Source organism: Eubalaena glacialis, chromosome 1 (assembly GCF_028564815.1).
Source record: "Eubalaena glacialis isolate mEubGla1 chromosome 1, mEubGla1.1.hap2.+ XY, whole genome shotgun sequence".
NCBI classification, from domain to species: domain Eukaryota; kingdom Metazoa; phylum Chordata; class Mammalia; order Artiodactyla; family Balaenidae; genus Eubalaena; species Eubalaena glacialis.
The window spans coordinates 23594050-23882407 of NC_083716.1; the positions used below are offsets into that span (position 1 = coordinate 23594050).

Below are 288358 nucleotides of genomic sequence, written 5' to 3' on the forward strand. Positions count from 1 at the left end.
CAGCTGCATAGCACAGGGAGATCAGCTCTGTGCTTTGTGACCACCTAGAGGGGTGGGATAGGGAGCGTGGGAGGGAGACGCAAGAGGGAGGGGATATGGGGATATATGTAATGTATAGCTGATTCACTTTATTATACAGCAGAAACTAACACACCATTGTAAAGCAATTATACTCCAATGAAGATGTTAAAAAAATAAATAAAAAATAAAATGCGGAAATCCTTCCATTAGCAACAAGATGTGTGATTCTTGGAGGCATGATGCTAAGTGAAACAAGCCAGACACAGAAAAAGGAATATTGTATGGGCTCACTTATGTGTGGAATCTGAAATAGTCAAACTTGTTGAAGCAGAAAGGGGAATGTTGGTTAACATGACTGATGGGAGGGGGAAATAGGGAGAAAATGGTTAAAAGGTACAAAGTTTCAGGTACTTAAGATAGACAAATTCTGGAGATTTACTATGTAACATAGTACCTGTAGCTAACAATACCTTATTGTATACTTAAAATTTGCTAAGAGGGTAAATCTTATGTTAAGTGTTGTTATCATACACACACAAATAATAATAAAGGAGATGGAAGAAAACTTTGGGAGGTGGTGGATATGTTTACGGCCTTGACAGTGGTGATGGTTTTATGAATACATTCTTATTTCCAAACTCATCAATTTATTTACATTACATATGTACTGCTTTTTCTATGTCAATGATAACTCAACAATTTTTAAATAGTAAGTTAGAAAAAGAATTATAATTTATAGTCTAAGAAAGGAGAGAAAATGCAATCATATAAAATGCTCCATTAAAACTATAGAAAAAGAGTGGGAGACCAAAAAGTAAAAAGAAAAAAGACATAAAAAAGGCAACTAATAGAAAACAGTTACCAATAGGTAGATATTAAACCAACTATATCAATAATCACTGTAAATATCAGTGTCCAAATACACAGAGTGGATTTAAAAGAAAACAAGATCCAATTACATGTTGTCTATAAGAAACCTACTTTAAATATAAATACACAAATTAAAAGGTAAGGGATGGAAAGAAATACACCATGCTAACACAAATCAAAAGAAAGCTGAATTAACCATATTAAGTTCAGACAAAGCAGGCTTCAGAGAAAGGAAAATTTTCAGGGTGAAAGAAGAGAATTCACATAATGATAAAGGAATCAATTCTCCAGGAAAACAAACCGATTCTAAATGTGTATGCATTTAACAACAGAGCACCAAAATACATGACGCAAAAGCTGGTAGAACTTCAAGGAGAAATAGACAAATCCACTATTATAGTTGCGGATGGAGACAACACCCATTGATTAGTAATTATCATATCCAGCAGGCAGAAAATCTGCAAGGATGTAGTTGAACTGAACAACATGATCAATCAACTGAATATAATTAATATAAATAGAATATTCCATCCTAAAACAGCAGAATACACACTATTTTCAAATTTACATGGAATTCACCAAGATATACTAGTATCTGAGACATAAAACATGTTTTATCAAATTTAAAAGAAGCTAAATCATATAAGGTATGTTCTCAGACCAGAGTGTTACTAAACCAGAAATCAATAACAGAAAGATAGCTAGAAAAATCTCCCAAAGTTTGGAGATTAAACAACACACTTCTAAATAACACCTGGATCAAAGAAGTCTCAAGAGAAATTTTAAAAATATTTCAAACTAAATGAAAATACACTTTATGAAAATTTATGACACAGTGAAAGCAGTACTTAGAGTGAAAGTAAAGCCATCAAATGCACATAACTAAAAAGAAGATCTAAATGTATAATCTAAGCTTCCACTTTAGAAAACTAGAAAATAAAGAGAAAACTCAATTCAATGTAAGATGAAGACAAGGAATAATTTAAAAAATAAAGCAGAAATCAATAAAACTGAAAAAGAAAATCAACAGAGAAAAAAATCAATGAAATAAAAGCTGGTTCCTTAAAAAGATTAATAAACTTGAAAAACTTCTAGCCAAGTTAAACCAACCCCCCCCAAAAAAAAGCAGACAAAAAATACAAATTGTTAATAACATAAATGAAAGAGGTGTTATCACCACGGATCCCATGAAAATTGAAAGGATAATAAAAGAACATAAAAACAAGTTTATGTTCCAAAATTTGATACCCTAGATGAAATGGACCAATTCTTTGAAAGATATAATCTACCAAAACTGACACAAAGAGAAATAGATAATCTGAACAGACTTATAGCTATTAAAGAAATTGAATCAATAATTAATAATCTTCCAAAAAGAAAGTAAGAAGCCCAGATGGGTTTACTAGTGAATCCTTCAAAATATTTAAAGAAGTGATACCAATTCTCTACAAACTGCTCCAGAAAATACAAAAAAGGGGAACTATTCTGAATTCAATCTATGGGGCAAGCACTACCTTAATACCAAAACCAGAGAAAGACATTAAAATAAAGGAAAACTACAGGCCAGTATGTCTTATGAACACAGATGCAAATATTCTCAACAAAATATTAGCAAAAGAACTTATACCATGATCAAGTATGATTTATCCACATTATGCAAAGCTGTTTCAGCACTGCAAAATAAATTGATGTAATCTATCACATCTACAAGCTAAAGAAACAAAATGTATGATCATATAAAAATACAGAAAAAGCATTTGAAAAAATACAACACCCATTTATGATAAAAACTACCAGCAAACTGTGAATAGAGGGAAACACCTTTAACTTGACTTTTAAAATCTACCAGAAAATTACACTTAATGTTGAGGAACTAGTTATGTTCCCACTAAGATCAGGAACTAGGCAAGGATGCCCACTCTCACTACTCCTATTCAATATCATATTGGAAGTTCTAGCTAAAGCAAAAAAAAAAAAAAAACCAAAACAAAACCAAGAAAAATAAATAAAAGGTGTACAGGTATACAGCCTGGGAAGAAAGAAAGAAAGAATTTTTTAAGTCCAACTGGTCTATTGTGTCATTTAAGACCACTGTTGCCATGTTGATTTTCTGGCTGGATGATCTGTCCATTGATGTAAGTGGGGTGTTAAAATCTCCTACTATTATTGTATTGTTGTCAATTTATCCCTTTAGGTCTCTCAATATTTGGATTATATATTTAGGTGCTCCTGTATTGGGTGCATATGTTAACAAGTGTAATATCCTCTTCTTGTATTGATCTCTTTATCATTATATAATGTCCTTTTTTGTCTTTTATTATAGATTCTTGTTTTAAAGTCTATTTTGTCTGATATGAGTATTGCTACCCTTGCTTTTCTTGTTTCCATTTGTATGAAATAGCTTTTTCCATCCCTGCACGTTCAATCTGATTTTCTATATTTTTATTTGTTTTCTGTTTCATTGATTTTTTAGCTCTTACCTTTATTATCTCTTTCCTCCTGTTTGCTTTGGATTTAATTTGTTCTTCTTTTTCTCATTTCTTCTATTTTTTTCTGCTTCAGTCTTTCTACTTCTTTGCTTGGAATTCTAATTACACATATGGTAAATTGTTAGATATTGCTTTTTAGCTCTTAAATGCTGTGTTCTGTGCTCTCTATTGCGCACACTTCCTTTCTCTCTCTCTCTCTCTCTCTGTTTTTTCTGATATATCTTCTACTTATCTTTATAAGATTTTTTATATGACTCTTTTAGTTTCCATTTTTTTGATGAAATTCCCCAAGTCCCCATGCATGTGCACCTTTTCCACTAGATCTTTAAACATTAATCATAGTTATTTTAAAGTGTCTGTCTGATGACTCCAGTTACTAGGTCATCTCTAAATATGGTCCTTCCTTATTTGTTGCCTTATTTTCTTGACAATGCAGTTTTTATTTTTTCTTGTTTTCTATTTTGTCTTTTAATTTTTGATTGAATGCCATACGTTGTATCATAATATGAAGTATATTCGAGACTAAGATATGTAGTATTACATACATAATATCTATATATTATTATTTATATGGAAATATACCCATCTTTTCTCAATCAATAAGTGTGGAGGATTGACTCAATCTCATCAGGAATTTAGCTGAGTAGATTTCATTGTTGCTCTGCTTACCTTCCATGCACCAAGAACTTCAAATTTCCTTAATTATGACTTGTATTTATAAAGGAGGCTCTGATAGTTAAAGAGTTCTTCTCAATATTTTTGCCACACCCTTGTCTCTCAGCCATCTCTGTACATCTCTGCTTATAGGGTGTATCTTTGTATGCTCTTTAGCCTTCTAGGAGTAGTAAACTCCTCTTGCTTGCTGTTCAATACTTGCCAAATTGAGAATGGAAGACAGGTTCAGTTTTGTCCTGGTCCAGCCTCAGTGTTAGGTATGCCCTGTGTTCCTGGGCCTTGGAGATGGGTCCTGTCAGCATTCTTTCCACCTGTACCATAGCAGGAAGTTAACCTCTGCCTTGCATCTGTAGTGTGTCTTGTGCAGGAGAGTTTATTACCCTCTCCGCAATGGTGTGAGACCTCAAACGGTAATAGTGTGGGATCTTGGGCTCTATACATTTTCCTGTGATTATAATAAAGAAGTAAGAATTTACTAATGGCAATGGACTCCATTTTACATTATACATTTTTGATAACTATTCAGTTCTTTCTACTTTTAAGTCCTTTGGAATGCATATTGAGTGAAACTTCAGACATATAGAGATCTAAACCGTTCGAACAAATCACACATTTCCCTTTTTATATTATGGTTGACAATCAGCATTTTCTTTCTATTTTGTCCCATTTCTCTTTTATTATTTCTTCGAAACAACTTTTTTGGAGTCTGGACATCATTCTTAAATTTTAGTTGGAGGACTGCTTTGCTTAATTGAATCCCACGTTGCCTGAGAGTGGTTAATTATCAGAACAGCCACTGTGTTTTCCAGATCACATGTGTGAATGACTTTTTCTTTGTGTGGAAAAAGAAGTCAATCAGGGGGCTTCCCTGGTGGCGCAGTGGTTGAGAATCTGCCTGCCAATGCAGGGGACACAGGTTCGAGCCCTGGTCTGGGAAGATCCCACCTGCTGTGGAGTGACTGGGCCCGTGAGCCACAATTGCTGAGCCTGAGCGTCTGGAGCCTGTGCTCTGCAACAAGAGAGGCCGCGATAGTGAGAGGCCCGCACACCGCGATGAAGAGTGGCCCCCGCTTGCCACAACTAGAGAAAGCCCTCGCACAGAAACGAAGACCCAACACAGCCATAAATAAATAAATAAATAAATAAATAAATAAAATTAAAAAAAAATAAAAATAAAGAAAATCATTTAAAAAAAAGTTAATCAGGCAGAACAATATATGTGGATAATTTAGAAATTTTATATGAGAAAAGGGGATCTATACACAACTACCATTCAAGGTCTTCCTGTCAAGGGTACTAGTCTAATCAATTATCACTTCTAAATTCACATGGCCTATTTATCTCTTGTGCTGAAGTGTTGAAAGCCAAGATTACTGATGGCAACAGGGAGTGTAGCTTTTGCAAAAGATGGTGAAGAGATATCTTTGGAGAATCTTCTCTGTGTTATCCAATGTTTTCTAATAGACTAGTATGAAAGCAGAGGTATTTTGGTTACGTAACTTTCTAATTTGGGTATAAATGTTAAAAATTACATAAATTATCCAAACAGATTGTATCTAGTGTTATTTTCCCATTAGTTGAATGGTTCATTGCTTTATATCTAATCTGGTTTTTTTCCTGACTCTATTGAATAGACTATAACAAATCCAATTGACTTTTCCTGGATATTTTTATAATCTTTCATTGCAATTTGCTCCATTTTGTTTGGAATTAACAAATTAGCTGACATTAAACGCTAAGATAGTAATAAATGATGATCATGTTAATATCCTTGTGTTACCACAATTTTGGTTAGTCTTATTTGTTTGAAGAATGGTGATAATAAGATTAATTCATCAATATTATTCCCATGTGGGCAATACAAAGAGAAAAATAACAAAAACAAAACTTTTGTTTCCTCTCCTGTACATGCCTTTGCATAGTCAGCTATAATATATATTCATAATAAAAATAAAGTGTTATAGACAGTATTTAAAAAACTATTTTCTGGTACATCACTATCTATGGATAAAGGTTCAGCTTCTTAGCATGCATGACGTAGAAAAAGCCCATGTAAATCTTACCTTGCACTATTTCTCTACCTTCACCTGATGTTTTTGCCTGAAAATGCAGTGCTATAAAAACCCTTAACTTATGACTAATCTCAAACATTTGGTGCCCTCTAAGAACTTTCTACCTAGGTATATGCCACTTCTTTTTGCCACTTCCTTTCTTTGGAATATCCATCCTATCCCTGCTCACCACTCAGTCTTAATATCCAGTTCAAATGTTACCTTGTGTTCCTGCCTTTTATTTTTCACTTTTTTTCACGATAGTAAACATATTCTTCTATTATAGAACCTATCATATTATATTGTAGTTTTCTGTTTATATTTACATTTTATAAGAATTTTATTCTATATTTCTTCCCTCCTAGGTTGACTATTGAAAGAGCAGTATTGTATCATTATTTTTACCGTCTCAGTGTCCTACGATATTACTTCTCATCCAATATGTATTCTTTGAGTTATAAAGGACTAAGTTGCATATTTGATGACGTATTGACTGAAATAATAAATAAAAGAGTGAATTTGGATCAGCACAGTTACATTTTTATGAGGAAGAAAAGCTTAAAATATTGATATATTATCTTTTGGCAATGACCACATTGCTCATCTGCAGAGAACTCTTTGAAACATTTAAGAAAACAGAAAAAGTAGATACCAAAGACTGTCTTCCTTCACTTCTCTCACCCCAAGCACAGAGTACTTCTATTGGTAAGGTTCAAGCATTTTATCACAATTTTGTTGTTGTTACTTTATTAAATAGCATATATTTAGCGCTTATGTATTATGCTATGTGTTTTGAAACACTTAATTTTTATAACAACCTATGATCAGAGTTCTATTAATCTGACAAATATTCAATAGTTAATAAATGTCAAGCCCAGGTGCCTTATGCCAATTGATCTCAAACCCAGCTGTCTCCACTGATAGGCTCATTAGAGTCTCACAGTTGCTTGGATTCAAAGATGCTGGCTCATGCTAACAAAACACAAACTAAATCAGTATGTAAAACCATAACGACAACTTGCTAATTACCCATGGGACATGTAAAATTCTGGATCAATTGACAATACTTTCAGTCTAACCAGGATTGTCTCACTGTAGACTCGTAACACAGAAGCCAAAGTATCAGAAGTATGCTTGGTGATCAGTAGCTGATAAATGGAAAATGGAAGTTACAATGTAGGCTGTATAATTAATAGCATTGAATTCTGATGGGCCTGCCAGGCAGCCCAGGTATTAACTTCAATCTGTTAGGGGATCCTCCCTTGCTGACCAGTTTGAATATTCATTGCCAATGTTTTACCCTGTCACTCACTTTTTCTGTATCTATTCCTTCACTGATAATCTTTCTCCTTATGATTGTCACAGCCTTTCTCTTGGTATGTTCATATTGTCAGTCAGTTACTCTCTCATTTTGGTGCCCAGGAGTCTCCTTAAGACAGTTAATTTTGAACATCTCTATTGTAAACCATCACAGCAACAGTGAGTTGATATTTAAATTTGTCATGAACCAGGTACTGTACCAAATATTTTCTTGTTTTAATTTAATTTTCGTAACAACCTTTGAAATAGATACTTTTTGTTTATCCCTGCCTTACAGATAAGGAAACTGATCTTAAGGAATTTAAAAATCCCTCCTCAAGAACACAAAATGTTATGCAGAGAAGTCAGAGTAAAAATCAAGCTCTATGTGTCTTTAGAGCCTGAGTACTTAATATTGAGATGATTATGAGTTGATTTCATTACTTAGCTCTCAGAGGGAAAGATTATTTCCAGTTCCAGTTTTTTGAAGACATGCCGTTGTTGCCACCATGTGCTTCCTATAGAGCTATTAGTCCCTTTTCACAAATGAAGAAAGTGATGCTTAGATAGGGGAACTGCCCCAAATCACACAGCTATCAAGCAGCATAACAAACTAGAATCGAAGCTCTCCTGATATCAACATTCTTGATCTTTCCACTCCATGATGTTGGTGAAAAATTTGTCAGTCTACTCAAATTAACCAGGGAAATGGAAACATTTTAAGTACTCAGCTGGAGAGGGGTTGTCTTCCAGTGGATGAGTTGCATGGAGTTACACTATCTTAGACTCTTAGAAGCAGGTATTTTTACACAATGTGACCTGTGTTTTTCATTCACCTTAGATGTTGACATTTAAGAGCTTAAAATCCTTCAGGGTAAAGTGATGAGCTGGTATTTCATGTAGTAAACAGAGCAGACTGAGAAAAATTCATTTGGAAAATAGCATTATATACTGCTTTCTAGAATTTTTGAAAGAGAAAGAAATAAGTTTTATCCCTTTTCACAAGAGTCCACATTCCTCCATGTAGGTAACAGATTTCTCTAGGATTTAATATACATAACATATAGATGACTTTGATTAATTTTCCTACACCCTAAATTATCTACAAGCAGTATTATCAAATATTTAAGGTTCACAGATGAATTAATTGGTTAAAAAAATATATACAAGCTTGCCTGCTTGCATCATTTTCCACTGAGCTTTCAAATGATAAAATGGTTGGAAAAACAGTCTTGCTTCTTTGGACCCAACAGTGATGTGGCAGGGGAAAAAAACCCACATCACTTAGAAACTTAAGTGTTAATTTTCATTCTAGTGACAACAGCATATATAACCAACAAAAACTAACACCATCATAACAATCAGTTATGAGTTATTAAGTTCCAATTATATATCAGAGAATTATCTCTCTTCACAGTAGTACCATAAACAACTAATATTAGTTCCATTTTTAAAGTGAGGAAGGAAAAAAAAGATTGAATCAGAACATCCATTAGTAACTTGCTCAAAATCATGAAGTTAGTGTATCAGGTATGGTTCCACTAGGAAAACAGAAATGGAGATCATTTATAACACAAGAAATGGATCGCACAGGTAGCAAAAGGTCAGTTAGAGGGCAGTGAGGCAGCCTAGAGGTTGGCAGTAACAGGAAGCCACTCTCACTCCTAGGCCAAAGGGACAAAATGAAGGAGACAGGCAGTGTTGTACCTAAGTTACTGAGTGGAAGATGGAACTACAAAAGGACTGGCTGTCAGAAGCTGAAGCTAGTTATGATGCTGCTGGTCAAGATATTGTCCAAGGCAGAGAGAATAGGGACAATTTACTTTTGTTCTGAGGGCAAACAGACCTAACAAAACATGGGTTGATAGACACTTGCGATTAGTTTTAAGACCTGTGCTCTTTCCAGGTCACCATGTTAATTCTATGTATTTCCAAAATACTATACAATTTTGGGGGAAGAGTTTAATTCCCTGGGCCTTTTGTTCCTTGTTTTGAAGAACTTCTGTAAAGCTAATTGATGATAGTACAACCATAAAACTCAGACCTCCTGAAATTGTCAGTGTAGGATTTCCCTCCACATCAATCTACCTATAAGGCCTTAAAAGGACTGATGTTTTATATTTTAATTGAAACCATTTTCTTTCCATTGCATCAGTTTCTTGTTTGAATAGTACATTGTAATATGAACAGTAGATCTGTACAAAGCTAAAAAAAAACTCAAGTACCTTTAGAGGCTTAAGGACTTAAAATAGCTTATTAATCTTAAAAGACAGGTAGATCAATTCAGTAAGAGCTATATCTCCAATAAAAATTCCTATATCATTGGAATTATATTCACCTGGGACTGCACCTTAAGAACAGGCTGGTGACGTTCTATCTCATGACACTGTTAAACACCACACAAACATTGGTAGCTGGACAAGCAATCAAAACGTAGAATTGTATTACAGAATACGGAAGAATTGGACAATTTGTTACAAATTATTTCCAAGAATTCTATTAGACTATAACTAGCCAGTAAATCTATATGGGCAGGCAAAATCCAGGAAGGAGGAACAAACCATAGATGGCTTTCTGCCAGCACTAGCTCAAGTGAAACCCTTAAACTCTAAGTCAATTTGAATACCAAGTTATACAAAGATTCAGACAGTGGAGATCCATTATGATCTCAATTTTTATTCTGAGCCTAGGTTTCTTTACTCAGGGGAGATGACCAGCAACAGTTTCTTGACATCAGGCTTGCTAAGAAAGTAAGCATGACAAGCAGAGTTGTGCAAATTAGAAGACAGGCAATTAATATTCAAGGAGGAGAAATTACAGCTGCTTGGCTATCCATTCCAATCTGAACCCACAGATCCCTTCCTACTGCAAACATGCTAGGAAAACTCAAATGTCCCCAAGAGAAGACCAGACTAAGCCTCAAGATATTCTTCTCCTCTTGGTGGGATAGGGCAGTTAGTGAGATTTGGAATTTGGAGTACTCAGAGGAAGAAAAGAAAATCATATGATGTAATCATCTTGGTATGTTTTGAATGCCTCAGTACATAGAGAAGACAGGCCATTGATGAGATATGATAATATCAAAAGAGATAAGAATGAAAGATGTGTTGAATCCATTTGAGAACCTATCAGCAATGCATATTTGTCATTGATAAATATCTAATAAAGAATGTGTGAAAGTCATCTTGATAATTCACTTCCAATAAAGTTTGGTGGTGATAACATAGTGCCTTATCATGTGATTCTTACTCTTCTCTGAATGTGCAGTTAGGAAGAGCTGACCTAAGACAGTTTGGAGATTTTGACTGTGCAATAGGTAGGTGAGTGGGAAATGGCTATTTATTCTAGCAACTTTGCATGGATAGAATCAGGGATTCTGTTCTTACTTTGGTGTTTCATTTTCTTTATAGGGTCTGAAATAGGCCCTATACATTTTCTATCTGCACTGAAAAGGAAATCAGACTAAAAGATAACCAGATCTTGAGTATAACTTTAATATCAATGTACTTTATAGGGCTAGATACATAAACTATGAACATTCTATTTGAAACTTAGAGCAAAGGCAGTTGAAGGAACTATTTTGAAAGACTATTATGATATATAAAAAGAGCTGCTGACTTATTTAGGGAGGAGATTTTTGTTAATGCCATGTTCAAATAATTTAATTTCATTCACCGTTTTTGTTTTAAAATATTTGTTAGAAAAGTTGCTTACTTGGGAGTGTATGGATTTTTGAAATCTATGGTCTTTTAAGTTTTAGAATTTTTAATGTATTGTGCAATTCTGTTTCCAGAATGTTAGAACCCTAAAAGACCTTGGGAATCTGGTCCAATTACATCATTTTCCAATACGTGGTAAGGAGGTTCCTTACCTCAAGTTATTAAGCAATTAGCGATCAAGAGGATTTCCTCAAGTCCATGAATTTTAAAATGTTACTCTAGCAGATACTTTGTCAGGAATAATGCCTACAATCTCCAGAAATATTAATATAAGAGAAAATAAACTAGTAATCCTGCTAGAACGAGAAACATTAGACAAGTCCTGAGTATCAGGGATCAGTGGTGATTTCAAGTGTTTAACATACTGAGAGAATAACTGGTCAGTCAGAATGTACAAGGTACTACCAAGTCTTGCTTCCTATCAGCCTCTATCTAGTATCTGGGATACTGCCTGTTTGGCCTCATCTTCTCTCAGCTATGACCCTAAACTCTTCCCTTGGATCACCATGTTTTTGACTACTTGTCTCTAATTGTCCATGTCTTGGTGTCACTTTCTAAAAAAAAAAAAAAAAACCGGACTCTTCCCAGAGTCCAGTTTGTATAATACTGAATCCAGATCCCTTCAGCTGATAGTCTGATCAAGATCAAAAATTTGAAACAAAGCTATTCAACTCATCCCTAGAATTAACAGGAAGTTAAAGTCTACCAGCCAATTGTCTTCCCAGGCTTACCACACCCTTCCCACTTATATACTGACTGTGAAGAATTCTGTGACATACTTAGCTCCTCTCTGAAACTTGCCTTGAGAGAAGTATTTCTGTTTGGAGACAACAGACAGAGCTAGCGTTTGGAAATCCTGAATGTCCAGAATAATGCTCAAGGCTTGGTCCCTTCTAATTCTAATTAGGCATCCAGTCAGATGAACTGTATAACTCCTTTCATTATCGAGCCCTTTGAGTCTCAGAAATCCCACAATGATCACTGGCCAACAATAAAGCTTCTCTCTTCTCATCTAATAACTACCAAATATTATGTTTATACTTCCAAATGTAAATGATACTTCAGCTATCCATAAGCTGAAAGCCAAACGTGAAGTTCACCCGAAAGTAAAACAGGCAGTTAGCTAGGCAATTGCTTCATTTTCAAAAGTTCTACATTAAATTCAAATGTTATTCAAGGTTACTGCCATTCAGATTAAATTGACATTTAGAAAGAAAATATGAATTCTTTCCTAACCTTTAGAAATAACATAGGATTTAGACATTTCAATATTGTTTCCATCTCCCTTACCTGTGTTTCTTATCAGTTTATTCAGTGCCCAAACAATTATTTCTTAACCTTTGACAGGATGTGATGAGCTGGTCTAAGAACAGCAACTAGTAGACACACTTCAGTACTGCAATAGAGCTCCTAAGAGCTTTTTTTTTTTTTTAATTTTAATTAATTAATTAATTTATTTATTTTTGGCTGTGTTGGGTCTTCGTTTCTGTGCGAGGGCTTTCTCTAGTTGCGGCAAGCGGGGGCCACTCTTCATCGCGGTGCGCGGGCCTCTCACTATCGCGGCCTCTCTTGTTGCGGAGCACAGGCTCCAGACGCGCAGGCTCAGTAGTTGTGGCTCACGGGCCTAGTTGCTCCGCGGCATGTGGGATCTTCCCAGACCAGAGCTCGAACCCGTGTCCCCTGCATTGGCAGGCAGATTCTCAACCACTGCACCACCAGGGAAGCCCTCCTAAGAGCATTTTATCTCATTTTCTCTGTGATTTTATTTATACCAATTTTTGAAAATCAATTAAAATGAAAAAAATAATCAAGTACTTTTTGTTATTTGTTTTGGAGTGTGAAATCCAACATTCTCTAGGACCAAATGGAAATATTTTCTGTCTGAGTAAAAAAAAAGAAATAAAGCACAAGTTTTTACCATGTCTGTTATCAAATTACTCTCCCCAGTCTTTAACCAAGGATATAGTCAGAGACAACTACTTCTACTCAAAATGTTAAAATTGGTCAGAATATTTCCTATGCAAAAAGATAAAACCATAAAATTAATAGTGGAGAATATTAGCCAAACATTTCTTCCAGAATAAGCATGGAATGCAGAGGGTCAGGAGTCAGATCTTATGTGAAGTTCATTCATGGATTATTCATGCATAAGAATGGGAACACTGTAATTTGATGGCAAAGGAAATTTAAAGGAGAAAGGAGTGTTTGCTCTTTAAGAGTTAGTGATAAGATAATTGTGCAATGATAGAGCTGAGAAAGACATGACTTTTGGTCATTACATATAATTTAAAAGGACAAACGCATATGATTTAAGGGATAATTTAAAAGTGGTGGAGTAGATTGATGTGAAAGTTCTCCAGAGGGTATAAATCCATTTATCCATTTACCTATAGACCAATTTCTCTGACCACATGTATAAACAGAAGGTGGTCATACTGTCACAATATTAGAGAGTGCAGGTTCAGGGGGCCAGTGTTATAATCCGTAGTCTGTCAGAGAGTAAGAAAGTGATCAAAAAACAAAGTAATGGGGATAAGTCACAGGGACAGAGGAGCCACCAGAAAGAGCTCCCATTTGCTGAAGATGGAACACCTTGAACATCAAAATAGAAAAAGCAGTAATGTATTATAACCACCACAGTATAAAGTAAATATCCATATGTCCATGTTGATGGAAATAAATAATTGAATACATTTTAAAATGGGAGATGAGACAAATCTACCATATAGAAGTATTATCAATAATTCACATAGATATTCTCCCCTCAAGAAGAACAACTCATCTTTTCAGTGTGGACTATGCTTAGTGATTTGCTTCCGAAGAGTACAGTGTGAAAGGGAAAGAATGGGAAATAACGTTACAGTGAAGAAACCAGGCAAACACTACCTGAGCCAGATGATCATGAGGAATGAATCATATCAACAGCATATATCCATGATATGTGATTAGAATAGCACTTTACTTTTGTGGATTTTCTCCAATAACTAAAAACTCCAGTCTACACATGAGAAAAAAAAAACAGACAACCCCAAATAGAGGGGCACTCTATAAAATATCTGACCATTGCTCTCAAAACTAGCAAGGTTATCAAAACAATGGAAATTCTGAGAACCTATCACAGCCCAAAGGAACCTGAGGAAATAATTAAATATAACACGGTATCCTGGATGGGTTCATGGAACAGAAAATGGACAATGGTGGAACACTAATGAAATGTGAATAAAGCATAGAGTTTAGTTAAAAATAATATATAAATATTGGTTTCTTAGTTGTCATGAATGTGCCATAGTGATGTATGATGTTAGTAGAGGAATCTGGGTACTGGGTGTTCAGGAACACTTTGTACTACTTTGCAACTCGTCTGTATTTTATACTAAAATAAAAAAATGTATTTACATATTTAAAAATGGCAACATTGGATGTCTTTTAATAAATATATAACATAATTAGAAAAGTTTTAAATGATTCAAACCCACAATTCTAAAATTATATTTCATTTTCATTTTGTATGTCAATGTATTTTCATTCTAGTAATATTATGACATGTCCTCATACTTCAAGAATCTTCCACAGGGGGGAGACCTTTAAGATGGTGGAAGAGTGAGACATGGAGATCACCTTCCTACCCACAAATACATCAAAAATACATCTACATGTGGAACAACTCTGACAGAACACCTATTGAATGCTGGCAGAAGACCTCAGACTACCCAAAAGGCAAGAAAACCCCCCATGTACCTGGGAAGGGCAAAAGAAGAAAGAAGAAACAGAGACAAAAGAACACGGACAGGACCAGCACCTCTGGGGGGGAGCTGTGAAGGAGGAAAAGTTTCTACACACTAGGGAGCCCCTTCACTCATGGGGACAGGAGGTGGGTAGGAGGGGAAGCTTTGGAGCCACGGAGGAGATCGCAGCAACAGAGGTGCAGAGGGCAAAGCAGAGAGATTCCCACACAGAGGATTGGTGCCGACCAGCACTCACCAGCCTGAGAGGTTTGTCTGCTCACCAGCCAGGGCAGGTGGGGGCTGGGAGCTGAGGCTCGGGCTTTGGAGGTCAGACCACAGGGAGCAGACTGGGGTTGGCTGCGTGAACACAGCCTGAAGGGGTCTAGTGCACCACAACTAGTCAGGAGGGTGTCAGAGAAAAATCTGGACCTACCAAAGAGGCAAGAGACTGTTGTTTTGGGGTGTGTGAGGAGAGGGGATTCCTGCTCTGTGTGACCACAGAAGGCAGAGCACTGCCTAAGTGAGCTCCAGAGATGGGCGTGAGCCATGGCTATCAGCTTGGACCCCAGAGACAGGCAGGAAACACTAACGCTGCCACCGCTGCCACCAAGAATCGTGTGTGCAAGCGCACGTCACTACCCACACCCCCCCAAGGAGCCTGCGCAGCCCACCACTGCCAGGGTCCCGTGATCCAGGGACAACTTCCCCAGGAGAATACATGGCATGCCTCAGGCTGTTGCAATGTCGTGCAGGCCTCTGCCGCCACAGGCTCGCCCTGCATTCCAATTATGACTACTGTATCCCCTCCTTCTCCCTGGCCTGAGTGAACAAGAGAGCCCTAACCAACCACTGCTTTAACACCCTCCTGTCTGGGGGGGAACAGATGCCTGGGGGCGGCCTACACGCAGAGGCGGGGCCAAAAGCAAAGCTGAACTACAGGAGCTGTGAGAAAAAAGAAAAGAACGGGAAAATTTCTCTGTGCAGCCTCAGGAGCAGTGGATTAAATCCCCACAATCAACTTGATGAACACTGCATCAGTGGAATACTTGAAGAGACAACGAATGTTCTCGAAATTGAGGTGGTGGACTCTGTAGACTTGGGGTTTGCTTCCTGCATCTGATTTGTTTCTAGTTTTTATGTTTATCTTATTCAGTTTTTAGTGCTTGTTATCACTGGTGGATTTGTTTATTGGTTTGGCTGCTCTCTTTTTTTATTTTTTTTGTTTTTTATTATATATATATATATATAGTTTCCTTTTTTCTCTTTTTGTGTGTATGTGTATGTTTCGTTGTGTGATTTTGCCTGTCTAGGTTTGCTTTTACCATTCGTCCTAGGGTTCTGACTGTTCGTTCTTGTTTGTTTTTTTTTTTATGCGTGTGTGTGTGTATGTTTCTTTGTGTGATTTTGTCTGTTTAGTTTTGCTTTAACCATTTGGTTTGGGGTTCTATCTGTTCATTTTTTCCCCCCTTTCTTTCTTCCTTTTCTTCTGAGCCGTGTGGCTGGCAGGGTCTTGGTGCTCTGGCTGGGTGTCTGGCCTGAGCCTCTGAGGTGGGAGAGCTGAGTCCAGGACACTGGACCACCAGAGACCTCCCAGCCCCATGTAATATCTATCAGCGAGACCTCTCCCAGAGATCTCCATCTCAACGCTAAGACCCAGCTCCACTTAACGGTCAGCAAGCTCCAGTGCTGGATGCCCCATGCCAAACAACTAGCAAGACAGGAACACAACCCCACCCATTAGCAGAGAGACTGCCTAAAATCATACTAAGTTCACAGATACCCCAAAAGACACCAACAGATGTGGCCCTGCCCACCAGAAAGAAAAGATCCAGCCCCACCCACCAGAACACAGGTACAAGTCCCCTCCACCAGGAAGCCTATACAAGCTACTGAACCAACCTCACCCACCGGGGGCAGACACCAAAACAATGGGAACTACAAACCTGCAGCCTGTGAAAAGGAGACCCCAAACATAGTAAGTTAAACAAAATGAGAAGACAGAGGAATATGCAGCAGATGAAGGAGCAAGGTGAAAACTCACCAAACCAAGCAAATGAAGAGGAAACAGGCAGTCTACCTGAAAAAGAATTCAGAGTAATGATAGTAAAGATGATCCAAAATCTTGGAAATAAAATGGAGAAAATACAAGAAACATTTAACAAGGACCTAGAAGAACTAAAGAGCAAACAAACAAAGATGAACAACACAATAAATGAAATTTAAAATTCTCTAGAAGGAATCAACAGCAGAATAACTGACACAGAAGAATGGATAAGTGACCTGGAAGATAAAATACTGGAAATAACTGCTGCAGAGCAGAATAAGTTAAAAAGAATGAAGAGACTCGAGGACAATTTCAGAGACCTCTGGGACAAAATTAAATGTACCAACATTCAAATACTAAGGGTCCCAGAAGAAGAAAAGAAAAAGAGAAAGGGACTGAGAAAATATTTGAAGAGATTATAGTTGAAATCTTCCCTAATATGGGAAAGGAAATAGTCAATCAAGTCCAGGAAACACAGAGTCCCATACAGAATAATTCCAAGAAGAAACATGCCAAGACACATATTAATCAAACTATCAAAAATTAAATACAAAGAAAAAATATTAAAAGCAGCAAGGGAGAAGCAACAAATAACATACAAGGGAATCCCCATGAGGTTAACAGCCGATCTTTCAGCGGAAACTATGCAAGCCAGAAGGGAGTGGCAGGACATATTTAAAGTGATGAAAGGGAAAAACCTATAACCAAGATTACTCTACCCAGCAAGGATCTCATTCAGATTTGACAGAGGAATTAAAACCTTTACAGATAAACAAAAGTTAAGAGAATTCAGCAACACCAAACCAGCTTTACAGTAAATGCTAAAGGAACTTCTCTAGGCAGGAAACACAAGAGAAGGAAAGGCCTAAAGACCTGTATGCATAATATTATAAGACACTGATGAAAGAAATTAAAGATGATACAAACAGATGGAGAGATATACCATGTTCTTGGATTGGAAGAATCAACATTGTGAAGATGACTATACTATCCAAAGCAATCTACAGATTCAATGCAATCCCTATCAAATGACCAATGGCATTTTTCACAGAACTAGAACAAAAAATTTCACAATTTGTATGGAAACACAAAAGACCCCAAATAGCCAAAGCAATCTTGAGAAAGAAAAGCGGAGCTGGAGGAATCAGGCTCCTGGACTTCAGACTATACCACAAAGCTACAGTAATCAAGACAGTATGGTACTCACACAAAAACAGAAATATAGATCAATGGAACAGGATAGAAAGCCCAGAGAGAAACCCATGCACATATAGTCACCTTATCTTTGATAAAGGAGGCAAGAATATATAGTGGAGAAAAGACAGCCTCTTCAATAAGTGGTGCTGGGAAAACTGGACAGCTATATGTAAAAGAATGAAATTAGAACACTCCCTAACACCATACACAAAAATAAACTCAAAATGGGTTAAAGACCTAAATGTAAGGCCAGACACTATAAAACTCTTTGAGGAAAACATAGGCAGAACACTCTATGACATAAATCACAGCAAGATCCTTTTTGACCCACCTCCTAGAGAAATGGAAATAAAAACAAAAATAAACAAATGGGACCTAATGAAACTTAAAAGCTTTTGCACAGCAAAGGAAACCATAAACAAGACCAAAAGACAACCCTCAGAATGGGAGAAAATATTTGCAGATGAATCAACTGACAAAGGATTAATCTCCAAAATATACAAGCAGGTCATGCAGCTCAATATCAGAAAAACAAACAACCTAATCCAAAAATGGACAGAAGACCTAAATAGACATTTCTCCAAAGAAGATATACAGATTACCAACAAACACATGAAAGGATGCTCAACATCACTAATCATTAGAGAAATGCAAATCAAATGAGGTAACACCTCACACTGGTCAGAATGGCCATCAGCAAAAAATCTACAAACAATAAGTGCTGGAGAGGGTGTGGAGAAAAGGGAACCCTCTTGCACTGTTGGTGGGAATATAAATTGATACTGCCACTATGGAGAACAGTATGGAGATTCCTTAGAAAACTAAAAATAGAGCTACCATATGACCCAGCAATCCCACTACTGGGCATATCCCCTGAGAAAACTGTAATTCAAAAAGAGACATGTACCACAATGTTTATTGAAGCACTATTTACAATAGCCAGGACATGGAATCAACCTAAGTGTCCATCGACAGGTGAATGGATAAAGAAGATGTGGCACATATATACAATGGAATATTACTCAGCCATAAAAAGAAATGAAATTGAGTTATTGGTAACGAGGTGGGTGGACCTAGAGTCTTTCATACAGAGTGAAGTAAGTCAGAAAGAGAAAAATAAATACCATAGGCTAAGACATATATATGGAATCTAAAAAAAAATGGTTCTGATGAACCTAGGGCCAAGACAGGAATAAAGACGCAGACGTAGAGAATGGACTTGAGGACACAGAGAGGGGGAAAGGTAAGCTGGGACAAAGTGAGAGAGTAGCATTGACATATATACACTACCAAATGTAAAATAGATAGCTAGTGGGAAGCAGCCGCACAGCACAGGGAGATCAGCTCAGTGCTTTGTGACCATGTAGAAGGGTGGGAAAGGGAGGGTGGGCGGGAGGCACAAGAGGGAGGAGATATGGGGATATATGTATACATATAGATGATTTACTTTGTTATACAGCAGAAACTAACACAACACCATAAAGCAATTATACTCCAATAAAGATGTTAAAAAAAAATTAAAGTTCTAAAAAAAAAAGAATCTTCCATAGTATAATTTTAATGTTTATGAACCTCAGTATATTGAAATGTAGATTACAAAGTTTTCTTTTATAGGTACTACCTCAAAAATAGTTTTGATCTTTAAATTATTACCCTAGAAGGGAAAATGCTGGATCAATGTGTATGAGCATTTTAATAGCTTTTGCTATGCCTCGATACAATTTTGTCTAAACAATCTGTATTAATTTTCAAGATCATCAGTACTGAAAATATGTAGAAATTTCACCAAAAAATTGCCAGTATGGAGTTTTATTTTGTAAGAGAAATATTAATGAGTGAGAATTCAAGATGGTGGTATGGAAAAACCCTAAACTTACCTCCTTTCATGGACAGAACGAATCCACAACTACATATGGAATAATTATCTCTGAAAGGGACTGGAAAACTAGATGAACAGAGCCTCCACAACTATGGGTAAAAGGATAGCACTGAGATGGGTAGGAGAAGCCAAAATACGGTTTTGCCAAGGGAAAAAAAATTTTTAAATTAACAAAATAGACACACCCAGCCACAGCAATCCACAATTGAGAGAGATGAAAAGGTACAGATATTTTTTCCATGAGGAGAGAGGTATTAAAGCTCCACATCAGGTACCCCAAGCATGAGATCCTATATAGGACAGAAGAGCCCACAAAACACCTGAATTTGAAAAACAACAAGGAACATGTCCAGGAAAACTATGGAACTCTAGGGATTGTATGATGAGGAAAGAAACAGAGAGGGACTACAAAAACAGCCAGAAAGCAATGAACAAAAATGGCAATATGTGCATACCTATTAATAATTACCTTAAATGTAAGTGGATTAAATTTGTTATCCAAAAGGCAGAGTGGCTGAATGGATCAAAAACACAAGACACATTTATATACTGTCTACAGGAGACTCAAGTCAGGAGAAAGGACACAGACTGAAAGTGAAGGGGTGGAAAAAGATATTCCACATGAATGGAAATAAAAAGAAAGCAGAAGTAGCTATAATTATATCCGACAAAATAGACTTTAAAATAAAGACTGTAATAAAATATGAAGAAGGACATTAAATAATGGTAAAGGGATATAACAGCAAGAAGATATAACATTTATAAATGTATATACACTCAACATAGGAGAACTAAGATATATAGAGCAAATATTAATTGAATTAAAGGGAGCAATTGAAAGTAATGCAAATAGTAGGGGATTTTAACACTCCACTTACATCAACAGATAAATTATCCAGACAGAAAATCAGTAAGGAAACCTGGGACTTAACATTTTAGACCAAATTAACTTGATATATACAGAATATAACTTGATATATTCCCTCCAAAGCCACAGAATACACATTCTTCTCAACTGCACACAGAACATTCCTAAGGATAGATTACATGTTAGGTCACAAAAGAATCCTCAATAAATTCAAGAACATTGAAATCATACAAAGGATCTTCTCTGACCATAATCATATGAAACTAGAAATCAATTAGAAAAAATATGAAAGCATACAAAAAGCATGTAGATTAAACAAAATGGTACTGAACAACAATGGGTTATCAAAAAAATCAAAGGATAAATTAAAAAGAAACCCAGAGACAAATTAAAACAGAAATAAAATTTACTAAAATCTAACAGATGTTGCAAAAGTGGTTCTAAGAAGGAAATTCACAGCAATACAGGCCTACTTCAAGAAACAAGAAAAATCCCAAAGAAACAATCTAAAGGAACTAAAAGGAAAGAAAAAACAGAACACAGCCCAAATTAGTAAAAGAGGGAAATAAAAAGATCACAGAGGAAATAAATGAAATAGAGAGAAAAAAATAGAAAAGATCAATGAAACTAAGAGCTGGTTCTTTGAAAAGAAAGAATATTGACAAACCTTTAGGTACACTAACCAAGAAGAAAGGAGAGAGGCTGCAAATAAATAAAATCAGAAATGAAAAAGAAGTTACAACTGATACTACAGAAATAAAGGATCATCAGAGACAACTATGAACAATTATACACCAAAAACTGAACAACCTAGAAGAAATGGATAAATTTCTAGAAACGTATCTTCCAAAACTGAATCATGAAGAAATACAAAATCTGAATAGATTGACTACTAGTAAGGAGACTGAAACAGAAATAAAAATCACCCAACAATCAAAATCTAGGACCAGACAGCCTCACTGGTAAATTTAGCAAAAGATTAAAAAAAAATTTAACACCTATTCTTCTCAAATTCTTCAAAAAATAATGAAGAGGGTGGGAAACCTTCCAAACACATTTTATGAAGCCAGCATTACCCTGATACCAAAATCAGACAAGGACACCACACACACATACACACACACATACACACACACAAATTACAGGTCAATATCCTTGATAAACATGGATGCAAAATCCTCAACAAAATGCTAGCAAACCAAATTCAACAATACATAAATAAGATCATACACCAAGATCAATAAGATTTATTCCAGGGATGCAAGGATATTTCAGCATTCACAATTAACAAAATGAAGACTAAAAATCACATGATCATCTCAATAGATGCTGAAAAAGTATGTTACAAAATTCAACATCGATTATGATAAAAAATTTTCAACAAAGTGGGTATAGAGGGAACATACTTCATCATACTAAAGGCCATAATTGACAAGCTCACAGTTAACATCATACTCAAAGATGTAAATCTGAAAGCTTTTCCTCTAAGATTAGGAACAAGACAAGGATGCCCACTTTCACCACTTCTATTCAACATAGTATTGGAAGTCCTAGCCACAGCAATTAGGCAAGAAAAGAAAGACAAGTCATCCAAATTAAAAAATGTCACTATTTGCAGATACTATATGAGTGAAATACTATATGTAGAAAATACTATATGTAGAAAATCCTAAAAACTCCATCAAAAAACTGTTACAGTGAATTCAGTTAAGTTACAGGATACAAAATCAATACACAGAAATCTGGGTTGTTTCTTTACACTAATAATGAACTATAATAAAGAGAAAATAAGAAAGCAATCCTATTTACAACTGCATAAAAAAGAATAAAATACCTAGGAATAAATTTAACCAATGAGGTGAAAAACTTGTAACTTGAAAACTATAAAAAACATTGATGAAAGAAACTGAAGAAGAAACAAATAAATGGAAAGATATGTCATGTTCATGGATTGACAGAATCAATATTGTTAAAATATCTATACTATCCAAAGCAATCTATAGAGTCAATGCAATCCCTATCAAAATTCCAATGCCACGTTTCACAGGATTATAACAAATAATTCTAAAGTTTATATGGAACCACAAAAGATTCTAAATAGCAAAAACAATCTTGAGAAAAAAGAACAAAACTGGAGATATCACAATCCCTGATTTCAAACTATACTACAAAGATATAGTAATCAAAATGTTATGGTACTGGCACAAAAATAAACACACAGGTCAATGAACAGAATTTAGAACCCAGAAATAAACCCACATATGTATGGAAAATTAATTTATAACAAAGAAGCAAAGAACATATCATGGAGAAAGGACAGTATCTTCAATACACCATACACACAAATGAACTCAAAATGAATTAAAGACTTGAATAAGAGACCTGAAACTATAAAATTCCTGGAAGAATACATAGGTGATAACCTCATGAACATTGGTCTCAGTGATGTTTTTTGTGGATCTGACTCTAAAGGCAAGGAAACAAAAGCAGAAATAAACAAACAGGACAAAGCTTCAAATCTACAAAGCTTCTACACATGAGGGAAACTATCATCAAGATGAAGGGGAAACCTACTGAATGGGAGAAGATATTTGCAAATTGTATATCCAATAAGGGGATAATATATATATATACACATATATATGTAATATAATATCCAAAATATATAAAGAACTCATACAACTCAACAAGAAAAATAACCTGGTTAAAAATAGGCACAAGATATGAATAGATATTTTTCCAAAGAAGATATATAGATGGCCAAAAGGAACATGAAAGATGTTCAACATTACTAATTATTAGGAAAATACAAATCAAACCACAAGATATTGCCTCACACGTATTAAAATTACTGCTATCAAAAAGATAAGAAATAACAAATGTTGGAGGGGATGTGGAGAAAAGGGAACCCTCATACACTGTTGGTAGAACTATAAATTTGAACAGATACTCTGGAAAACAGTATGGAGATTCCTCAAAAAATTAAGAATAAAACTATCACATGACCCAGCTCTACCTCTGGGTATTTATCTGAAGAACATAAAAACACTAATTTGGAAAGATATATGCACCCCCATTCATAATTGGGGTGCATTTGTGACAGAAATACTGTCATTTGTGATGATGTGTACAGATCATGAAGGTATTATGCTAAGTGAAATAAGTCAGACAGAGTAAGACAAATACCATATGATTTCACTCATATGTGGACTCTAAAAATATAAAACAAACAAAAAACAAAACCAAAAACAAACTCATAGATATAGAGAACAGATTAGTAGTTACCAGAGGGGAAGGGGGTTGGGAGAAGGTGAAATGGAGGAAGGGGTCAGCTGTATGATGATGCATGATGACTAGACTTCTGGGGGTCACTTTGTAATGTGTACTAATGTTGAATTATAATGCTGTACACCTGAAATTTATATAATAAAAAGAGGAATTATGAACTAAACTTTTGGTTAAATTCAGTTCTCATATTTGAATAACAAGTAACATATTCCTAGATGCTTTGAAGATTTATATTTAAAATGCATGGAAATTTTAAGATTCTCAGAACTCCTGATTTACCAAGTATCATAAATCCCAAGATTAGAAGAACTAAAATCAATCATTAAATATTTCTATTATTCTGAAGTTGTGAATTATAATGGTTGTGTCTTTTAACATTTATTTTATTGTTCTTTAGTCACAGGATGATTTTGAATACTGTAAAATACACTTTAAAACTCAGAAACTATGATTCTTTACCATGATCAAAGGTGTATAAAAATAAAATCATACAGTATGCATAATTTACTATTATTTACGTTCTATCATAGTTGGCTTAAAATAGAGTTCCTTGTAACAAAATACATTAACTACAAACTACCTAATCAATGTCTCAAATGATTTCAGATTAGTTAATATAGATATATTATTATCAAAGATATACTTATCAGGTATTAAAATTTATAAGTAATGTAAAAATCTGAAATAGCATGAATTACTCTTGATAATTCTATTTTCTTGTATAAATTAAAATGAAATAAATTTTAATTTAAAAAAGAAACAATAAATATAATTTAATGTATATATAAATTAATAATTATATTAATAAATATAATTAAATCATTACTTGAATATTCACTGTGTGTTGTGGCCTTGGGCAAATAACTTCTCTGCCCCTTGGTTCTCTCATATATAATCTGAAGATAGTTTTAATAATTCTCTAACAGGGTTATTATGAGAATCAAATGAGATAGTATGGACAAGTATTTAGAATGAGGCCTAGTACGTAGTAAATAATAAATAATGGCTATTGTGACTATAATGATATTAGTTAATTTAAATTTTAAATCTCCTCTGTTCTTTTTTTCAATTTAATTCTCATCTTTGTTCCCAGATGCAACCACTATCATAACTTTGGTAAAAAATTTGTAGACCATGTTTTAATAACTATACTACATATTTATAACATTGTGAATGTGATAGAGTATAACAATCACGGCATTATTCTATGTGTGCATTTACTGTCTATATTTCCCCTATAATTTGACTATAATTACTACCCATTAATTTATTTCTATCTTGATTTCTTCCTATCAGGCTTTATTGATGTGTAAAGCCTACATCTTTGTAGGCTGTATACAATCACTATTTTCCATGTTTAATGAAAATATTTTTTCTAAACTCATCTTCCTTGCTTTGCTTTGGCTTGTTGGTTTTTATGTAAAGAGGTTTTTTAATGTTATATATTAGAATCTGTCAATCTTTCTCTTTGAGACTTTTTTGTGTTAAATATTTTTATTTCTTTGTAACTTTGATAAATATCCCATCTTATATTTTATTAATTTTTAAAAATTAATTTTAATCCTCCTGTATATTATATGGGTTTTGGCATAAAACCAAGAGCCAAATGTCATAATTTAATTACCATATTTCTATCTGTTATTAATTTTTTATACTTATAGTCAACTCAAATTTCAATGGCCTTTCCTGATGTTCATCCACATATTATAAATTTAATAAATGGACAATTTCCTGATGGTTATAATTCTGGAGTAAAATGTGATTTACATATGTGTTTTATGATTTGTTTATGTTTCACTAGGTCTTAGGAACGAAGATTGAACTTGTAACTTTCAGTCATTTTTTTCTCTATAGCAAAAAAATTCATGGTCTTAGCTTTTTCACAAGTATGAATATGCCAGAGTGCATGATCCTCATTGGTAGTCTAACTGTTTTCTCATCAAAAGTTGGTTTAGAAAGATAAATATGGGATAAGTAACTTGCAGAATTCTCTTCACCTTTGAAAGGGTAATAAAAACAAAAAATTACCCCAAATAGCTTTGCTCTCTTGGGACCCAATCATTACCGTCACAGAAGGATTTATTTAGTAGCTGTATTATCCAGGATTTTATCCAATTAAGAAACTCTATATAAATGTAAAATTAACCCACACTCTCTTGTTTTCCCCTTCCAGTCTTTAAATGAAGAGAATTATCAAAACCTAGAAATTAGGGAATAGATATTTTTAAAGAAAATATTAAACTACCTACCAATTCTCTGCAGCCTCCTTATTATAAATTTGGTGCTGCTTACAAAAATTCATTTATATATATTATGGAGTGTAAGGCAAATTTCACACAAAAAGAACAACCCCACACAATATATTTGACACAGTCTCCAGAGAGAAATGATTAAATAAGTTATAAAAACCTCCATAAAGCGGCTGGGTTGATGATTTAACAGGCATTGGAGTCTGTCCTCATTTTCTTTATAGCTCAAATCATGCCTACTGCTCACATCAGAAATAGCTTAATTATCAGGGCTAATCTTGGGCTTGAATTCTTTAAAAACAAGGAGGGCTAAGAATAAGGTTTGGGTCATTTATTGACACCATTTCAGTCACTTTATTGACATCTCCGGGTTCTGAGCCATGCTCAGAATATATATCATTGTGGGTAACACAATTTCTGCCACAAGCCAGGGGATCCACTTTATGCTGCACTGGTTTTTGGATGGTTGAAGCAAACTTTGTATTATAGACAATGTGGTAGTGTAGAGAAACACTAGATACAATTATTAACTTCCACATTCTGGGGAAAATGCCACCTGCTATGGTCACATAGATGAATGAAATATGCCTTGTCATTGAGGAAAGTTGAGTGTAGAAGGAGAGATAGAGGAATAAACAAATAGCTGAGAGTATAATTTGTGGTTTAATATACAGATGCACAAATTGATACAAGCCTATAGGAAGACATTTCAACTCTTCATGGGAAAATTCAAGATTTCGTGAATAGCCAATATTGAAAGAGGAGTGGAAACTTCACTGAGGGAGAAAAACAACAATAGGGCTAGTAAGAAGTCAGTGGGGAAAAAAGCCTGGAGGCTTGAACGTTTATAAAGTTTGGGGTTCTCAGTTGTAATTCAGTGTGATCATTGAAACCAGGAAGGAAAATAGATGAAGCCAGATGTTAGCTTGGGAATGGATTATGAAGAGCTATGCATATATGTAATGATTAGGAGTATGGTAGCAAGTTATTGAAGGCTTTTGTCTTGAAAGAAATTTTTTAAATTGGTTTCAGAGACATAATATTAGTGTGAAGAGTGGATTATAGAAGGAAAAAAATGAAACAGGGTAATAAATGAAGGTTGTTTTAGTCATCTAGGCTGGAAAAGATGGTGGCCTGAATCCTAGCAGTGAGAATAGAGGACCATATTTTTAAGAAAGTATTCAGGAAATTAATCTGCTGGGTTTATAATGATTTATTGTGAGAAAGATGGAGAGAGCTGTTTGGGGCTAGGAATAACGGCATAGGGGAAACCAGAGGAGAAATGCAAGAAAGACAGTTCAGTTGCAGAAGGACTGCATTTGAAATTCTATAGGAATATCTACAGAAAAAAAAATATTCTAGGCAGTTAGAAATCTGGATGTGGAACTCCAGAGATGGCTGATTTTAGTGTTATTGATTTTTAGGTACCCAGTGAAGGGAATGGGGTTCCCCAGGGACAGCAGAAAGAGAAAGAACATTATCAGTATGACTTTCTTGTAAAGCTCAGGTTTGAATGCCAGGTTCTGCCATTAATTAGCTCTGTGATCTTGGCCTTATATTTTTCATAGACAGAGTCAACAACAGTCATATTCCTGATAACTCAGTTACTTAAAACATCCAGTGAAATGTGAATGTGCTTTGGTAACCCTTAAAACATTTTCTATACTTTTGATCATAACATATTTCCAACAGCACCTATAGATTAAGATGTTCACTGCAGCATTTTAAGGAAAAATTGGAAATGGCCTAAATAACTGTAGATAGTGATCACTTATATTCAAAAAGAAAAAAACCTCATCAATTTACATGCAATTATTATTATGCCGCCAGTAATCTGGGTTGCTACAGAGATTGTAAAATCACAGTAATTGTTTACACTGTTCCATCAAGTGAAAAAGGTACAACACTGTATATATAGCATATTCATTATTATCTAAACATCTATACAGAGAAGATAAAAGCTGGAAAGAAGATTTCTAAAGTCTTAGCAATTGTTGTTTTGAAAGGATGATACCATGGCTGATGTCTTTCCATTTTACTGCTATAACTATTTGGGGGGGAGAACTTAAATGTTTTGTGAGTAGTTAATTCACTTGTGAAGCAAATAAGCAAGTCTACTTTTGTCATGTAAAATCTTTTTTTTACATTTGGTAGCATGTAGAATCTGAACCCTTAAAAGAAATTTAAAATTATCACACATCAATTACAGATAGATAATTTGAAGCCCCAATAAAGGACATTATACCTTTCACAGATTTCATGGCAGAGCTGAGCTATAACCTCAGGAGTCCTGGACTCTTATTGCAGAACTAAAGCAGGTTAGGTTAAAAACTCCCAAATAAGGGTCCCTGTACTGCAGCCAGTTGTTGAGTAGACAGGACAAAAGCAATTGCAGGCTGTGCCACAAGGTATGGATAGGGATTTGATTTCCACATAACAGTTGTGGAGGTGGGCAATAGCTCAGAGGGAAGAAAGAAGACACACATATAGAGAGTTTTTTCAAGGTGGTTTCTTCTCTCTGAGTCACCTTGCCAAAAGATACACTGTCTTGTGCAGTTCTGGTTCTGAAGGGTCAAATCCAATTAGGAGTTTTCTAGAAAGGACTTGAACAGCTCAAGAAGATAATACTGTGTTGTCAGAAGGCCTAGCTCTTTTACTTAATCTTCTGTGTGGACTTGGACAAATTATTAAAACCATTAATCATTTCATCTTTAAAGTATAGCAATAATACCTACTTTGTTGAGATTTCAAAGATCATTTCTGTAAAGTGCTGAACAGCAGGGATTATTGTGGTTGTGGTGATGGTGATGATGGTGAAGAGGAGGAGGGAGTAATAGTAACAAAAATAGTAAAGATGACGAAGTTGACAACAATAACAAGGGTGATGGGGAAGATGAAGAGGATAACTGCATGACGATGAGAATGCCTGATGACAATGAGGAAAAGGATAAACAGCCTGTTCTCTTAAATTTGTAAAGACGTTCTCAGAGATAACTCTGTGTTTTACTTATGCGTGTTGATGGCTCTCCTGTCTGCCTGATGGTAAACTTCAAGAGTACAAGGTCTTTTCTTCTTAGATATTCATTCTGTGCTTACTGACAAATGAATGGACTGCAGTAACTCACAACTGCTTGTAGGTATTACAGCAGATTAGAAAGCAAGCTGCTTTCTGCAAGAGGCCATTTCACTTTCTCCTGCAGGGGACAGATGGGGAAAACACTGCATTTAATTTAGCTGGCTGCTTCTGATTTCTTTTTCATAGAGTTTTTTTTTTTTTTCTTGAGGGAAAAAAATGGTTTTCTTTTATACTTCTTTGACAGATTCATTCTGGTGTTCTCTTTAAGGTTTTGAAACTTGGGTCTTGGTACAGCAGAATTGCCCTCCAGACTTCTTAAGAAGGCTGACTGATAACGTTTGGGAAGAGCTATCATTCTGCATCTTGACCAAAAAAAGGAATGATTTTTAGTAAATGTGATGGGCCGTGGTCAAAGGATTAAGTTAAAAGAATGTATTTAAGGTACACTTGGCAACATGCATGATCTATGTTATTACAGCTTTGGTGCCAGGAGTGTGCCTGTAGAACTTAAACTAAAGACTAAAGATGCCTGTCCTCATGTTCACAGATCTGTAACAAAATAAAAGCCATAAAAATTGCATCTATAAGTGGCATGTAATTTATTTTTATGGCTGTAGCTTCAGAGATACTGATATTCAATAAAGTAAAATTTACTGGACGAATTATAATTCTGTTCTTCTGCCTTTATAACATGGATGTGTGAAGAGCAAAAAGGCACATGTTTTGCAGAGTTTCTGCATTAGTACCCAGGAGGGACATGGGTTTCCTGCAGTGTAACAAGTCCATGCCTCAGTACGATGCTTCAGAGCAGTACTTTTACTATAGTAGCTCTTGGTTTATGACTTAAATCACACGTTGAAACAGAAAATTAAATAACAGAACACCAGTTCTCAAATCTTTAAAGATTTATACATGACAACTTTAGAGTAGGTACCCTTCAATATCACGTAGTTATCAAAGAAACAGCATTTTTCTCTAACATGTCTTCAATAGAATGAAAGAGCAACTGCCATTTTACAGGTGAAAAAAAAGCTAGGTAATGACTGCAGTCTGTTTTCATAATTTATGGGGAATCATAATTAGAAGATCAATTCTCAGTTCCCCTGATCCAGAGTAATTTAAAAACTGGATCCATTATTTTAGAATTCTATGGATTTATTGCCTCTTATTTTAGTCATTCATTCTTTCAAGCAAGTAATTATTGAGATCGTGCTATGTGCAAATTACTTAGCCTTCTAGGGAGTTGGATATTTATGTTCTTACCGATGATCTAATTTACAAAGCTTATTATTGTTTAATATTTAAATGTTATGGTTAAAATAATGTTTGTTGTAAAAAATTCGAGTGGTACATCATTATAAAGTTAAAAATAACAGCCCTTCCCCATCTCTATTCCCATAAGTAATTTTTATTAAAATGTTTATATAACTGTATTTATCCTAATGGTATCATATTATACATACTATTTTGCCTACTGTTTTTCTTCTCTTAATAGTAAGTGATGGATGTAGATGGAATTCTCTTGCTATTTTTAATAGCTGACTAGTGTTTATTTTTATAATAACTACATGAATTTTACAAGTCCCTTATTGATGGATTTTTTTCTTTTTCACATTTTAATGTCTCTAGATTTAATCTCCTATGTTTAGTTCCTAGTTCAGGCCAGCATTATTTCAAGATCAGATTACCTCAAATGTGTATGGACTACAATTTTTCCTGCTGATCTACTGCCCTCTGAAATCTTACCACCATCCTGCCTGCACATAGCTACCAAGGTCATCATATAGAGTCCCAGGCTAATCAATTTCTCCTCACTCACCACTAAGTGAATCTTACACCCCTAGTGTAAGATTCAGTGCCTTCTAAACTCACACAACTAAATAGAAAAGCAAACAAGCAAACAAATAATACAATGAAAAAATGCGCAGAGGATCTGAATAGGTATTTTTTCAGACATACAAATGACTAACAGGTGCAATTAATCTACGACAAAGGAGGCAAGACTAGAAAATAGAGGAAAGACAGTCTCTTCAATAAACTGTGCTGGGAAAACTGGACAGGTACATGTAAAAAAAAATGAAATTAGAACATTCTTTAACACCATACACAAAAATAAACTCAAAATGGATTAAAGACCTAAAAGACCAGATACTATAAAACTCTTAGAGGAAAACATAGACAGAACACTCTTTGACATAAATCATAACAAGATCTTTTTCGATCCGTCTCCCAGAGTAATGGAAATAAAAACAGAAATAAACAAATGGGACCTAATTAAACGGAAAAGTTTTTGCACAGCAAAGGAAACCAGAAACAAAATGAAAAGACAACCCACAGAATGGGAGAAAATATTTGCAAACAAGGCAACCGACAAGGGATTAGTCTCCAAAATTTACAAACAGCTCATGCGGCTCAATATCAAAAAAAAAAAAAAAAAAAAAATCAAAAAATGGGCAGAAAACCTAAAGAGACATTTCTCCAAAGAAGACATACAAATGGCCAAGAGGCACATGAAAAGATGTTCAGCATCGCTAATTATTAGAGAAATTCAAGTCAAAACTACAATGAGATATCACCTCACACCAGTCAGAAGGGCCATCATCAAAAAAATCTACAAACAATAAATGCTGGAGGGGTGTGGAGAAAAGGGAACCCTCTTGCACTGTTGGTGGGAATGTAAAATTGGTACAGCCACTATGGAGAACATTATGGAGGTTCCTTAAAAAACTAAAAATAGAGCTACCGTATGATCCAGCAATCCCACTCTTGGGCATATATCCTGAGAAAAACATGATCCGAAAGGATACATGTCCCTTAATGTTCAATGCAGCACTGTTTACAATAGTCAAGACATGGAAGCAACCTAAATGTTCATTGACAGATGAATGGACAAAGAAGATGTGGTACATATATACAATAGAATATTACTCAGCCATTAAAAAGAATGAAATAATGCCATTTGCAGCAACATGGATGGACCCGGAGATTATCATACTAAGTGAAGTAAGTCAGACAAAGACAAATACCATATGATATCGCTTATATGTGGAATCTAAAAAAAAAAAAAGATACAAATAAACTTATTTACAAAACAGAAACAGACTCACAGACTTAAGAGAACGAACTTATGGTTACCAGTGGGGAAGGGTCGGGAGAGGGATAGACTGGGAGTTTGGGATTGACATGTATACACTGCTATATTTAAAATAAAATGCCTTTCAATGGGAAAAAAAAAAAAAACGGTGCTCAACATCACTAATTATTAGGGAAATGCAAATAAAAACACAATGAGATATTACCGCATACCTGTTAGAACGGCTGTTTTCAAAATGACAAAAAATAATAAATGTTGCCAAGGATGTGGAGAAAAGGGAATATCGCTGCACTGTTGGTGGGAATGTAAAATGGTACAGACACTATGGAAAACAGTATGGAGGTTCCCGAAAAAATTAAATAATAGAGGTACCATATGGTCCAGTAGTTCCACTTGTGGGTATTTATGTAAAGGAAATAAAATCACTATCTCAAGAAGATATCTGCACCCCCATGTTTATGGCAGCATTATTTACTATAGCCAAGGCAGAAACGAACTAAGTGTCCATCAACAGATGAATGGATAAAGACAATGTGAATATATATAAATATCACTCAGCCAAAAAAAAGAAGGAAATACCGCTATTTGCAACAACATGGATAGGCCTTGAGGACATTATGCTAAGTGAAATAAGTCAGAGAGAGAAAGACAAATACCATAAGATCTCATATGTAGAATCTAAACACATAAACAAACTTATAGATACAGAGAACAGACTGGCAGTTGCCAGAAACAGGGGGCAGGGAATGGGCAAAATGTGAAAAAGTGCTCAAAAGGTACAAACTTCTAGTTATAAGATAAATGAGTCCTTTAAAAAAAGAGTTTGCCTTCTGAAAACTATCAATTTGATGTCTCATCACTCACCCTCAAAAGAACTTTCTACATTTTAGTCAAACTAAATTCTATCTCCACCTTTAAAAACATTTTAATTTTTCTCCCAAAATTCTTCTCTTGAACACTCTCTTCTGTCTCTGAAATCTTTACTGTCTTTCAAACTACAGTTCAAATTATAGACTCTTTGGAATTCTTTCTTCCTCTACCTCATGTTTTGTACCAATATAGCAAGGACTCAGTCTTTATCTTTCCGGCCTATCTGGAAAACTGTTTGGTACCACATAGTCTCTGTCTACTGCCTAGGAACATGAAATTTAGCAGAGGAGGACAGCAATATTGCATATAACTGTAATTCAACACTCAGAATGTCATACGTGTTTCAAGTATCTCCCATCAACTTTTTAGTGCCACCCCCTGCCATATGCTTGAGCACGTATTAAACATTATAGTGATAATAATTAAAATTTACTGAATGCTTATTACATGTACTAGACATCACATCCAATATGTTAAGTAACCATCTTATTTAATCCTCCCAACAAGCACACAGGATAGGTACTATCAGTATTCTTAACTTACAAATGAGAAAACAGCCTGAGAAGGTTCAGCTACAAAGTCATTGAGCTACTTAGTAAAACCAGAATTTGAAGCCAGGTTGTCAGAATTTCTAAACTTTATTATATTTCTTTCCTTAAAATCTGTAAATTGAATCAATAAAATAGTCTTTGGCAGAGTTAAATTGGTAGTTTATGACCTTAGGTTCATGACACAAAATGTATGGAAACTCCTTTAAAGGCAAGCAATTGGAAAATATTATCCTTTACAGACTGATGATTAACCAATAATGACATGCCTTTGCTTAATAGCTAATTAAAAGAATTATATCTTTAAAAGATCAGGTAAATTGCCAACTAATTTGATTAAAAAGCATTTTCTTCTAGGCCTCAAAGATCTAGATAGCTTGTCATTTTTTTCCTGCTGCCCCATTCATTCTAGATCTAAAAGAGCATTCTTCTTCATTGAAGGATATTGACCACAAATGGGTAATTCATCTTTGCTCGAAGCAAATTATGTTTCATGTCCTTCTGGAAAATGAAATCATTAGGGCAAATTCTGCCTGTATTTACTCTTTCTAAGGAAACCTTACATTTGTCAAAATGAATGACAATTTTCAATGAAATATTTACTTTGATATGGATTATAGTAACTTCCTCATTTGTCTCTCTGCCAGCAGTTTCATCATCTGTATTAGTTGTCTGTGGCTGCTGTAACAAATTACCACCAATTAAAAAAACCCAAATTTATTTCCTTACAGTTCTTTAGGTTAAAGTCCGACATTGGTCTCACTGGGCTAAATTCAAGGTTTCAGGAGGGCTGCTTCCTTTCTGGAGGCTCTAGCAAAGAATCTCTTTCCTTGCCTTTTCAACTGTCTAGAGGGCATGTGCATTCCTTGTCTCACGGCTCTCTGGTTCCTTCTTAAACTCCAGAAACAATAAGTTGAATTCTTTTCACATCACATTACTCTTATATCCTCTTTTTCCCACCTGGATAGTCCAGAATAATTTCCCCATTTCAAGGTCCTTAACGTAACAACATCTGCAAAGTTGCTTTTGCCACGTAAGGTTACAACATAGTCACAGGTTCAGGGGACTAGGATGTGGACATCTTTGGCCATTATTCTGCCTACCATACTACCCCTTATTCCCATTCATTCTCCAAACCATTATCAGAGTAAACTTTCTCAAATGCATATATGAATATTCATATCCATGTGGAAAATTCTTTAATAGCTCACCTTTGTACACATGACAAACAAGGTACTTCAAAATTTGGTTTTTGTTTACTCGGTCATTCTCACACTTACCTATTTTGCTTCCACTTTTATTCTCTTCTACCACTGAACTTCTTATAAGCTGCTTCCTTTACGAAGCATTCCCTCCTCTTGTGACCACCCCAAAAGTCCCTATTCTTTCTTCAATTCTTAGTCCAAGGCTTACCTTTTCCATAAATCTTTCTCCGACTCTTCCCAGGGAGTTTTTAGGAGCACCAATAAGAGGTTTCTGCTGCTGTTCAGGTGTTAGGGAATGCTGATGGCTGAGTCACAGCTGGTTTGGGCAGGATATATTCAAAGACCTACCGGGAAGACATAATTTCATTCAGTGCCTGATGATTAGCTGTTAAGATAAGAGGGATCTTTACAGACAAATACAGCCACTGATCAGAGGTAGGAAGGTCATCTGGAGTTATCTACTCCTGTTCCTGTCTTGACACTACTGGTTCAGGACCTATTCAAAGAAGTCCATCTTTCATTCACAAGACAACTTACTGCAGCACTGGGGATAGAATTCAGAATTGAGGACTGGTTATGTGTATGTGGTATCAGAACTCTCATCTCCTGTCCTTTGTTCCACTTTTCCTATGGGCCTGGGATCTTTTCTCTTTGGACCCTTGAATACTAAGGGCAGTTGCCTTATTGCCTTCAGTCTGGATGTTTCCCTTTCTTAAACTTCAAAGTGAAGGGGATGGTTAGACTCCATTTTCTGGAAGGTAGAGTCATTTGCCTACATTCCTATGGTCAGTTATTCTCACTGCTTTCCAACAGCCTCATGACATCAAGGAGGTTATTTTGTGTTTTTCAAATAATCAAGGAAAATTTTTGGAAAAAGTCTGGCTACAGCAAAAAAACAAAGCAACAACAAAACAGCACAAATCGCAATCTTTTTAGGGCCTCTCACTATGATACCATAAATTGGTTCATCAACAACTAGCAGACTGTGAGTTCCTTTAGGTAATATAACTTGTTTTCTTTGTTAGAAATCTTTAGACTCTAGCAACGTATCTAAAACAAAGAATGAGATCAGGAAAAAAATGAGGTACAAATATAAATGAATTATTTTGAAACAAGTAATTAAGTAATGGACAGAGACCACAATTCTCTCCCTAGATGATCTTTAATATTTCTATTTTTAAGGGTCTATCCTATGACAGCCTTTAACTTGTAATACGTAGCCACATTGAATGAGAACTATCCTGATTTGTTTAATTCCACTACTTGCAGCAGATTTGTATTATAGTTGACTAAAAATTAAAGTAGTATCTCAGTCCAAGTAGACTGGTAGGGAAATATGGATGTATTATATAAAAAGGTTTACTTAGAAAGAAAAAGGCAAAAAAGAGCCAACATAATCCTAATGAAGAAAAATAAGGTAAAATGATTTGTTCTATTGGATAACAAGACTATTATAAATTTATCAGTATCAAGATAGCCTGTTACCACAGGTATAGCCAGATAGAGCATACGTACATAGAAACTTGACATATTTTAGGATATCACTAAGGATAAGTGAGAAAGGGATTATCTATTCACAAATGATGTTGTAACACTTGGCTATCCTAATGAGAAAAAACACTGGGCCCCTACCTCACAGCATACATAAAATTTATTACCGGGTGAGTCAAATGCTTAAAGATAAAAGGTAAACAATAAAACTTGTAATGTAAAAGATGAGATGTCTCTATGAACCTGGAGTACAGAAGGAATTCTTATCCAAGGCATACACACACACACAATGACTAACCAAAAAAGGAAAGATCAATGAATTATAACACATTAAGGGTTTGAGAGAATGCAGGCAACCACAGAGCCCATCCTACAGCCTTACTTAGGGAGAGAACAAAGCCAGCATTCTTCTTAGGGCAACATGGAATATTTCCTATGATAGACCATATATTAGGTCACAAAACATTTCTTAGCAAATTCAAGAGGATTGAAATCATACAAAGTGTCTTCACTGACTACAGTGATATGAAGCTAGAAATCAATATCAGGATGAACACTGGAAAATTTATGAATACTTGGAAATTTAACTCTCCTCATCAACCAATGGATCAGAGAAGAAATTAAAAGGGAAATGAAGTATCTTGAGACAAACAAAAAAGGAAAAGCAACATAGCAAAACTTATGGGATGTAGCAAAAGTGTAACTAAGAGAGAAGTTCATAGCAATAAACACCTACATCAAGAAACAAGACAGATTTCAAACAACCTAACTCTGACTTAAGGAACTAAAACAAAAACAAACAAAAAAAAAACTGAGCCCAAAGTAAGGAGAAGGAAGAAAATAATAAAAATTAGAGCACAAAAAAGTGAAATAGAGAACAGGAAAACAATAAAAAAAGATGAACAAAACTAAGAGTATGGTCTTCAAAAAGATAAACATAGCTGACAAATGTTTAGCTAGACTAAACAAGGAAAAAAGAGAGAGGACCCAAATCAACAACACTATAATGAAAAAGGAGACATTTTAACTGATACCATAGACATACAAAGGCTAATAAGAGGCTACTATAAACGATACACCAACAAACTGGACAACCTAGAAGAAACGTAAAAATTCTCAGAAATGTTCAACATTTCAAAACTGAATCAGGAAGAGATACAAAATCTGAACAGGCCAGTTACTAGCAAGGAGATTGAATCAGTAATCAAAAATCTCCCACCAAAGAAAAGCCCAGGACCAAGTGTCTTCACTTTTTATTTTACAAAATATTTAAAGAATTAATGTCAATCCTTCTCAAACTCTTCCAAAAAATCCGAAGAGAATACTCCCAAACTCATTTTACAAGGTCAGCATCACCCTGATACCAAAGCCAGAAAAGGACACTACCAGAAAAGAAAACTACAGGCCAGTATCCCTGATGAAGATAGATGTAAAAATTATCAATAAAATACTATCAAACCAAATTCAACAGCACATTAAAAAAAATAAACAAGTGGAACTACATCAAACTGAAAAGGTTCTGTACAGTGAAAGAAATAATCAACAAAATGAAAAGACAAACTACAGAATGGGAAAAAGTATTTGCAAATCGTATCTCATAAGAAGTTAATATCTAAAATATATAAAGAACTCACACAAATCAATAACAAAAAACACAAATAATCCAACTGAAAAATGGGCAAAGGATCTGAATAGACATTTTTCCAGAGAAGATATATGAATAGCCAATAGGTATATGGAAAGTTGCTCAACATTACTAGTCATAGGGGAAATGCAAATCAAAATCACAATGAGATATCACCTCATACATGTTGAAATGGCTAGCATCAAAAAGACAATGGCTGGCAGACAAGACAAGTGTTGGCAAGGATGTGGAGAAAAAGGAACCCCAGTGCACTGTTGGTGGGATTGTCTGCCAGCACAGCCACTATGGACAACAATATAGAGGTTTCTCAAAAAATTAAAAATAGAACAACCATAGGATCCAGCAATTCCACCTCTGGGAATATATCCAAACTAAATGAAAACACTATGTCAAAGGGATATCTGCACCCTCATGTTCATAATAATATTATTTACAACAGCCAAGACATGGATACAACCTAAGTGTTCATCAACAGATGAACAGATAAAGAAGTTACATACATACATATATATATACACACACACCCCCACCCCCACATACACGTATGCACAGTGGAATATTAATCAGCCATTAAGAAGGAGGAAATCTTGCCATTTGTGACAGCACGGATGGACTTTGAGGGCACTGTGCTAAGTGAAATAAGTCAGACAGAAAATGACAAATACCGCATCATCTTACTTGTATGTGGAACCTAAAACAAATGAATTAACTCATAAAAAAGAGATCATACCTGTGGTTACCAGAGGCCAGGGGTGGGGGAAGGGGAAATTGAATGAACTTGGTCAAAAGTAAAAACTTTCAATTATAAGATAAATAAGGACTAGGGACATAATGTACAATATGATGACTATAGTTAACATTGCTATATGGTATGTATGAAAGTTATTAAGATCATAAATCCTAAGAGTTCTCATTAAAAAGAAAAATTATTTTTTCTTTTTTTGTATTTATATGAGATAAAGGATATTAACTAAACTTATTGTGTTACCATTTCATGGTATATGTAAGTCAAATCATTATGCTGTACACCTTAAACTTATACAGTGATACTTGTCAATTATATCTCAATAAAACTGGACAAAACATTTCTGTACATCAAAAAAAAAGTGAAAAGAAGCAACAAACTGGGAGTGCAAAGATTTGGAACTCAGAATAAATAAAGAACTCCCATAAATTCATAAGAAAAGGACATCCAATCCAATAGAAAAAGATGGCAAATATCTATCAGTCACTGCTTCAATAATACTGAATAACAAACAGGTGTCAGATCGCAATGACATACAAGAGTAACTTTATTTCTCACTTACAACTCTGGGTCAGCTGGGCCAACTCTGCACTATGTGTTTCATTCTAGGGCTCAAGCTGGTAAATGATAAACAATGGCTACTTGCAGTTTTTATCTCATGGCATGGCTGAATACTCAAGTGGGTCAGCTCAAACACAAAAGCATATTTCAAGTTGTTAGTCACATTACTTTCATTCATAGCCTATTGGTCAAAACAAAAGACTGACCAAGCCCACAGTCAAGAGAGAGAATAAAACACAGCCCATCCACCAAGAGGCTATATACATCTAACAAGGACATCTATAATGTTATTACAGGGGAGTGAAAAACTGAAGCAAAAACCAATCAACTACACACAAGAACCGGAATTTCACAAAATAACAAATCAAATAATGAGGAAATACATGAAAAGTTGCTCAAAACAATTAGCAACATGAAAAAGTGGATTCAAAATCAAAATAAGATAGCAACTTACATCTATCAACTGGGTAAAAAATGAAAAGTTAAACAGCAAGTGCTGGCAGGGATGAAGAACAATGGAAGTTTTTGTACCTTGCTGCTCAGAGTGTAAAGTTTCTCAATCTTGGGAAAATAATTTGGCATTATCTACCAAAAGTTGAGGCTGCACATATTCTACATTCTAACAGTTATACTTCTGGGTGTATATGCTGGAAAAAATGTATCTCTGGAAACATATACTATAAGAAATGTTACAGTACTTGTGTTTATATTATACATACACACAAACACAGCAAAACAAAAATACTGGGAACACACTAGGTGTTCATCATGGAAAAACAGATGAACAGATAAACATACTATGGCAAATTAATATAAAATTCTATTCAGGAAGTGAAAATGGAGAATTGCTTCTTCACATATCAGCCTGGGTGTAACTCAATATAATGCTGAGTAATAAAGTGATAAAATAACATCTAAAGTTAAAACCATAGAAAAGTAAAGAATCTATCATTTAGGAATATATAAAGTGAAATATTACACATATACATATTTTATACAGAGAGTAAAATGTAATAAGATGTTTATATCATATTGAACACACATAACTATTCTTAGACTACAGAATAAGAAACACAAAAATCAAGTGGGAGCTGAGACAAAATCAGGGAGAAGGACATGGTGGATGTGTTGCTGATCTTTATTCTCATTAAGTGGGGAGATATATGCTTATCATTATTATTATTAATACAATTAATTGTGTCTTACATATGTTAGAGATCTTCATTTGTATCTTATAATTTAAAGTATGTAAATATATGAGGTGTTCATTGAGGACGTGTAATTCATTTATCCCTTTAAAGGATATCTAAAAGTTATTTTCTAAAGAGTTCTTTTGAATTTATTTATATTTGTCCAAATTATTCCATGTAATATCAAATAAAAGCTGATTGAAATATAAATATACATCTAGTATATTAATAATCAGGGAGTTAAAAATCCCACTCTTATCAAAAATAATCAAATGCAAATATCAGCTCAGTTCATTATGTGTTTCCACTTGAAATGTACAGCACTTCTTAATTTGAGGACTCCTGGTTACTCCCCTGCACCTTATTGTCATGGTCTCCAATTACCCCTTCCCTTTCTTTTATGGTCTTTGAAACTTTATGTCAAATGTGTCTTTCTATCCTTTCCCAGTGGATCTTTCAGTCCCACAGGTAAGTTGTTCCCACTCTACGAACTACATTTTCAGAGGCCTCAATGCTCCTTAATGGGCTTGCAGGACCAGCCATTTCATAAGAGGGCACCAAACCCATTAGGGAAGAGGAATTGTTCCTACTGTGGTTCTGATGGTCAAAATTTACAGAGTCTACTTTGCAGGTCACAGATCCATCACCTCATGTACACACTATCCTCTCTCCCAGAGTTTTATTATCCCCCAGGGCATTTTGCTGATAGCTTCAGTCTTCCAAAGAGTACTTGTCACATCAAGCCTGGATGCTAGAGTGCAAGTTCCAAACCATATATAATGTGAGATTTATCTGGAGTCCCCTTTTTATTCTTATTGTATAATCATCATAAACTTTCATGTGGAAAAGAAAACAATTAATGGTATAGTTTTCAATGCTAAGAAAGAAAAAAAATCAAACAACATACACAGACATGCTTATAGATAAATACCAGACAAACCAGAGACCAAAAGGAACATCCTTTCAGAAAATTTCTTCCAGCACAGCTTTCTTTATATTGAAAAGTGTTAGCAACACAAAAATGCATTTGCTTTGCTATGCTCAAACTTACTTTGAAGATATACCATTATACAAATGAGCTAGAAGTTCTTGAATATGTAAGACTTCATGAAAACACATTAATGAACATACATGCAAATTTTTTAAATGAGATTCACATTATGAATTTCTACGTTGATGCTCTAGGTCGACATTATCATTGAACTAGCAACAGGATCATAAAAATTTGTCTGAAAGACCAGCAGAGGAATGAAGCTAATTATTTACCCTAAATTTAAAAAAAAGGTGCTTACCTATTACAAATGTCCTTTCTGAGGGATCAATAAGCACATAAGCCTGTTTAATCATGTTTATATTGTTAGTGGTGGACAGATCAATTAGAGCCAAAGCACCTATGCCTTTTCTTCTAATCAGTGAAAGTGACTATCTTTTCCTAAGCACGTTCTAGGAAACTCGGAGTTTTTCTCTTTGGATTCAATCAAGGAGTAAAAAGCTCCATGCCCTTCCAGTACAGTCCTATGTGTGTTGGTTTGCTACACTGTGTTTTCTGGTTCTATAAACCAGACTGAAATCAAAGTGAGGCAGAAACACTAAACTCTAGAAAGCACATCATTTGTCAGGGGTCTGGGTTCAAACCCTGTCTCACATTTCAGCCATGAGACCTCAGGCAATTTACCAAACCTGTACAGGCTTCTGTTTTCTCATCTTTAAAAGAAGCTGTGCAGATTAAATGATCTCTATGTTCCCTCCAGAACTAAATGCTTAAGATCATCATCTCTGTGTTCCTAAGTAGAGTCCTGGTTCTAACCAATGGAAAACTTCCTGATGTTTACACATCCCATCATACCTATCCATTATATAATTATTTAAAAATTCATTATCTGTGAAATGTGACTTTATTTTTAGAAGGGGCTGAAGCCCCTGCCCTGAACGAACATGGTCATCACACATCTACCTTTAAAACAAGTGTGTGATATAACTTTGGAGATTTCTCTACCATCCTTCTGTCTTTTCCTTCCTGGGTATCTGGTAGTTCTAGGAATGCTGTTCTATTTGCACAGAATACATGCATGAGCAAGTAGCCAGGTTATCCACAAGACACAGAGTGATACACTCACAAGAGCAAACAAGACACAAGAAGACCTTTGTAACTGCTTGTTCTTTTGAGAAAAACTATTGCATTTGATCATCTCCAAAAGGCCCCCTGCATAATAGATAACTATCCCTACCCAAATAAAAATGGGAAGGAATTCCTACTATTTGACTTATCCCTCTTCTACAACAACTTTGGTTATAACTTTTGGATTTATAGATCTGTTTTCCATTAGTTAATATTCTCCTTTTCCTATTGTAGAATATGTCCTTTTGATGATGAATTTAAGCTGCTCTTATGTAATCTTAAAGAAGGCAATGCTTTTGTGGAATTCAGTGTATTTGTACTGCAAGGATATCCTTTAAATCCCTCTTATCAAGGAATGTTGGATTTTCCTTCCCAGTCTAAAAATGTAAATGAATGCCTGTTCAAGGCCAGGAAGGGTAGTGGAAGCCTGTTTCTGTTTCTGGCTCTGAGTGTGAGCAAGTCTGGAAACACTTTAATCACATAGTAATACAGCATGTTTGGGGGAGACTTAACTCCCCAGACTCTTGTAAAGTTACTGTTCCAACTCAGCCTCTGGTGTGTAGAGAAAATCCCTCTGGAAAACAAGAATATTGCTTTTAATTAGACCTTACAAATTGGGAAAGCCAGAAAATCTGTACTAGCAGACAGGTTTACTATGGGTGATTGTGGACTACATCTGTGCTACGCACTAAATAGTAACTTCCAAAATTAAAAAAAAAAAAAAGAAAAGAAAAGAAAACCAAGAAAATCTCACACATTTAAAGACATTTTAGAATCCTGGCCTGATTGGCCCACTGTAGGAACAGAGTTTTTTGAGCCACCCATGACTGTATGACTAGCAGGATCTTTCCTTGTAATAGAACATTTTCTTGTTATAGGTATGAAAACGGAGACTCCCCTCCCCTTGTTTTTGTCTCTATAAAGGACTTTCAGGAGTCCTCTGAGACCAAGAAGATGGCTGAAGGCCAGGAATAGAATCCCTAGTTGCTCACCCAGGACAGGAGCCTTTATTATCCCCAAGATTACAAACATGTATTCAAACAGCCACTTGCTACTTCTGAGTTTTCCACTCTACAACTGTCCTTCTGACTCTCACTGGGGTGGGAGAGAAGGAAGGGTCGTGAAGAAGGGACTTCCTATGGTCATCGCATGACACATGAAACAGTGTTCATTTCTTGATCTCTGGGCTGTAACACACTGATGGGGCACACTGGGTCTTTGGATTGATCTCCTGCAGGAGTCAGACTGAGGCCAAAATGAACTCCATGAAGAAGAGGGAAAACAACTGTCAGTGTCAGGGGAGGTTCATTCCAGAGTGTCGGACTGAATTCACAAGGGTTTGCTCTGTCCCACTTCAGAGCTTTTGAACCATGCAGTTGTCTAAAACTTATTGCTGACAAATAAACTTTTTTAAAGTACTTACTTTGGCCAGCTGTTGCCTTTTTTCCCATGTGGTTTAACTGAGAATGGCATGAGGAACTTAATCATTTCTTTAGATAAGATTTTTGAGCGTTTACTAGATGAAAATGTGGAGAGTAAGTGAAACTCTAGGAAGCACATTAAAGCTGATATATGAGCAGGAGGTGAACATCCCGCATGGTTTGAGCCACCTCTTCTTTCTTTTTCTTGTTCCCACTTTCATCTTAAAGAGACATTTTTGGTCTCTGTGTGTTCCTGTGTTTCAATGTGTTGCTATATAAAGTTCCAAGGCTGAACAGTGTGTCTCATGTGCCAGAGTGTACAACGCAGATGGGAAGCTGTTACACTGTCCAGACTGGTTTGGCTCATCTCTAAACGCCATGAAATTGAACCTCAGTTCCTAAAACAGAGGGAGAGCTGACATCCCCACTCCTGAAAGGTAAGAATTTTTAGCAAAACAATACTCTCCCTAGGCTTCTTGGCAACACAGTGGCCTCCCCAGTCAAGAGAGATGAGTGATTCGCATAAGTAAATCTGTAGACACCCAGGCAATCACCCTGTTAGGCAACTGATATTTCCCTGTGCCTACCTGCAACTCTCTCTCAGCCATCTACTTTATGTCAAATTGTCTAATTTAATTGCCCAGGTAGGTTTGTTTGTGAGCTGCGTTCACTGTGATGGAGGCTGAATGCTGTGGGGAGTCATAGAAAACAACACGGAGAAAGAACGTAGCAGGTCCAGCTTGAGCCACAGCTGGATTCTACTTCTGATGGGCTTGGTAGTGAGTCTAAGGTGGTACCTACCCTCCTTCATCATTTAATCCTTATAAATTATGAATTACATTATCAATTCATTTCTTCCTAACACAAATTTATATAAAATACTACTCTTTATAAAATACTGCATTAGGCCCTTCTGGGAATTTAAGGATTTATTTGTTATAGGAAAGGTACATAGATAACTCTTAATATAAAACAGAACTAGTGCGGGCTAGAGCGGCATAATAGGCTTAATGCCTAGAGAAAGCCTCCTGGAAAAGATAATGTTGATCAGGGTCTTAAGAGATGAGTAAACATTTTGAATATAGAGGGGTGTAAGGCATGACACTTCAGGCAGTGCTAGTATGAACACAGACCTAAAGATAGAAAAGCACATGCTTTGTTGCTACTATAACAGAGAAAAATACAACTACTCGCTTTAAAAGACCTCCAAGAAAACAAAGTTCAAGATCCCCACTGTGCTAGATATAGAAGTTTCCCAAAATCAGAATTCCAGTCTGCAGAAGGCCCCAGTGAATGAATTCACATTGATGAAACTGAATATTATTCTGACATGCTCCTTGTTTTTTATTTTTAACCCCAAATTGAAGTGCTCTTCTTGACTAGCCAATCAATAATTAGCCCTTCTGGTGTGACTTGATTTGGGAAGCATGTTAAGAGAAAGCTTGTTCTGTTCCACAAAGGAGTCAGAGATTGACTACGGATTAGGAGTCAGCAAAACTATTGTTCTAGTCTTAATACTTGTCATTGTATGAAAACTCCACAGTACTTTAGGATGACAATCACAGAATGTAAGAACAGGAAGAAGCTCTTGTTTTTTAAACTTTCATATATGCAGTTATCATTATATAACCTTTGGATTTAGATTGACCAGAATTCAGATCCGCCATTTATCTCACATAACCTTGGGAATATGGCATAGCTTTCTGAACCCCAATCTTGTTATCTGTCAAATGGACATAGTAATATATCACTGAAAAGCTTAGTAGCAGAAAAGTTTGGTAAAGTGTTTTGTATAAAGTAGGCACGTAATTCATAATAGGCTTGTCCCTTTTCTCTCCATCATTGCATATATAAAGGGTCAGAGACATGATGAGCGAGGTTGAGAAACTCACACCAGCTAACAAAACTAATTAGCAGCAAAAATAGAATGAGAATCAGGTAGTTTTGTCCTGATATGGCATTCTCTCCTTTCCAACATGATGCTTCTTGGACCATATTTTCAGCAAAATTTTCATTTTCAGCATGTCAGAGCCCAAGTGGAATTCATTAAACATGTGTCTATAGAACATTAGGAAAAAGGCACCCTTACCTATGATATTCAAGTGAAGGACACATTCTTTTGAAGCTTTTTATATTTAAAATAAGAGTAAAACCAGGGTGGCCTAATTTTCCTTATCCTACACCTTAACTTTATTCAGCGTTCCTCAGTTAATAATATGGATACGATAAGAACACATCTGTATGTGTGAACTTAGTTTGTTCTGCATCAGATACTTTCCCCCTCATTTGCAAATTCAGACTAGGAAAGCACAGTGGGTGTCTGATATCTGATTTTTTTCATAGATACTGCTTCTGCAGTCCTAACCTCAGGCAGAAAGGAAGGCAACACAGATCCACATGGAACAAGGATAACGAGGGTTAACTGCAGCTCAGACCATCAATCACTTTTATTGCCCCCAAGGCAGTGTTTTCATTATTTATGCTGCTGGGTGATCTGCTATATTTATGATACAGCAAGTTGTCATGCCTTTAAAAATATGATGGATTCCTAAATTAATCCCGTATTCCTTGTCTTGAACTTGAAGCATGGGCAGTCATAAAGAGCACAGAGGTTTCTGTAATCACAAAGTTGAATGCCCACGGGTCATGATGGAGGACTGACCATTATGTCCAGAATGGGTTTGTGTCAATAATGCTAAAAACTTACAGATTGAGTGCTGAAATTCATTCTATCAATATTTGTCAATGCACTGATATTTCCATGTTCTGTGGGGAATAAAAACATGAATAAGACACGGATTTAACTCCCAGTGGGTTTTGAGTCCACTTACAATTAATATTTGAGAACACAGTTTCTGTCTTAGGAGAAGTAAAAGTAAAGTGCTGGAGATTTTGAAAAGTGAGATGCCACTTGTTGCTGAGATTAGGGGTGATGATAAAGATGGCTATGGCATTTAGGGAGATATGAAGAATGGAAAGGCGTTGAGAAGATGTTTACAAAGTGCCATGAGCAAAGAGATAGAAATTGGAGAGAACAATTGAATAGTGCACAGGAAACTTTTTTTGAAGAGAAGGTAGGAGCCAGATCCTGCGAGGTCAAGAGAGAAGTTCTGACTTAATTCTAGAAGCAATGACAAGCGTATATGATATTTTTACAAGGAAAAACTTCCTGTACTGTAGGAAAACAAATTTGCCCATAGAGTTTAGTGTGAATTGGAATGAGCAAAGACATAAATCAGGTTTATTCTTATTGAAAGAGCACAGATAGTAAGAAAAGACACAGTAGAAACAGGGCTGGAAGATATTGTCGTGTTAAAAGGAATGATAAAAGGAAGTACAGAGAGAATGAAAACTAAGATTGATGTTGAAATTTGACCCTGTGTCAAGTAGCCAAAGCCCTTACTTTGGCCTACAATGACCTACATGATATGAGCCTCTTTTGCATTGATAAACCCATGTCCTATGATTTTTCCCACATGCTGACTCCACACTAGACCCACAGGCTTCCTTGAAGACCCTGGAATGAGGCAAGCATACTCTAGCATTAGGGATTGGCACCAGAGAAGAGAAAGCTCTTCCCTCAAATAGCTGTGTGGCTCATTCCCTCACTTTTTGTGAGTCTTTTTCAAATACCCTTTTCTCGATGAGGATTACTCTGACACCTTTACTTAAAATTGCAACCCACCTCACTCCCATCCCATAACTAGTGCTCGCCATCTTCCTACTCTCCTTTTATCTATATCACTTATTTCCTCACATACAAAAATATAATTTACCTACTTATCTGGTATACCATTTCCTATCTTCCTGTATCTGCTTGCATATAAACTCCACAAAGGTAGGAATATGTCATTTTATTTACTGATGTATGCCAGGTACCTAGAAGAGTACCTGACATATAACATGCAGCTAGTAAATATTTGTTGAATGAATCACCAGTGCAACTTGTTGACTGCTTATGCCTGTGATTCTTGGATCCCATCATGTTCTGCCAGTCTATGTGTGTATTATGCATAACACACGGGTCTCCACCAGTTTTTTGGATCACTCACAGCAGTTCCATGTTTGATTTTGTTGTATTTACCACTAGGATAAGAATGGCTTGTTCCAATGGATGGAGACTCTAAGAACATTTTAAACAAGAACCTACTTTTCTGTATACTTGGGAATATCCCTTCTTCCTTGATGCTTTGTAGGCTGTTCTAAAGAAATCCTCTGTGTTGCCTCATCATTCGAGTCTTACATTATATTTAGGATACTTTGAAATTTTAATTAGGAAATCACTTTAAATTTAGTTGTTGGTAATTAATCGCTGTGATTAGAAACTGTTTTCCATTTTCATCATATGTCCTTTAAATCAAGATGAACATAATGGCAGAAATTTGGCAGAAACAAAGAAAATGATATTTAGTATGATTTTCAGCTACCCCAAGTAATTTTCATCTTTTCTCTAGCATCTTCTCCAGGATGGAAACACCATTTAATTTGTCATCCCAGAACCTGTTCAGTGCCAGCCCACCAATACTCTAGACCAGTCAGAAATATGGTCATTTCTATGTGCGCAGACAGGTGCGTTAAGAGATGAGAAGTTATGAGTAATACCCACTATATTTTTCTATGTGGGCTTCCATTGATATCTTGCCTTGTATTTTCTCTTGGCATGTACTAAGCCATAGGACTATGCTCTTACTTGGGATGTAAACTTCAATATTTATGTAAACCTGTATAACAATATCAGACACCTTTGGTGATTTTAAGCTATTTGATTTGATGTGTTAAACTTCTTTTCATACAGTCTATATGCAAATTCAGTAAAGCCAGAAAATTGATGATCAATCAACAGGTAGATCCTGAGTATACACCATGTCACTAACAAAGGGCTAAGAAATGTGGAGTTATAAAAATGTCTCTCCAGTGAGTACTGCTAGACAAATAAGCAAAATGTGGCAAATAACAAGGGAACAAGGCATAACAAATCATGGCAAATAGCCAAGTTGTGGGTATTTTCCATGAGGTTTAGAAGAAAAAAGATACAAGATATTCTGGGATTTTAAAAGTTCATAATGATTACTTTATTATAAGAGTAATACATGTGAAAAATAAAACATTTAGGAAAACATAGATTTTTAAATGAAGAAAATAAGGTTGCCATTATAACACCTCCCAGAAATCTTCAGTTTCAACGTTTCGGTGAATATCATTTCAGTATATTGTATCTCATTCTCCTTTTGTCTTTCCACACTTATTGAATGCCCTCAGAAGTAAATAACAACAGCAGCAATAATGTCTAAGATAGTCTTTAAAAATCTCTGAAGGATGACAAAGGTTTGGCACACTTATTGTGCTGACACTCTTCCAAGATCAATTCATGATCACAAGATGTTTTCTTGGAAGTAGATTTTAGAGATAAAAAATGTTTAATGACTACAGAGTTGATGTCAAGTACCTTATTGTCATCAGCAATGAGAATTTTATGAGGAGATTGCCACACTCATGGGAAATATATACAGTTGAGTATATAGGGTATATGTCTGGAAATGTGATCAATAACAGATTGTAGCACTTGGCGAGAGCCAAATGTGCGGTGTAGAACTCTTGGTTCACAGATTGGCAGCATCAAGCATATGGCTGGGAGCTTGTTAGAAATACATGAACTCCGTCCCTGTTTCAAATTCAATGAGTAAAACTCTGTTTTCTTTCCCAAAATTCATAAGTGATTCTTTTGCACATCAATTTTGAAATCACTTGCAAATATATGTTGAGATTGTTCATTGGAGAAAGTACTCAATGAAGCCAGGGAGGTTAGAGACTTAGAGGAGCCTCCAGGTATACCAAAGAATTTCAATATGAGTTATAAAGAAAACAACCAATGACATCAAACTACAACAAAATCAAAACAGGATCCTGAGATGTACATGCATACTTTGGAGACAATCAAATAGATGAGCGCCACAAAGGGACCAGTGGTTTAAATACAAATTATGGATGACAGACTTGAAATTGAGGACAGTCTATCCATTAATGCATTTTTACCTGCCATTTTGGGGAAAGGTAGCCCAAAAACTATTTTAAAGATGTACCTGGAAATACCAACCAAAAATCACGGTTTGAGAAATATTAGCTAATGTCAGAGCTGAAAGAGAACATTCTTGTTTCACTTTTAGGAAATTATTTATTCTTTAATTATGTGCCAGCTAAGTACTTTCCACCTAAGAGAGAGTCAGTCAAAATATGCAAACCAGGCTAAACAAACAAGACTATTAGGACAGTTGAGAATATAACACTTATGATTTGTTGGTATGCAGGAAGAAAATATTGAATCTCTAGTTTTTTTAATTTATCCTATTTTAAAATTACAATTGTGTTCCTACTGTTTAATATACATGACATTAGTAAAATTTAACGCCTATATAGTCTTTAATAAACAATGCATTGAGTTTCATATTGAAAAATGTTTTACTGATCAGGATACACTTACCACTAAATTATATATTAACTGATTTTACTATATATATCAGTTTTCCCCAAAAGTTTGCCAGTACTTCACAAATTGATTAAGTTCAGTAAACAAAATGTAATGATTTTTTTTGCATTTATATTTAGGAGAAGGCTATGTCTCCAAGTATGAGCAATTATTTTAAGAGATTTTTAAAATAATCATCATTGATAAATTATGCCAATAAGCTTTGTTCTTACATTATTCAATCTCATATGTAAGATTCAAAAGTTACCATTTTACTAGCTAGAGCAGAGCAGCAACAGAAAAAGTACAAGTGAGTACTTCATAATGGCTTTATGAACATATTGTTATGAACTAGTTGTCTCTAAATAAATGTTGATTAGTTGATGGGTTGATTACTTAAGTAATCACATACCTCCCAGGCACAATGAATAGCAGTACAGTTTATATCAGTGTTTCTCAAAGATACGTTCCCTATTTTGTCTGTGTCAGATTCACCTAGTGTTTTCTGAAACACTAGATGGGCAAAAGACCATACCTATTCATCATAATATGGGTGGACTCTAGGAATCTGTATTTAACTAAAATGCCCCCAAGTTATTCTAATGTATATTAAAGTTTGAAAACCAATGAGATTCTAGATCTTTACCTTGATATAAAGGATGATTTCCTTTTAGGACCAAAAGCATACCACAAAATTATTGGAAGCTTTATTCCCAGAATTTCCATACCTTTCAAATGAAACTATTCTGGAAGGCTATAGCACATCACCCTGATTATTGATATCTTGTTTTAGTAGTTATCCAGTTATCAAGATTTATTGTAGCATGGGGTAAATATTGACCTCATCATTGGCCTATCATTTATACATTAACTGTGTTCATCTTCCCTGCCTCAGCAGGAAACATCTGATGCATCTTTGACTGTGGACACACTGATTTGACCATTTACCTGAAATATGCTGGAGGAATTGAAAGGCAACACTATTGATGAGGAGAGGAGTAGGAAAATTGATTCATGTAGCAAGATAAACGGGCAGCATTTTAAAAATCAAATGCACTTGCATTGTGGGAAACAAGCTTAAATCATAACACTCAGATGCCAAAAACACACGTGCAAGAAATATCTGAATGTAGAAAGTCCATCTTTATGATGGCAATATACTGAGCTTTACAATTAAGGGCAATGGATCTTTATGGAATAAGTGAAACAATTTTCAAAGGACGTAGGGTCACCTCAACATAGGAGCACCTCAATACATAAGGCAAATACTAACAGCCATAAAAGGGGAAAACGACAGTAACACAATCATAGTAGGGGAGTTTAACACCCCACTTTCACCAATGGACAGATCATCCAAAATGAAAATAAATAAGGAAACACAAGCTTTAAATGATACATTAAACAAGATGGACTTAATTGATATTTATAGGACATTCCATCCAAAAACAACAGAACACATATTCTTCTCAAGTGCTCATGGAACATTCTCCAGGATAGATCATATCATGGGTCACAAATCAAGCCTTGGTAAATTTAAGAAAACTGAAATTGTATCAAGTATATTTTCCAACCACAACGCTATGAGACTAGATATCAATTACAGGAAAAAATCTGTAAGAAATACAAACACATGGAGGCTAAACAACACACTACTTAATAACCAAGAGATCACTGAAGAAATCAAAGAGGAAATCAAAAAATACCTAGAAACAAATGACAATGAAAACACGATGACCCAAAACCTATGGGATGCAGCAAAAACAGTTCTAAGAGGGAAGTTTATAGCAATACAATCCTACCTTAAGAAACAAGAAACATCTCAAATAAACAACCTAACCTTACACCTAAAGCAATTAGAGAAAGAAGAACAAAAAAACCTCAAAGTTAGCAGAAGGAAAGAAATCATAAAGATCAGATGAGAAATAAATGAAAAAGAAATGAAGGAAATGATAGCAAAGATCAATAAAACTAAAAGCTGGTTCTTTGAAAAGATAAACAAAATTGATAAACCATTATCCAGACTTATCAAGAAGAAAAGGGAGAAGACTCAAATCAATACAATTAGAAATGAAAAAAGAGAAGTAACAACTGACACCGCAGAAATACAAAGGATCATGAGAGATTACTATAAGCAACTATATGCCAATAAAATGGACGACCTGGAAGAAATGGACAAATTCTTAGAAATGCACAACCTTCTGAGACTGAACCAGGAAGAAATAGAAAATATGAACAGACCAATCACAAGCACTGAAATTCAAACAGTGATTAAAAATCTTCCAACAAACAAAAGCCCAGGGCCAGACGGTTTCACAGGGGAATTCTATCAAACATTTAGAGAAGAGCTAACACCTATCCTTCTCAAACTCTTCCAAAATATAGCAGAGGGAGGAAAACTCCCAAACTCATTCTACGAGGCCACCATCACTCTGATACCAAAACTAGACAAAGACATCACAAAGAAAGAAAACTACAGGCCAATATCACTGATGAACATAGATGCAAAAATCCTCAACAAAATACTAGCAAACAGAATCCAATAGCACATTAAAAGGATCATACACCATGATCAAGTGGGGTTTATCCCAGGAATGCAAGGATTCTTCAATATATGCAAATCAATCAATGTGATACACCATATTAACAAACTGAAGGAGAAAAACCATATGATCATCTCAATAGATGCAGAGAAAGATTTTGACAAAATTCAACACCCATTTATGATAAAAACCCTCCAGAAAGTAGGCATAGAGGGAACTTTCCTCAACATAATAAAGGCCATATATGACAAACCGACAGCCAGCATCATCCTCAATGGTGAAAAAGTGAAACCATTTCCACTAAGATCAGGAAAAGACAAGGTTGCCCACTCTCACCACTATTATTCAACATAGTTTTGGAAGTTTTAGCCACAGCTATCAGAGAAGAAAAAGAAATAAAAGGAATCCAAATCGGAAAACAAGAAGTAAAGCTGTCACTGTTTGCAGATGACATGATACTATACGTACAGAATCCTAAAAATGCTACCAGAAAACTACTAGAGCTAATCAATGAATTCGGTAAAGTAGCAGGATACAAAATTAATGCACAGAAATCACTTGCATTCCTATACACTAATGATGAAAAATCTGAAAGTGAAATTAAGAAAACACTCCCATTTACCATGGCAACAAAAAGAATAAAATACCTAGGAATAAACCTACCTAAGGAGACAAAAGACCTGTATGCAGAAAATTATGACACTGATAAAAGAAATTAAAGATGATATAAATAGATGGAGAGATATACCATGTTCTTGGATTGGAAGAATCAACCTTGTGAAAATGACTATACTACCCAAAGCAATCTACAGATTCAATGCTATCCTTATCAAACTACCAATGGCATTTTTCACAGAACTAGAACAAAATATTTCACAATTTGTATGGAAACACAAAAGACCCCGAATAGCCAAAGCAATCTTGAGAAAGAAAAACGGAGCTTGGAGAATCAGGCTCCCTGACATCAGACTATCTACAAAGCTACAGTAATCAAGACAGTATGGTACTGTCACAGAAACAGAAATATAGATCAATGGAACAGGATAGAAAGCCCAGAGATAAACCCACGCACCTATGGTCACCTTATCTTTGATAAAGGAGGCAAGAATATACAGTGGAAAAAAGACAGCCTCTTCAATAAGTGGTGCTGGGAAAACTGCACAGCTACATGTAAAAGAATGAAATTAGAACACTCCCTAACACCATACACAAAAATAAACTCAAAATGGATTAAAGACCTAAGTGTAAGGCCAGATACTATAAAACTCTTAGAGGAAAACATAGGCAGAACACTCTATGACACAAATCACAGCAAGATCCTTTTTGAACCATCTCTTAGAGAAATGGAAATAAAAACAAAAATAAACAAATGGGACTTAATGAAACTTCAAAGCTTTTGCACAGCAAAGGAAACCATAAACAAGATGAAAAGACAACCCTCAGAATGGGAGAAAATATTTGCAAATGAAGCCACTGACAAAGGATTAATCTCCAAAATTTACAAGCAGCTCATGCAGCTCAATATCAAAAAAGAAACAACCCAGTCCAAAAATGGGCAGAAAACCTAAATAGACATTTCTCCAAAGAAGATATACAGATTGCCTACAAACACATGAAGGAATGCTCAACATCATTAATCATTAGAGAAATGCAAATCAAAACTACAATGAGGTATCATCTCACACCGGTCAGAATGACCATCATCAAAAAATCTGCAAACAATAAATGCTGGAGAGGGTGTGGAGAAAAGGGAACCCTCTTGCACTGTTGGTGGGAATGTAAATTGATACAGTCACTATGGAGAACAGTATGGAGGTTCCTTAAAAAACTAAAAATAGAACTACCATACGACCCAGCAATCCCACTACTGGGCATATACCCTGAGAAAACCATAATTCAAAAAGAGTCATGTACCAAAATGTTCATTGCAGCTCTATTTACAATAGCCAGGACATGGAAGCAACCTAAGTGTCCATCAACAGATGAATGGATAAAGAAAATATGGCACATATATACAATGGAATATTAGTCAGCCATAAAAAGGAATGAAACTGAGTTATTTGTAGTGAGGTGGATGGATCTAGAGACTGTCATTCAGAGTGAAATAAGTCAGAAAGAGAAAAACAAATACCATATGCTAACACATATATATGGAATCTTAAAAAAAAAAAATGGCCATGAAGAACCTAGGGGCAAGACGGGAATAAAGACACAGACCTACTAGAGCATGGACTTGAGGATATGGGGAGGCGGAAGGGTAAGCTGGGACAAAGTGAGAGAGTGGCATGGACATATATACACTACCAAACGTAAAATAGATAGCTAGTGGGAAGCAGCCGCATAGCACAGGGAGATCAGCTCGGTGCTTTGTGACCACCTAGAGGGGTGGGATAGGGAGGGTGGGAGGGAGGGAGATGCAAGAGGGAAGAGATATGGGGACATATGTATATGTATAACTGATTCACTTTGTTATAAAGCAGAAACTAACACACCATTGTAAAGCAATTATACTCCAATAAAGATGTTAAAAAAAAAAAGGACATAGTGTCAGTTCATATAAGCAATTACAAGTTTACTGGGAGGCCGTCTTACAGGGAGAAACTGAAAAATAAAGGAAAACAATGCAGATGGTGGCCACTATGGGCTTCTGTCAGAGTCTCCTGGGGAAACAAAGAAAAGGGCTCTTCATTTCAAGTAAATCTGAGCAGAGTAGGAGGAGGCTCAGTGTGAGGATTAATGTGTCACAACACCTTGGGAAGTGAAAAGAGGTGGAGACTGGAATTCAGCAATGCAAAGTCCCCAGCTCATGCTTGTATATCCTCAGGTAAGCCACTTTCTTCAAACAAAACATAACCTTCCGTTCTGAAGATACAGAAACACTTTGCAGGGATTTTTTGACTGTGGGTTTGGGTTTGGGGGTATTATTTCGGGGGTACTTTGTTTTGCATTTTCTCCAATAACAATCCACATTAGCCTCTTGTACATTAAACATTAGCAAAGGAGCCTAGGTAGTTTATAAACTTCCTTTTGCAAGAGAGTGCATCTGAAACCTACGGCATCATTCTCAAAAGCATATTGAATACCCTTCAAGGACAGAGTTTCGCGCTTTGCTTTCTGCAGTAATGTCCCAACTTCCCTTTGTGACAGCATGATTTGTCCTAATGGTTCTTGAGAGACATTTGGGAAATCTGACTTTCTCTCTGGGTGAAGCTGCCACACAAGGAAGTCACCTGCATGTGACATGGCAGAGGGGCCCTGTGCTTGAGAAAAGGCTACAGCTGCCATGTCCCTTGGAAGTTTCCCCAGTGGTATTTGACTAACTTTTTGTGAGTTGCTCCCAAGAGTCAGTGTTTAAGAAGTATGTTCCTGGCTGTCAAGCCCCAATGTTGCCTAAATTACTCTGATAAGGAGGTCTAATAAGACACTTTAGAAAGTCACTTATGCCATAAGGTATTCACATTATCTCAAGACATTTCTATTTGGGTAATAGGAAATGAAAGTGTGGATTAATGCCTTTTGCATGCCATTAAAAAGCTGAGAGGCAGAAGCCTCCTTTCAGCCACCAGGGGCCTCTTCCTCATGTCTGTTCACTGCTGTCTCAGCTAATCACCTTTGGTGCTTTCAAAAGCAAAGGATAAGTTTTGATCTCATAGAAAATGAGTTTAAACCAGAAAGTCCATGTGGCCTCCAAACTTTGGATTACTGCCATGGCACGCTGCACTTCACCTTTGATTTAAAGATAGGGAACATGTGGCTTCCTAAAAATGAAAAACTCTTCTGCATAATTCCCAAAAGGCTAATGCAAGCAACTGGTAAAGGAGAAATAAAAAGACAGACACCAGAAGTCCAAAGAAGAAAAGCTTAGTGAAACTGGGTCACCAATCACCTCCCTGTAACCCTGAGGACTCAGGGTGGCAAATATGTCCACTTCTCTCTTTATCTGACCCATGATCAGATATAAAATTGTTGAGTGTTGCCATAAGTATAAATCCTATAGAATGTGAGCTTGGTGAAATTAAGAGCAACAGGAACAATAATAATATCATAAACTAACATCTAGTGATTAAGAGCCAGGCACTGTGCTAAGTGTCTTATATGTATTCTTTCATTAAATCCTACTAAACTTATGAGGTAGGAACTAGTATTATTATTCTATTAGACTTGCTAACTTAAGTCTCCATTACTGGCAAGTGATAGAGGTGGCCTTAGGGAAAAAATAGTCTGATTCTTTAGACCACATCTTTAACTGCACTTGAAAAAATAAAGGGGATCAGCAATTAATTTTCTTCAGTTAATTCTTGCATTGGACAAATGCTTCAACACCTCTAAATAAAGGATTTCTCAAATAACATCAAGAGACCTGAATGTTTTGATAATGAAACTGTTACAGCCCCAACAAGCTCTTTCAGGAAAGCAGATGGTGCTGACTCAGAGGGACAGCCCACCTCTCAGCAGAGGTCAGCCACCTCCAGACGAAGGTGGAAAGTCCATTCAATGACATGAAATGCTCCTCCAAGGTTATACATCATGTGGGCATGAAATGTAAGGAGGATGCCATTTAGATTAGGACAGGGGGTGGAGCTACACTGCTTTCAAATAGGAGGGTCTTCTTTTCCTTTCAGGGAACATGCAAGTCATAACCTGCCTTTTTTCCTTCTATGAAATAGTGTTTTAGTTGATGGATTCCAGAGGCCAGCCTCACCAAGTGAAAACTCACCTTGCTCCTTCTAGAACCTAAATTAATGCCTACTCTTTCCCCAGAGCTCTCGTTTATGGACTCCAAAGGACTGGAGATTTGAAGACCATCTGCCACAAGGGGAATTTAGCTTCCCCAAGATCCATTTTCTTCCTTTTCCCACCCTGGAGCTCCCCACCTCGTTCCAGCAGCCAGCCATACCAGCAAAGCAGAATTGTCACTGACAGTGAAAGAGAAAGGCCTCAGAGTTAGGCTGTGAGCAGAAGCATGCCATAAAGTTACCAGCTTAATTAAGTCATTACAGTTTTTAGGGGTTTTTTAATACAGGCAATTTGAATGTATAATTGAGCCTGAGTACAGTCTCATTCTATGTTTTCCTTGGTCTGCTCAGAACCAGATTGCGAATGGGAAATAGCTGGGGTAACATCCTGTAGCAACAAGGTCAGTTGCTCATTTTTACTGTGATCTGCACAATGAAGTTGTGAAGTGTTTATTTCTATCGGCTTGGCCCAGGAGTGAAAGGCTTGGACCCTTGAAGTGCCAAGCAGACAGGCCAACCACAAAGAGAGTGCTTTGACTGTCAGCTTGTCCCCAGTGTTCTCAGAGACAATATCCCACACATCCTTGTACAGAGAAGCTACAGAATATGGTTAGAGGAAACATTCTCTTTGGAAAAATGATTCTGAACTTCAGCCCTGAATTTAGATAGGGGAAACTAAGAAAGATTACAAACCCATGTTCTTCAACTTTGACCAGTAGAGGAGAAGGCCAATTTGAGTCTCCCCTTGGGGGGAAGTGTATATTTAGGGAAAGCACACGAAGCCCACTGCTTATGCTGTGAATATAGCTCAGCACTTCACAGATTAGGCGATTTTACTAGTTGACAGCTGTTTATTCCAACAGCATATATTTTATGTAGCAGTACATTCAATACATTAAGTTGTATTTCAGATTTACTCTAATCCTCACTGCCCCCTTACCATATATATACAAGTGCACACACACTGAGATGCTAAAAGAAATTTTTCTTTGTTCGCTTCAGCAGCATATATACTAAAACTGGAATGATACAGAGAAGATTAGCACGGCCCTGAGCAAGATGCACACAGATTCATGAAGTGATCAAATATAAGACCTGAAACCATAAAACTCCTAGAAGAAAACATAAGCATAAACAACTTGACATCAGTCTTGATGATGATTTTTTGGATTTGATACCAAAAGCTAAGGCAACAAAAGCCAAAATAAACATGTGGGATTATATCAAACTAAAAAGCTTCTGTACAACAAAGGAAACCATCAACAAAACAAAAAGCAACCTATAGAATGGGAGAAAATATTTGCAAACATATTTCTGATAAGGAGTTAATATTTGAAATATATAAAGAACTCAAACAACTTAATAGTAAGAACAAACAATCTAATTCAAAAATGAGCAGAATATCTGAATGGACTTTTTTTTAAAGGACACATACAGATAGCTAACAGGTATATGAAAAGGTACTCAACATCACTAATCATCAGAGAAATGCAAATCAAAACCACAATGAGATATCACCTCCCACCTGTCAGAATGACTATCATCAAAAAGACAAGAAATAACAAGAGTTGACAAGGACAGAAAGGGAACTCTGGTGCACTGTTGATGGGAATGTAAATTGGTGCAGCAACTATGGAAAACAATATGGCGATTTCTCAAAAAGTTAAAGTAGATCCATATAATACAGAAATTCCACTTCTGAGTATTTATCCAAAGGGCATGAAAATGCCATGTTGAAGAGATATCTGCACCCCATGTTCATTGCAACATTATTTAGAATAGCCAAGATATGAAAACAAACTGCATCCACCAATGAATGAATGGATAGGCAAATGTGACACACACAAACACACATACACACAGGAATATTATTCAGCCATAAAAGAAGAAAATCTTGCTATTTACAACAGCATGGATGGACCTTTAGGGCATTATGCTAAGTGAAATAAGTCAGACAGAGAAAGACAAATACCGTATGATGTCACTTATATTTAGGATCCAGAAATAAAACTAAAACAAAAACAACCCGCAAAAAACAAACAAAAAAAATGAACTTATAGACACAGAGAACAGATCAGTGTTGTTGCCAGAGGTTGGGGGAACAAATGTGTAAAGAGGGTCAAAAGGTACAAACTTCCAGTTCTAACATAAATAAGTCATGGGGATGTAATGTACAACATGATGACTGTAGTTAATAATACTGTATGGCATATTTAAAAGTCACTAAGAAAATAAATCTTAAAAGTTCTCATCAGAAGAAAAATAATATGTAAGTATGTATGGTGACTGACATTAACTAGCGTTGTTGTAGTGATCATTTCTCAATATATATACGTATATATATACGTATATATATATATACACACATAAGTATTGAATCATTATGTTGTATACCTGAGACATTATATATAATGTCATATGTCAATCATACCTCAAAAATTTTTTTAAATAAAAAATATTTTTTGTTGGGTATGTGCTCATGGTAAAAGAGTCCCAAATCCCATACCCACCCTTTCAGCCTCTGGAAATTGTGTCTCCTCTCCTTAAAACTAGTTCAACCTGATAGAGAGGTAGGGGTGGAACTGAGCAAGCAGAGGGGTGGGATGATATGGGTTGGGGGAGGTGGGCTGTAATGGGTCACAAAGGAAAATATGAAGTATCAGTGATCTAAGGATACTTGCGGGTTTCCTCCAGTTCTAGTAATTCTTTACATCGACAGAATACTTGCACAGTGATCAAGCAGTTTGTGTTGTTAGATCGTACTAATAAGACACTGAACTTGGCATGAGATCATATGTCTAATTTATCAGTGAAGAAAATAAATCTCAGAGAAGAAAGTATGCATTTTAGGTCAAATTATACAAATAAATTCTCTCCCTCTCTCTCCCTCTTTCTCTCTCTCTCTATAGAGAGATTCTCAAAGGATTAGAACCCAAATCCTCTACTTCTAATATAATGCTAAGCTAACTTGGACTTTAATTTCACTTGTGTTTGCGTACAGGATTGAGGTCTGCCTTCCCAAACTGTAGACTCCCAGAAAAAGTTTCTATAAACCCCCCATCATGTGTCCATCTGCTGTGCTTCTTTCCTGTTAAATGTTAACTCAGTTGAACCCTACTTTATGTAAACGTGGTTGTATGAAAACTTAGATTTGTTAAAACATACACCGTTAAGGGCATTTCAAACAGATTCTCTGGAGCTTTTCTTTAGAGAATGAGTTCCTCTAATGAGCTTAAACGCTTGGATTAAAAGAAACCTAAAATGGCTGCCCCGTTTTCTGAGTAAATATTCTACATTTTAGGAAGATAACTTTGCCAGCGTTGTGCAGCTTCTGCAGCAGAGAAAGGGTGCCAAGTAAAGATGTTCATTCTTGTTCAGGAGGTTGAATTGAAAAGAAACTTTCCCTGAGATATATTTGCATACAGCAGGTAACTTCTTGTTTGTCTTCAAGTTAGGCCCAGTGTTTCCCCCGCTTTTTTTGTGAGATATTTTCTTTTGTTGTATACCTTACAGTAAGACCTCATAAATCTTTGTTTTGAATCACCCCTGATGAGAGAAACGCTAGAAAGCAAAATCTATGTGATAAAATGAAAGGAAGAAAATAATAGCTGAGTATGGATAGTCAAATCTAAAAAGATAAAGTAACTTCAGTCCCTCCTTTGACAGCCCCAGGTTTTACCAACTCACATTTAGAATTCTCTGATTTTCTTCGTCTTTCTTGGGCCACACGGAAAGAGAATACTGTGTATTTCCAAATGCACACAGCCAGCTATCCAAGTACCTGCAAAGTTGAATGTGGTTCCTTTGAAATGAGCTCACCAACTCCCACAATTCCTGAGACCAAGGGTAACAACTGCTCCTTAGTTTTATAAATTACCCCATGGCTTACAGCCAAATGCTATTGGTTGGATTTCCCAGAGCAGTTCTCAAACTTTAGCAAGCATCAGGATCACCTGGAGGGCTTGTTAAGCCACAGAGTGGTGGATTCCATCCCTAGAGTTTTCTGATTCAGGAGGTCTGGACTAGAGCCCAGTAATTTCATTTCTAACAAATTTCCAGGTGATGCTGTTGCTGCTGCTGCTAGTATAGGTATGGTGAGTACTCTTTGAGGACCTCTGACCTGGAAGGCCCAAGTACCCGTGAGATGAACAGTAGCTGACGTGTGTCAGCAAAGTCCTCCGTACTTCTGGCTTCAGTGAGATTTGAAGGGGGCGTAATGGGAGGCATGGGCTATGAGCAGGAGGTGAGAAGGTCAAATGCATTAGATTTTTATTCCATCCATTCTCTATGGCTGAGAACTACAGGTATTCTTGGTGCCCAGTGGGTTTTCAGGTTATTAAGCTTTTAAAGGATGAAGTCTGCCAGCTTACAGTTTGAAAGCAAGCAGCCAAAAACTTGTGAGAGGAAAAAATATATGGCCTTAAGGTGCTTGCCCAGAAGCTTTGAATTTTTCTGGTATAACCACGTCATAATTTGAGGGGGAATAAATTCTCCTTCTTAAAATAATCAGTTACATTCCCTAACACTTGGGGAGAAGACCCCAGGGAAAGGTAGTTCTCTTTAAACTCTATAGAATTGTGGATTGCTTCCCCTCACAGGTGTAACCCTTTGATACTGTGTAATTAAGAAGAACGGAATAGTTTAGGAACATCTGCATAAGGAATTAGGATGATTGGAATGGATCACACATCTTTCATGGAGGAACTGATGTTAGCACATGCAATCATAGCTTGATTATCAAGCTATCATAAATAGAAATGGAGCACATATTAAAGAGAGATTTCTGAGCTGAGGGTTGAAGGACAAATAGAATGCAGGTGTTCCATTTATCTGTGGTACTCAAGTAATTTGGAAAGAGATACTTTTCATTGTGCAGTCTTTGTTGTAGTATGGTTTTATTTCCCTGTCCTTGCCCTCCTTTCCTCTTTCAGTTTTACAGATACAACCTGAGTCCCTACTATGTGCAAAGCAGTGTCCCAGATCCTTTGTTTGATGCAAAATTAAGTAGAACATGTAAGCCTCTACTCTTAAGTAAGAGGCTATGATGCCTATTAGATTACAAAGTGTAGGAGAATGCCATCAGCACATACAGAGGTACAGAAGGTATTATCTGAGGAATGTTGAGAAAGTCATATTATGCTTCCCTCTTACAATAATCCTCCACTAAGAGAATCACTCTGACTCGCCAAGAGGTTCAATGAGACTAGAACCATGTGTGATGGTGTCAATGAAATTAATGATGGACATTCCTGTTGACTTCACAATTAGTGGGAGAGCCAGTTAGGCCCAAGATTCAGAAACAGAAGGTTGTATACCCTCCTCCTTAAAGTTAATCCCCATGACCCTGGACTTTGATTCACACAGGCATCCTAATCCTGTAGCCAACCTCTTCAGACTACAGCCTGCTACACTCTAATCTAGTTCCTTAACCCAGGTACCTGGGCTATATTTATGCACATAACGTGTTTCTTCATGTTAGTCTTCCTTCCTGTGGATGCAGAATCTCTTTATTTCTTTTATCCTCCTTTCCAGGATAGCTTCTCTATTTCTTTCTTTGAAAGGCAAGCCACAAGACTTTCTTTTCTCAGAAACAAAACTTCAATTCAATTGCTTGTTCATGAGATCTAAAATGAGTAATCCTAAATACAGATATTAGAGGATGAGTCCCCTTGACAATTTGGAATGATCTGGAGTCCTGAAGAGACAGTGATAGAAGATTCAAGTAATCACTCCAACACACTTTGTAACTGTGTGCTCAAGAGAGCTGGGATTTGAAAAAAAACTTCCAATGGTTAATGGCATTTGAAATAATTTTAAAATACACTGGGGTGGGGATGTCTGCATAGGCAAATAGACTTATTCATAAAGCAGGGTGGTGGTTTCTAGAAGCTGAGAGTATTGTAATATTTACCTGATCCACCCTTCTGGAATGGACTACTCAAATGTCCTCAGCTCAGTGTACGCCCAAAACTTCTGTCTCTGCTGCTTGAGGCATTCATTTATATGAGCTATTTGATCAGTTTATTCTATTTCCAGTCCTCAATTAAAAAAAAAAAAAAGATCAGTCTCACTTTCTAACATTCTACATAGGGTTTTAATTTTCTTGCGCTATTTTAGGAATTGGACTAAACTTAAGTCAATGGCAAATCTTTTTTGGAATAATTAAAAAGGTTTCTGCAGGAAAAAGGTTGTGTGGAACCAATCTATTTCTCAATTACATCGTTATTTTTGAGAAAAGAGGGCAAATGAGTTTCATTAGCTGACTCAGTGACCAGCACTGTCAGCTGGCTAGACAATGTCCAGTAATTAAAGTTGTTTCCCAAGTATTTCCTGATAATCAACCACAAAAACATCATCAGTGATTCTCATGCATTCATTTTGTTAAGGAGCAACTGGGGATAGTCCAAAACTTTAGAACTAAACACTGGAAATTATTTCTCTTCACCACCTAATTTATTACAAAATAGTCTTGTGTGAAAAGAGGTGTCAGCTGATGTGAATAGTTTTTGCAAGGCATATGCCTGAGGCATAGCCCTCAGAAATAGAGTTGTGTAGTTGAGCCAGATTTAGAGACATAACCTATCAGTGAGGTCCTCCTCCCTGTTCCAGCTGCATTCTGATCACTTCATTTTGAGTTCCATTGAGTACTTCATCAATAGGATCCAAGAGACAACCTCAAATACTCAGAATAAAATTGGCTTGACCACCCCTAGACAACAAGCTTCCATATATGCCAGTGAGGAGCTGAGCTTCATATCTAGAGCCCTCCTTAAAGCTCCAAAATTATAGCCTCACCATGACTATATGCCTTGAAAGCATCAAGATAGTTTTATTATTCCCTTTGGCTCTGTTCATGTCAGTTACCAGAAGAAACCCTAGGCTTCCAGGTCATACCCTAGCATAAACCATTATCATTTCACCTGGATGATAGGAATAGCCTCCTAACTCTTCTACCTGGTTTCACTTTATTCATACCAGTGGCTACACACAGCATCCAGAACGATCCTTTTAAAACAAAGTTACCTATGCCTCTGTTCAAAACTATGGTTTTCTCCATAAGACAGAGCTTTATTTTTTTTCTTTGTTACATTCACTGTTGTCTCTACAATGCCTAAAACAGCATATAGTGAGCACTCAGAAAATATTTATCAGATAGATAGAGAGAGAGATAAATAGGGAATATTTCCTCTTTTCAATGCTCTCTTCTACTGCCTTTGCTCAAGTCCTTCTTATTTCATTTGGCTTATTTTTTATTTATCATAATACAGTAGTATATGCATATAGTTCTATAAAAACAGGAAACATAAAGAAAAATAAAGAGGAAAATAAAAGTTATATAATCCACCATCCAAAGTTAACATTTTGGTTTATATTCTTCTAGATATTTTCTATAGTAGTAGTTTCTTCCATTATATTCCAGCCCAGATCCTACTCCTATACCAAACACAGTCTTAGTGTTGTCACCAGTTGCATTCGTTTCCTGTGGCTGCCATAACAAATTATCACAAGCTGGTGGCTTAAAACAAGATAAATTTATTCTCTCACAGTTCTGGAGGCCAGAAGTCAGAAGCCCAGGTGCTGTCAGTGTTACGCTCCCTCTGGGACTCTAGGGGAGAAGCCTTTCTTTACCTCCTCTAGTTTCTTGTGGTTTCTGGCCTCTTGGCTTATAGCAACACCCTTCTGGGAAGTCTTCATGTTGACTTCTCTTGTATTTGTGTGTTATCCACTTTCTGCCTATTATAAAGACACCTGTCGTTGGATTTATTCCCCCACCCAGATAATCCAAGATAAACGCATCTCAAGACCCTTAACTTAATTATATCTGCAAATACTCTTTTTTCCAAATAAGATCACATTCACAGATTCTAGGGATTTGGTGTGGACATGTCTTTGATGGGGGTTCACCATTCAACCTACTACACCAGTGTTAAGTTCCTCAGACAAAATAAATTTTTTTGTGTCACTGCTGTGTGTTAAAAATCCTTCAGTGGTTCCCCATTATCTAAGTATGCCAGACTCCTTTGGATGGCATGAAAAGCATTTATGATCCTTGCCTAATCTTCCAAGAAAACAGACTTCATAATGGCAGACAATCCATCATGGCCACTCCATCCCAATGATGTGTAGAGAGAAAAACAGAGGAGGAGGTCTCCTCAGGAAAACTGGACTGTGTCCTAATTAAACAGCTAGAGGTACACAACACTGAGATGTGGTATTTAGTGTAAATGTGACAGTTTGAATTCAGCAGTGGGTCAGAGCATGGTTCATAGAGATTAGTTTACACTTGTATTTTTTCATCACCTGGAAAATGTGACATTAATAAATTATTAATTTGTTTTGATAAAAGGAGTGAATAGATGCAAGTATTAAATTCATGGTTCAAGGACTCAAATTCTCTTTTCCCTCATCCAGTGTTTGCCTCTTTGTTGCCCCTCCTACCTGAAGTTTTTTTCTATGCATTTGCTTTTGAATCTCTCTTTTAGAAGAGTATACTTATTTATGTCACATTGAATTAATTTCTCCAAAAAAGGAGCCCATCATTCCTGTCTCTCTCTATTGTTCAGATGTTGTATCAGTGCAGGATGATAGGAGCAAGGCAGAAGCTATGCTAAGTGACAAAGTGTGAAGTGTGAAATTCACATGTATTACTTAGTCATTTTCCTTCTTCTGTCTCTTTATCTTAATGTATTAAAGGTAATAGTCTGAATCAAGCCTCTGCAGTTGTTTACTTTTTTCTGACAGAATTATCTGGGGCAGTTCAGTCTCTTTGATTTATTGTTGAGTCTCATCCACTTTCCATCACTTTCAGGTGTAATTTTCCTTTCATTTTCTTTAAAAAAAAATTAAAATTGCCCACAATCCTCCTTCATGGTTACTTGATTTGACAAACTTATCAGAAAATGTAGAGAATGGCTTAGAGTAGATCATATCAGACCTGGTGTATTTGTGATACAAGATCATTAAGTTTACAGGGAATTGTTCTGAGATGGTGGGAGATGAAGCCCCAGAAAGAAGCAGAGCAGTGGCTGGGTACCAAGGGCAAGTAGTGGGAGTGGTCCATCCTACTGCAGGCAAAATTGGGAGTGGAGGATGTTGTTTTTGAAGAATTTTAAAACAGTAAGAAAACCAAATAATGTCAGTTCTAAATTTTTTAAATTAAAACTTAATTTTTTTAGAGCAGTTTTAGGTTTACAGCTGAATTAAAGGGAAGTAATAGAGATTTCTCATTATACTTCCTGACCCCCACACTCACAGCTTCCCCCATTATCAGCATCCTCCGCCAGAGAGGTATAACTCTTATAACTGATGAACCTACATTGATATGATACATCATAATCATCCAAAGTCCAGAGTTTATATTTCAGTTCACTTTTGGTGTTGTACATTCTATGGGTTTGGACAAATATATAATGACATGAATCCATCATTATGGTATCATACAGAATATTTCCACTGCCCTAAAAATTGTATGCACTCTGCTTATTCAGTCCTTCACCTGCCCCTTAATACTTGTCAAGCACTGACCTTTTTACTGTCTCCATAGTTTTTAATTTTCTAGCATGTCATATAATTAGAATCATACAGTATGTATCGTTTTCAGGTTGGCTTCTTTCACTTAATAATAGAAATTTAAGTTTCCACCATGTCTTTTCATGACTTGATAGCTCATTTCATTTGAGCACTGAATAATATTCCATTGTCTGTATATCTCACAATTTGTTTATCGATTTACCCACTGAAGAACATCTTGGTTGCTTCTAAGTTTGGGCAATTATGAATAAAGCTGCTGTTAATCTATGTGCAAGTTTTTGTGTGGACATACGTTTTCAACTCCTTTGAGTAAACACTAAGGAGTATGATTTCTGGATCATAATGATTGTAAGAATATATTCAGTTTTGTAAGAAACTGCCAAATTGTCTTCCAAAAGTGTATTGTTTTGCTTTCCCACAGCAATGAAAAAGTTCCTGTTGCTCACATCCTCACACATCCTTACCAACATTTTTTGGTGTCAGTGTCTGGATTTTGGTCATTCTAATAGGTGAGTAGTGGGATCTCTCAGTCTACTTTTTATTATGACTCTGAACCAATAATTCTAAAAAATGTCAGTGATAAAATACTCCCAGAGGAGAAAGGAAAACCAGATTGGAGGGACTCGACGATTCTTCTCCAAGGTATCTCTAAATGGGTTTAGGAGATTAGCAAGCTTCATTTACAGAATGTTTCTGCAGTGATTCAGCCATGTGGCTGATAGGGTCTTGGTGCTCCGGCCAGGTGTCAGGCCTGAGCCTTTGAGGTGGGAGAGCTGAGTTCAGGACATTGGGTCACCAGAGACCTCCCGGCCCCACATAATATCAATCGGCAAGAGCTTTCCCAGATATCTCCATCTCAACGCAATGACCCAGCTATACTCAATGACCAGCAAGCTCCAGTGCTGGACGCCCGATGCCAAAAAACTAGCAAGACAGTATCACAACCCCACCCGATAGCAGAGAGGCTGCCTAAAATCATAATAAGTCCACAGATACCCCAAAACACACCACTGGACACAGTCCTGCCCACCAGAAAGACAAGATCCAGCCTCATCCACCAGAACACAGGCACCAGTCCCCTCCACCAAGAAACCTACACAACCCACTGAACCAACCCTAGCCACTGGGGGCAGAAACCAAAAACAACAGGAACGATGAATATGCAGCCTGTGAAAAGGAGACTCCAAACACAGTAAGTTAAACAAAGTGAGAAGACAGACAAATATGCAGCAGATGAAGGAGCAAGGTGAAAACCCACCAGACCAAACAAATGAAGAGGAAATAGGCAGTCTACCTGAAAAAGAATTCAGAGTAATGACAGTAAAGATGATCCAAAATCTTGGAAAAAGAATAGAGAAAATAAAAGAAACGTTTAACAAGGACCTAGAAAAAATAAAGAGCAAAAAAACAATGATGAACAACACAATAAATGAAATTAAAAATTGTCTAGAAGGAATCAATAGCAGAATAACTGAGTCAGAAGAACGGATAAGTGACCTGGAAGATAAAATACTGGAAATAATTACTGCAGAGCAGAATAAAGAAAAAAGAATGAAAGAATTGAGGACAGTCTCAGAGACTTCTGAGACAACATTAAATGCACCAGCATTTGAATTATAGTGATCCCAGAAGAAGAAGAGAAAAAGAAAGGGACTGAGAAAGTATTTGAAGAGATTATACTTGAAAACTTCCCTACTATGGGAAAGGAAATAGTCAATAAAGTTCAGGAAGCACAGAGAGTCCCAACCAGGATAAATACAAAGAGAAACACTCCAAGACACATATTAAACAAACTATAAAGAATTAAATACAAAGAAAAAATATTAAAAGCAGCAAGGGAAAAGCAACAAATAACATACAAGGGAATCCCCATAAGGTTAACAGCTGATCTTTCAGCAGAAACTCTGCAAGCCAGAAGGTGGTGGCAGGACATATTTAAAGTGATAAAAGGGAAAAACCTACAACCAAGATTACTCTACCCAGCAAGGATCTCATTCAGATTCAATGGAGAAATTAAAACCCTTACAGACTAGCAAAAGGTAAGAGAATTCAGCACCATCAACAGCTTTACAACAAATGCTAAAGGAACTACTCTGGGCAGGAAACACAAGAGAAGGAAAAGACCTACAATAACAAACCCAAAACAATTAAAAAATGGTAATAGGAACATACATATCAATAATTACTTTAAATGTAAATGGATTAAAAGCTCCAACCAAAAGACATAGACTGGCTGAATGGATACAAAAACAAGACCTGTATACAAGAGACCCACTTCAGACCTAGGGACACATACAGACTGAAAGTGAGGGGATGGAAAAACATATTCCATGCAAATGGAAATCAAAAGAAAGCTGGAGTAGCAATTCTCATAGCAGATAAAATAGATTTTAAAATAAAGACTATTACAAAAGACAAACAAGTACACTACATAATGATCAAGGGATCAATCCAAGAAGAAGATATAACAATTGTAAATATTTATGCACCCAAGATGGGAGCACCTCAATACATAAGGCAAATACTAACAGCCATAAAAGGCGAAATCGACAGTAACACAATCATAGTAGGGGACTTTAACACCCCACTTTCACCAATGGACAGATCATCCAAAATGAAAATAAATAAGGAAACACAAGCTTTAAATGATACATTAAACAAGATGGACTTAATTGATATTTGTAGGACATTCCACCCAAAAACAACAGAATACACTTTCTTCTCAAGTGCTCATGGAACATTCTCTAGGACAGACCATATCTTATTGTGTCACAAAACAAGCCTTGGTAAAGTTAAGAAAATTGAAGTCGTATCAAGTATCTTTTCTGACCACAACGCTATGAGACTAGATATCAATTACAGGAAAAGATCTGTAAAAACTACAAACACATGGAGGCTCAAAAATACACTACTAAATAACCAAGAGATCACTGAGGAAATCAAAGAGTAAATGAAAAATTGCCTAGAAACAAATGACAATGAAAACACGATGACCCAAAACCTATGGGATGCAGCAAAAGCAGTTCTAAGAGAGAAGTTTATAGCAATACAATCCTACCTCAAGAAACAAGAAACATTTCAAATAAACAACCTAACCTTACACCTAAAGCAATTAGAGAAAGAAGAACAAAAAAAAAAAGTTAGCAGAGGGAAAGAAATCATAAAGATCAGATCAGAAATCAATGAGAAAGAAATGAAGGAAACGATAGCAAAGATCAATAAAACTAAAAGCTGGTTCTTTGAGAAGATAAACAAAATTGATAAACCATTAGGCAGACTCATCAAGAAAAAAAGGGAGAAGAATCAAATCAATACAATTAGAAATGAAAAAAGAGAAGTAACAACTGACACTGCAGAAATACAAAGGATCATGAGAGATTACTACAAGAAACTATAGGCCAATAAAATGGACCACCTGGAAGAAATGGACAAATTCTTAGAAAAGCACAATCTTCCAAGACTGAACCAGGAAGAAATAGAAAATATAAACAGACCAATCATAAGCACTGAAATTAAAACAGTGCTTAAAAATCTTGCAACAAACAAAAGTCCATGACCAGATGGCTTCACAGGCGGATTCTATCAAACATTTAAAGATGAGCTAACACCTATCCTTCTCAAACTCTTCCAAAATATAGCAGAGGGAGGAACACTCCCAAACTCATTCTACGAGGCCACCATCACTCTGATACCAAAACCAGACAAAGATGTCACAAATAAGGAAAACTACAGATCAATATCACTGATGAACACAGATGCAAAAATCCTCAACAAAATACTAGCAAACAGAATCCAGCAGCACATTAAAAGGATCATACACCATGATCAAGTGGGGTTTTTCCCAGCAATGCAAGGATTCTTCAATATACATAAATCAATCAATGTGATACACCATATTAACAAACTGAAGGAGAAAAACCATATGATCATCTCAATAGATGCAGAAAAAACTTTCAACAAAATTCAACATCTGTTTATGATAAAAACTCTCCAGAAAGTAGGCATAGAGGGAACCTACTTCAACATAATAAAGGCCATATATGACAAATCCACAGTCAACATCGTTCTCAATGGTGAAAAACTGAAACCATTTCCACTAACATCAGGAACACGACAAGGTTGCCCACTCTCACCACTATTGTTCAACATAGTTTTGGAAGTTTTAGCCACAGCAATCAGAGGCAAAAAAGAAATAAAGGGAATCCAAATCAGAAAAGAAGAAGTAAAACTGTCACTCTTTGCAGATGACATGATACTATACATAGAGAATCCTAAAGATGCTACCAGAAAACTACTAGAGCTAATCAATGAATTTGGTAGAGTAGCAGGATACAAAATTAATGCACAGAAATCTCTTGCATTTCTATACACTAATGACGAAAAATCTGAAAGAGAAATTAAGGAAACACTCCCATTTACCACTGCAACAAAAAGAATAAAATACCTAGGAATAAACCTACCTAAGGAGAAAAAAGACCTGTATGCAGAAAATTATAAGACTGATGAAAGAAATTAAAGATGACAGAAACAGATGGAGAGAGGTACCATGTTCTTGGATTGGAAGAATCAACCTTGTGAAAATGACTATACTACCCAAAGCAATCTACAGATTCAATGCAATCCCTATCAAACTGCCACTGGCATTTTTCACAAAACTACAACAAAAAATTTCACAATTTGTATGGAAACACAAAAGACCCCAAATAGTCAAAGCAATCTTGAGAAAGAGAAACGGAGCTGGAGGAATCAGGCTCCCTGACTTCAGACTATATTACAAAGCTACAGTAATCCAGACAATATGGTACTGGCACCAAAACAGAAATATAGATCAATGGAACAGGATAGAAAGCCCCGAGATAAACCCACGCACCTATGGTCACCTTATCTTTGATAAAGGAGGCAAGAATATACAATGGAGGAAAGACAACCTCTTCAATAAGTGGTGCTGGGAAAACTACACAGCTACATGTAAAAGAATGAAATTAGAACACTTCCTAACAGCATACACAAAAATAAACTCAAGATGGATTAAAGACCTAAATGTAAGGCCAGATACTATAAAACTCTTAGAGGAAAACATAGGCAGAACACTCTATGACATAAATCACAGCAAGATTCTTTTTGACCCACCTCTTAGAGAAATGGAAATAAAAACAAAAATAAACAAATGGGACCTAATGAAACTAAAAACTTTTGCACAGCAAAGGAAACCATAAACAAGATGAAAAGACAACCCCAGAATGTGAGAAAATATTTGCAAATGAAGCAACTGACAAAGGATTAATCTCTAAATATGCAAGCAGTTCATGCAGCTCAATATCAAAAAAACAAACAACCCTATCCAAAAATGGGCAGAAGACCTAAATAGACATTTCTCCAAAGAAGATATACAGATTGCCAACAAACACATGAAAGGATGCTCAACATCACTAATCATTAGAGAAATGCAAATCAAAACCACACTGAGGTGTCATCTCACACTAGTCAGAATGGCCATCATCAAAAAATCTACAAACAATAAATGCTGGAGGAGATGTGGAGAAAAGGGAACCTTCTTGCACTGTTGGTGGGAATGTAAATTGATACAGCCATTATGGAGAACAGTATGGAGGTTCCTTATAAAACTAAAAATATAACTACCATACGACCCAGCAATCCCTCTACTGGGCATATACCAAGAGAAAACCATAATTCAAAAAGAGTCATGTACCACAATGTTCATTGCAGCACTATTTACAATAGCCAGGACATGGAAGCAACCTAAGTGTCCACTGACAGATGAATGGATAAAGAAGTTATGGCACATATATACAATGGAATATTACTCAGCCATGAAAAGAAATGAAATTGAGTTACTTGTAGTGAGGTGGATGGACCTAGAGCCTGTCACACAGAGTGAAGTAAGTCAGAAAGGGAATAACAAATACCGTATGCTAACACATGTATATGGAATCTAAAAAAAAAAAGGTTCTGAAGAACCTAGGGGCAGGACAGGAATAAAGACGCAGACATAGAGAACAGACTTGAGGACATAGGGAGGGGGAAGGGTAAGCTGGGATGAAGTGAGAGAGTGGCATTGACATATATACACTACCAAATGTAAAATAGATAGTTAGTGGGAAGCAGCTGCATAGCCCAGGGAGATCAGCTCGGTGCTTTTTGACCAAAGAGGGGTGGGATACAGAGGGTGGGAGGGAGATGCAAGAGGGAAGGGATATGGGGTTATATGCATATGTACAGCTGATTCACTTTGTTATGCAGCAGAAACTAACACAACAATGTAAAGCAATTATACTCCAATAAAGTTAATAGAAGAATAAAATAAAATACTCCCAGAAAAATATTATGTTGATCTAAGTTCTAAACAATTCCTCCAATTTTTGCTGTATTTTTAAATATATGTAGAAGATCCAAATTATTATATGTTTATTATATATTCGTTAATAAACATTGTGTTCTGCATGGAAGGTAGTCATACTCACCCCCACATATTACTTCTGCCTTTTTAATGTTCACAGTTGTTTAAGCTTGTTTCAGGCATAGTTCATCTGTAGGTTCTATGGCACCATATACTCCTGCATTTAAAAAGTAGATTCAACGTAATAACCCAGGGATTACAAAGACCAAGATACAGAACATGAGTTACTTTAATTACGTTATTCTATTTGACCGCTTGGAATTTTTCATTTGTGTTTAAAATTTTTCTGCTGAAGAAACATTTGAAAGCTCACAGAATCAATTTGAAAAAAATGACATGAAATTATGGTGATTTCTGGAATTTATTATGTAAAGAAATTTGTATGACTTTGACAAACTTATCCTGGAGTTTAAAACTTTTCTTAATTATTTGTATGTATATTGCTTCATGTGAAAGAAGCTTTGGAAATTAAAATTAATACAATGTGTTCTTCAACTAGTCTACTGAGCAAGAATATGTCAAATGGATCAATTTTGATGAGATCATTTACTAATTTGCAGAAGGTAGGTATAAAAACAGAAACTGTAACATTATTATTTATTACTATATCCAATATGTAGGTATACATTTTACTCCTTTTTCTAAAAACATAAAGTAGTGTACTTAAAATTAATTATCACTATTTTCCTTTTTTAATATTATACTTTTAATTATTTTTGTTTGTTAACTACCATGATTATATATATGAATTTCCATAAAAGAAATATCCAGTTTGCATTTTCCTCTCTACTCCCAGCTATTATTATTTCTGGCTAATCTTTTCATTTCATGATTATTAGTAAAATTATATCTATTATTGTATGGAAGAGGGAAGTGTTAAAAAAATTATCTGTCTGGCTTTCAAGTATATTAGATATACCATTTAATCAATGAAGTTAACTTGGTTGGTAAAATGTTGAGCTGAGAAGGTATAGGTTTCAAAGAATGTCAGTGCACAAAGAAGAAGTTATGAGAACATCCCAACCTAAGTTCAGTAAGAAAGAGCCAAAAGTGAGCTATGGCAGGAGATTTCATTTCTTATCTGAAGCCCTACCTTTAAACAAATGATTATCTCCAGGACTCTGTCTCCCTGATGGTATCATCCTATTTCCTTCTGCAATACAAAGCTTTCCGGAATACTGTTTTGATAAGCAACTGACTTTAGATTGCTTATCTACAGATAGGTCTCTATTTTTTGAGACAATGGGAATCACTTGGTAAATATAAAATATTAATTATGTGAACAGCTGTCTAAAATTAATGATGGGTCTTGCTTTCAATCAAGACTAAAGGAATTTTTTTAAAAAGTAAGAAGACACTGGAAGATTTTTAAAACACACATTTTTGATGTGTCTATAAGTAGTTAACAATAAGTAGTTTCTATGTAATGGAGAATTACTCTCTATATGCCAGCAAGCTGGGGCTGTTTCATCTAACACCTCCTTTGAGGACCTGGAGATGCTCTATAAAGGGTCTACGTGATATGGGTGAGGTGATAAAGACATCATCCCCTACCTCAGAGATTACCTGAGCTACTTTAAAATTAATCTTAATACTTGGCTGGTTTTTAGAAGAACTAATGAATATAAACCAACCAGCTTGTCAGCATCTGGGTGGAAGCGGCTGAAAGAATTTGCTGAACCCATAAAACAAGTAAATCTTTGCTTAAGCCTTGCACATGCCATTAATTAAACATTTTTATTGTGTGGCTCATTTAAAGAAAGGAAAAGAAAAAGAAACATCTTTCATTATGTGAACAGGTCTATAAATAATGAATGGATTATCCAATTTCAGCTCAATGTCAACAAATCTTAGCGGGGTCCGGCAGAAACACAGTGCCCTTTTCACTGCCTGTCATGAAAAGAAAAGGGTTTTAACACTTTCCTAAAGGAGGAGACAAACAAGAGAGGGAGTATAGGTGCTAGAAAGAATTGGTTAAAAAGCAAACCACTGAAACAAATTTCTACATCTGAAAAATGTACCAGTTCCCTTTTTCCTAGGTTCCAAGTACAGAGCTTGACTGTGAACTTTTATCAAGATGAGTTGAGAGTCTGTTTTAAGCACTATAAAATATCTGAGATAAGTTCCCTGAGGACAAATATTAGGTTAGGTAGTCCTCGATTATATGCTCTATTACTTATTACCATTATCACTACCACTGCTTGCCCAAGTTGATTGCCTTGCCCTTGATAAATGCTTCCTAATAATTCTAATAACCAATAAATATTTATATTCACCTTGTACCATGCATTGTGCTGAGCACTTTAAACACTGTGTCTTATTTAGTTCTCGCAACAAGGCTATGAGTTAGGCAGGATTATTATGTTCCTTTAACAATTCATGAGAAGCAGTTGCTTTATAAGCTTGTGCCCGTTAGGATAACTCCTACGTCTAAGATCTGACTCGGGATTCACAAACAAGCCTACCTGACAACAGAACTATCTTTATTATGCTTCCATTCGTTATACAATCATCAATAAGTATTTTCCCACTGCTCCTCTCAATGTCCACTGGGGTTGCCCAGAACTCCCCACCCTAATCTCTTGTTTGAGTCAGCTCATCTATTTTCCCTCAACCTTCTTACTCCTCCTAGAACCCAGACAGCCATCCTTATTTATAACCTATGGCTTGGGAATTGTCCATAAGATGGTGGTGCTAGACTGTCATATACGTCTATACACTTCTGTAAATGCCTCCCAACTAATATAGCAAGACGGTAGAAAGAAGTTTCTTAAAGGAAACTTCTGGAGTTGATCCTCACTAATGTCACTTCTATTCATTTAGGGATTCTCTTAGGTAACAAGTTGAATTATGTAAGACAACTTAATGAGGATTACTTAATGCAACAGGGAATGCCCAGTCTCTCTTTAAGCCTACACCTTTATAACTCAGGTACCTCATGGTTAGTATTATTATTAAAACACTAGCATATTTTGTTGGAACCTAACATTTTCTTGAATGCTTACTATACACTAGTGGGCACTTTACATCAATAAAACTACCTAATCTTTTTAAAAACCTGGTGAGGTTGGTCCTGCTTTCTTAAATTTATAGCTAAGGAAATAAGACACAAAGACAAGGCCAGTCTGTAGTGAATACCTTCAGGAATAAGATAGTCTTTCCCCCAGCTTTTGAGAGCATTTGTGACTGACTGCTCACAGCTGAGTTTCTCTCTGGGTATTATCCTCAGCAGAGAAACCACCAAGCCGAAAGTCATGTCCTCTCCTTGGGGGCAGTCTACTACCAATGCCTTGTTGGTGACAGCCTATGAAAGTCTGGTCCCCTTACCCTAAGAGATGCATTTGTGTAGATCTGTCCCAGCTCCAGAGCTCCCAGTGGGATTGACTGAGGCCTCTGGTACAAATGCATACAGTCCAAATCTTCCTCCTCCTCAGTCCTAGAGCCTTCACACCCTATGGGCACTCCCTAATAAACTTCTTGCACCCAAGTCTTTGTCTCAAAGTCTATTTCTGAGATATTGATCTAAGACAACTGGTAAATCCTGCAGGTCCAATGGCATTAGAAATATCTATGGTGGGAATATATGTCATATGAAATTTTTTGAAGGCTCCAATTTTTTGAAGGCTCCTATAAGGAGAATCACAATATAAGGTTGTGGAGCACCGGTAGTATTCTGGAGCAAGGGCATGTCATGTACAGTAGAAAATCACACATTTGAAAAATATCTCCTGCTGTGTAACTAGGACTTAATAGCTACAGAGATCCTGCCAAGTAGGGCTTCAAGTAAACATGTGTCCATAATTATCCATCATGAGCTGAGTTCTATCAAAACCACCAAGTCATAACATAGAAGTAATACATCTGGGAGAGGGCACAAGTAAGCTGAGTATGCAGGCCATTGAGACACCATATCACCCACCACTGTTAAATGGATTTCTCTCCTTTAGCTCACCCCTATGGCTTCAGGGAGGAAGTCACTTATACCTCCTAACAGAGGAGCAACAAAGCCAAGTTGCAGCCACACCCAGCAGTGATGTTAAAAGGTAACAGTGAAGTGAAATACTCCCAGTGGGCAAAGCTTTGTCCAGTGTGCCCTTTCCTCTTTGTATGGAGAGAGGAGTGGCCTGGCAGAGGAATAAATACAGACTCATGGACAGTGACAAATAGCTTGGCTAGTTGCTTAGGACTTTGAAGAAGAAGGACTGAAAGGTTGGTGACAATGAATTCAAGTAAGAGGACTGTGGATGGACCTATGAGAGCAGACATGAAGTGTAAATTCCTGCTATCACATGTTAATGCCAACACTCACCAGAGAACATCTATTGCAAAAGAGACAACAAACAACCAAGTAGACAGAATAACTTGACCAGTTAATAGTAATGTATCTGTAATTGGGCACTCCTGTGCTAGCACAATGGACTTACAAACAAGGTAGACATAGTAGTAGAAATGGAGAATAGGTATGGGTCCAATAGCATAAGCTGACTCAGCTACTACGAATGCCAAAAGTCTACACCTCCAACAACAGAGAGCAAGATCAACCAGCCACTTGATGACAAGTTGATTACTATTAGACATTTTTCACCCTAGAAAGCAAGCACAAGGATTCATCCTGACTAGAATAAACATATAAGCTGGTTATGGATTTGCCTTTCCTGCTCTTAGGGGCTCAACCAGCATCATGATCTCTGGGATACAAAGCATTTTCTTTGCTGGTACAGGACCCCACATAAGATCACGTCAGGGCAACAATCCCACTTTATAGCAAAGAAGATGTGGCAGTTGCACATGATAGTGGGATCCCTTGGCCCTACTACATACCATACTACCCACAAGCATCTGCAATGCTCCTTAAAGGTGTCCACTTGGAGATAAAGCACCACTATCAAAGACGCAGAATACACACAAAATCAACAACCATTTTATAGTTCTTTTCCCCAGTAGGTAAACATCTCAGTCTAGGAGCCAAGAAGTGACACTGCAGTGGTGCTGCTCACCATCATTCTAGGTGACACTTCTGGGGAATATATGCTTCTCAGCCTCACAACTCTGGGCTTTGCAGGTTTGGAGATCCTAGTTCCCAGAAGGAAATGCTTTCACCATGGGACAAAGAAAAAGGTTTTAATAAACTTCAAGTCATGGTTGTTACATGTTATTTTGGTCTCCTCACTCCAAGAGATCCACAGGAAAGGGGATGGGGAGGAGTACCTGATTCTGGTCATTGACATGAGGTAGCATAGCTATTACACACAATGGTCAGGGAAGAATATGTCTGCCACCATATCATCCACTAGAGTGTCACTTGCTAATTTTGATAATAAATATATACAAGAGCAGTGGCCATGGCTTAAGGAAAGCAGGGTGACTAAGGGCTCAGACCCCTCCGATCTGATGAAGGTATTAATTATGTCACCAAATGAGTTCCTGATACCAACAGAAGTGCTCACTGAGGGTGCAAAGAATTCAGAATAGATAGTAGGGGAGAGACATGATGAATTTCCGTTGTGGCTTCAAGTTCAGCTGCAGAAGCAGGTACTATACTTTATCCCACTATACTTTCTACGTTTCCCTAGTAAAATAACAGAATCCTAAAGGTGCTATTCCCACAATTTATATGGAACAATAGGATCTGTGTGGCACAAGTCGTGGACGATAGAGGACACTGTGTCCATCACCAAGATTTCCCCTTCGGGATTAGGTACTCTTTCCACAGCTGTAGGAAGTGTTGACAACTGACAGCTGTCAGCTGAGACCTTCTTGGGAATTTTCCTCAGCAGGGAAAGAAGAGAACACCTACCCCAAGGTATGCTCCTCTCCAGGAACTGCTGTGTCAAATGACTGATCAGTACAGGGACGTAAAGTCTTGCACCCCTGCTTCATGGAGTGATTTCAACAGACCATTCTGACTCCAGAGCAACCTGTGGGATCATTTGCTGTGCCAGCATCGTATCTATTCAACTCCTTCTGCCTTACCCCACTCCTTCACTCTCCTACAGATTTTGTTTCAACAGCGCAATCATCTCCCTGTATCAGAGTCTGATCCCCAGGCAATTTATCTAAAGCAGTGGCAGAGGCACAGTTGTAGCCCAGGCAATCTAAATCCAGACCTGTGCTGATTGCCTCCTGAGAAGCTGGCTAAATCTCTGATCTCTTCCCATTTCCCATTCAAGTTTGAGCCCCTAGGCCTTTCTGTGACATTCCTTTGATGTAGTGGTACACTAGATGCAGTTATTCCCTGGTATTGCCCACAGTTTACACTGATTTCTAAAACCTACACTGAAAAACATTTAACTAGGGACAAGGAGGGATGTTTTAACTCCCAGCTGAGGCCCTGAACTCCCAGCTGAGGAGCCCTTCTGTGTATCATGACTCCTCCCTCTAGCTGGCTGATCCACAGCCAGGATCTGTGACCACTCTAGAGATTGAGCAAACAATTACAGACAACTTTATGTAGCTATGTTATCACCATTAGACAATGTCTCAAGTAGTACTTCTACATGCCCATGATCAGTAATGTGACATTTGCACATGAAGGGTGCATGCTTAAAAAGGACACTAGGTATGTCAACACACTTGAGAGTTAACGTTCTTCTTCATACATAGGCAGATTAGGGGCTCAGGATCACATCACTTATTTCTCTGTGGTTTGAAAATGGCATAATGGAAAAACCAAAACAGAGTTTGAAGTCAAAAGGACTGAGTCCAGCTCTACCCTCTTGCTGTGTGGCCTTGAGCAAGTGGCTTAATCTCACTGTGCTTCCCTTTCACTTCTACGATAATGATGGGGAACAAGGAGCACTTTCTGGATTTTCAGGTCACTTGCACCTACTCCAGGTCACATGCTTTCTTCCCCACCTCTTTGAAGAAAACCATGAAGGCCCCTCCCAGACAGGGTGAGGCATTTTCTCATATCTGCTCTAAAGGAAGTAAAAATGAATGTTCCCATCTAGGATGGGTACAGATTTCTCCAGAGCCAAAGGCTTTCCTAGGTATGTATGTCCTGCTTTATCACATCGAGTCAGTGGGTGATCTAGGAATAGAGAATAGCAGGAGCCTTGTACTAGGCACTTAGATGCGTGGAGGATAAACTGGAAGAGACAGCCTTGAAATATCAGCACAAGGTTTCACTTACTATGTTAAAAAAGGTAGCTGGTATGTGGTGTGTGTATGTGTGTGTGTGTGTGTGTGTGTGTGTGTTTGTGTGTGTGTGGTGGAAGAGGTCAGAGGACAATGCTAGAATTATCCATTGCCATTCTTCTGAACATACACTAATACTTAACTCCAAAACACCTATTTAATGTTCCTATACGGATTTCTCCCTGATACACATTTATATATCCTCAGGCTCTATTTCTCTAGGCTTTTTCAAAGTGCTTAAGAAAACAAAACTGATTGAATCAGTTATCAAAAACCTCCCAACAGTGAAAAGCCCAGGACCAGATGGCTTCACTGGTGAATTCTACCAAACATTTAAAAAAGAATTAGTCAGTCTTTCTCAAACTCTTCCAAATAATTGAAGAGGATGGAACACATCAAAACTCAGTTTTTGAGGCCAGCATTACCTTGATATGAAAGCCAGACAAAGGCATCACAAGAAAACAAAACTGCAGACCAATGTCCCTGATGAATATAGATGCAAAAATCCTCAACAAAATACTAGCAAACCAAATCCAACAGCACATGAAAAGGATCATATACTATGATCAAGGGGGATTTATCCATGGGATGCAAAGATGATTCAACATATGAAAATCAGTTATTGGGATACACCATATTAACAGAGCAAAGAATTAAAAATCACATTACTGTCTCAATAGATGCAGAAAAATTTTGACAATATTCATTGTCATGATAACACCTGTCAATAAACTAGGAATACAAGTATATTACCTTAATATAATAAAGGCTGAATATGAAAAGCCCACAGTTGACATCATTTATAACTAATATCAACTTTGAAAATATAAAAGTGCTTCCTTTAAGATTAGGAACAAGGCAAGGATGTCCATTCTTGCCACTTTTATTCAATATAGCACTGGAAGTCTTAGAGAAATTAGCAAGAAAAATAAATAAAAGACATCCAAATTAGAAAGTAAGTAGCAAAATGTTCCCTGTTTATAGACCATAAAATCATATATAGAGAAAACACTAAAGATTCCAACAAAAAGCAGTTAGAACTAATCAACAAGTTTAGTAAAGTTTCAGAATACAAAATCAACATACAAACTTCTGGTGTGTTTCTATACACTAACAAAAAGCAATCTGAAAAAAAATTAGAAAAGCAATCCCTTTTACAATAGCATCAAAACTACTTAGGAATAGGTCTTCCCTGGTGGTGCAGTGGTTAAGAATCCACCTGCCATTGCAGGGGACATGATTCGAGTCCTGGTCTGGGAAGATCCCATATGCCGCGGAGCAATTAAGCCTGTGTGCCACAACTACTGAGCCTGTGCTCTAGAGCCCGTGAGCCACAACTACTGAGCCTGCATGCCACAACTACTGAAGTCCATGCACCTAGAGCCCGTGCTCCTCAACAAGAGAAGCCACCGCAACGAGAAGTCCACACACCACAACAAAGAGTAGCCCCTTCTTGCCACAACTAGAGAAAGCCCGTGCACAGCAACGAAGACCCAATGCAGCCAAAAAAATAATAAAATGACTTAGGAATAAACTTAACCAAAGAAGTGAAAGATCTGTACACTGAAAGCTATAAAACGTGGGTGAAAAAAATTAAATAAGATGCAAATAAATGAAAACACATCTTGAATTTATGAACTGGAATACTTAATATTGTTAGAATATCCATACTACCCAAAGTGATCTACAGATTCAATGCAATGCCTATCAAAATCCCAGTGGCATTTTTCTTGGAAATAGAAAAAAAAAAATTTTACATCACATGGAATCACAAAAGATCAGAAATACCCAAATCAATCCTGAAAAGGAAGAAAAAAGCTCCTGGAGGCATCACACTTCCTGATTTCAAATTGTATTACAAAGCTACAGTAATCAAAAGAGTATGGTACTGGCCTGAAAACAGATATATAGACCAATGGAACAAAATAGAGAGTGCAGAAATAAATCCATGCATATATAGGCAACTTATCTTCAACAAGGGTGCCAAGAATACACAATGGGGAAAGAATAGTCTCTTTAACAAATGGTGTTGAGAAAACTGAATATCTACAGGCAAAACAATGAAATTGGACCCTTATATACAAAAATCAATTCAAAATAGATTAAAGACTTAAATGTAAAACCTGAAATCATAAAGCTCCTAGAAGAAAACAAAGGGGAAAGAAAGCTTCACGATATTGATCATAACAATGACTCCATGAATACTGCAACAAAAGCAAAGACAAAAAATATTTAAAAATAAACAAGTGGGACTACTTAAACCTGAAAAGCTTTTGCACAGCAAAGGAAACAATCAAAAGAGTGAAAAGGCAACCTATAGAGCCAGAAAACCATATATCTGATAAGGAGTTAGTCTTCAAAATATATAGGGAACTCCTACAACTTAATAGTAAAATCATCATCGTCATCACCGTCATCATCATCTAATTAAAAAATGGGCTAGTCATCAGGGAATTGAAAATCAAAATCACAGTGAGATAACATCTCAGACAAAAGACAGCAAATGTCAGCCAGGATGTAGAAAAATTGGAACCCTTGCACACTATTGTTAGGAATGCAGATGGGGCAGATGCAATCTAAAACAGTATAGAATTTCCTCAAAAAAAAAAAATATAGAACTATCGTATGATCCAGCAATCTCAGTTCTGGATATTTATCCAGAAAAATGAAAATCAGGATCTTGAATACATATTAGACTTCCTGTGTTCACTGCTGCACTATGCACAATATCTAAGTTCTGGAAACAAACTAAATTTCCAGAGACACGAGTGAATAAGGAAAATGTGGTATATACATAAAATGGAATATTATTCAGCCTTAAAATTGAAGGAAATCCTGTAATACGCAACAACATGGATGCACCTTGAGGACAATATACTGAAATAAGCCAGTCACAGAAAGACAAATACTGCATGATTCCACTTATACGACATATCTAAAATAGTTAAATCCATAGATTCAAAGAGTAAAATGTTAGTTGCCAGAGGCTGAGGAAAGGGGAAAAGTGAAATTACTAATAAATAAGCATAAAGTTTCAGTAAAACAATGATGAATAAGTTCTAGTGTTCTGCCATACAACATTGTTATTAACTATAGTCAACAAGAATGTGTTTTACAGTTAAAATTTGTTTAAAAGGTAAATCTCAAGTCAGTGTTCTTACCTCAATAAAATAAAAGTTAAAAACAAAAACAAAGAGCAAACAAAAACTCTGGTCTTCTTTAGGATTCAGGCTGTATTATGGTTATTTTAATATATCTTGGACCATTAGAGTTCTCTTTCTCTATCTCTTTCTCCCTCTCTCTCTCTCTGTCTCTCAGCCATAAATTTATATCTAGTGTTAATATTTTAGAACATAAAATGTTTGCTTTCTTCCTCTTCTCTTTCTTTTGTCCACCATTCCCCTATTCCTACTCACCTCTATTCCCTGAAAAAAAAATCACTGTTGAGAGATGCTCTAGAACATGGGGTGCCTATTCTTGATTATTCTAACCTCTTCACTCATGGGTACTTGAAATTCTGGGACCACAGTTTCTTGACACAGTTTACCACTAAAGCAACGATCTGTTCAGTTATTAAATACCAGAATACAGGGATTTAAAGGGGCAAGTTATCTCATCAAAAAATAAAGCTGTCTGGTTAACACATGATTAAGAGGAGTATTTGTTCATTATAGATTCAATCTCATGTTCCTTCCTACCTGCTCCTACCACCTGCTCACAAACAGCCCTCCTTCTTTCTCCTGTTTTTCCCTTGTTCTCCTAATACTAGTTTTAATATGTGCTCAAATTAACAAGGACTCAAATGTTAATAATTCCATAAATCAAAAATATATTTAACTTACTTATTCTGCTTAAAGGCATAATACAATTACCAATTTACTAGAACTAATGGGTGATTCTTCCCACAAGGAAGAGACTAGTAATGAAAATGCCTTGATAGAAGAGTTTCTTTGCAAGATACAAACGAACAAGTGTCTTTTTACAGCCACATGTGCAGAATTTTATTCCTCCAAACACACTGAATAATACCATGTAAACTTCGCATGGTGACAAAGTCTAAATGCCAGTTAGTAAGGGGCAGGCCTGGAGTTTAGAGCCAGCCCTTTTTGACCCCAAAGCCCATGGTCTCTTTCAGAGTATGAATCTGCCCAATATCTTCTAAGCTCAACTAAACTTGGTTCATAGATGCTTTTGCTCACTGTTAAGTTCCATCACCTAACTCAGTGCCTGGCACTTAGGAGACTTTCAATATCAATAAAAAGCTATGCAAGGAATGAATGCTTCTGTTCACCTGCATCTCCCCCTGAGGGGGGCACAGTGCCTTTCCATCATGACTGACCCTCCATAATCGGCAGTAGATTGTGTTTTTGTATTTGGTAAACACACGACCAGAGAAACACTGCTTTAGACCTGGATTCAACTTTCAATGTTATCTAATCTTATCTCTTATATTTCAGTTTAGGAAACTAGACCACACAGAGAGAAAGTGACTTATCTCAAGGCTCATAACTAATTAATAACCAGAACAAAGTTTGATTCCTGGTTGTTTGACTTCGTTTAGAAAAGGTTTCTTGTGGCTTTGAAGATGACAAAATGATGGGCAATATTTCAACCAAACCATAGTAGCTGAGGTGACCACTCAAAATATTTAACCAATAACAAATTATTGTAGTTATACTTACTTTGAATACATTTGTTATTTTAACTTGTAAACTAGAGTTGTAAATGAATTATGTAAAATTATTACAATATTAGAGAATCTGACTTTGACTATATATTTAATATTACCAGTGAGTTTTACAAATACATTCATATGTTTTTATGATGTTAATTAGCATCCTTTGCTTTCCACTTAAAGAATGTTCACGTGAAGCATTTCTTGTAAGGCAGGTCTAGTGGTGATGGAACAATCTAAGTGTCCATTGGCAGACAGATGGATAAAGAAAATGTGGTATGTATATAACAATAGAATATTATTCAGCCATAAAAAAGGAAACTCTGCCACTTGCAACAACATGAATTAACCTTGAGGGCATTATGCTAAGTGAAATAAGTCAGACAGAGAAAGACAAATACTGTAAGATCTCATTTACATGTGGAATCTAAAAAAAAAAACCCAACTCATAGGAAGAACAGATTGGTGGTTACCAGAGCAGAGGTGGGGAATGAGGGAAGGTAGGGCAATAGGTAAAGGTGGTCAAAAGGTATAAACATCTAGAATAAATTCTGGGAATTTAATGTACAGCATGGTGACTGTAGTTAATAATACCGTATTACATATTTGAAAGTTGCTAAAAGAGTAGATCTTAAAATTCTCATCACAAGAAAAAACATCACTATTGAGGTGACGGATGTTAACTAAACTTATTGTGATAATTGTTTCACAATATATACATATAACAAATCATTATGTTATACACCTTAAACATATACAACATTATATATGTAAATTATATCTCAATAAAACTGGAAAAAATAAATAAAAGGAGTTGAAAATTAGAAAAGTAGAAAAACAAATTCTCCAATCCTATGGCCAAGGCACCAACAGGTCAGAATAAATGCTGGCCTGTGTGTGATTCTGTGATGCTCCTCAGAACAGGAAGGAACACCAGCCTCACATCATGTGTGTCTATAATCTGTTCACTTCACATCCTCCTAGACATTTTTTGCTCAGGCTGGTTAGTTCATCTGTAAGTTTTCCAGGATTGATCATCCTCAACTCACTCCTCTTCTCTCTTCTCATTTAATCCAGAGAAAATGCTCTAACTATATGTATGGGAAGAAGAAAGGCAGTTTCACGCGGCTAATGAGATGCTGGGCCTGAGGTTGAATCTTGGGGGACCTGCTGCATAAAGAGATGCCAGTGTTTGCCTGAACCAGGCTGAGAGTGATAGTTAAGCTCCTGGAGGACCATGGAAAGTCTAGCAGGCAACCTGAGGTCCACTGGTAGACTCCATCTGTTGCTAAGTACCTCAGCACTTAAGCATCCTAGGAAATGAGCACGTATTGGCTCAAAATGTGGAGATGCAGAAAATGGATTTAAATACCTTCCCTTCCAGGAATGCACCTTCTACTAGGCCAGCAGGCTGTCTGTCCTCACTGGAGACCGTAAGGATTTTTAATATTATGTGACATTAATGTATATTGTTCTCCAAACATACCATATGCAAAATAGCAATAATTCTCCATGAGAAATAAAAGAGCAAAGCTAGAGAGTTAAACAGATTGCTAATGAAATCAAGTTAAACTGATCCGTTTCCGTCTCATTCATTCTGGCTCACGTCTCACAGTTAGAGTCACAGGTGAGTCGAAGAAACGGAAGCCATTCTCCTGACCCCGACCAAGGGTGGGCTTCAAGAATGAGTCTGGCCGTGGGCATGAACAGACCTCGCTGCAGGAGCAGTGCACAGATGGTTACACACCTAAAACATTAAACGTTTCAAACACTCTACAGGGAAATTGCTCCAAGGCCTTTACATCATTAAAGCAGGAAATCTCATCAATCAGGAAAATTAAATAAAACAGCAAATGTTGATTCTTTACCTTGTGGAATAATTCTTTTTTTCAATCCAGACAAAGCTGATTATAGGTTGTAAACTAGGTGGTCTGTAATACACTATGGCAAAAGAGAGCAAAAGAAAGTTGAGGATTAAAGTGTCGTGAGGAAAAAGAAGTGTTCTGCCTAACCGGCTATAGAGAAATGTTCAAAATATTTTGAACACCTGATTGAAGATTATTTTAACACAAATGTGTTAACTTCTGATATGGTTGTCAGGACTGTTTAGGGCCCAGTATGGGGACTTCTCTCACCAAAGTTAGGAGCCAGTTTTCAAAGAAAACCCCTTGAAGTCTTCACTGAATAAATGCCTCACTCCTGATGGGTTCTTTTTGTTTTTATTTTTACTTAAACACTTATTATATGGGAATACATTCCCAGTCCCAAAGGACTATGACCTCTTTGAGAACCAAGTCCATGTTTTGTTTTCGATAAAAACTGTTTGAGTAGAATGAAAATAAATTGTCTCTCAGAAGAAATGCAACCCTAAACCAAGATGCTGATTAGCTGGAATATCAGAAACACAGAGTTTTAGCTTCGGAAGGACTATGAGAAATCATTTGGCCACCTCTTCTTCACAGTAGGGCTTCTCCTTACAGAGACTTCCTGGACACCTGTACTCTTCCCTCTCTTTGGTGGTTTCTGTGCCCAGAATGCAAATGACCCCCTACTGACACCATTTTTTAAATTGGGGTAATATACACATAACAAAAAATTTATCATTTTAACAATTTTAGACTGTACAATTCAGTGCTATTAAGTACATTCACAATGTTGTGCAACCATTACCACTGCCTGGTTCCAGAACTTTTTCATTATCTCATTTGTTTTTAAAGCGAGATTCTTTGTGACTTACTCTCTCTCCCTCTGTTTAACTGACAGTCACCAAGTATCAGACAATCACTGAAACAGAGAGAGGCAGAGCATGCAACAAGCAAGTGTTTACTAAACACCTATTCTGGATAGTTCTACCATGATATCAAATGGTGTTGGGAATCAGGATCCTGAATTCCAGTTCCAGTTTATTTCATAACTACCTGTCCTTAACCTCCCTTTACTTGATGGATACAGTGACTCATGTGTAGATAAAGTTAACAATAATGACTCTTTGGGCCTCTTAGGTCCACTGCAAATCTGATTATCTGTGTCAACTCTCTTTGAGAAGCATAAGATATTAGGTAAATTCAAGAGGAAAAGGGTGAAAACTTTTTTGAAAAGTCGAAAATCTCATTTTGTGGTCCTCTAGAGGGAGCCATATCCAGGAGGCGATTAACAGACATGTATAATATTGACGAGCTAATGAATTATCACTAATGACAAGTCGTATCATTAAATGGCTTGTTAGCACCATACTGGAACTGGCTTTAGATTGGTGTCCAAAAGATATATCCAAACCTCTCTAATTTCTGTTCTTTTGTTATTTGATTTAATCTTCCTTTTACCCCTGCACACATGGCTCACATTTTCAACTACAAAGTTAGGGTCTCATAAGTCTTAACTAAACATCTATCTGTGTGAATCAGTGAATGAATGAGTGAGTGAGTAAATGAATAGCTTATTTGCAAGCTGAATGAGTTTGCTACTGAAGCAATGAATTATTCAGGGTGAACCAAATTTTTCAATAATTTCTATGGAGAGGAGGCATTGGTCCATAAAACTGGAAGACAAGAGGAAACATCATTTCTCTTTTCATTCCACGGTTGGAAATGGAAAACACTAGTTCTTCGTGAAGCTACTCTGTGTGATGCTGAACCACCCCAAGGATTACTTTATCTCCAATCTGCCCGTTAGAGGCAGAAAGGAAAGTTACTTTTATAGAGAACTTCTTGCGCCCTCTGCTGGCCCTATGGAGTACAACACACACCCTGGAAACCTCCGTGTTACTATTAATGGTATTAACATGGAAATCAAGTGGGGCCTTTGGGATACAGAATTTGTTTGCTTGAGATTAAGTGAAGAGTCTCTTACCAGCTACAACAAAATAATAGTAGAAAACAACACTTAACATGAAAGTAATAATAGCTAATATTGGTAAAAACTGTGTTCCAAGCACGATTTTAAAGCACTTTACATGCATTTTCCCATTGAGGAGATTTCTCTGTGGCTGGTAATAGACTATAATCTGGTGTAGGAGCTGGGGTAGGAAAGAAGCCATTGTTCAGTTTCACAACAATAAAAAAAATATAGAATGTTTTGTTTGGCATCAGTTTTAGACCATCACCTTCAAAAGAGAGATGTTATTTTATTCTTGAAGTGAAGATTCAGAAATAAATACTTCCTAAAAACCAAGTAGGACACATTCGGCTTAAAAGCCGTGGTACAAGTTTAAGTAGTGAACTTATTCGGTTGGGGTTTTTATTTGTTTTACACAGTCAAGGGCAATCCTCTAGATCACCCTTTCAGTTTTAAAAGCCCAAGCTGATGTTAAAATTGGTGCTTCAGTCAAAATTCAGGAAGTTCTCAAAGCTCACATTGGAAAAGCTCCTAGATGGACCTAAGTAAAGGGAAACATTCTGCTGTTTGTGCTTTGTTTTTCATCAACTTTGGGTTTTTTTGCTCCAAAATACAAAATGCTTTGGCAGGAGCTAGCGGAATCATGTTAATACATTTATGATGCAGAAAAGTTTTATTTCATAAATATTTTGAGAGAAGAATCTGCAGTTAAGAAGACTGTATGTTGTATGAAAAGATAACAGATTTGGGAACCAAGCAGATGTGGTTTTGAAATTTGAAACAGGAGGATAATTATAACATATAGTGCTGTTGAAAGAAATGAAGATAAGTTGCCAACCTGGCATATAGTAGGTGTATCAGTAAGGGTCCAATCGTATGGATAAATAGATGATAGATAGATAGATAGATAGATAGATAGATAGATAGATAGATGCTTGGGATTTGCCATTAGGCAATGGTGGGGGCTGGTTAAACAGCTCTCTGCAAGGCTGCTGTCCCCATGGCTGGTGCTGGAGCTTGAAGCCCATACGGCAGGCAGGCAGGCAGGCAGGAAGAGTAGATAGATGTAAAGCTTTGGAGAATAAGAATAAGCTACTACCCACAAGCAAAAGCTGGAACTAGGAGGACGAGCTAAACCCTGTGTTAGTTCCTGTTGGCTCTGGCCTTGGTGGCATGCATGTCCTGCAGGAGCTAGGGCCTCTCGTCATGGAGCTGAACATGCACATCTGGCCCAGGAGTTCAATGAGGAGGAAGGCTGAGGAAATGTGAGACTTCAGCCTGTCTCTGCCTCAGGCCAATGAGATAAGCAAGCAGATAAACACCAACGTGAATGACCATCAGATAGTTGCTACTGCATGTCTTCCCTCCAAATCTCACAAGAGAATCTCTCTTTTGGTCCACCCAAACCAGAAATATGCAAAAAAGGGAATTCTGCAGATGTACTTTAGTCTAGCTAAGTTGACACATTACAAAACCACCACAGTAGAAACCCATTAATGGAAAGCTATCGGCATCTGCGTTATTCACGATGCACCCTCCTTTTTTAAAAAATTAATTATAGGTAACTATTTAGTTATGGAGATTCTTTAGTTGTCTAGTAATGGGAGAGATAAGACACATTCATGACAAACAATGAAATACATCTTAGCCTAAGATAAGTTGCAAATGCAGGTGGAAATTAGTCTTGAATTCTAATGCTCATTAACTGACAGTACTAGACAGTAGTTCTGGGTTGAGAAAGATTCCGAACCATATTCATTTGCCAAACTGTTACTGAGTGCCTCCTATACGTGAGGCACTATTCTGAATGCTATGGACGTAACCGTGAACAAAAAAGTCAAAAAGCCCTGCCTTCATTCTAGTGAGAGAGTCATTAAGCCAATGAATAAGCACAACACATAATGTAACAAATATATTTGAGTTTAGCAGTAAGAATGTAGCAATGTCTGGAGTTGGGTGGTATCTCCTGGGTATATTGTTCTCTCTGGTGTAGAAGGTCAAGGTCAAGGTATTGATGCTACCTGAAATGTTCAGGAAAGGCTTGAGATGGGCAAAGTTTGACCATCAAAATCCAATCCATCTTTCAAGTCTCACTTCAAAGTTCTAAGTTTCTTTTCTACTTCAAGTCTCTGCTCTGAGAAATAAATATGGTATTCTTGTGTTGCAGTATGCTGATCACAATGGTTGAAGCAGAGGGTCCATGTAGGACAGGCATAGGAGATGTGACTGAAAAGGAAGATCACGGTCAGGTTGAAGAGGACATGAAGGTAAGGCCTGTTATGTAATATTTACTTTTCTAAGGTGTGGTGTGCAGTATAGAAATTTTCCAGAGGCTCAGGAAGCCAGCAGTGATAGGAACCATGCTGGAGTCTAATCCCCCTTCCCTATATGCAGCTGATTGTGAAGATGAAAATCAATAGGCAATAAAGGCGGTCCTTGTTAAAGCTAAACTGGAGTGATTGATTTTCCCCTGGATCATTTAGATTCCCGAAATCTGTGAGCCTCATTATGGAAAGAAAAATGTTTACTCTACACTTAAAATTTTACAATGGTTAAAAATCCAAATATTACTGGGGAGAAATGCAAGAAAACCAGGTCTTTATGTGGCAATTGAAGGTAATAATGTGGCCCATAAAGAGGGGTTAACGTGCCTTGGTTGCTCTGAGAACAAATTTCATCATTAAAATCAACACTCAAATGCTGGTAAACCTGGAAGGGGAGGGGTTCTGACTTAAGATGAATTAATTCAATGTTCTTAAAAGAAAGTCCAGTGGGTTCCTCTTCACCACCAGAAAGCTCTACTCTGAGAAATAAAAGTGGTTTTTTTTGGCACAGGTCAGTAAGTACATTAGACTATCTGATGGAGAGGGTTTATATGGGTCAGAGGTAGGAGGTTGGATAGGTTCTTGAAGTCACCATAGAAGGTGTGGATAATATCTGGGCAGTGTAATATATGATGCAAAGAGCACCAACAAATACAATGCCACTAATAGCAAAAAAGAAAAAGTAAGGCTTAGAATCAATGATCTGCAGGAAAGGTGCTCATTGGTTGGAGTGGGGTAACTTTAGAGAAGGGGAAACAGCTAAGTTAGACTAGCCCAGGAGGGAAGGGAAAACTAAACATCTCAAGTACTATAGAAATTTAAAGTCCCAAAGTCCTTTAAGATTGAAATTCCAATTTTTGAAAATCAAAGGACCAATGCAAATGTTTTATCAGACAATTTTTACATATTAGATCATATATTTTCAGTTATTATATAATAATCTAATTAATGATTCTACTTAATATTCTCTTGTCAATCTTTCCCTTTCTGGTCTAGACCTGCTACCTGGCTGCAGGGCATTCAGTTTTCAGCTCTTAGAGCTGTGAATGGTGTCAACAAGAACTTGGTCTCCTCTCATCCAAACAAACCCACATCTTTGGAGCCTCTGGTTCCTGCAGCGTAGGATCATTCATGTCATAGCTACCTGATTCAATTTATACTGATGCATTCTAGAATGTATCTGTAATAACATTTATTAAGACTTTCAGAGAAGATAAATCACAATCTCTGACACAGATGTGTATGTAACTTCAGTCCTGGACAGGATATCTCAATACATTTTCTCATCAATTTGTGGAAGGGAAATAGAATTAAATAAAACACATGGTACCCAGTGGGAGTCTCCTGACTGCTTATTGAGACTACCTGGTGCTTTTGGTTCCTCAGCATCTATTTCCTGTTCTGATATCAGCACCTCAGTTTTCCTTTAGAGAACTCACTATGCACATGAAGCCATTCCTTGGCTTCAGGAATGGACAAAGGTATAGGTTTTGCCAATTGAAGTATCACATCCCCCTGGCCACAGTGATTGTTTTAAGACAGGCATGTGGCTCAAAGCCACTCCTGTGATGTTTTCCCAGAGTTCCAAACTGAGGGGCTCTCTTTCCACTGGATGGCTTAAAAGGTTAGATATAACCTTGGAGCTATTTTGGCCACCTTGCTTGTCTGAAAATAAAGCCAGCACACAGAAAAAAAAGAAAAAAATAGTGAAGAAATAGAAAAAAGTCCACTCTGTGATGATATTGAGTTAGAATTCAAATGAAATTTGTGAACCAACAAATTTCATTTTTATTTAAGATAGCCTGGATTATTTTAGCTATAAATATCAGATACCTAATTCAACTAATACACATGTAAAGAAAATCTAAGTATAAAGAAAAAAATGCTTTGCAACTGGATTAGAATCTTATGAAAAAACAAAGCTCACCTGACGTTATCCAATCTCACTTATAAATGAAGATTTGAGCCAAAACACAGTTTGCTTAATTGATTTATTGAAAGCCTCTTAAAATCTAATATCATGGCCAAAAAATTAAACTCACTTATCTGGCAGACAGCTCTTCAAAATCTGCAAATAATAGTAATAATAATATTATTATTATTTCTTATTATTATGACTATATTATTATAATATTATTATGTATTATAATATATATAATGTTATATATTACACAATTATTCTATATTCTATATTAATACATAATATAAAATAATTATATAAATATAATCATGCATAATGTATAATAATATATAAATAAATTACTATTATTATTATTATTTTTTTTTTGGGTGGATTCCAGCATAGATTCAACCCAAATTATTGGTCATTAACATTGGTTGTAACTGTAAAGCTCAGTAAGATTATGTACTATTTCTAAACATGTGAAAAGTTTCTCAACATAAAAATGTGCTTTTCATATTTCCTTCAGAGCTTCCTTAAAAATGGAAGGAATTTTATAGCTCTTTTCACAGAAGAATAATACAATCTATGTGCAGTAATTCAAATAATAATGATTAAATTAAGTTACTCCTCATATCAACATCCCACTTATAACCAATGAGCTGCCCAAGACTGTCTTGAAATGCCTTTAATTCCAAAGTACAGTATGAGTGAATTATCACACTTCATAGCCAAAGATAATTACATTCATTTAAAAAATGAAAGATACTGTCAAATTGAAGGTTCAAAAAATCTAAAGTGTCAAATCTATTCCTTTATGATATATGGGGTATTCAAAATCTAGATAGTAATACGCAATTAAAAATGTTGAAAGGGGATGATCAATTTAATCTTTCTATACAATTTAGGAATCAAATGTAATAATAAGTATTATTGAAATTCATTGACATTATTGATATAATAACTATGTACACTATGAATTTAGTATATACCGTCCCACCCTGAAGTTGTGAATGCTTTTCACTGCTTTTATCTTTTCTTCAGGTGTTTTAAAACCACAGACAATTGGGGTACAGTATATGTCTAAAACTGTTTCTCCCATCTTACAGATTAAGAACACAAATTCCACAAATAAAATTTAAATGCAAACAGAAAACAGGTAAATAGCTGGAAAAAAGGTCAAATATCATTGACAGACAAATAATGATAATTTTATGATGCATTAATAAGAAAACCCCAAAGATTCCCATTTTTAAAAGGGACAGAGGAATAAATAGGAAATACAAATTAATAGCAAAAAAATCTGCAAAGTAAAATAACAATGATACATCACATTTTTTCTATTATGTGAGTCAAGAGAGTAAAAGAGAAAAAAGCATTAGTGTAGTAGGAATTCAAGTAAGATTACTGGTGGGATAAGTTTACCAATTTGCCTCTGTCTTACAAAGTTTCTCACAATTTCTGCTCTGCTGATGGCATTCTGAGCCCCTCCCACCCATGGTATTATGGCTGAATTATTTTTAGATACCTGTTTTTTTTTTATCTGCTATTTTAAGTGGCTTGTGTTGGGTAAATGAAACCATATATACTAAATCTGCCAACTTCCACCTTAATGAATATATTTATATTGATAAATAATGTGAAGTAGTGAAATAATATGGTATAATATGCAATTTATTTTATGCCATATTACACATTTTATTTTAAATACATAAATGTGTATTTTAAATATATGCTAAATTTATGCTATATTATACTATTATAAATAAAATAATGATTATATGTTCTATACATGAAATACCATTATAATTAGCAGTGAAAATTTTTTTTTCCAAATGCAATTTTGTACAGATCAGTGAGGCATAAAATAGGTGTTCTGTTTACAGTGGGAAATGGAGCCCAGAGCCTTACCATCTTGGCTTCCTTCTCACCTCCTCTCACAGTGTGCACATCTCTCTTGGTGGCTGCTTTCCACAATTAAGAGAATAAATAAAATGTGTAGGTATAAAGGGCATTAAGCGATGATAGTCATGGCATGGAAAGCTGAATTTATGTCATTCCCAACGTTGCCAGTGCACATGAAATCAATGCTAAATAATGCATACTTGACTGATGGACACTCACAAGAGTCTTCATAAAAATATTAGTAGAAGCATCAGTGTTTAGCTTCCTCTTGACTCTGTTAAAGATGGTGGTTCCAGATGCTCTTTATAGGAGGGGCCAAGTTCAGTAATCTGATCCCAAGTTAGCCCTGGGGGTACTTGTTGTAAGATCCGTTTCTGTAGCAATCACACTGTTTCTTAAGTCCTCTTCCTCATGCCCATTTTCTGTGCCCCAGCAGTGATTCTAACTTGGATGATATGGAATTCCATTCAAGAATGTTTTTAATCCATGGGCATATCGACTAAAGTGACCTAAAGTTCTCCAAACCCCAGCTATTCTTAAAACATGTATCTTGGATTGTCTGCCAACTTGGAAATCTCCATGCCCTTTGCTAGTATTTTATTAATTTATGATTAGAAGACCCTATCCAATATGTCCAAATGACCCAATTCTTTTAAAATGCAACTATTCAGAAGAGAAAAATGTTGAAGTTAGGACACCTTAAAATAATGGCCCAATAATAATTAATTTTCTTGGTATTTAAGAAAACAAATCCTGATGAACTCTGTAGTATTAATATGAATGCCACTCACTAGCACTTGTACAGAAATTTGACTTGAATTCAACCATAATTAACTAGGCCATTAATTTAAAGTGCAAGAGCAGAAAATAATAAAACAGCAGTTCATGTATAAAAGGCATCTCAGTTCTTCATGAAGACAAAAGACTGTCTCATACAATTGCTATTTAATTTGTCTCAGTCACAAACGAAGACAAAATCAGCCTAGATGAATTTGGAATATAACTTTCAGACCACGTGGCTCTGCCTTTAGCAAGGTACCATGGACACAGGCATTTTACTTGCTGCATTCAAGAAACAGGAGATACCATGAAATTCACTAATTACATTTCTTTTTGTAAGTTGATCTAAAATAGCTGTGGCTCCCCAGGGGCTCAGTAGGTAAAAAGAGAAGGTATAGAAGAAAGACATTTACTTATTTAGCAATAAGGCAAATGATAGCACATCTCAGGCCCTGTGGCTGCCCTATTTGCCACCTGTGGTGGTGTTCATACTTTCTCAAGGTTTTAACAAACCAGCTACAAGTTCAAAGAACTGGGAAATTTGCTAAGGTGTCTGCAATTTGCTAGTCTGTCCCTCTGCCTTTCAGCAGGCCTGAACATACTAGTTTCCTAATAAAATAAACTTTAAAATTTTAAAAATATATATTAAATGGGATTTAAAGACTTAGAATTACCAATATCAGAACATCGTTTTCTTCCTCTTTTCCTGAAAATGTCTCCGCTATGTCAATAGTGAAGCTGGAGATGCGGTGACCCCTGTTCCCCATCACTCTCCACGCTCTACACACCCATTGCCAATATTAGATTAGCCATCTGGCTTCTTTTCTGCAAATTCAGCTCATTTTACTAATCTCCTCTGAATCCTTTCCTAACCTTTTGTGCTCCTCCATATTTCTGGGACACCGATATGGAATTAATTATGAAGTGCTGGAATATTTTGCAAGCCTAAAATAAAAATTGCTTTAGAGTTGTATAGAGCTATGTAATTGTGCTTTATAAGGTTTTTGCTAGCTTTTCCTCTTACACAGGATTTTATTTTTCTGCTCTGCCTTAAAGAATTATCTAGTCTATGGTTAAATCAATACTTCCTGATATGCATATAGCATTTTCAGGTATGTGTGTGTGTGTGTGTGTGTGTGTGTGTATACACACATGGAAATGCATGGAAATATGGAAATATGGAAATATGGAAAAATGCAGTTAGCGTCAATTTTTTTAAAGCCTAGGGCACCAACTCTAGAGGTCACACATCTGCAGTGACAAAGATGTTTTCATTTCAGAACAGAGAGGTCAAAATAGGCGACAACAGAAAGACAGGCATAGAAGCCAAACAAATAGGAGAGAAAGAAATGAGAGAGAGAGACAGAGAGTGATTCAAAAAGGCAAATGAAACAAAGCCTCTGTCACCCAGGAATCACATTTAGGACCTCCGATTTATCTTATGTAATTTTTTACCGATGAGGTTTCTCAAATAATATAAGTCTCTAGACAAGCTAGTCTGAGATGACTTTAATATTATGGAGGACAAATCTATCAGTTTAAATACAGTGTAGGGAGAAGAGCAGCATTTAATAACTGTTATTTGATGGTAATTTTATGTAGTAGAGAAGAAATACTCCTGCCTTTTCTAAGTGTGAATAAACATGGTTTTAGAAGCTTCTTGAAATTATGTGACATACATATATTTGTAGCTCCTTAACAGGATTTTATAGTTCAAGGCAAAGGGGACATTATGACTTTTTGAAAAGCTCTTCTTTTAAAAATGGAGTACCAGGACAATAAGAATCCCACAGAACAGGATAGAGAGTTTAGAACCTGCAAACATGGGGGATCCATCTTTAGTGTATTCAAAGAACCAAAAGCCTTTAGATTTCTAGATTAGTTGTGAGGCTGCAGAGGCAGTCCCCAGATTTTCAGTGATCCTGAATTCCAACCTATGGCCTTGTCAGCAGACTTTCCCAACAAAGGACTACATCATAGACTGCAATATAGAACTGGCTGATCTTCAAAGGCTGCATATGTCCTGATACATCTCTGAAGAATTGGATATATCCATAAACCTCTTTCCTCCAGGAGATGACAGTATTTGAACTCCTACTATGCACTGTGTTTTACATAAGGAACCCCTGTAATCCTCATGTCAACACTACATCATTGTAAAGCACAAGAAATGGAGCCTTGGAGACTTTAAATAGCCTGCCCAGGTCACACACCAACCCAGGTGTTTAACAACCACCATCTGCTCAGGTAGACATTTGATGAAGGATATCCTACCCAAAGCATAATTTCATTACTCCCAGGATGTAGGGGATTCCAGAAGCAGATGTTTAGAGGTTGCAGTTTCTAGCTTTGGCATCATTCATTCACTCATATAGTTACCAAATGTTACTGAGTGCTGTCTACACATCAAGCACTGTGCTAATATTGATTAAAGTCTTGGGGAAGGAGACAACAGAAAGACAGGCATAGAGGCCAAAAAAACAGGAGAGAAAGAAATGAGAGAGAGAGAGAGAGATTTAAAAAGGTAAATGAAAGAAAGCCTACTGTCACCCAGGAAGGACATTTAGGAGCTTCTAGATATGTCTTTCTAGCAGGTCAGTGCAGAGGTAGGCCGTTCCTAGGTAGTAGTAGTTGAGGGCCCAGAAGAATTTCAGGGCAATGTGATACGAACAGTTCATTCATAGGTAGGATGTTTATAAGACAAGTATGTCCACTGCAGACCCAGGAGAGTGAGTCCCTCATTTTGAGGACTACAAAATTTTTATATGTGTATATGTATATATATACATACACACATACCTACAGAAAAAGATGTTACCACTACAAAAGAGTATAAAGAAAAGAAGTGCAAATAGCTCATTTCTTGAGCTTCTCCAAGCAGCAGCTATGGCAAGGACTTGAGCGTAACTGACTTATGTGGAAGGTGATTGCTGGAAGCCCTCTTAGGGGAGTGGGGAATTGAGACAAGGAAACGCATCCAGTAAGAGAGTCTTAATGAGAATGCTACTGCTGAGAGCAACTAGACCTTGATTTGCTGGAGATCTCTGAGAGTGAGGACCGTGCCTCAGAGTTGTAACCACTCTACCCCAAGGGGAGCAAGCTGGAGTGTTTATTCTCTAAATACGACTTATCGCTGGTGGAGCGCTACCCTCCAAGCTTTCACTTTACCTTAATTCCAGATTGCTCCACATGCGCGGTTAGAGAAAAATAGAAGGCAGAGTTTCAGGCATTTTCAGCCAGAACACTGTGAAGCTTGTACAGGAAAACAAAAGCTAAGAAGTATTGGAAGAGCATTGACAGCATCTGCTAAGAACCTCATATCACCATCCATGGGAGACCACCCTCAACATTCCGGTAAACTGTCATTCCAGTCATCTATCAATAAATGCATTTAGCCATGCTTTCCTGTGATATGCTCGTATTAGTTCACTCAAAAATATGTTTTAGACATGCAAATATCAGACATTTTATATTGCATATTTGTGAGATTATACCTATTTTTCATATATTCACTGATTATTATATTTTTAAAATTTCCTTTTAGGTGTTTTGTCATGGAGTCTATTAATGTGTTCATGGTTTTATTTCTAATTGACAAATAAGACCTCTTTGTGTTTTAGTGATATTAACCTTTTGTCTGCCACAAGCACTGTGGGTGTTTTTTCTAATAAATTATCCATCTTCCAATTTTGCTTCTGTACATGAGATAAAAAATAATTATTTTATGTGCTATCTTAAGAAAGACTATATCCATGTCAAAATTATGAACATTCTTAGCCATATTTTCTCCTGGTATATTTTCCCTGTTTTCCAAGGCAATTATTCCAGAAATATTAATAAATATGTCAAGAAAACACACTTAAGGATCAAATAATTTAAAAACCATCAGAGTCAATAATGAGCAAGTTTTCTTACTTTAGAGCTACTCAGAGTTTTAATATGTTTACAGGAATTGCAACTCCAAGGGAAATAAAGTATTCCATATTTCCAAAATGTATCTGACCTTGAATCATTTAAATTTTTTTTCAAGGTGTATTTATTAAAATCATCCAAAAGAGTGTTTTGGAGAATACTAGTTCAGAAGACTTTTACAAAAAAGGCAAAATCATAAAAGAAGTAGAAATGATGTACTAGAAAAGATGTACATATTTATCTTTCTGGTATTTGGCCCAATAACTTTAGTAGTTATATGGTCATACTCATTAGTATAAATCATTTCCACCTCACCATAACTCTAGTACAAACACCTGGTTACCTTATTTAAAATTTAGGCACAAATGATATATTTAAGAATCCTTATAATTCTGAGTATGTCTAATTTTCATTTTTTTTTTTTAAATTTTGCATTTTTGGTCTCTCTCAGTAGTATTTCTAACCTATGCACACCCTTGGGTTTATCTCAAGTTATTACCCTTGAGTGTTTTGGAATGGTCTACAATCTAAGAATCCAACAGAGTCATTTATAAATCTTTTTTTTTTTTTTTTTAAATGGAGAAGTGCCCTAGATTTTATTATTGATAAGTGCCAGACTTAAACTTCTGATTGTAATCTTATGATCCTTGCACTGTTCACCAGTTCGCTTCTTTTTTTTTTTTAATTTATTTATTATTTATTTTTTGGCTGTGTTGGGTCTTCGTTTCTGTGCGAGGGCTTTCTCTAGTTGCGGCAAGCGGGGGCCACTCTTCATCACAGTGCGCGGGCCTCTCACTATCGCGGCCTCTCTTGTTGTGGAGCACAGGCTCCAGACGCGCAGGCTCAGTAGTTGTGGCTCACGGGCCTAGTTGCTCCGTTGCATGTGGGATCTTCCCAGACCAGGGCTCGAACCCGTGTCCCCTGCACTGGCAGGCAGATTCTCAACCACTGCGCCACCAGGGAAGCCCTATAAATCTTTTAATAGTACCCTCTTTGCCAAGTATTATTACTTACATTTAGGCTTATTTCATGGAGGAAAAAAATAAATATGATTGATGTGAATGTTGCACTATGGACAAATAAACAAAAACATGAAATAATATCCAGGAAGCCTCAGGAGAATACCTTTTGAGCTGTTGGATTTTAAGAGCTGGAAGCAAACTTGAAAGTTGACTAGCCATCACCTTCTTCTTGGGTAGGACACACTGGGAAGTGGGTTGACATGCCTGGTTGGGCCAGATAGAAAGTTCCAAGAAGTCCTCATAAAGAGAGGTTTCTCTCTTAGTTCTTTGGAAGGAAGCTTTGGCAAGAAGCATCTTGCTAAAATGTTGTAGAATTGAGACTAAAATAGTATGTAAACATTTTAAGACAATTATTACAAAGTAAAATAATTTGCAAGTGATATCTAAAATTCTACCCACAGGTTAGATTCCAAAAAATACCAAACTTTTCATGGCACAGGATTAGAGGCAGAAAAATCATGAACTCACTGCTCATTTCTTTTATTCAAATCAGCCTGCTAGAGAAATTTTGATATCTTCCATCTCATATGTAAATCAAAATGTGTCTTTGTGCTTCTCTTTTAGCAGATTAAATTAACCTAACTACAGAGTTTTATATAACTTTTCCAGGAAGATCCTTGGATGAAAGGAGCAGAGAACTAACTTTGGGTTCTTAGATTCTCTCTCTCTCTCTGTCATATATATTATGCATAAAATATATTAAGAAGACATCTTAATAGAAACTATGCAAATAAATAAGAAAAGTTCTATGGGAACCACAAGTAAATCATATTTAAGAGTGAAAATGTCTTCTACGGACCTTCCTGTCTTTTGAGAATGACAAGTGATTCTAGGAAGATGAAAGTTTATGAAAAATCTTGGTCGGCTATACTCAACGCAAATGTCATGCATCATAAATAGATTCAACTTCTCTGAAGCCCTTTCATTACTAGGAATAAAGTTTCTTTTCTGAGACTATGCCTTAAGGGGAAAATATTTATATATGTGTGTATTTGTGTATGCATATGTGTATTTCCCAGGTGTAAAATTAGTAAAGAAAAACAAATGCTCTTTTAAAGGAAGGGGTGAATGTGGTTTAACATAATCACTTGATTAGAGTGTTTGGTATGTGTGTTTCAGACATGCTTTTGTGTCTTCCTGTGATGGGATAATTCTCACTTAGCACAGATACAGTCATCTTCCAAGGGCATTCGTGCATTGTTTGCTATTTCTAGAGCATTCTGACTTCTCTCCAGGCATGCTGGGGTAGTGGCATCTTTCAGAACCTGGGCTGATTTGTCCCATATCCGCTGATGTGAGATTTTCTGTTTAATAGGGTGCTGTCAACAGGAAGGCAGAAGGAGTTAGTGTGGTTTGCCTTGAGAATCAGATCTAATAATTGAGAATATGACAATTCCCCTCCTTACGACTGTGTAGATTTATTTTTATAAAAAGCAAAAGACGCTAATAATAATCCTCTTTCTGATTCAGGTTAGAAACTTAGGGGAAAAGAAATAATAGCTAACATTGTTGAATTCTCCTCCCATTTACCAGACATTGTGTTGATATCTCATTTGCCAGATGTTTTCTTCAGATATTCTCCTTTAACTGCCATCTCAATTGTATAAGGTCAAAGTCCTACTAAGTTACCCGTATGTTACAGTGGGAAAACTGAGGTCCAAAGAAATAATTTGCTCAAGTTCACCCAGCTAGTAAGTGGTGCAACTAAAATTGAAACCCAGATTTATCTCTGATTCTATGCCCAAATTCTTAACTGTGATTCTATATTGCCTTTTAAATATAGTGGAAATCCGAGAGAAGAAACAAGAACATTCTAATTTTTATAGCTGTTTATTAATAGCTCTTTAATTGTTTAACCTCATATTAAGTCATTTATTCAATAAGCTTCCAACCAGTTCTTACTTTATATCTAAGAAGAATTTGACTAGAATATAAGCTCCATGAAGGTAGGAGGGTCAAAGAAAAAATTCACTGTTGAATTCCCAGAACAGAAGAGTGTCTGGCATGTAGTAGGTCCTCAGTAAACATTTGTTGAAGGAATGAATCAAAAATCCAGGCAAGGGATAATGGACTTTTCACATTATGGAATACTGGTGGAATTAAGCAATTGATAGTAATTCCCTAAGATTTCTTTACATGGAATGTAAATCTTGGAGGAGTGGAAGATGATATGGAACAGGAGGTCAGAAAAAGATTCTGAAATGGCTCTTTCTTGAGCTCAGTGATTCCTTACTAGGCATGTAGAGAAAGTAACATTTTTCAGAGTTTGAGTTAATTTGCTCTTGTCTTCCGCTTTCACTTATGGCTCTTGAAAAACAGGACCCTTTCAGTCTTCCCTGCTGCCCTCAGACATGAAGTAAAATAATTCTCCCTGATTTTTCAGAACTGCTTCCAGGAATGTTTGGATGTGCTACTACTATGTGCAGTGTTACTTCCCTTGGGCATTTCAGAGAAGACAGAATGTTAAGTCCCACGGTGAATTGTAAGACTTTATTTTATTTAATTTTTGTATTGAAGTATAGTTGATTTACAATGTTGTATTAGTTTCAGATGTACAGCAAAGTGATTCAGTTACACAGATATATACATATATATGTGTGTGTGTATATATATATTTTTTCTTTTTCAGATTCTTTTCCTTTTTAGGTTATTACAAAATATTGAGTATAGTTCTCTGTGCTATACAGTAGATCCTTGTTGGTTATCTATTTTATATATAGTAGTGTGCACAACTAATTATAAGATTTTAGATGTCAGAAATCTCATAGGAAAGGTATTCAGAGTGGGGAAAATAAGACTGGAATTTTGGGATCAGATGCTGTCTCTGATGCCTGAATTGATTCCATCTAGGGAGGTATTAATTGTTCTACTAAGTCAGCCTACAACAATATGGCATAGCTCCATCTACGTTTCCCCAATTTTTCTGACATTAGGGTTTATTCATTCGTCTATGCATTTGTTCAATCATCATATATGCCAGGCACTGATACACAAAACAAATAATACAATCCTGCAAAAGAACAAAACAACCATTTTCTTACACTATATACAAAAATAAACTCAAAATGTGTTATAGACTTAAATGTAAGACCTGAAACCATAAAGCTCTTCAAAAAAACCAGGCAGAACACACTCTGACACTGCTCTTAGCAATATAGTTTGGATCTGTCTCCTCAGAAATGAACAATAAAAGCAAAAAACAAAACAAAACAAAATCAAACAAGCAAACAAAAACAAATGAAACTACATCAAACTAAAAAGCTTTTGCACAGTGAAGGAAACCACCAACAAAACAGAAGGGCAACCTACCGAATAGGAGAAGCTATTTGCAAATGATATATCTGATAAGGAGTTAACATCCAAATTATGTAAATAAATCATACAACTCAACATCATAAAAACAATCGGATTAAAAAACTAGCAGATGACCTGAATAGGCTTTTCTCCAAAGAGTACATACAGACGGCCAACAGACACATGAAAAGATGCTCAACATCGCTGATCGTCAGGGACATGCAAATCAAAACCACAGTGAGACACCACCTCACACCTGAGGTATCATCAAAAAAACAACCAGTAACAAGTGTTGGTGGGGATGCTGAGAAAAGGAAACTCTCATGCACTGTTGGTAGAACTATAAATTGGAACAGAGACTATGGAAAACAGTGTGGAGGTTTCTCAAAAAATTAAAAACAGAACTACCATACAATCCAGCAATTCCACTTCTGAGTATTTTCCCACAGAAAACAAAAGCACTAATTTGAAAAGATGTACATACCCCTATATTCGCTGCAGCATTTTTTTTTACAATAACCAAGATATGGAAACAACATAAGTGTCCACTGATAAATGAATGGATAAAGAAAATGTGGTATATACATACAATGGAATGTTAGCCATAAAAAAGAATGAAATATTGCCATGTGTGACAATACAGATGGACCTAGAGGGTAATATGCTAAGTGAAATATATCAGACAGAGAAAGTCAAATACCATATGATTTCACTTATTTGTGGAATCTAAAAAAACAAAACAAATGAACAAGCAAAGCAAAACAGAAGCAGGCTCTTAGATACAGAGAACAAGCTGGTGGTTGCCGGAGGGGAGGGGAGGGGAGGGGAGTGGGGAGTTTGGTGAAATAGGTGAAGGGGATTAAGAGACACAAAATTTCAGTTATAAAATAAGTGTCATGGGGATGTAATATACAGCATAAGGAATATAGTCAATAATATTGCAATAATTTTGTATGGTGACAGATGGTTACTAGACTTACCTTGGTGATCATTTCATAATATTTAATGTTGGGTCATTATGTTGAACACCTGAAACTAACGTAATATTGTACATTAATTACACTTCAATTACACACACAGACACACACAAACAATATAATCCTTGAGCAACACAGATACAATCCTTACCTCAAGCCAACCTACAGTCAGTGGAGGAGGCAAACAAACAAAAAAGAACAAGGCTAAAGTGTGATAGGGATGAAAATAGGTGCACAGTGGGCTGGGGGAGGGGCACGTCTGAGACAAACCCAGTGGGATCTCAGGGTATCAGGACAACTCTCCTGTAAATTGTGATTTTTAAAATGAGATCTGAAGGATGAGTGGGTAATCACCAGGCCAAGCATACAAGGAAGGTTGTGTCAGGCATTGAATCCTTCACGAGCTGGACCTTTTTTTCTTCCTCAGACAAAGCTCAGTTTGGCTGGGGTGTTAGGAATAAGGTGGCAAGTGATAAAAGGGGAAACCAGTTAAAAAAGATTCGGAAGCCCCTGATATAAAGTGATGAAACATTTGGACCTTAACCTCAGCCCTTGTGAATCCTCCTTCTGATGGGTTTTTAACCCTAGATTGACATGATCAGCTGAGTATCCTGGAAATATTATTCTGCCTGCAGTAGGCAGACAGGATTGGAGAGGGGCAATGCTGGATTAAAGGGGCCCAGTGAGGGAGCTGTTGTTCTGAGTAATTCCTAAGAGATGACTGTGGTCTGTGAGGGATGGCCCAGGCTCCCAGAATAATTGACCTAGAGTACAAACTTTTTAACAGGACAAAGGTATCTTAAAGATTCAACCAACCCTAATTCTATGCTTATTCTGCAATTGGTACCATTAAACAGCTTGTCATAAATTCAGTTTGACCCTACTTACCTTAAACTCTTTTTAGCCACTTTTCATGGATGTAGGTGATGTTCTTTACCAGTTGATGCTCCTTTTTCATGGGAGAAGTGTCTCCTTTTAAGGGTCAGCTCTGTAGAAAACCTGGGGAATGTAACATCCAATAGGTATATTAATGAAGTCCCTTTCCGCATCTAGCAGCTTTAGCAAGAGCAGAGAGTTCCCTTCTGGAGCTCAGGACTCTCTTCCCCAGGGTGAGAATGGAATAGCAAATTATAAAAAATCATTCTGTTATCATAACAATAAGGAAGGCTGTAGAGCTATAATGCCGTGCATCCTCTTCTCTGATATGTACAGCGTGAGGAAAGCAGGGTTCTTAGCATTTCTTGAGTGAAAGACATAATTTATCCTTCTGGGCCCTGGTCGTTATTTTTCTTTCCAGGAGGAGGTCATTTGGTAAATGGAACCCAGCTGCACTAAAAGGGGTAAAGGCCTTCAAAAAAGAAAGCAATTCACTCTCTTCTTAATCCCTTATTATTGCTGCTTTTAACTGCTTCCTCCTGCACTACTGCTATTATATGGTTTGGTGTTCAGTTCATGTGGCTGTGTATTGCTTTATAATATTAAGAGCACCTTGTGTGTCTGTGTGGTAGGGAGGTTGGGGGAGGTACAAGTGACATGGGCATGTGAGTAAATGGATGAATAAAGGTGAAAGGCACTTCTTGAAGCCGGTTAAACAACACAACCAAGGAAGAAGTGTCTTGGTTTAACTACCGAGATGTTTCTCTGGATTTCTTCCCTTATGAGCTCTCAAAATCAATAGAGGCTCTGGCTATGAGCTAACCTACAAAAGGAGATCTGGTCTCGTGCGAATAGAAAAGTACAAAGCTGCTTCCAAGAAATGAAAAATACCCATGAAAGAAATGTTTAATGTAGAGCCGGCTGCAGTGCTTAGGGGTGGGCCGCATCAAAGAGATTTTGAAAGCCCAGAGAGTAACTTAACGACAGCTCCAATGCCTCACAAATTGACTAGCTATCTTAAATTAACCTAGAGAAAGAGAAATGCTGGCAAGGCTGAAAATGTTGATTAAAAAATTGTTTCTAAAGGATAAAAATGGCAGAGTGGATTCCAGACCTGCCTGGTTATTTTGTGACACACACTTCAGGGACCAATTTGAATAAGTCAGTCACATTGATATGGTTATATTTGCATGTGGCGGCGGTTGCTGCTTAAATAGCTGCGTGTTTATTGGCGTGAGGATGCACTTTAAGGTACGTGCCGTGAAACTTGCCACCTGCGGTCTGCTCCTGGGACTCCCAGCAGCTCTCTGATTGATGGGCATACTCTGCGCTATGCTTGAAAGATAGCAAAATGGTGTTGGAGAGAGTGAAGGAGAGGAAGCAGCTTGAACCACTTCCAAGTTTGCGCTGAAATTGGCCCTTGTGATATTTTTAATTCACATCTGGAGGAAAATAAATGTGGCCACAATTATTAATACATTCTGGAAGAAATAAGTCAAGAGCTACTTAGACTGCACAGGTGTCTGTTATCAAAATCTCAGCAGAGCAGTGTTAATATGGTGTATGTTATTTTAGACTCTCCAGGTGGGCTGTGGCTAAGAACAGGAGAGAAGAGCATTAAGGGGATGCTTAAATACAAAATGTTAATTTTGCAGGAAAGGAAATTGGTGAACGAGATTAGAGGAATCCACTGGTATGTGAGCTGAGAGATCTCGAAGGATAGAACAGGAAAACCAAAAGCAAATCACTCTTACTGAAAAGAAACCCACTAAAGAGATTTTCTGTGGCAGAGGAAAATGTCTTCCTGGTTATTGTTTCTGGAGAATCTGCAGTTGTCATCCCTTCCCAACAGACCTTTATTCTTGACTAAATCCTTAATGAAATGATTTCCCTTTTAGTCGTAAGCTATTCACTGAGAATCTGGCAGCATGAATAGATTTTTTCCTATTTGATATTATTTAGGTAACTCTCTCTGAGGCTACCTATCTAGAATGCAAAAGTTTGTCAATCAGTTTTATGGGGCTTTGATTTGGATATGATACTGGTGTTATAAAATTGGGAGCGTCTCTGGAGACTCAGCCATAACCAACGTAAGAGAACCATCAATTACTGGGTGGAAGATCCCTCACCTGGGAGAATAATGTAGTCTGTGAGGCTAAAGACAGTAAGTGACTTGCCAAAAAGCATACTGCTAAGCAGTGGCATGTTTAAAGGCAGCTTCTGTATTTTTTCATCACACTCACATGTAAACCTTGACATTTTATGTATTATGTTTTACGTCCTGGAACCTGCATTTGGGAGGCAACAAGGATTCTGGTTTGCCCAAGCAGGTAAAATGACAATCCAGACACATCAAAAGAAGTTGTAGTCTATGGTGAAGTATGACCTGTACTGTGTTTTGAGTGTGTATATGGTTGGCAAGTATTTCAGAAGTATAGGTGGTGGAGGGTTTGCTTAGTATTGGGAAAATGTTATTAAATGTAGCTAGACGGTTTACCTTATTGTTTAGCTTTCTCTATGGCAACCAAGATCTCATTTGAAATTAGGACTTTGTTTTTAGTTATTGTAGCTGTTGTTTATGGAAGTGATTAATGGATCTGAGTTAATCTGCTCGTTCTAGAAAGGAAGTGTTTCAGTCTCTTGGAGAACTACATGATGATACCTTTTTCTAGCTAAGTAAGAAAGGGAATAAAATTATAGCAAAATAGATGCCGTTCAACCAGAGCAATGACCTTGCAGGAAATAAATATCCAGTCTCTACCGATTTCTCATATGAGTCAGGTCTTATTCAAAAAGAAGTCCAGATCATTGTAGGATTCTGCAGACAAATTTGGTACTTAATTTCTTTCTTGTCAGACAAGAACAAGCACACCAGGCAAGGGAGATTTACAGACCTCAGAAACAGGAAAGGGCAAGGGTCTGGACCTTGTGGTAGAGTCACCACTGTCACCCAGAATCTAACATGCTGGATATCACCCAGGGAGAGCACACCCCAGTTGAAAATAAAGTACCGTATTTAAGATTGTTAACGAGTTCTGTCCTCAGACAGGCCCTGGCTTACCACTGTTGCCTGGTAAATAAGAATCTTCTTTTTCCTTCGGGGATCTAAAAAACGCAATTCTATTGCTGCAATTTCTGTGGCTGCCTAACAAAGCAACATAACAGTAGACACTACGTGCAAAATATGTAAAGGTTTCCCCAAAGGGTAGAATGGGTGCGATAGTGGCTTATAATGAGGAAATCCAGGGAGAATTTTCCAACAAGCAATATCATAAAGAAGAAGAAGTTTTCCCAGCCATGAGACCTAATTAATGGAGTCAGGTTTATAGAGAAGGAGACACAGCTTAACAGGTTTTCAGTAACCCCAATAAATTAATAAATTAAATTACATTATTTAATTGCATTTAAATTAAAGGGCAGGGTTAGGAGAATATTACACTTCATGATTATTTTAATAATAGCTTTACTGAGATATAACACACATGCCATAAAATGTATCCCTTTAAAGTATACAATTCAGTGCTTTTTAGTATATTCAGTGTGCAGCCATTAACACTATTTGATCCTGGCTACTAGTTTTTAACTTTTTAAAAGTGCAGACAATTTTTCTAACACAAAAATTTCAGGTATCTTTTGGGTATGTTCATACAATTTCTGATGGGGACTCCGAAAGTTTGGCCAATGACATTCTTATATCAAGTTTAGAGGAAATCCCCTGAACAAAAATGTGCATCACTGGATAGTTGCACTGACATTTTCCCAGATATCTTAGGCACTTGAAACTGTATTAGGAAAGGTAATGCATCATGCCATGAGTATGGAAAGAACTCCTTTTCAGGGCTCTAGAGACCTGAGTTCTACACAAGCATACCACTTAAAGGCTTGCCCAAGCCATTTAATCTCTCTGGACTACATTTTTTCTTATATATGCAAAAGAAAAATCAAATATTTGCTGAGAATCCACTGTGAAAACAGGGTGCTGTGACAGCAATGGGGAAGAGTGGGTTACTTTAGCTTATCTGAACAAAGAGAGAGTGACATTTGAGCTGAAACCTGCATGTCACAAAAGAGGCAGGCAAGTAAAAAGCTGGGAGTAGAGCCTTGCATGCAGAGGATAAAGCAACTCTTAGGACCCTAAGACCAACTGGACTTACTGAAGGACAGAAAGAAGCCCAGAGAGGCTAGAGCACAGTGAGCAGTGAGGTTATGAGTGGAGACTTGAGAAGTCTAGTCAGGGCTAGATCATGTAGGGCCTTCTAAGACAGCTGCAATAGGCTTCAAGTCTATCCTAAGTTCAATGGATAGGCATTAACCAGTTCTAAGCAAGAAATTTTCATGTTTATGTTTTTAGTAGGTTATTGCTATGTGAAGAGGGATTTTAGGGAGGCCATAAAGGAAGCAGTAATATAGAAATATAGGAAGCTACTGTGTGGTCCAGGCAAACTGTGATGCTGGCTTGGACTAGCCAGGTAGCAGTGAAGATGAGGAAAAAACAATACCTATTACATCTGACACTATGTGCTTCCTATAGTTTTAATGAGATTCAAAGGAGCAAAAGGAAACGTATATTAAGTGTTAATATATAGCAGGCTCTCTGAGCAAGATTTTTAAAATACGTTTTATTAAATCTTCCCAACAAACCTATGAAATTGGTAGCCAATGAATGTGATTAAAGTTTGAAAGTTAAAAAGTATTATACAAACATAAAGGGATGGTATTATTATTATTATTGTTATTGCTATCATTTATATGTTTGGGTCCAGTCATGACTGCTATGGTAATCCTGAGAATGACTTATACACCACATACCCTCTTCAAAGAGTAAATGGGCTGTCCTCTTATATTTACCATGAATCTTCTTTAAGCTGTCTTTGAAGAGGGCTTTGTAGTTAATCAGCTGTCAAGTTTAAAATGCTAACTCTTGTATGTGCAGCATGTCATGTCTTTAAGAATCAAAGAGCACCATCCTTTTCTTTGTACAAATGCAAAAACTACAACAAAATGGAAACAAAGACCTATTGAATAAATTTGGATCCCACTGCATTTAGAAAGCATCCATGTGTTCAGTAGAATGACAAATTGCCTTCAGTGTGCCAAGCAAGGCATTCTGCTCTCAAGGAGTTCAGATTCTAGTGGGGTGAGAGGCCAGTTAGGTGAATAATTAAAATAATAATAGTAAGAATAATGATAATTAACATCTACTGGGAACTTACCACATCCCAGGCATTATTCCAGGTATTTTACATTTAATATACTATGCAATCCTCACAAAACTCTACGAGGTTGGTGTTATGGATAGCCCCATTTCACAGGTAACAATTTTCAGATGACACAGGTGATAAGTAAGTGATTTGAGAGAAATAGAGTGGTAGGGCGCTTGGATCATTTTTCTTGATATAGATGTGTCCCTCCACAAGAAGCAGTGAGGTGAGGAAAGGGGGAAATAGAGAAAGGAGCAGACAGGCACAAGAGAGCCAGGGCGTATACCACCCTGAAGGTGACAGTCAGGATTTGGGCTTTTCACTGAGTGAGAAGGGTAGCACATAGAGGGTGCTCATTTGTACCATATCATGATGTCCTGAGAAGTATCATGCCTATATCAGACACAGACTCACTTTTACCAACAAAACAGCTTTAGCCCAGTTAAAGAAAATAATAATGTACATGGCCTTTCACTTTATGAAGCTGATAGTTCTATGAATGACAAGGAATATTAAATGGAAAAGAAAAGAAGCATGTAGAATTGATTTTGGATCCACTTTAAGACTTCAATAGAAGGGGTGATGTGCTTTCTTTGTTAATTCCATTTTAAGGGAGGCATAGAGCTACATTTCTAAATGTGGTAAAATAAATAACATTAAGGATATATTTTGAATGATTGAAAAATCAAAGCAAGTTGGCATTAAGTCTTAAATTCTCATGGCTTTTTATTAAAAAAAAAATACTGGAAGAAGTGAGTTCACATTATGTTCCAGCAAAATGAAATAGGGCATTTTAATGAGAAATGTCATTTTCTTGGGTTATAAAAAGACAACAAAAATGATAAAGCCAGTCAACATCACTAGGGTTCTCTCTTTTTTTTTTTTCCCCCTCTCTCCCATATATCCAGTATTTTATTTTGATATACTTGTCAAGCCCTTTGGTTTCCTTTGGGAAGAAAGAGCTATATGGCTAGGAAATATTACTCAGCATTTATTTATGGCTGTCATTGTTTTTAATAACGAACAGACACAGAATGATTTTTTTTTCTGTTCTTCATCAAAGTCTGGAACAATAAACTTGACTTTTATTTTTTCTTTTTGGATACTAGATGCCCTTTACAAATATTAGCTGGTCAAACCTTACTGTCTTCTAGAGTGAGTAGTTTATAAATTGGCACATAAATTGAGAAACTAAGACATGGTAACCAGTCACCCAGGCAGGAGAAAGGAGCAGAAATAGGCAGCTCATGTGTTTTTCCTAAGTTTTGCTTCAGTGTGGAACATACTTTATAAGTGGTGTGATCATTTCAGAGAGGGTAGATGCAGTTAATAGACAATAATTGATGTGGGGAAACATGGGGGAGTTTACTTGCTTCCGGGAAGACCAGAGATGAGATCACTATTGCCTGCTAGATAGTTCTAGAAGAGCTCTAAAAGGAGGCAGATAGATTAATAAGGAAGCAAAACATCCTTCTTATAACAGATCAAACGGAATCTTATATTACTGACTTCCTTTTGAGTCATCTGGCCCATTAGAGTCCTATGGTAATTTATACAGTCTAATCCACCACCTGGGAAATTTTATCTTCACCTGTGCAGCCAGTGAGGTAGATAGGGATATAATATAGTCTCACAGGGGTTTACTTTTGTCTAAGACTTATGGAGCTCACAAGAAATTTCTTCTCCCTGCCCAGCATCTCTCCATTTCTTCTGATTTCAGCCCCTTACCAAAAATAACACCAATAACACCTACCTCATATAAAGGTTATAGGTGGCTGATGAGGAATGGTGAATGAAATATTATCAGGACCGTATATTTTATATATGATACCAAAATCCACTTTTAATTCTGGGAAATCCACATAAATTTTTGAGCTCTTAGGTTCTTCACGTTCTACCCATAAAAAATTGAAGATCTGAGTTGAGAAATCAAATATTCAGAATGTCATAGATAATATACATCTAGCAGAAGAACGATGAACTATTCTAAGACAACAGAAGGGGAGCCTGTCACCCTGGGCTATGTCTGATAGATAATGAGACACGGGCTGGAGAACTCTGAAATTACTTCCTGTAAATGACAGAGAGCTGATATATGGTTTGGAACAACTATAATTCCAGACTTTCATTGCTTAAGAGGGAACCTCTAATTACATTATTAGAATTCTTACAGATTGTTTCAATTATCCGTACACAGTTTGCCCATCTCTACCTGCAAATAAATGCCTGGTCCTTGTGCCAATATTTACTCTTTTGAGAGTCTAACATTTCACTGATAGAATAATCATTGACTCTAACTCTCCCCGTTTAGAGAAGAGATCTAGAGTAGTCACATCTCATAAGTCTTTAAGAAATGACCTAATCAGGTGAAATAAATGTCCATGATATAGTGCAAAATTATTCATTCATACATACATACATATTTTAGTCTACATACATTTTTTTCTTGGCAAACACCTACCATATGCCAAATATTGTAAGCCTTTTGCCTATAATCCATCTGGTTTATTACCATCCTACTCATTTTATAGAACTCAGTTCAAGCATTCCCCCCTCCAATCATCCTTCCTGACTTCTAGTCTGACTTAGCAATCTCTTTGCTATACTCTCATAGAATGAATGGATATCTTTATCAGCATACTCATCACACTGGGATGCAACAGTTGATCTACTTGTTTATTTTTCCTCCAGCTGGCCTCTACTCTCCATGAAGGAATGAACCATGTTTTTATTTACTATAAATTCCTCTTATATGATACATAATTGAATGTAAACTTAGTCCCAAAAGCATTGGCAAGACAAAGAACACTTTTATGCACGGAAGTGACATGAACAGATTTCTGTTTTCTAGTGTGCACAAATGCTGTGGTGAGAACTATGGCTTTTAAATGGTGATGACTGGAAGTAAAGACAGTTGGGAGTGATTTAGGAAACGGGATGGAGTTTGAACTAAGGCAAGGCTATTGTTATTGAGGAGGTGAGGAGAGGACAAAAAAGGATTTTAAGGTTAAATAAAACATTTAGAGATTTGTAGGCTGAATCTACTTTCCCCCTCACTTTTCATATTTAATTAAAGATATTTCTTTGGGTTTCTGGTATGCACTTTTTAAAAGATGATGGTAACTTTCTCTGAAACAGGAAAGAGAACAGGAATATGCAAAGTAAGGTACATTCAGTTCTGAATATGTTAAACATGAACTCTATTTGTATGCCCCTCAAGAATCTCAAAATGAAAAGGAACATGTTATCCAGGAAGACTACATCACATGGGAAATAGGGATGCTTAAAATGGGACACTAGGGACAAGAATTCTAAGAGATGAACAAGGGGGAAAAATATATAAAGAACTATTCAATTGGAGGTAACACAAAGAGTAGAGCAAGAGGCGTTGTTGGCTAAGGTTAGATTATAACTTTATGTCTTTCTTTACCTGCATTGATCTCCTCCCGGGGTCTCACCCATCAGGAAATTATCTCTTTCATTCTTAATCTATAACACAGATCTTCTCGGTAACATGTGAAGAAAGAACTGTCATTCTCCAAGGCGCCTACAGCAAAAACCAAAGACTGGGCGAGACTATTTTCCTTCCTGTTCTCAGCATGGTGTTCTCAAAATAAAATAATTCTTGCTTTCATTTTCCATCTAAAAAACTCAATTCATTGTAAATTGAAACAAATAAAACTCTACATAATACAAATCGCATTCCAAGTGTTCAATGATTTGTCGGCTAATGATATGGGAAAATTGTTTGATCAGCTTTGACAGAAATGTTCATCACCATTTTAGCAGCTTTGTCACTCACATTTGGAAGCATCCCTTATGTTTAAGTGAGGAGAAAAGGCAAGGATGAGCTTTTAAAAAAAAGGTATGGAGATAGAATCATTCTGGGCTTTGCTTAAATTCTCAAATAGACAAAACAACTGAATAATTCCGACCTAAAAATGGCAAGGCCAAGTTGTTATTTCATGCCCTGTAAACATGTGGATGGTGATTTTATTTTCCCTAAGGGAATAAATGGAAAATAGTCAAGTCACACTGGTAATAAAGTTTGGTCCAGGTGAAGTTGCTACTTCAGAATTCTTGCCTCCGTCTTGGCAACTGAGAAGTTGGCCTGAAGTCTGTGACATGTGTCCTCAGTGTGAAACTTCAGCAACAAAGTGACTTGTACACTCATCTTAGGCAAGTCACTTGTGTGCTGGAAGGGCAGTGAGATTTTGCCTGAAAAATCCATAGAAGCTTCTGAAGACTCACACAGAACTATGGAAATGCTTAGAAGTGATTGCTAGATTCTCTGACCAATGGTGGTATGCTATATCAATATGAGACAGGGCTTTCTCTCCTTACAAAATTGCAGGAGTTTAGGCAAAGACGATGGCAGCTGCAGGTGGTCCTTAGGAGACAGAATGCCTACTGAGCATTGTAGGAAAAGTCTCCATGAAGTCTGTGCATCCAGGACAAATCAGGTCCTCACACTGAGTATACAGTACAGTCACTTTGTTCTCATCAGTCACACCTGGTGCTATTTACCCAGCATGGTTAAAGAGCACAGTTTGCCAACTAGAGTTCTGCAGAGGGTGTACTGGGAGTCCAAAGAAATTATTGTTTTGTTGCCTTCATATAATAGGAAGCCAGAGACACTGAGTTTAGGCAGAAATACTGTATTACACCACTTTGTTGCAATAGAGAAGGCACTGATGTCCATACCTCATGCTCTTCTGGTAACTACCCAAGCTCTTTTCAATTACCGAGAGCTAAGGATAAAGAAAGTAATTCAGGCTCTGTCTCCTTGATGGCAAACATCTGCTTAGTTTAGCTCCAAAGCTTAGTGAATGAAGGGTGAAAAGTCAAACAAATCCATGTTCTGGATTATGTATGTTTAGAGCAGTCAAGGAAGCATTAGAAATAAATTTTTGCTTAAAATGAAGAAAATAAGTCTCTGGAGAAGGGAAATGGTATATTTAGAGTCACTGTGTGAGGAAAATAATATATGTTACTTTCTGTCAGAAGCTTTAAGAATCATGTGTAAGTTGAACTAAAACAAATAATTCTAAAATTGATATGGAACCATAAGAGACCCAGAATTGCCAAAGCAAACCTGAGGGAAAAGAACAAAGCGGGAGTCATAACCCTCCCAGACTTCAGGCAATACTACAAAGCTACAGTAATCAAAACGGAGTGGTATTGGCACAAAAACAGACATATGGATCAACAGAACAGAATAGAGAGCCCAGAAATAAACCCACACACCTACAGTCAAAAAATCTTCCCCAAAGAAGCAAAAATATACAATGAGAAAAAGACAGTCTCTTCAGCAAGGGGTGTTGGGAAAGTTGGACAGTCTCATGTAAATCAATGAAGTTAGAACACACCCTCACACCATACACAAAAATAAACCCAAAATGGCTTAAAGACTTAAACATAAGACATGACACTTAAAACTCCTAGAAGAGAATATAGGCAAAACATTCTCTGACATAAACCATACCAATGTTTTCTTAGGTCAGTCTCCCAAAGTAATAGAAATTAAAGCAAAAAATAAACAGATGGGACCTAATCGAATGTACAGGCTTTGGTACAACAAAGGAAACCATAAACAAAATGAAAAGATCAACCTACGGAATGGGAGAAAATATTTGCAAATGATGCAACTGACAAGTGATTAATCTCCAAAATATACAAACAGCTCATACAACTCAACAACAAAAAAACAAGCAACCCAATTGAAAAATGGGAAGAAGAACTAAATAGGCATTTCTCCAAGGAAGACATACAGATGGCCAAAAAGCACACAAAAAGATGCCCAATATCACTAATTATTAGAGAAATGCAAATCAAAAGTACAATAAGATACCACCTCACACCTGTCAGAATGGCCATCATTAAAAAGTCAACTAATAACAAATGCTGGAAAGGGTGTGGAAAAAAGGGAACCCTCCTACACTGTTGGCGGGAATGTAAGTTGGTGCAGTCACTATGGAAAAACAGTATGGAAGTTCCTCAAAAAACTAAAAATACAGTTGCCATATGATCCAGCAATCCAACTCCTGGGCATATATCTGAACAAAACTATAATTTAAAAAGATACATTCACCCTTATGTTCATAGCAGCACTTTTCACAATAGCCAAGACATGGAAACAACCTAAGTGTCCATCAACAGATGAATGGATAAAGAAGATGTGGTACATATATACAATGGAATACTACTCAGCCATAAAAAAAAGAATGAAATAATGCCATTTGCAGCAACATGGATGGAACTAGAGACTATCACACTAAGTGAAGTAAATCAGAAACAGAAAGACAAATACTATATGATATTACTTATATGTGGAAACTAAAATGTGACACAAATGAACTTATCTACAAAATGGAGACAGACTCACAGACACAGAGAAGAGACCTGCGGTTGCCAAGTGGGGGGGGTGGGGGAGGGATGGAGTTGGAGGTTGGGGTTAGCAGATGTAAGCTATTATATATGGAATGGATAAACAACAAGGTCCTACTATATAGCACAGGGAACCATACTCAATCCTGTGATAAACCATAATGGAAGAGAATATAAAAAAAGAATGTATATATATGTATAACTGAATCACTTTGCTGTACAGCAGAAATTAACAAATCATTGTAAATCAACTATACTTCAATTAAAAAAAGAATCATGTGTAAGTTACCTTATCCATTTTCCTATCAGGGAAAATATGGAAGCAGGGAGATGGAGCTCCCTCCAGCCTAGGTCCCTGAGTCAGGACAACATAGAACAAAGCTTCCTAGATACCCCAGGATGGACAGGTGGTGTGAACATATAGTAAGCCTTTCACTCATTTAAGCCAGTTAGACTCAGGGATTATTTATTTTAATTTCAGTGTTGTTTTTATTGCAGCACAGTCAAGCCTACATTGATTGATATATCCATCTAGTAAGTGGAGTTTCTAGAGGCAGAATCCACGTTTACTTATGTGTAGCCTCGTTCTTGGCCTATAATATTAACACAAAGCTACATGCAAAAGTGCATACCAATATGGGTACCCAACCACATGTGGTTAAGGAAATATGGCAGTAATTACATGCGATAGATGAGTGATACTTATGGCTGCTTAGTCAGTTGACCTTTAGAAATGCATGACCTTGCTAACCTTGGTAGTCACATCTACAGTTTAGATGTCATGGAGAAGTGTAACCTGGTCCAAAACTATAATCACAGATGAGATTATTCTGTTGCTCCTTAGCCTTGCATTTATCTCTCTAAAATGCAACCCTGATCTCCCTCCCAATGTAAATCCATGTATCTGCTGAGATCATCTATGTGTATCTGTTAGGATTGAGTTCAATTGTAAATAACAACCACCACCAAACTAACAGTGGCTGCAACAAATAAAAGTTGTGGGGTTTTTTCCCATGTATCAAATATTTAGAGGTAGGTAGCCACTCAAGGATGTTTTTGACACCTAGATCCTTTCTTGTCTTTGGTCCTTATCATGGTCTCCTTCATTCTTATGCTGGATGCACTGTGGCTGCAAAATGAATGCTATAGCTCTAGTCATCACAGCCACACTTAGAGTAAAAAAAAGGGAGGGGGAAAGGACAGCAGTGCTTGCAGATTTCACTTCAGTCTCACTGGCCAGGACTGTGACTTATGCCCCCTCTTCAGGGCAAGAGACGCTGAGAAACTGCAAACAAGAATTTTCATGATTGGCTTAGACTAATCCATCACTTGAAAGTGAGCATATTCTCTCCCAGAACAAAATCAGAGCTCCTGCTACCAAGGAAGAAAAGAATGAGTATATACTTATTACATTTATTCCAGGTCATGAGATGGAAGATGATGTCACCTCAGTACACCTGATAAATGGTCTATTGCCCAACTCACCCCGATTGTCGTTATAAGAGCACGGAAATAGAAGGCTCTTTAGGACAATGAAAATTGTTTATTGGGCCCTCTCCTAGAGGTTCATTCATTCTAGCTACTTTTTTAAAAGAATTAAGACTCTTGAGTCATGTCAGAACAAAGATTGAGAGTGCTTGACTGCCTAGCCTTGTTAGAAAACTATAGGAATATGCTCAGTGAGAGATGTGGCTTGTTAATTCCAGTTCTTGCTAACTCCACAGGGATTGTAGCAAGCACCAGGCTTTGGATTCAATGAGACATGGTTTGACTCAAGCACCCACTATTTGGCAGCTGTTTGATCACGTGTATGGATCGTTTTACCTCTGTGATTCTCACCTTTTTTTTTTTAACTTTTATTTTATATTGGAGTATAGCCGATTAACAATGTTGTGATAGTTTCAGGTGTACAGCAAAGCAACTCAGCCATACATAAACATGTATCCATTCTCCCCCCAACTCCCCTCCCATCCAGGCTGCCACATAACATAGAGCAGAGTTCCCTGTGCTATACAGTAGGTCCTTTTTGATTATCCGTTTTGAATATAGCAGTGTGTATGTGATTCTCACCTTCATGTGTGATAATAAACTTTAGGATTTTCAAGAAAATTAAGTTGTAATAGGTAATTTACATGCGTTAATATTACTCATAGGTTCTTCACAAAATAAAAGCACTGGGGGCAACTTAGAAAGAGGTTTAGTAGAAGTGAAGCAATGAGAAGGTTGCATTTGGAGTAGTCAAACATCGACCCCCATGCTCTACCGGGAATTCAATTTTTCCTCACTACTTCAACGGCTCTTCATAATAAAAACCCTTCTTCGGATTAAACAAAAATCTGAAAATCTTTTTCTTTCAGTTTCTCTGAGACTTAGCTATTGGTTTCTGATTCTTTGAATTATTCCCTATGCCATAGTGTTGTATAATTTATACAGAACACTCTCTCCTGTCTTGTATTATTTAATTCTCCAAAGTGTTTGGAGAAAGGACTTTGTATGAACTCAGTGACACAAAATAAAGCGGCATTGTACCAGTATCTTGTATCTTTAATAAAGTTGCTCTCAAACAGCATTTCAATAAATGAAATGTACCCGGGAATGAAAAGTTTTCATATATCAAAGGTACACTATGACCTGCTCTGGGACATAAAGCCTAATGCCATAGTACAGCCCAGAGGTTTGTGTCTGATTTGATTTGGCTTTCTTTCTTTTCTTCTAAAGGAATAATACCTACTTTCCAAAATAATAATCATAAAAGAAAAAAACCCATCTCATCCAATGACAGAAAAAAAAGCACCATTAAGATTGAAGGCATTCAGTGAATGTTAGATCCTAAGCTTTGAGGGAAAACTACACACACACACACACACACACACACACACACACACACACACACACACACACAACAAAGAAGGGAAAGGGGGCTTTGTCAATTTTAATAATTTATAACACATCTCCAGGAATGTTCCAAGCCTCCTTCCGTAAGAAGCTGTCAAACATGAAACAAAGAACAAGGAGAGAATCCCTGAAGCACTTAGTTTAGCATGAGTGAGATTTATGATTAGGGATACCTGTGTGTAGACAGAGTGGCTTCAAGTGCCCCAGAGCGAAGGCAAATGGAAGCGCCCTTATTGGTGATGGGAAATGGGAAAAAAAATGAAAAACACCTGACAAATGTGACATCACCTTCCTGATCATGTGACACCATTGCTACAAATAAGACTGCCTCCTCATCATTCCAAGGTGAGCTGTTTATTATAATGGGAAAGAATTGTCATTCAAAGCCACACAGAATGCAGTATTTGCCTTAAAGAGAAGAAAATTCCTTTTTCCCCAAGTAAGCATCTCCATGGCAAAAACTGAAGAGTACTGAGCAGAGAGCTTTGCTCCCATACAGTGCCCGAATGGGATCCAAAGTGTACAGTGCGATGCGGACCCATTTCAGGCCCTTTCTTCTGGAGTATGGAGACATATTAATCTCCAAGTCCAAGAGTCTTCTGCTGAAAGATAAGTATATCATGGAAGAATAACACCTAAAAGATTATCAACTAGCTCACAGGACAAAGGTCCTATGATGGCCAGAGACAGATGATGCAAGAGGTAATAGAAATCAGAAAGGTACACAAGAAATTTTATCCATTTAATATATTTGATGAGGACTAGTCTTATTTAAAAGTGGGAAGACAGAGACTACTTTTCCATTACCTTTTTGTTTTCTGTTCTTTCCTTTCCTCTAGCTTCTGCCTTTGTAAATACAATGACTTTAGTCTTGCCAAGTAAACCTGGAAGTTTGAGAAAAAAGGTGACTGCTTCCCTACCATTTAAAACTGAGAGAGAACTGTCACATTTAAAAAAGAAAGCACAAATAATCCTTGCAATGCCTGTTATGTGTTGGACATTCTCTTAGGCACCATAACATATGCTATTCCTTATAATTCTAAGGGTATCTTATAAAATATTATTATTATAATTTTAAAAAATAGTAAAGAAGACTTTGTGAAAGAAAGTAATTTGCTCATGATGTCATAACTAAGAGCTAGCCAGCAGGATTTGAAACCAAATATCCCTATAAACACTGTATAAATACTATTTTTAAGACTGGAGAAAAGCATTGATAAAATCACTAGGGTACTGATAAATATCCTTTCTTATGTCAAAATGAATAGAATTTTTACAAGCCTATTTCCTTCTCCCCATCCTTCTTTTCTTCAACAAATGTTTTATGAGTATTCACAAAGGCTGTGATTAGAGCAGTGAACAAAACAAGCACCATTCCTGGGGTGCTCATATTCTAGTGGGTGGGGCAAAAAACAAACAAAGAAATGAACATATTTTGGGTAGCGATGAGCACAACAGAGAAATGTAAGACCACAGATGGGGATAGAGAATGAAGAGCTAAGGCCATGTTCGTGGTAGTTTTGGAGGTATGCTTTAGGAGGTTGTTCTCATAGCATAATATTTAAGCAGAGATTTGAATGAATGAGTGGGCAGAGGAAACAAGTGCAAGGATCCTGCAGGCCATCGTAGCCCTTCAGCGCTTATTCTGAATAAGAGGCAAAGGCATTGGAGGATTTTTAAGTGGAGTAGTGACATGATCTAACGCAAGAGGTGAAAGGAGCTGGCTAGAAGTACTCAAAGTCTGGATGTATTTTATTTATAGACCACAGGATACAACAAAGAATTAGATGTGAGGTATGTGCGAAAGACGTATCAAGAAAAAATGATGGATTTGGGCATGAGTCACTGTAAGCAAATTACACACCAAGAGTTTGAGTGAAGATAGGAATATCCAGAGATCTTAAACCTGGCTAGAGTTTCAGTCTACAACATCATCTTACCCAGCTTGCGGACTTTGTAATCCTCTTTCTTTTGGTTTAGACCTCTTGTATTGGGATACTGGAGGCACCTTTTGTCATCCAATTTGACACTGCATCATCCATGTGTTATTTATACAAACTTGTTTCAGGGCAAGTTTGATTTTGTTTCTTTCCTCCTCGTTTGCTTGAAATCTTAACAAATTGTTTAAGTCTGAGTCTCTGTAATAAACCCTTTAGAAATGGAAATGACAAGTTTCATGGCACAAGGCATACCAGAGATTTGAGTTTCTTTCACTACCAGGGAAATGATCATCATGAGGAGGAAATCTGGCAGTGATACTGCCATTGTTCAATTCTAGCCAAAAATTCTAATATACACACAAAACAACAAAGCCAAGAAATGTGTGTTTTGTTCTCAACTTATGCTATTAATGAAGAAAATCTCTTGCTGCTGAGTCGAACTTTTCCAGGAATTGTCAGACAAGGAAGAACAGATTTCAAAACTTCAGAATTCTTGTGACTCCGAAATTTTCAGTTGAAAATTTCCTATGAAAGGGGAGGCAATGACTTCTTTGCCCCTATAAGCTAGATACTCTTCTCCAATTATTGTCATGTTGTCTTGAAGTAGCGTATGCTAGGGCAGAGTTGAATGACCAGTTACCAACCTGGGAGTACAGACTCCCAGATATAGATCATAGAATTTTCCCACTTATTTCCAGATACTGGTGGAGTAGTCAGTGGTCTATGATGTGTGCCTTCAGAGATCTACACAAAACTGGTTGTGATAAAAGATATCCTTTTACCTCAAAACTTTATCATTTGGGGTTTAATCTCCTGGAGCTTTCCCACAATTCACATGCATCCTCCTTATCTTTTTTCTTTAATTTTTTTCTACATGCTTAAAGTTAAACTGTCTGGATCAAATCTTAAGCCCAAATTTCATTAGCTGTCTGACTGCAGGCAAGTTACTTAATCTCAGTGAACTTCAATCCTCACCTAAAATGGAAAACTCAGGTGGGGGAGCAGGGCATACAGACAGCACACATGAACATTTCTACACCAGTTGAGAAGTTCTGGACAGATATAAAGTGAAGTAGTAAGAACCAGAGAAATTAGAAGACATGGAAACACTTCCCAGCTCAAGTACTTTTGGGAGTAGGGAGATGCATAGAGGAAATTTCTATAAGACCTGGGCATTGAGGCAGGGCACTGGAGAGAATATTTGCCAGATTTGATCTCAAGAACTTATCAGACTTTTATTCTAGAACTAGCATGACACGTAAGTGTTATCTCATTTGCAAATTCCAAATGGTTGTTAATGGCTGCCCAGAGCAATATGTTGAAAAATATTCTAATGTGTAGCCTGGACTAATCAGGACCAAGATCTATTATGAATGTCTTGGATCATATTGATGCCATGGGAGCAGAATGGGAAAACGGAGGCACTGAAGCACATTATTTGCTAGTTTTCCCTTGCATTAGGAAACTGTCTTAAGGATTTTATTATGCATTGACTACACGTAGGCCTTGGTGGCTTTATGCCAAATGTGTTTTACTAGGACTCCACTGAAGTTCTTTTCTTTGTAAGAGTCCTTGAGTTTTTTGTGTTCAAAATATTGGTCCTAATGCCTGCATGGTTGTTCTCCAGACTGTAAAATTAAGAAGCATGCATTGTTGATGTTGACATAAATGGCCCTACCTCCATAGCAAGGAATACCGTTAATGCTTTAAGGTAAAATCCTTGACTTCTTAAAATTAGATTTCAATTGAAAAACTAATCTTTGTTCAGTTTTGGCTATTTAAAAATTATGGAGAAGTAACAAGAATAAAGTTAAAATCCTGTGCTATCCTGCATAAACTCAGTTTTGTCCATTATTAATATTTTGGCGAATATAATTTTTATCTTCTTTCCCATTGTGTATGTGTGTAGTATATACATATATATATATATATATATATGTATTTGTAGGTACATATGTATATTTGGGGTGTATAGATTTTTAGGCAAATACAGAATTATGTTGTTGTACATACTCTTTTATGACGGCTTTTTAAAAACTTAATATAACTATATCAGTTTCTTGTTTCTGATGTACACAAATTACCATAGACTTGGCAGCTTAAAACAACTAACTTTATTATCTTACAGTTATGGAAGTCTGAAGTTGGAAATGGGTCTTACAGTGTTAAAATCAAGCCGAGCTACATTTCTTCTGGAGACTAAGGGAGGATCTTTTTTTCTTGCTTTTTCTAGCTTCTAGAGGCTACCTGTATTGCTTGGCTGCGTTTCCTTACTCCAACTGCAAAGCCAGAAGCAACACTGCTCTCTCTCTCTCTCTTATACACACATACACACATATCTCTGTTCCCATCAGCACGTTTCCTCTGACTCTGACACTCCTGCCTCCCCCTTATAAGAACACTTATAATTTCATTCATTTCACCTGCAAAATTCAGGCTTATTTTCCCATATTAAGACCTTTAACTAAATCATATCTGAAAAATTCCTTCTTTCTATGTAATACAACATATTCACAGGTCTAGGGATTAGGACATTGACATCTTTGGAGGGGTAGGCGTTATCCTGTCTACCACACATTGCACCTCTGGGTATTATATGGCAGCTTGAACACACACATTTATCTCTACTACTATGTTAATGGGATAGTAGAAAGGAACAAATCAATTTTAATAAATGCTGTCTATTAAATCCTAAATAGATAATGGAATGAGAGAGTAGACAATAGCAACTGAGCAATTTAAACAGTTTGGGGTAGATGGGAAGCAGATGGAAGAGTGCAAAATGATTTAACAGAAAGTAGAAAGTTGAAATATGAGTCAGCAGAGGAATAATGCTAACAAACATGAAGTGTAATCACATACAGTATTCTGGAAAGGTCTTAGATATGGTAGCATTTTGAAATTAGTAAGGCATGTCTGAGAAGTGTGCTAAAAAAAAAGAATTTCTGAAAGATTGTAAAATCACCAGAGAGCTATCAAATTACCAGAGATATCCTGCTTCACTTCAGTCAGGCAAATAGACCTCCTCTCTACATACCAGAGAGGAAAGGTTTATTCCCTGGAGGGTAATAGGTAGAGCATCCTTGGAGTCAGATGAAGGTCATTCATTGGAGGAAAGGATGCTGTGGTTCACTGACATTCAGGAATTGACTAACAATCCATATAATGACAAGTGCAACTTCCATCTCCCTGCTTTTGTTCAACTCACAGAACACTGGCTTTGAGGTATATATCTCTAGGCAGAAGATTGCACAGTTCTTCTCTGGAGAAATTGATTAGTCCAAAAGAAAACATCCCACACACTGACATTCAGGATTCTCCAATGAAATGACCACCTGGTCACCCAACAGTCAGAACCACCATCAACAAACACAGAGCTTCCAATCAGCTTTTTAGAAAGCTACTATAAACTATGAATTTATAGCCAGGTCATATCCAATGTCTGTGTAAAGCTTTTGACAAGAAAGAGAGAAACCAACCAATAAAATAGAAATAAGTTGGTGAAAATAGTGTCAGTGAAAAGAATGGAAGATAACCTCAAAAATAAGTTAATTAGTACAAGCAAAAAGAACCAAATGTTATTTAGAAAGGACAAATAGGGAATAATAATACCATAAATATTAAAAATAAAAGAGCAGAAATTTAAAAGCAAACAGAAGAGTTGGAAGATGACATTGAGTAACTATTATTAAGCATGGAACAATGGGCAGTATATTAGTTTTCTAGGACTGTTAAGACAAATTACCACAAAGTTTGTGGCTTAAAATAACAAAAATTTTCACAATATTGATTCTTCCAATCCAAGAACATGGTATATCTCTCCATCGGTTTGTGTCGTCTTTGATTTCTTTCAGCAGTATCTTATAGTTTTCTGTGTACCAGTCTTTTGCCTCCTTAGATAGGTTTATTCCTAGGTATTTCATTCTTTTTGTTACAATGGTAAATGGGATTGTTTCCTTAATTTCTCTTTCTGATCTTTTGTTGTTAGTGTATAGGAATGCAAGAGATTTCTGTGTATGAATTTCGTATCCTGCAACTTTACTAAATTCACTGATTAGCTCTAGTAGTTTTCTGTTGGCCTCTTAAAAAAATTTATTCTCTTAGAGTTCTGGAGGCTAGAAATCCGAAATCAATGTGTCAGCAGAGTCACATTCTCACTGAAGGCTCTGAGGACAAATCCTTCAATGCCTTTTCCAGCTTCTGGTGGCTACAGGCATTCCTTGACTTGTGACTACACTCTAATTTCTGCTTCCATTTTCACATGGCCTCCTCTTCTCCCAGCATATCTCCTTTGTGTGTCTCTTGTAAGGACACTTGTCATTTAATTTAAGGTCTACCTGGATAATCCAGGATGATCATGATTTGAAATATTTAAATTAATTACTTCTGTAAAGAACCTTTTTTCAAATGAGTTCGTATTCATAGGTTCTGGAAGTTACCATATGGACATAACTTTTGGGAGGCCACCATTCAACCCATCACAGGGAGAAGAAGAACACAGGAGAAAAAATACAGGAAAATTAGAAAATTAATTTAAGAGGCTTAGTGTCTAACAGAAATTCCAGGAAAAAAGAAATAGAAGGTTAAAACTTGTCAAATATATGAAAATTCTCAGAACTGATGGGTATGAGTTTTCAAAATGAAAAGTGTTACTTTCCATTTTAGCTCCAACATATACAGTCTGGAATTCATCATTCCTATCTTTATATCAAGGAAAAAGCTGAACAAACTGAAAATCAATGACTTTCTTAGACCCATCAGAAAACTGAGTTTACAGGATTAACTGCTACCCTCATATCTGTAGAGACAGACAAATTAGAAAGTCACAGAGGAGGTCTGTTTACCTAGAGAAGCTATTGGAGGCATAAACTGGTAAGCACACTTGTATAGCAATTTTAGTAAATTGCTGGAGTCTGAGTGTAGACTAGCCTGAGAAACAGAAACTTTGGGGTCTCAATCGTACATGGAACCCCCATATTTTCCTGGTCTTTATCTCTAAGAACCTCACCAGTTCTTGTGACTGGTGAAGATCTGTTAAGCCTACAGTCTTGGTAGAGAGAGGGGAAGAATAATCCTCATGAAATATGTCCATGGTTTTCTCTATAACAAAAGCCAACTTTCCTAGGAGAGAGGGGGTACCAGAGCTTATCCCAGAGCTGTGGAAGAAGAGGATTCCTCTCATTCCATCTCTCTCTACCTTCCTGTTTTAACTAAAGGGAAGTAGGGAAGCAATCTAAAAAGAAAGACTCAAGAAGGTCACAGGCCATTCAAAGACTGATATTTAAGTATAAGACTGTACAACACTTCCCTTCTCCTGTACCTTACCACTATGCCAACAGGACTCTGATAATATATAATGGATTACAGCTGAAAGAGCTACAAAACATAGACTCTCTCTTAGAAGGAATAATTAGAGATGTCCAACTTCACATGGAACATTCATCTAGATGAACTGTATTCCAGGCCATAAAACACATCTTAACAAATTTAAAAGAAAAGGAATAATATGAAGTACCTTTTCAGACTAAGATGGAAATAAACTAGAAATCATAACAGAGAGATAGCTGGAAAACACTCAAGTATTTAGATATACAACTATACACTTCTAAATAATGTATGAGTTGAAGTGTCAAGAGAAAGTTAAAAATATTTTAAAATAAATTAATATAAAAACACAACTCATCAAAGTTTGAGGGACACAGAGAAGGCAATACTTAGAGGGAAATGCATAACAGTAAATTCATAATTTAAAAAGAAGAAATATCTAAAATCACCTAAGCTTCCACTTTAGGAAGCTAGAGAAAGAAGAGAAGTTTAGGCTTACAGAAAGCAGAAGAAAAAACTAATAAAAATTGGAGCAGAAATCAATGACACTGAAAACAGTAAAACAGTTGAGAAAATCAACTGAACCAAAAGCTAGTTCTCTTATTGATGTTAATAAAATTAGTAAACCTCCAGCTAGACTGAACAAAACTAAAAGAAAAAAGACACAAATTATCAGCTTCAGAAAGGAAATAAGAGTCATCACTACTAATTCTATGGATATTAAAATGATAATAAAGAAATACGGCAAACAACACTATACCAAAATTTTTTTATTATTTAGACAATATGAACCAATTCTTTGAAAGACACAAATTACCAAAATTCACAAAAGGAGAAATAGAGAGACTGAGTAACTCTTTTTGTACTAAAGAAATCAAATCAATAATGAATAACCTTCCAAAAAAGAAAACACAGGTCAAATATTTAAGGGATGTTTGGTTAATTCTACAAAAATTTAAGGATGATCCATAATCTCTGCCTGAAAATAGAAGGCAGAGATTCATTCTATGAGGTTAACCTTACTCTAAGACCAAAACCAGACAAAAACATTGTAAAAAGGGAAACAACAGATCAACATATTTGATGAACATAGATAAAGATATTCTTAACAATATATTAGCAAAGTGAATTCAACAGTGAAAGCAAAATAATCATATACCACAACCAAGTGAAATTTATTCCAGGTACACAAGGATTGTTCAATATTAGAAAATTAATCAATGCAATTCTCCACATCAAAAGACTAAAGAACACAAATTACATGATCATATCAATCGATGTAGAAAAAGCATTGGAAAAAATCCAAAAAGTACTCATTCATAATTACATTATCAGGGTTTCCCTGGTGGCACAGTGGTTAAGAATCCGCCTGCCAATGCAGAGGACATGGGTTCGAGCCCTGGTCCGGGAAGATCCCACATGCCGTGGAGCAGCTAAGCCCATGTGCCGCAACTACTGAGCCTGCAAGCCACAACTACTGAGCCCACGTGCCACAATTACTGAAGCGTGTGTGCCTATAGCCCGTGCTCCGCAACAAGAGAAGCCACCGCAATGAGAAGCCCGGCACTGCAACAAAGACTAGCCCCCGCTCACCACAACTAGAGAAAGCCCGCTCACAGCAATGAAGACCCAGTGCAGCCAAAATAATAATGATAATAATAATTACATTATCAGCAAACTAGGGAGAGGGACTCCTACTTAAATAAGAACATCTACATAAAAGGTACATTATACTTAATGGTAAGACTCTGGGCACCATCTCTCTAAGACTGGGATCAAGGAGAGTGTATCCTTTCTCATCCCGTCTATTCAATATCATATGAGAAATCCTAGATAGTGAAATAAGACAAGGAAATAAAATAAAAGATAACCATATTGGAAAGCAAGAAATAAAAATGTTTCTCTTGTCAGATGGAAAAAAACCCAAAGAATTGACAAAAATCTCCAGCAACTAATAAGTACAACAAGATCACAGAATATAAGGCTAATATACAAAAGTAAATTGCTTTACAAAAATACTAGTAACGTAAAATTGGAATTTTAAATTTAAAAAGCAATACCATGTATGATAGCACCAAAATCCGTGAAATATTTAGGTATATTAAATGTGTATAATACAGGTTGTACCTATATATAAATTTGTAATCTAACAAAGCCTATATGCAGAAAACTACAAAACTCTAATGAACAAAATTAAGGATCTAAATAAATCAAGAGCTAGTCTATGTTAATGGAATATACAGTAAGACTCAATATTTTAAGATTTCACTTTTTCCTAACTTGATCTACGGATTAAACACAATCCTAATCAAAATCCCAGCAGGCTATTTCATAGATATCGATAAACTGATTCTAAAGTTCATGTGGCGAGGCAAAAGATCTAGAATAGCAACACAATACTGAAGAAGAATAAAGCTGGAGGACTCACATATGTGATTTCAATATTTATTACAATATAGAAATCAAAACAGTGTGGTGTTGGCAAAGAATAGATACATATATCAACGTAACAATGTAAAAAGTCCAGAAATAGACCAATACAAATACAGTCAACAGTTCTTTTGAGAAAGAAGTCAATTCAATGGACAAAATAGTCTTTTCAACAAATGGTGCTTTGGAACTATATATATATAAGCCTAGACCTTATGCAAAAGTTAACTTAAAATGTAACATAAACTTAAATATAAATATAAAACGGGAGAAAATCACCATCACCTGGGCTAGGTGACGAGATTTTAAATATAATATCGAGAGCACAATCCATGAAAAAAAATTTGATGAACTAGACTTGAGTAAATTAAAAAAACTTCTGCTCTGTAAAAGACTCAGTTAAGAGAATGAAAAGGCAAGCCACAGAGTGGTAGAAATATTTGCAAAATACTTATCTAAGGATTTATATCAAAAATATACAAAAAATATTTAAAACTGAACAATAATAAAATACATAAGCCCTTTGAAAAATGAGCATAAGATCTGAACAGACACCTCACCAAAGATTTACATATGCCAAATAATCATACGAGAAAATGCTCAACATCACTTGTCAGTAGGGAACTGCAAACTAAGATAACAATAAGATACTACTAAACATATATTTAGAATGTCTAAAACACAAAACATTAACAGTCAAATGCTGGTGAGATGTGCAACAACAGGAACTCTTACGCCTTTCTGGTAAAAATGCAGATGATATAGATACTTAAGAAGACAGTTTGTCAGTTTCTTACAAAATTAAACATTGCCTTAACATATGATCCACAGTCATGTGTCTAGGTTGACCTAGACTTGAAAACTTATGTCCAAATAAAAACCTTCTCGTGAATGTTTACTGAAGCTTTATTCATAATGGCCCAAAACAGGAAGCAACCAAGATATCCTTAAGAGGTAAATGGATACACAAAATGTGGCATATACTTATAAAAGAATACTGTTCAGTAATTTTTTAAAAATGAGCTATCAGCCATGAAGAGACATGGAAGAGTCTTAAATGCATATTGCTAAGTTAAGGAATTTAGTTGGCAAAGGCTACACATTGTATGATTCCAATTATATGACATTCTGAAAAAGGCAAAACTAGAAACAGGGGGTGGGGGGGTTGAATAATTGAAGCACAGGGAATTTTTAAGGTAATGGAACTAAACGTATGAAACTATAATTCTGGATCCATGGCATTATGCCTTTTGCAAACCCCATTTAAATGTACAACACAAAGAGTAAACCTTAATGTATAATTTTTTTTAAATGTCCGTATGGGAATCCCAGGATTAAAGACAGAATCTGATAAAAGAATCAATTATGTACAACAAATATATTGAACCACTTCACTGAAGTGGTTAAAGGTATAAGAAATTGACCTAAGTAACTTTAGAAATGATTGGATTCCAAAAGGCTAAAGGTAAAAGGAACTACATATAATAACTGTATATTAGATGATAAAGTTCTTTCCCCACAGAGATACAGGTTAACACTTCTAAAATCACTATACATGGATACTGGAATTGAACACTTAAGTAAATAAACGGTGGATGTTAGGAGCCAGGATTCTCACTGTTGAAGTTGGAGGTTATAGTTAAACAAGACGAGGAGGCTAAATTATCATGGTGGTAATGCCTTAGAGTTGGAGACATCATTATGAACTCATGCTTAGCTTAAGATAAATATAGATCGTGATATGTGTGTGTGCTTGCACATATGCACACACATGTTGGTATCCACGCATATATCTCCTGGCTCTGTCAGCTGAGAGCACCTAAAAGCAATTTCATCCTAGTTGGCAAAAGCACACCTAGTACCCAGATCTGGGTTTCTAATACCATTCTCTGGATGACTGTAGGACTTGGGGCAGAAATATATAAGATGAGCCTGGAGCTTCATGTAGTGCCAGAAGGTAAGGAAGTGCTCAAACACACACACATACAATGATGGGTGTATGCCAAAGGGATACAGGAGCCAACTGAAGGAGCTCCCAATAGCCAAACATTTTAAGGGATAATAACCTAAAGTATAAAATGAATATCCATAAATTCATATGTATGTATATAGGATTAAATAAATAAATGTGGGACAATAGACAAATCTTTCATGCAGGAGAATTCCAAATAATTTATATAGATACTCACTCTTCAAGAGGTGGAGCAAAACTCTCCAGTCCTCAAGCGTGTGGGCTGAGCATTGCAGCTTTATTACAAAGAGTACAGTACGGAAAGGAAGAAAATAAAGAGTAAACCTACAGTGGAGGAACATGTCCAACACTGCACCTAGCTAGGTGATCAAAGTTAATGTCAACAATGATGAGTCATGCTCACAGTATGAACCCTTGATATGATACGATGAAATAGCACTTTACCACTGTAGTTGTCTTCTAAAAAACATAATACCTCATTTTAACCATAAGAAAAACATCAGGCAAACCCCAAATGAAGGCCATTCTGCAAAATGTCTCAAGGTCACAAACTGAAAACTCTCAAGGTCATAAACAACAAGGAAAGTCTAAGAAACTGACAGAGTTGAGATAATTCTAAGGAGTTCTGATGACTCAATGACATGTGGTATTCTGGATGGGATCCTAGAACAGAAAAGAACTCTACTGAAAAACTCAGGTAATCTGAATAAAGTATGGACGTTAGTTAATGTATCAATATTGATTCATTAATTGTGACTAAAGTACCATACTAATATATGATGTAAATAATAGGGAATACTGGCTGTAGAAGATAGAAGAACTTTCTGTACTATGTTCACAATAATTTTTTAAAATCTAAAACCTGGTATAAAATAAAGATTTTGTTTAAAAAAAAAAGGTACTACAAAGTAAATGCTTGACACAGTGAATGAAAAAATACCCAGAGTAAAGCATATCATCACAGAGTTTATAATACTGGGGAACATCACTGGACTTTTCAAAAACAATACTGAAAGTTTGATGAAAATGGAACAATATCTCTCAACTTCCATTATGATCTTCTCTATTGAGATACTGTAAAAAAAAAAAAAATAGTAGGCTGAATTCAGGAGAATATCCTGATTCATGTAGATCTCATAAATTACAAGAGAACAGATAATCTAATCCATCTTTGACACCTGAACAAGCATTTCCAAAAGCAGGATTTGCAAAGCACATGATATCATGTCAGTAAATATTTTACAAAGAGAGAGTCCATGGTCACATTAATTTGGAAAATAGTGAGTGAAACCAAGGTAAGCTTTTACTATGCCTCCCTGCTTTGTGAAGGTCCAAAGGGAACACCAGTCCCAGATATATATGTTGAGGAAGCCAGGTTTTTACAGAGCATCTCCAGGCCATATCCCAGCACTTTAGGAAATACTGCCCTAACATTCAAAGTAGTGGACACCAGTTAGCAGAAATATATACTATATATATATTTTAACATTATTTCTAGAGTAACTGAAATTCTCAATAACTCAAGAAAGGCCAGTATTTCTAAGTATTATTTAGGCGTTAAATAGGACCAAAACATTCCAATATTAGAAGTGAGGATTAAGTTCATAAAGAGAAGGGAAATATAGGGGAAAGACTGGAGGGAGGGAAAAGGGAACCATTAATGGGGACACATCAGAACAAACTCTTTTCCCTGACCCTTCTATCTACCTCATGAAGGTGTTTTACTCTTTTCTAGAGCACTTATTATGTGCCATGAACTGCAGTTGAATAGATGAAATGTGATCTGAGTTCCAGTGGACTTTCGCTGAGCATTTTTATTTCCTTTCATATCTTAGTAATCTTTGTAAAGAAGTCATTATTTTGCTGTCAAAATGTTGCCATTTAATTTTGATCAACCATTTCTGCACAACAAGGAAACAGAGATGAAGCAAAACCTTGATTAGGTTTAGGACCTCCTTGGTCTCTGTTTTCAAATGTGAAATGACATGCTGCGTATTTTACTCCTGGTTAGTCAGATTGATACAGTTGAAAATTCTGGACCTAATTCGAGTTTCATTTACATTTTCTTTTTGGCTTTAAATGCCTGGAAGGAAAATAGCATTGATGCAATCATTATATGCTTTGCCCTTTGTGAGAAGTTTTCATCTACATCATTCATTTAATCTGCACCAAAAACCCAGAAGGCCATCGTAAAGGAACTTTAATTTGGTCACTCAGGAATGGTCTTTATTTGCTTATTGCCCTTTTCTACTTCCTGCAGGTAAAAGACTGGATAGCCTCTCTACATAAATTTGCTTTGCGATTTCATCCTTTTGGTTTGAGTGTGTTCTAAAAATCCTCTGCCCTCTCTTTTCATATCCAACAACCTGTATTCCTGAGAAATTCTTATTTTATCCAATCCAGGGATTCTCAACCAGAGGTCTCTGTTGGAATCATCTGTGAGGTTTTTTTTTTTTAATTGACAAGAGATTTTGATGCAGAGAATCCAGGATGAGGACCTTACATTTATGCTTCTAAGATATTCCATCTGTGCTTCTGGGGATCACTACTCAGTAGAAGGCACTAATTAAACCAGTCTCACTAGTCACAGAACCTAGGTCCACATTTTAGCAGAATTCTACCACATGGCACAGGAAAAGTCTGGCTGACAAGCAGGATAATATGAATAACATTACCGTTTGTGGCAAAGGGAACAGAGAGACAGAAGAAGCCCGTGAAACCCTGGAAGCAGTCTTTCTGAGTTTCAAGCAATGACATGTTGTTAAACATTCAATATACCTAAAACTGAGTAGGTTTCCCAATGTGAACTGATGCTGGCTTCTGGGAGCATTTTGCCCAAGCCCATCTTACACTGCTACTTGAAACCTGCAGTGAAATTGGATGGAAGGCTTTGTTTCACTCTGTTCCAATATTCCCTCACATGCACATGAATCCCCATGTAGGATAAATTAGCCGGAGAGAATAGGAGCTGAGTAGGCAGGACTGGCAGGCAGTCTTTTTGAATCATGTACCAGATCCATATTTACACTTCCCATTTGCCCCTTCTCTCGTAGAAATGGACTCATGTGTGAAATGGGAGAAATGTGGGCCTATCACTAAACTGTACCTTAGAAAGGATGACAAGAGAAGCGACTGATGGATGGGTAGCACAGAAACCTACACAGGCTCCATTACCAAACCAATGAGAATCATTTTATGCAACGAGTCTCTCTAATAATTTGTGTTGATGATGATCTGGTGGCAAATTAGAATCAATTAGTGAAAATTTCCTTTCTTATTGTGCTGATGAGGCTTCCGACTCTGTGCTCTGATTTATTCTTAGAAGTTACCTTTTTGCTACCCAGATTCGGAACATGGGGTCTTCCTTTCTCGCCTGATATCTCTATAGTACTTTGCCATTCAATATGTGATCCCTGGATCAGCAACATTGATATCATGAGGAAGGTTGTCATAAATGTAGAGTCTCAGACTCCACTCTAGACCTGTGGAATCAGGATCTGTACTTTACCAAGATCAGTGTGCTCATTTTTACAGCTTGTGAAACACTGTAGGCCTAAGTGAGAGTGTTAGCTAAATAGAGCAGGAATTTCAGATTGTAACACTAAGTTGAATTACCCTGGGACCATATTTTTTCTTGTTTTGAAAATATGGTACTTCAGTGGTCAGTTTTTCCAGGAATGGTTAGCACCTAGATTGTGCTTTTCAGACTCCAGCTCTGAATTTTCCCAGCTTCAGATGCCTATCTAACTGTTCTCTCGCCTTGACTCATGCTATTTCTTCAATGTCCCTATATTATCTTCTTGCCCAGATGCGGTAAATGTCTCTTTTTGTGCTCCTCCAGAATCCCTGGAATGGTTTTAGATAAAACTATTCATAGCACTTACCTCATTGCAATGAAGTTACCTGTTTATCAACATCTCCTAGCAGACCATAAATTCCTCCATGATATGATTTCTACCTATATCATCTTTGTGTAGGACACTAACAGTGACATAGTATGCTAGACACTGGATACAAAGTGTACTCTTAATAAATGCTGGTTTAAGTGAACCCATAACTTCACCAACAGAAAAGGGTGGAGGAGAAATAGACTAGATGAGTGGGTGACACAATGAGCTAGGGGGCTGCCAAAGGAAAATGCTATATTGGTCAGCCATATGAAGAACTAATATCTAGGGAAAGGAAAATGCTTGTGTAGGCCTACACTCCTCTCATCTTGTTTATTTTGTCCAAGTTGGGTTCTAATCTCTAAGAGCATTTGTACATTACTATCATGGCCTCAAATTTGGGTCCAATCCCAGACCACACAATCAAAAAATCTTGGAGATGGGGGGGCCAAAGCCTTGGTATTGTTTTTAAAACTCCTCAGGAAATATTTGTTATCCATGTTCTAAGAGGATTGTCTAAAACCAGTATGTAAGCAGAAAAGAAACCAAGATGCTGAAAGTTTTGAGAATCAAGAAATTGGATTCTCAGCTGGATTATTCTGCCCGTGTTCATCCTGGAAAAGAAGTGATTTAGCAAAAGCATCAGGGTTGGCTTTCAATTTCTGTAGAGCTGCCATGTGGAAAAGGATAGTTTTAATGATTCCAGAAGGTACAATAAAGATCAATAAAAAGAAATTGGAGAGGTCAGTTTCAATTCAATATACATCAGGTATAACATTTTTCAAGACATATACTCAGATGTGCAAAAGAAAAAAAAGTAACTATCATTACCTTCTTATTTTTCTGAAATTCAACTTAACCTCTCTATTGAACCCCCATTTTAGTTTATTTCATAATCTGTACTTGTAGTCATTTCTGGGTAAACCCAGGTGCTTCAGTATTTTCTCTGTTCTTTCGGGTTTAAAGTTCAGTGAAGTCAGAATTCTTCCCATCTCCCTTCTCTGCCTTAGGTTCAAGCTAGATTTTGCATGGGGGTTTATGTAAAATCCCTTCAGGAAATACATCCCTTCTGTGTCCTTTCCACTGTTTGAAGCAGGTATCTACTGAGATTTAACTTGTCTACACTGGGCTTTGGTCAATGAATGGGTGTGTCCGACAAAGTGTCCACATCTTTATCTGGTACTCAGTGTTATGATCCAGACAGCTTCTTAGCTATGTTATACCCACTTTTGATATATCAGCTTTCTCTCAGCTAAGCTATGAACCCTTCTTAGAGGCACAGGAAAATCTGGCTGTCTCTGGAATGATTACATTGCTGCGGGAGTTTCAGGGTTGACTTTTCTGCCTCTGGCATCACATTCAATTAATTCTACTGATTCCTTCCAGAGTTTCAGATAGATGGAAACTCATAGAACTTTTATTTCTCAAATGCATTTGAGGATTCATCTTTCCCAAAACACATCCAAGTGTAAAAATCATTAGGTAATAACTTCAAAAGTATCATTCAGTCATGTAAAGGAAGACTTTTTGTCAAGTGTTATCTATCCAAAGATAAAATGTACCAGATCGACCACTTTTAAGGAAATGATCAAGGTTATGGTATAAGGTTGGACTGCATCACTGGTTACTAAATGTAATCATGCAGTAGAACCTCCTAAAGAGTTTTTAAAGCTCAAATTGCAAGAACTGCTCCATTTTTGCTTACTGTGAAATTCGAGGGAGGAAACATTTATTTTTCTGTATAGCCTCACTCACTAAAATTACTGTTATAGCTTTGTGCAGACAGCCTTCATCCAGAGAATATTCTCTCCCTGGTGAATAGTCTGTGGCAGACTCTGTTCTAAGGAAAAAACAAAGAGGACAAAGTGATCATTACAGAGTCTCCATGACTGGCTCCCGGTATCACCCTCCTGGGTTTCCAGGGTGTATACTGCTCTCCTTGGCCACGTAGAAGGAGGTTCATGAGCAAGATCATGGTTACAGCCCATAAAGAAGGAGCAATTGCACCATCAGTGGGTTTCACTGAAGTACTCTTGCTGAGCTCTGCTTCTAGAGCATAACCATCCAGAAAACAGCTTTGCTTCCCTTTAGTTGGAAGGCAACTCTCCTCAAGGGAGAAAAAGAAAAGGATGTGCCAAGGTCAAAGTTGCTTCACTTCTCTCAGCGAGATTGGATGTTCATATAAGGTTGTACTTGAGGTGTCTGCCCATGGTTGACATACTTAGATCAACCTGGTGTGTATGTGCCCTTTGTTTATATACATTCCCTGCCTCCCTCAAACCAGAGAAGGATTTTTTCATTCAGTTGTTTTTATAGCTGTCCAGGTTATTTTAGAAAGATTAAAATAGATGTATTTTTATAGCTTAAGTGGAGCGGTAAGCTAGATCATTCATACGTAATCAGCTTTCTTTTTTCTTTTACTTCTGAACAATAGACGTTATTAAATACTTCACTCAAGCCGGGCTTGGTGCACTGTCCTGTATGTCTTACCCAGGCCCATCCTACACCTTTGCACTTACTTTTGCCACCAATTTACCATGTTGTATTGTTTTAGGGTAGGAGACTCTGGAGTCTATTTTTAAGCCTGGGGAAGGGAATAAGTTGCAGGGGAAAGATTAAAGATGTGAAATGGGTAGAAGATGATGTGGAGGAGGATGGCTAAAGACAGGCTCTAGGGTATCTTAGATAGCAGTACATCACATTCCGAAAGATGCTGCTGGTCTGGGCAGAGAGCACAACATACAAACGAGCGAATTAGTGGATTGGCCAAAAAGTTCATTCGGGTTTTTCGTACCATCTTATGGAAAAACCTGAACAAACTTTTTGGCCAACCCAATAAAATGTTGATCACACGTGGCTCTCTTCCCACAGTCTGGTTTTAATTCCTGAATTACAGAAACCTAGAGTTCTCCATGATGGTTTCACTTCCCTGCAACCATTCCCTCCACTGGGGACACTGGTGTTCTTTCATACCCTTTGAGCTGTACTGAGCCCCACTCAGCCCAGATCAATGGCAGAACATGGTTCATGCTTATAGGGATGTACATCTTTGTAAGTAGGAAGCTGGGGATAGTACAGAGTCTGTTCAGAAAATAAAAACTATCCTTCTTTAACTTCTGACATCCCTGTGGAGGTAAGTAAGATGGAGAAAAGTTCTGCCATTATTTCTGCTAAATTACCACCTTTCCAGTAAAAATGATCTGAAACAAAAGAAGAAGCATGGATAAGAAGAGGCAGATAGGGACTTCCCTGGTGGCGCAGAGGTTAAGAATCCGCCTGCCAATGTAGGGGACACAGGTTCAAGCCCTGCTCTGGGAAGATCCCACATGCCGTGGAGCAACTAAGCCCGTGTGCCACAACTACTGAGCCTGCGCTCTAGAGCCCGCGAGCCACAACGAGAAGCCACCGCAATAAGAAGCCCACGCACTGCAATGAAGAGTAGCCCCTGCTCGCCGCGACTAGAGAAAGCCCGCATGCAGCAATGAAGACCCAACACGGCCAAAAATAAATAAATAAAATATTTAAAAAAAAAAAAAAAGAAGAGGCAGATAATAGAAAAATCAATATGAATCATCTTCCACTTAGAAGCACCTAACTTCACTTTAGCCACTGCAGGCCCAGAGCAAGAATTAACTCACTGTTCCTGACAAATAAGGAATTCTTAAAAAATAAATAACAGAAAAGGGAAAAGGAAATAAAAGCAGATGAATCTTTAAACTTTATGAACAATAAAGAAGAAACTAAACATAAGTTTCTAAATAGTTTTATGTTTCCTTATTTTCTTTGACCTTCTCATGTCCAAGCCATGACACAATGCTGGATTATGGAAGCCATTCTTTATATGTCCAGAGAATAAAATGATTTGTAATAGGACAAAAATTTTTAGTAACTTGGACCAGGTCACACAAATAAGTGATTAGGTGGGTATGTCAAGATTCAACTCACATCTCATCTGTAATCCCTCATGTGTAAAATAGGGTAGAGGTACTCTCTTCACAGGATCATTGTAAGAATTAAATGTTATTATATAAGGAAATCATGTACAATAGAACTTACTACATAATAAGCCTTCAAAAGCTAATACCATTATCATTGTTATTATTGTTATTAACTGGCAGTTCAAGAGACGTGTTACCTCACCAAATAGGTATCAACTCTCTTTTTTTTGGCAAGAACTCAGAAACAAAGGTGAGGTGCCTATCAAGAACAAAGATAGTAAGAATAACAACACTAATAGTAACAATAATAACAACAACAACAACAATGATATCAGACAGGGTAAACTAGTTTAGGTTGCAGTAACAAAGCTCAAATCTCAGTGGGTTAAAATGACAAAGGTCTATGTCTTGAGAGTCAGCTGGAAGCACTGCTCCACGTCCTTCTCTTGCCTAATTCTAGGTTAATGGAAAATCTCCATCTTTCAATGATGCGCTGGTCATTGTGGCAGAGGAAGGAAGAGAACAGAATTCAGCACACCCTGACCCTTAAAGCTTCCACCTAGAAATGAAAGGACACTTCTGTTTACATTTCACTTACCAAAACAAGTCATCTGGGTGGAACATTGTAATGACATGTGTGCCCGGATTGAGAGAGAACCAGGGTATTTGTGACAGCCCTAAAGCAAGTCATCATACTGACCACATAGCAGGGCCATCATAAAGTCCCACATGGAACTGTGACATGTGATTTTATACATTACGTTATCATTGTGACAATTCTTAATGAGGCCTGTTTCCATCCCCAGTCTAGAGATGAGGGCACTGAAGTGCAGGGCAGTTAGAAGACTAACCCAAGTACACAGAGCTAGTAGGTGACAGAGACAAGATTAGAATTCAGATCTCGTGCTACACAGCCTTCCTCATCTTCTCATGGACTTGTAGACATTTGATCCTGATGCCTTCCTTCTTTGGGTGGTACCATGAAGGAGCAAAGACATTGTGAACATAGTGCCATAGCTTTAGAGCCAAAACATAACAAAAATGTTCTGCAGTAACATAGACAATTGCCCTGAATTATGACTTTTCATCACCCTCATCAACATCATAACCATCATTCTTATATTAAGAAAAGTGTCAGGTTCTGTCACAGGACAGAATGCCCAATTTGGAAATAATAGGCATTCAACTAATGGGAGCTACCAGGGTAAGCTAGAAAAGGTACTAACATTGTAATGACTTTGCTCCGTCTTCCCAGCAACCCTGTGAGAAGGGGTTATTATCTCCACTTTCAGATAAGAAAACTGACGCTACGAGAGATTATATACTTTTCCCAGTGGATGACAGCGAGGATACAGAAGTAGGCTCAGTGCTGGCTCTGCCACTTCTTGATCCTATAGCCTATGCTTTTTACCACCACAAGTTACTGCTTCCTTGGAGACTGAATACAGTGGAACTGTGGTTTTGAGACTTTTACCTTGGACACTCAGCCTTAGTCTCTCTGTGTACATTTCTTGTCTCCATTACATGCTATCCTATATCCTTGCCTCTTTGGGCTGCCAAAGTAGGCCTTATGAAAGTTCTCCAGTTTTAGACACTCACAACTCACCAAGCATTTAAAAGTAGCGTCATCACCTGTTTTAGGAGTGCATAGAGCACTTCAACAATACACGTGTCTGACATCAGTGCCTGCCATACAATAAGGGTTCAATGTATCTTTAACAGATGACACTGTAGGAAGCATACATGAACACTAAGCATGTTTGATTCTTTAAAAAAATATGCTGACCACCTACTAGGAGCCTTTGCACTGATAATATACAAACAAATAAATTTAGGTCCTAACCCAGGAAGAGTTCTCAATCTAGGGAAGGAAATTAGAAGATAATTCTATGCTTATGGTGTCACACCATATATTTTATCTCCAAAAATCTCTAGAAATGACTAGAACCATAATTTATGTAAGAAAAGTGTCTGGCTTGACTGTGTTTTGGCATATGTGAACCTGTTATTCTCATAGCAGCTTTGATGGAAATGCATGGAAAAATTAGTTTCTATCTATGCCTCTGACCCGCCTTGAGGGCCTTCTCTTTATCTACATGTTTTAAGAAGCAAAACTAGATAGCATTGGGAGTTGCCTCTACATGGGCCGACTTTCAGTATTAAAGGGTGCTTCTCATTTGATAATTGCTTCCAATAAAATAGAAATTGAAGTATTCTCCTATAGCATTTGGGAATGGTGATTTTGTTCTAGTGATTTTATTGATTTGACTGTGTCTTTTTCAAGAATGCTATTGCCTTTAAATGCTTTAACTAAGTAATATAAGTTAAAACGACAGTGATGATTAGCTGTTTGATGGGATTGGGAAAAAAAGCTCAGGCAGGTCAGGGCATTAATAATGAATGGGCATTTTCAGAGTGTTCAAAGAGCAGGGATGTTCTACAGAGTAACATCACGTTTTCTCTATTATCTATTTGGGATTCATATGTGAAGTTGACAGAGACTGATTACATATCCGTTATGCCCTTACCTGTATTAATCTGCTTCACTTTAGAGTAGCCTAAAAACCACTTATACACAGCACCTGGCAGAGAACAGCCCTCTTAGAGAGTGCTCAATATATTTAAACATTTGATGCTAGCTGTCTGGTAAAGCGAGTTGAAACACAGCCTAAAGTTTGGGGTGGATGAGGAGTATAGAGGAGTGGTTAAGATGACTGGTTCTAGCAACGCAATTCCTGTTTTTAAGTATGACTGCTATTTACTAACTCTGACCTGTTTCCCTATCTGTGCAATGAAAATACAAGTATAGTTGACTCTCATATTTTCATACAAATACCACTCGAGTCCACTTAGACATGGATTTTTTCAATAAACACATATATCTACTGTAAATGTATTTTCTCTTCCTTATGATTTTCCTATAACATTTTATTTTCTCTAGCTTACTTGTAGGAATACAGTATATGCCTATAGCATACAAAATACATGCTAGTTGACTATTTATGTTACTGTTAAAGCTTCTGGTCAACAGTAAACTGTTGACCAGCTTTGGGGGAGTCAAAAGTTCTATGTGGATTTTCAACTGCATGGGGCATCAGCTCCCGTAACCCACACATTGTTCAAGAGTCAATTGTAATACTAACCTTATGGAGTTGTAATGAGACTTAAATAACATAGTACAAGCAAAATGCTTATAAGAAACAGTGCCTGCATATATGGAATCTAAAAAATCGGTACTGATGAACCTAGCGGCAGGGCAGGAATAAAGACACAGACGTAGAGAACAGACTTGAGGACATGGGGGTCGGGGAAGGGAAGCTGGGACGAAGTGAGAGAGTAGCATTGACATATATACACTACCAAATGTAAAATGGATGGATAGTGGCAAGCTGCTGCATAGCACAGGGAGATCAGCTTGGTGCTTCGTGACCACCGAGAGGGGTGGGATAGGGAGGGTGGTAGGGAGATGCAAGAGGGAGGGGACATGGGGATGTAGGTATACATATAGCTGATTCACTTTGTTATACAGCAGAAACTAACACAACATTATAAAGCAATTATACGCCAATAAAGATAAAAAAAAAAGAAACAGCGCCTGGAAAAGAGAAAGTACTCGATCGATGTTATTTATTACTATAGTTGAGAGACCTCATGGATATTTTTCTTGGTGTCTAAGTGACAGCCTGTTTTTTCTGATTTTTTAACAGGCAGTCATGAGAGGACAGATTCTTTCTACATAGGATATTTGAAAAACAGAAAAATCACAAGGACCACTAACAAGAGGTGGTACTAGGGCTCAGATAGATCACAAGACCAAGTCTAATGCCCAGCTCCCTCCCCTTCTGTTGTTTGCCTCTAATAAGGATATAAAGCCCTCTCCTCTTCTCCTGTGAGCACATTGGTTTTCTGCAACTATATGTGGATGAGATTAGGTAGCAAGTGAACTGTGAGGAAACTAAAGATGTAAGCAAAGGAATCTTACTTGCATTGCTTTACTTTCTGCTGCCATTGGCCTCAAACTGCAACATAAGGGACACATTCGGTGTATCTCCAATTGAAGCGTGTGGGGTATGTAACTTGTGTAATGGTCCCCGCTTGGTTTTGTCATAGTCACCGCTTGGGTTTGTAATAGTTTCTATGAGCTTGAGTCTTGACTGCACCACTTGTTAATTTTGTCAATTTGGACAATTTGTTGGTCTCTGTAAACATCAGTGGTAGAATCTGCTGGTCTGAAACAGGGACGTTGATGATACCAGTTTATTGGGTTGGTGTAAGGATTAAATGGGGTGATGCATGCAGTGTGCTCGCAGAGTATGTGCTTATGCATAAATGCTCAATAAACTTTGGCTATTAACTTTCAGTCTGTGAATAGCAAACTAAATAGCATTTGTTTTTTAGATATTTTTTAATGAATTTTTAGTGGAGTATGGTTGCTTTACAATGTTGTGTTAGCCTCTACCACACAACAACATGAATCAGCCACGCACATACACATATCCCCTCCCTTTTGGACTTCCCTCCCATTTAGGTCACCACAGTGCATTAGGTAGCGTTCCCTGTGCTATACAGTATGTTCCCATCAGTTGTCTATTTTATACTTAGTATCAATAATATATACTTGTCAATCCCAGTCTTCCAATTCCTCCCATCCCACCTCTTCCCCCTTGGTATCCATACATTTGTTCTCTACATCTGTGTCTCTATTTCTGCTTTGCAAATAAGATCATCTATACCAACTAAATAGCATTTGTAAAGCAGCATTGACAATTAAAAATAAAACACACACATATAAATCCCTATAAGATGTTTTACTGGTAGTTAAGATTGGACAATAGAGCTATAGAAGAAGATTTAAGTATCTACTAATTTCTCTCAAAATTAAATTCTTAGAACAGTTTTTTAGACTGAGAATTCAAATTAATTTTCTTCCACTAAACTGTTTCCTGATCAATACATTTTAGTAACTATATAAAGCTAGGGCAAATTCTCTAGTCATCGTTAATTTGAACAGTGCTTCCCAAATTTGGACTATCATGCAAATTAAATAGGGGCTTTTAGATACAGATTTCTGTAATCTATTTTAAGAAATTATAAAATCTGAATCAGTAAGTTCCAGAAACCTGTTCTGAAAAACTTCTATAATTGATTCCAATGATTTGTCAGATGTTGAACCCCTAAATTAGATCATGTATTTCAGGCCTGAAGTCTATGTATTTTCTTCATTTTATGTTCATTTCATCAAATATAGTTAATTATTTGCGGAAAATATCTGTTGCCTATAATATTTCCTTTCTCTTTAGCTTGCATTCTAGTCTAAATCATAATTCATGGCACTTAAGTTGTCACTGTTGGAGCTTCACAGCTGTCACTCTACCTCTGGTATATTTGTATCCAAAGGTATCATTCCTTAAGGGCTCAGCAATCTCAACACCATTTCCTTTGCAATTAGCTAAACAGTATCTTGTAGCCAAGATGATCAGGCAAGAAGAGAGCATGGGCTAACTATTGGAAATGTGACAGTGAAATGATGTTTATATCTAGTAAATGCTCTAAAACAAGTAAGATAATACAATATGACAGCCAGTTACAAATAAACAAACAAATACCAGTGGCTTTCCTATAAACCATAAATAATCCCATAAAATATATAAGAGAACAATATATTATTCACTGAAACTATTAATCCTCAGTGCTAGAGTAGAGCTGGGTTCTAAATGGAGGTTGGAAGAATGGCACTCAGCTCCACTATCCAGAGGCAGATCAGCTGATATGCAGAGCTAACAAAGCCTCTCTTGAATGCATCCAAATAGCTCCTGTCCTTCACTTATGAACTCAGTCTAAGAGACCATGTGGAAAAGAGGATTCACACTCTACCATTCTTCTTAACCTCTCTGTTAGTAAAGACACATTTTGGTAAGAGTAACCTAGCATGCAGATACCATGTGGCTTCAATTTGCATCATAAATTAACTTTTTTGATATGGACATGTGGATCCAAGGAGATAAAAAGAATTTTTAACCCAAAATCTAGCATTTTATCTCCGTTAGAAAAAAATATTCATTTACATATTTTTGTTTTATTTATATTGTTTTCAAATAGAAAGATACAATCTTTCTTAAAAGACCAATATCTCCATTTCTTGAGAACTAGAAATATGTGTAATGTATACAACATGTATAATGTTGTATACATTATACAACATCTATGTATAAATGTTATACATAGAAATATGTATAACATTTAACTGCAAAGTGTATATGTACATGTTTTCTATCACTGAGGTTTCAAAAATCCAAAGACGAGTTGTTCAGCTCAGGCATCTAGATAGAATACATCTACGTGGGGCTATTTGCAGCTGCTAAATTTGGTGTCATGCCCAAGTTGCCTTTCCTTTATTTCACTACTGGATAAAAGAGGGAATTAGTGATCCTCTGCCTCACTGGATAATACAATAATTCATTTTGGGGGTTGTTTTGTTACTGCTTTGAAAATTGTAAAATGGTGTGTAGTGAAATTAAGGGGGATGAATGTCGCTGTAAGTATTAAAGAAATTTAAGGTGAAGAATGGGAATACAATAGTCTGAGGATTCAAGGAAGCTTACATGGAGAAGTGGGAGCTTGAACTGGACCTTGATAGTTGGAGATCCTTTGAATTCATAAGGATTTCCATTTAGGAAGATCAGTGTTGTATGGCATTGGATATAAGCACTGAACATGGTTCAAGTTAAATGGTTCATATATTTTAAAAAATGGTTCTGTATTTGATTGTTAGTTGCTTACTTTTTCTGTTTACATTTTAATTGAGGTATATCATAACATGCACAAATCTTGAGTGTAGAGCTTGGTGATATATATATATATATATATATATATACACACACACACACACACACACAAATACCTGTGTAATTGTCAAATAGATGGAAGATATAGAAACCTCCAGCACTCTATTTTGCTCCCTTGTACATCTTTCCAGGCAATATCCAGCCACCAACCAAATATTGTGAATTCTGTTACACAGAATAATTTTACCTGTTCTTCATCTTTGTAGACAAGAGATCATGTAATGCATACTCTTTTGTGTCTAGTTTCTTTCATCCATTACAATGCCTATGAGATATATCCTTGTCATTGCACATAGCTCTAGATTGTTCAATTTAATTACTTTATAGTATTCCATTGTATGAATAAAACAAAATTTATTTATTCATTTTCTGGATGACAGACATTTAGACCACTTTTTTTTTCAGTTTGCTTTATTGGGAAAATTCTTGTAATTGTCCTTCAATGGACTTATGCTTTTATTTCTTTGGGGAATTATAGGTGGATTTTCTGGGTCATAAGGTAAGCATATGTTTCACTGTTATTGAAATTGCCAGTTTTCCAAAAGAGTTATAAAAATTAATTTTTGCAACAGCAATGTATGAGATAAGATCTCCGGTGCCCCTTAACCTTCATCAACAGTATTGTCAGTCTTTTGAATTTTAACAAATTTAGAACTATCATCTCTTCCTGGTGGATTTACCCTTCTGTTCTTATGAAATGGCCATCCATAATTCTAGAAGTACGTAGTATGTTAATGTTTATAGATTAATGAATTGGATTATAAATTAATGATTAATTAATGAGTTGACTAATATGTCTCCTATTAGTATAACTGCCCAAGTTTTCTTTTGGTTAATGTTTACATAGTCATATCTTTTTCAATCCTCTGTTCTGTGTCCTTTATTTAAAATGTTTCTCCTTCTCTTCAGTTAGTGGTGCTGGGAAAACTGGACAGCTACATATAAAAGAATGAAATTAGAACACTCCCTAACACCATACACAAAAACAAACTCAAAATGGATTAAAGACCTAAATGTAAGGCTGGATACTATAAAACTCTTAGAGAAAAACATAGGCAGAACACTCTCTGACATAAATTGCAGCAATATCTTTTTTTGACCCACCTACTAGAATAGTGAAAATAAAAACAAAAATAAACAAATGGGACCTCATTAACCTTGAAAGCTTTTGCACAGCAAGGGAAACCATAAACAAAATGAAAAGACAACCCACAGAATGGGAGAAAATATTTGCAAATGATGGGACCTACAAGGGATTAATCTCCAATATATACCAACAGCACATGCAGCTCTATGTCAAAAAAGCAAACAATGCAATAAAAAAAATAGGCAGAAGATCTAAATAGACATTTCTCCAAAGAAGACATACAGATGGCCAACAGGCACCTGAAAAGGTGCCCAACATCACTAATTATTTGAGAAATGCAAATCAAAACTACAATAAGCTGTCAGCAGTCACAATGGCCATCATCAAAAAAAATCTACAAACAGTAAATGCTGGAGAGGGTATGGAGAAAAGGGAACCCTCTTGCACTGTTGGTGGGAATGTAAATTCATACAACCATTATGGAGAACAGTATGGAGGTTCCTTAAAAAACTAAAAATAGAACTACCATATGATCCAGCAATCCCACTCCTGGGCATATATCTGGAGAAAACCATAATTTGAAAAGATGCGTGCACCCCAGTGTTCATTGCAGCACTATTTACAATAACCAAGACATGGAAGCAGTATAAATGTCCATTGACAGATGAATGGATAAAGAAGATGTGGTACATATGTACAATGGAATATTACTCAGCCATAAAAAGAACAAAATAATGACATGTGCAGCAAATGGATGGACCTAGAGATTATCATACTAAGTGAAGTAAGTCAGACAGAGAAAGACAAATATCATATGATATCTCTTATATGTGGAATATAAAAAAATATTACAAATGAACTTATTTACAAAACAGAAATAGAGTCACAGATGTAGAAAATAAACTTATGGTTACCAAAGGCAAAAGCGCGGGGTGGGGGATAAATTAGGAGACTGGGATTAACATATACACACTACTATATATAAAATAGATAACTAATAAGGACCTACTGTATAGCGCAGGGAATTCTACTCAATATTCTGTAATAACCTATATGGGAAAAGAATCTAAAAAAGAATGGACATATGTATATGTATAACTGATTCACTCTGCTGTACACCTGAAACTAACAAAACATCATAAATCAACTGTACTCCAATAAAAAATGTAAAAAAAAAGGTTTCTCTTGTAAGCATCATTATTTTTATCTTGCATGAAAGTCTATGTTCTTTAACTGAATTAATTAGTTTTTCTGTATTTAATGTAACTGCTAGTTTGTTTGAGTTTAAATTTACCATAATATTATTTATGTCTAATTTTCCCATTTGATCTTTGTTCTCTATTTTACTTTGCTTTGTCTTTTTTCTTGCCTTCACTTGCATTAATTGAGTATGATTATAATTATCACGATCATCGTCATGATCATTATTATTATCACATTCCCCTCTATATAACTTGAGTGATATACTTTTCTATCAATAATTTAGGTTTATCATAAACATTACAATATGTGTCATACAAAAATTAACATTTTGATTCTAATATAAATTTTGAATCCCCTGGACAATGAAAGAAACTCATAAAATTTAATTCCATTTACCCCCTTCATACTTATGTGCTAATATTGTCCTGTATTTTAAGTTTAAATTTAATTCACACAGGACATTTTCTTTATTGTGTATACAACTAATATCATTTAAATTTACCCCATGTATGTTTCTATTGCTTTTCATTACCTCCTGCATTTTCATGCTTCCAACTAGTACCATTTCTGCATGAAGAATTTGGGTTAGTATTTAAATGAGGGTAGGACTGTTGGCATAAAATTTCTCCATTTTTATTTGACTCAGAACATTTATTTTCCTTAATTTTTAAAGGATGTTTCTGCTGGGTGAGAAATTTTAGGCTGGTAACTATTTTCTTCCAGATCATTCAAGATGACATTTTATTCCTTCTTATAGGCATTGCCTCATTTACAAGTCAGTTGTCTTTTTGTTACTCTTTTTAAAGTAATAGTTTCCCTTAGACTTATATGAATATATTGTTTTTGCATTTGGTTTATAACAGTTTTTTTCATTTATTTATTTTTATCATGTGCCTATGTATATATTTCTTTGATTACTCAGCTTGGGCCCATAGTCTATCATCAATTATGAAAATTTCTTGGACAACATATTTTCAAATATTGCTTCTTCCCCATTCTTTCTGTCCTCTCCATCAAGACTCCAAAATGCATTTGTTCAATCTTTCCACCATGGCCCATGGGTCTTTACTCTCTTTTTTATATTTTCAACCCATTTTGTATCTCCATGCTTCAATTTGGATATTCTGTTCTGGCTTCTTTTCCAATTCATTAATCTTCTCTTCTGCTATATCTAATATGCTCTAATTAAATTCATTAACTAATTTTTAACTTACGGTATTTTTTTTTTTAGTTTAAGAATTTCCATTTGATTGTTTTCAGAGATCCTAGTTCTTTAGTAAAAGTTTTTATCTTATTATCTCTCTTCTTAAAAAATTTAATTCTCAATTATTTTAAAATCTATATCTGAAAACTCAAAATCCAGGTCTGTTTCCATTATAGGGATGGTTTGGGTTTTTTATTTTGTTTTGTTTTCCTCTCTCTTTACTGGATTTTGATCTTGGTCCTGTCCCCAGGCATATTTGATGTTCTAGTTTTAAACTGAATTCTGTCCATATGGACAAGAACTTTCAAAGGCTCTGGGGTATCCAGAGAGGATTATGTGTTGTTCTGGAGGAGACTTAATGTAAGAGAAGATTGCCTTAATCCATTTGGCTTTTGAAATTATTCAAGCTTGGGTTTCATTCTTGGTGAAGGCTGGTCTATACGGAATTCTATTACTGTTTGGGGTTAGCATTTTCACTCTCTCAACTGAAAACCTGGGTTTTACCAGGGGTCCAACTCCTTGTTGTTCTCTGCTCCAATTTTTGTCCGCTCTGCACTATGATACTATAAAAACGCAGCTTAGTTTTTTAGTTTCTTAACTTCCACATTCTGCTGGCTTCTACCCCTTTTGTCTCATAAAGATTAGGAATCAGAAAATGCCCTGAGGAGAAAAGTGATGCCAAAGATCAAGCTTCCTTATCCAAGTTTCCTTTTCTCCAATATTTTGGCTCCAGTAACACCAATTTCTAACTTTTATATCCTCACTCTGTGAGACTACTGAAAGCTCAGATCATCCAGTTTTGATTATCCTCTCAGCCCAGTGATGCTTAAGAATGGTAAATGCCTTTAGAAGAAAAGTGATGAAGCATGTCTGGCTTACCTCATTGTGCTGCCAATCTCTTGGGGCTCATGACCCATCAAATCCTGACCCTCTCAGTTGCTTTCTGATGCCTTCAAACAGCCATATTTTATTTCATTCAGCTTTAGTAGTTGCTCCCTGTAGAAAAATTTGATAAAAGCTACACTGCCTTAGCTGAAAGCAAAAGTCACTTGTAGGCTTTTTAATTTTGTCAAGCAATCAGGTGTCAAGGTGGTCAACTAGGACAATGGGCCAAAGTGAATGTAACAATCAAACTTTTATTCACTTACTATAACAGTGAAAGCAAGAGGCAAAATTAAGCTCTGGCTCCCCAATGTTCCATTTGTCCTCACAGAACAGTACCAGCAAAGGGTCAGGTGGATGCAGCACACACAGAGGAGACTGTCTGCAGAGGAGCGTGCAACAAAGGATCATTTATGGACTCATAGTCAGAAGAGAGGGAGGTGGGGAAGGGCTAGAAATGGAAAGTTCTAAGCCCAAGTGGAGAAAAATATCTCAGCTGAGGCTCCTAATAAAGTGATCTTGGTGGAGGTCCCTGAGAAGTACCTCACCTGAGGCCCCCAGTAAGAGGCCTCTGAATGGAGGGCTGAGTTCTTAAAAGCAACTCCCTCCAGAAAACTTCCATGCACTGGCTGTACACCAAGTTTGGTGTGGGGAGGGCAACTTCTCCCATGAATCTTGCCAGGCAACTCCTTGTAATTGCCTATGATCCAGTCTGAAAGATCACACATAGGCCTAGGGCTGAATTCCTCCATAAGGATAGTGTTCCTTCTGTACACACTCCTCAATTTCCTCCATGTTCACTTCCCATTATTTTTGTTGTTATTGTTGTTAAGTAGCTCAGTATAGCCTACTTGACTAAGTACATACCGTTTCCTCATGAGCCATTAGTCCTCTCTCCCTATGCAGACAATTCCATGCATTGATAATCCAGGCTCTATTTGTAGAATCTGTTAGCTTCATCCAACATCAATTTTTTACGGACATTAAAATTCAGTTTTTATATATGTTTTAAATAGTATATATATACACACACATATATATATATAACAACAAGTTTATATATTAACAAGTTTGATAGATTATTCTCTGAGAGAAATTCTATAGAGAGATAACTTTAGTCTATTTAGTGGAATGTTAGGGAAATAAAGTTTATAAACTTCTAAGTCTATAGGAGTTTATCATCATCTTGATCTTTTTCTTTACTGCTTCCTTTTAAAGGAGAAAGTCCTGGAATCAGTTGACCCTGAAGGACACTGTTTGAGGTTTCTCTGTTCAAACTATGAGTATTTCCTCTTAACTTCTGTTCACCTCTTAGGGGATTTAGTCAGCCCAGGAATCCGACATAGTGCATGTCCTCTATAGTGTGATGCAACTTCCAGTGGTGGTGTGACATGGCTCATTTTCTGGTCATTAAACAAGAGAAAAATAATTTAAATTTTATAGAAGAAATACTATGCAGCAGAAATACAGTATGTCATTGTATGCAGTGAAGGCAATCACATCGGCTACTCTGTGCACGAGAAGGTTTCCCCCAAATCTGCTTTCATTTCTGTTAGTGCAGCATCATCATCATTGCTTCTGTATCAGTTTTCTAATATGTATACAATTTGAGGAAATAATGAGATTTGGAGATTTATTGATCATGCAACCTACAGCTAAAGCTCCATGACCTAGTAACTCTCAATTTCTTCCTATATTTTAACATTTCAACAAAATAAAAATGGCACTCACTTGACCCCCAACTTCTACCACAGCACACAGACCCATTGTCTGGTTTAATCGTGAGCTGGAGTTGTTCTACAACATTAATCAAAAAGGAGCAGGTATTGATACTATGAATAAAATAGATAACTAATGAGAACCTACTGTACAGCTCAGGGTACTCTACTCAATGCTCTGTGGTGACCTAAATGGGAAGGAAATCCAAGAAAGAGGGGATATATGTATACGTATGGTTGATTCACTTGGCTGTACAGTAGAAATTAACACAACATTGTAAAGCAACCATACTCCAATAAAAATTAATTTTAAAAAAAGGAGCAGGAAGGATATAGTCAGCTATGGTGAGATCTTCAGGATGCAGGTCAGTGTTGGCTGCTGTCATTGCAGCCTTGATGGTAGCTACAAACATACTTGGACAATATCATGAATGTGGAAGACAAGGTTAAATGTTCAGATCTGTACCTTTATCTTAGTCCCAACCCTTCCCCTGTATTTGATCACTGGTGCTGAGAACCAAGGTCTTGTTCAATGATCTTAGAGCCCCCAGAAACTAAGGAAGAGGGCAGAGTAAATATACTAAGATAAACACTCTACATAAAATTCAAGGTGTGTGCCCATGTAGAGTGTCAGGAAAATGTTAGCAAAAGTATCTTGAACTTCTCCTATAAGCCTAAAATGAGGCTGACTTCTGTGTGACGTATTTCTTATCAAGCTTCAAACCTAAAGTTCAACTTAGTAGAAGGCAAGATGCTTCTTGGTCTTTCAAAACTAGTGAGAGGCCAGTTTTTCACTAGCCTGAGGTCAGAGGTATTTCTACCATATCAGTTTTGAGGCTCCTGAGGTCAGAGGTATTTCTGCCATATCAGTTGTGTTTTTGCTCTTATATGCCACAGTTCCTTTCCAGGAATGATCACATAAAAGGAATTTAATATTTCTTTTTGAGGGGAGGATTCGCAATTATGCCTCAACCTTAAGTCCTACTTATAGGAATACAGATGTCATGGAATCGGAAGTTCTGAGGCCACCTTTCCTGCAGATCCAATCCCAAGGACCCCTGAATTATTCTTCCATTTTTCTTGGACACTGAATGACTTTAAGATGTCTTGTCATTTCATCACCATGCAATAGTTGGTTAGACCCATATTTTCCATCGTTTTTGTGAGTGTGTACAGCTCAGCTGTAAATCTCAGACCATTCTGTATGCAGCCTGTTCAGCGGGCTAGTTAATTGCAGCACAAGAGGGTAAGCATTTGCAAATAAAGTATTTGTCCTCTCAAAATCAATGCACAGAGCTTACAAACCTTAGAGTATGTAAACACAAGCAGTGCTATGTAAAGCAAACATGGGCTCTAACGACAGCAGAGAGTTATTTTTGTGGAACTTGTTAGCAAGAATTACTGAAATAAAAATAGTTCAGTGTGTTTTGGGGGGGAAGGTTGTTTGTTTGGTTTTTTTTGCTAAGCATGCATTCCTTTGAAATAAAATCCATATTACCACAAAAAAGTAGACAAGTTTACAGCCAGATAAATTTTCAAAAAGGAAACAAATTCCTCCAACACATACACAGACCAAGAAACAAAAATTATCAGCCCTCTAGAAGATCCCCCTCATTTCCCCTTCTATTTATTTATTACTACTCCCTCTGGATAATCAGAATCCTTAACTTCTAACACCATAGATTAGCTTTGCCTATTTTTGAACTTCTATACAAATGGAATCATGTAGCATGCCCTGTTTTGCTTCAGACTTACTTTGTTCAACATTGTGAAATTCAGGTATCAATACATTTTTGCTTTACTATTAGTTTATTTATGCTCAATTCAGTCTAGTTTTTATTATATGAACATACCACAATTTATCCATTCTATTTTTTGACATTTGTATTGTCTTCAGTTTGGGGGCTGTACAGGTCAATTAATCTTCGACAAAGGAGGCAAGAATATATTGATACAGTGGGAAAATGACAGTCTTTTCAGCAAGTGGTACTGGGAAAGTTGGACAGCCGCATGTAAATGAACTTAGAACACACCCTCTCACCATACACAAAAATAAACTCAAAATGGCTTAAAGACTTAAACATAAGACATGACACCATAAAACTCCTAAAAGAGATCATAGGAAGACATTCTCTGACATAAATTGTACCAACGTTTTCTTAGATCAGTCTCCCAAGGCAACAGAAATAAAAACAAAAATAAACAAATGGGACATAAACTCACAAGCTTTTGCACAGCAAAAGAAAAGACAACCTACATAATGGGAAAAAATATTTGCAAACGATGTGACCGACAAGGGATTAGTCTCCAAAATATACAAACAGCTCATACAACTAAATATCAAAAAAACAAATAACCCAATCAAAAAATGGGCAGAAGACCTAAATAGACACTTCTCCAAAGACATACAGATGGTCAATAGGCACAGGAAAAGATGCTCAACATCTCTAATTATCAGAGAAATGCAAATAAAAACTACAATGAGGTCTCATCTCACACCAGTCAGAATGGCCATCATTAAAAACTCTGCAAATAACAAATGCTGGAGAGAGTGTGGAGAAAAGGGAAAGCTCCTATATTGTTGGTGGGACTGTAAGTTGATAAAGCCACTATGGAAAACAGTATGGAGGTTCCTTGGAAAATTAAAAATAGAATTGCCATATGCTCCAACAATCACATTCCTGGGCATATATCCAGACAAAACTCTAATCCCAAAAGATACATGTACCCCTATGTTCATAGCCACAGTTTTCACAACAGCCAAGACATGGAAACAACCTAAATGTCTATCCACAGATGAATGGACAAAGAAGATGTGGTACATATATGCAATGGAATACTACCCAGCTATAAAAAAGAAAGAAAGAATGTCATTTGCAGCAACAGGGATGTAACTAGAGATTATCATACTAAGTCAAGTAAGTCAGAAAAAGAAAGTCAAATACCATATTATATCACTTATATGTGGAACGTAAAATATGACACAGATGAACCTATTTATGAAGCAGAAACAGACTCACAGACATAGAGAACAGACTTGTGGTTGCCAAGTGGGAAGGTGTGGGAGAGGGATGGAGTTGGAGGTTGGGGTTAGCAGATGTAAGCTATTATATATGGAATGCATAAACGACAAGGTCCTACTGTATAGCACAGGGAACTATATTCAGTATCCTATGATAAACCATAATAGAAAAGGATATAAAAAAAGAATGTATGTATATATATTTATGTATATATACACACACACACACACATATATATGAATCACTTTGCTGTACAGCAGAAATTAACACAACATTGTAAATCAACTATTCTTCAACCAAAAAGTAAATTAAAAAAAAATGATGTTGGTATGAACAGTCTTGTTTTTGTTTTTTGTTTTTTTTGGTAAATATGTGTATTCTTATTTGTTGGGTGTATATTTAGGAATGGAATTTTTGGGTGAAAGTTTATGCCTGTGATCAACTTTTCTAGATCTTGACAAGTAATTTTCAAAAGTCATCGTACAGATTTATTCTCCCTCAAAAGAGTATGATACTCCCAGTTGCTTTGTGTCTTCACTAATGCTTGGTATTGCCTGCTTGCATTTTATTGGTTCAGACAGGTATGCAGTTCTAGTGCAATGTGGTTCTAATATGCATTTACCTGATCATTGGTGAATTTGAGAAAATTTTCAGTGTATTTTGGTCATTTGAATATCTTTTTTTTGTGAAACGTCTGTCTATTTGAGCTGTTGGCTCATTTTTATTGATCTCTTTCCCCCTATCTTATTGATTTGTGCAGTGCTTTTTATATTTTGGCAAATCTTTTGCTGCATCAATCCCATTCTATGACTTACCATGGTATATTTTGATTAACGTAATTTCTTATTTAAACTAATGCCATTTTTCATTCTATTACCTCGTGGTTAATGCATGAAATCTCTGCTTATCTGCAATGGCATGAAAATATTTTGGTCTTTTGTAAAGCTTTTATTGATTTACCTTTGATATGTAGATCTACAATCTACCTAGAATCAATTTTTTATAAAGGGTTGGAGGGAGTCAGGATTCATTTTTTACCCTATATAGATATTTGATTGAGCCAGCACTGTTTATTGAAAAGACCATCCCTTTCCCCACAACCCAGCAGTATCACTTTGTCATAAACTAGGTGGGTCTGTTTGAGAATTGTCTATTCTGTTACACTGGTTTATTTCTTCATCCTCAGACCAATAACTCACTGTCTTAATTATTATAGCTTTATAATAAGCCTGGATATTTGGTGGTATAACACTAAGGCTTTACTTTTTTCTTGAAGATTGTCTTGGCTATTCTTGGGCCTTGTGCTTCCATATAAATATTAGAATCAGTTTGTCAATTTCCAACAAAAATAACAACAAAAAAACACTTAAGATATTTATTTGATTGGAATTCTTTTAAATCTATAGATCAATTTAGTAAGAACTGATATTTATATAATATTAAGTTTTTAATCCATAACATGATATATCCTTCCCTTTATTTAGGTCTCGCTAATTTCTAAGAGTAATATTATTTTGGTGCAGAGGTCTTGCACATCTTTAATTAGATTTATCTCTGGTATTTGATGGTTTTAAAACTACCGTGATGGGTTCAGTTTTAATCAAATAAATAATGAACTAGAACCCATATCTTATGAAGAGAACATTGTCAAACAAAATCAAACAGAAATCTACCTATTCACTAACATTCTGAATATCCAATATGGAAAGTTGAATATGGTGCCTCAAAAAACTAAAAATAGAGTTACAATGTGATCTAGCAATCCACTCCTGGACATATATCAGGAAAAGACAAAAATTCTAATTCAAAAATATACATACATCCCAATGTTCATAGCAGCAATATTTATAATTGCTATGATGTGGAAGGAAACTAAATGCCTATCAACAGAGGAATGGATAAAGAAGGTGTGGTGTGTATGTATATTATATATATACACACACAAACACACACACACACACACACACATATGCATGCACTGGAATATTACTCAGCCATAAAAAAGAATGAAATAATGCAATTTGTAGCAACATGGATGGGCCTAGAGATTATCATACTAAGATGACAGAGAAAGACAAATATCAAATGATATCATTTATATGTGGAAACTTAAAAAAATGATACAAATAAACTTATTTACAAAACAGAAACAGACTCACAGAAATAGAAAACAAACATGGTTACCAAAGGGGAAAGGGGGGGAGGGATAAATTAGGAGTTTGGGATTAACAGCTACACACCGCTATATATATAAAATAGATAAACAACAAGGACCTACTGTATAGCACATAGAACTATATTTAATATCTTGTAATAACCTATAATGGAAAAGAATCTGAAGTTATATACATATATACATATATATGTATATATATAAAACTGAATCACTTTGCTATACGCCTGAAACTAACATAACATTGTAAATCAACTATATTTCAATTGAAAAAAAAAAGTTGAACATGGAAGTAGTACTGAGATCCTGCAATTAGGCTGCCAGAATTTAAATCTTAACTCTACCATTAATAAATGTGTAACACTGGCTATTTTATTAATATGTTTACACATCTGTTTTCTCATCTGTGAAATGGGGGTTATAATAATATATACCTCATTCTGCCTTGAGAAGCTTATAAATAGTGCATTTAAAACACCTAACACAGATCCTGGAATATAAGTGCTGAATAGATGCTGCTGCTGCTGATGGTAGCAGTGGTGATGATAATGATTGTGATGTTAATCATGATCGTGATCATATACTTGTGAGTCTTGAGAGGATTTTTTCCCCTCCAAAGGTCAGTAGTCTTGTTCAGAACTCATCACACATGTTCAAAGCCACTGGTGTTATCTGCACTTGCTATATTCATACCTGAAGTATGAATACGTAGGACGTGAAGATGAAAACAAGTCCCCCTAAAACCAAGTTCTTCTGTTGAGTTTATGATTAACCTCTCTATCCAAAACTTTACTGCCTTTCTTTTCCTGAATTTGTTCCCCTCAAGATTGAGGAATATCAATGAAAGGCGGGGTGGGGGGTGATTGAAACCGTACACCAGCCCCTCTGCCTTGTCCTTTGAAGTAAAAGCCTTTTTCTTTAGTCTCCCAAGCCTCCCTTGAGTCTCAAAAGGCTGGCTCAAGAGTTAATGACTAGGAAATGTGAAGATATAGAAACAAAGAATAGCTGTTGGGCTGGGAAACTGGTAACAATTTAGACTATAGATCCACTACGTAGCAGAATCACCGAACTCCCAGTTCCCTGAAAGACACAGATAAAGGCCTGACACATATTCCTAAGTGGATGTTACAAGATGCAGACCCCCACCAGATGAAAACACTGACCACAAGCACATAGACCATAGACCAGTTGAAACCAGAGGTTGATGATGCTTGAAACTTCACTTTGATGTGAACCAATCCAAGAACTGTGCAGGAGCTGATCACACACCATGTAGCTCCTCCCTCACACTGCCTTTAAAACCCCTTCCCTGAAAGACCACAGGGAATTCAGGTTTTGAGAATGAGCTACCCATTCTCCTTGCTTGGTGCCCTGCAATAAATTCTGTACTTTCCTTCACCACAACCCAGTATCAGTAGACTGGCTTTACTGCACGCGGGCAAGCAGACCCAAGTTTGGTTCAGTAACAAAGATATGCATGTGAATTTTCTCTGGCACATCTCACTTGGGAGACTGGCAATTCACCAAACCCCTCCTTGACAGCCGTGTTAATTATATCACTGTATTGATGCATTTCAACCAAATGACATAATTTACAAAGAATATCTTTATATAGTTACTCCAAAAAGTGCCAGGACTGATTCAGATTAGAAATCCTGTTCCTTTACCTCTTAGGTGTCTTAACTTAAATCTCTTCACTTTCCATTCCCTTGAAGTGAATTGAAATCATCTTGGAAAGTTGGAATGTTTTGGAATTATCTTGGAAGGGGTAAGTAAATAGGTATTTCCACGTTATTTTCTTTTTTTTTGTTTGTGTTCTTTTTTTTTTTTTTTCCTTTTTGCACAAAGGTATTTCCCTGGATGGATAATCTCTTGTAGATTACCAATTTTTTAAAAAAGAAGTTTGACGGGGATTGAAAGTCTGACTATACTTGCATTCCTGGAATATCCTCTTAAGTATTTCTTCGGTTTCAACCCAGCTTTCATGTGCAATTCAATACATAATAAACACAGAATAAAGCAGAAGCCCTTGTACCTCTGAGCTTTTGGTCCTTCTGCTCCCCTCCTCACAAACTTGACTGTCCCCACCCCCATGCACTCCGTCTGGCAAAGAACTACATGGGAACCACAGCCCTGCCTCGTCTTTAAAGTTCTTCCCGAACAGATGTGATTTTTTCTCTCCTAAAATTTTCTGCTATATGATTATGCTTATATAAGCTTTTGCTATGTTGTTATAAAATAATAATATTAATAATAGCAATAATATTAAGTAAAAAAATGTTGGTTCTTTACCACATGGCAAACACTATCTTAAGTACTTTACGGGTAATATCTCATTCAGTCCTTTCCAAAAGATCACAAGACAGACACCCCTATCCTCCTTTTACCTATGATTAAATAGAGGCACAAAAGTATGGGTAGTGTTTAATGGAAGCAAGTATCATTTTCAGGATGTAGCTTAAAGAAAGTGTGCTGCTCTCAAATTCTGTCTTTCCACTTCTTCGTTGGTGTGTCAAGGGGAGTAGGGGGAAACAAGAGGGAAAGTCCCTTCAAAAATAAAGTTATTCTTGAACAGATTGGTAAGTGTGTGTCTCTGGGAGCATGTCTGCCTGACATGCACAGGCTCAGCCTATACAGCTTCTTTATTGCATTTGTTCCTTTCCCTCTTAGGTGTCTTAACTTAAATCTCTTCACTTTCCATTCCCACAGACTCTACATGCAGAAGAGTCAGTCTGTGTATCTTTTCAATGACTGTACTATTCGCAAAATGTGGTACATGTCTTTTGGGATTTCTGTCTGGCCAAAGCTCCCGAATTTGAGAAGTTCCTTTCCAAATAAGTACCCTCTTTGCCATGATTGCACTCTCTGCATGGCCTTTGTCCTGGCCACGGACAAACAAATCAGGAACAGGAACTGACCCAATACAGGCCAATGTGATTTATCCAAAGTATTTAGAAGCAGGATTCAGAGGTTCTGGTCAATTTGGGCAGTCTCTACAATTGGAAGCATTATGAAATCAGAATGAGAGTGACCATATTTGGAGTATTCATGCCAAGCAGAGAAAGCCAGTCTAGAGAAAGGGAATATGAAGTTATCACACTGAAACAAATCAGAGATGAGAGGCTACGTCGCTTTAAAAGAAAATGAAAAAAGTTAACACTTGCTCTTAACATTTAATTTGTTGACTCAGTTCCTCATGACTTAATGTTTACTGATTCACCCCTGGATTATTTGAGCTATTCCCCAGATCCTTTCAATATATTCCCTCCCCTACCTTTTTTTTTTTTTGTAACATCTTTATTGGAGCATAATTACTTTACAGTGGTGTGTTAGTTTCTGCTTTATAACAAAGTGAATCAGCTATACATATACATATATCCCCATATCTCTTCCCCCTTGCGTCTCCCTCCCACCCTCCCTATCCCACCCTTCTAGGTGGTCACAAAGCACCGAGCTGATCTCCCTGTGCTATGTGGCTGCTTCCCACTAGTTATCTATTTTACATTTGGTAGTATGTATATGTCCATGCCACTCTCTCACTTCGTCCCAGCTCACCCTTCCCCCTCCCCGTGTCCTCAAGTCCATTCTCTACGTCCATATCTTTATTCCTGTCCTGCCCCTAGGTTCTTCAGAACTTTTTTTTTTTTTTTAGATTCCATATATATGTGTTAGCATATGGTATTTGTTTTTTTCTTTCTGACTTACTTCACTCTGTATGACAGACTCTAGGTCCATCCATCTCATTACAAATAACTCAATTTTGTTTCTTTTTATGGCTGAGTAATATTCCATTGTATATATGTGCCATGTCTTCTTTATCCATTCATCTGTTGATGGACACTTAGGTTGCTTCCATGTCCTGGCTACTGTAAATAGAGCTGCAATGAACATTGTGGTACATGACTCTTTTTGAATTATGGTTTTCTCAGGGTATATGCCCAGTAGTGGGATTGCTGGGTCGTATGATAGCTCTATTTTTAGTTTTTTAAGGAACCTCCATACTGTTCTCCATAGTGGCTGTATCAATTTACATTCCCACCAACAGTGCAAGAGGGTTCCCTTTTCTCCACACCCTCTCCAGCATTTACTGTTTGTAGATTTTTTTTTTTTTGGTAGATATTTTGATGATGGTCATTCTGACTGGTGTGAGGCGATATCTCACTGTAGTTTTGATTTGCATTTATCTAATGACTAGTGATGTTGAGCAACCTTTCATGTGTTTGTTGGCAATCTGTATATCTTCTTTGGACAAATGTCTATCTAGGTCTTCTGCCCATTTTGGGATTGGGTTGTTTGCTTTTTTGATATTGAGCTGCATGAGCTGCTTGTAAATTTTGGAGATTAATCCTTTGTCAGTTGCTTCATTTGAAAATATTTTCTCCCATTCTGAGGGTTGTCTTTTCATCTTGTTTATGGTTTCCCTTGCTGTGCAAAAGGTTTTAAGTTTCATTAGGTCTCATTTGTTTATTTTTGTTTTCATTTCCATTTCTCTAGGAGGTGGGTCAAAAAGGATCTTGCTGTGATTTATGTCATAGAGTGTTCTGCCTATGTTTTCCTCTAAGAGTTTTACAGTGTTTGGCTTTACATGTAGGTCTTTAATCCATTTTGAGTTTATTTTTGTGTATGGTGTTAGGAAGTGTTCTAATTTCATTCTTTTACATGTACCTGTCCAGTTTTCCCAGCACCACTTATTGAAGAGGCTGTCTTTTCTCCATTGTATATTCTTGCCTCCTTTATTAAAAATAAGGTGACCATATGTGCGTGGGTTTATCTCTGGGCTTTCTATCCTGTTCCATTGATCTATATTTCTGTTTTTGTGCCCATCTTTTTTTGGTATTGTCAAATCTATGCTTTGCTGTTACTCGCAGCCAAAGAGTCTTAAGAAACACATCACAAGGCTGTCGCTGAGAGATCAGACTATTGCCCCTCCCTCACCTCAGAGACCTCCCCAGACTCTTCTTTGGCAAAGCCATGGACGAGAGGAGACGGGATTCCACTTGGAATTGTGGCATTTTACTCTTTCTCCTTTCTCACTTCTGTCACTTTCAGTTCGTTCCTCTGAAATGTACTCAATGTGCTCAGGCTTCAAATTTAAACGTTAATACTCTTGGGAAATGTACATTTGAAAACAGCCATCTTTAGAAGATGCTGATTAATGTAAAGAAATAAATCACTACTAATATAATCAATATAAGAATGCTTTCTCATATTTATATACAATGTTTATAAGCATATCCATCATCTTAAGTGATTCACAGAGCAATCCTGACATGGCTATATTTCTTACCTTTTTTTTTTTTTTGCCTCCAGTGTTGGCTGTATGGTCCAGAACACAGAGTTGTCTATGCTCTTCCCCACCTCCCAAGGAGACCAGAGTGTGGACAACCCCAGGTATTATCCCTATTTAACATAAGACCATCAATGCACAGAGAAATTGACTTGTCCCCAGCTATATACCTAGAAAACTGGCTCAGACAGAATCACTAACTCAGGCACTTGCCACGTGGTTTTTTCTCTAATACAAGGGAAAGGATCTTAGCACACTTGGTACATTGTCTACTGTGCATCCTGTATGTTTACAAACTTTAGACCTTGAACAAGTATTTGCTAGCATGTGATACACACTGCAACCAGACCTGGGCATGTTGTCTTTGACAGGTTTCATGCAAATACACAAACTTTTTGGCCACAGGTGCCACTGGAGGGGATCTAGATGTCCCAAACCTCCAAAATATCTCTTCAGCTGCCTTCCTGACACTTATGCTCCCTAACACTAATGGACTTTGGAATTTGTCACACTCTTAAACTGCTTCCTTTGCGATGCAGGTATTTTGTTTATGGGGGGGTGGGGACATAGAACAGGAATCAGTACAAAGAGTAGTGGGCTGCAATCTTGTGCATTATTACCACTTCTGCTATTTCGTAGCTGTGTGGTTTGGGACAAGTTGCTTTTGAGGAGAAGTTTCAGACTCCATCACCCACAGGTGTGGTGGATCCTGATGGGCCACTATACCTGGCCCAGGGATCCAGTTCTATCCATTCTTCAAGGTCAGTGCTTCCATGACACTCTTGCTTTCTCCGGCTACTGTAGTGATCTCTCCCTATTCCGAATTTCTGAAATTTCTGAAAAAGTAATTGTTCAGGACTCAATTCCAGATCAACTTCCCCCAAATGGGTACTTGTGGAATAGTATTTAGGAGAATGTTGGTTGGTATTGAAAAACAGTGTGTGTGTGTGTGTGTGTGTGTGTGTGTGTGTGTGTGTGTTGTAAATGTATATTTTCCTCTCATGCAAGTAAGACAGAGTTGAACAAATTGCATTTACTTACTGCAGGACTTCTCAAAGGCTTTGCTATATTAATACACAGTGTGGATTTCCAAAAGGAGGCTATAATATCAGGGGTTTACTAAACACTGGAACTGGGAGAAGGCAGGAAGAGCATCTCTGTTATGACTTCTTAGAACCTTATTCCTTAAAACATTGGGAAATGCTGTTTAAGCCACTCTTTTTTCTTCAAATTACCTTTTTATTCTGTATTTAGTCATATCATCTGAAAAATATAGGAAAATAATTGATGTTACCCAAACACTTAGTAGTCTTTGATGTGTGAGATTTCTAGAAAAGATCTCAAAGAATCACAGAATTGAAGGACTTAACAGGGATCTTAGAGAATCATTTCCTTAATGTTTGCATATGATGGATTGTAGAATGACATAGCAAGTCTAGAAATGGTAAGCAACTTAGCCAAAATTCTTCAGGTAGCTCATCACTGAACCAGGGTGAGAAGCCAGCTCACCGCCGGCAACTCATCCATCCTTCTGGAGCCTCTCAGAACAGGTCACACCGCACTGTCTGGAAAGGAAGTGACTTCTGGGGCCAGGAGCCTTTAAAAACCTCCAGAGCATATGCCACATGGTCAGAGGTACTGAGCCAGAAATGAATCGGGTCATCCTCTTTCCTCCCTCTCCCAGGAATAAGAGAAAGTCTTACTGCTTTTACCCGTGGATGTCAACAAGTTAAAATTATGACTGACAAATGAAATTTGATTTGTACTTCCGGACTGTAAAGTGCAGGGACAAAACAGTTACTGCTATGTAGGTATCAGCATCATTCAAACGAAATACAGAAAGGAAGATCTCTGAACTGATAAATATCTCGAAAGTCAATAATGAACTGCAATAAAATAAATTTCAATGTGTGTAAAAAAGTTTAAAAAAAGTGGGGGGGAGGGAGGAAGACTACTCAGATTCACCATTCTCAAAATAAAAATAAACAACTGGGTCCACAGAGAATTTCAGGAAGAGAGGCTGAAATAAATTAAGACTTTGTGGAGTAAAAAGAGAGTAACCATGAAGTTTCTCAATGCAAACAAGAAAACAGATGGTGTATATTTACACAGATATATAGTGCATTGATTGATGACTAAATGGCAGTATTGTGTGAAATAAACATGCTTCAATACACTACCTTATTCTCACAATATCACTGTGCTGTAGATCACAGTGTGATCCCCAGATGACACAATCAGCATCTCGAGACAGAATGTTAGAAATGCACATTTTTGGCTGCCTACCCTGGTATTTCTGAATCAGAAACCCAGCAATTGCCTGGTGCACTGACCCAAGCTCTCCAGGGGATTCCCACGCATGCTGAAGTGTGAGTGTCACTGCCTTGCATCCATCCTAAAGACAGGAAATCTAAAGTAGAGGAAAGTTATATAACATGCCCCAAAGTTGCCCACTTTGCATGTGGTGCCTAGAACATTTTGACTCAGGTCTTGCTTCCACTAAAACCCATGCTCTGAATCAATGTAATCTGTAAATTATACAACCATTACACACTCTTATCCTTCTCTGATACAGTGCAGTGTTCTTTCATACTTCTGGCTTTCGTGGATATTTGGTTCAAACAGAGTCTTAGGATGGAAACTGAATTATCCCAGCAGGAAGGGAAGGGAAGGGAACAAGGGAAAGAAGGTAATAAAGACTTCCTATGGGCCACAGAAAGAGACAGCTCCAGAATCCATTCACCTCCATGTAAACACCTCCTCAAGAGGGAGGCGATTGGCAAGGCAGTTGGAGTGAAAACACTGAAAAATGCCCAGTCTTTCCCTGCCAGGTTTATGAACCGCTTTGGCAGGCTAACAGCAGTACATTATATGTAACTGCCAGTTTACTCTACCTTCTCTGCCTTTTATTTTCACAAGGAATCCTTGTTAGTTAGTGAAATTAGCAAAGGAATCCATTACAGGCTGGCTACAAAGACTGCACAGTATTTACTCCTGTAATAAAAAGACTAATTTTGTAATAACATGGCAATCTTTGGGAAGCGCTGGCTGATAGAATCCAAGTCTGGTAAAATTAGCCTCTTTTGGTGCTGCTTATTATTATGGTGCTTGTGAGAAGGGAGCGGAGGGGGAGCTTGCGTGCCAAGTAAGCACTTTTACAAAACAAAAAAATTCTCTTTCACAGAAGCCTAAAAATGGGAAAAGTGGGGCAACAGCCATGAGGCTAAGCTCACAGAAACAGCAAGAGGGTGGGCTTGTAAGTAACATGGGCTGAGACCACTGCATTCACAGGCAGCGATGTGTCCTTAGCAAAGGCACCGAGCAGTTTGCCACCTGGCCCTATACCTCTCTTCCTGAGCCTTAGGCAGGTGCCTGGTGCCATTAACAGGCCTGTCATCTCTCAACATCCTTTGTGATTGGGGCAACAACCAACACTCACTTAGCGATTCACAGAGTATCAGAGCTTAAAGGGACCTCAGGATTTATCTCCTACAATCCTCTCATTTTACAGATAACTGACAGGTTATCAAAGACACAGCACCATCATTTTAAATCATGCCCCTTGGGTGTCTTTTCCCTTCCTTTCCCCATAGTTGCATCAATGAATGCTGTTTTACACATCACCATTTCTTCACAGCATGGTATTAACAACAGCTACCTAGACCACATTAAAGTTGTACCTTAGACTCAGAATTCCTCATTTCATCAGCCTAAATCCCACTGGTATTGATTGATTAGGATAACAGTTGCTTCTTTCTTGATCTGAAAAATGTTTTAAAATTCAAATTCCTAGTCTGACAAAAAAACAGCTGTATATCTTTTTCCTAAATTCTCCAGCTCTAGACTGAGGACAACTTATTTTTCTCCTCCTACCCACTCCTCCAGAGGCATTTACTACAAACTTGCTTGCCTTTGTTTCTTAAAAATGGCTTTGGTGCTGGAAGAATTTAATACGTGTGCTGCAAAGCCTTCATTCTGATTACGAGAACAGGAGACTGATCTATTGTGACTGCATCAAAAACTAGCACTCCAATTAACCCTGAGATTCCAGAAGCTCTGAGAGGCAGCTTCATTTGATAAATTCCCACTAAAACACAAACTCCTCTTGTTAACAATGGGCGTGGGCATTCTAAATATTAACCAGAAATGACTAACTGCTGCCCCAACTAGAAAGAGCAAACATTATAAAACACCTAAAATATTAATTAAAGCATAAATAGCAATAAAAAATCAGGTTATCTCTTCTATCCTTTCTCACACATTCTTAAGGTAGCATCCAGTCTTAAAAAGTAATAGTTGAGGGAGGGGCAAGATGGCGGAGGAGTGGGACGCGGAGATCACCTTCCTTCCCGCGGATACAGTAGAAATACATCTACACGTGGAACTGCTCCTGCGGAGCACCCGCTGAACGCTGGCAGAGGACGTCAGACCTCCCAGGGGGCGGGAAAGTCCCCACGTACTTGGGTAGGGCAAGGGAGAGAGGAAATAGCAGAGAAAAAAGAATAGGATCGGGACCTGCACCAGTGGGAGGGAGCTGTGAAGGAGGAAAGGTTTCCACGCACTAGGAAGCCCCTTCGTGGGCAGAGACTGCGGGTGGCAGAGGGGGGAAGCTTCAGAGCCACGGAGGAGAGCGCAGCCACAGGGGTGCGGAGGGCAAAGCGGAGAGATTCCCGCACAGAGGATCGGCACCAAGCAGCACTCACCAGCCCGAGAGGCTTGTCTGCTCAGCCGCCGGGGCGGGCGGGGGCTGGGAGCTGAGGCTCGGGCTTAGGTGCTAGCCAGGAGGGAGTCCGGGAAAAAGACTGCAGCTGCCGAAGAGACAAGAGACTTTTTCTTGCCTCTTTGTTTCGCGGCGCGCAAGGAGAGGGGATTCAGAGCGCCGCCTAAACGAGCTCCAGAGACGGGCGCGAGCCACGGATATCAGCGTGGACCCCGCTAAGACTGCTGCTGCTGCCACCACAAAGCCTGTGTGCGAGCACAGGTCACTCTCTACACCGCGGCCCCCCCCCCCACCCGGGAGCCAGTGCAGCCCGCCATGGCCAGGCTCCCGTGATCCTGGGACAACTTCCCCGGGAGAGCGCACGGCGCGCCTCAGGCTGCTGCAACGTCACGCAGGCTTCTGTCGCCGCAGGCTCGCCCCGCCTCCTCCGTACCGTTCCCTCCCCCCCCGGCCTGACTGAGCCAGAGCCCCCGAATCAGCTGCTCCTTTAACCCCGTTCTGTCTGGGCGGGGAACAGACGCCCTCAGGGGACCTACATGCAGAGGCGGGTCCAAATCCAAAGCTGAACCCCGGGAGCTGTACGAACAAAGAAGAGAAAGGGAAATCTCTCCCAGCAGCCTCAGAAGCAGCGGATTAAAGCTCCACAAACAACTTGATGTGCCTGCATCTGTTGAATACCTGAATAGACAACGAATCATCCCAAATTTAGGAGGTGGACTTTGGGAGCAGGATATATTAATTTTTCCCCTTTTCCTTTTTTTGTGAGTGTATATGTGTATGCTTCTGGGTGAGATTTTGTCTGTATAGCTTTGCTCTCACCATTAATCCTAGGGTTAGGTCCGTCCGTTTTTTTTTTTTTTTTTTTTTTTTTTTTTTACTTAAAAAAATTTTTTTTCCCAGACAAATGTTTTCTTAATAATTTTTCCTTATTTTCTATTTTTAAAAAATTAAAAAAAATTTTTTAATAAGTTTTTTCATATTTTTTATTTTAAAAAATTAAAAAAAATTTTTTTCTAAATTAATTTTTTTCTTAATAATTTTTTTCTTACTTTTTATTATAAAAAATTAATAAATCTATTTTTAAAAATTAAAAAAAAATTTTTCTTAATATATTCTTAATAATTTTTTTCTTATTTTTTATTATAATCGATTTATTTTATTTTATTTTATCCTCTTTCTTTCTTTCTTTCTATTTTTTTCTCCCTTTTATTCTGAGCCGTGTGGATGAAAGGCTCTTGGTGCTCCAGCCAGGCATCAGGGCTGTGCCTCTGAGGTGGGAGAGCCAACTTCAGGACACTGGTCCACAAGAGACCTCCCAGCTCCACGTAATACCAAATGGCGAAAATCTCTCAGAGATCTCCATCTCAACATCAAGACCCAGCTTCACTCAATGACCAACAAGCTACATTGCTGGACACCCTATGCCAAACAACTAGCAAGTCAGGAACACAGCCCCATCCATTAACAGAGAGGCTGCCTAAAATCATAATAAGGCCACAGACACCCCAAAACACACCACCAGACGTGGACGAGCCCACCAGAAAGACAAGATCCAGCCTCATCCACCAGAACACAGGCACTAGTTCCCTCCACCAGGAAACCTACACAACCCACTGAACCAACCTTAGCCACTGGGGACAGATACCAAAAACAATGGGAACTACGAACCTGCAGCCTGTGAAAAGGAGACCCCAAACACAGTAAGATAAGCAAAATGAGAAGACAGAAAAACACACAGCAGATGAAGGAGCAGGGTCAAAACACACCAGACCTAACAAATGAAGAGGAAATAGGTAGTCTACCTGAAAAAGAATTCAGAATAATGATAGTAAGGATGATCCAAAATCTTGGAAATAGAATAGACAAAATGCAAGAAACATTTAACAAGGACGTAGAAGAACTAAAGAGGAACCAAGCAATGATGAAAAGCACAATAAATGAAATTAAAAATACTCTAGATGGGATCAATAGCAGAATAACTGAGGCAGAAGAACGGATAAGTGACCTGGAAGATAAAATGGTGGAAATAACTACTGCAGAGCAGAATAAAGAAAAAAGAACATTTAAGAAAATGGGAATAGGAACATACATATCGATAATTACCTTAAATGTAAATGGATTAAATGCTCCCACCAAAAGACACAGACTGGCTGAATGGATACAAAAACAAGACCCATGTATATGGTGTCTACAAGAGACCCACTTCAGACCTAGAGACACATACAGACTGAAAGTGAGGGGATGGAAAAAGATATTCCATGCAAATGGAAATCAAAAGAAAGCTGGAGTAGCAATTCTCATATCAGACAAAATAGACTTTAAAATAAACACTATTACAAGAGACAAAGAAGGACACTATATAATGATCAAGGGATCGATCCAAGAGGAAGGTATAACAATTGTAAATATTTATGCACCCAACATTAGAGCACCTCAATACATAAGGCAAATACTAACAGCCATAAAAGGCGAAATCGACAGTAACACAATCATAGTAGGGGACTTTAACACCCCACTTTCACCAATGGACAGATCATCCAAAATGAAAATAAATAAGGAAACACAAGCTTTAAATGATACATTAAACAAGATGGACTTAATTGATATTTATAGGACATTCCACCCAAAAGCAACAGAATACACATTTTTCTCAAGTGCTCATGGAACATTCTACAAGATAGATCATATCTTGGGTCACAAATCAAGCCTTGGTAAATTTAAAAAAATTGAAATCGTATCAAGTATCTTTTCCGACCACAACGCTATGAGACTAGATATCAATTACAGGAAAAGATCTGTAAAAAATACAAACACATGGAGGCTACACAATACACTACTTAATAACGAAGTGATCACTGAAGAAATCAAAGGGGAAATCAAAAAATACCTAGAAACAAATGACAATGGAGACACGACGACCCAAAACCTATGGGATGCAGCAAAAGCAGTTCTAAGAGGGAAGTTTATAGCAATACAAGCCTACTTCAAGAAACAGGAAACATCTCGAATAAACAACCTAACCTTGCACCTAAAGCAATTAGAGAAAGAAGAACAAAAAAACCCCAAAGCTAGCAGAAGGAAAGAAATCATAAAGATCAGATCAGAAATAAATGAAAAAGAAATGAAGGAAACAATAGCAAAAATCAATGAAACTAAAAGCTGGTTCTTTGAGAAGATAAACAAAATTGATAAACCATTAGCCAGACTCATCAAGAGAAAAAGGGAGAAGACTCAAATTAATAGACTTAGAAATGAAAAAGGAGAAGTAACCACTGACACTGCAGAAATACAAAGGATCATGAGAGATTACTACAAGCAACTCTATGCCAATAAAATGGACAACCTGGAAGAAATGGACAGATTCTTAGAAATGCACAACCTGCCGAGACTGAACCAGGAAGAAATAGAAAATATGAACAGACCAATCACAAGCATTGAAATTGAAACTGTGATTAAAAATCTGCCAACACACAAAAGCCCAGGACCAGATGGCTTCATAGGCGAATTCTATCAAACATTTAGAGAAGAGCTAACACCTATCCTTCTCAAACTCTTCCAAAATATTGCAGAGGGAGGAACACTCCCCAACTCATTCTATGAGGCCACCATCACCCTGATACCAAAACCAGACAAAGACATCACAAAGAAAGAAAACTACAGGCCAATATCACTGATGAACATAGATGCAAAAATCCTCAACAAAATACTAGCAAACAGAATCCAACAGCACATTAAAAAGATTATACACCATGATCAAGTGGGGTTTATTCCAGGAATGCAAGGATTCTTCAATATACACAAATCAATCAACGTGATACATCATATTAACAAATTGAAGGAGAAAAACCATATGATCATCTCAATAGATGCAGAGAAAGCTTTTGACAAAATTCAACACCCATTTATGATAAAAGCCCTGCAGAAAGTAGGCATAGAGGGAACTTTCCTCAACATAATAAAGGCCATATATGACAAACTCACAGCCAACATTGTCCTCAATGGTGAAAAACTGAAACCATTTCCACTAAGATCAGGAACAAGACAAGGTTGCCCACTCTCACCACTATTATTCAACATAGTTTTGGAAGTGTTAGCCACAGCAATCAGAGAAGAAAAAGAAATAAAAGGAATCCAAATTGGAAAAGAAGAAGTAAAGCTGTCACTGTTTGCAGATGACATGATACTATACACAGAGAATCCTAAAGATGCTACCAGAAAACTACTAGAGCTAATCAATGAATTTGGTAAAGTAGCAGGATACAAAATTAATGCACAGAAATCTCTTGCATTCCTATATACTAATGATGAAAAATCTGAAAGTGAAATTAAGAAAACACTCCCGTTTACCATTGCAACAAAAAGAATAAAATATCTAGGAATAAACCTTCCTAAGGTGACAAAAGACCTGTATGCAGAAAATTATAGGACACTGATGAAAGAAATTAAAGATGATACAAATAGATGGAGAGATATACCATGTTCTTGGATTGGAAAAATCAACATTGTGAAAATGACTCTGCTACCCAAAGCAATCTACAGATTCAATGCAATCCCTATCAAACTACCACTGGCATTTTTCACAGAACTAGAACAAAAAATTTCACAATTTGTATGGAAACACAAAAGACCCCGAATAGCCAAAGCAATCTTGAGAACGAAAAATGGAGCTGGAGGAATCAGGCTCCCTGACTTCAGACTATATTACAAAGCTACAGTAATCAAGACAGTTTGGTACTGGCACAAAAACAGAAATATAGATCAATGGAACAGGATAGAAAGCCCAGAGATAAACCCACACACATATGGGCACCTTATCCTTGATAAAGGAGGCAAGCATATACAGTGGAGAAAAGACAGCCTCTTCAATAAGTGGTGCTGGGAAAATTGGACAGGTACATGTAAAAGTATGAAATTAGAACACTCCCTGACACCATACACAAAAATAAACTCAAAATGGATTAAAGACCTAAGTGTAAGGCCAGACACTATCAAACTCTTAGAGGAAAACATAGGCAGAACACTCTATGACATAAATCACAGCAAGATCCTTTTTGACCCAGGTCCCAGAGAAATGGAAATAAAAACACAAATAAACAAATGGGACCTAATGAAACTGAAAAGCTTTTGCACAGCAAAGGAAACCATAAACAAGACCAAAAGACAACCCTCAGAATGGGAGAAAATATTTGCAAATGAAGCAACTGACAAAGGATTAATCTCCAAGATTTACAAGCAGCTCATGCAGCTCAATAACAAAAAAACAAACAACCCAATCCAAAAATGGGCAGAAGACCTAAATAGACATTTCTCCAAAGAAGATATACAGATTGCCAACAGACACATGAAAGAATGCTCAACATCATTAATCATTAGAGAAATGCAAATCAAAACTACAATGAGGTATCATCTCACACCGGTCAGAATGGCCATCATCAAAAAATCTGCAAACAATAAATGCTGGAGAGGGTGTGGAGAAAAGGGAACACTCTTGCACTGTTGGTGGGAATGTAAATTGATACAGCCACTATGGAGAACAGTATGGAGGTTCCTTAAAAAACTAAAAATAGAACTACCATACGACCCAGCAATCCCACTACTGGGCATATACCCTGAGAAAACCATAATCCAGAAAGAGCCACATACCACAATGTTTATTGCAGCTGTTTACAATAGCCAGGACATGAAAGCAACCAAAGTGTCCATTGACAGATGAATGGATAAAGAAGATGTGGCACATATATACAATGGAATATTACTCAGCCATAAAAAGAAATGAAATGGAGGTATTTGTAATGAGGTGGATGGAGTTAGAGTCTGTCATACAGAGTGAAGTAAGTCAGAAAGAGAAAAAGAAATACAGTATGCTAACACATATATATGGAATCTAAGGGGAAAAAAAAGGTCATGAAGAACCTAGTGGCAAGATGGGAATAAAGACACAGACCTACTAGAGAATGGACTTGAGGATATGGGGAGGGGGAGGGGTGAGATGTGACAGGGTGAGAGAGTGTCATGGACATATATACACTACCAAATGTAAAACAGATAGCTAGTGGGAAGCAGCCGCATAGCACAGGGAGATCAGCTCGGTGCTTTGTGACCACCTAGAGGAGTGGGATAGGGAGGGTAGGAGGGAGGGAGATGCAAGAGGGAAGAGATAAGGGAACATATGTATATGTATAACTGATTCACTTTGTTATAAAGCAGAAAGTAACACACCATTGTAAAGCAATTATACTTCAATAAAGATGTTTTAAAAAAAAAAAGTAATAGTTATTAACATTTCATAGACCCTTATTTGGTCAAAATATACAGTAGATCCTTATGATTTTAGCATGACTAAATATTAGTCCACCATGTAAAATTTATATTGAAATTAGTAAGCCCAAATTATCTTAGATTTTAGCCATCAACATCAAGATAAAAGACTGACTCTTAATTTATGTTTATAATGAGGAATAAATGATGTGCTTTTTTCCCTGCTCACTGAGAGAGGTAGTATCTGAGTTTTGCTTGTGAAAGCTTCTGTCCAGGTTATAGCAATTAGTAGCCATTACTTGTCATTAGTAGTCATTGTGTTTGGTTTCATAAGTAATTATTCATAGTATCTAAGTTGAGTCAATAGTTTAATTCATTAACACCTCTGATAAAGCACGGCTCAGCTTAAAAAACAGTTTAGTTAACCTGATTTGTGGATTTGCTTGTACTCATTCTCATGCTGTTGTTTTCATCCTCTGCAGCCTATGCTCTTAATTCTTTCCATCACTTTGACCTTCCCTACTGCCTTCTGTGGAACACCATGGCCTTCAATAAGAGTTTGGAGATAAAAGGGATATACTGATTTCCTAAATTCTATTCAGATCCCTTGCATATTGTCAGGTCTGTGGACTCTGTGTAAGTGCATATAATAGCACAGTCATATGAAGAAAGGAACCTAAGCGATGTATTTCAGAACAAGCTCTCAGCCATCTCTCGGAAGCAACAGTTCAACATCTAAAGCCATTTAATGGAAAAGACATATAAAGGAACATGATGTATTAGTTTCTTGATGACTAGTGTCCTTTTAACCCCTCCAACCCTACCTCACTGCATGCACACATTACTACGCATACGTACTCCCACACACAGAGTAAAATAACTTAGAAAGATAAAAATGGTAACTTTTGTTATTCACACTGTTGAAATTATAGTTATTTATATTTCATATAGATTCCAGACATTCTATAAGAGATCATGACCCAAGAAGGATCTAAAACCTCTATTTAGAGAGATGCTGTAAACACTACAGAACAGCTTCTTTATTTCTCTAATTTGGAAGGATTAAAGCAACTGTTGGTCAGAAAGATGAATGTAAGCCTTGATGCAAACAACTGATTCTGAAAAGAAGGAATCCTTCTACTACATGAACTTTCCTGGACAAGATTAAGAAATCTGCGATTTCTTTAAGGCTGGAAGAAATGCAATTGTGAATAAATAAGCATGCTGGTAATCCTTTTTGAGACTCTGCTCTAATATAACCACAACAGAAAGCTATTTAAGAGAGCATAAAGTTTTTAAGTCATCGTGCTGTTCTATTTCCCACATTCTTGTTCTGCAACAGCAGTGCTCTTTAACTGTTCATCCTGCCACCCACACAGCAACTTATTCATGTGTAAAGGTTAAAGCTGCATAATTATGGTGGAAACACATAAAAGCTACACAGCCTGGTGTGTTCAGCACATAATATTGGAGGGAGAAAGGGACAATTTATATATATGGAGCAAGAGAGATAGAGATAGTGACAGAGACAAACAGAGACTCTGCATTGGATAGAATTGATTCCTGTAAAAAATAGAAGTTTATGGCTATGCATTTGATAATGGCCATGAAACAACTAGGCAAATCTGTACCTAGTACAGGAAGGAAGCTTTGCTTCCCAGCCATCCAAATACCATGCCTTTAAGGTCAACTTGTGATAACATCTACGATACTTTTAACTCACACACATGTGTATGTTAATTGTAGGAAATAAAGGCTGATGCCAGTGATCTCGCTTAGAATTTCCTTCTAGGAAAGGCACTCATTTAAGCACACAATAGGCACAAAGTAAATGATGGTTGAATAAAATAAATTTTATCTGGGGAATAATTATGTTCAAGATGTATAGTTGCATTGGTTTAAACTAAAAATATACATTTGGGGAGAGTTCCTTAGAACTTACTAAATCTTGTAAAAGAGGCACTGCCAATGAATTACAAATTGGTCCTGAAAGATGTAACTTCCCAGAAAGGGAACATAGATTGGTCGGTGATTGAAAACCATTTGTAGAGTAGAAATTTCAATGGCTAGGATCACATTCTTACAAATAAATAGGAAATCAGTGCCTTGAGTATAACCTATGCCTTATAGCTGAAAGAAGACCTTGATGAGATGCTAGGCATTTATATTATGCATCCTTACATAAGATTCTGTTTGCTTTTTAAAGTCTTTAATGGCACAACCTCAGATAATTTCTACAACCATGATTCCAGCAGCACCAATGTATTTCATGGAATAACTGACAGTTCTCTTTAGAGAAACTGGATGGTAACTCTCAACGCTTTGGCATAACGTTTATTGATTTCTTATAACTGGTCCAAGTCGAGAGAGAAAGGAAGAGTACGAACCTATAACCTGAAGATATGTGTCAGGATTATAAGAGACCTTACAAATTATTTAATATAAAATGCCTATATTATGTCTGACACCAAATAAACCCTCAATTAATGCCTAATTTTGTAAGTGAGCAAATCAATGCTCATAAAAGAATCAAGTCCAGGCCTAACCCCACTTCTTCTGGCTCATCATTCAAAACATATTTGCCACGTTAATTTCTGAACTGGAAAATTACAGTCAGAGTCAGTAATGCCCACAAGGTCTGGAGGCAAAATTCTCATGATTCTTGGTCACTGGGCATGTTTGTCCGCATCTCTGCTTATTCTTGCCTAACTTCTATTCCCTTTTCTACCTAACTTAAGCCAATGAAATTTACATCTGTGGGAGTTATCTCCTTGTAGAAGTTTTGTGCCACCTCTAAAACTAGAATTATAGGGCTACCTATAGACAGAGACACCCTGGGCTTAGGAATACTTTTAGAATATTTGCTTATTTATAAAGCATTCACAAAGGCTTGGATGTATGGACTTAAATGAGGAAAGGATAATGTTGATGAAGACACTGATAATGGCTGTAAGAGCTCACATATGTTCCAGCCACTGTGCCAAGCACATAATCATCACACCAGCTCTATTATCACTTGCCATTTACAATGGAAAACAAGATGTAGAAGGGTTAAGTAAGTGCATGTTAGAATCCAGATCTAAATCCACATATGACTGATTTAAATGCCCCACACCATTATAAAATATTACTACCCCAATGGAGAAATCAGAGACAGTCCTTAGCCTCAAGTCCAGCTGGCTCAATGGAAATTCCTCAGAAATCCTCTTCCTGATGATCTTTCTCCCAAAGAATCAGAGACGTTCTTATTTATCAATCAGTTTTCTTGAAAGCCAGACAGTGGTGGTATGATATTGGTCTTATTTATTAGGTGAGGAAATAGGAAGAGAAAAGCATGATTAGGGTCACTGATGAGGTATATATTGAATTAGCCAAATCTCCATTCAGTTTTCTAATTATTCTCACAAATAATTCTATATACCACATTTAATATATGTAATATGCATATGTAAACACTCTTTACTGCTTAATATTTATTTGAGCTCTAAATTCTTCTAGTCTCAAAATTATCACTATATTACTGTGCACTTGTCTTTCTTAAGCATGCTTACAAGTAACATGTGACTGCAGAGAAAATAAAAGTTAAGCAAAATGTTAGTATGAAACCATGAGAATGGAAATGAAATGCTCAACTTTTTTATGAGAGTTGAGGTATGACAAGACTCTGGATTTTGCAACCTGATCCAGTTATATTGAAAATCCAATAAATTCCTGAAGACGTAGAATTCTTCATCTCGTTTCAGATGAATCTTCCCAGATTTTACTTTGTCAAATTATTTCTTTTGCACTATTGTTTAAATGTAAGGCCATTCATTATGTACCTTGTAGCTCTGCTAAAGGACTGGAGTTAGGTGGAAGGAAGGAACACTGGGTCACCATCCTTGATCAGTAACGTATGTATGGACTTTCAGCAGAGCAAAATCCTCTCATCAAAAACTTCTGACGTTCAGTGGAACTAAAAAATGGCATTTTTTAAAAATATTAACTTTTTCAAATATGAACTTTGAATGAAGACGTTTGCTTTTTATTTCATTATTTTAATATTGTACTTAGCATTGTCACAGAAATAATGCATAGTAATACATTCAAACAATGCAGGAGACTGGGAATAACTAAAATTAAAAATAAAAAAATACCAACATCATACCTATTTGATACTTATTTTGTGTAATTTACTCTTCTAAGCACTTTACATGAATTACCTCATTTAATCTCCACAACTACCCATGGAGACAGTATTTTTAGAATCCTCATTTTAGAGATTATCAAACCAAGAGTTAGCAAGACTTAAGTGATTCATCCAGGATCATGCAACTATTAAATTGAAATTAAGCTGTAACTTCATGTTTGTATACTTCCAAAATGAATGCTATTAACTACTATTTTATTTTGTGTAACTATTTCATGGAAGAGTGTAAAACTTTAGCACAAAGAGATTCATCAGATTTCCATGGAAGAAAGAAATGCAGACCAATCTAGTCTCCAAAGAAATTAATCCCAGTGGAACAACTCAAACATAAGAAATTCCAATCTCAATATAGTATTTAGAAGAAATTTATATGCAGAAATAGAGGCCCTGTATGTAATAGCCAATTTGGTCTTAAATACTCTCTCACCACTGTCTTAGACTCATAGTTAACATATACTAAATACACCAGATATTCTCAAAAACATGTAATGGGTGGATTGGAGAAGCTATGATTTCTTCTCCCCTTGAAGTATATGATCCTTTGGACAGAGCTACCATTAATTTTATTCCTGCTCTTCTTTTGCTGAATTTCAAGATTGTGTTTGATTTTGTAACTTGCTTCCAGAGTAACTGGAAATGGAAATTGAGATAAAAATTATGTTTTCAACTTGCTTTTTTCCTTTCCTTTCCTTCCTTCTCAGACAAAATCTTACCTCCAATTCTTTCTAGATCTCCAGGAATTTCATATCTAAAAGCAGTAAATGAGAAAAGAGTGGAATTGAGAGAAACAGAGATGAAGTAAATGCAGAGATAAAGCATAGTACCTTTGCTTTCATCATAGCCACGGCCTCTTTAAGGCAAAAATAATAAACTTAACAGATCTTACTCACTCCACTACTTCTACAATAGGTTGCTTAGCAACCACAGGACATTGGTGAGAGGGAGATGTTAGAGCAGGTTGCGGAAAGAAGGAGCTATCATTAACTCTGCAGATGTTAAATATGGATTGATTCATCCCGTCTTCCTTTCCTTTGTGTTACCCATCAGTCATTTCAGACTCAGGACTCAGGGTTCACTAGTCCATCCTTTACCCTTCAAGTCAATGATCTGACCCAACTAAGAAGAAGGGATCTCTCACAGAGCTGAGGGATTGTTATGGTTTAAAATAACAATGACCTGTTTGGATATAATGCCTCTGATACTTCTTATATTTTTCAGTGGAGAAAAAACTAACTGAAAAAAAAATATTTTCAACAATTTCATTGGCTAATTTTCACATTGCATTCAGATTTTGGACCTATTCTCTTGCTCATAAGATTGGCTTGACCTCATTAGACACTGATTCTATGAGTTTTTGAGTCCATGAGATAATAACATTGGGCTCTTTCTATGAGATTCTGTTTCCCTTGAGAATCTGCTGCCACGGAGTGGTTATTATTGTTTTATATATTTAATTCTATATGTACATGAATGATTCTCATTAACCTTTATTTGACTGCTATCTCTTGATTATTTTTAAAAGTTCTACTTTCTCATCCTGGAAATAGATATTCAGCTTTTTAAAACAATTCAAAGGTTATAAAGTCTGGGGAATCAAATTTACTTCATAAAATAAATAGTAACCAAGAGTGTACAGATTTTATTGTGTGTTTACTACGTGCCAGGCCCAAAGCTAATGGTGTTCGTACAGTATTCCATTTAAGTTTCATAGCAACCCTATAAAGTAAGTACTATTATTATTAGCCATTTAAGGAAGAGGAAACAAAGGTTTATGATCTTCTTCAAGATCATAACATTTTTAATAATCAAAGCAAGGATTGAGCCTAAACTTTTTCACCCCAAGAAGCCAAGCAGGGAACCCCAGTGCCATTGCATCTTTCTAAATGTTGAATGTTCCAAAAATACTTCAAAGATAATAAAAAAAAAAGAAGGAAGGAGAAAAGGAAGGAAAAAAGGAAGGAAGGAAGGAAGGAAGGAAGGGAGGGAGGGATGGAGGGAGGGAGGGAGGAAGGAAGGAAGAAAGGAAAAATATTATTATTTGGTATTAGGGGCATAAAAATTAAGAAAACAGTAAAAACATGCCCTCACCTTCCAATAAGTACCACAGAAAAGTATCAGCTCACTCCCATGTGATGAAATCCGAGACCCATAAATATTAAAACAAAGCATAAGATATCTGTAGTATGATGAAAGCACTCATGTTTATTAGTCAGATCTGAATTCAAATCCAGTCTCTACCTATCTCTAGCTCTGCAGCTGGGCTAAGTATTTTAACCTCTCTATACTACATTTCAGTCATAATCTGCACAACAAAGATTACAATACTAGGCTTGTATGAGAAATTGAGATTATAAAGTAAAATCGTGTTACTTACTTTCTATACATTCAAGGGGTTCAACTAATATTAGTTAGTATTATTTTTAGAAAATGAAATAATTGTGAATGATTAAGGATCTATGAAAATACAAATAGTAAATAAACTCTGTGAATAATATGAGAAATCCCCAAAAGCTATCCATGACTGATTTCCATGGGTCCCTAATCATTTACAGTTATTTCATTTTCTAAAAATGATATAACTTATTTTTCAAATCCAAAAGAAATCTATGTATAAACACAGTTGCTAACCTTTCTTAATGACACACTTTCTGTATGCGACACATTGTGTTAGACTCTATTTTCAATTCAGGTGTAAATAAAACACAGTCCCTTTAATCGAGGATTATAAAAGGATAGAGAAGGTACATGCACAGGTAAATATGACAAGGCAAATAAACAGAACTGCTTAACAGAGCTTGGAGAGGAAGGGTTCACTTCTGGCTGGTATGTCAGGAAAAAGTTCCTGAAGGAAATAAAATATGAACAAGGCCTCCTCAGTGGGGTTTGCAGGTTATTATTTTTTGGTAGTGGTGGTGTTTTTTGTTTGTTTGTTTGTTTTTTAATTCTTCCATAAATCAACCACTTATCCCTCCTCTTCTAATAGAATCTTATGATCTTATTTTCCTTTGGGGACTTCCTCTCTCCCAGTGTCAGGCCCTGTAGTCTGGTGGTTCTGATTCCATCTGATGATGTGTGAGGGCCTAGAAAGATGTGGCCAATCAACAGAGTCCATGCTCCTGGCCACGGTGCTAGGGTTAGAGATAGACACATAATCTACATCAATCAGGCCAATGAGGTCAGTTCTGGTTTTGACCCAGCAGGATAGCTGCCTCCCTCTTCTTTAAGACTAGTATCTTCCTATGGCTTGGCTGTGTTTCTACATTGAAGCTCTATTGTCACGATCATTAATGACATCACTTAGGTGCTGAGCCTAGCCATGCTTGAAGCTAAGCCTATACCCTGGACTTACCTGTGTACTTTAATTATGTAAGTCTATATGTATTTTTCCTCACCAGTTTTTGCTGACTTTTTCTTCTTGTGGGAAGTGACAGAGAATCCCGCTTATATTCATCACTGATATAACTTTGAAGAACAAGTAAAATTTCAGCACATGGAAAGAGCTGGAGAGACAGACATAGCAAGAGTGGGAAAACCACAGGCAAGAGCATAGGCTGGGGAAAGCGTTCAGGAAGCAGCAAGCTCAGTGTCACCATCCTGCTGTTCTCCTATTAGCGGCTGAAATGTTGACCTTCCTTCAGAACAAAAGCTTTGTGTTGGTTTCCTCACCCACCAATGATTCCTACTGCCTGAGCTACTCCTAGCTATTGAGCTATGTCCCCTTCCACTGGTGAGGGAGATTGTGTTCAAGGGTGTCACTGAGCTAAATGTCTTCCCCTGTCTTGTAGTTTAGTGTCAGGGATTTTTCCTACCATCTCTGGAACTCTGGCACCAGGCTTTTCATGTGGTTTCTAGCCTTTCTTCTGTAGCCACCTATACTCCAAAGAAGAACAAAATACATTTAGTGTCGTTTCATAAAGAGGTAGCTGTAGTCCTCTCAGATGACCTGGTAATGTTCAACTGGATGTGTTGAACCATTTGTAGGATCTACCATCTACCTACTAAAGCCAAAAAGAATGCTGGAGAAGCTTGCTTTGGTTCATCTCTGACCAAACAACTCTAAACGTAAAATAGATAGCTAGTGAGAAGCAGCCGCATAGCACAGGGAGATCAGCTCGGTGCTTTGTGACCACCTAAGGGGTGGGATAGGGAGGGTGGGAGGGAGGGAGACACAAGAGGGAAGAGATATGGGAACATATGTATATGTATAACTGATTCACTTTGTTATAAAGCAGAAACTAACACACCATTGTAAAGCAATTATACTCCAATAAAGATGTTTAAAAAAAAAAAAAAGAAAAGAGGGGAATGACAAGTACAACTCTATGAGGAAGATACTAGATTTGCCTCCATGATAAATATATGAAAACTGAAGCACATATATTTTAAGGGATTTGCCCATGGTCATGCAGCTAGTACATGGCAGAACCAAGTGTGAACCCAAGTAAGCTGGTCCCAGATTCTGTAATTTTCACTGGAAGGCTATATTCTCTCTCATACTACTAAGTTCTTTGGAATGGATAATGGTATAAAACAGTAATCCCATCAATAGCACTTAATCAGGTATCATCTTTATTGTTCTCTGTGCCATCTTTTACCAGCCCAACTAAGATAATATGCTTTGAACAATATCTAGGTCTTCTGTAACCCCATAGTGCTACACACATAAGATATATACAGTATTTGTTGATGGACTGTTTAAAATTCAGCTACTCTGGAGGAACTAAATCTCAACAGCTACTTAGAATACATCTTTATTGACTCCTGGTTGAGGACAGAATCCTTAAAAATCAAAACTCAGAATAAGCACGTACTTTTGACAGAGGAAGAAGGACTATATGAATACAGAAAGGAAGAGAGTACCTATGTTAAACTTGATCTCCTTAACAGTTTTGGTCTTGGAGTTTCTGTATCTTTTTTTGCTTTTTTTGTTGGTTTGTTTGTTTGCTGTTCTGAGTAAACACAAAATGGGAAATTTCCCATTTTTGCATTAGCGGCTTCTCACATTTCTGGAAGCTGGAGTCTGCCTCCATCCCTGGATTTTCTTCACTAACTGCATTTACCTGTGACAAGGCCAGACATTAATGGTATATATATTTTTCAACATCTACTTTGACAAAGAGTGATTTTTCATAGAAAATGTTTTCAATAACAAATATCCAATAATCATTATGGTTCTTCCTTGCTGAAATAATCTAAAATGGGGACAGAAATTGAATTAGTTTTTTATAATAATGACATTCATATTGTGTTCTTTGGCTTTTCCTATGCAGCACAAGGTTATTTTGTTTAAAAGCATTCACAGTGGTATTTATTGGACAATTTGGAGGTCTATTAGAGCTAAATTTAGCCTTTTCTCCTTTTTAAGTAGAATGGATAAAAATGTTTCTTCTTGGGGGCTACTTAAAGCATTCCACTAGATTAACTCGCCGTCCTTCTTCTGAGAGTAAATTTGTATTCTGTTTAGGAGGTCATGAGTCAGAGACCTGGAGATCTAAACTAATCCTGATGTGAAAATTTCAGCTATGACCCCAGAAATACTCCTCAAAATGTCTTGCCTTGATAGTTGAAAAAGATAGCCAGGATAAGAACTGAATTCATCAGCAAGGACTTCTGCAGTTGCTCTTAGCTTCCTTATGATTTGCAGAAGCAATGTTTTGTTTTGTTTTATTCCTTCTCAGCTTTCTTTTCTCTATTTTTTAAAATTTATTCGCAACCCTAGTCCCTGGCACTTTTCTTCCTTTCTTTCTATCATCTTTCCCCTCACTTTCCACCATCTTAATTAAATAGAATGAGCTTTATAAATAGTAGCTTGTTTTAGTATCCCCTGACTTAAATAAAGCTAGGAAATAACAGAATACACAAGATTGCTGTCCTGAGAATGCTAAGTATCAGAAAAAAATTTAGCTTAAAATAATCAGCGAGACTGGTAAATGCTAAATAGTATAGGAAGACTGTATGTGTGGGTGTATGTTATATATACATGCATATGTATGCATATATACATGCATATACATACACACATATATATCCATATATTATATATATATATAACTTATATATATGTTACATATATGTATATAATTTTGCCTTGCCTTTGTGGACGAATAAAGCCTAGTCATGCAGTACAATTTCCATCCGCAAGTTGTTTTTATTAAACACCTGGAGCCTCCTCTAAGTGATGCCGCCACAAATGCTCACCTGAGACAGTTTAGTGAGAAAATCAGTCAAAGCAGCTACTTGGCACCATGGGCTGATTAACTTAAGCGCTTCCGTTGTACTTGTGGTTGTTTGAGTATCATATAGACTTGGTCCCGTAACAACAACCTAAGAGTATAGCCTTTCTGATATTTACAAGTAGCTACATTAGTGTTAACCCCGTGAAAATTCTGTATATTATCACAATAGTTTAAAGCTGTTTTTCCAGTGAAACCTTTATTGCATATCATTTAAAGACTTAACTCAAGATGAAATGCACAAATATTAAGTTATATCTTAAAAATATTCAATACATGACTCTCTCGGTGTATACCTATGAGGATTTTTGTGTTCCTGTTCTCAGCTCTATCAGGTATGAGCTCCATTTACCTGACAACATATTGAAATTGTAATCTACATGCCCTGACTCATATTTTTCCACCTCTAATTTATTCCCTAGCCAACTGAAATCTAGTTTCTTCTTTCATTATTCCTCCAAGACTGCTCTCTCAAAGGTTAGAAATAACCTTTGAATTGTCAGATGCAATGACTTTTTTGCAGCCTTTATCTGGTCTCAAGTCTACATAACTTGACTATTTTGAGCACCTTCTGTTTGAAACTTTGTACTTTGGCATTTATGGAGTCACACTTTTAGTTCTTTGGCCACTCTTTCTCAGTATGGTCCAGTAGTTCCTTTACCTTAACCTGTTCCTTAAGAGTAGGTATCAAAAGAAAGTCCTGTTCTATTACCCTTTTCTCTCCTCATACAACACAATTTTTGTTCATGGTTAATGTTAGCCATTTCTAGATGTGGAATCTCTGACTATGTGGGTAGCCTGAGAAATATAAACCTCAAGCCTAGACCTCTCCCTGAACTACAGCTGAAGTTTTGAATTGCCTACTAGGCATTGCCACCTGGATATCCTATGGATACTCAAAAAGCTCCCACAATAAGTTATTTATTGTTTTCTCAAGATAAGATGTCCCATTTGTAAAGGATAGATATCAATATACTTATATTAGTTATACTCTTAAGAGTTAACCCATACTAAGTGTTCTCAGAACTTTATGTATAATGACATTTAATCCTTGCAGCTACACTTCAAGGTAAGCACTACCATTATAATTATTTAAAATGAGACACAGAAAAGTTAAATAATTTTCTTAAGTCATCCAGCTAGATATTAGCAGAACTTGACTTTGAACTCAATCTGGTTGAATGTGTGTTCTTAAAATCTATACTATTCTGCAGAAAGATAGGGAGGGCAGAAAGAAGGAGAAAGAAAGAGCCCTCCTTCAGCAAAAAAGTTGACAGAAGTATACTATTTATTGTACTCTTTGCCTTTACGCAGCCAAATTCAAGCTTTCTTAAAACCTATGTTGATATATGCACCGAGTGATTTACTATTGAGTGATAAGTGTCAAAAACTTGGTTTTTTTGTACTATTGCCCTGATAGGGAGGCCAACTTACATGTGTGTATTAGCTTTCCTCATTATTTTTAAGGTTGTTCATACATAGTCATAGAACTTCAGCGCTAAAAGAGATCTTAGGAATCATCTAGAAAAATCCCTTTATTTTATAAAGAGACATAGAGGATTCAAGTAACTGTCCACAGCCACAGACCAAGTTAGTGGTTGAACCAAGAGTAGAACCCAGATCTTAGAATATCTAGTCCCTTGTTTATAGAGTTACCTCATATATGTATGTTTTTATAACAAATGCAGTAATTGAGAATAATAGTGTTTTTAACGTTTAAAAGTAGTAATTCACAATTTGAACCTCATGCTACTTTGCAGAGTGTCATCCTTTCTTAACACTTCCTGGCATCTCCTAGGTGCATAGACTCGTTCTTTCATATCCCCGCATAGCTCTTAGCAGGCTACTTGTTTGTGAAGAGCCTGTAGAGAATTTGGGGAGCTCAGCATGGATTCTTTTAAAAGCCTAGGCTGAACTGCCCTTGGCTGAGCCTGGGAGAGGGGACCTAATTGGAGAGAACAGAGTTAAGTATTAAGAGAGAAAGTATGTGTCGTGTGTCTGAAAATGAGGATGAGAGGAGACAGAGCTTAAGTTGGCAGCTCTAGCACTTCTTGTCTGAATCAACCCCAGGTGGTACAGGTACAAAAATGAGCACTGTCATGCCTGAGGAAAGAGAACCAGGCATCAGTAGCTTCTAGCTAAGACACCCATTCTTCAGAGCCTATTTTAGGAATAGCCAATATCCTGCACCTCCCATGCTAGATAATGACCCTCTTTCCAAGAGTTTATGCCCTTGAGCTCTACAGATAATAAATCAGGTAATAAATAAACCACCATATCACTTCACTTTTCTTTTAAATTCTACATTGCTTCATTGTGGACTGAGTTTGCAATGTACAGAGCCCCTTTATGAATTTCCTTTCATATAATTCCTACAAGAGCCAAAGACCTGCAGTGTAGAGCAGGAGCTATTACTCCACTTAAAGACAAGGAAATTGGCCAAGCCCTACACTAATGGTCAAAAGACCAGAGCTGGTCTGGCTCTCCAAGTAATTAACTTTAGCAAATCACTTCATCTCTTCAGGATCATTTTTTCCTTTTCTGCATGCCTTTTTATCCTAACATTTTAATCTAGGATTTCCAAGCTGATGGTATAGTTGTGACATTATTACCCATTATCTCTGTTCTTATTGAGGTGGGGAGGAAATAAAGGCATATGTCTAGCAATGCTTGAATTCTTAGTCTTTGAATTCTGCACACATTGTACTTATAGCCTTAAAAACATTCTTTGCTTCTCATTTCTGATTTTGGTTCTCAATGAAAAGAGAACACTATTGTGATAGATTATGGGTAACTTTACCCAGTTCTGTTCCATCTCTTGTCCATATGAAAACCTTATATTTACAAGTTAATTGTAACATAAATGTTTTTCCATATCTTCTTTTCATTTACTATCTCAAGACCATGATTGTTAGTGCCATCTCTTCTGACTACGTAATTTTACAACTAATTAATGCATTATAATCTAATTGACTATTCCTCATTGTTGGACATTAAGATTATTTTCAAGCTTTTCTCAGCTGTTATTCTAAGCAATTCTGAAATACCTATTTTCACATCTATATCGTATATGTACCATTTTTGCTATGTATTTTCTTTAAGTAAATTCCTCAAAGTGACATTAATGGGTCAAAGGCTCTGACCATTGATACTGCTTTTTAAATATATTATCAAGTTCTTTTCTAAAAGCAATATAATAATTCTAAAATTTAACTTCTTGCTAAAGAACCACTCTTGACCATCTGCAAAATTAAAAATCACCTATAGTTGTTGAGAACCTTCAGAAACAGGAAGCACTATTTTCTTGTCAAGTCCTAGGGAAGTAGAAGAAGAAGCTCTATTTATGTCATTTAGTGGTTCTAAACAGAAACTTATTCTCTATGTTTAATAGTGAAGTGTGATTAATTGATACATCATGATAGAAAATCAGAAGTGGGTGACTTGCTTTTCTTGGGTTCCCACAAAAGCAGGCCCTGAGATAAAGACTTAGGTACAATTTATCTGACAACCAATGCCAGGAGGCATAAGTGAGGGAATGGTGAAAGTGACACAGGGAATGCAGGGAGCCAGTAAAAGGTATGTTAATAAGTAAGTGATGCTTAGGGAATTAGGGTTAAATCCCCTTTGGGAACCTTCAGGCATCTTGTAACATATACTACCCAACTGTCTCATAGAAGTTGGGAAGCTGGAATATTTGTCTTCCGAATTCAATCAGGTTGCCCTCGGTATGTCAAATTCCAGTATTTTCAGGGTGTCCTGCTTTCCTGGAACTGAAGAAATCTACCAGGCAGAGAAACAAAGATACAGGCTCTTGTGGTGAGATGCTATCAGGGTATTCAGGATGTGTCCACCAAAGCTATTGGTGAGCTTAGAGGTGGATGAGTAGATGTAGAACAGGTCATCATCAACAGCAACTGCTACACCTGGGAAAAATGACCTCTTGCTAACAGTGTTTAATCCAAAGGAAGAATGGGTCTAAGAACCTAGTTTCTTCCTCCAGGAGTTTACCAAGCCTAAAGCATGCTCTGGACACCGAAACTGTGGTTGAAAATATAAGAGATTTTATATTATAGAGTTGATATAAATGTAAATACATCAATTGAGCCAAAGACTTGGGAATAGGATATTCTGGTTAATAGAATTTTCAAGTTAAAAAATAAATTAAAAATTCTGATTTTAACACTTGACAAAAATAGTCTTCCAGAGTTAGAGTTACTTTAATTGTTTTAATAAGAATAGTCCAATAAATATGAATAAATAGTTGTTTGATGTTTAGGATATTGTAAGGCATTAAAGTAATCTTTCTGCGACTCAATTATCTTAACCCATGGTCTAAGGATAGAAAAATAAATGGGACTCTGAGTTGAATGTGATTTCGTGAATTAAGTCTAAGATATACCCTCAGTTTTTAACATCTCCTTATCAAATCTTCATTTATTGACTTTTGTTTACTTTTTTAATAAGCAAAATGTACAGACATAAGTGAGTATAAATGAGAAGTCATACTTTTCATATTCTACTTCTTTGAGGTTTTATTCTGCTGAGCTAATAATAAATGGAAATACTTAGAACTTGAACTATTCTCTGAGCAGGAATCCAAAAATGAATTAGAAGTTAGTAGAAATAATTTGAAAGAAAGGATGGTTTTTTTTGGCTCAAACAAATTAAACTAAAAATATTCAGTATATTCCAAAAAAAGATAACTCCTCCCAACAGAAAGGAGACTGGTCAGAAAATAGTTATAGAAAATTCATAATGAGAAGAGAAAAGTTGGCTGTACCTCTCCCAGCTCTACTAGGGCAGAGGAAATTTAGGTCAGTGCAATGTGAGTATTATATTGCTACTTGAAAGGCTATCCCTGCTGTGGAGATGGACATATCAGGCTATTTTTGTCTCACACCATGAAGCCTAAAATCATTGAACTCATTCTCCTTTCTCTAATTCCATACTAATCAAGCAACCTTCTTTCTGATTATAATTTGGTTTCCCACATTGGCCTGCTTACAGTGTGAGAATGTGCTGGCCATGCTGATGCAAGTATTCCAGTCCACAGGGGGACTACAGATCTCCTAGATCTCCTTGCAAATTAATGAATTAGCATTCTTATCTAACATCATTTTCATGAGATATGGAGCTCCTCTTGTGATGAAGTAATCTGGTTTGTAAGCCCAGAAGACTGAGGTCCACAGATATTTTACCTTCATGGGATGACCTTTCTTTGGGGCATCTCAGGGCATAGCATTGAACCCCACTCCCTAAATTCCAACAACCCTCTTTGCTAAAGCTTCCCATTCAAAACATCTATTTGCTGTTGGTCTTGACCATCAGCCTAAAATCTCTCACAGGTAAGTTGAGTGCTCAAAAACTTCTACTACAAAAGTCCAAATGACCTCTATCTTTCATTATTACCTATCTCAATACTTCACTGATGAGAGGGGAAAAAAAGAAGAGATAATGTGTTTATCCTTTCTGGACACCATTTCTTACATTAATCAGCAACCTCACACAAAACTTCAGTTCCAAACCTTCTTAAAAAAAAGGGAAGGTCAGATAGGGAGGGGACATGAGAGAGACCACGTGGTAGCTTAGGGGAATGTTTGAGATCAGAGACTCTGGAATATCACTGTCTGTAGTTGAATTCTGGCTTCACTATATGTGATTTCTACCAAGATACATGAGCTTTTCTATGCTTTAGTTGCCACATCTGTAAAATGGGGGCATAGATAGCACCTATCTCATAGGGTTATGAGAATTAAGTTTATATTAAATAACCACATAGTTTTTGCACATTTAAAAAAAAAAAAACCTATTGTATTTACCAAAAGTGTTAGACGAGTGGCCTAAAACTCCAAACACAAGTACTTGACCTACACGTTTTATAGACCTTGGGGGCAAATCTGCAACGCTCTATTCTGGGCAGATGCTGTAATGCAATAGTAACTTTGAGCCTCCGTTAAACCCACATTAGAAGGCTCCTTGATTATTCTCTGGGATTTCAGCTGGAACAAGGGCAGTGTGTGTAGACAGAAGATTTATGGCTGTGAAGTATTGTTGGAATATACTCCCAGATCCACAAAGGGGCACTTTCTAACTTTGTCTTGATCCACAAACTCGAATCTACTCTTCCAGGTCTAGCGGGAAGAACTAGAAGGGCAAGTCACCGTGAGACTTGCTGACCTTTAAAGTTCCTTCCAGCTCTCAGATCTGGACTCTGTACCACGCCTATGAACATCCGTGCAATTAACCTTCTTCCTCCCTGGCCACTGGTCTCAGAGCCAACTGAAGCCTTGTGCCAATCAACAGATTCGTCCTGAATCTGAGAATGAGAAATCCGATGGCCTGCTGTCTCTTGGGGTTATGATGTTTGTTCCCGCAACTTTGCAACAAAAGCCTAAGGTTTTAGACTAGTGCTCTTTAAACATTTTATTATCTTGTGGGCAGGAAAAGCTTGAAGTAACTTTTATCTTACTCTATAGAATTTTACTGCCACTTTACTAATAGACTATATTAGAAGGGGTGAGTTTAAACAACAATAATTTTCTTAGCATTCTCTGGACTTGTCTGAACACAACTTGCCAGCAACCATTATTCTATAGGTCTAAAATGAAATAGATAGCCTACTTGGGCATTTTTCAGGTGATAGAGGGTAAAATAACTAAAATAGAAATGTTCTTTCTTTCCACATTACTACGTCTTGCATATGGTCTGTCAACAAAGCTGCTCCAGGTCTAGTTTTAGGTATTAAAACTTGAAGGATGTCAATTGTACTGGATGTCTGCCAGATTCAATGTGATGCAAAGTATTTTAAAATTTGTAGTGACAACTCTTGGTACAATGTGCCAACTATCTCAACTGAGGGAAACAATTAAATTTCAGTCGTATGTAGATAACTGTCTTCATGTTAACATAATTCAGACGTGTGTACCCACCTTTACAAATTGTAATATTACTTTCGTGCAGTAAAAGTGAATGTCTTCAGGATTTCTTAATCTACAGGCAGGCTTGGAAGCCCTGTTTTAAAACTATATGCAGCAAATGCCAAAAATATTTTAATGAAGTTATTAATTCTTACTACTCAGATTACATAAAAGCAATATGCTTGCATTCTAATGTGCCTTGATTTTATACTTGATGGACCTAAGTCATTCTATAAAATTCACAGGAAATAAACATTTTTGGAAGAGTACTAGATTGGGAGTAAGGTGTTAGCTCTTCATTCAGAGCGTCTGTGATTCTAACATCTTCTAAACCCCTGCCAAGCTCTTCTCAATTTCTAGGTCCACCAGGATGTCTTTCTTGCATAAATGGAAATGATCTCACAGATAAAATCTATCAGCAGTTCAATACTTTATAAGAAACAGTTTTTGTTTTTGTTTTTTTGTTTTTTAAATCAGTGGCCTCTGCAAATAGCACCGGAAGGCACCTGTAGTCCCCAAATTTCTCTCTAAAGAAGCGATGAAAATTCTACCATTAAGATGGGTTCATTTGGTTAAGCATTGTTGTTCCCCATGAAAAGTACATATCACTCACAAATGACCAAACACTACTGCTAACATCCTGGTGAGTTTATTGGTCTACTCAGCTAACATTCATTGTTTTTTACATACCAAGTATTGAACTGGTAGAAAGACGACACTCTTAGCCGCTATGGACATGCCTTTCCTTGAAACATCCGGCTCATTTTACAGTTGCAGGAGCAGGATCCAGATACAAAGCCTATATGCAGAAACTTACCCTGGTATAGTGACAGAGCAGGCCTTATTTAAACCCAATTCATCAACTATTTTAACAACCAGCAATTCCCTGAACTTACCTTCTCATCCCCCTTGTTCATTTGTAAATAATTTGCGTGCTGCTTCAGTTCTATGTTTGGGGAGTAAACTGAAATCTATTTACCAAAATGATGAATATCCATTCCCACTCGGTGATATATATAAAAAATTTATTTTTTGCAAATAACTTGTTTGCTTGAAAAATCAGGTATATTAAAAAGGGTGAGAAGTTTTGCTTTCTGTTATCCATGTTCAATAAATCTTTGAAGTAGAAGGGCCCTTAAGGACCTTCAAGTTCACCCCCTCATTCTAGTGGGTGCTGGAAAGCCTAGAAACTGACACCCCAGGAACTCCTATATCCTCTAACAGAAGTTCCTCCGAAATGTGAAAATATTGTCTCCTAAGATTGTCCAATCCCTAATTTTAGACAGGAAAAATATTTAAAAGCATAGATGTCAACATAATGGAATGGACTTTGTCTCTGAGTCTAGTTCATTAGGAAAGAGTCATAGTTAGAACTCCATAAATTCAGTGTTAAAAATTACAAACATATATAATGCTAGTTATTTGTTTTGTTTTTTACGTCTGTGTTCCACTTTGGGGACTGACTGAGATAGCTGCTTACTTTCTCCCAGGATGTGGAAACCAATAACTAAAATTCTTATACTCTTTGAGGGTTTTTTTCCTACCTTAATGTCACAGATTGTTTAGCTTTCATATTAAGAAAGAAAACTGTGTTCTTGAGATCTGGGTCCTATCTGTACCATCAACGATGTACCCTTGCTGCCTCAGTTTCCTCCTTGGTATAGAGAGTGAAAGACAATGGTCTCTAAGAGCCCTCCCACCTCGGACAACCCAGAGTTGTGATATTGACACCAAGACACTTCCTTGGTTGTCGGACACTGTACTGGACTCCATCTCAGGGCTTATATTTATTTCTCTCGGTGTCCAAACACGAGTAATGCTTTTTGAGTTGCTTGATAGGGTCAATTCTCTGGGTATAAAAACAAGTTCAAATCCTTGTTTCCCTGCCTCAAGGCATACTGTTGCCAATATACTTTTTAAATAAAATTTGAATTTTTTTGAAAGTGTGGGAAATTATTAACATTCAGTTTAAAATCTTTGATTTTTTGGAGCAAAGTACACTCTTAAAGCCTTCGCAACCTACTGAATGTGGTTCCTGAATACCTTTCCAGACTCACCTCCTGCCAATTTTCCCCTTTCTTTTCACATTCCAGGCATTTTTAAATGTTCCCAGTTCCCATTTCAGCTCTAACATGTGCTTTCTCTCTTGTTCCAAGAACGTGTTTGTCCCTGTGCCTGGCCTAGCTGACCCCTGTGGATCCTCAACATTTCAATTTAGATGTTGCTTCTGGAACGCATTTCCTGAATACTTCATGCCCCAGAGACAGGTCCAGGTGTCTGTCTTATGTACTCCTGTAGCCTTCTGTTCCTTTCTCACAGCTCTTACTCTTTAATGCAAGTGTCACCTGCATCTATTTACTTCCGTTATATTTTCTGATGCAACCTTTAGTTCTTAGTGTTGGGGCCTCACATAGCCCCCCCCCCCAAAATGTGCCTCAATGGCATGTTAAATATTTTGATTTAAAATAATCAAAATTTGATTTAAAATTACTTAAGAAATGGCCAATGTAAAAGGGACACTCTGACGCTCCTTTCTGTCTCCCTGATAGCAGGAAATGAATCTCTCATGTGAAAGGTGCACTCCCTGCATCTGGAGGTGGAAGGGAACCGTTATTGCCAGAGATAGGGAATTCAGGCGTGGCAGACTGTATAAACACACTTTGTTACTTCTTTAATTTACTTCCCTGAGCCCAAACTCTTTACATTCTTCACTAATTGATCACCCAAAACCTAAGTTTCTTTGTCCTGTCAATTTCTCACAAATGTTCCTTTGTCTAAAAAAATATAAAAGCTGCCTGCTTTGGCCACTTCTTATGTCTCATTTCAATGAGACCTCTGTGTGCACAAATTAGTTTTTCTTTCTTGTTAATCTGTCTTATATTTTATTATTAGTCCAGTCACAAGAACTCAAGGTGGGTAGAGGGGGAAATTGTCCCTTTCCAGACATTAGTATAGTGCAGGATGTAGAACAGGTGTTCAGTAAATATTTGTGGCATAAATGAAGGAAGGATGGAAGGAACAGAGATAGAAAAACACTTATAAGTCAACAGGCCAAGGGATATCTCTCTCTATATTCTGACTAGCCAAGGTGTTTCACAGCCTTCCCTAGGCTGAACTTCCTCCACTGGATCAATAGTGGTTTAGTTGACAAAGGCAAGGGCACCATCTCCAGAATGGTCTAGATCACCATCCTGGGCACCCCTTCCTAAAAACCTCTATTAAATGCTGCTTGTATTGTGCCATTCTCCTGCTCCAACACTTTCATTGTCTCTCTGTTCCCAACCATTTATAATGTATTTTTCCCTCTGGTTGGCATAAAATATGCTTCTTGATCACAGCCCATGTGGCCCATTGAACAATTCTCTTTACCTCTTCAGTTGGTACCATATACGTCAAACATTAGGACATTTGACTGTCACATCCTCATGTTAGCGGTTATTCCCGTTCCTCTATCTTCAGACGTGTTTATTTGTTCCATATAGGATTCTCATTCACTTTCACCAACCCCAACCCTATTCACCCTTCAAGGAGGATAGTGAACCTTTCTTAGATTGTTTTAATTGAGCAGCTTATTAGACTCACCAGTTAGCATTAAAAGAACCTCTATATCTTGGGTCTCAAATAGGTATTGCCTTTGTCCAAATTCAGCCCACGGAACTTTTTTGTTTGACTCACATGATGCTTTTTAAAAAGTTAATTACCAACAGTAAAAAAGGAAGAGAGTTTGCACAAAAAGAAGGATTTGGGGGGCATCTCTTGAAAAACATCAGAGCATCTGGTAAAAGTGGGTGGGACCAAACTCCCACAGAGAAATAATAATTTGATGCTGAGATAACCTTTCGCCTTTAGGTGATCCGTGACCTCTTTAGTCACGGCCATCCTCAACTGGCCCTTATTACGCATGTGTGTTAGTTGCCTAGCCCCTGAATGAGTTAGAGACCCTTAGATAGGATAGTTTGGGAGTGACGTAAGAGAATTACCGACTGATTGAAGGGAAATGCTCACTAAAGAACTCCCCCACCATAAGTTTATCTTTCCACCGATTTTTTTTCTTTTAACATTATTCAAGGGATACTAGTACTAAAAGAATTCATTGTCTCTTTCTTTACAGAACATTCACACATCCTTGGTGACCACTGAGAGAACAGGGAGGTATAGTCAGAGAGAGATTTCAAAAGGCTTCAAGCTACTGCTTAATAACATATGCTCCCTTAAAAATAAAGAAATTTGTAAAAATGCCAACTGTTGCAATTTCAATTTTCTGTTATAAATCATCTTCTCTCTTGTTTTTTTTTTTCGACAGCTGAAAGCTGACACACATAATTATTTCTTATTAGATATTGAATTAAAAAAGCCCAGCAGATATTGTTGAGGCTGTTTGGTGGAAGGGGGGTGGTGAAGGAAGAAGACAGATAAGCAATGAAGGCTTTCCTGCATAATAGCAATACTGTCGTTCTCATTGTATGACAATTATTAGTTACTAGCTTGTTACTTTTTTAGCATAGTACAGTTCTGATCTCTATGTGCACAATTTAGAGAGTACCTAGAATTTTTTCCATAATATTATTGCTGCAAATTTTACTTGTGAACACCTCCTAGTGTATTCCGCAGACAGTGAACAGGGGGCTTGGTCAAGAGACAGAGAAGGGAACAAAGAAGCCACAAAAACCTTAGAATTGGAAGATTTAATCTATTCTCGGGGCACCCAGGATCAGGGAAATACATGGAAAATGAGAGGTGGAAGATTTAGATATAATATATTGAAGCATTTTCAGACTACATTAAGTCTCTGAAAATAGTTTAGGTTTTCCCAGGAGTTAGAGTTCCCTATCACAGAGATGTTTGAGATGGTGTTGGATAGCTATTAGTAGGTAACTGGGTGTTGAAGCATTAATACAGTTTAGGCTATAACTTCTCACATCACTTTTAGACCACGCATAGGTGTGTAAGGCAATTTTTTGCCTCAAACTCTGAAAAGAAATCCATTCCTACTTATCAGTATTTTAATAGTGGTTTACAAAAGGCAAAAGGTGTTGGGGTTATGGATTACCTTTCATTTCTTCTTCAGACTTTCTGAATTATTTAAATAAGCTTACGTAATTTCTTAAACAGAAAAAAAATACAAATTTTAAAGAGAAACCCTTACTATTCCTTTGGGGTTACCTAAGGAAGCCAACACTGCTACTTGAAATTAGAACATCACCAATAAAACTTTGAATCGCTTGGAATATCTAAATGTTGCCTAAGAATAGATGAAGTACCTAACACAGCTTCAAAACCTAATTTAAATACCCTCAGTGTGTCCTGGTTATCTCAAAAGAACAGTGTCTCTCCTTCCAGAATTCCTTCTAGCATATTCTATAGCTACCCCCTGTTTAACTACTTATGACCTGGAATTAATTGTCATCCTCTTCCATGTGTTTATTCTGCCTACTCAACTAGACTGCAAACTTTGAAAAAGTAAGGTGTCCCATGACAGCAATTGGCAGAGCACTTAATGGACTTGTAGGTATAGGATTTAAATGCCTCTAGTGCATACACTTCATTTCCTAAACAAAGATAACCGTGTCTTTGTCAGGTTCATTTTGGTTCATCTTTATAATATTATATATCCCATTCAATTGTGAGTAGTATCTAAATGATAGATACATTAAAACGTATTTGCATGGAGATTTATGCAGATATATTTACATAGTGTTTTTCAAACAAGGGTTATTAGTGGTAACTCATCTTTCCATAGTGTGTGTGTGTGTGTGTGTGTGTGTATGTGTGTGTGTGTGCAGGGAAATAATGGTACAACAACCCCACACAACAATCAGAGAATCATTTGCATTAGCTTTTAAAATGAAATATATTACTTTCTAGTTTTCTCTCACCTCTCTCAATCTGAACGACTCATTTTTGTTTATAGTAATGTTCTTCCTGTATAATAATGATAATGTTCTTGCCTTTCTTATTAGCATTTTCACTTTCCCTGAGCACAAACAAACAAATGGGAGAAAGGGACAGAAGACATATTTTAAGTGTATATCGGAGGTATGGGTTATTGCCATTCTGGTGAAGTGTACATATATATATATCCCACTGTACTACTGTAGAGAAGACACAATACAAATTTTAAAAATGTTTTATAAATTTATGCTTGGAGGAACATTTATAGTAAAAAGGTACTCATAAATGATACTAATTCTAGTAAAATATCTTTTTCAAAAAAGTATATTTTAAATGAAGGAGTTTTATATCAGACCAGGGTTAATGCCAATATTGACCATTTTCAGTGTACTTCCATTTTCATAATAATACCCATCTTTGGAGAAAATATTTTAAGCTAATCAACTTCATTCAAAATTTTTATGGAGAAATCCTATAGCAGATGCTATTGCCAAGTCTCAACATTTACTGCAATGGTACCGAGACAATGACTGACCAGTGTAGGGTACAGAAGTCTAGTATTCTTGACTCAAAGCTGGACAAATTCCATGGTGCAATTTATTCTTCAGAGCTTCCCAAGGGATCAGCCCGAGGCTAGATCTCATCTGAATCCATGTATTTGCTGCTCTTTCTCCTTCCCTAATCTGCTTCCTTCCCTCACAGATTTCTCCATGGAACACTCCTTTGACAAATTGCTTGCACACAAATCCCTGTTTCAGGCTCTTCTAAGAAATAAAACCTAAAACAGATACCCTTAAAATTAGACTGAAAGAACTAAATTAAGTGCCTTGACAATAAATCTTTCATAATAATACCCATAGTAGATAAGAATGTTTAGGATAGTCATAATGGAGAGGGAATTGGGGTCTTCACTTTAAACCAGTGCTTCTCAACCAGAAGGAATTTGCCCAACAAGCGACATTTGGCAATGTCTGGAGACATTTTTGGTTGTAATCAATGGGGTAGAGGAAAGGATGCTACTAGCATCCACTGCATAGAAGTGAGAGATACTGCAAAGTATTCTATAATGCACAAGACACGCCCTCACAACAAAGAATTATCAGGTCCAAAATGTCAACAGTACTACTATTGAAAAACCCTGCTATAGATCCAACATACTTGTTAATTGTGTGTATGTGTGTGTGTGAACGTGAATATGCCTATATAGCCTTCAAGTCACACTATATTGGCCCTACTTCAAATCTGAAAGGAGTGTATCAACTTTTGTTTCCCTGCCTTCCCTGGATTTTTACTAAAGCCCTATAACTTAGGAGTTAAAAAAAAAAAATCTACTTAGACATAGGTTGGAATACATTCAGAAAAAAGAGGGAGGAGCCCCTGATGAACCATGTCAAACTTTTCTTTTTGTGCAGATATTTTTCTTCACTGAGGTAATTGTCCCTGTCACCTTGCTCTGCACCTCCCAGGCCTAGCAACAGTCTTATGTGAGAAAGAGACTAACTTGTATCTTGCTTGCTTTGAATCATGTACCTACAAGACAATTATGTGTGGTGGACTTTTTTTTGCTTTGTGTTTTGTTTTTATTGGCCTGGCACAATGGTGTTAGAATATTTTGTTCTAAATGCATTTGTATACCTGTGTGAATACATATGTGTATATATTTAAGAATATACCTACTCATGCATGTGTATTTGTCATTTTCTATAAGAATTATGGTTATTAATATTAATATTCTCAAGGAATTTGAATACTTATTCTCTTTTTGGCAAGAGGAAATTGAATTACATTTGAAATTCCATCTCGTGGCTCTGGAATTGATACAAGTTTTGTGTACACACTTTGTAAGGCAGGGCATATGGACCGCATGCCCAAAATGCAACAGTGGGTGTGATTTCTGCCACCATAATTCTTTTTTATGACAGTGCCCAGTCTCACTGTGTTTGAATATATCACTCAGCTCATCTTGTCTATAGGGGTGGTTTGAAAGGGCTGACTCCCTTTTGTGTTAGGTCTGAATCCATCTGGCACTCCAGTGTGATGTATTTCCTTAGATTATCTGGATGTCAACTGATGGAGGTGACGCTGTTAGACCAGCAGCTAAAGGCTTCCTCATGGCTCTTTGTGGCATCACAAAGAATCCAGGAAAGTCTTGGCTTGTGGGAAGTGGGGCACTGCAGGGGTAGCTAAGGCAAACTTGATGTGTGAAAATCCCAGTTCACACAAATGTTGAAAAATGGACAGATTATAGAAAATAATTCTTCATTTTGTGGATTTCATGATAGAGTTCCTTTAAATTGAATTACCCAAGTACATTTACGATGTAACTTAATTTTCCAAAAAAAAAAAAAAATCATACAGAACATTCCAGGAAATGGTTCTTTGCAGCACTAAAATTGTAAATCATAGACAGGGTTAGGAGAGACCTTATTGATCACATAGCTTAAAACTAGCATTTTAGCTCTGAGGAGAAGTACTTCAAGAAGTGCAGTTCCTAATAGTCCAGTTTCTTTTGACCTCATGGAAACTTTGACTTGACAGTTTCTGTTTTATAAGGGAAGTTCTCACACCTAGAGAGGCTTAGCCTGGGCTAAGGCTGACTTTTCTGCACAGACTTTCTCTTCCTTTGGAGAATTTACACAGCCATTGTTGACTCTGGAAATCACAACTCCCTAAGGACTCTTTCACAAGTGCTGAATCTGTTATTATCCTCAATGCCAAAATTATCAGTCTTTCTGGGGAGATAATCAATCAACCTGATGGTTCAATAAGTGCTTGTTAAATTGTGTTGAACCAGGTTTGTTCACCCATCCATCCATCTGTGCTAGACTCTGGGGATATCATAGTGAAAACATATAGAGGTTTAAGTAGACCAGATACTCTCTTGATAGGTTTTTGTGGCACAGTGCTAATGCAAAGGCTGGGAACGACCTTAGTATTCCAAAACACTTTCGTCATCTGCTCTCTGAAGCTTGAAACTCTTTAAATAGTAGTGGGCATCCTTGGGAGGCAATGAGTTCTCTGGAAAACCAAGTTGTTTAAGCATTTACCTCAAATAGAGAGTGAGGATTGATTCAACTATCTGGTTAACATGCAGGTTACATACCCATTGTCCTGAGCCTCAGTGGTGCTTGTCTGCCATGCATCCGTTCCTCCCTCTTTCTGGCAACACACAAGGTCTGCTTGGTTATGCGGGTTGGCCAGAATCTAGTCTAAGCCAGATGGGATACCTCTACCCCTTGACCGTATTTATTGACCCAAGGATAGGCTCATAATTCATGTTGTGCCAGCCAAGTCATTCCCAAGGACTTTAAAATTGGGATCTGGGATTTTATCTGAGTCTGGAGCTGCAGTGGCCCTGCTCTTTGCCAAAAGAAGGAAGCAGAACGGCAAGTTAGCCTCTGAGAGGTAGAAAGAGACTTCTTGCATGAGAATGTCTATATCTAGAAGTGATTAAAGGCCATCAAGTGGTTCAAAATACAGGTTTAGAGCCAGACTACCTGGGTTCAAATCCACAGCTCTTTACTAAATGTGAGACTTTGAGAAAGTTACGTTTCTTCTCTTTTTAGCTCAGTGTGACCTTATGTAAAATGAAGGTAACAGTATCTCTAACATCTACTTTTTAGGGCTATGGCAGATTAAAGATGGCTTCAAATTCTTTGATACTCTTCTCATCGAGATGTAGGGTCTATGTCCCCTCCTCCTGAATCTGGGAAGACTCTGTGACTGCTTTAGAATACAACAAAAGTAACTGTGCCAGTGTCCTGGCCCAGATCTTAAAAACTTTGCAGCTTCTACTTTCTTTCTTTGAGAACACTCTCTTTCACATCCCAGAGCCACCTTGTAAGAAATCCAACACTCTACAGGAGAGATCATCTGGAGATGTTCTGAAACTACACAGAGAGTGTAAAAGGTCCAGCTGAGCCCAGCCTTCCAGCCATTCTCAACAAGGTGCTGTGGATGTGCATGAAATGATCTTGGGTGATTTTGACCTGCCCGGCTTTAGTAGCAAACCACCAAGTGACTTCAGCGAATGTTGTACGAAGTAAGGTGCAAAGCCACACACTGCCTAAATTCCTGACATATAAAAACTTGAGATAACAGTGAAAGACTTGTTGCTTTTATCCAACAAGATGACCAAATGAGCCAAACAAGTTGACCCAAACAAGTTGTTTTAAGATTAAATGAGTTAAAATACAGTTCCATGAATAATATCTGCCAATAGTAATATTTGATAAATTAATTATTATCATTGCCCTGGTTCTGGTTTCTCCAAAATTTGATTGTTCTGTTACTTACTCAGTACTGAGCTGTTCTAATAAATCCCCTAATTTCTCTGTAATCTACTTAGAGTTAGGGTATTGTCCCGTCTTCAAGTGGGCTCATGCTAATACAGTGTTTAAGATCCATAAGATTCTAATTCTATGTGGATGGGCCATCACATAAGTCACATACAGATAAATAATTTTCCTTTTCATCTTTGTTCTCTCTTTTAAAATCCCTAATTTTACTCTCTGCCACAAATCTGTCACTTCATAATGAAACGAAACATAAAAACAAACTCTTTATCCCTAGAACTTACAAAATCACAAGTTCTGCCCCATTTTTTTCATTAGTATATAATTATTGGGGAATGCAACTGTCTGTGTTAACAAGCATGTCAATAAAGAATCCATCTTTCACATTTCTCTGTACCAAAACAATGAAAGAGAGAGAGGGAAATTAGCTCAAGGAGAACCAATAGTGACTGATGGTGGTAAACTGATGGAACCAAATAGTTGTCCTCAAGGCTATGAAGAAACCGAGTGGAATGGGTGTGTACATATCTGTATTATTAACAAATCCCAGATCCTATATCCAAGTCTCAGTCTAATTTGAAAAGAATAGCAGGGAGGGAGGAAATTTTATCCTTATATTTAGAGGACTGAGATGCCATCTGTTTCCAGAAGGGTTTTTGTAAAACGTTTTCCTAAAAATGCATCAACATGTTTGCTTTCATTTGTTGTCATTTCTAAGTGACTCTGAGAGAGTGGGGTGAGGGAAGGATGTGCAGGGTAACTGGATTTATTGATAAGGGACAAAATTGAGGGTGATTCAGGTTGGAAGGCCAGCAGAAGATACATACATACCATCTTTCTGTGTTCACAGCCATTCAAGCCCACAGAAAATGGGTATTCTTCATGATGGACACAAAAGCCCCTGGTTCTCTGCTGGGTGGGACTTCAAGCAGATATTCATACATCTTGCAGAGAAGGTAACTCTATCATCCTCCCAATTAACCCTATTACCTGCTCACTGGATCGTGAAGGCTCTTTTGTGAGAGTAAGTCATTTTTAGAGGAAGAAGGGGATGTGTATTAGACATGAATAGTCTAGATAGCATCATATTCCCATTTTTCTTTTCTAACATAGCCTTTCAGGTAGCCTTTGTGCCTAGGGGAAGATGATCTCATTCAGAGCCCCAAAGGTAGGGCTGAATGGCAGAGGGAAGGTTATACTCTAAAAACAGTGTTTCATCTAGAATTGGGCATTTAACTTGGTCAAAGAGGGCTGAAGGGAAGATCATTTACTCCATAATTATGGAAAAACAATGCTTTTCATTTCTAATTTTTGGTTGTTTGATGTGAAAGAAGAAACCAGCAGGCCAAGTTATTAAAGGAAGTCATCGTTTGGTAAGTGCAACCAGCCTGAGGATTAAGCCGATGCTGTAATTGGCAGAACAGGGAAACCGACCCCTAATAATGCTACTAAGCCATGGAACTGACATATCTGAATCCTTCTCTGATACAGGACTTATTATATTTAAAAATTCATTTCCATAACCTTTAAAGCAGTTCGAGAAGGTGTTTCACATACTTGTAGCCAAAATCTTCCTAAATTGAGAAAGAAATGACATTTGAACACTAAGAAATCATTCCTTATTTCCTACAATTAAATTTTAATATGGGGAAGAGAAAGTAAAAGAACATATAAGGACCAAGGATGACAAAAGAAAGGACAGGTACAGGAGAATTGAAAGGTCACAGAAAGTGGAGACCAGCAGAGCTCAAAGAAAACCTTATTGAATTCACAATTTCCCCATGAGCTGTTTTAAGCAGAGCTAACTCTAGACCAGAGGGTTGTCTCCTTTATTTAATAACTTTTTAAAAATCCCTGCCATGTACTCAGAGTAGTTAAAATCATAGAGACAGAAAGTAAAATAATTGTCAGAGGTTGAGGGGAAAGGGGGAAATGGGGAGTTATTGTTTAATGGGTATAGAGTTACAGTTTTACAAAATGAAAAGTGAACTGGAGATCGATGGTTGTGATGGTAGCACAACATAATGAATGTATTTAATACTACTGAACTGTACACTTAAAAATGGTTTGATGACAAGTGCTATGAGTATTTTACCACAATAAAAAAAATTAGAAGAGAAAAATTCCTACCATGGAGTAAGCCAATAGAAATACAAAAATTAAGGTACACACTTAGCCATCTAGAAATTTTCAATATTAAAAAGTCACAATAATATTTAAAATTCTAATAGTTTGTTCTACTCGCATTATTTCATTTAAGCCTTAGAATAACCCTGTGGGCATGTATATATATCCCTATTTTATAGGAAGGAATCAGAGATTCAGTCTCCCATAGTCATATAATAAGCAAGTTGTGAAGCTAGGGTTTCAACCCCAGTCTGCCTGATTCTCATCAATCCAGCCTTGTTTCTTACACTGTACTATTCTCCTTGGAGAATATGAGATTAAGATTCACTGTCCCCAACCACCTTGGGTATTGTAATCCATTTTTGTAGAGAAAGTATTAGATAATACAGTGATAATAGGACCCTCCCAAAGCCCCACACTCTGAATGACATCATGAGAGGGAATGATACTTTATCAGGACAAAGTTGTTCATTTGTCAGATGGTGGGAAATGATTTAACATATGATCTGCAGTCACAGAACTGCAAGAGAGAAAATGGCTTAAATTGAGACTGAAACCATTAGCTCCAGATTCTAATGACTTAGCACTAGAACACAACTAGCACACTCTACTGCCTGGAAAAGGACCAGAACAAATCATTCGCTTCATGATAGTGCCCCATCTTTTCTCAGAGCAGCGGCGGAAGACACAATTTTTAATCCCACTGCCTGAGAGTTGATAGTGCACTAACTATCAATGAATAAGCTCTGATGGTTGTAAATAAGACTATCCAGAAGCTGTAATAATTGCAACACAATTAGCTAAACAACTGTGGAAGTACAAGAAAATGAGTTGGATAGTAAGGGACAGAGTAGGCAAAGGTACTGTGGATCATCAACAGTGGATCATTTGTGATTTTTTTTCTTACATGGCTCCATTCACCTGTCATGCCCCAACTAAGACCCTTCAATGGTTCATCATTGTTCTAAACAACTTAACATGCCATATATAGACCCTTACTATCTGGCTCATGTCAAAGTTTCTGTCTATTCTTATCATCTCCTTCTAGCATTGTATTTAGTTCTTTAAATTTATCATATTTCTTATATCTCTAAGCTTTCATTATTTCCGTTTTTATCTGGCTGGTTCTCTTTCCATCTCTTGGAATATTAATGTCTAATATGCCTTTAATTCTTATTCATTCAGATCATGAATAAGATCAAAACCCACTGCTGGATTTTCCTGTTGTCAACATTATTGAAGCCCTTTTAATATTCTATTCATATTTAGTTTTCTTGAATTACTCACCAGCATGGCCAATTCCTGAAGTTAGGACTATGTGTCACTCACTTTTGTATTTCCACTACCTAATTCATCATAGTCACTAAATAATTATTTGTTGGATGAATGATGAATGACTTTACACAGTCCTCTAAATGTATTCACCTTCTCATGAATAGCTTGGTTGTCACGAAAGAGAATTTTCTACGTTGGTGATAGATTAGAGCTCTTATAATTCAAGGAATATTCTTACATTAGAAATCTATGATTTAATGTGTTGTTAGTGAAAAATTAAATTGTATGCATCTTATTATTAGAGATGGCAGATGAATACATATATTTCTATTTAATCCACGCCCTAGGTCCCACAAAGATGAAAAATGTTTTAAGGCACAAAACTGTGTGAAATTAAAGAATGGTCAATGAGATAATAACAAGATTTTGGAAGCTGGAAGCAAATGGAAAGATATGCCAAGGATATGACTGAGCATATCTGAAAAATCTTAATTCTGTGCTTGAAGTGGGAAAGCCAAGAAGAAGCCTTATGTATGAATCCCTAAAAGGCTTAGGAAGTGGGGGAAACAGGTACCTTGGAAGTGGGGATTAACATGGGACTAATTAGAATGTCTGAAGATCTCTTAAGAAAGTAAGATCCACAGATTATCTACCCCACTGTGTACAGTCACATGGCTGACTGTCCTCAACCTGAGCTGATGACTAGGAGTTTATTCTCTAGACAGAGTAAAATGGAATATGTCTAGATTCAGGATTCCAGAAACATTTAAGGGGAGAAATTCATTTCTGGGAAAAAAAAAAAGAGAATTAAGTAAAAGTTTCACAGTGAATGTTAAATCCCCTCATTTCATTCTTCTTCTGTGTTGCTCCTAGAAAGTTTATACCAGTTTATATCCTTCAGATAGGAATACTGAAGCAGTTTTCCTCTTGGATATCTGACTAACTGGAACTAGAAGACCTAAAGATACTGACATTAAAGATACTGACCTGAGGATATTGACTGAATTCCCGAAAGAAAGCACCCATTCAGATACTGTTAAAGTTAGAACCATAGTGAACAATTCTAATCAAATGCATAGGGTTTCTAGTGAATTCTTTATTCTTCTCTTTAATATGAGCAAAATTAAGGATTACTAGACATTTAAAGCAAGCACTGAATGTGGGAAATAGAGATGGAAAGCAAATAAACAAACAGCTCTCCTCAACTTTAGTTTCTTTAGTTTTATGTAAACTGAATAGTTTCTATCATTAATATTCTCAAAAAGATAAGTGGATATATTGCATCTGTGAAACAAAAACAGAAGGCTACATAAAAGAACAGGCATAGACTATACATAAGCTATGATAATAGAAAATAAATTTAAAATAATAGAACATTTAAAATAAAGTTATAGAAATCACCTAGAGAGCAAAGCAGAAGAAAAGTGATGAAGGATGGAAGACAAATGATTCAGGAAGTACAATGTCTGAATAATAAATGATCTAGAAAAAAAGGATAAGAGAAAATGGGGGGAGGATATCAAAGATATAATTCAATTTTTTTTTCCAGAACTGAGAGACATGATTGTCCATAAGATAGAAACTGAAGAGCATTACTAAAAATTTGAAGACAAAAGTGATAAGAAGAAAGTCCTGGAAGCTTCCAGATAAGGAGAAAAAAAGATTCATATAAAGAACAACAAATAACTCAATATAAATTAGTATAAATAATTCAATTACAAACAATTACAATAATTCTTCTACAAATAATCATTTACAAATAATTCGAGAATAACAATAATTCTCTCTCACTAATGGCCTAGGATTTCTCCAATAACAGCAACTCCAAAAGCTAGAACACAGTAGAGAAGTATCTTCAAAATTCTGAGGATTTTTTTTTTTTCAAAATAGAATGGTATACTCAGATTGTCAAGATATTTTCAGCCATGACACACACACACAAAATTTACCTGCCATGTACTCTATGCCAGGAAGCTATTGGAAAATGTGTTGTATCAATATGAGAGAAATAACAAGAAAGAAAACAAATGCAATATGGGAAATAGAGAGTTAGTAACGAGACAGGTAAAAAATGTCCTTGTGATGATGCTGAAAAGAGTTGCACAATGACATTTACTCAGCGGGTTTAAAAGCTACTTTCCAGATTGGTTGCAGTTGGATGGGAAATACTTCTTTAAGAAAATGAAATTGATAAAAAGTTTAATTTCTTTGCAGGTAGTGAGAGAAGACTTACCCAGCTGGTGAAGAATTTGGGATTGAATTAACGGTTAGTACTTAGAAAACAAAGCAAGTGAAAAAGGGAGAGAAGGATGAAGAGGATGAGCAGGAAGGGGGAGTAAATTATTAATTCCAGACAAAAGAATCTCTTATAAAAGAAAGAAAAACTGATCATGTAAAATACATGTCTCAGCTGTGAACAGTGTTAACATGATAAGAATAATTTAAATAATAAATACTGACCTATTTTTCTGTTACAACTATGTCATAGGAATGAGGGGCAGGGCTAAGATGATGGTGGTGAAAAAGAGATACATTTTATCTTCCATAGTGAGAAGTCAATAAACCATTTAAACTAAAAAGAACTAGCAACATAAACTGTTATTTAGAGATTTTGATGTAAACACCAAAATAAGCAATTTAAAAAGTTGAAAATGTTTGCCTCTGGGAAGCAGATAATGGAGGTGGCAAAAGAGCACTAAGGCAGTAAAACTGTGTATTATTATTCAGATGACACTACCTGCTGTTAACAAACTCAAGAATATATAATGGCCTCCAACACAATACAAGTTTATTCTCACTCACTTAACAGTCCAAGGTGAGTGTTTCTGTATGGTGGATATGACTCTCTTCCATGAGCTCAATCAAGAAGAAGCTCCACCTTCTTCAGCTTGACGTCTAAGCCAAGTTGATCACTATGCAAGGCTGTCAAGAAGCATGGGGCATCACTCAGGGGAGTTCTGAAGGAACATGCCAAGACAGAGAGCCACACCACTTCTGTCCCAACTGAACTGACAGAACTCAGTTATGTGACCACTCATAACTGCCACAGGGGCTAGGAAATGGAGCCTAGCTGTGTATCAAGAAAAAATAGGAGGACACAGATTTTGGTGAACAGTTACCATTCCTGCCATAATTTGTAAAACTATTTGATTGTTTAAATTAAGTACATGTATAGCCCATTGTTTCAATTGTGGTTTTGTTGTAAAGTGAAAAAGTAGACAGAACAGAGGGAGTTTTTAAAATTTAACAATGGTTAAATTATGATATATTTGTCTGGCTTCTTTAATTGTAAAATTTAATTATAAAATTTTATTGATGGTACAAAATACTCCTTGTCTGGAGTCATCTTATTCCATGCTTCCTTTAGGGGAAGGTCCAGAACCCTTCCTATGAAAACAAACTGGCAGAGAAGGTGGCATTGTCCCTATCTTACAGATGAAGCGACTGGATTCTTGAGAAACTAAGTGATGGGCACAAAGTTAGTCATTCACTCATCCATTTCTCTGATATTTTTAAAGCATCTACCATGGGCCAGTCATCGTCTGTATGTCAGCAAACAAGCCAGACAAGCTTTCTGCTTAGATAGAACTTTAATCCTAGGGAGGCTTTCCTGTGGCAAAGTGAAGACTCTACCTCAGGTCATCTGCCTGGAAGTTTAGAAGTTCTTAAGTGATCAGCTCATGCTGGGTCCCTCCACCTATTACACTTTACAAATATCCTGTCTCATCAACTGCACTGAAATAAACTCTCCGGGACTATACAATCAGAGGGCTTCTCCTATTATGTAGTTAAAAAAAGATGCAAATTCTCTTTGGGAAAATCTCTGTGAGTCAAAATCACACCCCTTTTCTCCCTTAACAGCTTTTGACAGAGGCTTCAGACCAGTATGGAAAGAAAGACATGGACATTCCCCTTCTAGCTTTCCACTGTTTTCACCCAGCTATGAGAGAAGCACTTGTGACAGACCCACTTTCTGGCTGCCTCTAAGACTTGCTAGGAATGCTCTCCTATTTAGACAGACATGGGATAGTCCAGTCTCCTGAAATGCGATGTCTGTAAGATATTTATCCAGCTGCCTGAAAATCACCAATCATCTCTGCTTCTTTCATTTGGGAAAATACCACCCACTGACATGCCTTATTTGCACTTGAAAGATGTGTGCCTTGTCGGTGCTAAGTTTAGTGGATATTTGTAGAATAGCTGTAAACTTGCACTGAACATGAGATCAGTTACAGGAAATATGGAGATTCTAGAAGAGTTGTCCTCAAAGGATAACCACATAATTCATTGTCCAAATTGGGAAATTTGGCAAGGAGAGGTGATGCTGTTAACATCGGTGATGCTGAGACCACCAGCATAAATAGTGCTCTGGACAAAAAGGAAATATGAGCATTCAAGGTTGACTTCACTTTCTTTATACCTTTATGGATAAATGGATAAACAAAATGTGGTGCATACATCAATGGAATATTGTTCAATCTTAAAAAGGAAGGAAATTTTAACACATGCTACAACATGGATGAACCTTGAGAACAGGATGCTAAGTGAAATAAACCAGTCACAAAAGGACAAATACTGTATGACTCCACTTATGAGATATTCAGAGTAGTCAAAGTCATAGAAACAGAAAATAGAATGGTGGTTGCCAGGGGCTGAGGGGAAGAGGTAATGTGGGGTTATTGTTTAATGAGTACAGAGTTTCAGTTTGGAAAGACGAAAACACTCTAGAGATGGATAGTGGTGATGATTGCATAACAATGTGAATGTATTTAATGCCACTGAGCTACACATTTAAAGGTAGTTAAAATGGTGTATTTTAAGTTCTATATATTTTACCACAAGAAGAAATGATTGACATCACTTTCCTTATTTGGAAAATGCTAAAGCATGGACCTAAGTATCCCCAGGAACCTTTGTCCTAGGCATAACCCATTTTGATCCCAATTAAGAGTCACTGAAGTTAGGATGTAGTTGAATGACCCACTGCTCCCCTCTGTGTTTTAACCATTTGGGAAAAGATATGAAGAGCCCAACAGAGATTTATTTCTAGCAAAGCTGGTCAAATAACCCAGGGCAACTTTCCACCTCCTTCCTCAACAAGATTGAGCGTAGCCCAAAATTCAGTGAACAGTGGCAAGTAAACAATCCAGAACTAAGAGAGCAGTGATCTGCTTGCTTCCCAAAAGCAAAGTCTGCTTGATTTGCTTATCACATGAAGCAAGGCAAACCCTCTCTTCTTGAGAGTAGGAGGCTCAAGAAGCCAAGAGGAAAAAGATCAAGGAGATCAAGAGAACAGCTGGTCCACATTGCCTGGGTTTCAGACAGTGGCCCGGTCTGCCTCCTATTAATGTCTCACAGATGCCAGGTTCTCTCCAGGCTCAGCAATCACACCGGAGGTCCCCACCCTCCACACCCACTGAAGAGGAAAAAATGGGATGAAAGACAGAACTGAAAATAAAGATTCCCCTCCTACAAAAACCACTTCTAACCTTTGCTTTTCCTGCGACCTCTTAGTTGCACAACAAACATTTTTCTTCCTGTTAACATTTGATATTGAGAAATATTGAATTTTCTTCCTCACCTTGTGGCTCCTCATTCTCTGTGTGTGCCAGACATTACCTCCAATTACTCCCAAGTCTGTCCACATAAGTGAGAACCATTTGGAATTCACTTTATAAAGGCAGGGATGCTTATGGCCCTTGGAACCAAGTTGAGGAGTTCAGACACAGTCTCAACCCTGAGGGCCACTTTCTGTTGTTTTACTCTGCACTGTTGAATGACTGATTCATATATCTAGGACCTACCCCACCTCTGAGCCCAAACTTTAGAGGAAGTTCCTGAAGGCCACACATAATACTGGTTGACTGCTGAATCTTCCTTACCTTAAGGATCCATGTCATCACACCCTAGGGATTCCATAAATGCCTATGCTCCTGGAGCCTTTATTGAGACCCTGTATGTGCCTAGGGCATGGCCACATCCCTGTCCCAAAGGAACATATTTTTTAATAACAATCTATAGATTTTGGTGCTGCTGGTAGGGATGTTTCCTCACAGGCCCCGTGGGGCCTCAGGGAGGAAAGATTTTTCAAGAAGATTAGGAGATGAATTTGTTCTGAAAGACAGAACATAGTTAGCCTTGACTGCAAATTGGGCATTTTATTGCATTTGTCTGATGGATAATCACAGATAAAGACTTTGATCTTTATCCTCATGGCAGCAATAAGAAAAAAACAGGAGCTCTGCATACTGTCTTTTCTTTTCTCTGCCATTCCAGGAAAACAGGGCTCATTAAAATGCTCAGAAGAAGAAAAAAAAAAAAAAAAAAAAAAAAAATGCTCAGAAGAATCTCCTCGTGTTGTATGCTTAAGCATTAAATCAAGTGTCATTGTGCATTACCGCTCTGCCATTGTCCCCCACAGATGCCCTGATAAGAAGGAGATAGGGGAAGGAGTAGGACACACTTCTCCCTTGGCACAAGGACTAATGAAAGGGCAAGAGGAAGAATGTTGAAGAGGAGGGGAGTGGAAGAATAGAGGATGAATGCTGAGTATCAGGGAAAAGATGAAGGGGGGGCATTACAGTGGTGGTGCAGCATGGCCGCCCAAATGAATCCACGTGTTCAGATCAGGCTTTATTCCTCAGACACAGGACTCTGCGGACTTGTGTTCTGCAGTGCCAACATCAGGAAGGCTCTTCCTACCTTTGTGATTGAACTAAGTGAACCATTCAATAATCAAATTTGAAAACTGAATCTAAACAGGCAATACAACAAGAACAAAATATCAGCATGTAGGGAAGCAGCGGTAGCGTTCAGGGAGTGTGATGCCATGCCATGATGCACTAAACTAACTCCACCTCTTATCTAATTATGGTGAGTATCAATAATGTTCATTAAGAGCAGAGAGGTAACTTTCATTATAAAATGGAGACTATGTGTTAACTTTTATTGATCCTCACAAAGCAACCAGCCAAAACCAAGTTCTTCAAGGTTTGAGATAAAGCCTTGTATGCTGGAGTAGACGTGCGTGGTGGAGCATATGTATACTGGTGTGCCAGCACACAGGGCCCATCCTGGGTGGGGGGCAGTAGGGTGCAGTGGTGCAAGTGTCTAATCCGGTATTGACAGAGAAACTTAAATTTAGACATGCACCATTATACCCAAAGAACCTTACATATGGAAGCATCTTGTTTTAATGTTAATTTATGGAATATTTAATATGTTTAACACTTTTAATGCCTTAATTCTGTGTCTTTATTTCCTCATGTTTTAATAAAAACTTAACATTGCAATGAGCCCAAACAGGACTCGATTTTTGAAATGCCCTGTGTGTGTGTTGAACAGAGAGGGAAGGTCTTAAAGTGAAAGGAATCCTAGGTTGAAAATTAAATTGCATAGAATGTTAAGAATTGCTAGTTTCATTCACCAGGATGTTGTTTATTTTTGAATGGCAGCACAAGCCCCATAGCAATTAACTCTGTACCTAGCCACTGGAACCACAGATTCACCAGATGCAATTTGTAGCCGGAGTTAAAACTTTCGGAAAGAAAACAAACCTCTCAGGTTGTCTCAGAACGAGGTACCTCCTCTAAGATGACTTTGAATGACACATGTAAAAGAATGACCCCTAGTGGTAATAGGCCAAATCTACAGTATTTAATTAAGACTCAGCTCTGAATTAGTGGGGGCGGAAACGTATTCAGAAACGTGAAGCTTCCAGGCAAAGGGCACACACAGCTGCCCTGCTTTTTCTCTTACAACTCAGCAATCACACCAGAGTAACTCAAAAATTCCCGCATCTCATAGAATTAGAATTAGACCGGGGCTTGCAGGAAACTATCTTCTAAATGTTCTCTCATACAGCAACACAGTGGACAGTATTATTTCTAGTTATCCATCCAACTTCTACCTAAAAATTCCCAGTTACTAGACACACTGTAGTGAGCATTTATCTTTGTTTTTTTTCTTCCTGCATAATAATAAAGAACACTTCTTCTTTGGGTAGGGATTTTCCTATGTGCCTAATTTGGGGAAATGGGGTAGGAGGCATAGAACATTACTTCTCAATATAGAAATGGAAATCTGAAAGATCTTTCCTCTCTCAGTTCCTTTACAGCTAGGATCTAAGCATATGAACTAAGAGTGGATGGTTGTATATTTCTGCTCAGTAACGTGAATCTAGAATGAGGGAGGCGGTGACTTATAGTGGCCAGGGGATCATGCCCAAAAGTAATGTCGTGAGGCAGAGGTGATGTCTAGCAGATGTGGTTGTGTGCAGTGCATCTAGCATACTGTGTACCATGTCCTGACCAGATTACTTTATCCCATGCTTCAGTCCTCCCTTAATTCCACCCCTTTCCAATCCTGTTCCTCCAAACTCTCAACATCCTATGACATCCCAGTAATCTCTTCCTTTACACAACCAAAATTGGCTTCCCTTACTTGCAACCCAGAATCTTAATGGACCCCTATCTATTATATTTTGTCACTGGTATACACTTCCTTCTTATATATTCTCATCAGACCTGGTGTTACCTTATTCTGCAATTCGATATTCCTTCAGTATAAGCTGAAATTCTTCTTAAAATGTTCACATTACTTCTTCAAATCCTTAGTGTCTCTATATTAACACTTCTAAGAGGGATAAAAACCCATCTATAGAAATTGAATAACTAGAAGACAATTGCCAAGATAATTTAATTAATTGGGGGGGGTGATGCTGTTGAGGCACAGGCAATAAAAATGGATGATGCTGAGGACCGTGTTAAAAATAATAAGCCGAGAGCTCTGTCAGTGGAGTATATTTCCTTTATGGACTTCTCACTTTAACCGTGAGCTCCTTGGGATTTAAAGTCATGAAAAGACAAAAAAGTTAGTCTTTCTCCTAGTACGTCATGAAAATTTGTCGATCTTATGGCGCTTCCTAGCATCATGGGAGTAGGCAATGTGGTGGCCTTAGTCAAACTCAAAAGGTAGGAACTGTCTTATTATTCCCCTCCATGAAGGGACCTTCTTTAACATTCCAGTTATCTAACCAGCCACCTTCACCAACATCTTACTGACCCTTATCACCACAGCATCCCATATCTCACAGGGAAGGGCATTAGAAAAGACAGAAAAGGGAAATTTTGTCTAGTTTTCTCCCATTATATGCCTCCAATATTCCTAACTTTCTTGAATGCACCAGAACTTTTAAACGGTTCGGATTCTTCTGGACACTCATATTAGCTTGGAGAAAGTTGCCTTCCCTAAATCAACAGTAGTTCTAAATATTTCCACATGAAAATAAGACTGGACCAGTGTTATATAAGCCTTCCATAGAAAGCAGAATACAAATAATGCATAGAATTATAACTATATTTGAAGTAAAAAAAAAAAAAAAAAGATCCAAAAATCATCCTGGAAATGTAGGTGGTTAGAGGATGTGCCTTATCCCAAGAAGGATTTCAAGCCAGGAGAAAAGCAGGTTCTAACCAGCTAACAATCCCTAGTCCTACAAGATGGATACTCAGCATGGCTCATTTCAATACAATTTGCCTCTCTTTCTTTTACCTCATTAAAATAGTCCATATTTCGATTCAGAGTGATACATATTTAGTTCTCATTATACAAAGAGAACTTCCATTCTGAAAATCAACAATATCCAGAGTTGCCAGAGAAAAACTGTTTTGTGCACTGAGTACATAGTACCCCAAGAAAATGAACTTGATCATAAGTTTGATGATGTTTCACGGCAATAACAGGTTAAACAGAAAGTAAACATAAGCTTAAGTTATTTGCATGCATCTTCGGATTACCAGTACTTTCATGTATTCCCTTTTCCAACTCTATAAACAGGAAATGAACAGCCTCCAAACATCTCCCTTTGAACAGGCAGCGTATTACCTGCTTTAAAATGCAATGTTTATTGGTGATAACCATGGATCTGCTATAAATCTACAACTCATTTAAACAAAGCTTTTAGAAGCAGTCAATTGTCTTACTGAACAAATATGACCGAATTCTTTTGTAACCAGGCCTTACCCCTACACATGCATCAGAAACACAAAATACTGTGCTGCACTGAAACTTTACAAGAAATTAGAATCAGATTGAGTTGTTTGGAAGAAAAGTTACCAAAAATCTCAAGTGGCCTAATAAGGATAAAAACGTACTAGAAATATTAATAGCAAGATATTTGCAAGGAATCAAAGTATCAATCTACAGAAAACAAAAGGGAGACAGAGTAAACATAAATGGTCCCTTAGCTGCCAGCTTGTATCCTCCACTGCAGTGCTTCCAACACACGCATAGATACATGTTGAATAATCATGACCCAACATATACATACACACACACACCCCCCTTAACCCTACTTCAGGTAATGCATTGATATTTCTACATTCTTTTCTGACTTTTGTTATTTTTGAGGAATAATTTATACACAGCAAAAAGCATAGGTTTCCAGTGTACAGTTGGATCAGTCATAGGTAGCCATCACCCAAATCAAGATATAGAACATTTCCAACACTGGCCTTGTGCACCTTTTCGGTCAGCCTTCTCTTCCACCAAGGAAACTACTATTCTGATTTCTTTCACAATAGTCATGCCTGTTCATGAACTCTATATAAATGGAAGCATATGTATGTACTCATTTGTGTTACCAAATGCATTCCACTAGATTCATTTTACAGCTCTCTAATGGCTTACAACCTACAGTTTGGAAAAAAAAAAAAATGTTGTAATGCATGCTATAAACTAGTGTGCATTCATTTGGCTTAAGACTTTTTTTTTTTTTTTAAAAAGCAAATTTTCAGGCCTCTCCCACAGAGATTCAGATTAAAATGTAGATTATTGGGCCCTACTCCAGACCAACTAAAACATGTATCTTCATGTGATTCTGATGCATGTTGTTCAAGGCCTACATTCTAATATTGTTACAGCCAGGTTTCCCAATCACTCTAAACAATGCTTTCACAATGTCACCACCTCTATCCCAGCTAAGAAAATACAATGGCTCCTCGTTTACTGCCTACTGAATCAAGCATAAGTACCTTCACTTGACACATAAAGCCCTCCATCAAAGAGTTTTGCTTTCCTGGTTGATACACCTTCCTATTACTCAGCAACAAGAACCTCCATGACCATCAGTCTCCTTAGTAACCCCCACTGCTCATCCATCCCCACACTGCAGAATTTAATGCTAATTTCCCCTGCATTCCAGAACCTATCAGTAATCTTCAAATTGAACAACAACTTCAGATTAGTATTCCTCGGAAACTGTTTTGGTGGTAGGTGGGTCTTTGAGTAATAGCCATGTTGGTAAGGCACCAGAGCTTCCTTCAGGCTGATTGATGGACTGTTAATTCTCCTTCACAAAATTGTGCTCTGTGCTATTTCTCTGTTACAGAGAGCATCCTTTGGCTCTACCACCTTGTTAGAACGTTGGTTCTCTGTGGTCTCCTGGGTATATTCGGGAAGAGATGGGTCTCCTTTCTCCTTATGCTTTCTTACTCTGCAAATAGGGGAACAGCCCCTTGAGGTATGACTGAACAAAAAGCTGCAGATATGTATCAGTAAAGGCAGGAAAGAAAGGGGTAAACTAAAGAAAGGAGCCTGGGGAAGCTGAAGGCAAACTTCAGTTTATAGCCCTTATGCTCTAGTCCCTCCTCTCGGACCCATAGGAAGCACTGTATAGATGAATATTGATACCAGAGTTCAAAGAACTCTCTCAATTATATTCATTCATTCAACATGTATTTCTAAGTTTCTACTGTGTCTCCGGAACTTCTGTAGGTAGAGAACACAGCCACTAGTAAGACAAAGTCCCTATCCTCAAGGAACTTGGCATTCTAAGGGGATTATACAGACAGTAAACATATATTTTTATATATATATATATATAAAGCAACCGATAGTTAAGCAGGGTAAGATGTGGGGGGAAAGTATGCACTATTAACAAATTGTAATAAAGGAAGTTCTCAATAAAGGTAATATTTTAACAGATTTAAAAGGGGTACTAGAGTGAGCTACCCAGCTATCTAGAGAAGAGAAGTTCAGGCAGATAAAAGGAGGAATTGCAAAGGCCCTGAGGTGGAAGCCTTCTTAGTGTGTCTGATGAACACCAAGGAAGCTGTTGTGGGTGAGATCAGAAAAAATACCCAGGTATTAGAACACAAAGGGCCTTGTGGGCCATTGTAAGAACTTTTGCATTTACTCTGAGCCAATTAAGAATGAAATGGGGAGTTTGAACTGAGGCACACATGATCTATTTTGTATTTTCATTGATCTGCTCTTGCTACTATGTTGAGAGTAGACTAAAGGGGAATAAAGGAGTAATCAAGAGAGGCTGTTATAATAAACCAAGTAAACAATGATGGTAACTTGCACCAGCGTGGTAGGATTAAAGGGGCTAAAGAAGAATAGAATTATGAATACATTCTGAACGTGGCAATGACAAGATTTGTTAAATTGTGAAATGTAAGAAAAAGAGGATAGTCTAGGATAACTCGAAGGTGCTTGGCCTGAATGACATGAGAGGTGGGTTGCTGTTTACTAACACTGCTGGGGCAGCAGACTGGAGGAGAGTCTGGGAAGTCTTTGTGAACAGGCTAAGTGTGAGATGCATTTTAGACATCTAAGTGGTGATACCCAGAAGGCAGTGTATACAAAAGTGTGGAGTTCATGAGATATGTTCAGATTAAAGATATGTCTTGGATTTGTAAATTTATAGATGGTGTATATAGTCATGACATGTGATAGTTATACAAAGAGAAGGAATGATGTCTAAGGAATGAGCTCTGGAGTATCCCCAATATATGGCTGTCAAAAAGATGCAGAGGAACCATTACAGGAGATGGAAAAGAAATGTCCAAGTATAGACAAGGAGAAACAGTAGGAACTGGTGTCCCAGATGCCAAGTGAAAAGAGCATTTTAACAAGGAGCATGTTATCAACAACATTCAATGCTCCTATAGATCAATAAGATGAGGGCTGAGAATTCATAATTAAATTTAGGAGAATAGAATTCATTGTATTTTAACAAGGGTGAGTTCCGTGAGTATGTAAATACTCATAGAAATGGGTTGAACAGAGAATTGGAAGAGATAACTTGAAGACAAAAAGTATAAATAACTCTCTCAAGGAGAACTGACATAAAGGAGTAGAGAAATAGTGGAGTGGTTGAACTAGCTGAACAAGTAAGTGGGAACAAGATACACACACATATCTCTCATCTTTAAAAACAGATATATAGTATGCTTGTGAGCTCAGGAAATAATCCAGTTGAGAGAGAAAAAACTAAAAATGCAAGAGATAAAGAGAGGAGAAGAAGAAGAAAGAATTCCTGACATGGTGTACTTAAGAGGCGACAGGAAATGGGATCTGAATGACAGGGCAGGTGCTGGCCTTTGGAGCACAGAGAACTCACAGAACCAGGAAGGAAAAGTGAGTACATGGACACTGACAGTGCACATATGGTGGGAAGACCTACAGGAGTTTTCTTCTACTGCCTCTATTTTCTCCATGAAAAAGACATTGAGGTCATCAAACGAGATTGAGGATGAGGAAGGAGGCATTGGAGGGGCAAAAGGAGACGATGTAAGTCCTCTAAGAGAACGGCAGTGTCAAAGGACAAGGGAAATGCAGTAGGATTTCTAGGCAGCACTGAGGGCCCACATGAGTAGAGTCACGTGTATTAAATGTAAGTGATCGGCACCATCAGGCAAACCCATGTGAGTTCATCTTCATTTTCTCCGTCTTGCAGGTGATATAGGCCCAAGGAGGCAGTCCGAGTTGCCAGAGAGCATATAATCAGCATCAGAGATATTCCACGTCCTAGTTCACTGCCCTCTGCCCATGTGCCATTTTGTTTAGTCTTCAGTTTCACATGTGTTGGTTTTGTTTCTCTAAGTAGATTTAAAACTCTTCCAGGATAGTAGTGTGTCTCCTAGGCCATTCGAGGCTTTTTACAAGACCCCACACTATAAGTGACATAACATTTTTGATTTCATCACTTATGTCTTTAACAAGTTTTTATTTTCTGACTATACATATTGTGGCAGATGGAAAACCTTACTAGAGCTTATTCCCTCGGAGAATGCTATCCAGTGACTACTCCTTAATTATAGAGAAAATCAGTCTAGGAAAAGGACAATCAATATAACAAAAGGAAAACATAAGTAATCACTCCTCCCCTATCGCTAAGAATTTCTCGAGAGGTAGGAGATTCTAGGTGAGCGTTCCCTTTGCTTTAGACAGGAATAGCAATGGAATTTTCTTTTATTAAACTTATAAAATACTAGAGCTGGACTTTAAAACTCCCTCATGTGGAAATAGGTCCAAAAGATTTGAGAGATGTTGTTAGTTGTCACAGATAGTAAATAGCATTGGAACCCATGTCTGTTATTCTAAGTCTATTCTTCTTCTACCATGTTGAAGAGATGTACCAAAAACTAAAGATGTTCACCCTCTGTCCCTTTAGGTAGTCGGACTGCTTAGTTCTCTCTTTCTCAGCCCTGGGCTTGAAGGGGTAGATTAAGATAACACATTTCTGAACTCTCACAAGAGGAAACATTTAACTTTGGCACGCCGAACTTTGGCACACTGAATCTCAACAACTGAACTCTAAAGAAGCTGTTCCCAATGGATGGTCTTTCAGCTCCTTCAGATTGCAGATGTGTTAGACTCTCATAATATTAATATTAATAGTGTTCTAGCTTTTTTCCATTGTGAATAAATCATTTATTCATGGGAATGAATAAAAGCCAGACAAAAACCTCACTGGTGTCTCCAAAGAAAATCATAATGGATCTGTCTATTCAGTCTGACTGTGTTTATTTTGAGGTTGATCAAAATATATTTTAAAGGCACCTAATTCAAGTCACTGGACTAAAAATGGGAATGTACAAGAATGAATTTCCTTATACTCCAGTGGCTAAAAGCAATGGGTTTTGGAGTAAATAGAGTTGGGGTTGAGTCTCTGCCATTATTCACTCATTCCATGAGTAATTGTCCTGGAAGAACAATGTAGTTTACTTCTCTGAGCTAAGCTTCATAATCTGTGAAATTAATGTAATAATATTGGGCTTCTGGTTTCTGGTCTGGCATGTAAAGAGCTTAGAAGTCTTCATTCATCCAAACAACAGGTAACAAGTTAAAAAAATTGAAAAACAAACAACACTCCTTAGCTTTGTCAGAGAAAGGAGGTCACAGGGCAAATCACTGCTCCCAAGATTAGAGAGACAGATGGGCAGATATAGAGATTCACAACTTACCAGAGCAGAAACCTCCTTGGAAACCAGTATGAGAGTAGGAAAATCTGAATTCTCATTAACAAATTGCTGAAGGCTCAATGTTGACAAACCTGAGAGAGAAAAATTCCAGGGGACCCAGTCACGGGTGGGCTTACACTTTAGGGAATTTTACATCCAGAAGGTTTACCAGCTCCTCACAGTAAATTACAGAGAAACATCACCTCATGTTTCCAGAAGGGGGAGGGGAAAAGGAACAACTTTGAAATACATCACAACATTCTGTTCTTAAAAAGGTATGCCCTCAGAAAAAACGGATTTACCAGAGCCTAACCTGCAAGAGTTATTTTAGAGCCTAAACTACCTGAGAGAAGGGAAATACCCAACTCCAGTCCACTCTAGCCTTCCATGTGGGGGAAAGGAAACAAAATTCCAGCCCCCTTCAGCCATCCTGTTCCATCTAAGTGTTGGTGCATGTACTGAGAAGCACAGATGGAGTTCAAAGTCCATGGGTGCCAAAAACTGATACCAAATCATAGGACTATAGTAGAAGACTTCCTCTCCCCCTATACTTTATCATTACATTACCAAAGCCTATGTACCGCAGTTCCTTTTACCCAGTACATCACACTCACCTTTCAACAAAAAATACGAGGCATGCTAAAAGACAAAAACCACAGTTTGCAGAGACTGAACAAGCATTAGAACCAGAGTCAAATGGCAGGAATATTTGAATGATCAGACCAGGAATTTTTTTTAAAACTATGATTAGTACACTAAGGGATTTAAAGGAGTAAGTGGACAGCATGAAAGAACAAACAGATAATGTAAGCAGAGAAAGGGAAACTCTAAGAAAGAATCAAAAACAAATGCTGGAGATCAAAAACGCTAATAGAAGTGAATAATGCCTTTGATGGGCTCATTAGTAGCTGGACGTGGCTTTTCTCAATACAGAAAATAAACAAAACCAAAAACTGGTTTTTTTTTAAAGATCTGTAAAATCAATAAGCCTCTAGCCAGGCAAAGACAAAAGAGATGACACAAATTACTAATATCAGAAATGAAAGAAGGGATTACTACAAACCCCATGGATATTAAAAGGAAAATAAAGGAATATTATGAAAAACTCTGTGCCTAAAATATTGATAACCTAGATGAAATAGACCAATGCTTTGAGAGACATATCTCTCAACACACACAAGAAATAGCCAATTTGAATAGGCCTATAGCTATTAAAGAATCAATAATTAATAACCTTCCAAAACAGAAAGCACCAGGCCTACATGGGTTCACTGGTGAATTCTATGAAGCATTTAAGGAAGAAATTATGCCAAATCTCTACAATTCCTTCCCGAAGATAAAATCAGAGGGAATACTTAACTCATTTTATGAAGCTAACGTCACCTTCATATCAAAAATGAACAGAGACATTTACAAGAAAAGAAAAGTACAGATCAATATCTCACACAAACATTGATGCAAAAATTCTCATTAAAATATTATCAAATTGAATCCAACAATGTATACAAAGAATCATGTACTACAACCAAGTGGAATTTATTCCAGATATGCAGGGTTGGTTCAACATTCAAAAATGAATTAATGTAATCCATTAATTAATCCTATCCTAAAGAAGAAAAATGACATTGTCATTTAAGTAGATGTAGAAAGAGCATTTGACAAAATCCAATACCCATTTATGATAAAAATGGTCAGCAAGTTAGGAATAGAGGGGAACTTCCTCCACTTGATAAGGAATATCTACAAAAAACCTACAGCTAACATCATACCTAATTGTAAGAAACTAGAAGCTCTCTTGCTAAGATCAGGAATAAAGCAAGGATGTCGCCTTTCACCACTGCTTTTCAACATTGTACAGAAAGTCCTAACTAATACAATAAGACAGGAAGAAGAAATTAAAAGTATACCAATTGGGAAGGAAGAAATAAAACTGGCTTTGTTTGTAGAGATGATATAATCATCTATGCAGAAAATCTGAAAGAATTGACAAAAAAAACTATTGGAACTAGTAAGTGAGCATAACGAGTTTGCAAAATACAACGTTAATATACAAAAGTCAATTACTTTCCTATTTACCAGCAATGAACAAGTGAAGTTTGAAATTGAAAACAAAATTCCAATTACATTAGCATCCCCCAAAATGGAATACTTTGGTATCAATTTAACAAAATATGCCCAAGATCTATATGAGGAAAACTACAAAACTTTGACATAAGATACCAAAGAAAAATTAAATAAATGGAGAGATATTGCATGTTCATTGACAGGAAGACTCGATATTGTCAAGATTTCAGTTCTTCACAATTTGACCTATAGATTCAATGCAATTCCAATCAAAATACAAGTAAGTTATTTCATGGATATTGACAAATTGATTCTAAAGTTTATGTGCAGAAGAGAAAGACCCAGAATAACCAACTCACTACTGAGTGAGAACAAAGCTGGAGGACTGATACTATTCAACTTCAAGACATGCTATAAAGCTACAATAATCAAGACAGTGTGTTATTGGTGAAAGAATAGACAGATCAATGGAACAGATAGAGAGCCCAGAAATAGACCAACATAATCAATTGATCTTTGACAAAGGAACAAAGGCAATACAGTGGAGCAAATATAGTCTTCAACAAATGGTACTGAAACAACTGGACTGTTATGTACTGATTTGATATGATTTCAAATCTACTTGTTTATGACAAAGACAAAAAAATGTTGTTTTTTAGAAGTGAAGTTGTTTTGATCAAGAATAAAGTAAGCTCTGTCAGGATGTCATCATCTCATCTCTTGCTGTTGATAAGTTGTTTGCAGTTCAGCTACTAAGGTACCCCACTGGGGGTGTATAAATAAGAATACATGGAGAAGAAACTGGCAAGGAGACATTTAGAATGTAAATACTGAGAGTTTGTGAAGACTATCTGAGAGTTTTGGTCTGGGCAAAAGCTCCCCTTTGCTGGTTTGGCTCTTCTAAGATCCTGAGGCACTTGCTCCTGCCTGGCCAGGCTACTGTTGGTTGGCAATAGTGTTAAATCATGCAGCGGTCTAAGAAGAGAAGGGCCGTATGTTTCTGCCCTGGTGAGGCATTCCTCATAGGCAGTGACACAAGCCATGCAACAGTACCTGGAGTGATAACGCTCAGAGCAGCCAAGCCTGCCTGTCAATACCAGCAGCTTGGTTCCCTAGCAACGTTTTCTAGCAAGAAGGAACTTTCCTTTTGCTCTGGTGGCTGAAAGTCAGCTCTGAGTTGGTTAAGCCAGCTCACCTGAGAAACCAACCTTGTATAAAAGGTACACCAACTTAATTTGGACTTTGTTTCTGTCATCTCCCCTTGCCTAGAACAACAGTGTAATTAATATATCATTTGTTTGGAGTATGTTATTTCTTTACTGGCTTATTAAGAGACATTACCCTGCATGCTATCAGGTTGTTAAATTCCCACAGTGAACTTCTGTTAAATAAAATATTGGTAAAGACAACCTCAGTCTCTAAGGATAATTTGTCACTCCTGAAGCAAAACACTGGACATCCATATGTAAAATACGAATTTAGACACAGACCTTACATCCTTTACAAAATGTACTCAAAATCACTCATAGACCTAAATCTAAAATGAAAAACTATAAAACTCCTAGAAAATAATACAGGAGAAAACCACAATGACCTTGGGTATGGTGACAACTTTTTTAGATACAACACTAAGTCAAGATCCATGAAAGAAGTAATTGATAAGCTGCATTTCATTAAAATTAAAAACTTCTGCTCTGTAAAAGACAGTGTCAAGAGAATGAGAAGATAAGCCACAGATTGGGACAAAATATTTGCAAAAGACACGTCTAATAAAGGACTGTTATCCAAAATATAGAAAGAACACTTAAAACTCAACAATAAGAAAACAAACAACCAGATTAAAAAATAGGCCAAAGGCCTTAACAGACACTTCAACAAAGAAGATATAAAGATGATAAGTAAACATATTAAAAGATGTTCAACATCATATATAATTAGAGGATTGAAAATTAAAGCGATGAGTTAACACTACACACCTATTAGAATAGCCAAAGACTTAAACACTGACAATGCTAAATGCTGGTGGTGATGTGGAGCAAGAGGAACTCTCATCCATTGCTGGTAGGAATACAAAATGGTACAACCACTTTGGAAGACAGTCTAAGAGTTTCTAACAAAACTAAACATATTACTGTCATACAATCCAGCAATCACACTTCTTGGTATTTACCTAAATGATTTGAAAACTCATGTCCACAAAAAAACCTGCACAAGTATGTTTCTAGTATTTTTATTCATAATTGGCAAAATTTGGAAGCAATCAAGATATCCTTCAGTAGATAAGTGGATAAATAAACTATGGTACACTAAGACAGTGGAACATTCTTCAGTGCTAAAAAGAAATGAGCTATCAAGCCATGAAAAGACATGGAGGAAACTTAAATAAACATTACAAAGTGAAAGAACCCACCCAGTCTAAAAATGCTACATACTGTATGGTTCAAACTAGAAAACATTCTGAAAAGCACAAAATTATGACAATAGTAAAAAGAGTAGTATTTGGCAGTCGTTAGGAGGGAGAGATGAAAAGACAGTGCACAGAGGATTTTTAGGGCAGTGAAACTCTTCCATACAATAGCACAATGGGGACTTCCCTGGTGGCACAGTGGTTAAGAATCCACTGGCCAATGCAGGGGACATGGGTTCAAACCCTGGTCCGGGAAGATCCCACATGCCGCGGAGCAGCTAAGCCCGTGTGCCACAACTACTTAGCCTGCACTCTAGAATCCGAGAGCCATAACTACTGAGCCAGCGAGCCACAACTACTGAAGCCCGTGCGCCTAGAGCCCGTGCTCTGCAACAAGAGAAGCCACCGCAATAAGAAGCCTGTGCATCACAATGAAGAGTAGCCCCCACTCGCCGCAACTAGAGAAAGCCCGCATGCAGCAACGAACACCCAATGCAGCCAAAAAAAAATAAATAAGTAAATTAAATTAAAAAAAATATTACAATGGTAGATACGTATCATTACACTTTTGTCAAAATCCATAGAATGCACCATACCAAGACTGAACCAGCATGTAAAGTATGAACTTTGGATGGTAACTGGTTCTAGAATTCCTGCTCTATAATCTCCACTATGCTAGAAGATCTCATTTCCAATTACTTAATCTCTAACACCTCAACTAGACCACATATTCCATGGGGGCAGCAGCCCTGTCTTGCTCACAGCTGAACACCCATCTCCTTGCATAGTACGACCAAAATAAAGTTTGTTAAATAAGCATATGGAAAATATCAGGCACATGAAATAAGTAAGGGCACTATCAGATGGTATATATATATATATATGTTTTTAGCTCTTAGCTTTTTCTTTATTTATATTTTTACCTCTTTATTGGCATATAATTGCTTTACATTGTTCTGTTAGTTTCTGCTGTATAACAAAGTGAATCAGCTATATGTATACATATATCCCCATATCCCCTCCCTCTTGCGTCTCCCTCCCACCCTCCCAATCCCACCCCTCTAGGTGGTCACAAAGCACCGAGCTGATCTCGCTGTGCTATGCGGCTGCTTCCCACTAGCTATCTATTTTACATTTGGTAGTATATATATGTCAATGCCACTCTCTCACTTCATCCCAGCTTACCCTCCCCCCTCCCCGTGTCCTCAAGTCCATTCTCTATGTCTCCGTCTTTATTCCTGTCCTGTCCCTAGGTTCTTCAGGCCGAGGAAGAGGAGTGGTTTACCATGGCATTTCAGTCAATCTGTCATGACACATTCTCAGGGCTGTCATGGTGGTAATCGTGGAGCTGGTTACCAGGCTGTGGCCCTGGAAAGGCAAGAGGCTGCCACTCTTAGGGAGATGTCTTCATCCTTCGTGACAAGTAGTGAGGCATCTGAGGTGAACTCTGAGGCTGATGAGGTTCTGGAGAAGCAATGTGAATTCTTGGAGGCCACATAGTTGGAGGGAAGGTACACAGGCTAGAGCAAAAGTAGAAGCCACCGAAGAAGGGACACCAGTCAGGGAAAGAGCTCAGGCCTCTTAGAGGCAGGATGCCTAGGGTGGTGTTCTATTAATTCAGCCAAGTCACTGTATGTTCCTAGGCTCCTTTCCCTATCTAATAAATGAGAGGATTCATTAAGCAACACTGCTGAACTTGACAAAGGAAGATGCACTACATGACAATGAAATAAGGAGTCCAATTTTTTTAATGTATACAGACTCACAAGAACTTAAAAAACAACAAAATGTCCATTGTTCCTTTCAAAATAGTCCTTTTATGAAGGCATGTTACTTATTCTAAAGATGCTGTTATTTCTCAAGTCCTGTCCAGACATCTTCTTGGGGAATTGCCAGAAAAACAAACGCGGCTTATTAAAAAATTGTTTTTTTCTTAATGATTTACAACAGTGGTTCTTAACCAGGGGCACTTTTGTTCCAGCCCTCACCCTTCACCCCCCAGAACCTGGGGACCAGTGGTTGTCCCAACTGGGAGTGGGGACAGGAGAGATGCTATTGACACCTGTGAGTAGAGATTAGAGATTCTACTAAACATCCTACAATGCACAGGACAACTCCCTACAATAAAGAACTAACCAATCCAAAATATCAATAGTGCCAAGGTTAAACTTTGATTTATACTGATTTTCTTCAGTGGAAAATTTGGCTGATTTTAGAGAACTATCTAAAGGTCATTGAAGCTAAGTCTGATGATTTAGGTGGTTCATCAAGCTGGAAAATACCATTCCTGGACTGAAACAAGGGGTGATCATAGAGTAACGAGACTGATTGTCTTACACAACAATTTCCAACATGGCACCCAAAACAAAGGTTTCAATCAATATTGAAATTCATTTATTAAATCCTCCATTCATTAAATACTTATTAAGCATTTAATATGTGCTAGGAGCGAAGTAGCAAAACAAAATTCCTATGTTGAAGGAACTCATTCTGGAAGCATATAGGGCAATATACTAGGGCTGTCTGGAAGAGCACACCTCTTTAACCCTTTCACTATCCTGTCTCTTGTGAAGGTTACATGAATTAATGGACATAAAATATTTACAACAGTTACATGGCACATAGTAAGCATTCAATATATACTAAATATTAGTATTAATATTAAAAATGCAATAACCATAGATGGTTTTCTAAATAGATTCTTTTGAGGAATAAATATGCTCTAGAATCATACCCTTGAGCATCCTTAAAAATACTCATATTACCAATTGTGCATTTCCTATGTTAGGGAAATATAATTGTATCCTCATTGATAATGGTTATGTCAGAAAAAAAAAATCAAGCATTTTGTAGATATTTTTCTAGCATTTCTCATCTGGAGGCACTATGCAGATTAGGGTCCTAAATATAAAATGATACAGTTAACACTCTCGGCCCTCATCTGGGCAGAGACTTTTAATAATCTTGGGGAGATAAACCTTAAGACAATGAGCAAAGCCAGGGAAGATAAACCAGGGAAAATGAGCAAAGCCAATAAATAGCAAAGAGGTTCAAAAGAGGGGAGGATTCTTGTAGGGTAAGAGGAATACCTCCAAAGAAACAGTAGTGAGAGAAATCAGAGCGCAAGGGAGAGAGACATTTTTCTCATCCATAAAGGTCTCAGAAAAACACAAAGGTATTAAACCAAATGACTACAAAGAAGGTGACAGGAAATTGTGCAGTAAGAAAATGCTGAAATGGAATGTCAGAAAGGGAGAGAAAAGGAAGTGCCTGAGCAGGCTGAAGGTTAAGAACGTTAGCCTCACTGCTGATTCTTAGATTATCTTAGACTGAGTAGACAGAATCATGGAGGCCCCCAAGTGGCTCCATGGAGAAACTCAGGGTTTGATGCATCGTGGAGCTCAACATCTTCATCAGACATATGGCTGCTTTGCAGAAACACCTTGCTGATCCTTTGAGACTGGACGTAAACTGAATAATCACAAGTGCCTCCTAGAATATCTCTTCAGTATTAAGCAAAAGAAGGGCTAGGAAGGGTGGTATGTAAATCAATCTCTGCATACCAAACTCCACTTGAAATGCACAAAGGGGTTCATTATTTAAAAGAATTTTGCGATAAATCCTTATGAAAAGCAAGTAAGGGATTTTTGGTATTGTTTCAGCTTAACCATCTTCCGACTGTGGGACTTGGAGCAAGTCATTTCAACCCACTGAAACACATTAGGACTCTGCATTCTAGATGAGACTCTTTTCTCGTTCTTTCCCAAAAGGCTGTAGGAAACCTTAGATGAGTTAAAGTATGTGATAGCACCTTGTAGACTGTAAAGTGATTAGCCACTTCAGTTTCTAAAAGACATTTAATTTGCATCTATCACATTGTCTTAGAATGGGACTGCTTTCTATTTAGTTGAATCACTGTTTTCTACATTAAGAACAGTTTGAATTTTGACATAATCATATGATTTAACCTAATTATTTCAGCCTTCTCTGAACTTGAAATGGTATCACTGAAGTAAAACTTGGAGCAAAAAATTCAAGACTTAAACACTGCGAGCCAGTTTCCTCAACTTGAAAACAAAGGGGAAATGATGCCAGAGCAATTGACTCTATAGAATTTTGATACAATGGAATGGGCTAATGGATGTGAAGATATTTTTAAGTAAATACTACTATGCTATTGATAGATATGGAAGCAATATTAATTTTTTTCTTCCTCTAGCTCTGAATTTAAACTGAACTTGGAGTTTACATGGGGGAGGCACATTTTGGCAAGAATTAAGTTGGCTTAGATAGAACCTCTTCCCATCCCCGACCACACATGCAGGATGATCCAGGGTGTGTTTCAGGGATTCAGTCACTCCATTCCCAAAAGAACTTTGTAGTAAATCTTTATGAAAAGCAAATAAAAAGTTGGAGGCTGTCCCAGCTTAATCGTTTCCAGAGTATGTGAAAACAGAGACAAAAATCTTCCAGTTACCTACCATGGACTGTGCAATAATAAAATTCTAGTGATGACAGGACCCTTATCTAAATAAAGCCTGTATGTTTATGCTTTGAGGTTTCCAGAAAGTAAGGAACACAAATAGTGATTATTCTTAATAGTGTTCTAGTAAACCCATTCCAGACTGTTTGGTCCCTAGCAGGAATTGCCTGATGAAAAGGATGAACCTAGGATGGCTCTAACAGCCCAGCAAACTAATTGCTTTATAAGTACTTTAACACAGTTTCAGGAGGCAATGGAAACAGATGAGCCATCAAAGGGAAAAGCAGGACTTTCTTTGTCCCTCTCTTTCTCACTGTTAAGCTCTCTGCCCATAGGCTGCCTGGAGGCTCAGTGCCGCAATGAAATTACACTTCCATCTAAGGAGGAGAAGTAGTCAATTACCAGAAACAAAATAAGTAACAAAATCCACCCAAACTTTGCTACATTTTTTTGTCTTAGTATCTCCAAGATAACAAGTGTGCCCCAAACAGCATGTCTGGTTCTTCTAATAGATTCTTCTTGATAATGATGAATTTCAATATTAATCTTTTGTCTCAAGTATCTGTGTGTCTATGTATGAATCTGTTTGATGGAAACAAAAGTCTTTCATCTAAAACTGCCAAATACCATGAGCTGAAATGAAGGAAAAGACCCCAATTCAAGCCAAAGCCCAAATTTTTCATGGAGAGAGGGAACAATAATTAACCACCTCAAAGTATTATGAAGAGGATAATCACAACAATCCAAACAATAAAAGAGCCCTTGATATTCTGCAGAGACTTCAAAATCCATTCCTTTTCTCTTTCACTCAATCAACCAACAAATTGCCTCTTTTGTTCCAGACACGGTCTTAAGTTCTGGGGTGCAGTGGTAGTAAACACTTTGAACTAGGTAAATGTTCTCTGGAAACTTAAATTCTAGATAGAAGAGGTTAGGGAGTTGGAGGCAATACACGAATGAACACATAAGAAAATATCAGAATGACAACTGCAGTGATGAAACTAAACAGGCTAGTATGAGTTGATCCTTTATCACAAGCCTGTGAAACAGCTTGAATCACTGGGATTCCTCCTAGTACAAGGTTCACAACATATCCTGACTTAGGCAAGATCAACTGGCCAGGAATCTCTGAATCAGGGATTGGCTCCTGCACCAAACCTCTGCTCTCTAGATCATGCTGCCTTTTAGAGGTATCTTAATTTTTACACATGCACATGAGCGGACATGTGCACACTCTGAGATCCACAGCCTTATGGGGTCAGCATGACATTACCAGTGAAACTCAGGGCTACAATTTATCAAGAAAGGATTGAAGACTCTAGCATTAGATGGAGCCACATTTGAATTCTGGCTTCTCCACTTCCTGTCTGCGTGAACTTGGACCTCTCTAAACCTCAGTTTCCCTACCTGTTAATAATAAGCCATAGATAATAGGTTTTTGAAGGGGGTTGAAAAAAAGATTTTATTCTTGTTGTTAAATACTACCTAGAACAAGATTGCAGGATTGGTTGAATAAGTGAAATCCTGTAGGGTAGAAAGCAGAAGGTTGTAATCCGCAAAGCATATTTTCTATTACCCATGATCTGAAAGTCAATGAAATTTTCCTAAGAAACAAGGCAGGTATTAAAAGTCTAGTGTTACCCCCTGATATGTTGGAATGTTAGTTGATAACTTCATTTGTGGGAAATTTGTGAACTCCCTCCTTCTTTTAACAACCTTAGGGTCAAATTATGACATAAAAATAATTCTGTCTTTAAGAATTGAAGATTATTATAACTGTCATCTGAAGCTACAATTGAAAAAAAAAAAAAAGCCAAATGAAGACTGACACCAAAATATCTATCAGTCATACAAAATATTTGTGAATAATAACAATCTCGTTTGGGGGAAATTTTATAGACCCTAAATCAGATTAAAGGTGAGGTTACCTACATCTAAAGAATAATAAACTAAATTCATCAAGCTTCCAACACAGTAGACAGCATGCTCCAAAGGAAATATGAAGAAATGAAATTCACCTTTACTGCACAAATGTCTACACATTGAGTATTTTTTTCAACTTTCATGTGTCCATAATCTGCTGAGTTTCTCAAAACAGTTTATACATGGCTTAATGTTTTTAATGTTCTTTGTGGTGGACCAGTAATTTATTTTAATTTATATATTTTAGATTCATTAATTAAAGGATGCTAGTTATAGGACTCAATTTACAAGGTTGTTTTAAAGTTTTAAAAAGATAATTTAATTCACTTAGCATAGGACCTGGAATACAATATGCACTCAATAAATCTTAGATGTAATTATCATTATCATGCCTCCCCAGAAGTTTAGTTCACAAAATCATAAAATAAAACTGAAGTTAAAAGTTGCATGAGACTCGAATCAAGATGGCAGAGTAGGAGGATACAGAACCCACCTCCCCCCATAAACACCTCAAAAATACATCTAACACATGGAAAAATTCTCACTGAAAACTGCAAACTAGCAAAAAGACTCCTATATAACCACAGCTATAAGAAAGATACATGCAGAATTGGGTAGGAGGGGAATAGAAGGAATCAGGTCAGGACCTGTGCCTCTGGGCACAGGAAAAGAAGAAAAGAGAGATTACGGGGGTGGAGACCCTCTCTGGAGAGTGAGTGGTTTGAGTCACTTATTGGGTGCCCCAGCCCTGGGGTCCGACAGTGGGAAGATGAGCTCCCTTGCCTGCTTGAAGGGCTGGTGAGACTATAGGAGGGCTGTGGGAAGCTGGACGCTGCTCCTGAGGAGTGCATGAATGTTTGCCAGCTTCCAAAGCAGGGCAGAAAGGGTCGATTGAAATCACTATGTGACTGGCTGACTGGTTTCCCACAACTGCCCCGATGGACACCCAAGACTGAGCTGAGTGAATGTTCCAGCACTGCTGGCCTCACGTCACAGCTCCATACTGGAATGTGAGTGGCCACAACTGAGGAAGAGTCTAGGCTGTGAGATGATGTGGCAGCTAAAACCCTAAGTGGCAACTGAAGAGAGAGGTCTGAGCCATTACTGGCAATTGCACAGGTGGCCCATAAGAGGCAGTCTGGATCTCTAATGGTGGCCAGGCCTGACCCTCACCAAATACCCACATCTGGGGCTGAGGGTGCTGGTGTTGGGAGGGAGAAGAGCACACACTCTTAAAGGGAACTGGGCCAGCTGGGACCCAACCTTCGGGGCTTCTGTTCCAGCCACGTGGGACCTGACCCAACCCCAAGGGCAATGATGGCCACTGAATAGAGAGGAAGCCCCACCTCACACCTGGCTCTGGCCCTAGCACCTCCTTCTCCAGCCCTACCTCCTACCAAGGTGATAGCTGCCAGCACATCCTAAGGAAAAATGTGAATTGTGTTCCTTTCAAATCTAGCTCTCCCAACAAAGCCACTGGGCATAGACAGAGTGTATAGGGATGCTCCCATATAAGGACACCCTTCCAAGACCACCATAAGTAACTATTTCACCTAATTTCATAGAGCTAGAGAAAGATAAGCAAAATGAAAAGACAGAGGAATTTGTCTTTTCAATTTGTTGAAAGAGTAAGAGAAAAACCCTGAAAAAAAACCAACTAATGAAGGAGAAATAAAGAACATCTCAGACAAGCAAAAACTAAAAATTCACCAACACTAAAACCCTAAAAGAAATGCCAAAGGGTATTCTCTAAGTGGAAAGTAAAAGGCTATAACAAGAAGTAAGTATCTAGGGGCTTCCCTGGTGGCGCAGTGGTTGAGAGTCTGCCTGCCAATGCAGGGGACATGGGTTCAAGCCCTGGTCTGGGAAGATCCCACATGCCACGGAGTAACAAAGCCTGTGAGCCACAAATTACTGAGCCTGTGCGTCTGGAGCCTGTGCTCCGCAGCAAGAGAGGCCACGATGGTGGGAGGCTCACGCACCACGATGAGGGGTGGCCCCCGCTTGCCGCAACTGGAGAAAGCCCTCGCACAGAAACGAGGACCCAACATAGCCAAAAATAAATTAATTAATTAAAAAAAAAACTGCTAAAAAAAAAAATATGATGGCAACTTTAAAAAAAAAAAAAAAAAGAAGTAAGTATCTATAGGAAGGGAACAATTCCACAAGTAAAAACAAAAATATTGTAAAGGCTGAGGATCAATCACTTAAATAAGCTTGCACAAAGATTAAAAGACAAAATAAAATTGCAAAATCAAGTATAAGTGCAATAATCAGTAAAAGGATAAACATGAAGAGTTAAATATGACATCAAAAACACATAGTATGGGGGAAGGAATTAAAAAATGTAGATGTTTTAGAATATGTTTGAACTTAAAGGACTACCAGTTTAAAACAAGTAGATACAGTTATAGGTCAACATTTATGAATGCCATGGTAACCATAAATCAAAAACCTACAATAAATGCACAAAATAAGGGAGAAAGGAACACAAGTAAACCACTAAAGAAAGTCATCAAACTACAAGGGAAGAAACTAAAAAGAAAAGAACAGGAAGACCTACAAAAACAACTGGAAAACAAGTAATTAAATGGCAAAAAGTACATAACTATCAATAATTAGTTTAAATGTCAATGGAATAAATGTTCCAATCACTAGAAGTCAAATTGAATTTGTAATATAAAAATAAACACCCAGCATACAAAAGCCCAGGAATGGATAGCTTCACAAGTGAATTCTACCAAGCATTTAGAGAAGAGTTAACACCTATCCTTCTCAAACTTTCCAAAACGTTTAGAAAAAGGAACACTTCCAATATCATTCTATGAGGCCACCATCACCATGATAACAAAAATCAGACACAGCACAAAAAAAAGAAAATTACAGGGCAATATCACTGATGAACATAGATGCAAAAATCCTCAACAAAATACTAGCAAACCAACTCCAACAATACAGTAAGAGGATCATACACCATGATCAAGTGGGATTTATCCCAGGGATGAAAAAGTTTTTCAATATCCGTAAATCAAACAACGTGATACACCACATTAACAAATCAAAGAATAAAAACCATACAATCATCTCAATAGATGCAGAAAAAACTTTTGATAAGATTCAGCACCAATTTATAATTAAAAACTCTCCAGAAACTGGGCATAGATGGAACATACCTCAACATAATAAAGGCCATATGTGACAAACCCACAGTTAACATCATACTCAAGGGTGAAAAGCTGAAAGCATTCCCTCTAAGATCAGGAACAGGACAAGGATGCCCACTATTGCTACTTTTATTCAGCATAGTTTTGGAAGTCCTAGCCACAGCCATCAGAGAAGAAAAACAAGTAAAAGGAATCCAAATTGAAAAGGAAGAAATAAAACTTTCACTGTTTGCAGATGACATGACACTATACATAGAAAATCACAAAGATGCCGCCAGAAAACTATTAGATCTCATCAATGATTTCAGTAAAGTTGCAGGATACAAAATAAATATGCAGAAATCTGTTGCATTTCTATATACTAACAAACTATCAGAAAGAGAAATGTAAGGAAACAATCCCATTTACCACTGCATCAAAAAGAATAAAATACCTAGGAATAAACCTACTTAAGGAGGCAAAAGACCTGTACTCCAAATACTATAAGACACTGATGAAAGAAACTGAAGATGACACAAACAGATGGAAAGATACACAGAGTTCTTGGATTGAAAGAATCAATATTGTTAAAATGACCATATTACCCAAGGCAATCTACAGATTCAGTACAATCCCTATCACATTACCAATGGAATTTTTCACAGAACTAGAACAAACATTTTTTAAAAATTTGTATGGAAATACCAAAGACCCAGAATAGCCAAAACAATCTTGAGAAAGAAGAACAGAGCTGGAGGAATCAAACTCCCTGACTTCAGACTATACTACAAAGCAACAGTAATCAAAACAGCATGGTACTGGCACAAAAACAGACACACAGATCAATGGAACAGGAGAGAGTGCCCAAAAATAGGCCCATTCACTTACAGTCAATTAATTTACAACAAAGGAGGTGAGAATATACAATGGATAAAGACAGTCTCTTCAATAAGTGGTGCTGGGGAAACTGGACAGCTACATGTAAAAAAAATGAGATTAGCGCCTCATTTTTTCTGTATTTCCTCATACCATAGACAAAAATAAACTCAAAATGGATTAAAGACCAAAATGTAAGGCCAGACACTGTAAAACTCTTAGAGGAAAACATAGGCAGAACATAAATAAATTATGTTTAAATTTTTGACATAAATCGCAGCAAGATCTTTTTTGATCTACCTCCTAGAGTAATGAAAATAAAAACAAAAATAAACAAATGGGATCTAAGTAAACTTAAAAGCTTTTGCACAGCAAAGGAAACCATAAACAAAACAAAAAGACAACCCTCAAAATGGGAGAAAATATTTGCAAACGAAGCAATTGACAAGGGATTAATCTCCAAAATATACAAACAGCTCATGCAGCTCAATATTTTAAATAAAACAAACAACTCAATCAAAAAATGGGTGGAAGGGACTTCCCTGGTGGTCCAGTGGAAAAGAATCTGCCTTCCAATGTAGGCGACGTGGGTTTGATCTGGGTTGGGGAACTAAGATCCCCCATGCCACAGGGCAACTGAGCCCGTGCGCCACAACTACTGAGTTCGTGCACCTCAACTAGAAAGCCCACGGGCCACAAACTACAGAGCCCACATGCTCTGGAGTCTGCACGCCACAACTACAGAGCCCACACACTCTGGAGCCCATGCGCCACAACTAGAGAGAAGCCCGTGCGCCACAGCTAGAGAGAAGCCCACACATCACAACGAAGGATACCGCACGCCTCAATGAAGATCCCGCATGCTGCAAGTAAGACCTGACATAGCCAAAAAACATAAATAAAATAAATAAATAAATGGGTGGAATATATAAATAGACATCTGTCCAAAGAAGACATACGGAGGGCCAAAAAGCACATGAAAAGATGCTCAACATCACTAATTTTTAGAGAAATGCAAATCAAAACTACAATGAGGTATCACCTCACACCAGTCAGAATGGCCATCATCAAAAAATCTACATACAATAAATGCTGGAAGGGGTGTGGAGAAAAGGGAACCCTCCTACACTGTTGGTGGGAATGTAAGTTGGTACAGCCACTATGGAGAACAGTATGGAGGTTCCTTATAAAACTAAAAATAGAACTAGCATATAACCCAGCAAACCCACTCCTGGGCATATATCTGGAGAAAACCATAATTCAAAAAGATACATGCAGCCCAATGTTCACTGCAGCACTATTTACTATAGCCAAGGCGTGGAAGCAACATAAATGTCCATCAACAGAGGAATGGATAAAGAAGATGTGGTACATATATACAATGGAATATTACTCAGCCATAAAAAAGGAACAAAATAATGCCATTTGCAGCAACATGGATGAACCTAGAGATTTTCATACTGAGTGAAGTCAGACACAGAAAGACAAATATCATATGATATTGCTTATATGTGGAATCTAATAAAAGGGTACAAATGAACTTATTTACAAAACTGAAATAGAGCTACAGATGTAGAAGACAAACTTATGGTTACCAGGGGTTAAGGCGGGGAAGGGATAAATTGGGAGATTGGGATTGACATATACACACTACTATATATAAAATAGATAACTAATAAGAACCTACTGTATAGCACAGGGAACTCTGCTCAGTACTCTGTAATGGCCTATATGGGAAAAGAATCTAAAAAAAGAGTGGACATATGTATATGTATAACTGATTCACTTTGCTGTATACCTGAAACTAATGTAACATTGTAAATCAACTGTACTCCAATAAAAATTTAAAAATAACATGGTGTTGGGGAAACTGGACAGCTACATGTAAAACAATGAGATTAGAGCCTCATTATTTCTCACACCATAGAAAAAATAAGCTCAAAGTGGATTCAAGACATAAATGTAAGAACAGAAATCACAGGCAGGGTACTCTTTGACATAAATCACAGCAATATTATTTTTGGATCTGTCTCCTAAAGCAAAGGGATTAAAAAGCAAAAATAAACAAATGGGACCTAATTAAACTTAAAAACATTTGCACTGCAAAGGAAACCATCAACAAACCAAAAAGACAACCTACTGAATGGGAGAAAATATTTGCAAATGATATGACCAATAGCGGTTAATATCCAAAATTTATCAACAGCTCATACAACTCAATATCAAAAAAACAAACAACCCAATCCTAAAATGGGCACATCTGAATAGACATTTTTTCCAAAGAAGATACACAGATGGTCAACTGGCCCATGAAAAATGCTCAACATTGCTAACTTTTAGAGAAATGAAAATCAAAACCACAATGTGATGTTACCTCTCACATGTCAAATAGGTATCATCAAAAAGTCTATAAATAACAAGTGTTAGAGAGGATGTCGAGAACAGGGACTGTTGGTGCAACTGTAAATTGGTGCAGCTCTATTAAAAACAGTACAGTTGTTCCTCAGAAAAATAAAATTGGAACTACCATATGATCCAGCAATTCCACCGCTGGGTATATATCCAAAGAAAGCAAAAAAATTAATTTGTAGGAACCATTGCACCCTAATGTTCATAGCAGCATTATTTACAATAGCCAAGATATGGAAGAAACCTAAGTTCCCATCAACAGATGAATGGATAAAGAAGATGTGGTATATGTGATGGAATATTACTCAGCTGTAGAAAAGAATAAAATTCTGTTATATGAAACAACACGGATGGACCTAGAAAGTATTATGCTTAGTGAAAGAAGTCAGACCAAGAAAGACAAATACTCTATGTTATCACTTAAATGTGCAATCTGAAAAATAAAATAAACAAATTATATATATATATAACAAAACAGAAACACACTCACAGACACAGAGAATACACTAGTGGTTACCAGTGGGGAGAAAGGGGGTGGGGCAAAATAGGGGTATGGGATTAAGAGATACAAACTACTATGTATAAAATAAGTAACAAAGATACATTGTACAGCACAGGGAAATATAGCCCATTATTTTGCAATAACCTTAAATGGAGTATAACTTATAAAAATATTGAATCACTGTGTTGTATACCTGAAACTAATAAAATATTGTAAATAAACTATACCTTAATTTTTAAAAAAGAACAATGGGACTTCCCTGGTGGCGCAGTGGTTAAGAATCCTGCCAATGCAGGGGACATGGGCTCGAGCCCTGGTTCGGGAGGATCCCACATGCCGCAGAGCAACTAAGCCCGCGCCACAACTACTGAGCCTGCACTCTAGAGCCCGTGAGCCACAACTACTGAGCCCACGTGCCACAACTACTGAAGCCCGCGCACCTAGAGCCCGTGCAACAAGAGAAGCCATCGCAATGAGAAGCCCATGCACTGCAGCGAAGAGTAGCCCCCGCTCGCCGCAACTAGAGAAAGCCTGCGCTCAGCAACGAAGACCCAACACAGGCAACAATAAATAAATAAATAAATAAGAAAGAAAGAAAGAAAGAAAGAACAAAAAAAGAGGATAATATAGATAAAAATAAATTTATCAAAAGAAATGTAACATGTTACACTAAAAATTACAACACATTCGTGAGAGAAATTAAAAATGTAAATAAATAGATAATCTAATTAAAATAAATGAAAGTTGCATGCAAAGTAATTCAGTTATACATATACATGTATCTATCCTTTTTCAAATTCTTTTCCCAATTAGGTTATTAGAGAATATTGTAACTTTGCTATACACCTGAAACTAACACAACATTGTTAATCAACTATGCTCCAAAATAAAATAAAAATTTAAAAATATAAATAAACAAAAGTTGCATGAAAGCAGAAATTAATTTGCTCATAGATTTTAGAACCTTCTTTGCCCAATGGCTGTGAAGTACTGAGAGGGAATCTGTTTCTATTTACAGTATTTTTTGGTATAACATTTACTTAAAAAACAAATCACTTTCCCAACCTCACTGACAAACACTGAATAAATATTTAAGAAATATTCATTTGGCAAGGGGCTCATTTATCAGCTTGTCTGGGGCTGTGTATTTTTGGCCAGCTTTGTTTATACAGGATGCAGTGCTGCAACATTCAACATTTTGCCCATTTTAAGTGATGCTGTCTTTCCCAGTCCCCCTATTCCTAAATACGTGGTATTGCTTCCAATTGTGTGTCTGGTGATTATCAGGATGCCTGTTATAGCAATTCTTTCTGTATCTGTCTGGATTCCTGAGCTCAAGGAGCATCCACTAGAGAAATGGAGACAAACCTCATGCATGTCTGCAACCTCCATAGGATGTAGCACTCACTGTTCTTTCCACATTGGAGGGCTAAATGAATGTGTGATACATGCATAGTTTTCTCTCCAGGGAGTGAACAGAGTGATGAGAAATTATGTGGAAGCTTAAAGTGCTTTTTAGATACCTTTACCATGCCCTTTTATTTATTCAAAGGCATATGAATTGTTTTTTCTTCATTGAGTCCACAGAGTCTGGAGACATTTCCTGTATTTCACAGTAATATTTCTAACTTATGAATACAAATGTAGGTTTCTGGATGGTGACACAGTAGCTGAATTGTGCAAAAACTTGAATTCAACAAGGCTTTTTTCCCTGAACTGTACTGAACAGGGACCTTGAATAGATTTCCCCTTTTCTGTGAGCATTAAGCCAAGAGAACATCTTCCATTAGTTTATTCTGCTGATTGCTTGTGTGTATTGCTAAGAAGCAGGCTGAGATGTTGGCTGAGGGTTTCTTTTAGCTGTTTCTTTTGTTCTGTTTTGCCTTTCTGTTTATTCTATTTAGCAATGTGATTTCTACTAATGATATTACTGGATGCAAATCAGCTTTGATCGAAAACTCCTGCTGACACACGTTTGCCTAAATACACTCATTTGCTGTAAATTCCTTCCTCAGATGGGAGAGAAGGGAGGAATGTATTCTTGGTTAATCCCAACCCTAGTATCTTCCTGCTTTAACAGCAAGTTAATGACTGCTGTGGGAGCAGAACTGGGGTGAGGGGGAGTTCTATTTTCAGCAACTTCAAAATGCACAGCATAATGACTTGCTTTACCATGTCCCTAGGCCTTGAATCTGCCCACCTCCCAGAGCACGCAGGGCCGTACCATGCACCACGTTCCTCAAAAACTGCAAACAGAACGCAGGTTGGTTTTAGCATCCTATTAGCAGTTGTTAGGGCAAAGCCAGCTTTTCTTCTCAGCCTACACACTCTGTACCTCTAGAATCATTTTTAATCAATTACATTTCACCTTAAACTTTGAAATGTTGCCACTAAACCACCCTCTGGAGTCAGAATCTGAGAGGTTTACATCATGAATGTTAGCCAGAAATCGATGTTCTGTCCAGATACTATCAACCCTATTAATACCTGCTAGCATCGTATAAATCTTAGTTAATGAGTTGTCTAATCCGTATACTTTTGCCACATATTCTACTCTAAATTGGTGCCTGGGCAGCATTTTCTCTTGTCATCAGAGGGATGTCAGCGATATAAAACTTCCCAATCCAGTAGGATACCCCCCACACACATCCTCATTATACACAGAGCTTGGCCACCACCATCTAAAACAGTTTGGATTAATAGTTTTTCGTTAAGAGTCAGTAAACAAGCTACTAGGTCCGCGCGAGTTTCTTACGGCAAAAGCTCAATGTTGCCATTCATCATTGCCACCAGAGAACCAGAAACTCCATTGTTTCCTCTGCTGCTGACAAATGTAATTTATAGGCTTTAAACACCTAATTATTTTCTGTGATGCAGGATTAAATCTGAACACTTCTTGCTGGAGAGGTGAAAGGGATAGTTTGTATCTTGGAAATCTGGAGCCTCCAAATTCTATGTTTCAGATTCTCAGGTGGGAGGAAATAATGGTGATGAAATTGCGAGTTCAGGACAATATGAAAGGAGGGCAAAAAATAACATTACTATACAACTAGTACCTCCCACCACCCACCCCCACCCACCCCCCGGCCCCGGGGGGAAGCATTTACTGCCGGTTCTCATTCCAGATCCCCTCATACCTTTCCTGGGCATCCATCCCCCGGCTTCTGTGTTGCTTTGAGTCCTATTTCTAGTTCCTTTTCGGAGGAGGGCTGCTTTACCTGCCAGCACAGAGAGCTAGAAATGCCTGGAAGTTTGTTTTCTTATTCCCTCCCCCAAGCATTTCCCAGCCAGTGACTAATCAGTACAAGGGAATGAAAACCCATCTCTCTTGCCTTGATGAACTCAGGATAAACTCAGGTGTAATTCACACCCCAGAGTTCCTCCACAAGATCCAGCTGAGGCTGCTGCCTTGCCTGAAGTCACTTCCTTGCTTGGCTTCTTCCCTTTCCTTGTCTCTGTTTCTCCACTCATTTACTGGTTTTCCCAGGGAGCACTTCTTTAATGAATAGCTTGACCATCAATCATAGTCTCAGAATCTGCTTCTGGGGCACCTGCACTAAAACATCTACCAATCAACCCCATTATGGGGAAAGTACCAGTGGGACATTGAAAAGGAATGTTGGAAACAACTATTACTGTCCAAGAAGACAATCAGCAATGATAATAAACACAATCTGCGCTTATCCTATTTAAAATCACAAATAGGCCAATTCTCTCCCAGAAAAAGTCTACTTGGTATGTGAAAGCTTCCTGGAGAACCACAGGTTCTTCCTGGAGAACCACAGGTGGTATCATGGTATCAAGTGGGTCTACATCACTTCATACCTGGGTTGTTGCCTAAGTGGGCTAGCTATCTCAACATTGCTCCAACAGTAATAGTCACCACCTGATTCCCTATAGCATCAAGTGCAAGCATGACTTCCTGGCCTTGAAGATTTCCTGATCTTTCCTTACATCCCACCTATATAATTTTGATTTCTACATGATTCAGTGTGCATCCTCTGTGCCCCAATCTGTTTTGACTCCTTATCATCCCCTGAATGTTTCAGTCTCACTACAGTCTCAGTACCTTTGTGCACATTCTTTGCCTACCTAGAATGCACTCTCTCCTACCAGCCATTAATCTATCATAACTTAATTTTGATCCTAAACTCTTACCTTGAATTCTTCTTCTAGCATATATACATCTCCTCCTTTCTTATTGGCAAAGCCTCCTTTGCCAATCTCTTGTCTCCAAGGTTGTAAGCTCTGTGAAAGTATGAAAAACTCATCTCATCTTTTTGTCTTGCATAAGGTGACTAGCATAGGATGTTGAGTACATTTCTCCACTTGCATAGGGATAACACTAGATAGTCATAAATACTTAAAAGTACATTTATATCTATAATAGTTATTTATAAACATATATTAAATGCTATAAATACTTACATTTATATTTGTATAAAATGATTATGGACATAGGATGGAACAAAAGATTAGGCTTTTTTTCAGAATTGAAATCTAAAGATCATGAGAATTAAGTGACTTTGCCAAGGCACACAGCTAGTAGGAGATAAACTAGGGCTAGGTAGACCTAGGGTCTGAATCCGATTCCACTGAATTTTTTACTACTCCACTTTGTCCTGAACCTGATGCCTAAATTCTCTCCTCTCTCATTCATAACTTTAGGATAAGCACTGTGCTCTGTTGGTTCTCTATAATGTGCACATGCCCCTGGGTTGGGTAACACACTGAGCTACCTACATTTAAGATGTTTAGCTTGTGCGTCTGTCATTCTTCTATAATATGAGGGGCACAGATTCATATGGCAGCCCTTAAATACTAATTCAAGGAAATAAGGGAAATGGGAGCAGGGAGGAGACAGTACAGTGATGTCAGATTACAAAGCCCCGAGTTTTGGTATTTTCTGAAATTGAGCTAATCTGGAATCACAAGAAAACTGCAGTAAGTGTTTCCCAATTAACTAACATCAGGAATCCATGTAACATGTTGGGGAGAAAAGATTCACATTATAAAATTACTTACCAATAAACATGACAGACAGGCACAGTAGTTTTATAATGTAAGGTTTTCCTCCCGAAAATATAGCATGGGTTTCTGGTGTTACTTAATTGGGAACCACTTTACTTCAGTTTTCTTTTGATTCCACATTAGTTCAATTTTAGAAAACCAAGTTAGGAATGATGGTAATTTAAGATGTCAGGCCACTGGGGAATTTAGTAGAGATCAAGAAATGGACTCAAACAATATCAAATACTTCTTTTATTTTCCCCACCTCTTAAACTGCAGGCAATGAAAGTCTAGCTAAACCCCTTTGCTGATCACTTGAACTTAAACTGGAAAGGTATAGGCGAAACTTGCCATAAGCCTTCACAAAGAGGTTATATTTATCTACAAACAAATTGAGAGCAAGGAAATTCATAAAATTCATCATTCAAATACATTTTTCACTGTGTTTACGTTGATAATACCTATTTCCAAGTTTTAAGGGTGCATTGCTATACCATGAAAAGTTTTGATCCTGTTTGGGTTGGATAACTTCACCATGTCTTCAATTTTCTTGTTTGGAAAGTGGAGAAAATCATATCTGATTATTTCCTTCTCTTGATTTTACTGAGAGAGGCCAGTCTTTTAAAAGATTCATTTTAAGCAATAAAATATTGTCATAACTTAAAGATAATAAAAAAAATCAAGGAATTGTGGTATGCTCTGATAGTTTTGGATGACAGCTACTATTTAAATACTAATTTCCCCTCCTAGATTTTCTGTATCTTTATATTGTTGTGGTGAAATATATTTCTCATGTAGGAGATTGAAGTATACGCTTGCTTTTTATATGTGAGGAGAAGCAATTAAGGATTTTATATTATTGTACAAAGGCTGTATTTTGTCATTCTGAAAATACACAGAGATATGTTGTGAACTCATCACATCATTTTAAATGATGGCAACTATCTGTAACTTGTTTTGGGGAATCTGAACAATGTTTTAAAATGTGTAATGTGCTCTTTGGTGAAATGAATTGATGACTGCAGTTACTCTAGTGCTATGGTTATGATCACAGGGTAAGCTACTAATTAACACATTGCACCAGTTATGGAGGTCTAAAGATGTTCAAAATATATCAATCCCAGCTTTAAAATTCAGAGTCAATATTTCTTGAGCATCTGCTATATGCCAGTTTTTAGGATTCATCTCATTTGATCTCTGCAACAACTCTATGAAGTAACTGTGGTGACTATCTCTATTTTACATAAGAGGAAATGAGGCCCAAAAAAGTAAAGTTATTACTTGTCTAAAATGGCATTGCTTGCAAGGGACTGAGTGAGAATTCAAATTAAACAGTATGACACTACAGAGTTCTCATTCCTAACCATTGTACGACATAGCCTTTCATGAGCAGCCATATTTTACCATCTGACAGAGTATAGGGGTCAGATGTTTTACATATGGGATTATGTTATACAAAACATTTATTCAGGCACTCTTATGTCTTCTTTAGGAGAGAGCAAACTCAAAATAGCAGGATTGGACAGAAAGGATCTGTTACCTAGAATGTTAGGAAGTGGGTATGACATATGGAGAAGGGAAGAATAAACAGCATACAAGTATCTCATGGCCTGTTTCTTACCTGGAATAAGGGAAGTCAGTTTGATGTGTACATGAGACAAACTTTCCAGAAAATAATGATCCAAAAAGCAGAAGATTTGCTGACAATTGGGTGAGTTCCTTACTCTTGCCTTAATAAGTTCAATAATGATATCTGAGGACTTTTCAAATGCTTAAGTATTCTCTTCTGGGCATGTCCTTTTCATTATCATTAAATGTAGGTATAGCAGAGATAGCTGTTTTTGAACTGGGCCTTGAAAGTTATTAATAAAGTCCACCAAAAAGGGTTACTTGTTTGTTTTATCATTTACTCTTTATTTAGAGAAGGAAAACTTTTGTCTAAGGTGAGTGTTTCGGGACTTCCCTGGTGGCATAGTGTTTAAGAATCCATCTGCCAATGCAGGGGACATGGAATTGAGCCCTGGTCCAGGAAGGAGCATGCTGAGGAGCAGCTAAGCCCGTACGCCACAACGACTGAGCTCACACACCTAGAGCCCATGCTCTGCAACAAGAGAAGCCACCGCAATGAGAAGCCCGTGCACCACAACCAAGAGTAGCTCCTGCTGCTGCAACTAGAGAAAGCCCGCGCGCAGCAACGAAGACCCAATGTAGCCAAAAATAAATAAATACATAAATAAAGTTAAAAGTGAGTGTTTCAGTTAGATGAGGTCTGGATTTAAGTTGCATTGTATTTGGAATCACCTGAATAGTGTATGGATACTGCTACTTTGAAACATAGAAGAGGTACTTTGATAATTTAAGAACAAACATGCCTTGAGGTAAGGTGGGGAGAGAGCTAGATGACTTCTGGATGTTTAGAGATTGATGTGATTTTGTTTCACATCTCAGTTCAGGGTGGCAGTGTAGACCCAGAGGGCTGCACAAAGGAAAGACCACTTTATTGAACATTTTTTTTTGGCAGGCTGAATAATGTCCCCCACCAAATATGTCCACATCCTAATCCTTGGAACCTGTGAACAGTACCCGACTGGGTAAAAGGAACTTTGCTGATGTGATTGAGTTAAGGATCTTGCGATGGGGAGATCATCCTTGATTATCCAGGTGAGTCCAGAGTAATCATCGCAGAACAGAAGGAGTCAGATTCAGAGGAGAAGGGTATGTAATGATGGAAGCAGAGATTAAAGTGATACATTTTGAGATGGAAGTAGGGGCCACAAGCCAAGGAATACTCCTAGCTGGTCACTAGATGCTAAAGAAGGCAAGAAAATGGATTCTCCCTTCAAACTCTCTAGAAGGAGCCAGTCCTGCTGACACCTTGATTTTAGCCCAGTGAAACTGATTTTGGATTTCTGACCTCCAGAACCATAAGGGTATAAATTTGTGTCATTTTTAATCCACTAAGTTTTGGTAATTTGTTACAGCAGCAATAGAAAATACATACAATGTTCAAGGGGCTGCCCAGTCCTTACTCTTTACCAGCCGCTTTGCCCCTCTGACCACCTTTTTACCAGCTCCTTAAATTCAGGCCTATTAAATCAGCCTCCCCTACTTCTGGCTCACAGTGATCTCCCCCAGGCTAAAACTTCCCAATTCGCTAGACCCTTGTTTCTCAAAACTTTCCCTTGGGTCAGCATCGCCTAAGAACTTGTTAGGAAAGCACATGCTCAGGTCCTAACTCAGACCCACTGAATCAAGTACTCTGGGGGTGGAGCCCAGCGTTAGCTGTTTCAACAACCCGCGCAGGTGATTCTGATGCACGCCAAAGCATGAGCACAACCATACCGTGACCGCTTCTCGAATTCCATCCACCTTCCACTCAGTCTCTACCTTTCCCTCCCTTTTTCCACAGCGCTATCACCTTATCTTCATTCTCTCTCCACCTTCTTCATCCATCCCTCATTCTTTCTCTGTTCCTTTGACTCAGCTGATTTGAGATTTCGTTAAATGAATCAGAAGTCACATTGCTTTTTTATAACTGGACAGGACCACAGCCAGTCTTCTCTGCAGGATGCTTGGTGTGGAAAAGAAAGGCAGGCAGATGCCCACAATTTCTAGACTAAGTAATACTTCACTCTGGATGGTGGAGTTACCAACCCTCTCCCTCACCATGGCCTTATATAAGGTCTGCATTATGTGCTGTCTCAGACCTTGTCACCCACACTTGGACTCTTTTCCAGAAAGATCACACGTTTTTCTTTGGCAAGGAACACTAAAGATTTCTGTCAAGGGGCCAGATTCCCATGTGCATGAACACATGGGTAGTGAGACGAGGATACACATAACTAGCTCAGCTGTTTTGAGAACAGTTCAGTCAGTTACCCTGAGCATTGCCCAAGGCCCACTTCTGCTCTGTATGTTCTCCGACTTGAAGTTTAGCATCTCACCAGGTGACTGTGAGTTCCCCCCTGCTTCATTTCACCTTTCAATCTGACTTCATCTTCTCCCTATCTTCCAATATTTACTCAAAATAAATGATCTGCTGCTGGCTGCCTTTCTTGATTTGCAGCACTATTATAGTGTCATTATTTTTACATGTATTTTCTGTTACCTTAATGTCTTCCCTCACTCTTCAGCATTGAACACTATTTACTAGACCTTTATTTTGAGACCCTTGTGTTTCCAAAACCTATAAGAAAGGTAGCCCAATACACTATCCTTTGGTGATGAATCCTTTCTGGCTTCAACTCTCCTCTGTCTGCTGAGAAACCCTAAATGTATAAATAGATCTGTAGTGCTGCCAACTCTTCCCTGAAATTCACATCTTTTCAACCAGTTTCTGCTAAGCATCCCTGAATGTACCCAGAAGGACTTTTACATGTTTCTTCCCTTCTTCACATAACCTCCAGTTCCTGACCAAAAGGATGAGTGGGGAAGAAAAGGTCATTAATGAAACTTGGAAGTTGTCTTATTTCTCACTCACTCTCTTCTCTCTGAATCATCTCTCAATCACCAAAACATAGGGCTTTTTGTCCTTCTCTATGTCTCTACCTCCATATTATTCCCTTAGCTTTGACCCCATCACCTCTTGCCTGAAATACTATACACTTGACACTAAGGCATCCTATCTGTAGATTCCAGCATCATCTTCTTAAAGTGAAACTGATCATTCTCCAACTTACATCTTTAAGTTTTCTCATCACTTGCTGGCTTTTGGTGAACACTGTTTTACTATATTTTTTTATAATCTAATCCCAACTTGGATGGTCTGAAATGTGACCTCTATATCCAGCAAACTAGACTGTTTTATTAGAATTCATGATTGTTCTCTCCCACTTCCATACCTTTGCTCTTCCCGATGTGAGAATTTCCTATATATTCCTCCTCTGCATCACCTAGAATAATCCACACTCTTCTTTCAAAGCCCCTTAAAACTCCTTACCTTTCATTTTGTAATTTTTAATCTTACCAGGTTGAAGCCATTTGTCCTTCCTTTAATTTCCAGTGCTCTCTATACATCTATAGTTCTGATCCTATTCTGCCTCGTATTATATGTATCTTAGGAAATAAGTTTCTTTAGGAATGGGACCATGTCCTACCATCCTTTTACATCCCAGTACATTGCAAATTTGTAAGACTTCAATAAATTTGGACTGAATTAATTAGAAACAACAGCGACTTTCAGGGTGTCTGCAAGGGTACAATTTAGAATAGTAGTTAATATGTACTTCCTTTTCAAAGGTCATGAACATGTGGGAGTAACACATTACTTAATACAAGCAGCAACAAGAAAATCAGAATGACACATTAAAAATAGATTCCCAGAAGTAACTTAACTTATGTAGAGAAAAGAGTGAAATGTTATTCCAAAAGTGAGCTTGTGTCTTTTTCCTCCGCAAAGTGTTCTCTGTACATATTCTAGATTAACTGTTAGATCAGCGTTCAAATTTATAGGTTCAAGTTTCAGATAGTTTAACCAGACCTGCAACATATCAAAGTTCCTGAAAGTACAACTATTAAAATATAGTTGTGCTGACTTAGATTACTGTACTCTCAGTAGATGTGTCATTTATATTAATGTAAATAAAACAGATTATCGTCATAATTCCTGGTAGGTGCTTAAGGATTTGAAAGCTCTAATTTAATCTCTTCCCCCCAAATTTTCATCACCATCAACAACATTTACACATTTATATAATAGCCATGGAGCTTATTGTTTTACAGGTATTAGCTTACTTAATTCTTAAAAGAGTCCAACTTGGTAGATGAGGAAACTAACAGAAAGTTGAATATCACCCAAGGTAGCAAAGCTAATAAATGTTTTTCTGTTTGCAGAGTCCATAATCTATAAAACCGTGCCTGATCTACTAGAATTCCCTTCCTTCTTTGATGGCCCCTTGTAATTTGGGGACTGTTCAGATAGGTGGCACTTAAGCCTGTACATGTACAAGAAAGTTTAAAGCACAGTTAAAACTTTTATTGATATGAAGAATCAATCAATCAAATAGACATGAATCTTCATGTTCCACCCATGTAATATGGAAATATAAACGGATTATCTTTCTCTTCACTCATCGTTAGAACAGTTGCAAATACCTATTCCAGTGAACCATATATGGTACAATTCTCTCCGTTAGGTTTTGCTTTTGCTTCTGTTCTTCAAAAGGAGACCCATGGGGCTCTCGAAATGTCTACACCTGCAGCTTGAAGAAAGTGCCTCAGCCTGGATGAGTTCCTCTGAGAGATTATGCTCACCCATCTGTTTTCATAAAAGTGTAATGCCAGGCAGCAAACTCATAGATTGTTTTGTTTTAATTTTTATTTAATCTGTTGTCAGAAATGAGACTTCTGTAATCTGGTGGCACGTGCGTAGTAACAAACACACAATGTGTTCTACCCACACTTCCCGACAGAACCATTCATGACTGCACTGACTCTCACAGCAATAATTAGGACCCTTGCTAGGATGCAGTCACTGATTCCTGGAGCTTCACATCTATTCTACAAGGAAGCCAGAGGGGAAATATTCTCTTCTTAAAGAGCGCAGTTCTCATTACTCAACCCAGGCCAATCACCAGCATTTCTGCCTGCTCCTGCTTTCTAAAATCTAGAGCATGGGAGATATGCCTTCCTAGCACCACCTCACTGACCCCCAGCCAACAACAGGAAACACATGTCTTTTAATCCTTGCAGTTAAGACCCTCCTGGTGAGTCTCAAGTTTTTGTCCAGTGCCGACAGCCTCTGGCATTATTTTAATAATCCTCATTGAGTAGAAAAGGAGACATTTTTACTTAGTTCTCATTTTATGGTGGTCTACTTTTCAGGAAAGTTCCCTCAACACCCAAATCTCATGCTGTTTTCCTTCCAGTCAGCCACAACACGTGGTGTTGTGGGTAATCTATCTTCTTTGTAATTATCATTTTTTTATCTGTGGATCAAGAAGAGTAGGGTAGCTATAACTTCCAGGCCCCTCCAAATAAGAGAGGGTCCCTGACCCTTAGTGAATAGCTAAATAATCATCTTTCTACCTGAAAGAATTGTGTCTCCTTCCAAGCAACTCCACTTAAGGAAAAGTGGAGGATGAAGTTGATGAGATCTTTGTATATGGTTGGGATGAAGCTATCACTTGAAAGCAAGGAGCTCTTGCGATTTTAATATTTAGTAATTATCCATCATCATTACTGTTCATTTTAAGCTGGATCTAGGGATGGTATTGGCTCAAATATGAGACCAGGATTAACATATAGAGTTGACATGGTCCCAGTTGTAAAGGTTAGAGAAATATGTTTCAACTCTGGGGAGCTTTAAAATACAGTGCCAATACAACCACTATAGAAAACAGTATGGAGATTACTTAAAAAACTAAAAATAGAACTACCAGATGAACCAGCAGTCCCACTCCTGGGCATATACCTGGAGAAAACTATAATTCGAAAAGATACATGCACCCCAGTGTTCATTGCAGCACTATTTACAATAGCCAAGACATGGAAGCAACCTAAATGTCCATCGACAGACGAATGGATAAAGAAGATGGGGTACATATATACATTGGAATATTATTTAGCCATAAGAAAAACACAAAATAATGCCATTTGCAGCAACATGGATGGACCTAGAGATTATCATACTGAGTGAAGGAATTCAGACAAAGACAAATATCATATGATATCACTCATATGTGGAATCTAATTTTAAAACTGATATAAATGAACTTATTCACAAAACAGAAACAGACTCACAGATTTTGAAAACATATGGTTATCAAAGGGGAAATATGGGGGGGGAGGGATAAATTAGGAGTTTGAGATTAACATATACACACTACTATATGTAAAATAGATAATCAGTAAGGACCTACTGTATAGCACAGGAAACTCTACTCGATATTCTGTAATAACCTATATGGGAAAAGAATCTGAAAAATAATGAATATATGTATAACTGAATCACTTTGCTGTACACCTGAAACTAACACAACATTGTAAATCAACTATATTCCAATAATTTTTTTTTAAAGACAAACAAAACAAAACAAAAAAACAGTGCCAAGACTAGGACACCCCCAGGACCAATACACCTAAATAGGAGGGTAGAGAAAGTCAAGGAAACAAAGCAACTCATTGTTCTAATATGCAGTTCTTTAGTGCACATCAGGATGACCTGATGAGTTTGGTAAGACACAGATTGCTGAGTCCAACCCATAGAGTTTCTGATTCAGCAGGTGTGGGGTGGAACCCAATAATTTTTGCTAACAAGTTCCAAGGTGATGCCCTTGCTCCTTGCCAGGGCCCACACTGTTCCAGTGATCCTCAAGTCTAGTTGCACATTGGAATCATCTGGGAAACATTTGAACAACACAGATAATTGGGTCTCATCCCAGATCAATTAAATCACAATCCCCATGGCTGGTCCTGGGCATTCAGTGTTTATAAAAGTTCCTTGGGTGATTCTAAAGTGCACCAAAGTTTGAGAAGCACTACCATAAAGTCATATAACTTCAACTTACTGCTGCACTTGTTCTCACCTTGTTCCTTACATTTCCAGGAATAGACCGTGACACTTTCCTTAACTTTGGATCTTAGCTTGCCCAGGACCTGCTCTAATCAATTTCTCAACTCCTTAGATCTAGGCAAGAAATTTAGTGGAATATAAAACTCTACATGATGTCATGACACGGTTTTCTTATGGTGTTTTGTGCAATGGCAGTATAAAAAGACGGAAATCCCTCTTAGGAAAGATCTATTCCTACATCTTTCTCTTCCTCTTCTCTACTCTTGCCATTGGAGAGATTAACTTTATTTGAGCTCAGTGCTGGATCTGACAGAGGTCAGGCAAGGACACTGAGCTTACTGCTGTGTAATATACAGAGGATGACACCCACCCCCCAACAGAATACATTCATACCCTGTCAGCAGCAAAGGGCATCAGCTAATTGCTCTATACTGAAGAGGCAGCTCGAGTCAGGATTTCAGATGAATTAATTAATTTCAGATGAATTAATTTCATTATTTCTGCTGAAAATAATGGCTTGTTGTGGCACTGGGACTCAGCTGGAGAGAGCACGCCACAACAGTGTAATTAACCATGCCCCAGCACTCACTGTGGTGCTTTCCCCTCTGTAGCTACTCACTGCTTCTCATCTCCCCACGCAGTGGGTCTGGGATGGAAGTAGACAGCACTGGTGGTAGCTTGGGCAATGCTCCTTATATACTTTCAAATGAGATGAGAAATGCCCTGATCTTGGGCATGTGGATGGTCAACGAAATAAGCAAAATAAATCATGTAGTTCAAAGGATTTGAGAGATGCTCTTTTCTACAGGAGCTTAGAAGTCAGAGGTTCGAGGACTGCAGAGCTTCTGAGGAAAGGTGATTTTGGACACTTCCTAACTCCCTGGCTGATTAGGAAAGATTTATCTAGGTTGAACTACACATGCCCTGAATTCATCTGGGGCACCTACAGGACTTGAATTTTTCTGGCTCTGGATCTGTTAGCCTCTGATGTCTTGACACAGTTTTCTTATTTATTTTACAAAGGAGTTGGAAAGTAGAAGGTGAAGCAAGCCTCATTGCAATGCTTTTCTCTTATTTTTCCCAGCCTATTTGGAATTTTGTCTAAACCAGGGTTTTGCAACCTCATAACTCTTGATATTTGGGGGCTGTATAATTCTTTAATTTGGGGAGTTGCCCCATGCATTGTAGGACACTTAGAAATATCCCTGGTCTCTACTCATTAGATGCCAGTGACACACAATCCTTGCCCTCCTTCCAGTTTTGACAGCCAAAAATGTTCCTGGGATGGGAGGAGGTAGACAGTGGGAAATTGCCACTGTTGTGAATCACTGGTCTAAGACACATCACCTAGGCCACACTCAAGGTTCAAAAATGTACCTGGCAGGGCATCTGGTATGTAAGTATTCATGTTCTGTTGCTTCTTTATATTTCTACATATAAACTTCTCTAAACTTCTATATTTCACGGTTATTGTATTAAATGTATGTGCCTTATTTTATTAACTGTTCACATCTTACATACTCACACACAGATAATGGCTCTCAAACTTCATAATGTTTTCAAATGGTCCATTCTGTGTTTTAGTCAATTCACAGAGCCTTATATACCATAAAAGTGCAACTTCCTTCTAACTTCAAAAAAAGTAGCTTTTTGGCTTCATTATTACCATTTGCTACTTCTCCAAGTGAGAGACAGAGACCAGGTAATTGTGTTGAGGAGTAAGGTTTTTTATTTGTGCTTTTGTATGTTCAAATAAAGACCTAGGATTTAGTGTGAAAGAATTATTTTCATTGGATATTTCTTGCTTAGATACAAAATTTTTTCTTGCACAGCTCTTTCACTTTCTAGCTCTTTATCTTACCTTATATTGTTTGGAAGAGAGTTGAATAACGACAGGATTGGAGTGGGACTTATTAAAGAGCTGGCCTTAATTTTGAAGAGACTGGGACTGATGGGCCAACTGCCAGCCTCAAGTCTGACTTACACGCCCCAGCTACTTGGGACCAATGTGTTGATCAAGCTGTACAGACAGGCCAAAGCAGATTTTTCTCTCTCTTATTTCTTTTTGATCAAAGTTGGCTGTTCCAGAGTGTCATTTATAATTTGTCTTGTGACACCTTTCCTTAATCTCTCATCCTGAGTGGGAAATATCAGTCAACAAGCCACTAAAAATTATATAACTTTAAAAATTAATTTCAAACTTTAAAATCATCTGTTGAACTTTAATTTTAAAAGCTGCAGTTTTCTAAAAAGAGCCATGGCTGGGGTAAAATCTTTTCTTTTCTAAGAGTTTTTTTTTTTAATAACCCAAGTGAAAATATTGCCAGCAGTCTCTGAGTTCTTCAGCAAATATAATTTCATTTCTCGGCATTAGCTAAAAACTAGAAGTGAAGAAAATACGTATTTACCTTCTTCCTTTGGTAAAATAGACCAGCAGTGTTTTCACTTGGAGAAATGTCAAACTGTTTTAATCCCTCATTGCATATTTTCATTTACAAACCTTTTACTTATTTGCTTGTTTTTCTTTCCTTTCTTTAGCTAGACTACCATAAGCTTTGAGTTTTGTGTTTACCTACTTAGCCCCAAATCATTTTCTTTGTTTTCTTTTTTCTCCTTAATAACTTCACTGGTGCTTTTCACCATTTTTAGTTGGGAAAATGAACAAAGCTTTGGTAGACTGTGTCAGCCCCATGTCAAGCTTTAATTTATGGAGTGACTTTGAGACTTGAAACAAGGTAATTGGCAGAGTAGTGAACGCTGTGGGTAATGTTTTACATGAATAAAAAAGGGACAGTTTGTTAACAAATATTTATTTAACAACTGCTGTGTTCAGAACCCTGTGTTCAGAAGCTCAATGGACAGAGAAGCAGTGTGCAAAAAATAGAAGTGCTGATAGGCTTACTCCACAGGTGGGGGCATGGAGACAAGAAAGCATGAAAAAATAATTTATAAAGTCCCATAACCAAAGTCAAAGTTACATAAGACAAGCTAGAACAAAATAAACAAAATAAAATGGCAGGGTGAGTACCAGCTTTATTCTCATACACCCATCTTCAGAACATGGCTTCATTATCTAATGGCCACATGAACTTGGAAAATTTACTTGTACTCTGAAAATATAATTTTCCCATAAGTAAAATGGGCTTAATTGTTTATGTAGCAGGGTCAGGGATAATATCTGTAAAGCACCTTGCACGGTATCTGGCACATACATACGAGCTGAGAACATGGTAACCAGTGTGGAGGTGGCCACAGCAGTTGTAATTACTGTCACTACCATTGAAGCCGATATTCTGAGCACCATGATTATTTTCATTACTACAGTTATGATTTTAATTGACTTAGCTCTTCATTCATTGCCCATCCATCTGAAAGGAACTATAGAACTTCATTTTTGGCTAAGGGATATGCAAGTGCACATATGAGTTTTCAATTTCACTGAAGAACCAATCTGAAGATTTAATTTTACAGGGCTACATTTCAGAATTCTAGAAATCCTACTTAAGTAAGTAGTCTAGTTTTCTAAGTAAAGAGGAAAAGAAGAAAGCTGGCATAGAAAACCAAAGTGAGCTTGTTGCAGATGCAGTGCTAGGTTATCAGTGACAGCACCCCATCTGGAGAATCATTCAGTCAATTGTTACAGAAGTCCCCGGTACTGCTGCTACCACCTTGTTGTTGGGTGAGGTGGAGAATCATGAGGAGAATGTCTCCGGGGTAAAGGCTGGATATACAGACTCAATGAAGAGTGGAACTCAGTCAAATAGGAATAGCCAATGTGGAAAGTTCCTGAGTGGGGCAAAGCCTGAAGTGAGGGCTATCAGCTTGGCAGAACCAGAAATGAGAATTTATCAGTTAATCAGGGAATATGACCCACTGTTTAAACAGAATCCTTACTTTTCCAGTATCTAAAATAATTTTATCCATTTTTATGGATAATCCAATTCCAAGTGTCATGGCACCTAAAAAAGTAGGTGAGTCTACACAGCTTTGTCCCAATCCACTGGTACCGGATGTGTTTTGGAATTTAGAATTTTTAGGGTGTTTGAATGGTGATTTAGTACTTTTTGTGTAGCCTATTCAACATCCCCAATGAGTTCTGTGGCAGGGGTGGAGTGGGGGAGGGATAATGAGTAAAAAGAGTTTCACATAAACAAGGTCAGATTTTACAAACAAACAAATTTCCTGAAAAATTACCAAGGGGAGAAAGGGAAGGGAGGGAGGGAATGAGAATTCAGTTTTCAGATTTTGGGGGATTTCAAATTAAAAGTTGTGACCTGTGGAATATTGTGTGGAATAATGAGAAACATTTAAATATTTAGAGAAATTTTATCCTAACTATGGAAAAAAACTGGTGTGCCCAGTGATGAAATATACATCTCCAATAACCAGAAAACTTAGAGCAAATAAATAGAATGCTTCTCATCTTAGAAACTGGAGAATTTACTCCTTCAGGGTTGTTTTTTTTTTTTTTTTCTGGATTATACATCAACCATCCTTATTCTATCAATGTGTTATTTTTTTAAATTTAAGTTATGGAAACTTCAGTTTTAATTTATTTTTCAGAGAACTTACAGTTTCTTAAAAACAAGAGTCACCATTATTGAACCCTTAGAATGTACCATGCCCTGTGTTAAGAACTTTATAGAAACTATCTTAAGTATCTCATAACCATCTTGTAAGGCAGGAATTGCAGTTTTGCCCATTCACTAATAATAAAATGGAGATTGGGAAAGGCTACAGTACCAAGATCGTATAGCTGACGACAGGTACAGAATTTTAAAATAAATATCCATCAACAACATATTTAACTGCTACTCTAGTGCCCTTGTGACTAATCTCTAATCTTTCTTAAATGAATAAGAAAAAATTATTCTATGTGAATTTCTTCTAAGGAAGGCCAGGTTCAGCCTCTTCTCTCTGTTGATTTTGTCTTGTTTTGCATTTATGACACGGCTTTTTCTAAACCCCATTCTCAAATCCTGAAGTTGCCTTTATCTCACAAGAATCAGAGGAACTTAAAGGTTCTAGAACACTGCCTCCTGTTATCCTAAAGAACCTAGTCATTGTATGACTCTCAAGCAGAAAGAGTTGGACAGAACATCTTAGGTGTTTTTGATGGGCCCAGCCTACTTGAATGCCTGATTTTGCGATTGCAGCAACCAACACCAGATTACTCAAACAATATTGTACCCTTGAGCCATAGTGGAAAGGGTATTGTATTACGCCCTTTCCATCTTGGAGAGTCGAACAGTTTGTCTTCACCAGAACAGACATAATTTTAAACTGGTTATCCCTTTTGTGCCTGCCATTCTTCTGTCAACATCATTTTCCATGAAATCTCATAACTTACCATAATAATATCTGATACTCCATAGGCTCTGACCAAAGAAATCACAGTGAAAGACACAAGACATTGGGTACTATTTCTCTCAAAGGCAGAATACAAGCATAGAAGAGAATGCAGTTCTCATTATTCTAGATAAAGATGTACTTACAATGCTAGAAAAAAATATTTGTTTTCTTTTTACTGGACTTTGTTGGCTTAAAAATATCCATACTCAAGAAAGAACTCTTCCACCATAAGAAAAAAAAAAAAAATATTCCACTGAAATGAAGCTGAGACTGCCCCCTGGCCAGGTTCTCTCAACCAGGGAAAACCTGACAAAAATGATGGGAGAATGTACAGGACTACACAGGGTGGTTGATTCCCTTCATCAAGGGATTTAGGCTTGCTTTTACACAGTGGGAGCGAGAAAGAGTATGATGGATCTTAGAAGAACCCTGTAGACATTAATACTAGTTTATTAAGGGATAAATTTTAATGGTAGACGACACTAGCCAGTATCCCTGGCCTTCTAGCACTCTGATGGTGCGAGCTTAGTAATTGCCGTTTTGCTTCAAACTTCCATCAATGCTTCCTGTTATTTGCAAATAAGAACCTTGACAGTATCCTTCCAGGTTTTTATAAAAAAAAAGGTGATGTAATAAATAGGATAACTGAGGGTACTTTAAAGAAATACTGTTGACAAAGGTATGAGCAGTATTAAGAGAAAACTACAAAGGACAGTGAAGTAGTCTGCTGCTAGCAGGGAGTTTATACTCTTACTCTTCTGAGGAAGACAAAATAGGAAAAATCACCAGAACTCTGAAAGAGAGCTATAGCTAGAGGAGATGGCTACATCAAGGAGCCTGGTCTTTGATGGAGGAATAAAGACATGGTAACTCATAGCCCACTCTCTTACTGGTATCTCCCACTGGTTGAACTCAACTGAAAGCTGGAAGGCAAGTGAGCCTGTTGATGCCATCTGTAAAGATCAACATCTCAGAGCAGACAGAAGGGTGAAAAATGGTGGAGAATGGGTATGGAGGAAAATAGCATATCCAGCACATTGACTGACAGAGAGTGGCAAAAGTTATTGCTTCAGTTTTAGCTTAATTTTAAAGGTTAATATAGTTTTCTTGATACATTTACAAGCAGAATCCTCTGGCAGCATAGACCTCATCAGTTGATTATGCAATGGGCTTTTTTTTTTTTTTTAATCATGTGTAGTTTATACCAGAGAATTCAGAAAGATTAGTGAGGTTATTACTTTATCCTTAATTTTGAAAAATATTTTTGCTGAATATAGAATTCTGGATTGACTGTTTCTATAGCAAGTTAAAGATGTCATTCTCTTCTCTTCTGGTCTGCATGGTTTCTAAGAAGTCAACTGTCATTCATATTGCTGTTTTCCTGAATGTAATATATCTTTTTGTCTCCATGGTTGCTTTTTGTCTCCATGGTTGCTTTTAATATTTTCTGCTCTTTGGTTTCTAGTATATATAAAAATATATTTTAAAAAAATATATGTATTATATATTTCAATTTTAAAGTTATTTTTGGAAGAAACACATATCCAGACCAAATTACTTTTTCATGACAGAAGTGGAATATGTAATTTATTTTGTAAGAATAAAATTTTTGCCAAGAGTTTTAGGAGTTACTCCAATATTGCTTTTGAATAAATCATCCTCTTGAATCTAGAGTTTTAACAGATAAATAAAAAACATTTATTTGACTCCCTTTCTAATCTCTAAATTTTGTCATTGGTACATAGTTGACTATACTCTTTGAATTACTGTCACTGTATAATGTGTTTTAATATTTGGTGCTGGATATCATTATTCCACTTTTACTAATTTATATACATATATTGTATATTTCTTCACAAATTTATTTCTAGATAGTATACTTTTTGTTATTATAAATTATGTATCTGTTATATTATGTAATAAGGTTCATTTGTGATCAGAAAACTGTAGAATGTTTAGATTAATTTTGGATGAAACTAACTACATTATCATTCTGTTTTTAATATTTTTAATTGCCTCACTTGCTTTCCCATGTGTATAATTATATCATCTGAAGGAGATGACAGTTTTTAATCTTTTTTCTAGTTTTAATACCTCCCATTCTTTATAAGAATGCAACCTATGGAAAGGGAGAAAATATTTGCAAACCATGTATCTGATAAAGGGTTAGTATCTAAAATATATAAGGAATTCCTACAACTCAATAGTAAAAAACAAATAACCCAATTTTAAAAATGGGCAAAGTAACTGAATAGACATTTCTCTAAAGAAGATATACAAATGACCAACAGATATAGAAAATGGTGCTCAACGTCTCTAATCATCAGGGAAATACAAATCAAGACCACAAGATATCACCTCATACATTTCAGGTTGGTTCCTATCAAAATAACAGAAGATAACAAATGTTGGTGAGGATTTGGAGAAAAGGGAAACTTTGTACATCATTGCTAAGAAGGCATACTGGTGCACCCACTATGGAAAACAGTATGGATGTCCCTCAAAAAGATAAAAAAATAGAACTACCATATGATCTAGCAATCTTGCTTCTCAGCATATATCCAAAAGAATTGGAATCAGGATCTCAAAAAGACTATATGCACCCCCGTGTTCACTGTAACATTATTCACAATTGCCAAGACATGGAAGCAATTTACATGTCCATGGCTATTAATGGATAAACAAACTATTGTATATACGTGCAATGGAATATTATTCACCCTTAAAAAAGAAGGAAACCCTGCTGTTTGCAACAACATGGATGAATCTAGAAAACATTATGCTAATAAAATAGATAGAAGGACAAATACTATATAATACCACTTTTACTAAGAATCCAAAATATTCAAACTCATAGAAGCAGAGAATGGAATGGTGGTTGCCCAGGCCTGGCTGGAGTGAAGGGGGCAAAGGGGAGGTATTAGTCAACGAGTACAAAGTTTTGGTTATACAAGATGAATAAGTCCTAGACTTACTGTAGAGTATATTGCCTACAATTAACAATGGTGTATTGTGTAGTAGAGTTAAAATTTTTCTAAGACATTAGATTTTATGTTAAATGTCCTTAACAAAATAATAATAATAATAACAATAAATACAAGGACAAGAGGAAACTTTTGGAGGTGATGGATAAGTTCATGGCATAGATTGTGGGGAAGGTTTCACAGGTGCATACTTACCTTCAAGTTTATCAAGTTGTATATATTAAATATATATAGCTTTTCCTATGTCAAAAAAATTTTTAAAAAACTATACATAGTTATTTAAATGTTGTCTGTCAGTGTGTTCTGAATTATTTTGATAACTTTGTATTTATTAATTCTATTCTTCTATTCATACAGAAAGTTGACCTTTGTTTCTATGTTTTATGTAATATCTTTGTTGAGTTTTATTATCTTTATTATACTGGGCTTCAGCAAAGAAATTAGGAAGTTCTTCCTTTTCTATGCTCTGGAACAGGGAATCAGGGAAATGTAACTAAAACCATGGCATATCATTTCACACATATCACAGAGAAACAATAATTAGAATCTGTCAATTCTGAGGTTTGGGAAAGATGTGGAGCCTTGCACTCTGCTAATAGGAACATAAGTTTGTAACACCGATTTGGAGAGCAATTTAGTAAGTTCTAGTAAATATTAAGATGTACATACACTACAAGCAATCAATTAAAGTCTTGGGAATATACCTTAGAGAAATTTTTACATTTGTTTGTAAAAAGACGTGTAAAGGCATGTTTTCAGCACTATTGTTATAAAGAAAAATACTGAATCAACTTAAATGTCTATCAATAAAAAAGTGGATAAATCAATACTGCCATAGTTACATTTGAAATAATTAAGTTAAAGCTATGAGTATCAACATAGCTCAATATGTTGATATATTTAGTTCCACAAATATAGCACGGAACTAAAAAAAAAAAAGTTACAAAAAGATATGCACAGTTTAATTCATCTACATAAAAGATTTTAAATATGCCAAAAATCGTATATTTTTGGAATAAAAATGTATTTAATCTATAAGTACATGCATTAAGTTAGTAATAAATGCTGGAATTTAATGCCTTGTTGAATTTCTAACGTCTTTCCAACTTTTATGGAAATGGCTTTCTTATTTTTTGGACTACAACTGTGAAATACATTAATTGATCTGATTTTGAAAGATCATTGTAGTTTTGTTTTGAAATATATTTTAATGATCAAGTATTTTAATATGTTTCTAGAATTTATTTGAAATCTTTGCAATGACTCACAAGAGAGATTAGTCTGTTAGTGTTTTTTTTAACATATTTATCAAGTTTTAGGAATAGTATTACACCGACTTTATCTTTTAAAAGAATACTGAAATATTCCTTATCATCTATGTTTCAATGGGTTTAAAAAACACTTATTTATCTATTCCTAAAGTTTCAGTAATATATACCTATAAAACCATTGACGCTTGTACTCTTTTAAGAAGAGCACTTGAATAAATTTTCACTATTGCTCTCTGACTTTTCATTTTATTCTCTTCTTTGGGTAGATTTAGTAATTTATATTTGCTAAGAAATACATTTATTTTATATGGGTATCAAATCTATTTGTACAGACTTGAGCTGAGATGTTTTAGTTTACTAATATCCCTTGTATCAATAGTTATATCCCCATTCCCATTTCTTATTTATGTGTGTGCTTTTTCCCTATTTATCTTTAATTCAATGTATAATCTATTTTTATTTTGCTTAAATTTTTCAAATAAGTGAATACATTTATTATTTTTACTATTTTTCTCTTTACTAACTCATTTTTGTTACATCTTTATTAAAGTATTTCTTCAACATTCTATAGGATTTTATTGTTGGTCACTTTCTAACTTACTGATATTGATGCTTAATTTGTTTTTACTTTCTATTATTTAAATAAAATTTTTATATTTTTTCATTGCTTTAGCTATATCTCATATGCTGGAATATAAACCTTTTTAAATTTTACTTTCTATAAATTCTGTGGTTTCAGTTTTTATTCTCTCCTTGTTCTTTTTGTTTTATAGTTTTATTAATTTATTCATACACTGGTTTATTAACTTTGACTAAAGAATATCATCTGCACCATTTCCACTTTTTGGAATACATTCAGATATTCATTATTATTTATTATAAGATCAATGTTATTAGTATCCCAGGACACTCAAAATGTAGTGTATTCTCTCTTTTCATAAAATATATCAGACTAAACTAGTTAGATTATTTTAGGCCATACTAATTTTTACTCTTTTAATGTATATGGCCTCTCATGGACATAGCTATAATTTGACATTATCTTTAATGCGTTGACTCTGCCCTCTAAGTAGTGCTTATTGCTAAAGGTCTTTTTTTTTAAAGCATAATAAATATAAGAGGAAATAATGTGTTTTTCTTTTTAGAGCAGCTGAGATCTGTCAGTAAAAATACGATTTGTTTGTCACCTATGGAGAATTATGTTATATCTAAAGAAAATAAAAGACCAGTGGATTCAGTCATTTCTAGTATTTACTCTGGTGAGAGTGAGCAGAGTTGTTAAAAATAATAATAAGTAGCAGACACAGTTATACACATATATACAGTTATCATATCCCCTGGATCCACTCCCATTTGTATAAAGCACACTGTACAGGCTAGTCATTATTTACAAGACTGGTTTATGTACTGTCAGAAGTCAGAAGAAATAAGCTTTGAAAAGTTCCTTTGGTATCATGTATACAAAACGAATGAGATGCACATGTTTAGACTCACTGTATATTTCCTCTTCAAGATGTGCTCATCTGACCTGTGAAGGAGTTCAGATGTGACTGCATGTTTCAAGTATGCCTCGAGTGCCAACATACTTTAGAATAGAAGTGGGGAGAACAGGAAATTCAGTGTTAATATGGTTAGGGAAGAAAGACCTTGAACTCAGAGTTAGTAGAGGGTAGATATCTATTTCATCATCATCAATATCTGAGTGACTTTGCAAAAACTACACACTCTATAACTCTTAGTTTTTCCATCTATATAGTAGATGTGATTGTCATTTCCCTACATACTTTGATGAATTGGTTCACAAACAGAATAAGATGAATTTTGGCAACTCTGAAGCCAAGAAGCCTCTCAATTCAAAATGCTGGTATTGATATTTCCTACTAACCTCCTCCCTCAGAACAGACAAACGTGTCCTCCTCCCCACCCTGCCCTCAAATGCTTTGTATGTTAGTGTTTCTAGCAAAATCATCTTGTGTTTATTGTTTCCACTTGTTTAGAGAATGTCTTTTAGCATTTTGGTTAACAGAACAAAATCAGGGAATTTATATTCCAAGTGTATCTTCATAGAACTACAAATGCATGTTAAGATAGCTAAAGTCTTCTACTCAGCCATACCAGCGCCTGACCTCCCATGGTTGGTTTAAAGTTTAAGACATTTAAGAGTCAAAACCAAGGCAAGCTGCCTGTCTGTGCGTGTATTTCAATTCATTTCAACATAATTTACTACTCATATGAGAACGGTTTTTTAAAAATCATTGTGTTGGGTCCTGGGGATATACAAAGTAGAGTAAGACTACACCCTCCAAGAGTTTCCAGTCTATTGCAGTTAATCTTGCTATTTTTCTTCTCAGAGAGATGCCCTATAACATGAAGTAGTCCTCACATGGGAATCAAGAAGAAAATGGAAGTTTCCAGAGTAATAATCATTGTACCCAGCATCATTAGCCGTATTTTAAAATAAATAAAACCTTCTGAGACTTGGTGAGCCCACATGATAGGAGAATCCCAAGTACTTGCCTTAAAGAGATGGAAAGGTAGCAGCTTCTAACAAACCTTTTTCAAGGCAATGAATGGGATATAGGAAACATGTAGGCAACAAAAACTGGCATTAGGTGTGGAGGGAAGTCCCACTGGGAATGACACACTTGCTATTATGCATCCATCTTTTAACTTAGTAACTTAAAATATGGGGAAAGGAAAGCATTTTATTTCCTTTCCTATGTTTGTGATTCTTTGCTCTGTAAAATGCAAGAAAACCATATCCAGTGACTGAGGTTCTAGTTTACAGTGACTACCTATGTATCATACTGTTGTAATATATTAATTTTAGTATAAAAATTTCCTGCTGAGGATGTGTGGTTAGAATTGTGTCTGTCCAAGATTTACATTGGACCTTCATGTCACAAACAAAACAAAAAATGGAATTTTGTATGCCAACAGCCCAGACGTCCCCCTTTTCAAGTTGTATCTTCTTATATATTCTACAGCTGTAAGTCAAAAATGGCAAAGTCTTAATTCCCTTTCCTTGGGATACCCAGGAAGCTACAGGGCCATTCTGAATGTTCCCACCATAATGTTCATTGGCATGAGAGTTTATAAATATCAAGATATTTTCAGCTACCATATGTGAGAGTGGATGATCTGGAAATATTTAGGTGGCCAAATGCATCATTACAACATCATTCTCAATATCTGTCAATTATGATTTGGCGAAATAAATCCCTTCCAATTCCAAGCAGCCTCAGAAAAGCTATTTAATGTGAACAATTACTTAGGGGCTCCAGAATATCTAAGCAGCTGCACTGTCCTCACATGCCTCAGCTGTTTACCAGTATCTGTGATGTGGGTGCTACAGCTGGAATCTTAATACTTAGTCTCATTAAATCTGCTTTTTGTGTTGGGGGTCACTGTGTTCCTAAGACTGTTTTTTTTTTTTTTTTTTTTAACATGTGTTCACACACAGCGAAACCTGACTGTTTAATGGAACACAGGTGACTCTGTTAACTATCTTACTCATTGAATGGAATACTCCATAAACAACCAACAGGAAAACAAATCATTTTTACATTCTGATGCTTTTTTTCCCCTAACCTCTCTCTCTCTCTCATTTCTGCTTATAGTTGCTGTTGAATGTTACCCTGTCAATTCTTCAAGTATCTGACTACAAAATATGCTTGGTAAATAATGTAGAGAGATTAACTAAATGGCACATAATTACCACAAATTTAGAGTCCCGTAAAAGAATATATTTTATCCGTGATTAGAAGGCTTACAGACTTTCCAAATCCATTTTAATATATTTGACAGTAAGCCATGGGAAATTTTAAACAGCAGACAATGCTTATTCAGAATTCATAATAACTCAGCTTTAGATTACCATATTATTAAAGACTTCAGCACATGAAGCAACTAATTTGTTTCCTTTTCCTAAATACATTCTCCATCCCAGCTCATTGTCACTACCTCCCACCACCAACAACTATAAAATTTTCTATGTTGAAAGCTGCATGAAATTGAAATTTAAGTTGATTTTTAAACTTTGCCACTCAAACAAGATTCAGTTCTGGCACAGACTCAAACAGGTCAATTAAGTAAAGCAATGAAGCAGTACAGGAAACTAAATTTTTTCCTTCATTTTTTTTTTTTCCTTTAGTTAATTGGTGCCAGGGAAGGCTGGTTGCACTATCTCTGGTAAGGGAAAATGAACATATAGTAATTGTCTGAACAGCTTTAAGATGTCAGTAAAAAAAAACTCCATCTCTTCATAACAGGGCTGGGATCCACAAAATTGGCACGGCAACTGGAGAGCCCCATTAGGAACGTGCGCTAATTTTTTTTTAGCTGGTCATCAAAGGACCCAGAACTGATGAATACATCACATCTCTAATCATTCTTTTTGTCCAAAAATGTGTGCTTGTGTTGAAGAAGCCAACACCATCTCTAACCCACCATGACTATCTGCCGAGAGCTTCCTAGGGCCATGGAACTGTGTTCATCCCCACATAGGGAAGGCCAGACATGCTGGAGAGTTGACACTCTATGAGCAGCTCTCAGTAAGTAGGAGCTGGTGTATCAGGCTCCTTGCTAATTGGGTGAAGACTCTGGGTGTGTTTTATACCATCCCCCTGAGAGCCCCAGCAAGGGGAGCTGTAACTTGCTCATTAATGCATCCTGTCATTGGCTTCCTTCCCTTTCCTGACTCATTCCCCACTTCTCCTACCTAGGCTCCTTGAATCACTTACCAAATAAACTATTTGTAATCAACTACTTGTCTCAGGCCTCCTTTCTTACGGAACCCAAATCAAAAACAGAAGACTACTATATCTAAGGTGGATAAGAATACGGATTCTAGAGTCAACATACTTGGGTTCAAGTTTTTGTCTCCATCAGAGTAGCTGTGTGATTTGGGGTAATATATTTAATCTTCCCCTTTTTAAAATTCAGTTGTGGTTACCACATAGAATAATGCATGTAAAGCACACTTAGAATAGTATCTGACACATAGCAAATACCAAATAATTTTAGGTTCATATCTACTACTATTATTACTGTCATTGTTATGCCCAAACATTAGGCTAAAATTTTTAAAAATTGATAACTTAGCTAAATAAAAAATATAAAAATCCTGGTTTCCATCCTCAAGTTGCTCACAATTTAGAGAAAAGGTAGACACACAAACAAAAGAATAAAATCAATTATGACTTTATAGTAGTTGTATAAAAATTATAGTTTCCTTTTGTGAATATATGGATGAATTTCTACTAGACATACACATGTGCCAATCTCGAGGGATATTTGAGTATAAATACAATTTGTGCTGTTACTCAAGTAATATACTATAGAATCCTTACAAAACTAACATGTAAAGAATCCCTGCTTTAAATTAAATATAGTAAATATGGTGTCCTGATTAATTGACTTGCATATTTAGTGTGTCAGATTCCCTTGAAATAAGGCTAACCTGTGTTGAAATACTTGTAAACCCCTGCTTGAGCCGCTAATCATGCCATGGCCCCCCATTAATCCCATAAGTGAAGATGCTCCAAGCAGCAAATGACATGGGTGCTGTCTGTTGGATTAATTGCTGAATTAATCCAATCATTCCATTCTATTAATCCAATCATTCTATTCTATCAGAACATTTTTATCATTTACTTCTGGAAATGCATACTTAAAGGCAGTTCTCAAAGGAGCCTTTCATGTTGTCTCAAAGGATAGCATTGTTACAGAATGACAGGGAAGAAATGGACAGTGGAGCAAGATGGCCAATACCAACCCAGATAATGCAGTGTAGCAGACCACCCCCCTATTCTCTCATTTAGATAGAAACATACCTAATGGAAAAATCTTAATGAGGAGACTTTTTTACCCACTGGGACAGAACCCAATCGGCTTCCTACTGAACCTGTGCTTGGTTCTGGGATTGAGTCCAATGTCAGATGCCGTGTGGTATATTCAGTATATTGGGAGAAAAGTTTAACTGTTCACTGGCTCACATCCAGAAATGAGTCTGACAATAGCAGCACCAGCTCTAATTAGAAGGGAAACTTTTGATCCTCCTCCATTCTATCCTCTTCACTTGTCCAGTCACCTCAAATAATGATAACATTAATAATAATTTTTAAAAGAAAAAGATACAGAAAACAAAGGTCTTATGACATTGTTTCTCAACACCTTGGAGCTGAGTTCCTGCAAGGCATCAGGCACCAAAAAGGACAGAATACTTGCCCTTTAAGAGATGACTTTTTTTTTTCTAAGCGTGTTTAGAAACACTTGACTGTAGCTGGCGTGAGCTCACAGGTGTGACTGGCTCTATAGATGATCAGTCCTTTTAGTCCCTTTGAAAACATATGCATTTGAAGCTTTTCTTCCCTTTGAACTTGGAGCGCTGATGAAAGAAATTTTGTTGTTGGTAACATGGAGACCTGCCGTGCTATAACTTGAAAGCTCACCTGCACTTTAAAGTTGAAACCTCAGCCCAGCCCTTGGGAAGGAAAAAATAAACTAAAAAGAACAGTTCTGTTCTGCTTTGAGAAAAATCTCGTTTCAAGAGTGAATAATTAGAGAAAATCACAGTTCTGCCTTGTTGTTTTTTTCCATTTCTGTGTTCTCCTTGGCAAGACCTTGACATTATTGGAAACCATGGTCTATTCTTTCCTTCCAAGATTATGCAGTTCAGACTGTGGACACTCCCTGATGGTTGTGGCACATAAGCTTCTGTGTTTGGCATCTGTGCCATGTGGCTTTAGAAACTCTTGGTCAGGCAGTTCATTCTCAACGGGTGATATTCTCAGTATGCATCACAAGGTGACTTCATTAGGACTTAAGACAACTTACAAAATAATTTTCTGTCAAATTATGACAGTATTTATTTCCTGAGTTTCTCATTTTGAAAAAGAATTAACTCATCTTGGAACCAGCCCAGATAGAACTACGTGGTATTCACTGACCACACACTCTCTTCGTTTCTACTGTTTCCTCCATTAGAGTACTCATCTCAAACAGACTTATCCTTTTTCAATAATTTTATTGTCCTATCCTTCAATGTCCAAATCAGATGAGCTTTTCCATAAAGCCATGTTGATTTCCTCAGCTAATCTTTCCCTCCTCACTGAATCTTATAGCATGTTCTTTCCTCTCTCTTTTATGCTGAACCCTATTCACCTTGCCTATTTATAGAAGCTTTTTTTTTTTTTTTTTCCTGGAAATCTCTCTGTGACAGCATCTCCTGAGCTACTTATATTGGAATCTGGTAACCAATAAATATTGTTGCATTCATTGATTAGAGTAATTACTACATGGGAAAGTTATTTTCCTCTTGTCATATTTGTCAAGATTGGTTTTGCAAAAGCTCAAGGAAAAGCAGCTGATTATCAGGCATCATCAAGATCCATGAGATATTCATGATTCGTCATTCTAGAGCTTTTTTTGTTTGTTGGTTGGTTTGTTGTTTTGTTCTTATTTGTTTGTCTGCTTTCTTTTTGGGTGATTTAGAAGAGAACACTGTAATGTGTTTTTGGTGTCCAGCATCACATCCTCTTGGCCTATCTCTGATTTGAGTCATAGGGTTATGAACAACTCTGTGCAGGCTGGTAGTGCTACCCCTCAAGAAGCCATTGTGAATCTCTGGACGTTTCTGCCTCGTGGCTCTGGGATCCAGCTCATACCAAGTGAAGGTAGAACCCATAATTGCAGGACTATTAAAACCCTTGGGGGCAACTCTCAAATAATGGGGCACAAGAGCCAATAGATAAATTCCTGAGCCTCTCATTCTTTGTCAGGTAATTTTGGGAGGAACCTGTCAGAGGTGCCTCTGGAATTGAGCCTCTATTTCCTACAGAAGCAAACTTGATAATGAAAAACTTACAGGTTTCTCTCACTTCATTATCTCACTCTTCTCTACTCCCTCATTCTTGCTTTGAAAGATAACTATCCATATGAAATACTTGTACCCAATGCCTATCACAAGGAGAAACCAAACTAGGACTATAGAAATGAACCCAGGAAATGGAACCTTAGAATGGGATTCTGATATTGGACCACTCTGGTGCCAGTACAGACTCCATTGCTGACATTGCAGTCATGATAACATCTGATGCGTTGAAATATCACAATTATTAAGATTTGAACTTGTGGTAGATTGGGATATAATACAGATGTAAGGGCAAACATTGGTTTATGTAATAGCTCTAGCACTTGGACAGTTTGGGTGCAATAGCGATTTTAAGAACAGTGGAGTTGGTTGGCTTTTGCTAACTGCTTTCAGCACCTTAAAGAAAGAGAATGGCAGGATTCCATCAGACAACTATAGCCTCGAGCACGCTGTGAAAGCAAGAAGGCTTTCTGGCAACATTCACAAAGATTTCCATTTTCTGCAACTAGAGGGCAGTTTATTTTTAAAATCATGACAAGTGATAAATGTAAGCCTGGCCTAAGTCCTTCCAACAGTGTCTCCAATGGGCATGTGGATTCAAGTGGAAGTTTCCCTGGTTCATTATATTAGTCATCAACTTAATATGGGGTAAAAGGTGGATTTAAGTAAGGGATCCATAGACTTCACTTCCCAACAGAGTCAGGGACCTGGAAATATGCAACTCTAGGGAAGAGGCATATAGATAGGTCCAAAGACGTAGCACAAAGTAGGCAGATTTTTGTGTCTTATTTTAATGGCCAACAGAGAACTTCAACTGTGAATGAGGCACTAAAGAATCTGGTAGATAGAATGGCTCATCCAGTGGATGTCAGCCTGTTTCTGTCCTCAGCCATTCCAAGGCTTGTACAATGGGGCTATGAAAGGAGCAGCCATGGTGGCAGGGATGGAGGCTCTACATGGGCTCTCTCTCATCAAAGCTGATCTAGCCACTGCTATTGATAAATGTCCAAGCAGTCAACATCAGTGACAAAAACTGAATGCTCAGTATGGAAATATCCCTCAATAAGACCAGACAGCCAGTAAGTAGGAAATTAAAGCCAACACGGTCTGACAAGTGAAGGAAAATCAAAGGATTATCCCTTGGGATGAAGGATCAGATCACCACAACGAGTAAACAACCTAGGAGCTAAATTTCTCTTTGAAGATGAGGAAAATCTTAGGATGGGTGGTGAGGGAGGTATAGAAGGAATATCAATTTTACTCTCAGAACCAATTGCAGGAGGAAAGTTTGTAGTACATTTCATTAAATTCCTTGCATTCCTTTTTTTGGTACTACTCTCAGAGGTCCTTGCCAAGTTCAGCTCTTATAGCCAACTGCAACAACTCAATAGTGTACCTTCATAACATGCCTTTACTGAATTTTCTACCTTCCCTGTCTCACTCATCTCACTCTCACTGCTGCTTCTTGGAATGATTTCCCAAAGACACCACCCCAAATCAAGTCTTTATCTCAAGCTCTGCTCTTGGCAGAATCCAAACCAAGACAAACATCTTTACATTTGATAAACACATACATTGTGAAATACAATACACATTATAGGATTTCAAAATAAAACTGTATTTCTGGACAATATATTGTGTGATGGCAGGTTGCTTCTGACAAGTCAGCCTCAACATTTCCCTCAGCTTGACCGAACTTTAGACAGGTTTCTCCTGCCTCTAGGCCCTGGACCTCCCTTTTTCTAGAGCACTTACTTTAGAAAACTTGTAATTACAAATTCTTTATCTGCTCCTCTGAGATGTAAATCTTCTTCCAGTCTCTTGCCAGTTTTATAACCCAGGAATGTCTTTCTCAAGGACCTGGGAGGTTTCTATCTGAAATATAATCATCAAGGAAAATCGCATCCCTATCTCCAAATAGCATCCCCTAGGGTAGGGGTCTAACTGCTAGGGGTTTTGTTGTAAAACTACCTGCTGTCATGAAGATAGGAGAAAGTTTACTTTTCCTTTGGGCAAGACCAATTAGCAAACACAGATGGCCTTAAAGTTTCCCCACTCCAGCTCTTAAAAACTCTCCAGCCTCTTGTTTCAGCAACATTGAGTTCAGACTGCAGGTTGGTCTCTCTCTATCCTATAGTGTTTAAAAATCTTCCATGCCAGTTTAACTTTGTCCAGTATGATTTTTGCTTTGAGCTCCAAGAAAATCCTAGGACATAAATGTCCTCCCTTCTGTCATTAAGCTTTTTGGGGAAACTATAACACTCAAAGTAGCAAACAGATTTCCCTTGTGGGCAGGTACTGTCACATATTTATTTCTCCTATAAGATCCAGGACAAAATTAGTGGCACAATATGTATTCACAATGTACTTACTAAATAGCAGTACATTAGGTCTGGCTACCACCATCTCTCCTGGATACCTGCCTGGACATCTCAGCTCTTCTAAGCCTCAGCTTTACCAGAACTAGTCACACACCTGGTACAATAGTTTGATGCTACCCTACCCCTTGCTCTTAAGGTAAAGCTCAAATTTAACATGATTTGCATGATTTTGCATGATCTGCCCCCATCTCGCCTTCCTAGCTTCTTCAGTAATCATTTTCTTCTAAAATATATGCTTCACTCAAGAAGAGAGTTGCACAAATGCACTGTCTTAGCACAGATTGCTCTTCCCAAGTTGAATACATTTCCTTTCCAATCTTCATTTGTTCTTATCTTTCAGGTCTCAATAAAGACATTACTTCCTTTGAGCAGTTTTTGAACCCCAAGTCTGAGTTAATTGCCTGCTATGTATCATTGTACTTCCCTGCATACCTCTTTGTCTTCCCATCACCTTCACCCTTTCCTTCAGACTGTGAGGATCACAGAGCCCAGCCTACAGTAGGCACAAAATAAATATGTGCCAAATGAATGATTAAAACCTTTGTCTTTTTATCATGGTCATATGTTACCTTGAGCTGATTAATATTTTATCCAAAGGACAAGGCTTCAAAAATAATAGAGGGGAGAAAAAGAAGCTTTACTTTAGAAAATACAGCTCCATTCTGAAAGAAACTTAATGAGAATTTAAGGATGTTTTCTTTTTATTTTATTGCTATGTCTTTCTAAAACTTACCACAACTATAGGCATCTACTTTCTGGTCCCTGATGTATGTTCTTTCTCCTAATATAGGAACAGATGTTTCCCAAAGGATGAAGGTGAGGACCAGGACTCTCCTGTCCAACCTATTATATCCTTGGAAGCTATTAGTCCCACCTGCAAATAAAAATACCAAATGCCTTTGGTACAGGGAAAAATCTTCAGAGCATAGAAACTGAGCCTATCAGAGAATTGGCTCTCACAGAATGACAGCCAAGGCTCTGAAAATCATAACACAAATCAGTTATGGTCAAGACTCATAAAAATGATGGCACATTTATAACCCTAATTTCTTCATGGTTCAACAACACCATGGGGTTTGCATTATCATTCCCATTATACAGATGAGTAAACAAGGCTCAGAAAAGCAGTGAGACAAGACTCTAGGTCAACTAGTTGCTCTGGTAATGATCCCACATCTCTGTGGCCTTTGCCTACTGGTACCTTATCCTGAAATCTAGAGTTACAACTCACCTTGGCCCTCTTCCTCAATTTATAATCTACATGCCATGATCAGTTCACAAGCAAGCTACCAGTCCCAGACCTTAGGTTACCTGTGATCAGCATTTAATTTATACCCGCTAATGGCCCAGTTTGAGAGGTAAAAACTCTCCTAACAGGTAGAGAGTTTTTACCATCTGCCACAAGAAGCAAACACAAGGCCCCTCTGAAAAGCTGAAAGCAGCCACAAATAGTGTCCTTCTACTTGGTGTCAGATCAAATATCCATACATAATTGCCATGAGTGTTGAGATCTTTCAAATGGCTAGAACCAAACTGCTGTCCATGAACTTGTTACTCACAACATCAATGGGTACTAAATAGAGAGAAAAGAAAAACCAGATGTGTGAGAGTTAGGCTACTCCACAGATACGAGGCTCATTTTCTGATGTCATTATTTTGCATTTTATTTGATGACAAATGCTCATCTTGGTGTGAGGTGGAGGTTGAGGAACTGTTGTATGACTGTGAGTTACAAAGGCATTGTTTTTCCACAAATAAGTATATATACATACACACATATACAGTCCCACAAATACCTGTTATACACAAATTCCCTCACATATTAATATTATTATTTATCACTTACTGGGTTTCCAGTGTGTGTTAGGTACTCAGATAAATATTTTATATGTGTTATCCAGTCAAAGCCCTTACAACCCTAGTAGGTGTTAGCAAACCTCTCACTTTATAGAAGAGGAAACTGAGGCTCAAGATGTTTAGAAGTCTAGACCACATCAACATAACTAGTAAATACTAGAGAAGGGTTTAGAAATTGGACTCTCCTCAACACTCATGCTATGATATTACCCAGGATCTGTTATAAAATAGAAGAAACAAATCCCGGCTATGATATTAGTGATTACAAATGAATGTGTTTTTCCAACCAAATATGATTCCATTTTATAGGTCATGATGATTTTCCCTCCAATAAATAAATTTATTTTGGTGAAAATTTAGGGACTGTAGTTTTAGAGGCAGGGACCCTGTCTAAATCCTTTTAGTAGAACACTAGGCATATTGATGCCTCATATTGATGGTGGAGGTCTAAAGTTCAAGTTGTGATGACTAGAAGCATCAATCACTAGAGCTGGATCTGCAGTTGGAACTGTTTTCTAGATCTCAGTTCAGTGCTGATATGTGCAACAACAAAACTGCATCTTTCTGTCAGAGAAATTTTCCGCAAACCTCAGCTGAATGTGTGAAGTACTGGGTTAGGGGCTTTGGAGAATATACATAAGATTCAAATAAAGACCTTTTGGGAGCTCAGTGAAAAATGAAATGTCTACCTACATAACTGTTGCACAATATTGAAAGTAAAAATGCTAAAAAAAATAGAAGTTTAGATAAAAAGTAGTGAACAGTTAGAGGAAAGTAGTGTTACCTTTGAAGTCATGTTTGTAGTGGATGAAGCACTGGTTTTAGATCCACACAGATCTAGGAAGCCAACCCAGATCCTCAATCTAAGTTTTATACAAAGTGAAATAAATTACTTAATTTCATTGTGCTACATTTCCTTACCTATAAATTTGATATATCTATTAAAATCATATATATACATATATATTCATATAGTATATAAGAATACTATACAATATCTATATTATATAGTATATATATTTAAAACTAGCATAGTGCATGGCATCCTGTAAGAACTCTATAAACAATGCTTTCTTTCTAATAACTGAATAAGGGGAGATAGCAGGTTAAGGATTCTGGAACGATCAGGAGAATCTGTCGAAGCTGATATGTTTGTTCCATGGGAAGAGAGTGGGGCCATGGATCTAGGCAGAGTAAGAATCATAAGCAAGACTAAAAGGTAAGAAAATGTGAGTTACATGGGTGGGACATGTCTCTGTTACATTTGATTGGTACGAAGGGAAATCAATTTGGGAAGACAGTTTAGGACCAGATGAGGGAGGACCTGATAATAGCCTAAGGGAGTTTAGAAAACACTTGTGTGCATAACCTGAGATGTAATTGATGGAGGGGGGCATGTCATGGCATCATGTTCACGTATTTTCTTTAGGAAAACAAGTAGAAAAGCAGTGTCTAGGACTAATTAGAAGTCCTCAAAGAAGAGAAATAAATTGTAGGCCAGTAGATCAAAAAATCAGCCATAGCAATATTCCAAGCAAACTACTGAATGACTACATTTGGGCAATGACTGTGTAGATGAAGTAATTAGGCCAGTATGAGATAGTGGTTGAGATCATTACAGAGGTAGGATCAAAGATTATACTAGCATTTCAACACTAAAATATTAGGAACATAGTGGTATTAATATAACTAATTGTGTTGGAATATACTGTACGGCTGAGAGAAATGATCAGTTTCTGAGTTTGAACTTTCAAGTTCCAGAGAAATTTATAAACATAAATAAAAGGAAGGCAGGAAGAAATACAATTCTTGGCCTGGAAGAGAGGCTGAAGTTCTATAAACATTTGATTCCTATTTACAGAGAGGTCATAATGGAAGTTGTGGGGATTAAGTGAGGAGATAATAGAAATAGATGTGTTTAAGGTCAGGTTTATAGAGCTTTACATATAAAGTGCAGAAGAAGAGATTTGAAAATGAGAGTAATTTTAGAAGTAGGATGAAAAACAGAAGACAGATCATGGAAGCCAATGTAAGGTAGTTTCAAGAGAAATTTTCAACATTGGATAGGAAACAAAAATGATAAAGAAAAGCCAAACAGTCATTGCATTTGCTTGGAGGCAACTTCACAGAAAGAGAATTTTATTGACTAATGATATGGAAACCAAATTATAGAATTTAAGAATAAGTGGGTGGAGGTAATAAAAGTAATTAGTATGGAACAGTAGTTTCCAACAAGAGGCATTTTTGCTCCCAGGGGACATTTGGCAATATCTGGTGGCATATCTGGTTGTCACAATGGGGCGCGGCCAAGGATGCTGCCAGTCATCTTACAGAGCATACGAGAACCCTACACAACAAAGAATTGTGTGACCCACATGTCCATGGTGCTGAGTGTAAGAACCCTTGGTATAGAATGAAAGGAGAGACTTGTTGGGGGTTTGAGAAAACAACAAGATCAAAGATTGGGGACTGTCTGTATTTTCTTCTATTGAATTTAATGACGTCACACTAGGCTCTTCCCTCAGGCCATTCCAACTCTGTCTTTTGGGCTGGGTCATCCTCCTCTGTTCAATCTCTAAATATGTTTGTCCTATATCACTTCTTTGTCAATACACTCCCCGTTCCTCTTTGGCTGATCTCATTCAGCCAAGTACCATTTGTATAACAATGAAGCTCAAACTTATAATTTCTATTTCTGACCCCTTCACTGAGCTCCAAACACCAACTTACTGATTACTTGACACCTCCTGTTAGATATTTAGTAAGCATCTCAGAATTATAGCCTCCATAGCAAAACATATATTTCATCACTCTCAAATGTGTATGTCCTTCAGTCTTTCGCATCTCAGTAAAATACATCAATATAGATGGATACAAGCTAAAATCCTGGGAACTATTCTTTCCTTCTATCTTTCATTTCCCCCATGGAATGCATTAGCAATTCTCATCAGTCCTACACCCAGCACACATCTTGAACCTCTCTACCTTTATTTCTAATATACCAGATCATACCACAATTATTTGTTTCATAGACTATTTCCATGATCTCATGGAAATTGCTTCTCTTTCCCCATTTTGCGTGATAACAACCCATTCGTCTTCATAAATTAAGAATATCTGAGCAAGTTGCAGATGGATAGCATACAGTTGATATCATTTCTATAGAGATTTTAAACAGCAAAACTATAGTACATATTGTTAATGGATGCATATAAATGTGGTAAAAACATTTCTTGGGAAAAATAAATACAAAATTAAAGACAGTGTTGGCTTCTATGAGGAGCAAAGGAGGGAAATGGCATTGGGAGAGATACACAGGAGGCTTCAACTATATCTGAAATACTTTTTTTCCTTAATGTTTTGCCGTATTTTATTAAATCTTTGAAAAAAAGTTCTGAAGCAATCTGTATGCTGGAAACATAGGTGTAATGTTATTCTCTGTACTTCCCTATAGTTTGAAGTATTTCGTAATAATACAAGAGAAAGAAATATCTCCAGTGGAAAAAAAAGAATATTTGAAATTAAAATTCAATAATTTTGTTATCTTGACAAAACACTCCATTGCCTTCTCATGGCTTTGCAATCAAATCCAAATTCCTTACTACAGACTTCCAAGGTCTCCAGACCCTTTCCCTCTTTTTCCGTCCCTTCTCCTCTCCCATCTCTTTTCCTACCCCATTCCTATGTCTTGACTCATGCTTAGGACTTTAATTTTGTTCACCAGAACATGCTAAGCTTAAGACCTTTGCACTCACTGATTTAACTCTCTACTCAGTTCCAGGATGGTTGAGTGGCTGGGTCTTTAACGTCTTAGCTCAAGTGTCAACTCTTCAGATAGTGTTTTTCCTGATAACCATATATGAAGGAACACTATACACACACACACACACACACACACACACTCTCTCTCTCTCTCTCTCTCTCTCTCACTCTCTCTCTTATGATAGAACTTATATTCTTTATAATACTTATTATTATCCAGAATCACCTTATTCAGCTATATTTTTAAAATAAAATATATCTCTTTTCAATTGAAATTCAATCTCTAAAAAAACTGGGACTTTGCCTCTCTTAACCCTTGTGGTATCCCAAAGACCTAGGACAGAGTCTGACACATTTGTATTGAGGACTCTGTCATGATTTGTATATGTAATTTTAAAAATTGCCAAAAAAAGGAAGATAAATTCTTTCTTTTAATTGAAGGGGAGGCTGGCAGGATATATTTTTAGCAGAAGTGAAGCAAAAAATATGCAGATTATTTGAAGTCTATCTTGGGACTGTGTCCTATTCACCTGGGTCCCTTCTATCTACCATGATGCCTAACTTAAAATGGGTACTTACTAAATATATCCTTAAGGAACTAGGAAGTCAGTGGTGAGTTCTTTTGCAGAGGTCAGTGTTGAAGCAGCAGAGCTAAGGCCTCAAGAATAAGTGTCGTGGATGATTTGAGAGACCTCCTGCAGTTGAGGTTGGATATCATGGATTGGCAATAAAGTCCCAGCACCAGGAGCACTTAATGTGCAAAGATCATCAGTCCAAGGATGCTTTGCTATCTCCAAACAAAACCAGCATACTTTACATAGGGGAGTTCTTAATAAGGAGCCACAGCTTAAGAAAATTAAAAATTAACAAATTCACTTACACCATTAGCAGTCTATTGTTCCCTGAGCACCACTTAAAAAGCCTTCACATTAAACAGAAACATCTTTCTCTCTGGAGTCAGTCTCAGCCTGGCAATCATTTTCTAGCTGTAGGACTGGAGGCCTCTGTGAGGTGTCTGTTTGGATCAGCAGCAAGCATGGCTCTCACATATGTCCACACAAGAGTTGTCAGTAATTGGCAAGTGAGGAGGAAGCACTGGCCCTAAAGAGTGAGTAACCCACTTGTCAAAGACGTACCTGCCAGAAAAAATTGAGACCTGGCTGCAAAAACTGGAAACAAGAAAGCATCTTTTGCCCCTTTCAGCATTTTCAGAAAGAGGAGAATTATTATCAGTTGACAAAGTTACCCCAGTATTATCAATTCTTTGGACATCAAAGAACATTCAACTGAGCAGGCTCTTGAAACTTTATCTTTGTTATCTTTCTGCATTCCCTACCCAGGGACTTTAACACACACACTTGTACACTTGTATACATACACACAGAAGCTGAGTGACCTCTATGTGTCTGACTTTGTCCTCCATGATTTGGGTAATACAGAGGAAATAAAAGATACTTTCTGTTCTCTATTCTCTAGTTATGATCCCACTATATATATATATATATATATATATATATATATATATATATGGTGGAATATATATATATTATATATATATCTCAAGGAAAGTGTTGGAAATCAATATAGCAAGGCACAGCACCCTGGATTTCCAGGTGGGGACTTTGTAAGAAAGTTAGCTATAACATGGGGCAAAATGGTGCAGAACTGACAACCTTTGGGACTGATCCATAACTAGAGGTTAAAGCCAAATAGTGATGTGCAAATCCAGCGTAGTCCTCAGACAGGTATCCAGGCCCAGAGAAGTGTGATGCAGAGAATGTGGTGGAGTGAGAAGGTATATGATGAAGATTATAGAAGTATCAGAGACAGGTTACTCCTGACTCTGTCAGAAGGCACCCTAAGGAAGAATACAGCAGGGCCCAGAACTGGATATTACAGCCTGTAGGGAAAAGGCAGGTCAAACATGGTAGAGTCAGCCCATACTACCTCTCCACATGTCTTCTCCTTCATGGAAAATATGTCTGGGCTGAAGAAAGGAAAAGTAAAGGAAGAGCTCTGCCATAATGGGAAGAGGATGCTATCCATAGAGGCATGACAAGATGGCATCCTAGATGGACCTGACTAGTCCACACCCTGTTCTGTAGGAAAGTGGACACTCCTAGAATGGTGGGATATTATGTAACTAGCTGTGAGAGACACAGGCAAAGAAATTAATTTAGACAACAAGTAAGAGAACAAAGACCCCTATGTCAGTCCTGAGCACTGAGACTGTCTTCTAATCAGTGCTTTGCTGGCTATTAGAAAGAGCTGCCCCCACTTCTCTGGAAGAATTATTCTTGATTATATCCCTTAACAAATGTTCCTAACCTAGGATAAATAACACTTCCAAAACAGTAGCTGATGTAGAGTCATTTATTCAATAGATTTGTATTTAACACGCACATTGTGCCATGAGTTGGGGATGCAGCAGGGAACTGAAGGATAATGAGCTCCCCACATGGGATTTTAGTGAGAAAGTACAGCAAGTGAACAGGTAGTTAAAATGTGAAATGATACTCAGGTGCAGATAGAAAGCATCTCACACCCAGACACCAGGGGAGGCTTTCTAGAGAAAGTGTTGTCTGTACTGATTTCTGAAAGTTGAATTGGAGTTAGCTGCATGTAGAGAAAATGGGAGAAACAGTGTTCTGTGCAGAAGAAAGAGAATGTACAAAGCCTTAGAGACAATATAGAGGCGTGGAATACTTGAGAGATGAAAAGAAGTTTAGTATGACTGGGTTATAGCATGCAAGGAGGTTATAGGAGAGGAGAATGGAGAGCGATGAGACGGGAGAGGTAAGAGGATATAGATCATGCAGAGCCCTGGAAGCCTCTTCAAGGAGCTTGATCACAAGTTCCTTTTCCTCCTCAGAGTTCCTTCAATATTTGCTAATGGTGCCAAGGTACTGTCACTTGATTCACTCGCCAGTATTGTTATCTTTATGTGTGTGTGTGTATGCGTGTGTGTTACAGGTCCCCAGCTAGTATGTAAGTACCTAGAGGGAAACAATCAGTATTTATACTTCTTTGGATGCTCCCAAGAGTACATAGCCCAAGTAGGACTTTTATCAATATTTCTAATTGATTGGTTAAGCCAATGAATGTTTCATGACATTGAACTCATGACTGTGAGCCAGATGGAGCAAGTCTCCCAGCAGATTAGACCAGCAAAGCTTGCGGGGGTGAGGGGGCAGAGAGTGTTCACAAGAAAAGACAAAATGATAAACAAGAGCAGTTAAGGTTTAAGGTGGCCAGACAGTATGACAGCATGTATAATTAAATGTGAACAAACATAGTCACTAATATTTTTAGCCCTTACTATATGGTACTCAGTGGTCTAAGTTCTTTACATGTATTAATTTACTTCTCAAAATAACTCAGTGGTTTTTAGCTCCCATTTTCCAGATAAGGAAACCGAGGCAGAGATGAGGTAAGTAGCTCACCCACAGTTACATATAATAAGTGCCAAAGCTGGGACCCAAAAGCAGGCATTCTAGCTCTTCCGCCCATACTTATCTCTGGGCAACACTAGATCCCAGTACATACACACACACACACCCCCACAACAGTTGTGCACAAAAACATTAATCCTGTCTATCTCTTGGAAATAAAATTTTACAAGTTATTTTTTCTTTTTAGTTATCTGTATCTGCTACTTTTTAAAAATTGTCTGCGCATCACAGATAGAGTAGTGAACAATATGAAGGCTATAGAGCTCCAGAACATTGAATCAAAAAGGCACCTTAGAAATCTTAAAATCTAAGACTAAAGATAAAACAACTAAGACCAAATGAGGTGAGATGACCCAGTTAATTTATCCATCCAGTGCCTTCTCTCTGCCAGACTGTTCAGGCACTGAGAAAGTATGGTAAACAAGAACAATCCAAACAACAAAAACCACATCTCTCCTCTCCTGGAGCTCTCATCCTAATGGGGGAGACTGACAGTAACAACTAAAATAAAACATAGTGGCAGGTAGAGATGAATCACTGAAAGTAAAGCATGATAGAGGATGAAGGGTGTCAAGGGGTGGCCTCTTTAGGCAGGGTGGTGAGAGAGGTCTCTCTGAGGAGGCTGTTGCCCAAGACAAGCCTTCCGAGTTGCCCAGGAAAGGACAACCTAGGTGGAGTCACCAATATGGGGAGCTTCCTGGCTGAGACATGCCCATGGGTAAGCAAGGGGCCAGTATGGCTGGACCCCAGTGAGCAAGGAAAAGAGTGCTAGACAATGCAGTGACAGTTATCCAGGACCATGTCTTGTAGAACATGGTAAGAGCTTTGAAAAGTGTTCTAAATGGGTTGGGAAGCCATCAGACAGTTTGAAACAGGAGAGGTCTGGTTTGACTTTTATTTTAAAAAGAGTGTGTGTAAAGATGACGGTAAAATGGACATTGGCAGAATAATGATAGAAATGGTGAGACATGGTTAGATTTGCTGAAAGAATGGACGAAAAGTATTAAAGGAAAAGAAGTAAAGAGTAACACTGAGGTTTTGAATATTCGAGACAGAATAGAAAATCTATTCTAGAGACCGCAACTCTCTGCCTAGGGCCTTTTCTATTACTCCACAACGGTAGGTAGAGGCCATAAAGGGATTCTTATTATTTAATCTAAGAGGAAAATAGCAAAGTGAAATTTTATGGTTAATAATTACTCCTTTGTTTTAAATTAAAAAGCAAGAAAAAAAGCATTAGAGGGACTTTTGATTTTCCTTCTTTTTCTCCTCTCTTAAAATTCAGGGTAAAGGTAATTATAACCAAAAAGCTTTAGAGAGGCAATAACAATTTCATATATAAACTGAGCCATTGAAATGTATGTTTTTGACTAAGTGGTGGCAGCCATTTTAAATCCCTTCATTCCTGGGGGTAAGAATGATAATATTTTGCTTGTTTAAACCCATGGCTTGGTAAACTCAGGTTTTAGGGGAAGCATAATGTATCAGCTGGAGCCTGGGTGTGAAAAGAAGCATCAGGCAGTGGCTGTGCTCAGGTTCCTGAAAGAGCTTTTGGACAGCGTGTTCACCTTGTCTTCATCTCACACTGTCTTTCTTCCCTGTCCTCTGAGATTCTGCAAGCACAGAAACCGATCTTACCTGGGCTTCTCAGAATAGATTTGAGGAGGAATTGTTGTTTACAGTGAGACCCTGCTCCAGGGCCCAGGGTTGGAACAAAGCCCCCAGTTTCCCTCCCTGACCCAGAGGTTCCACTTCTATTCACCTAGCATGGGACTCCTATCGGAAACACATCACTAAGCCGAATGCATGCAATCTAAGCCCACAATCATTTCACGAGTTAAAATGTAAGTCTATTACCTGCAATAACCTTTTGAACCTTCATTTCTTATGGGTCCAAGAGTAATGATGATTTTTCTCCCAGTTCTTTCTAATGTCACTTTTATTGGTGCCATTACTGAGGTAATAGCTGATGGAAAAGAAAGGAAACATTTTATTTCTCATCTTTCACTCACTCTTCTTGATAGTGAACATGGGGCTCAATTAAAAGAACATCGTTGTAGAGGATGTGTTGTAGAGGGCAATAGGGTCTTTAAGACCCCCCTCAAGTGAACAAGCAAGTCTGCCCTTGACTTTGTCCTTCATCAGAAAAGCCTCTTTTGCATTTTTCCATGTCACACTTCTGGTTACCCCCGAGACTGAACCAATTTTCTAAGGGGAATAGAGTGTAATTTCTAAATATCAATCAACAAGTCACTGTTTTTATCATGTTCTGTTTAATCCAGTGAGTTCTAACCTTTGAGGCGGGGTGGGGGTGAGGGAGAGAGAAGAGAAGTACACTGTCAAAGATTAGATTGTTGGTGATAGGTTTTGAGAGATTATTAAAAAATAAAGCAAAGTTGTAATTATCACAAGTCACTATTCTATCCACATGAAACCCTTCACACCACCCTGTGACTGTCAAGTCTGACTTTATAGTTCCTCAGGCAAACTTCACACACTAGTGGGGTTGAAGTGATCAACTCTTTATTCTTCAGCAAGGCTGCACTAGGCCAGCTGTTCTGAAGAAATGGGAGTGCCAATGGACTTGGGGCCAGGAAGCAACACGGATGGACCTAGAGATGATCGTACTAAGTGAAATAAGGCAAACAGAGAAAGACAAATACCATATGATATCACTTATATGTGGAATCCAAAAAATAGTACAAGTGAACTTATTTATAAAAGAGAAACAGACTCACAAACATAGGAAACAAACTTACGGTTACCAAAGGGAAGAGTGGAAGGAGAGATAAATTGGAAGTATGGGATTAACAGATGCACACTACCATATATAAAATAGATAAACAACAAGGATTTACTCTATAGCACAGGGAACTATATTTGATATCTTATAATAAACTACAATGGAAAAGAATAGGAGAAAAGAATATAGATATATGCATGTATATGTATAACCGAATCACTTTTCTGTATACCTGAAAATAACAAAATATTGTAAATCAACTCTACATCCATAAGAAAAAAGGAAGAAGATGTTGGGATAATTTGGAAGTACCTGGCTCTGCCCAAAAGGGTGGGCAAGATTAGAGAGCTGCAGTGGGAGTTTACAGACCTCCAGAGAATTCATATGACTTTTAAGCAGAAACAGAATGGCTAGAAGTTAAGATTTCCTAGAAGTGGTTGAGTTGAAGTGTAGTTCTCGAAGAAAGCACAAAGAAAGTCCATGAGCTTAAAAATGAGATGACTTTGATTAACTCTTGGTTCTACTAGTTACTAGCATTGTTACCTTGGGTAAGTTACCTAACCTCTCTGAGTTTCAGAATCCTAATCAGTAAAACAAGTACTTAAATCATAGGGTTGTTGTGAAGCTTAAAATAAAGTGTTTGTGCAAGATTACTTAACACCAAGTCTAACACATAGTAAACATTTAATAAATATTAGACCTTATCATCATCAATACCAATAGTAGATTCATAGCAACTTTACTTTGGGGCTAGTCATGAAGGAGGGAGATTAAAAAGGATAGCTCTACCTAAAGTGGAGATAAAAAGCATAGAAAGAGATAAACTAGTGCATTTAAATAACAGGAAAGGGCGCCCATAAATATTATCAAAAATGTGGCAGTGACCCAAACCTCTTGAAATATTCTTTTATGCATCCAGTTCTCAGGGACCTTAGAGGTCACATAGTGACCTTTCAGATGGCATTTCTGTCCCTCTGATTCTGCTTCCATCATTAGGGAGGAGAGCATCAAAATGTTCCAAGCAACCTCACCTCCCAGCATTTCTAAGTCCACAGCTCAACATTATTAGAGTCATGGTCTTATTGACATTTTATGCCATCAAATACACACTAGAAAGGTGTCCAGGGACCCCCTGCTTTTCTTTCATCACAAAGGGGGAAGCTCAGATTTAAGGAAAGGGCTTAGTGTAAGAGAAAGACCATCAGTTTTGGAAGCGGCGAAAAAGGATTCCCCCTGATGCCCTATCACTTACTAATGATGCATCCTTGAGAAAATGGCATTGCTTTCTAAGTCTCCATGTTCTCATTCGTAAAACAGAAGATGGTAAAATAGAGAAAAATAAAGATGAGCTACCATTAGTAGGTGGAAATTAACCACAAACGCATTTTTCTGGCAGTCTGGAAGGGCATGCAGGTAGTATGGGAAGCACAGTTCTACATACAAAGGAGCTGGAATGGTTTCCCATCATCGCTGCTGCGAACAAATACCATAAATTGAGAGGCTTAAAACAACACAAATGTTTTCTCTTACAGTTATGGAGGCCAGAAGTCTGAAATCGAGTTCACTAGGATAAAGTCAAGGCGTTGGCATGCGTGTTCCTTCTGGAAGCTCTGGGGGAGGATCTGGTTCCTTGCCTTTTCCACCTTCAGGAGGCCACCTGTATCTCTTGGCCATGATCCTTTCTTTGTATCACTCCAGTCTCTTGCTTCCATCTCCTGCTTCCTCTTATGAGGACAGCTGCAATTACATTTAGGGCCCATCCAGGTAATCCAGAATAATCTCCCTATCTCAAGATCCTTAACTTAATCTCATGTCCCTTTTGTTGTATAAAGTAACATTCACAGGTTCCAGGGATTAGGATGTGGACATTTGGGGAGGAGCATTAGTCAGCTTCCCCCAGGAGCCATTTCCCTGTTGCTTCATCATTCTAGTCAAAGGAACACAATGGGCAAACATGAAGCCCCGCAACCTGGGATGTAGGAATGAGAAGACACATCAGTTGTGGGATGAGGAGAGAGATAGAAAGCCAATGTGTAGCTTAACTTTAATAGAGACTTGGAGAGGCCTACAGTGTGGAAGATGGATAAGTCATAAAGTGGAAAATGAACTTGAGCCTCACAAAACACACTAGCAGCCGCTCAAAGTGAGCACTTTATCTCCCAAATTGCTTCCACTGTGAGTGGTGTAATCCATGTCACTGACAGGCAGCTGTGCCCGAAGTAAGGTCATCATGAGTGTAACATCCCAGCACTGTCCTGAAGACAAAAGTGGATATAAATATCATAACTAATCAATAGTTGGAATTGAACCTTCCAATAGAAGACAACACCATGAAGATTAAGATTCTTTATAGAGAGATGGTTAAAAAACGAAAACAAAAAAAAAGACCTAGACGACCATGTAGGTAAAAACTACCCTGTCGGATGCACTAGGCTAAGAGCTTGAATTTCTAACTATTTTTTTTTATAGGTGCTGATAATTCTATCGCTAGTAATCAGTGTCAGATACAGAGAGGCAGTTTCCTTGAAAAGCAGTGAGGCGACTTACTTTGTCAGAATAGATCATTCCTAGAATTCAGTTTCTTTGCTGTGTGCTCTTCTATTCTGATTGTATTTCAATGTTTGGGTTCTTTTTTTTCTTTTTTTTTTTTTTTTTGCTTTTTTGGCCCATATCCTTATTTCTAATTTATTTATTTTTTTATTGAAGTATAGTTGATTTACAATATTGTGTTAAGTTTCAGGTGTACAGCAAAGTAATTGAGATATATATATGTATATATATTCTTTTTCAGATTCTTTTCCATTATAGGTTGTTACAAGATACGGAATATAGTTTCCTGTGCTATAGAGTAGTTTCTTGTTGTTTATTTTATATATAGTAGTAAGTATCTGTTAATCCCACACTCCTAATTTATCCTCCCCCACCCCCCTTTCCCCTTTGGTAACCATAAGTTTGTTTTCTAAGTCTGTGAGTCTGTTTCTGTTTTGTAAATAAGTTCAGTTGTTGTATCATTTTTTTTAGATTCCACATATAAGTGATATCACATGATAGTTGTCTTTCTCTGTCTGACTTACTCCACTTAGTATGATAATCTCTTGGTCCATCCATTTTACATCAACTTTAATAAATGATTGATTTACTTATCCAATGAGCTATATGACTTTGGAAAATCTTTAAACTTCCCTGAGTGCCAGTTACTCTTTTCAAAAAACAATGGACCACACAGAATAATCTCTTTAGGCAGGGCTCCCAATTATTTTTCACCTCCCAGCTTACAATGAAGAAAGTATTTTAATGGCATATTAGGGTAAACGATGAGGCAGTCCATTGCCAGTGGTTCCTGGTCCAGGGGTTCCTACTCTCACAAGCCTTACATGTTCAACCTGAAGCCTGAAGGACGGATACACCTGCAACCCTACAACCCACTGTGATTCAGCAGTGTGACTGGGCCCACAAGAGGGTAGCACTGCCTTGAAGAATTAAAAGTCTGTGGGAGCACAGCTCTGAAATCTCCCGAACAGATGATCTTTCACAGCTTTGAACCACACTGTCACCCAAGCCACCAGTTATATGTATAAAAAGAAAGAGATGGGGCACATCAGGGCTTTTTTTTCCCAGTCTTTGCTCTTTCCACTTTCTTGCCTCATGCCAACAGACCTATTCTATAAATCTTTTGCTTAATACTTAAGTTGTCTGGTCTTTCAATCTTCTTCGTTTCTTTTTTTTTTTAATACCTGAATTTTTGGGACACGTCTATTGAAAAAATGTAAGCTATTTAGAAAAGTAAAAGGAGAAACTAAAACTCCTCCCAAACTTCACTACCTGGAGATGAACACTTTTGATATTTTGGTGAAATCTTTCCAGGTTATTCTCTATACCAACAGCATACCTGTGTCCAATTTTATATACACAAGGTTATCTTTACCTGTCTTTGTCACTTAATGATTGTCTGTAGATGTGTATCTATCTTCCCTTTTAATGACTGATGGTATTAGTTTGTTATATTACTTTCATGATATTATTGTTGCTGTACATTTATATAATTTCCAGTTTTTCCTAATTTAAGACAATATTTCAGACAAGCATTTTGTGCATTTTTCTTTCACCCTTTTGCAGTCAGTGAAATTACAGATAGAA

At 37.1% G+C, this 288358-nt stretch overlaps 1 non-coding gene across 1 annotated transcript; it reads left to right on the plus strand.

The window, feature by feature from the left end:
• Window positions 1-59067: 59067 nt before the first annotated feature.
• LOC133079119 (U6 spliceosomal RNA) lies at window positions 59068-59171 on the plus strand. Its single transcript, XR_009698052.1, has one exon. It is a non-coding gene; the product is annotated as a U6 spliceosomal RNA (small nuclear RNA).
• Window positions 59172-288358: the final 229187 nt, after the last annotated feature.